The sequence below is a fragment of the Crassostrea angulata genome, unplaced genomic scaffold, assembly GCF_025612915.1.
Source record: "Crassostrea angulata isolate pt1a10 unplaced genomic scaffold, ASM2561291v2 HiC_scaffold_229, whole genome shotgun sequence".
Classification (NCBI taxonomy): Eukaryota; Metazoa; Mollusca; class Bivalvia; order Ostreida; family Ostreidae; genus Magallana; species Magallana angulata.
The window spans coordinates 19,674-283,000 of record NW_026441782.1 but is presented as its reverse complement, the minus strand read 5'-3'; the positions used below and the strand labels follow the sequence as shown (position 1 = coordinate 283,000).

The window sequence follows — 263,327 nt, the reverse complement described above, 5'->3', positions numbered from 1 at the left end:
AAAAATAGAGTCCTGACTTATAAATCCAATAAAAAAAAAGCTATGATTAAATGGAGCTGTTATCATCTAGCATCTTGAAATATCTTACCAATATAATCAAAATACTATCAGGAAGGTAGAGCCTTGATGAATCTAACCAATATAAACAAAAACCATGGGGGAAAAAGAGCCTTAAATTAATAAACCAAAAAAAAAATATCATGAAAAGAGAGTCTTAAATTTTCTAGCCAATAAAAACCAAAGATATCTTTAAATTGGATCCTTGAATCATTAAGCTGGTATAAAACAATAGATAAAGTAGAGTCTCCAATTATCTAACCAACATAAACAAAAAGAGGTGAGTAGTCGTCAATTGGCTAACAAATATAAACAAAGAGTTACAGGAAAAGTAAAACTTTGAATTATCCAACAAATATTTACTTAATAATATCAGTAAAAAGAGCTTTAAAGAATCTAATCAATATAAAACACATAAATAAAAAGCAGAAAAAAGTAAAATCATCTAATTTATATAAAAAAAATCGTTCAGGAAAGTAGAGCCTTGAATTTACAAATATAAAAAGGGACTATCATAAAAACAGAACCACGAAAAATCTAAATAATTTAAACTTAATACTATTAGGGGTAAAGAATACACTTAAGGTTCACCTTAATTATAAAACCTTGATTTATTTAACTAACATCTCAAAGGACTATCAGAAAAGGAAAACCCTCATGCTAGATTTACCTTAGCTATGAACCTTTTTAACCGGTATCAGTAATATATACAAGGGAAGTAACGTACGCTTGGTATATCTGTCCTGATTATAAACTATGTTTTATCTAATCAATATAATTAAACATTAATCAAGAAACTGAACTACACGAGGCATGTTTACCCAAACTATGAACCCTCTATCATCTAATAATCTTGATTATTATTGTCAAACTTGAATTTAAATAAATATTAAACTATCAGGAAACTGACATCTGCTCTTACCAGGCTCACATTCAGTCCCTTGGTAGCCATGTTTGCATTTTTGACAGACCCCTGTACCTGGGTAACATTGTTCACAGTTAGATGAGCAGGGACGAATACACTGTGGCTCGGCTTTCACAGGGGCAGGGCAACCTGGGATAAAATTTATTAAAATAACAAATATTTGTATTTTAGTAAATACATTCTAATTTCTTCCTCAAAGTTTTCATCTCCACTACGTTTTCTTAGATAATGACTAAATGATAACTCCGGGTTGGGGACAAATAGTTGAAAGGTCTACTTTTAAAAAGAAAATCAAAGCTTATTCACCTTAACAAGATGGAATAGACGGCTGAAAATCCTAAAGAGGTAACATATTGTCACTACTTTCATTATTTGTTTAGATGGTTCATGGTTTGTTATGATTATATTTTCATTGACAGAAATAAAATATGTTTTTTATTTTTTTTCTATCAAAGACAACCAAAGGCTGTACATGTACGTTATTTAACATCGCTTTACAAAACAAAAAAAAATAAAAAAAATAAAGGGCATCGGCATCATCAACAGTCCATATTCCTAATAAAACCATGAACTGTACTAAGTTAATGTTCCCTTTTAATCCAAATGTAATGCAAACATACCGTAAACTTCAACTTCACACAAATCAGCAAAGGCATATCGGGAATAATTTGCAGGGTAGGCAACTCCTTCTTTTCGTTCATTGTAGTAGATGACGTGTCGACCTTTAAATGGGCAGCTGATGTTCATTACGTCAGGGAGATTGTAGATTGTGTGCGCATGCTCGTGATAACAAAGGACGCCGTCGTGTCTATCCGTTGTGTTAGAAATATATAAGTAGAACCCAAGAGGCGACGCTCTTTCAGAGTTGTGCTCATCTGTACAATATTATTTTAAATTGTCACAAAAGATGTCGATAGAAATATTCAATATATGATTTGATATATAATGACCAGCTATCACAGATGTGAGAAAAGCAAACAATGTTTCAAAACTGTTTGAGCAAATTACTTGCATGTTTTGGTATTGTTTTTAAAAAAATGACGTGCGTAAGAGAGTTTTTACATTCTCTTTTAAAGTCCAGACGATCAAAATAAGCAAAATAAGACAATTTTTCAGAATAGAAAACATCGCTAACTCATCTTACTCCATGTTTGGTTCTCTGTCCTGAAATATATCGTGATCTGATCTATCCAATAAAGATTTTTTAAATCAACTCGCCAATATGCTTGAGTTTTGTTGTGTAAAGTAGCTGAACATTGACCACCGCGAAACGTCCGATCAGATTTCTGGTTATCAACTGCCTTCTCTGAAGCGGAAGCGCCGGATCGCGTGGAAGACTGAAATGTTGGTTTCCAGAGAGCTAAATTTTCCAGATCTAACGAGAAAGACAAACATCAGGAATCATATTGAATAAAACTTTGTTGGGAATAATAGAGCACTTGTTTGATATGCAGTCAGCCGCTGTTTTTGAGAGAAAAATAGTAATCAACACAAAATGACAATCACTAAGAACAAATCAAATGACTAAATAAGACTAATAGTAGCCTATTTTATTTAATACCAGTTGAATGAACATTTAAGATAAATGTTAGATAAAAAAAGTAAACAGCAATAGGTCTTTAAACTGAAAAAAAATGAAATAACCTGCTTGAAAAAAAATCAATTCTAAAAGGTCTTACAATTTTTGCAGATAGAGAAGCAAGGGACAGCACAATGCGGACCGTCAAATCCCGGAATAGGACAACCTGGATACAGAGAAAGACAAAGTATCGCTAGTTTTATATTTAAAAATGCCACTTGTTCGACAACGTAAGAAAAATTGAAAATAATGCTACAAAAAACGAAAATTTAAACAATAACTACCATACACTTCGACTTCACACAGAGCTGACTGGGCGTATTGACTGTACCCAGCTGGGTAGGTAGTGTTTGGGAGTCTTTCATTGAAATACATGACATATTGACCAATCACAGGGCAGCTTATATCGAATGAGAAAGGTATAGTTGACCTTGTATGGCTTGTGTCTTTGTAGCAGACGACACCGTCGTTTTGATTGGTTGTGTTAGAAACTTTTAATGAAAAACCTAAAAGTATCCCTGTAAAATTGTTGTTCTCATCTACAAATAAAAAAGAACCATTCTTAGTTAACACTATTCCGTTCTGTTTACAAGACTACAATTGAATAATCCTAGGAAAAAAAGTGAATTTTCCAAACAAAGTTTGTTCCAAACAAAGTACTGGTTAATTTATTGAAACTAAAGGAAAGGTACGTATTTTCTAAGTGATTACTAGAACATGACTAAATTACTTCTAAAAAATGAGTAACTGAGTACTAAACATAAAGGCATTATCACTAGAATATGACTGAATAGATGCATTGAATTTATGATCCAAGAACAAAACTTATATTATTGGTTGATTGAATTATAAGGAGTTATTCGTACATCTAAACAAAAACTTATGTTTATGTCAATAAAACTCAAATTATTTTGAAGAGGAAAAAACGTTATGCATACGTATAGTATTGTGGCGAATGACAGTTATGTGGTGCATATTTGAGTTTGTTAAGTTAATCATATCGCGTAACTAAAATATGCACATATATAAAAAACCATGGTACACAAAATCACTAACCCCATATCGAACTAGAAGTCAAGGCGTATACGGTTAACCTTTCAATTTTTCGCTTTTGTAAGAGGTCGACTCTCCAAAGAGCGTAGTTTTGGTGTTCTGCAGTCACAGCGCATTGACCCGAATACAAATTAAGGTCAGCCCTTTGACCATCAACAGCCTTCTTACTTTCGGTAGAAATGAAAAATTGCGATGATTGAAAGGTCGGTTTCTGCAGCGCCATATTTCCTAAAAGCAATTTGTAAAGATATATCAAAATTGTTTTGAATAAAAATTGTTTGAAAACAATAGAGTTAAATTACTGATCTTTTCTCCACTTTATTCTATGAGTAAGGGTATAACATACATGGAATCAAATTCTGTGAATGTTACAAGCAATCATAAACAAAAAAATAAAACTTTGTAACAAAAGAAATACTTCTATCGTAATATTTGCACTTGTCTCCATAATATCCCGGGTTACAGGCTCCAATACATTCCACGGTCTGCGGGTTACAGTAATGACATTTTTTCGGACATGGTTCGTTACAATTCCGTCCTTTAAAGCCAAGTTTTGGACATCCTTATTGAAATTAAGAATACATTTTCATATTTACTATTAATTTGATAAATGAGCAATATGTTTTGATTTTACTTAATACCATGAACGGTAAGTTTAAATGAAATATGGTGCATTTTTCACGCATGTTAATGACAAAAATTTTCAACCCAATTTATATGTAGTTAACACATTTTTGCAAAAGTCAGATATGATTATAGACAAAAATGTTCGGTTATGAAAAAACTTGACATTTTTATGTGTATATCAACTTACCAAACACCTCAACTTCACACAGTTCAATATACGCTTCCTTTGAATAAGTGGGCTTCTGGGAGAGCTTGCCCTCTCTCGTGTTGTAATATATCACGTACCGGCCTACAACTTGACAGTCGATGTTTATAACGCTTTGTATGGAGCTGGCATCATTGTTTGCGTCATGATAACAGAGAAACCCGTTTCCTTTGTTTGTTGTGTTGGATACGTAAACAGAAAAACCCAGGAATCTGCTCGCATACTTGCTGGATTCTAGATCAATCAATTAAATATGTTTACCATAACTATTTGAAAATGTTTGTTTTTATTATAAGTACATACGCGATCTTATGTATCTAATAATACTTATGCTATTACAACTGATAATGATAACAATAATTATAACATCAGAAAACTCACTCCACGTTTTACCCTCTGTCCTGTAATATATCACGATGTTGTGTATAACTTGAATAGATTGGAGATCCACCATCCAAGTGGCGCCGTGTGGTGTCCCGTCAGAAATAGCACATTGGTTACCCGCCGCCGAGCGGTTGGACTTTAAATTATCTACCGCCCTATCTGGAGGATAAATGCTGATGCTTGGTATTTGCCAGGTTGGTTTTTTGTAGGCCAGGTTATCTACAATGATAAAAAGCAAAAATCGTGCATCTTAAAAACTAACTGTTGTTTTTTAACTTGATTGATTATATCAAAGACTGTCGGTAAAAACACCAAACTGATTTCGTGTGAATGTAGAATTTCAAGCAATAAGTAATACTTACAAATGCATTCTGTCAATGAAATCAATGTTAGAACGAGGGTGAAAAATACAGTTGTCCGTGTACCCATCGTTTTGATATATTCAAAGAAAATGGCAAAACATCGACATTTACCTCAATCTTTCTAAATACATTTTTTTTCGTTATGAATATGGATGCAAAATATGTCTTGCTAGCTAAAATTTTGTGAATTAAATTCTGATCTTTACCGTTTGAAGTTGTTTATTTCATTTTAACCAGTACGTGTTTACAACCTCCGAATTTAACGAACAATTTTATGAAAACCCTTCTCTTGTTTATGTTGTATTGATGTTGTTTTTACAGTTATTAAGGTCTTCCGTTTCCAACAGAAGACCTTATAGTGATTGTTAGGTTTTTTCTTTCTTATTATTATTATTTTTTTTTTCCCCTTTTTCTCTCGTGAATTTCTCAGAGATGTCTTGATGGATTTTTATAAAATTTTCAGGAATGACAGAAAATAAAAAGATCTAGAGGATTTTAATTATAAATATTCTAAATTCACTTCCGGTCGTCCGTTTCCTGTCCCGCGACAAAAAGCTTGTCACCTCGAGATCTAAAAAACGGTAAAGACTTAAACATTCAAACTTTGAGGGATGATAGACCTATAGCTGTAGATGTGTTTAAACACTTTTGTTTTGTTCGTCATAACTTCCGGTCGTCACCGGAAGCACTTAAAAATAATTTTTTTTACGCATCAAATTTTTTGTCAATAGAATAAATATATAAGAATAAATCTATACAAAGGAAATCTCTGTGATGTAATATCAACAAAAAATTTCTACTTCCGGTGAGATATCTCAATTATCTCAGGTAGCTTTTTTAAAACACATTTTGTACCCGCGAGATCTCAGAAACTATAAGCGATCAAGACACGAAACTTTCATGGATGATAGACATTTGATTGAAGATGTGTTTAACCGGTTTCATTTTGTCTTCCGTCACTTCCGGTCCATACCGGAAGAGTTAAAAAAATCGAGCTTTTTATCAGTTTAACTGTTTTCCTTTGATATATTTTAGTTAGATAAACGAAAAATAATGTACAAAAGGCAAGTATACAAGAAATATTGAATACAATTTACATAGAACACTTCCGTTTGCCCGTTTCCTGTCCAGAGACCAAAAACCTGATTTCGACGAGATCTCAAAAACAGTAACGACTTGAACAACCAAACTTTGTGGGATGATAGACCTATGTATGTACATGTGTTAACACTATTTTGTTTTATCCGGCGTAACTTCCGGTCGTCACAGGAAGTACACCCAATTTTGATATTTTTAAAAGTATTTTGGTTATTTAGCATTGAAGTAACATTTTAGCTATAGAAATACAAAAAGTCATCTACACATGGTAAAAAAAAGATCTTCTTCCGATGAGACATCTCAAATATCTCAGGTAGCCTTCTTTTTTAAAAACAAAGTACCCACAAGAAACTTTGATAGATCAAGACTTATATAGATAATGGACATTGATTGAACATGTGTTTAATGGGTTTCATTGGGTCCTACGTCACTTCCGGTTAGTACTTGAAATGTTCAAAAGCAATAAAACTTTTTTTAAAACTTTTAACTTTTTTAGAAACATTTTACTCAATGTGATGAACAGTAACGTACGTAGGTAAATGAACTAACATATCTACTTTTCGTTTTTTAAATCACTTCCGTTTGTTCGTTTCCGGTCCCTAGATAAAAACCTTTTTTCAACGAGGTATTATAACTAACTTTAACATCCAAACTTTGAGGAAAGACAAAATGTACATGTATCCATTTTCTCTTTACAAGATAACTGGATTTTTTGTGCAGATTAATACATGAGGAACGGAAGACCTTTTTGTTGCTATAGCAACAAGAATCTAGTTTTATTTCTATCTTTATATTCTAGGTGTCTTCGAGGCGCCACTATTTTATATTGAAACCATAATACCTAAAAATATTTTTTTTTGCCAACGCACTTCTTTTATTTCTATTTGAAATTTAAAAAAAACCCATTTCTTTAATCAAAAAAGATATATCATATTGTGTCCCAACAACTGAACGATATAGGAAAATAATAGAAATCCGTATTTATATAGTCATATCCAAAGTAGCATATATATATATATATATATATATATAACCGAATGTTATCACATAGGTGTAAACGAAACCGTCTGACGTGTCACATAATGGCAAACGGGATCTTATGGCAAAAAACGGTTTGCCACTATGTCCGATTCAGTTTTTTAAATCGCTCTAACTCGGCGAATCGCGAACTGACACCAGGTAAACTTTAGTCATGGTAAGAGAGTTCTTTCAGACGTTTAATTTAAGTTTTAAAATAATTATTTGATGCATAATAACTTAAAAACTGTAAAGTGTTTGAGGGAACCCATTCTGGGACTATATATATCCGGCCGAGCGATTCCGTCTGAGATGTCATTTACGGGCAAACGTCGGTTTTTTGAAGATTTCTTTTTAAAATTTGATACATATGTCAACAAAAAACTCAGAGCAACTTGCTTATATAATGGCTAATTTTTTTGCAGTATTGTGCTATGGATATGTATCTAATTTTAAAAAGATATCGCTGTTGATAGAAATTTCAGTGCTCATTTTCAGCTGTTTTGTTTTTGTATATAATTTTGAGCTTCTACGCATGCTTGACCCATTAAAGTTAACGAGATGGAAGAAGAAATGGCGATCGAAATGTTCGACTGAATATGGTTTTACTGATCTATACACGATTACGGCATGTTATAAGGATGTGTAAAGAAAATGAATACAAGTGAGTTGTGTTTTAGATCAACGGATTTGTGTTTCTGGAGATTTAGATTCTGTATCTGTGTATTAGAATACTAAACGGAACAAATAATTGTGTCGTTGAAGTAAGTAAACATGGTCATTGTTTGTTAAAATGAGAGAGGGGTATTGAAACGTTTCTAGAAAAAAGATATGGAAGCTTTCAATATGTTAATTGTACTCGCAGAAACTGGACTTTTCGAATCAAGCGGGATTCATATCATAGAGAGAAGTTAAAAGTGCCACTTTTTTATAGTTTTTTTTATTTTTGTTTAATTCTCTAAAATGTGTTATCTCATCCCATGTACATTCTTAAATCCGAGACATATATACAATTAAACCCAAATCGTTCTTGTCCTATCACGTCTTTATTCTTTTAAATAATGTTCGTAAACATATTTGTAATTAGGTTCATTAAAACATCTTGTGCTCTTGAACGACATGATTTATCGAGATACACAGCTTTTATACAACCCATTTTTTTTTCATGTAACTAGTATCAGTACAGATGTATTCAGTGTTTGATTTCTCGGCCGATTTCTTAAGCGAGAGCTTTGTTTACATTCTACGGATATGGGAAAGTTATCTTCTCTTTGTGAGTGTGTTGAAAATAAACATGTGGGGAACACATGCAATCAGGCAGGATTGATATTATCTTCGGTTTTGTTTACGATTGAGATCTAACGCACGAAAAGCATGGTAAATGAAACGTTAACTTGTGGTAGACAGTGTCTCAATTTGTCCTAAATTCTTCTGATGACCAAGTTCTTTTCATTTTAAATCCAGATAGCTTAATGTAAAGCAACCATAATTTTTTATGGGCTATCTAGGTTCAAATCCTAGTCTGGATTGTATGAATGAGAGACTAAACATCAGGTATTTGCTCCTGAAATTCGGCTTTTTGTTAAATCTTGATCTTGTTTTCATCACTCATAATCTCGCACAACTTTACTGCCTATTTCATTGGTTTGGGATTAAAGGCTCATTGATTTGTTCAAATCAATACTGGTAATGTTATATTTTTAAAAATTATATTAGTTCAGTGTTGAGATAAGTTTTGTTCATGATCAGTAGTAAAAATTACATTCATTTAATCATTTTTTATCTCTTACAATTACTGCAATCAGTAATTCATTACATAATTCGGCATGTCCATTGATTAAATATCTCTCTCATTCTCTCCCTCTCTCTCTCTCATTCTCTCTCTCTCTCATTCTCTCTCTCTCTTTCCTCTCTCTCTCTCTCTCTCTCTCTCTCTCTCTCTCTCTCTCTTTTGTTTACATATTCTACGCGACCTCAATGAGTTACCTTCTCTTTGACCTACGGAGAGAAAATAGGTCAGGTGTAGTGAAATGAGACAAAAAGAAACAAATTCTAATCATAATCTAATTATAATTTATAGATAATAAAGAGAAATAAAACATCCCAATTCAAAATACTTAGATACTTCGAGGAATGCCTAAAATATATTTTTTTAAACAATGAAGTATGAAGAAGATGTTATTGCTTTTGTTGATGAATATAAATATTTAAGTGTTGTCCTAAAAAAAATAATGGTAAATTGAAATATGCATATAAGAATTTAGCAGGTAGAGCAAGGAAAGAATATTTTATAATCATTATTTACAAAATTACTATTCTTTAGAGAAACTAATGTTGGAAAATAGATTTTACCAAAACAAAAGGGTCAAGATGGGCATGCCTAATATGTACATGTAGTAAGACCTTATCATGTATAATTTTTATATTTACTTTCCCAACTTGTGTGTGAGTGGTGTGGTGTGAGTGGATGGTATTTATTTATGAATCATGGCATTATGCAAATTTTGACTTATGCCTCAAAAATTGGGATAAGTGATTTTAAAAAATATAACAAAAGATTTTGACATAACTCCAATTGAAAAAAAATCTAACTTTTACCTTGAATGACATTAAAGGGGTTCATAATAAAGCTTCTAATTTAGCAGTTAGAATAGAGCTTGGTGCACTCTCCATTATTTCCAGAGTATATATCATACATATATTATTTAAGATTGCAAAATATTGTTTAAGATCAAGAGAACTTAAACTTGCTTTTATAACATGCATATTGCATTTCAAATTTTTTTTATGACAATATATAGTTGTAATAATTCCCTGACAGCTTGAACTCACTGAAACAAATTCTCAAAAAATAATTCTCTCATTCTCTTTCACTCTCTTTCGTCGGCTCTCTCCCCTCTCTCTCCTCTCTCTCTCTCTCTCTCTCTCTCTCTCTCTCTCTCTCTCTCTCTCTCTTCTTTGTTTACATTCCACCGTCTGTACCACGTGACCCCAATGAGTTACCTCCTCTTTGACCATTTAGTATTTATTATAGTACATTTACATATATTTTAGTGCAAAATTGATTTTTTTAGTGTACAGTCTAATAAATTCAAATGACATGCTGTTAAGGTGTAAATGGGGTTTGCATATCTAAAAGAAATGAAAATAATATAGATATGTCAATATTCTAACATTAACTGCTGAAATATAAGTAATGAGGAATCATTCTTTGAGTTTTAAAAAATCATAATTTTGGTCAGAGCGTGATCAAATCTATCATTAAGCTTTCGGTCTAATCGGATTTGACCATGCTCCTACCAAAGTATCACCAGTGACCTCATATAATACTCCAAGAATGATTCCTTATTCCTTAAAACATAAACAAATTCCAAACTTGGTAATTATGTAATATCTTTATTCAAAATACTTACATATGTTAAATAATAACTTTAAAAAATATTAAAATATTCTTATTTTTATTGTTATCATTTTCTATAAAAAACGTTTAATTTTCCATTTATAAAAAGTGTTCCGCTATACTACCAGTATGTCCACCTCTGCACATTATCAAAGAGTGTCACCGTGGCAGTGAAAGACCCCTTCCTCTGTCGGTGAAGAAAGAATATGGCCCGGGTTGAAAATTGACCCGGGGTCATATTTCTGCGTTGAATGTTGATCCGGGGTGCTTTTTTTAAATGTTGAAATTGAGAACAAAAGTCGTTGAATTCATACCCGGGGTCATTTTTCAACAGTTTTATTTTTCTTTCTAACCTCTTGATCCGTTAATTCGTGGCCAAAGTCACATATAGTATTTAAACTGTCTGAAATGGTTCAGTAGTAATAGCACCTGTCATAAATTAACCTTATACCGGTATATCTAGGGGTTAATTTTATGTTATGGGTTCGATACCACCAAAATTTAAAGCAGTATTTTATTCTTATCGTTTGTTAAATACTAGTATTTTAAAACTGAATATAGTTAGAAATTGTGCTTTTGCAAACTTGTATCATAATATATTTTAATAGATTTAATTAAAAAAATAAATAAATTCAAAATGGTATTTCACGACTCCGAATGGGCATTTGCGCTACCTTATCCCCCATCTTCTTTACTAGATATTATACCGTTAATTGTGAATTTACACCCACCAAGAAGATTTACAACTTGGCAATTTAAATTTACTGGGTAAGTTTCATATATTGCATGTGTAACCATGTTCACCAATAAACAAACTCGTTCTTATTAAAGAAACTATTTTATATGTGAAATTCACAAAACATAGCTAGTACATGTAATATACGCTAAAAGTTCACTAGGCCTGTATTTAATATAGTTACATGTACATACTAGTATGTGAAGAGTTAATCTGATAATTCGAGACCTAATTATTAAATGTTGGGTTTTTTGGGGGAAGATTTTTTCATATTTTTTAAACTAAAGATTTTTAAAATACATTATTAATCTAGAGAACAAATACAGGCACGTAGCATCAGGGTTAATCCCCCCCCCCCCCTTCACTTTTTGTCGCAGCAAATAAGATTTTTCTTAAGTTTACATACAAATATTGAATTACATTGTATCAAGGACTTGGCCCCCATTCTTTTGAGACCTTGTGAAAAATTAAAGAAAAAAGCTGAAATAGAAATTATAGGTGTACTACGCTACCCTCCTACCCTCCTTCCCCCTGTCCCCTCATTCACGGATTTGGCTTTTCATGGTCTAGGGAAGCTGCCTTTGTTATTGCTTTTCATGATTTTTTGGATAAGTCTTATCCCACTTTAAAAACGATGCTACATGCTTGAAATATATAAATTAACTTTTCGATGTTGTGTAAATATATTCACAGATAACACAGCACATTTATATTGACAAAAGATATTGGAAATGTAATCTAGAAGAATATTGTCACGTGGAATAATTAAAGGCTCACATCGTGAAAATTTGATCAAATCATGAAACCGATTTTAAACTCAACCGCTAATAAACACAAATTAATTAATTATATCCTCAATAAAAAAAAAATGCGAACTATGCATATGCAGAAAATTGTCTGTTGCTTCATAAAAAGTTCATCTGTCAAGTTTAAAACACTATTATGAAGTCGAATAAATCAAAATTAGATAAAAAAAAAATATGACAACTGTCCATTTATTATGCTGTCAAGCATTGTCGAAAAAGCACGGCCAGTCTCGCATACGCTTACTCAGTAGGGTTTATATAATTATACAATATTATAGGGAAACACCTTACATTTTCGCGCATAGTGTTTTCAGCTACACTATGCATAAATTTTAATTAATCATTTCTGTAGGGAAAATGTTACAAATATAAAATCTCTGAACAAGCATCTAATAAATGCAGAAACTGGCGATTACATCTTAATTCGCAAAATTCTAAAGTTGTTCATTTCAGGAAAAATAGATCGAAAAAAAGCAACTTGAACTTTCATTTAGGTGGAAATAATCTGGACTACGAGTCGTCTTACAAATATCTAGGAGTGACGTGGTTTTTAAGTGAACGCTGAAAACCTAGCCATGTCCGGAGGACGTGCCCTGGGATCCGTCATCTCAAAAATCAACGCAATCAAATCAGTTGGATTCCGAACCTACGAAAAATTACATGTATTTAATAATTGTGTAGCCCCAGTCCTTGATTACAGCAGTGGGGTATGGGGTACAAGAAGCATCACTGCATTAAAATGGATTGTACAAAATCGAGTCCAATTTCCAATATTTTCTTGGTGTTCATCAGTTTACTCCGTTGCTAGCATCCAAGGGGAAAGCGGGTGGTTAAGCTGTAATTGCCGCCACAAAATGAACCTGTTGCGTCTTCGGAATCGTCTTATTTACATGGAAAATGATTGACCACCAATCGTGTGTTTCTCTGGGACCGTGAGCAAAACAATAGCTCCAACTGGAGCTCTCAAGTTAAAAATACCATGGAATCGTTAAACATAGAAAATACTTACACCAATTTTACTCCTTGTAACTTACATTATGCAGAGGAAAAGTTACGTACAAATTTTGAAACCGAATGGCACAGCGTATTGTAACAAAACTTCGTACATATATCCTTTTTAAATCCAGCTACACAGTCGAAGTTTAGATGTGGTGTACTCCCCGTAAGGATTGGAACAGAGGAGAACTGGTGTAGGACAGAATATGTAACTTTTGTGATCTTAACGAAATCGAAACTGAACAACATTTTTTATTACAAAATTCATTTTCTTGCTCCTAAAACATGTAAAAGGACTATAGATGGTATGGGCCTAAAATGGCCCCCTAAAAGGAATATCATTATTTTACTCACTGTAATTCTTTGTTTTCTTTTATACAGATATATACGTGATGTTTAAACTTAATGTTCATTTTGATTCAAGTGCCCACAATTTTTTTTTTTGAAATATGGCATTGTAAAGACAACCTTTTCCCGCCATTTTTGCATTTCATATATAGTTCTTTATTCACATTGTAACAGTTCAAGAGTGACTTATAGGTCAGTTTAGCCGAGTGTATTGATGTTATATTTGCAATTATGTTATATACACATGTCACTATAATAAATTATTCACTACTGACTACGAATAAAAATAATCTTTAAGATGACTAATTGAATCTTTGAATTTGGTCCAAATTCTTAACCGTAGATGTGTGTGACCTTTTTAACCTGCAAAATAATTTTTCAAAAGTTAAAATTATTTACACAGCATTTTATCCGGTTACATCTTGAACTATATGCGTATGTGATGTGTTTGCAAAACTTGGTTGCTACTGTACATATTACCTGACGATTTTGAATGCTGGAGGTCATAAATGATTTTGACGACATGAATTGAAACTTGAATAGGTGTCCTACAATGACATAATTTAGAATATGTACCATACACTGTACATTGTTCAAACAAACGATGCATATTCTAAAATTTTAAATGCGTCGCATGTGTGACCGCTTAATCTGCGTGATAGCCTAGGGAAACACGGAAGAGTCAACAATCTTAGAATGTGTTTCATTTCAGTACCTTATGGCTTCAGTCTATTAAATGTTGGTGAAACTATGAATATGAAGTGCAAGGAATGTTTCAAATCTCGAATATGGTGTGCTTGGAAAGGATAAAGTTTAAAACAGGACAGGGTCTCGCAGCTGAATACATACTGAATACTGAATACGACTGGTCTTTACTAATCTATGTCTGCTTTATAAAGTAACTGTGGATATGAATAGCAGTTGTTTGGTGTTTTACCCGATTGTCCTTTCCGATAAATTCCATTTTATTTCATAAAATATACAACATGACTACTCAAAGTATGAAAATTATCAGGGCATCAATTACTTTTGATTTAATTACGTTTCTTTAACACATCTTTACGCACTTATATAATAAAATAATTATGTAAACATTAAGTACAACTTTGCTTCGGTTCTTATATCGCCATCATGTAAGTGAAAATATACCGTTAGATATCTTAATTTCAACATAGTCAAGTAATTTAAACACAATCATGCCCCCAATCCATATCTATCAATTAAATTCGCCGTCCCAAAATGAAATACGTTTTGATGCCCCTGTTTAAATATACATATGTATCTATGTCCAGCCTCAACTACGTCGCATGAAATTGACAACGAGCCAATCTCAAAAAATCACCCCAAAACTGAAAAATGTTTTTTAACATTAGGAAATCCATGGTTACGGGTGCTGGTATTTGCTTGTGGCTCCATTTACAAGATTCTTTTACAAACTTGAACAATGCGCAAAATGTAATTAAAATCTATTTTATTAATTTAAAATAGCGCCGACTTTAAAATTCTACATTTTAGAAAACATTGACCAAGAGTTCCACGTACTTTGAAACAAACAAAAACAATGTTAGAACATATCAACATTACTATTTAGTGAAGGTCACAATAGAAATAGATTCAAAGTTGTTTTAGCGTCTATTTCGTGGATTTTTTAGACGGTACGTTTGAATTATGTTAGAATTTCTGCAACAATACATGTCCACGGTTTTTGCAAGAGTTTCTACTACATCACTTGAAATGATAGTGGTCAGTTCTGTTTCTGCATCGAAAGTTCTTTGGTGTACAATGCCATATATTTTAAGCGCAGTGAGTATAAAAGCCCCGGGAGTCCGTTTCAGAAAGATTTCGTAAGATGTTTCCTATAAGAAAGAACTTAAGATATGAGTAAGTTATAACTTAGGAAGTTCCTCTGATTGCAAAGCTGTTTCACAAAACTTTCTTAGCGGAACGCAGATAACTTATATTAAGATACATTGTAGGTCACTTGAAATCATAATCATACCGAACAAGTAAATTCTTTTCATTATGATACGAATGTAAACTTTTTAAGTGAATGTATTAGTTCATTGTTCACATAGAAATATCTTAGAAAAGTTAAATGTGTAAATAGAATGTAAATAGTGTAGCGTTTATGTAAATGAACTGAAATTTTGTATTATTCACATACATACACGAGTCGATAAAAAACCGTACTAAACCCGTATAATCCTTGAAAACGATATTTTTGAAATTTTGATTATTCCTAAAAATAAAATAAACTCGTTAGTTGAAAAATCCAAATTTTATGATTTTACGATATCATACTGTATATTCCAAATGGAATACAATAGTTGCATACAGTGACAAGTAAGATTTGAAATAAAGAGATGTGGGATTTTTACGAAGTAATAGTTGACACAGGGGTGATGGTGTTCTTTTTTTTTAAAAGAAGTAAATATACCTCGGCTGTTAAAAGAGTTCTACTGAACAACACCCCTGCCCCCACCACACACACACACACACACACACACACACACACACACACACAGAAAACACCTAAAAAATTTCACAAAAAAGAAAATCTTATTCCGTGGAGAGAAAGGAAAAAATATCCAGTCATTCAGTAATTAAGTATATTAAGTACGTATAAGTAATACGCCAGCATGTATAATTTAATTATCATTGGTGCTCTATACATATAGCTATACAATCTATTCATCTGTGCGTGCAACTATATAATCTAAAAAAAATCTAAAAATTAATTGTTACTTTGCAAATTGTAATAACCAATTAATGTAAATATCTGAAGCCAAATAATTAAGTTTACAAATATATTAATGGAAACATATATATATATTTGAGGTTTCAATGAAGAAGTAAAATGACAAAGGTCTTGTTGATACGTGTAGTCTTACTAGAATTTTTGTTTAATTTTATATCTAAGACATCGATTTACCTGTCTTAAAGTTAAGACATAACTTAAGAATTTCAAAAGATACGAAAGTAATAATGAAACGGATGAGTGATGATCTATGTAATGAGTAATGAACTATATAAAAAGTTCTTTCCTAAGGTTTCCAAAGAGTCCATAGTATGCTTTGTTAAACGGGGCCTAGGGTCAAACTGTCAAGATTTGGAGCTACGAGTTGTGGCCAGTTATATCTCGCCACAACTCTTCAAGTATCGTGTAGGACTCAAACACAAATCTGTGCATGTCCTGAATAAATATCTCTTAATGTCGCCAGTGCTCGCCAAGCAGCGGCGAGAATTTCAAACGGTTTTGAATTCTTGTGCAGATTTTAGTCTCGGACAAATGTTGAAGACATTTTGAACTGATGTCGTCGCATCGTGTGTGCACGTCGACGATAGTTCGTATTACCGGTATGTCGGCGCTTTTCGCCTTGTGAAAAAGTAGTTCGATCGATGGTTGCGTTGCGAGTTCGAGGACATTTATACGATCTCTGCTTTATGCCCCAATCACACATTCACGGATTTAATGCCGGATTAGCTAGGGAAGCGATCCGGAATCATTCGTGGCGATATGTATTGACCCGTGACTTTTCCGTCTGTTATCGTATCCAAACGTAGCAATACTTGTATAGCTGCGACAATTTTTGAACATGTTCAAAATTCCACTACGGGTGAAACCACCGTAGTACTTCCTTAGAAAAACTTACTAAACCGTTTTAGAACGTAGAAGTCCGTTTTAACTCCGTATAAATCCGTAGTAATTCGTATGTATCAATTTGTATCCATTCCGTAGTGCATCCGTACTAACTCCGTATCATTAGATTTTCCGGTGTTAACCGTAAATAAAATACCGTAGTGGAACCTAGGAGTTGATCTGTGAATGTGTGACTCGGGCATTAACGATTATTTGATTTTCCGGTGTCAACCGTAGAAAATAGTCCGTAGTAGAACCGTGGAGTTGATCCGTGAATGTGTGACTGGGGCATAACAGGGGTATATATACCGCCCATTTCCGACACTCTTCAGTAGACATAGTTGAAAGCGAGGGAACATGCCGCCCAAGAAGAAACAGAGATGCAGCAGTATTTATCATTGTACCTCAATTTTATTAATTTATTATATCTGATTGGTCTAGAAAGTCACGTGACAGGGCGATTTCATAAGAATGAAAAAGCCGATATGAGCATATGATGCAAATATGATAAAATCAAAATTATTTAATCATTATGATTCTCCTTAAATTTATATCACAAAACCAACTTAACTATCTATGATTCGAAATTATGAAAGAAAAGTGAGACAGTAACATAGGAAATGAATCAATCACGACGTTATTGCTATTGGAAATTAAAGAATTAAAGTCAAACAATTTTTAGAAATCAATGTACTTTGTATAATCATATCTTGTTCGATAAAATAAAACGTTTATTGCATTAATGTTCAGGGAATTTCCCTCACCGCCATGCAATAAATGTATTTTGTTGAATTGTAGTCTGACACAGTGATGCTTATACAGGGTATATGTACTAGTGGCAAAGATGGCATATTGAGGCTGATAAGTCGTGCAATGATAGGAAAACGTTGCAAAATTATATGAGACATGTTAAGCAACAGTCTCATGGTCGCAAAACGCACCCATATACAGCAGCGATTCATCTTACGACCTTTAAAAATCGTGCATCACTCTTGCGAGTACACAAAACTTTGTAAAACGTTCGTATTAATGTTTGTGCGATGCACTGCGATGATTTGGATCGAATTCGGTCGCGTCTGAATAGTGTGCATGTCCACTATTTTGAGAAGACTTGATTCGAGCACTAAAACGCATGCAACGTATGCGAGAGCTCGTGAAACGTATGAAAGAGCTCGTGCGAATCTAAAAAATTCCGATCGCAAAATGTTATAAAGTGCTCGTGCGCCAATTGTGAAAGGGGCTTTAAGAAGATGTCAAAGGCAGTTGTCAAGGGAATTAACATTTTCGTCACATCAAAGTATTTCGAGTTTTTATATCCTGTTGTACAATCAAATATTGTTTTAATTAACTTTAATTCTTAACTTTTATTATAATACATTCATTTGACCTATTACAACAATTTTTTGGGATCTTTATCATTTGGAGTACCTATAAATTTTAACTTTTATCATAACTGGACATTGTTAAAATTGAAGTGAAGGTTTCATTCAATACATCTTCAAATCAAACATTGTACTTCCACATCGTATATATTACGAAGTATTTTTTTAATCGGTAAACATTACTCTATTGTGATCGGCTTCGACCGATCACAGTTGTGTCCATACGAGGCATCCGGCAAATTTAACTATTGCGCACGCATTGCGCCTTGCACTATTTTATTTGCTTTGCAATGACAACTTTATTTAAATTTTTAATTAGACGTATATTACTAAAACGGTAATCTTATCCGTTTACCCTGAAAATAAAACATTTATGAGTTACATACAAAATGATTCAAATCACGGTTTTTTTTTACATATGCGTAAGAATATTAGTCGGAAGTATAATTCGCCTACTAAAAGTAAAGCTCTTCATGCCTTGTCATTTCTGAAATCAATAAAACGGTGCTATATATAGTTTACTGCATGTAGCGTATATTATATAAACAGAACTGACCAATGATAGTTCATGCCGATCATTCCTTTAAAAGGAATACTTGTTTAATCTATTAGATTTAGACTAACTTTGTTATACAATTAAATCGTTTTAGTAATGATAAGAAAAAATTCTAATAGCATCATAATAACTATCTCTCATGTATCCTTCTATCCATCTGATAAATATATGCAAGTTTTATGTTCTTCTAACACGGTGTGCTGATAAGACGCATGACCTCAAGGTACACTCAGTGAAGCTCAGGGATATATCTCAATAAACGGTACTAGTACTTAATCCTTCTGATCTTTTTTTTTTTGTCTTTTTTAATCGATGGAGATGAATAAAGTGCACAACATGAATGAAGTGCACAAAAATAAAAATCAGAGTTTATGGTTTCTGCTTTTTTGAATTTTCTTTTTTTTTAATTACTGTACTTTGTATATGGGGAATGTTTACATAGGCTATGTCTGACACCCAATTCATTTGAATTTTAAATCGATATGTTTTAATCAATAAATTACCTTCATAATACTGATCATATTTTTCTCTATCAATTAAAAGCAATGTTAATATCTAAAAATACACGCAGTTTAATACTCTTATAAAAAAATTTGTTTCAATGAAAAAATGACAATAACAAACCGTCAACCATCTCAAAAATCCATTAAACGAAATACAAATTCAAAGCAGAGCAACACGGATCTCCAAAAGGATAGAGGTATGATCAGGTGCCTAGGAAGAGTATTAAGTTATGTGGAAGATAAGAACTTTCAATTTACCTATTGATTGTCAATTAGATTTATTTGATAAAGTTATTGTACCAGTTTTATTGTATGCATGTGAAGTTTGGGGTTATGAAAATATTGAGATAATTGAACGTGTCCATTAAAAAAATTTGGAACATATACTTAATCTGAAAAGTTGTACACCTAGTTACATGGTATATGATGAAACTAGACGATTTCCTCTGTATATAACCATTTTTTACTAGAATGATTTCACTCTGGGCCAATATTATCAGTAGCCGTGAAAACAAGTTAAGCAAAATCACATATATGTATGTACGTATACTATTTAATAAGGGACAAATATTAAATCCGTGGCTATGCTCTTTTGTTTTAGATAAATGCGGACATTCAAGTGAATAGAGTGATCATGAATCATACCATTATAACTCCAGTTGGGTTAAGACAACTATTAACCAATCAATCTCAATTTTTACAAAAATGGCATAACGATATTCGGGAATCGATTAAGGGTGTTATATATAGAATTTTTAAAACAAATTTTGAATGTGAACTCTACTTACTCTTGTTACCCAGTAAATTAAGAAAAATATTAGTTAAGTTTAGAACTACAAATCATCATCTTACTGTTAAAATCGGAAGGTGGGATACTGTTGAAAGAAGTAAACGTTATTGTAATTTGTGTAATTGTAACAAAATTGGTGATGAATTTTATGTTATATTAGAATGCAAGGCATTAAATAAATTACGAAGTCAGTTTTTAGATACATATTAATGTTCTTTTCCTAACATTAAAAAGTTCTATGAAATCATGTCTTCAGTTGATTATATTACATTAAGAAAATTGGGTTTCTTTATTTCAAAAATTAATCATACTGTTCGTTCACCCCACTTACTTCCTTGATCTTTACAACTTTATTGTTTGTATATGTAAATATGTTTGTTCTTCTTATGTACCTCTTGTGTTGAGTGAAAAAATAATCTGAAACTGAAGCTGACCGGTCACACATTTTTACTTAACGAAAACATTTCTGGTACAATCAATAGATTTAAAGGTTTGTATACGAAAACTGATTTGTCCAGCGATGCTGTTTACGTCTAAATCAATACTAATTCACAAGAACGGGTACTTTGTAATATGTTTACAATGCATAATCAAAATGAACTGCACAGCTTATTAGGATATGATTGCGATTTAAGTTGTCACACTATATGTGTGATACTATAATTTTGAACAATGCAAGTAATTAATAATTATATCATGACTTATAACTATATACTTTGCTCATTAAGATTAAAAATTAAGAAAAGATATAGAAGAAGAATTAATTGTTGTCTAATTTACTGCTACAGTTAGGATTAGATTTGTATGGAACAGGGGAGAAATTTTCAGATGATATATATGGATTAGTTTCATAACATTTGCAAAATAAATTGCTTCGACACAGAAGTCGAACTATCCCAGTTTTGTCGATTCTGTCTTATTTAGCTGCAACAGTTTACAACAATCTGAAGGAACTCCCTTTAAATTTTTTGTCAAGACTAGCCAGAATTTTAATGACGAATCCTGTGTATCAGGAGAAGAGGGTCTTAGGGGGTATCAAGGGGGGTTGTTTTTTATATTAAGCGAAATCTTATTTATATATTAATTTCCCTCGATAGTTAATTATTGAAAAACTTCGATATTTACACAGTTGCAAGGATACTATAATACGATATATATTTTCACATTGTTAAAATTAATTTATTTAGTTACCCCGTAAAAGTCAGCTTCCAGAATGCACATGCGCATTTTTTTTTTCTAGATGACTCCTTTCTGATTCAGGAAAAAAGCACACAAGGACGCCATTTTAACAAAGGATCTTTCTGAAAGATTTTTATAACCCCTATTTCGCATAATAATTTCTAGAAAAGCTTTTTATATATATTTTTGCAACCATATACCTTTTATTTAGCTTTGTATTGCAAGTTTATAGTTCAGCTTCAACTGTATGCTCTTTTATTTTTATATTCTGTTTGCTTGTTTTTGTGAAAGTGATTGTAGGAGGGATTTTGTTTTCTTTCATGGGATATTTCAGTGTTACATTCACTCCAGGACTTCCAAAAGGTAATACGTTCAATCGATAAATCAATCTATCAATCGATAATTCTTCTATCTGTCTATCGATCGATCGATCGATCGATCGATCGATCTATCTATCTATCTATCTATCTATCTATCTATCTATCTATCTATCTATCTATCTATCTATCTATCTATCTATCTATCTATCTATCTATCTATCTATCTTTCCTCTCTAATGTTTCAGATGGCAATAAGCAGAAAGAGAGCTCAACAAGATGTAAGTTTAAAATTGATCTGATTTTCTTTATCATTATATCGAAGATGTTATTCCTAAATGATTATTCAGATGACACATTCTCTTCAATTTTTTATTGGTTGAATTAGATGATTCCATTTGCTACTGCAAAAGAAGAGGCGATGGAATTCATTCACCGGGGAGAGGACAAACCAGGGTGTGCCGAAAAAGACGTCGACTCAATAATTGGTGAGTGTGTGTGTATTTGTGTATATGTGTGTGTGTGTGAGAGAGAGAGAGAGAGAGAGAGAGAGAGAGAGAGAAGAGAGAGAGAGAATATGTTTAATTAAGGTCATTGTTATCAGTTATCAGTTTTAATACAAAATGTTTGCATAGCAATGTTTGTGATAATTAGGTTTGTTTGTATATACAATGTATAAGCAAATATTCTATATTGAATGTTTTATATTTGAATAAGGATGCATATAAAGCGTATAGCCTCGTTTAATTAAATGAATGAAATTGCAACTCTATGAACAAGTACTTGTATTGATGTCAATTTCTGATCAAATGAATTATTAGAATGCAGTTAATAATTTTTGTTTTTCAACAATGTGCAAATTATTTATGTTACTGGTTAATTTGACTAAAATGTAACTCTACATGTTGCTTTCTGGAGGCTGGAACAAAATTCTAAGATTTTATATATTTCTCAAATAAACCAATATTTATTCGTCTAATTATTTAATTTTATCACAGGGGAATTTTTGAATGAGCAATTATTTTAGGCAAATTCATAGAAATTTGTTAAGACTTTTAACAGGTTTTTAATTTGTGGTGAAACTTTGTTATTTGGTTTTAAAATATGTTGTTTTACCATGCTGCAAGAAATTTGCAAGTCTAACCTGAATTAGATCAGATAACCCGAACATTTGGCTCTACACTATGTGTCACATAAATTTGAAAAACTATTTACTAATGAATCAGTCGTGGGTTTATTTCCCGTGCAAGCAGATAATAAAACGCATCTGTTTTTAACCAAAACCTATTCTTGAATTTGAGGAACATGACACACTTTTTGAAGGGGTGGTGTAAGCGCATGTCTTAATTGGTATGAAGTCTCATACTGAGAGCACATGTAGGATTTTCACTCATTTTGATTACGCGTCAAGCTCTGTCCCAACCTCTGACATATCTTTTTTTTTGTCATGGTCAGCCACTATTAGAAATATTTCACTCAACGTCAGAATTTCCTTCGAGGTTGTTTTGAGTATCACATGTTGCACTTCGCTTGAAGTTAGTTTTCAATTATGCAAAAAGTCTTGAACTTGTAAATAATAAATATCACAGTGCATAAAAAAACTCAGTCCAATATATCAAGTAAATATGAATAGAAAAGCAGCTTGTATATTAACATGAATCCTAACCGGTGAGGGAAACAAGCGAGCTAACAGGTTTTAATTTCTTGTTCCAAAGAAATAATGATTGTTGAATTCCCTGACATCTGTACTATCTGAAAAATCTAAAAAGCCAAAAGTACACGCTGTCAATTACAGTTCTGCTTCAAATGTAATTTGATCATTGTAAAAAAACAATAAACGTCTTTGCCTATTGAGGTTACAAAAAAACCCAAACAACTTAATTGAGTTTTAATTTCGTATATTGCGATGCTGACTGTTTCATTTCTATCATTTTTATTATAATTTAATATGCAAGCGGGTTTTACAGATTTCCCTTGCATTAAATTTAAAGTTTTTCGATACCTCTATTTTTTTTTTTTCATTTTTGAGATTTTAGTTTGACTGTAGTTCCCGATCAAGACTGTATCAATTTTCTTAAGTATTTTTTTTCCTCAACAGAACTTGTTTCCATTTTGCTTATGTGAATCTTGAACCTTTTTTCTGAGTTTGATGTCTTTCAATTTCCTTGAATATGTTATTGTTTAACCTCACCTTTTCTCTCTCTCTCTCTCTCTCTCTCTCTCTCTCTCTCTCTCTCTCTCTCTCTCTCTCTCTCTCTCTCTCTCTCTCTCTCTGCTTAGAGAACGATATCTCAATGCTCAGGTTTGCAAGGTTTTAACACTTCCCAAATGTGCTCTAATTAATTTATTTTGTGCATCTCAGCATCTCTGGCGTAGTATATAATAACTTCAATTTCAATCCTAATTTCCTTATTTTCATATCAATTGTTTTCATACTCCCAAAAAAGTGCGGGGGGGGGATCCATGATAATTCAAATTTTTATATGTAAATTTTAAAAACTTTGTTGTTCCGAGAAAAAGTGGGGGGGGGGGGGGGGGGGGCAAGCACCCCCCCCACCCCCACCCCCCCCCCCCTTATGCTACGTGCCTGCGTTTTACCTGAAATCTTTGATTTGACTGTGGATCTATACATTATATAGGTGAAGAAAGAAAGAAATGAATAAATAGATAAATACTTATTGTTTGCGAAAGCAGGTTCTTTTGAGGGTTGCTGCCTTAATTAGTTCGGTGTTATTTCTTCCTCTTTGTTTCATAAATTGGATGGTATCTTTAGTATGGTTTAAAAATAAGAAAAAAGTTAGATAAAATAAATTGATTTGTATGGCTCTTTTAGCGTGTACTTTGGAGATGGGGATTTCTTGCCGCAGATCTCACTCCGGGCGAGAACTGTTCTATATTTAGATACACGCGACTACCTCAGCAATGTGCTGGTGGGATGTAGCCTATACGCTGTGAAAATGCGGAGTGGTAACAGGTCGGCGAATTCTACTTGTCAATAATCAACGTCTCGTTTTCTCAACAGGTCAGTTTAAATTCTTGTCGTAATACGGTGAAGTCGCCAACAGTCCGGGTTGGTTCATGTCATATATAATATCGTTTACAGTGATTGGGATAAGCAATATTGGCTAAATTGTGACAATGTCACGTTCCAAGACAGTGTTAATGTGACATTTCCAAAATCAATGCGCCAAATGGAAATTTCATGGGACATTGTAAAATGACAAGTTAAAATTTGACGAGTTTATAAAAGACTTCATTGCAATTGTTAAATTACTGAATGACACTGAATAAAAAGCTACCAAAAATATTTTTAATTTAGCAATGAAGACCATGATTTAGTTTCAATTCTTTGTTTTTATTCTTCATTTCATCCAATTTGAGTTGAATTTTAGTTTGGTTACACCGTCAGCATCTCCATTCGCTATTTCAGCCACCTGTTCTGCTTTATCTGTTCATTTATTTTCATCTGATTTTTTTATTAAGGTAAATGAAAATATAAGAAAAGTTTGTTCTTTTTCGGGATGGGGAATTTTTTTCAGTGGTATGATGGCAGCTGCTTACATAAAGACCGCATGTTAAATATTAAATTGACAGTATTAACCAATCAAAAACTTTTTACACTAACCAAAACAAAGTCATGATCACGCTTCGCTGTACAACATTTGACTTCTATTTTTTAAGTGTAAAATAACAGCGATCATTAAAGAATTGTAGCGAAAAAGATTCCAAGCATTTATAGGGGAAAGCTCAAAGTTGAAAAGTATGTACTGTAATAGTATAACAATAATATAATTTGCACCAGCAGGGCGCAACATATTAAAATTGATATGCCATTATTTTATTTAATGCGACTATGGCGCAGGGCGCGTGCTTATCCCAATCACTGCGTTTAAATCAATTGCGAATATATATACATATATAGTCAAACCCTTATTGCAGGTCACTTGGCATGTAGTGAGACATATATTTACAAGAGAGAGAGAGAGAGAGAGAGAGAGAGAGAGAGAGAGAGAGAGAGAGAGTCCTGCTCAGGTGTCCTTTTATTGCTTTTAATTTTCTTTGTGAATATTTCATTACTGTCATTTATCAGTTTGTATAATTTAAAAATTGCCATGTTACATGACTATCAAGTGGTTTAACATGCGAGTAACGTTACCTACATGTATTATTGCTGAAAAATACGCAAGTTTTCTCTATTACTCTCTTCATGTAAGCTGTTATGTAAACATTTCGATGCAGATATCTGCACTGTTTATTTATTTAATTTGAGTAATTATTTTTTTTTAAATTCTCATCAGTTTTGACTAACTTCTGACTAAAAGTAAATCCCTGTTCATTAATTTACAGGAAGTCGCCAGGAGTACCCATTATTGCTACTCATATCTTTACGTCATTTTTCAGTAACTAATCGGTGAAAAGGTCAAAATTTTAAAAGAATCTATCAATATAAGATAAAATGTAAGAATATAACATTATATAGATAGTGTCTGTTTGGGAGGGTAACTGTTGAAATTGACACCCCGAGACTACCATTGTCAACCGACGCGAAGCAGAGGTTGACAATGGTTTTCGAGGGGTGTCAATTTCAACAGTTACCCTCCCAAACAGACACTATTTATTTTATTATACTGAATGTCTTAATTAAAAAAAAAATTACTGCTTTTATATAGAAATGAAGTGAATTCTACTGGAACCATACGCGCATAATTTACGCGCATGTAGCAATTCGTTGTGTTACCTGTTGCCAAGTGTTTTGCTAACGCTGAGGGTAATAGAACGGATTACCAACTGCGTCTAAACCAATCAGATTTCAGTATTTGTTAACATGAAAGTATAATAATTAAAATTGTATCATTAACGCAATTCAATCATATTATAAGCAATATTTTTCCCTGTGGCCACATGTACACAAACAGAGAAACATGTGCTTCGCATGTCTCGAAACAAATGATTAACAAAATAAAGAAATGCATTGTTAATTTATTTTAAAAAAAATTGAAATAAGTTTTAGTATGTCCAGTTAAAGAAATAATGTATGTGAAAGTTAAAAGCAACGCCTCTAAGTTACACAGCAGGTGCGCGGGGATAAGTCTTTGATCCGCCTGAGGTTGCAGACAAAATGGCGTCTTACAATCAAGCAGACGCTCGGTTTTCTTCCTTAAATATTTTGTAGTAGAAATGGTATCTTGCTTATTCTTGTTAAATATAATAACACGGAGGTAAATATTCATTGAATTTGGACCTAAACACAAAAAATGCCCTGTTATCAAAGTGGATTACAAGTCAATCATTTAGTGGCATATGATACAAATGATATACGTTTTCCAAGGCTTTACCTTTGTTTAGGTGAGTTCCGAGACGTTTGAAGTAAATTTTCTTTGTTCCCAACTCTTGTAGCATCTGAAAGATTGCGTTATTTATTTTTTTTGGTCTGTAGCTAAAAACAAGGAATATATAGCGGAAATCTGGTTGATTTTATAACAATCGACAATAATGGGTACTCGCACGTTATGTAAATATGTTTCCTGGTCTGTGGTTTTTGTTCCAGTGCGGCAAATTATAAAATATCCTGTTCATTTGTGTGTTTAAACCTTTTACACATTTTTCTGCAAATTTCTACTATTTTGAAAATGTCACTGGGGCTCTCTCCTCCATACCATAAACTAATACTCTTAGTTCCACTATCGAACGCCTAAGCAGTCACCCCTTGTGCGTTTACCAATGTTTTGAACATGTCTTGATAAACTTTGCTGGCTAAGCAAGAGAGACTAATTAGTTTAATTAGTTTTCTCATTACCTCCTCAAATTATCAATTTCTTTTCAACATTGTAGTCTTGTGCCTTGGGTAGGGCCTATATGAATTAGTTCCCCGTATCTTATGGTGCCCTTGCCTTCGATGATGTGTTATTTTGGAGTCTGAGAACATTATCATGCAGTGTCATGTTTCAAAACAAAAATTGAACTTATATAATGCTAAACAAATTTTTGTAAAGTACATCTTAGGGCAGAAATCAGTACATACACATACAAGCGATCATCAGAGATAACTGTGTTTAGGGAAGTCATCCGTATTTATATTCCACCAACATTCTTTTATAGAATTGGATTCTGTAATATCACATTGTTTGCCAAAAGATGTTCTCCTGTTCTGTATATTAGTACATGTATATGGCATTTGAGGTTAAAAACTTTTAGTCCTTGATTTAGTCCGGACTAAGTTCACACCTGAACGTAGGCCTTTTTTGCAAGTCTTCAGAACATTTTACAGTTGTAGATTATGCGTGCTACATTTAGAAGTGGTATGCATCAAAATCACTAGTAATTGTAATTGAAAGGATGTTTTGGCTGGTTGGTTGGTTTGGGGATCAAACAATAATTTCCTTATTTATTGTTTGCAATTGTATTCACCTAATCTATAATATCATTTACCTTGCCTTTATCGCTTAAGACATGTAATGTCTTTTAGCCCGAATCTACGCCCTTTTGAAAGCAGCCCCTGATTACATGTAATATATTTACAAAATCCTAACATGTCAAAACAACAGGCACTTTGTGGATGTTGTCATTAAAACTTAATTCAGTTTTGTACATGTTTGTCTGGAAGTATTTGATTAAAAGAAATATAAAGACAAATGTAGAATAATGAATTTGCTATATACATATTTTTCATAGTCTAGAAAAGTGTGTGTAGCAATTGTTTGCCTTTCTGACGAAAGAAAAACAAAACTTTCAGGGAAGCCAAATAGTTACTTCTTAGGTTGGTAAGAACATGAAATGCTGTAATTCTGACCATAGTTTGAAGGAAACTTAAGAAATATTGGAATAAAGTCGGGGCAATTATTATAGCAAATTTTATATGGATTAGAAATATTTAATGACTTCAATTCAAGTACATGTATAGAAATAAAAACTTAAGATGCTTTGTAAAATTATCGACAGCTCGCTAAATTAACAAAAATATGTCGGATTAAAGTCAAACAGTTCTTTTAATCTTTCTTAATGATTACAATTATCTAAAATTAAAAACTAATAATAAAGTAATCAAAATAAAAATTACCCCCGCTTCCCGTTTGTCACCGAGTACACGTTTCACAAAACGTATCAAAAACAGGGGAACGGATGAAAGTTCTGATTTTAAATAGATTGAAATACATTTGTAAAATATCATATAAATAAACAAAAAAATTTATTATCATATGTCATAATTACCACCTTGCTAAAGTAGATCAGGCAAAAACTAAACAAAATTCTATCGAGAAAAATCAAAGCTTCAGGCCACGCCTACCTCATTAATAAAGTGCGCAAACCGTTCACAAAGTGTGCAGCTATTTTTAGCAAAGCGTACCGTGCAAGAAGCGAACTACTCCGTTCACAAAGCGTACCGTACTATTCACAAAGCATACCGTACTGTTCACAAAACGAACCGTACCATTTACAAAGCGAACCGTACCGTTCAAAAAGTGTAACGAACCGAACCGTGCAACTGGTGTAGTAGCACGTTTCAGGGTCTGTAAGTCACATACCTCTTAATAGTTAAAAGTATTTCGCTGAAGATGTCTCACTTGTGTGAATGCACATCTTGCTTGGCCCTGTTAATCGGTCATGAAAAATTATCAAATTAAGAGCACTTTTTAAAGCCAGGAAAGTACTAACATCAAATAAACTGATCAATGCATTATTTAGTACTTCAGCTTAAATTTTTATTTTGAATGTCCTGTTCATCTTCAGAATACATGTAGTCTGTGATATATGTAACCATCATTTTGAAAATAAGGTATATGAACCACATTGCTTTCTTCTGAGAATTGTGATACCTGATATGAATATCCCATGAAAATACACAAGGTTAGTTTACCTTATATAAGGTTCACAACTACCTTGGAGAATTATGCAGTTACCAAAAAAAAATGAAAATGAAAATCTTAATATTATAGTCCTCCTTCATGATTGTTTCAAGGATTTTTGAGTTGTTGTAGGAATCATTTAATCTCGAACAGATAATTCTTAACCAGTGAATTTTTATTAATTTAATTAAGGTCCTTCATTTAAATTTTTTAAATAAATGCATGTGTGCTTACTGTATGTTTGCTGATGAAAATGACTTGACTATCTGTGAGTGTGTAATATTGATACACAAGTAAGGAACATGCAGGGTTGCTAATCTTACTTCAGTGCATTAAGTGGAACTTAAAAGCTGACCAAGAGCAAACCCAAAGCAAATTGATATGATGCATCTTTGGGGTAAGGGGAGCATAAATTGCAAATTTCATGACTGAGACTTGCCCCATAGGAACTCTAGGGGCAAGGCAAAAATCTTCTCTACTCCAACACATCAGTAAAAAATTATGTAGACCGGGAAGCCCTGTCTTCATTGTCTCTGTACACTATATCTTCCAATCTTGGTAACCGCTTTGTCCCATGGCCTGTTTCTGGACTTTGTTGGGACTGACTTGATAGTTTCCCTCGCAGGTCTGTAGAGCTGTAGTTTGTTGTCATCAAAACTCATCCAGATACGCGGGTCGTCTTTACTCTGAAATGACAGACAAGACACATTGTGTAACTCATATGTGTCTCCATATTCTGTGTTTAACTATGAAGATGCGTTGTTCATCAATTAGAAGTCTGTTGGAAAGATCCTGTAGCTACATTTAAATGACGACAGCGAACCAGTATGTTCAAAAAGCTCCTCTGTGTTGATCTCATGATGATGGGTAAATCTTGATAGAGAAATGTTGAGCATAGGAGGAACATTTTTGAATTCTGAATTTTTTGATATGTATGTAGAGATCAGTCTTACATCACTGGAGTTTTCTTCATATTATCATCAATGCTCTTGTGATTCCTGAAATGGCCTTGTTGATTCTCCTTCCCAGTCTATTTAAGACATGCACCCAAAATTTTGGCATCCATCTCATAAATACAAATGTTGGATTGTTTTCTCTGCTTTTATCAATACTAATTTTCAATTTCTGCATTTTTTAAAATAATGTGACATATACTTAATATTATATGATAAACTTAATATTATGTGTTATAGAAAAATGTCAGATTGATGCCTTTGTGGCCGTTCTAGATCTGGCCTTTGATTTATATTTAGCACAGGATCCCTTCTTTTTCTGCTTTATAAACAGCCCACTTTGTAATTTTTTTTAGCTTACCTGAGATGAAAGCTCAAGTGAGCTATTTGTCAGGTGTTGTATATGACTCCATAAAGCTGATTTCATTTTGGCTATTGTTGCTCAGGTGAGCAATGTAGCTCATGTGCCTCTTGTTTTTTTTATACAAGTTACTGTAGTTGGGGTAGGTATGTGTGTCTTCAGAACTCTGTAACTAGAATTTCCTCAGCTCCCACTCAGCACAAATACCTTTAACAAGGCTGAGTACAGTTCGAGTGCGCATGACTTTGCGCATCAATTTTACAAATATATCGGTGGGCGTGACTTTATCTGAAACTGTCCCTTGCTACCATAAGATTTTGAGCAGATGCCTATTGCCATATCTATATCTAAGTTATTACTTGTCCTGTCTTCACCTTAATTTCATGGCTGCTGCATCTTATGACTGGTAGATTCTTCGTCTTCATCAAATGATCTTTTTTGTTGTATGTGGGTATAGTTGCCATGATTTGTACATGATTGTTCATAAAAAATATACAATTAACTTTAAGCATTTCTGTAAACTGTTTTCGTTATTTTATCCGTCCATAATTTTTTTATGTGCTTCTTGACAGTTCCTTAGTTTTTCATATTATATGTTTAATAACTGAACATCCTGAAAAGGCAAATATTATCTTTACACAAAATAATAAATAAGTAAATGAATAAACAAATTAATAAAATACATATAGAGTAATTGATTTTAATATGCTTATTAATTTGATGATGTCCACCAATTATTAAGCAGACTAGGGTTGAGGGCAACATTGATTATGCAACTTTCGACAAAGTTATTAATGGCTCTTGGACATAGACAAATTCCAGTTATTTGCAGTTTACGTTCATTTTCTTTGTGGATGTTTCCAAGGGAGGGGGGCATAAGTGTTTCACATCTTTGATTTAAATAAAAATGGATTTTGTACAAGTCTTCAGTTGATACGATGTTTTGTTACATTTTCATACAAACATGAAAAATTCTCCAGTTTATCCTCTAACCTGCACAAAAAGAAACTTCTGTCCAAATTCTTGGAGAGTGGAGCAACTTGTAGACTGCTCCACCCAGCAAGTTGATTCTTGGCTACCCGTACTTCTGTTTGATGACTTTATTTCCAAAACTTTGAAACATAATACGTGGGTTCTTTCACTTTCAAGAACTTCTGACACTGCTTGCCCCACAGTATGTGTGGGACAACACTGCTTCAAGGTCTTAAACGACAGTTTAATGTCAATTTTGCAAATGACAGATATGTGAAAGTATGCCATTTAAATGATAAAACACAGACTTCCGTTAGACAACATGGCACGTGTGTGATAAAGAAGTCCGTATTCCAAACCTGATCAATTTTATAACTGAAAGTGTAAAAGTTAAGGTATTTTTCATGAATGAAACCAATTTATGTGGTTTTTATTAATATTTTTCACAAGTCATTTTATTTTATTTTTTGTATTTCTTTTAATTTATGCTGGTGAGTAAAAAAAAGTTTCGAAAAGTGCATTTTATTTTTTTTCTAAAAGTCAAAAAAAGTCGGTCTGCGGATCCGTTATCCAGCTAATAAAAAAACGTTCGCCTAATTCTTAAGACTTTGGCCCCAGGACAATTCTTCAGCCTCACAAGAAGGTTAAGAGTTTGATGTAGGTTTATATCCCATACATAAACAATTGTTAAGGATCTTTTAGAGAACTGCAACACTCAACATGTGGTATTACTATAAAATCATCAGATTAGAAAAGGGACTCATGATTATAAACATAAGAATATCCAGGGGGAAAAATGGATTTTATTAATACAGGATCAACATGTATTATTATACATTGTCCAGATAGTTTGTTATACCCCCGCTCCTTCGGAGCGGGGGTATACTGTTTTACCCTTGTGTGTCTGTCTGTCCGTCCGTAACAAAAATTTCTGATGCATTTATCTCAGCAACTGTTTATCGCAGATGCTTGAAATTTTTACACAGTGTTTGTTAAGGCATGCCATATCGTGGGATATATTTTTGTACCAATCAGACGTCAACTTCCTGTTAAATGACGACTTTGCTGATTTTTTAACCAACATTTTCAAACAAATTTTCGTCAAAGATTTCTCAGCAACTATTTATCGCAGATGCTTGAAATTTTAACACAATATTTGTATAGGCATGCCATATTGTGGGATATATTTTTGTACCAATCAGACGTTAACTTCCTGTTAAATGACGACTTTGTTTATTTTTAGCCATAATTTTCAAACAAATTTTCGTCAAAGATTTCTCAGCAACTGTTTATCGCAGATGCTTGAAATTTTTACACAGTATTTGTATAGGCATGCCATATTGTGGAATATATTTTTGTACCAATCAGACTTCAACTTCCTGTAAAATGACAACTTTATTTGTAGCAAAAACTTTCAAACAAATTTTCGTCAAAGATTTCTCAGCAACTATTTACCGCAAATGCTTGAAATTTTAACACAATATTTGTATAGGCATGCCATATCGTGGGATATATTTTTGTACCAATCAGACGTTAACTTCCTGTTAAATGACGACTTTGTTTATTTTTAGCCATAATTTTCAAACAAATTTTCGTCAAAGATTTCTCAGCAACTGTTTATCGCAGATGCTTGAAATTTTTACACAGTATTTGTATAGGCATGCCATATTGTGGGATATATTTTTGTACCAATCAGACTTCAACTTCCTGAAAATTGACAACTTTATTTGTAGCAAAAATTTTTAAACAAATTTTTGCAAAGAATTCTCAGCAACTGTTTTCGCAGATGCTTGAAATTTTTACACAGTATTTGTATAGGCATGATATATCGTGGGATTTTTTTTGTACCAATCGGACGTCAACTTCCTGTTTAATGAGTACTTTGTTTATTTTAAGCCAAAATTTTCAAACAAATTTTCGTCAAAGATTTCTCAGCAGCTTTTTATTGCAGATGCTAGAAATTTTTACACAGTGTTTGTTAAGGCATGCCATATCGTGGGATATATTTTTGTACCAATCGAATGTCAATTTCCTGTTAAATGAGTACTTTGTTTATTTTAGCCAAAATTTTCAAACAAATTTTCCTCAAAGATTTCTCAGCAGCTATTTATCGAAGATGCTTGAAATTTTAACACACTATTTGTTTAGGCATGCCATATTGTGGGATATATTTCTGTACCAATGGGATGCCACCTTTCTGTTAAATGTCGACTTATTTTGCTTATTCACATCAGAGCGGGGGTATCACTAGTGAGCATTGGCTCACAGATATCTTGTATTATTATAGCTGCAATAATGTAGCCCTCTCCCGATTTTTTTTTTTGGGGGGGGGGGGGGGGGAGAGGGCTATAATTCCATCGGATCTCCGTAACGGTGCAAGTGCGGGAGTGATTCACTCCCGCAACGATTTCGTCTCAAATCATATAAAAATGACAATAACATTTGCATTTCTTACCTGAATTTAAACATTGTATATGTCTATGGCATAAATTAATCCAAAAATATCAAGTATAGTCCATATATCAGTTATTTTTCGTGTATCATCTGTATGTCAACAACACAAGTTGAATTTGTCCGCCATGTTAACTGACCTTGACCGGTTTTATTTTTGGACAGCCAATGAGAATTCAGGAGCGGATCTTGAACTGAATATAGGAATTCCCCCATTTTAAACATAATTAACGCGGTAAATATGAAATTTCCATTATATACCATTTCCTTTAATGACGTTTTAGTGATAGAACGAGGTGATATGGATTATCTACACTGACATTCACGTTATCAAGCCCATCAAAACTCCAAGCGTAAATCCCATAAAATCATGCGAGAACTGTCATGGCTGCTGATAAAGACGACTGGTAATCATGCTGATGTGTTTTATCTGGTTTTGATTTATATACAGTTAGTTTGTTCAACCTGAATTAAAAAATCATTTTATCTAAAGAAAGTCAAATATAAAATCAATCTTTTCAGACCGAGTTCAGTCGCAATTAAAAAAACTAATTTTGCACCATTACGGAGATCCTGTGGAATTGTAGCCCTCTCCAGTAAACATCAGATATAAAAAAATCGGAGAGGGCTCCATTATTGCAGCTAATATTATTACTCCATTAAGCTGAATTTATCATACCTATTGTTCCTCAGGTGAGTGATGTGGCCCATCGGCCTCTTGTTTCTGTTTGTGGAAAAATTTCAACAAATGATGAAAGCCATGAGTAGTTCCTGGCTTCCCCTCAAGTTTATAAGCAGTGACTGGTTACAGTCAATTATTAGTATTTTTTAGGAGGCATTTATTAATAAAATATTTCACGGTTTATTTCCAATGTTGCAAATGGCCTTGTTCAAGACCACGCGTAAATAAGGGGAAACATTTTGGTTAGGATAATTGTTTTAATGCACTATTTTTCTCTTAAATGCAACTATGGCATGTGGCAAAGGTACTTCCCGATTAGTGCTTTGGTTAAAGCATCCACTGTTTTTGTTGATTTAAGATTATAAAAATCTTGATCTTCTTGGCTAGGGTGGGAACACATTTGTTGGAGGGGGATCCAATTTTTACATAGGGAAATAAAAATGAATTATTCTCAATATTAAAGTGTTATAATACATGGTATGTCTAGTACTTATATGAATGTATCTTAACATATTGAATTTGTTGACTCTCAGTTGCTTACATGTAGACTGTGGCCCTTGGATTATTTGAATAATTTTTCAGCCACACAACTCACTGGGGATCAGAATTTGATGTAGGTTTATAGATATAATTGTTTAAGATCTTCTCGAGGACTGCAATACTCGATGTGATATGACTGTGCACAGGGACAAAGCCTGTTTTAACATTAATTTCAATGTAACCATAAATAGAGAAAGGGGTAGAACTCTGACCCAGATAAAAAACTACCAGCTCGCTTCAAAAGCCTAATAAATCAATTAATTTTTAAAAAGTCGAGTAAGATTTTAAAAGATTAGTGCGAATGTTTCTTGACTTGTTGCAATACTTCTGTTGTCATAGGCAAAATCCCATTGTGAGCCCTGGACCGGTAAATGTCCGAGTAAAAATAAACTGGCGACTTCGAGAGAATAATGACGTATATCTCCGCTATTTCAAGACCCATCAACTTGAAATTCGGCATGAGTGTATCGCAGACATTACTTTTATGAAAAATATATGCATATAATATATGCTTGGCCCCTGTGTGACTGTAAAGTCACCCTGTTACAAAAGGGGCTCAAAGTTTGAAATGAGAATATCAAGAGAAAAATTACTATTTTTTTTTGCTTGAACTTTTCTGTTTCATTGTCCAGATATTTTGTATATGAACCCATAAATCTGTTTTCATTATGGCTATTGTTGCTCAGGTGAGCAATATGGCCCATAGGCCTGTTCTTTGGGTGTTACTTCTTTCTTTTGCTGTTTGCTTGTTTCACAGGACTTGCTGCACTGCAATGAAGAATAGAGCCATATCTATTTTTTTTTAGTAAAATGGCAGCAATGCAATGCAAAAACTGGCTCTCATTTGGTTTTAAGTGTCTGAAAAGCTTTAAAAAATAAATATTAATGATATAGATATATATTTAAAAAAAATCAAAATTGATGTGTGATGGCTGATATTGATAGTGAATTGATATAATTTTTGCTTCCTTGGTAAGTGTAGCCTTTGCCGATGCTGGTGACTTCATCATTCTCTTAATTAATAAATTTTAATAATAAAAATTAAATAATACTTGATAGTAATATTATAATGCATGTATTAAATGATAAAATAGATAATAATATAAATAATCTCTTTTCATACATGAAAAAAAGCAAATAAGGCCAGCTTTTTTTTTTATTTTTAGGTTTACGAACATCAAAATGATAAAGTTCCGTAGGAGGAGGAAATAAAAAATAAAATAAAAATTCACGTTTGACCAACAGTTTTTTTAGGTTTCGAACCAAAAAAACAAAAAAACTGTAAAGGAGGGAAAATTGGGGTGGGGGTGACATCATCTTTATTCTAATATTGAAATACCACTTCATGATAGTGCGAGGTGTGTAACTGCGTTAAGTGGAGCATGAAGTGTAGCATGTGAAAAGTATGAATAATCTGTGAAACAGTACAATAGAATATTAGACAAGCAACTTTGATATTAAATGTAGCAATGTTCATTTGCCATTTTATAGGGATCCGGTCATTTATTATTTAAAAATCCTTAGTTACAGTTGTATCATATAAACTTTTTAGCTAGTTACAAATAGTTTTCCACTTTATTTGTGAAGGGTAATCTTCGCTAAAACAAATGGAACAAATTTTCATATAAAATAGTTGACATAAGGAATGCTATATTTAAACGTATAATCAGAGGTGCTAAGCATGGACATCATCATTAGACAATATTGCTTTAGAATTTGTTAACTTTCTTTAAACAAATGGTATTAGAACTTTATTTTATTCTGGGTGCTCGAGTGACCGTTTTTTTTTCCACTTGCAACACATCGACATGCATTAATTACATATCGGTCTGACAAGATAATATGATCTTATAAAGTTGTTGATCTAGGCATTTTCTACCCCCACAAACAAATTTTAGAATAACCACGCCAAAATAAACGTAAACATCACTTAGAGTGAAGATTTTCTCGCGCCATCTTAGACAGGAAGTCGTTGCCTTACAATATGAAATCTCGATCCCAAACCCAAAAAAATCTTGATCCGGTCAAAAAATTTGCTGTCAGGGAAAAAAAGACCTCTTTTTTATGAATTTTATTTTTTCTCTAAAAACTCAGAAAACCAAGCGGCGGGTTTGTTAACCTAAATATAAAAAAATGCTGGCCGAAATAGATAAATAAAATGAATGAAAGTGAATGGAGAGTTCATTGAAGTACTCATAAATAAAAAAAATTGGTAAAAAGATGAATAGATAAATTTAAGATAAAAAAAAAATATTAGAATCCATCCCTAACTTAATAAGAACAATGAATACCAAATCTTTCTCAAGAAAAGTGTGTGTAGCATGTTCTGCCTTTCTGATGAAAGAAAAACAAAATTTTCAGTCTTCAAATCTTCTGTTTCAGACTTCGAAAGTTTTAGTATTTCCTCTTAGAATCTGACCTATTCCTTTGGGGTCAGAGGGTGGGCATGTTTAGGTTATTTCTACTCTGGACTCTGTCATATATTCAGATACATAACGTGCAAAACTGTAATGTACCGAACAAACAACAAATTGTGAAATTTGAAGGACCAATTGCAAACAGCTGTGCACATTAAATTAAACTATGGTCAGAAATACTTTCTTCATGTTCCTACCAACCTAAGAAGTAACTTTTTGGCTTCCCTCTTCATCTGAGCTTACTAGTTGACTTGATCTTGATTTCTTTACTTCTTATTTATTATTATTTTCTCATCCATACAGCAAATGGAATAAGAATAAAAAAGCTATAGCACTAAATATATCACTTCAGTTAAACAAATCTACTAAAAAATAGAATTAAATCTTGAAATACAACTTAGTAATAAAATGGAGCTTACCTGTTCTCTTTTTAATAAGTCTTTCCAGAGACTGTCCTCTTTAGGTTGGCTTTCTTCATTGCTACAGTCTCCATGTTTGGCTGCATGATTAGTAAGCTTCAATTTGAGACTTGGGACTCTACCACAAAAAGGGGTAGTGTTAACTCTACTTAGTGCTAGACAGCACATATTAAAAGAACAAACTCTGTGATGATTTAAGATTCCATATAATTTCTAAAAAAAAAAAGGCAGATAAAGTGAGAAGGAACAATAAATCAAGCAAAAATGTGGTCTTGCATGTTGTGGAAGAAATTTATACTATTATTTTTAATTGAAACCAGCAGATATAGCGGCATAAAGGGTGCATCCATTGCTCTAACAGTTGAATATATTCTTTGTCTATTTTTGTGATGATGCGCTGTTCTCTATTAGTGGTCTGTACTGGAAAGATCCAGTAGCTACATTCAAATGCCAACAGTGAATCAAACTGTTCAAAAAGTTGCTCTTTGTTAATCTGATGATGGGTGAATCTTGTTGAGCATGGGAGGAACATTTTTGAATTCTGAATTTTTAAGAACAGTCTTAGATCACTGGAGTTATCAATTTTCTTCATATCATCAATGTTCTTTGTGCTTCCTGAAATGGCCTTGCTGATTCTCTTTCTCTGCCTATTTAAAGTACCAAATATTTGGCATCCATCTCATTAAGACTAAACTCCAGCTCCACAAATGGTGGATAACTCTCTATGCAAGATTTCTCTGCTTTTATAAATATTTATTTTTAATTTAAGCTATTTTAATATTAATAATGTGATAAATGATTACCATTATCTGATATACTGTAAATTCCTAATTGAACGCGAGGAATTAATATCCGCATAAAATCGCGAGAAGCCCGTCTCGCGAATTCTAAAATCTCGCTTTTAATTTTAGGAAACATGTGAACTACATGAAACTATGATGAAATTTCGCCATTCGTGATTTTATGTTCTCGCGATTTGATGGCAAATCGTTGAATCGCGGAATTAAGTACTCGGGTAAAATAAGGAATCTACAGTACTTATTATAATATTATATGATATAGAAAAATTGCTGATTCACGCCTTAATGGCTGTTCTAGATCTTGCTTTTGATTTATATTTAGCAAGTGATTATGTAGTATATGCACCTTCTGATCCTTAAACACCCTTATTAGTATTGTTATTACAATTGTGAAAACATGTTGCTGTTGTCTTGCTGAATACGCTTTGGTATGTATTTTTGTTTGCCGGGGTGTCATTTCTTTGGCTGAGGTCTTAATTCATTGGGAAGAAGCGTGCGTTGTTGACATTGTTTACTGGAAATTTCAGCCCTCGGAAGGCAAATTTTGCAATAGCAAGGAGTCGTAGCTTTAATTTAATAACGATCTTTCGAGGATTATGGCCGGCCCCCATGTCAAAGTGGAAGGCAGTTTTTAAGCAGTTCCTTAGCAGTACCAGTTTTGTTATCTTAGCAGTTTTTAGCAGTTCCTTAGCCTTCCATACTTTCCTTATAGCAGTTGGATTCCCCTATATGTCTCATAATGAATATAAGCAGTTCCAGGCAGTAATTTTAAGCCTTCCAGTATGTTATCTAGCAGTAATTTAAATGAGTTGATGTAAACTGGTAAAAACTGTTTGAAACTGCCAGAAACTGCTTGCTCATTTCCTAATATGGTTTTCATAAATGAATATGCATGAAGTATAATCATGATGAAAACTGCTAGGAACTGCTGATATCATCTATGGGTTATATGAATAAGTTTTAACATTTTCAAGAATCAATTATTACATAAAGACATACATGTACAATATTGTACCATTTAAGCCAACCTGTATCTACACTGCATGTGGATACTGCATTTAGCTAGCTTTTAGCATAGTAAATATAAATATATATTATTGTAAGACTTCAAATTACAATCATGACCTTATAAGCTTCTCCCCAATTAAGTTGTTCTTGAGAAGTTGTTATTAAAATGTGTCCATATTAGATACTCTCAGACCTTTGATTGACCATTGTAGTCTCATGTAGCCTTCCCTAAGAGGTCAATTCCCATGCATATACACTCAGCTGTATCTGATCTTATATACCGGTAAATTAAGTGATCTAACCAGACCGTTATTAAAAACTGTTCAATGAAAACTTATTTGAAATATTTTATTTACCTTAAGTTATAAGAAATATATGTAATATCCTTAGAACATATTAAAATCCATAAATTTATTTGAGTTTGCCCATACACAACATTTTCTGTGGTGAATATCACATGCCCCTCATGGCATTGATACATTCAAAATTTTCAACCAAACTTCCTGTTATCTCTGATCTTGATTCTGAGTGGTCAGCTTTATCTGGCAGCAGCCAGTGACCCAGATTTGTAACTGGTTGGAAAGGATGCAAGTCCCCTGTGAGGTGTGTATTAACCTATAACTGCTTGTACAGCAAAGACTGCTAAGAAAACTGCTTAGAATAACTGCATAGAATAATTTACTGCTTCTACTTTTACCTAGACAGTTTTGACCTGCCACTAAAACCCTTACTGCTTGGAACTGCTTGAAAACTGTCAAATAATTTGAAAACTGCTTAAGAACTGTCTAACTACTGCTAAAATAGGCAGTTCATTTTGCCATGGGGGATTATTATCATTTGACAGAAAAATACAGATTTAAGTGCGAAAATACGAACACATGCACAGATGGTTAGTCGATGCCTGCATGATGCATCAAAAAGTGACTAACCCCCTCAGATACCCTCAAATACAATAGCATAATAGCAGAAACACATCAATAGCAAATTACCAAAGAAATAACAACTAAGACTGAAAAAGAATGATAAAAATATGAAATTAAAGCTTGAACTAATGAAAAAACCCCTAAATTTACCATTATGTAATTCAATTATTTTATGAAAGTATATTTTTTACCCAATCACATAGTTACTCAGACAGCATATATTACAGTAAAAACAAAGTTAGTGATATGAGGCAGGTACTGTGCCTGATTTCAGAATTTCCTTGAATTCCAGGATTTATAACTATTACAAGATCAAATAATTCCTTGTTTTTCTATAACACCTATCAGTATTTTTTGCTGTTCTTGACAAAAAAGGAGATATAACTCCCTCTCCTGGCCAGGTTACAGACATTTCACATGGGAGTCCTTCTTTGAGACTGTTGAGGTCCCCAGCATATTCCACAATATTTACATTCATTGTATATTTCCCCTTATGTTTGCATTGGAAATCTGTGACATTCAATTTTCTATGAATACAGTATGCTTATTCATGCGCCATGAGCACAAATATAAACGCCTTCACGTGTTTTAAGTATATCTATTTTTGTAAAAATAAATGAAACTTTCAATCTTACATAACAAATTTGATATGCTTTATTAAATAATATCTACTCCTTAAATTAATAAAAAAGATTTTTCTCTGCAAAGTTTTGAGCACTATAATTTTAGTCATGGTTCATACCCCTGACTGAGAGTGTATATTTTGGCTTTACAGCGACAATACACATATATTTCATACAAATAGACATCTGTATGAATATGGATATAAGCATAAAAAGTTTATTTTTAGATGTCGTTGGTCCTGTAACACACCAAGCAGTGCAGACAAATTATCATACAGCGCTAATGCTTAAATAAACTCTCCTTTCTGATAAGCTTTTTCAGCAAACAATCCCTTTCCTAAAAAAACTCTCAATGATTTTACTTTTCCTGCTTTTTAAGCAACCCCACTTTATGGTTTTTAGCCTACCTGAGATGAAAACTCAAGTGAGCTATTCTGATCACTTTTTGTCCGGAGTTGTTATTTATGAAAGCTGATCTTATTTTGGCTATAGTTTTTCAGGTGAGCAAGGCCTCTTTATTTTTTATAAGTCACTGCAGTTGGGTTATATGTGTCTTCAGAACTCTGTAACTAGAATTTCCTCAGCTCCCCTTTAGCACATTGAACACCTTTAACAAGGCAGAGTACAGTTTTAGTGTGCATGACTTTATGCATCAATTGTACAAAAATATTGATGGGCACTTAATCAGAAACTGTCCCTTGCTACCTATTGTTTTTTAGCAGATGCCTATTGAAGTTATTACTGCCAGTTTAATCTTCACCTTTCATGGCTGCTACATCTTATCATTGGTAGTTTCTTCGTCTTCATGAAACGAGTGGTCTGTTCTCTCTGCTGAATGTGGGTGTAGTTGCCATGGTTTGGACATTATTGTTCGATCATTATACAACTTTAAGCGTTTCTGGAAACTGTTTTCTTTACTTTATCTGTGCTTCTTGACAGTTCCTTAGTTTTTCATATTTTATGTTAAATAACTGAACATCCTGAAAAGGCAAATATTATTTTTACACGAAAAAATGAATACTAGTAAATAAATAAACAAATAAATAAAATACGAGTACATTAACTCATTTTAAAGTGCTTATTAATTTGATTGGTGTCTGTCTACCAGTTATTAAGCAGACTAGCTAGGGTTGGGGGCAACATTGATTATGCAACGGATGGCAATGATTTTGTCCCAAGGGGGCCTAATTACATAATTTTTGTTGCCCCAAAACATAACCAACAGTTCTTTGTCAGCAGATGGAAAACTGCATGGTCTATTATGATCTTGTTGGCATTATATTCTGTTGGTTTGCAGGTTTTTTTGTTTACTGACTTCTCATTGGCATTTTTTCTGATGATAGCAAAATGCATATATGAAGTAATTTTAATCTTACAATGTCTTCTTTATTTCAAATATTGTATATTGGTCCTCTGGTGTTAGATGTGTCGCTATGTTTTTTAGAGTCCTATTGTATAGGCTGATCAATAGTAAGTGATGTCCAATATCTCAGCCATTTTGATTTGTTTAGACATATAATATATTTATTCAAAAACAGCCTTGAGGGTAGCCCAGCATGGTAGAGTGTTAGGGATATGGCCTATGCATCATAAGGAGGCATTTTGGGGCAGACCTTGGGTAATTGTAATGTGACTGTATATAATGGTGATGCATTGTAATCATTGAATTTTTTTTAAGTTAAATGGGATGTAATTTGTAACAAGTAACTGTAATGTAATGCATTACTACCTTAAAAATGCCAGTATTTTATTACCATTACTTTCAATTACAATTGAATTTTGCCTATTTTCTAATTTTATGAAATTACGTGAAACTGCTTTTTAATTAGCCCCTCTTTGTGGTATTTAGCTTATCTGAGCTGAAAGCTCATGTTAACTATTCTGATCACTTTTTGTCCACTGTCGTAATGACTCCATAAAACTGATCTCATTTTGGTTATTGTTTCTCATGTGAGCAATTTGGCTCAAAGGGGCCTCTTGGTTTTTTTATACAAGTCACTGCAGTAGTTGGGGTACATGTCCCTTGCTAACTATTGTTTTTGAGCAGATGCCTTTGAAGCTATTACTGCTGTTCCAATCTTCACCTAAATTTCATAGCTGCTGCATCTTTCTTTGTCTTCATGAAACGATTGGTCTGATCTCTTTGTTGAATATGCGTGTAGTTCCCATGGTTTGGACATTTTTGTTCATTATACAACAAGCGTTTCTGGAAACCGTTTTTTTTTCTTTATCAGACCATATGCTTCTTGACAGTTCCTGAGTTTTTCATATTTCATGTTTAATAACTGAACATTATAAGGCAAATATTATCTTTACACAAAAAAGCAAGTATATAGACAAATAAAAAAAAATTAGTTATTTATTTTAATATGCTTATTAATTTGATGGTGTCTGAGCAGACTAGCTATAGGGTTGGGGGCAACATCGATTATGTTAATGGAGGGCAATAATTTTGTCCCAAGGGGGCCTAATTACGTAATCTTTGTTGCCCCAAAACATAACCAATAGTTCTTTGTTAGCAGATGGAAAAAATGCATAGTCTATTATGATCTGTTGATGTGCAGGTTTTTTTTTTTGTTACCCAGACTTCTCATTGGTAATTGTTCTGATGTTAGTAATATACATATATGAAGTAATTTTAATAAAGTTAAAATAAAAGTTTTTTTTCAAATATTGCATATTGGTCCTCTGGTGTTAAGTTTACAATATTCTTGAGAGTTCTCATGAATGGGATGATTGATGATAAGCGATGTCCAATATCTCAAACATTTTGATTTGATTAGACCAATTCAAAAACAGTTTTCTTAGTAGCCCAGAGAAGATTGTTAAGGATATGGCCTTCATCAATGCATCAAAAGGAGGCAGACCTGGGGTAATTGTAATGTGTAATGGTGATGCATTGTGATAATTACATTTTTCAAAATAACTTGGTGTAACGTGTACTGCACAAGTGATTGTAATGCATTACTACCTTAAAAATGCCCGTATTTTAAGACCATTACATTTAATTACAATTGAATTTTGCCTATTTACTAATTTTATGAAATTACCTGAAACTATTTTCAATGAATAATACATTGAAATTAAGATTATTAAATACTGGGGGCAATTTATTTGAAATATGTACTTCATTGATTACAATTGCAGTTAAAGTAATACTTTGCAATTTCCATTAAATTACTTGTGGGCTATTATAAGCGGCAGAAAAACGAACTCAAAATTATCAAATATGTGTCCATGACAACTCCCTCTTTAAATTTTTATTCAGTACACCACCTTTCAATTGAATAGCGTAAAGTTTACACAAATTCACACCACTTGTTTTTAAAAACAGATAACAGTCTTCATATTGCCACCAACTAGGCAAATACAATGATACCTAGACTTTGCACAATTCATACTTCAGTGCATTATGGAGGCTGTGTGGTCAACAAATTACCCATCAGATTGACCTTAAATTTTAAGATATGCTTTGTTTAGGATTATTTAGTAATTCAAATAAAAAGAATTCTTTTTTAAAGCTCTATATATACATGTATAATGGTATGTTATACATAATTAGTGTAACTTAAAGGTGAAGGAAACTAAAAATATGTTGTACAAAAAATCAACTATCATTATCAATTTTGTTCAGTTGGATACTTGAGTAACAGACAGGCATGAACCAGCATTTTATTCAGAGCTTTCTGTACATTGTATATTTTTAAACCAAACCAAAGTAAATGGGGTGACGTCAAAATAATTAATGTTTTTGGTTTTTATTATTAATATAAACAAAGTTTTAAATCAATGTCAGCCTTGAGTAAATACGATTTCTTAAATTATGTATTCTATTTTCAAAACAGCATGACTACATGTAATGATTTAATCCACTTTATAATATAAACAAAATATGTTTTTGACTTTCCTTCCCCTTTAATATGACTCCTCTTTTTTTCACTTTTTTAATTGGCATGTTTTACACCAAAGGAGTTTTTTTTTTCAATCTGGTTTGCAAGAGCAATTGTTATGGATTGTGTTCATGAAAATTCGAGCAATTATTTTTCTCTGGACACAAACAATTTTCTAAAAAGGATAAAATCATAATCATGCAGACTTGTGTAACATCATCCGCAGGCTTTGACATTAAGAAATTTTAAAAAATGGAACACTTGCAAGAGACATCACTAGTGGAGTACTGTTATCAACAAAGAAGCGGTGAAAAAACCCAAACAAATTGAGTTGGAGGGACCCCCGAAACAGAACTTTAATCCTTGGATTCCAAAAGCAAACATTTTGATCATTTTAGATGCAAAAAGAGGTTGTTGAGTGGCAATTGCTACTCTAATGCAATACAAAATTTGATCAACTGAACTGAGTCCCTTGACTGTGTGCTAAAATGCAAAACACACCCAGTTCTACAATAAGGACTGCCATACAAAATATGAACCATCAGCTGTAAAGAATTTCGAGAAAAGCAACATACTTAAGTTAAACATTAATTGGTCTATATACACCTATATTTCAAATCCTATGGACAAAATGAAGTGAAATTGGTGTCCTTCCAATTTTTAGTACTTTTACCAACCTAAGATTTGTCGGATATCTCAGAGCTTTATTTGGTTTCATGGAGTTTGAGACAGTGAAGTTTGGAGTGTAGTAGTGTAAATTATGAGGGAAAGTTAAAGAGCAAACATGTTGCTTTTACATTCAGCGATACCTACCAGTGTCATGTGTCACTATACATTAGGAAGAGGATACTCTCTGGACCACAGGAGCAAAGCTCCACACATTTCCACATATTTGCCTGTTGTTTGAACGTGTAACAGTCTTACCATATGATATTACAACCTGGAACCCATATGCAGTAAAACACACTTATAACAAAAGGGCAATTTGCTTCGTTATAAGTGTAAATCATTATATCCGTCAAGTTAAGAACATGTACTTAAGTCACTTGGAATGAAAATCACTTTGCTGTAAGAGTCTAGTATTTATTATGATAAACATAATTGCTATAAATATGTTATACTGTAATAACAAATATAATGCTTTTTCAACCATGAAACCAAAGATTTTAAAATGTGGAAACTTTATTTTGTTACAGCCTTAAAACCATATATAATATGACAACCCAGTAATTATTTAATATATAACCTTGAAACCATATGATATCATAGTATGAAAACCAAATGACTTCACAGCTGCCTGGAATATATTTGATATTTTATTCTGAAAACCAATGATTTTACAACATTAAACCATGTGAGTTAACAACCTGAAAACCATGTTATTTTACATAGTTACTAAAATGTAAAACAAAAGAGAGATCTTGAATTTTACAAACCAGAAACCAATTCATTCAACAAACTGGAAACTATATAATTTTTTAGTCTGAAAACCACTCGATGTTTACCGGTTTACAACATTGAAACCATGTTTAACAACCTGGAAATTGAATAATTTTATAACCTGGAAACGATATTATATGACGACATTAAATGATTTTGATTTTACAACCTGGAAACAATTTGATAGTAATTTGCAACATTAAAACCATGTGAAATGACAACTTGGATATCATATATGACAACCTTGAAACCATTTATTAATCTTACAACCTAGAAACAAATGATATGACAACCTGGACATAATTCTGTTTTACCTGGAAGCATATGTTATTGCTACTGAAAACCAATTTAAAGTACAACCTCGAACTTACCACTTCAAAACCAATTGATTTAAAGCAGTGAAACTATATGATTTCATAACAGTTAAACAATGATTTTACAATGTTGATTTACAATTTAGAAGCCATATAGTGTTTTAATCAGGAAACCATATAATTTTACAACCTCGAAACCAATCAATGCTACAACCCCAAAGCCAAATGATTTTACAACCAAGAAACCATTTGATGCTACCGCCTGGAAACCATATGTGACAACCTGTAAACTGTGTGATATGTCAACCTCGAAACCATTTATTATGATAAGTTTGAAACCATTTAATATAACAATCTGAAAACCATACGTCTTGACTATACTTAAAAAAAACCGATATGACAACCCGAAAACCATATGTATCCTTTATATATTAATTATATGATTTGATTACCTGGAAACCACTGGCATGATTATCTAATACATTTGTCAATCAGTGCATCTGTTGTAATAAGCTGTAACATACATGTAATTTACATTTGTTTAACTGCTTTTATTACATGTACATAAAAACTGTGATTGTATTAATGATGTATTATAATTGTTGCAATGAATGTAAAAATTTGTGATGTTCAAATTAAATAACTTATTTTATCAATACCTCTCAGTGATCTTGGCATCATAAATTGCACTTGCTCGGTTGTCATTTTTCCATGATTTGCTGATGCATATCATGATATTTGTCACAGAGCATTTGCACTTTATAATGCCAAGATCACTGAGAGGTGTTAAATTTTTTTTTTTAAGGAAAGGGATTGTTTGCTGAAAAAGCCTATCGGAGAGGAGAGTTTATAGTGGAATATGCTGGCGACCTCATCAGTCGCAAAGAAGGACTCCGACGAGAAAAGTCTTACCCTGCCAGGAGAGGAAGTTATATCTTTTTTTTTGTCTGGAACAGCAAAAAGTACTGGTAAGTTTTATAGTAAGATTTTCCTGTATATTATAGAAGTTTTATCTGTTAAAAAATTAAGAATTTTGATAGTAATCCATTGATAGATATTAAAGATAAAATATTTACAAAAAGTTCAATTATAAAAATAATACTAGCCTCTTGTTGATATAGCAACAGAAAGGTCTTCTGTTCCTCATGTATTAATCTAAAAAAACGCAAAAGTTTTTGTTGCAGGTCCTGTATCTAAGTTATTACTTGTCCTATCTTCACCAAACTTGCATGGTTGATGCATCTAGACCTACTTATGGACTTGAAAGACTTGGATGCTTAATCTGGGCCATAAATTTCAGATGCTGGGGGAGATCATGGTTTTTTTGGAGCAGGTTAAAGTTTTTAGAGCAGGTTCCCTTTATACCCATTTCCTAGTTACTTCTGGTCCTAACTTCACCAAACTTGCATGGATGGTGTGTCTTATAATACTAATGCACCTGACAGGCTTGAATGCTGAATCTGAGCCATAGGTTTTCAATGCAAGAGGAGGTTAAGGTTTTTAGAGCTGGTTAAAGTTTTTTGATGAGTGTTACGATACTGATGCACCTGACAGGCTTGAATGCTGAATCTGAGCCATAGGTTTTGGATGCTTGATGACGTTCAGTTTTTTTTTTTGGGCAGGTCACATGTTTAATAGATACTAGTGCTATTATAAACTTGCATAGTTGATTTAACTATAATATAGGGATGTCAAAGAATACTCGAGTACTCGACTATCGCTCAGTCATACCGATCATTGACTAAAAGTTTCTTAGACGATGTCTCGTAAAAAAGTGAATAGAATTGAAATGTTTTTTTTTTTTGCTACGAATGTAAAAAAAACCCCAAATCAAAGCAGTTTTTTTTATCGACATGTTTGATCCATAAGTTGAACTCTTTTCCATCGGTGCCCCTGGTGTATTTTTAAAGTGGCTACCAATTCATCTCTTTTGATTTACATGGGCAGACACGTATTTAAGAACAATTTGTGATTCCACTAATCAGTTATTTTTTGGATTAGATGTTATCATAATCAAACATTTAATCATCAATGATTTTGTCAAGGCGTTTGTTTTTATAATCATTAATCTTTGATTATTGATTAGACATGGACAATTATTAGATAAACATTAAACAGGTCATATTTGATTTGCCTTTTAAGATGATATGGAGGTCAATTATGTGTAAGCGTCACAAGAAAAAAATCAAAGTACTGAGAGTACTGAAAGACGGGGTCCTGAAAGTTTGAATTTGTAATCGTCCTTGATTTCCTTGAATATGCTTCCCAAATTATGAGTTTGAATTAGTTGTTTCAATCTATGTTAATTCGGCTTTTTTGCAATTGTCTGATTCTTTGCCTAAATTTTACTCGATCCTGGCCTTCAAAATTGTAGAAAATTGACACAACGGTATTTTATGTAAAATAAGACCCCAACGAAAATTTTTAGAAATTACTACTAACCGAGAAAATCAAAACAACTATATCAAGGTAGATAATTTAAATCATTAGATTTATTCAATTTTGTGATCCAAGGGAAAATCCATAAGTCAGTCGGTATCCGTTGTACAAGGTTTATGAAATCCCCGAAAACTCTCAAACTGCTGAATTAACAAAGTGAACATTTGTATACCGATGACAAACACAGGCACCTGACGCTAGAAATATTTCTTTTTACAATAAGATTCCAAGTACTCTGACAATAGAAAAGGTTTGTCACGGTCGCCATTTTGATTTTTTATACCGACTTATCTGACACGATTTTCTTGCAGTGATTCATGCAAAATTAATAGGTAAAAATAAATCTGTTCGCCACTTACTACTTTTTTGTGTAAACTCGTGCGTCACATACACGAATTACGATACCACCGTTCCTTTCATTAAAAATCATACTCCTAAAATCAGAGACATAAATAACAGAGATTGGCAACTCCGCCATTAGGTGTAAATGTTAATTAAGGGACCAACCTTACTTTGAGAACTACAAGTGCAACAGCAATCTTGTATAAGTCATTAAATTTGAACCTGATAGACCATAAACCTATAAATATGTTTAAGCATGTTTTATTTATGAAACATTTACACAAACTTTTTATTTAGCTTTTAAATTACTTTAATTTCTAAAAACTTAATATTGACTTTTCACAAAGTAATGGTAATGGTACTGCATTACTAACTCATGTAATGGTAATGTAATGCATTACATTAAGAAAATTAAGTAATAGTAACAATAATTTAATGCCCTTATTCATGAAGTATTTGAAATGTAATGCTATACTTTACAATGTAATTCACACACAGCCTGATTCCAACTAAGCCGGAACACATGAACATTACATTTAACTTGGTTCTTCAATCGATAAGATTATATATATTATTTGATCTATTGGTCACCCAAAATGTATAATCTATATAGATTTTGCTGACAATGCATTGTTCAAAATTAAATTCAGTTTAATTAACTAAAGAGCCAACAAACAAGAAGGCAAATGCAGACTTGTTTGTATTTTCTATGTACAAAATTCCTTTAGAGACGAACAGCAGTCATACCGCAAGTAGACTGCAAGCCAATGAAACACCTATTTGATATGTAAGACATCTGTGTATAATCCGTCCTGATTTTAACTTAATTGGCTTGCGCATGAAGATCGGTACTATTGAGGTGAAAGATTGTCTAAATAAAATTCATGACTTTTCAAAAATGGCACATTGCGTTTGGGAACTTTACTTTTGATTCAACCTTCAACCTCTTCTATTGATTAATGAGCTCGGACACCAACTGAATCACCAACGGCGTTGTGCATTCAGTTACGTAACTTATTCCACATTTGAACCTGAGCAAGAATATTTTGATCAATAAATTAAGTGTTTTATTGTACACTATGAATTACGATAACATAAATGACAATATACATGTGTGTATATATACAACAACTTTCATCAACTTCGATATCTCGAACCCTGGGATATCTCGAAATTTTTACTCAGTCCCGCCAAGTTCGAGATACCTAAGTTTAACTGTATAAATAAATCACAGAGTTAACTTCAGAAGTAAATATATGATAATCAAACTGTTTTAGCCTATTATATATGATATTGTGTTAAAACAGTATCCATGAATATCCAAGATCATTAACTATGGTTTTCATATAATATGATAAAGGTGCACGGTCTCATAAAGGTGATGCCTCGTAAAGGTGATGCCTCATCTTGGTGAGATTTGTAATCTGTGATAACCTATGTTTGTGTTATCCTGCTCATATTTATATTTATATTATACAAATATTGACTGGAGTAGAGGGTAACATTGATTATATTAGCGCCCAAGGGACGAAATATTGCCCGACGCGAAGCTGTCAACATTTGTTTTGTTATATGAAGAAACAAACCAAAATTTAAGAATGTAATTGAAAACAGATCGCCGTAATTTTCTCAGCTCAACAAAGAATTCACGAATTCAATTTTGTGCAAAGTTCATTTCCAAAATATTCTCAGCATCAAACGATCACTGGTGATATTCCGCCAACCGAAAGAATTAACACACAGAGGTTCTACTTTATTTTACTTCACAGTAATTCGCAAATCCTTGTATCCTTTATGATAGCAAACCGTCGAATTGCGCGTCCGTTGTTTACTTGCCTTGACTGACTGTCAATTATGACGTCACCTTGTTTTGGAGTCGCGAAGAGTTATTCACGTCATTGTTTACAAAGCAACAAATCAGAGGTGATTATTTGAAATACAGGGAATGTTCTCTAGATATTATTCCTAGCCGGTCAATATCAAGAAAATATTGACCGGTCAATAGTTTTCGGTCGAACTAATATTACAATTATTGACTATTCATCTATATAGAGTTATATAGTGAGAATACCGTATACTACTGAATATAACAATAATGTTTATTTGTGTATAATTGCTTAAAAATCATTTTAGGCTGGGAAAGAAACATAAAACAGCCATATTATTAGTCCTTTACCAATTTCTCCGGAAGTGACTATAGCTTTCCTCTGTGCCTGTCTGTCCATCCATCCATTAGACTAAGTCTGTCTATCTATCTGTCTTGTCCGATCTGTCTGTCCCACTTCAGCTTTTCACACTTTTATTTAGCTCACCTGAGCTGAAAGCTCCAGTGAGCTTTTCTGATCACATTTTGTATGTCATCTGTAAATTTTTAACATTTTCAACATCTTCTCTAGAACAACTGGGCCAAATTAAAACGAACTTGGCACAAAGCATCCATAGGCAAAGGGGATTCAAAGTTGTGAAAATAAAGGCCCATGCTTTTTTTTCAAACCATTTTGGTCTGGAAAGCTGAAACTTATGTTGAAGCATCCTCAAGTAGTGTAGATTCAAAGTTATGAAATTATGCCCCCTGGGTTAGGCTGGGGCCACAATGGGGGTTGTACATAAGAATATATATAGAAAAATCATTAAACATCTTCTTTTCAGGAACCAACTGGCCAAAAAGCTGAACTTGTGTAAAAGCATCCTCATGTAGAGAGTAGGTTCAAGCTTGTTCAATCATGGTCCCAAGGGTAGGGTGGGGTCACAACGTGGAAGGGGGAGCAAAAATTTACATAGGAATGTATAGACAGATATCTATAAAAATCTTTTTTCAAAAAAGCCATTTCCCTAGAAAAGCTGTAACTTTAGTGAAAGCAGCCTTAGATAATGTAGGTTCAAATTTGCTCAAATCAAAATCTTGAGGAGTGGGGTGGGGCCATGTTGGTAATTCAATTTTACTACGAAAAATATTTAATAAGCTCACAAACTGAAATGTTATAATATATGATTATACTTATATAGAGCATTTTGACATATTGCTGATTCTCTAAAATTGTTTAAACTTTGGCCCCTGGAAGGTTTTTTGGCCTCACAAGGGGTTCAGAATTTGATAAAGGTTTATATCCCATATACCATATACATACATACCGGTGAGTGGTAACTTCAGTCTGTCTGAAAAAGGGCAAAATTTAAAACCAGCAATATGTTCTTGTTAAATAATAGGTTTGGTTGGTAAGGAATTTTTTGCGACTTTAGGTAATTTCCAAGTCATCTTATTATCCCCTTGCGCAACTTGTTGCGAAGGGGGGGTTACTGTCGTATCGCCCCAAAGCCAAAGCGCCCCATGCACGAGCGCCCCAAATTATTTTTGGAGCGCCCCAATTACATTTCACGAGCGCCCCAAATGTATTCACGAGCGCCCCAAAGTAAAATTATCATTATACCTTACGTCTTGGAAAATTTGCCCGAGCGCCCCAAAATTGGATTTTCCAATATTGTACTAAAATTTGGATCGTTTTCACGAGCGCCCCAAAATGATTTTCCTGATTATGTCTTTCTGCATAGAAACTTGTTGTATCATTACACCTTAAGTCATGAATAATTTGCCCGAGCGCCCCAAAATGGGTTTTTTCTGATTAAGTCTTTCTGCATAGAATCTTGTTGTATCATTACACCTAACGTCTTGGATAATTTGCACGAGCGCCCCAAAATAGGATTTTCCAATATTGTACTAAAATCGGGATCGTTTTCACGAGCGCACCAAAATGATTTTCCTGATTATGTCTTTCTGTATAGAATCTTGTTGGATTTTTTTTTTTACGAACGTGCTCTGAAGTTGCCTAAGATTTGTAAGAAAACTATCTTATGATTAGGAAATCATTTTCACCAGCGCCCCAAAATAACTTTACCTAACTTTGCTCTCAAATCAGCATTCTATGAGAAGCAAGAATAGCAATTTGTGTAGCCCTTGAAAAAAAAGTCATTTTACATTCATAATATTTTATAAAAAAATGTTTATATTTTATAAAAAAAACCAACAACATTTGGGGCGCTCGTGACATACACGTAAAAAAGTTAATCATAAAAAAGGACCCATTAAAAAACAACATTTGGGGCGCTCGTGACATACACGTGAAAAAAATTAATCATAAAAAAGGACCCATAAAAAAACAACATTTGGGGCGCTCGTAACATACACTTGGGGCGCTCGTGAATTGTACTTGGGGCGTTCCAAAAAAAATTTGGGGCGCTCGTGCATGGGGCGCTTTGGCTTTGGGGCGAAGTGACCAGCACCCCGAAGGGGATATAGCATTGCTGCTGTGTGTGTATGTGTATGATTGTGTTCAGCTTGGAAGCAAGTTTAAAAGAAAAGCCTTGCATTGATATTTATCAAACTTTGTACACTTATTTGGCATAGGACAAACCCTGTAAATAATTTCAAGTCAACTAGAGCAGAGCTCGTGGCAAAGCCACGAGTAGGTCTTCCGTTGTTGCTGCGAGTTGAAAATATATGTGATGCGGTGTCAAACGATTATAATTACTAAACTTTCAGTTCTGCTTTTGTTATAAAAACGTGTTGTGATTGAAAGCCTGCATATAAAACGTGTATTGAAAAAGAAAATAAGAAAATGTTTTAGGAAAACTATTTGTCGCACACAGTTTATGTAATCGTAACAAACATTATTTAAAAAATGAGATATTTAATGGCGAGTTAAATTTTCAGAGGGTAGCAAGCATTGTTGTAAACAGTATGTACTCATGGGTCATGTCAGGAATTGTGTGTTTTTTTTAAACCGAACCCGTTTACAAAACACGTAACCTTTTCTCTAAAATAATTTCTTTATTTAAATATTTCTAAATTTTTAAAAACAATGTACAATTTAGAATTGTTGCGTGCTGACAAATTTACAGATTCTGAAACGTACTACTATACCAAAAAAGCGTGCGACTTACGTGCAAGAAACGTTTCGTGTTGACCGTTTAGCGTTTCGTGTGAATCGTGAAGCGTTTCGTGTAAACCGTTTAGCGTTTCGGACAAAGCGTGCAGAGTTTCGGACAAAGCGTGTAAATCGTTTCGACCAAAGCGTGCGAGAACCATGTGAAACGTTCATCAGATTTCATTCGGAACTCTCTGACAATTTGTTTCAAAATGGCGCCCGTGTTTTACATTACATGTACTGTTTGTAATTGGCAAAACTCTTTTGTAGGTATTTACATGAAAAAAAATCTAGAGGAAATGATATACTTATCTTTTTACAAAATTGAATTTATTTTTTAACAAACAAAAAAAAGGTATATGTATTAAAAGACGACTAGTTACAGAGTACATGTATATATAACGTTTTTATACGATGTTTCAGTACTGGTCCAGTCGTTTTACCGGTAACGAATATTTGCCAGTATCGAATAATTTTTAGAAAAATTACTAGTGGAAGACGAAGTTGAGGTTTTAAAAAATTCTAGCTAGGTAATTATAAAACAAAAATAAATATTCTATCAGTGCGTGAAGTTGTTTGCCACTTTGTATTTTGGAGAGGATTTATATAGGCTTTGCCTGTTGCCTAATCCATTTGATTACTCAATAAAATATGTTTAAATTAAGTTGTTTGCCATTTGCACGATTATTTACCGAATTGTTTACAAATTAAAAATGTGACCCAGATATGAGCTGCCGGAAGATCAAAGCAGAAAAAACGAAAGTGTGAAAACAATTAAACCTAACTATGAAAATAAGTTTGTTATTGATCCCTATTTAGTGGATAATTAGTAAATATAATTCATTTAAAAAGATAATGCATCATATCAAATAATAATGGAGCTTTGAATGAAATTACGACTTCAAATAGAACCACGTGTAGTTTTCCTAGTTTCGGTTCATTGCGACAGAAGTATTATTTGGCTGCATATATTGATAGATATACGGGAAAAACAAAGGAAAATGGCACCTACTTATCATCAATTACTATTATAAAGTGTTTTTTATGAAAATTCAATATTATAAAGTAACGCAAATGAAAACTGTTCAAGTCCAGTTTTAATTTGACGGGAAAACGGTATGATAAAAATAACGATCATATTATTTGTTTAAAAGACATATTCCCACAATTGTTTTTCCTTGTTCATTTATAAGTCCATTAACATGTACCTCTAGTATATTTTTGAAATTAATTCGCCTCAAAATATTCGGTCAGAAGTGATAAAGGGCGCTTTTAATTCGATACTGGGAAACGAATTCGAAACTAGGAAAATGGAGGGGGTGTTGAAATTACTTCCTTTATATTTTCGGAAGTTTGATACTACAGTTTAGAAGGACAAAGAAACTCGATTTAAACATAAAATAAAAACATTTGGAATTCCGATAATAATAGTTGCATGCACGACGAAACCGCATACTGATTCGTTACCGGTAAAATGACTGTACAATATCAAAATTCGCTATACATAAAAAATATTAAAAACAATTAGCAAAACATGATTTCCGTTGGAACAAGCCTTAATCAACTTTAACTTACACGAGCATGTTTTGATAAGCTTGTATTTTTTTTTTTATATTTATTTACATCGATAACTCTTACTAAGACCATTCGGCTTTGTATAAGCGGCACACATAACCTCGGACATCGGGTGAGACCTGCACCTGGCTGAACCTGTCAATCAAACTCTGTGTATTTGTTTTCATTGGATGGTCAAGCGTCTCTTTTTTTGTCAATAGCCAATGGAAAAATTAATGACTTCAAGGTAATCGGAATCAGTATTTGTTGAAGCACACAATTTAAATGATAGAAAATTTATTAATTATTTGAACAAAATTAAATTTAAACATAGAAAGAAAACATACTGATCATTTCTATGAATTGCGGGAAGTAAGTTCTTTGGAATCCTGATTATAGATATTTTTACAAGTAATTATTTTAATTATTTAAACCACTGTTAACGGAAAACAAGAGGTCTTAGAAGTAATTAACGCACAGGGATTTGCCTACAATGTACACAGTCATGCAATTAATTATTATGGGAATCTTTACGTATGGTACTTAATTCAAATAGATCATGATAATCTATACACTGTACGCCGTTATACATGTACATGTAAGGAGCGTCGGTAATATATACGAAGATTGAGTCAGAAATTTAAATCATTTTTATTTCTTGTTCTTCACAATACAATGTTAAATTACTTTGGAAAAAAATCCGATATAGTAATTACAACTTTCTTTTTTGTTTTAATCATTTGAATTTTTTTCTGAGGTACATGAATATGTACAGAACATATTTATTTACGCGAATGATACGACATAGGAAAAAATTATCGGATGTTTGTATAACATTGTTTTCTAACGAATGTGACTAATTTAATTTTAAATATTTTTCCACAGTTTCAATGTAAATAACATCAGATTTATTTACTGTTTGTATTTTTACATCGTATTCTCTGAAACCAATAAAAATACTAATGTTAGAAGAAATATCAAATCCCGCCGAATACTGAAAACCCGATTTCAGTTTGTAATCATACGGATTTTATTTTTGCTATTGACTATTGAGTTACGGTAACATTTTTTCTGGATGATTTTTTTTTTTATTTATTATTTTATGTAGTAAAAGCACCATTCCAATTGTTACTCAATTAACATAACAATTGATGACCCAGGGCTATATATGTTCTGAACTGTGTGCGCTGAAGCGACACAAGATTCTCGGTCGCACGTGGCGATTAAATTAACACAGACTGACCGAATAAACAAACGGGTGGGAAAATGAAACAAAATGTTACACATAAGAAGAAGCCACCAAAAATGATTTTCGACAGATCTTGATGTCGTTTCGCCAATCAAAAAAACAAAAATACAGCGCGAGCTCCTGTCAGCGGGGCGGGAGGAGGAGGGGGGAGGGGGGGGGGGGGGGGGGCAGCAATGAGTTCGCTTCCACAATGAAACGAACATGTAGAAAAACTACAGAAGTGGTTAATATGTGACAGATAGAATCTAATCTAAAGTTGTTTAAAACTCATGTGAATATTCTTTTTAAATAATCATCGAATGCCTCAACTCAGGACATTCTTTTATCGTGCTAGCACCTACCGCAAACATGTAACATGGAACTTTGATTATAATTTGATTTGATTTTTAAACTACCTTGTACGCTATCGTATACATCAATGCTTAATCAACTGTACAAGTAAAATAAATCTATCTTTTCACCTTAAACCAATGTAATAGTTGAAATCATAATAAAATATAGTTGTGTCCGTGCAAAATATGAAACATGAACGCGTGATAAGGTACATGCAGAAGATCACGAACCAATCGCGGATCACTTGTCCACTCGCGCCGGATCTCCTCAGCCATGTGCGATGGGTGATCATCATCTAATTGTTTAATATTTAGGGGTTGTTGTTGTTGTTGATTTAAAGCATTATTAGTACAGTTTATAAAATATTTTACATTAACAAACCAACCATTAATTTATGTCTGACGATGCTTCCGATTTGGAGTAATATCGTTCATTAATATTCATCTACACTCAAATTTAATTAAATAAATACAAAATGGACAAACTTTGGTAACATAAAATTAAAACAGTTCTTGTATTTACGGCTATATTAACTCTAACACGTTCATGTGCATGGAAGTGTGCGTCTCGGTGTGCGAAATTTGTGTATTAAATAACCGCTATGTAGTGCAGCCATGGCTGAGATCCTCGGCCGTGGGCGAACGATAGATTACGTAAAGGTACAACGCACAGACTCGCACAGCTCAGAACCCAGGAAGCTTTGAAAAGATTGCAGTATAATGACCTTACTCTATCAAATAGAAGTTCTTTATTTTAAACTTAAAACCCACAATTGATCTATGTTTATTATTGCTTTAGATTGAAAATGACATTCCTTTATTAATTAACTGAACGATTTCTTAATTGACACCCAATCGTTTAATCCATTAAAAAAATATGTGTAATCAAAACGAAAACAATTCTTGAGTTTGCGGATAAATAAACTCATTTATGAGAGACGCAACTCTTGTGTATTAGATAACCGCTGACCGCTAGGTAGTCCAGCCGCGACAATGGTGACCGATTTTCTCGGCCGCGGGCGAGGGAGAGCTTACGTAATGGCACACACACACAGCTCTGATTCAAGGTAGATTTTAAATGCATGGAGTTAATAACTAAAATGTAATGCATAGATTTTTTTTTAATTCCATATTTTGTGGTTTACTAGAAAAGAAAAACAATGATTTGTTTTCCAAATCCCGTTTTTAAGGATTGTGCATTATAAGAACTTAACAACAATGACTTAAACTCCTAAAATAAAGCACGTATTCTAAAAAAAAAAAGAATTCTTATGAATTAATGCCGTTTGTATAAACCAGCATACTTTCGGCGGTAACTTTATGCCAGTTGTACGCGCAAAGACTTTCGTTAACTTGTCAAATGAAAACATGTACATGTTAACATGTAAAGCTTTTAACACTCATATTACACAAATCTCATACAAAATAACATTGTAACGACCTTTATGAGATCCCAACAAACAACTTTTCCAGCGACAGCCATATCGAAATCCTAACCGTTTTTGAGTTATAAAGCAAACACTTTTAGGGACCATTGGCCCTTAATTTAAGGGGCCAGCCCTTTTTTATAAGTGTCAAATGAAAGCCCTTGATATTTTGCACAACTTTTATTCTACATGTCATAGCAAAATATTTTTCGTTTAAAAGATATAAAGGAAAACATGTCTAAATTTTTGCACTTTTTTTAATCCTGTTTTTTGACCCCCTACCCTCTCCTAAATAAAAAAGCGTAATCTTAAAACAAAAACAGATGTGCACAACTACAATGTGTCTGTTATTCAAATTCGTTGGATTCCCATTCCCTGCTATCATAGTCTCGGAGCCTTTGTCTGGAAACAAAAGGCCCTAAAAAAATTTAAAAGGGGAATAACTTTTTAACGGAAAGGGAATTCAAAATTTTATGAATTGCTTAAGATAGTGTTTTGTAAAGTACATTGGCCCTGAAAATTTGAGCAAAAACCGTTCAGAAATGAGCAAGATATGAAGCCTCAAAGTTCGCGTCTAGGAAACAAAAAAAAAAAAAGAAAAATATGAAAAATCTTAACCCGCACAATAATAGAAAGGTCTTCCGTTGGAAACGGAAGACCTTAATTAGTTGTCCAATGAGTACTTGACAATAACTACTTCCGCTTCATTTCTGTGAAACCTAAGGGAAAGTAAGCAGTTCAAATCAACAAATAACTTGATATTTTTTGGATTCAGATCTAGTACAGGTAAAGAAAAAGTAGTTTTTGTTGTAATGGAGGGTTAGGAGAATGTTGTCTCCTCATTTACATTTCCATATATTCCTAAATAATGCACCCCCCACACAATAACTCATGTCGCGATGGGATGCTCTACTTAGCTAAATCAGCTAAATGGAAAATGAGTTGTTTTTATCTGCTAATGTTTGGAGTTATAGCTAGAACATGAATGTGACAAAACCTTTGTGATCCATAGAAATTGAATCATATGTTAACTTCCTCTGATTTAATATTTAGTAATTAGTGTGATGCCTGTATTACTGGATGCAAATCTTTGGGCAACACAAAATAGATATAATAGAGCTACTTTAGTCATATTAGTAATTACAATGTTTTATTAATTAACAGCTTGGATGCAACAGAATCATCCAGAAAAGGCAGATTTGCCAATGATGCAGCACCTGGTGATGTCCAATGCAATGCTTCAGTTAAGTGTTTACCCAGCAAAGGAAAACCATATCTGGCTCTGTTTGCCAATAGAAAAATAGGAATTGGGGAAGAAATAAGATATGACTATGGGGTTCCAGATCTTCCATGGAGAAAGCAGGTACTTTGAACACAAGGGCTCAAATTTTCATTGTAAATTTAACCTAACCAAGGTGGTATATTGAACACCTTCCCACACCTTGGGTCACTAAATGCTTCATATCATAATCAATAATAAAATCAAGTATAATTTCATTGAGAATGAATCCATTAAACATCCAAAATCGGCCCTTCTCTCCCCTCCCTCCCCCCCCCCCCCCCAATAATTACCAGGTAGTAAAGGAGTTGAATTGCATTATCCTTTTCTTTAAACACTGAAGTTTTTAAACATCAATTTCTTGTTTTAATAAAGTATTACATGCATATTAAATCTTATAATAGCTATAAAAATTTGGAAGAAGAAAATAGATGATATTAAAGCGATTGAAATTATTTAAAAACTTTCACTTGATACATTTGCTCTTAAAATATTTGAATATGATTATATGTTCTTTCTTTTGATTTGGTTCCTTTTTTCTTAGGGTAAAAAATGTAAAATAGGAAAAAAAGAAACTGCTTGTGTCCAAAAAGATTTGCAAGTAAGTATACTTATATAATGTCTTTAATAAAGATTTTTTTCAAATATCACAACCATTATTTTATAATGTACTGAAAAAAATGTTGATTATTTAAGTTAATGCATTATTCAATGATAAATGTGTCAATGGTTTTGAAAACAGTGATTTTTAATAAAGCAGCCGCAAATTAAATTTTGCGAAATTTTCCAAGATTCCTTTAAATCTTATTTTGGTACTAATACACCTGCTAGTGTGTAATCTGTTGCATTACTAAATATTTTAGCTAAAAGAGTGCAGAGTACTTGTCAAGAAACTACCAGTGGATATTAGTAAAGTGGTGTTTCTGTCTGGTGAGTAAAGAATTAAAATAATTGATAAATTTTAGCTTTTTGCAAAGCAACAAGTGGGTGTTCATAAGTGTAACTGATCTGGTTGAAGATTTCAAAGCTTAGACATAAGTAAAATCATGAACAAATCTAAACATTTGTGATTGTCTTATGGCCACACCAATTTTCAGCTGACTCAAAAGAATACTTTAAACTTCTTAAAAATTACAGTACCCGCAACATTATTTTTTACAATCATATCCTATCGTATCATGTATCAATCATATCATATCATGTGTGTACTGGTCTATCATGCGTTAATCCTATCCTAGCGTGCGTAAATCCGATCAGGTTTATCATTCAATTTTAGCAGTTTTTCTGTTTATCCTATGGTGTTAATAGTATAACTCCTTTTAATAACAAGTTAATTTATTTCAAAGTAACAAGTCGTTCGATGTGCCATATACGATAATCTGTAGAACAAAAATTGTAAAATTCTATTCAGCATTCTATCATGATACTCTGTAATTTATGTTATTCTGTTGATCAAAATTAAACAATATTACATGTAAATCATATCTGTAAGCAGTGAAAATTAAAAATTAATGTTAACTGTTAAAGTTCCTCTGAACAAGGTAACATATTACCTTACCTGTATATCAAATGTATTAATTTGTACGCAGAGTGTAAACATTAATTTGTATGTACAAGGTTTGTTAGAAAAGTTCGGGGACAAAGTGATTGACGGCAATATTGCTGTGTATTTTGTAGGATGACGTATGATTTATTAAATGACTACCAATTGAAAATAAGTACGCAAAAATTCATATGATTTTGAAGTTGTTTTCAAAAGATACAGCGATTTTCATTTTGCATGAATTGGATTTATGGAGCACCATTTAATATTTTCACAACGTCAGATGACGTCAAACTACTGAAAGGCAATTGAAACCTGTCACTCTTTTTCAAAGTAGACACCTTTTAGTTCACACACTTTTCATGCCACTAACCAATTTCTAAAGTGCACGTTCACACCATTATTTGTCAAATTTTTGTATAATGTCTTTTGTGTCATATCGTAGATCATTTAGGTCCAAAAATCTCTGTCCACGCAGTTTCGACTACAGATAAAGAAATAAAGCGAAATCCATAGGTGCAAGATCAGGCCCCGAGGTTATAAAACTTTTTCCGTACTCATACTCCAACTCGTACCTGTACTCCGAGTATGTGCTCCAATGAGTACGACTCAAAAAAACCGAGGATATAAAAGTTTTGCAGTACGTTCTCCGCTGAGTACTATTTGGAGTATGCTCCAAAAGCCGATCGATGAAATTTTATGTCTCCGGAGAAAGACAGAGAACGGAAATTCATGTAAATAGTCCTGGCATGTACGCAAACTGTACATGTATTCAGATTAATTATTTATCAACAAAATGTAACACATTATTTACATGTACATATTACCTTCTTCATCTGCAAGCATAGAGATGTGTCTGCATCTATAACTTATGAATTTTTGAGCAACAAAGACGATAAATCCAGTGTAATTGGTAAAATTATCAACAAATTGTGTTTATGTCAAATCACATGAGACTCAGATAGTGATTCATGCATGTGATGATTAAGTATAATTATGTTGTAAGGAACGATATGAATATAAAAGAAAGAAGTAAGAATTTACACGGATATGAAGAGAGTATTTCAACATAGAATTTAGTTCGATATATCTTAACGAGGCCGAGTACAGAATGAGTATGCACGCTTTCGGGCAGTGTTTCATTTGTATTGTGACGTCATCTTTTTGCGTTGTTGAAAATAGCTCGTTTGATGCGTAAAATTGATTTTATATTGTGAAATAAACATAAATGTCTCGAAGTATAAGCTATATTTGGGCTCGGGTCGAAAACATGAAGAGGGTTCAGCAAGCCTAGCCCTCTCACGTTTTCTTAACCTGCCTAAATATAGCCTAATTCATATATTTCAAGACAGAAACCATGTATTTTATATTAATGACCCTTAATATGTGATGTTATATATTTATTTATTACTTAAATATTTCTGAATGTTTTAATAATACTATAAAGATCACCATTTCCGTTTTTGTCAAATCAAAAATAGCCATTATCTGACAAACTGGGAAATTAGGTATACAAAAAAAACAACTTTGATAAGATCCCTGGAACAAACCAGGAGGTAAAAGGTTTTTTTTATTTGACCATTTGATGCCTTTTAGCCATAGCTTTAATATGTAGAACAGGAAAAGAAATCCCTAGGGCAGAAGTTTAAAAAAAATGTAAAAAATGTGCAAAATTGATACATTTCAAGCAAAATCCCATAGGGTCCTATGTTAAAAATTAACAAACTTTGAGAAGACCCCTTAAACAAACGGTGTGGTAAATGTCTTATTTTTTTTTCTTAAAATAATAATTATATCAGTAGAAATTCATGTAAAAAATTCATTCAAAAATCTAGGGCAGAAAAAATTAGACCCGGCATCGTTAAGTTTTCCTGGCTTTTTAACGATTTTGATATTTTACATGCCAGGAAAAGGTCAGAAACGACGCCAATACAAAACTGGAAAGTCACTGCCCCCAAGTGGATATCTCTTAAGATATTTAGTGAGCAGTTCCTGAATTAGGAAAAACAGGGAAGAGTTTAATTAAAAAATACAAATATATACTTGGGAAAATCACAAAAATACTGAAAAGATCCGTTTATTTTCACACTCAGAAAGTATACACTAAGGAAATTATATGGGTAAAAAACTATTCCAATTTAATTGCAACATACTATATTTGCCTTAATTCTTGTGAGAAAAAAACCATCTAATATCTTGAAGGGTTGGGGTTGGGGTTGGAATTGCATCAATGAACATATGCCAAAAGCCAAGGACACACGTAAAGTTTCTCATTTCAATATTTTTGGAAATGTGCACGAGCGTTAAAGAAAATTCACTAATTGAAATATTTTTGAAATTTCCAATATGAGGACCACGTTAAACCGAAACAATGTGTTCAAGGAAACTGTACTAAAGTTGCTGTAACCCTTTTTGTGGGGTTTTATTGATGGTTCAAGTTTTTCTCACTTAGTCAAGGCTTGAAAATGTGTGTTTAGAATTTATACATACATGAACTGTGTCATTTTTAATCTTCAAAGTAACGTCATTTGATATTTTTGAGCAAGCATTTTCCGATTTATCTTTAAAATTCGAAATACATGTGTTAATTTTGATGCATTGACATAAATATTTGGTTAGTTTATCTAAATAGTTACTTGCTAATGAAATAAAACAATTTAAGAGATGAATATTCCCACAGCTAAGCTATATAGAGAAAAATCTCTCACATGAAAGTGCGAAGAAACTATTTTATCACAAGTAGTACATGTATTTTCAATCGATTGCATAGAATTACAATAATCCCCTTCATATCTCTCTCTCTCTCTCTCTCTCTCTCTCATAAATTCTAGCTTCTATCATGTGGGTTATGATTAATTAAAGTGTTATCTTTTTTTTTTTTTTACATAAACAAGCTTTTTATTAACTGAAAATTACCCGAATTCTCAAGCAGAATATATACGTCGATCATACTTAATGTTTTTGTAGAAAGATACTAATAGAATACTTAAGACTATGGGGTCACCGGGACCCACCATCCTTATATTCGAGCGTTTATAATCAAATGTTAAGCCAAACAATGTATTTCACTTACGTATACTTAGACATGTCTATGCTCTCGATGTTTTAATTTGAGATAAATGATAAAGATCGTAAAGTAGGTGATGTTCCATGGTAAAATTTCTTTGATATTCAAATAGACGTTTGAGATATTTCTTCTCGTGATTACCGGTATACTTAAAGTAATAAGATTATTTACAATTTTAAAAGGTTTGTAGATTTAAGACCTACAGTCATCAAATCCCTCTGTCTTGTAGAAATCCAAGAAACATATCCTTTAATTTTTTTTTTCTTTCGAATGACTGTAAATTAATCAGTTTAAAAATAAAGTTCAATGGGACAATGTAAATTAATGAAGTTTTAATAAAAGATATATATACCAGCTTATATTATAATAACAATGGAAGAGTCGTTAAAACACTAGTTAGTATAACCAATTACCTAAAGGTGGGTATATGGGTGACTGGTCATATTTGAACACAAGGACAGCGTAACCAAAATGTTTTTTTCTTGGTTTTTTTAGTTACACCATTGAACACGCGCATTTTCTTCATATTGCACCATTGAAATCAGTGTAATGTAGAGAAATTCCCCAAGTTAAAAAAACAAAGAAGATAATTAAGACTCGCAAGTTGTACATAATAAGTAAGTAATAGAAAGGGTTAGACTTTTATGCATCCCCCATCCTTTGTAATGTTTAGAACTAACCTACATCTTCACTATAATCAAAAAGGGACCCAGCAAGTACATCTGATTGAAATTGATTAATAACGATACATGTACATTGATTTCTTTGTTAGCTCACCTGAGCTGAAAGCTCAAGTGAGCTATTCTGATCACATTTTGTCTGTCGTCCGTCTGTCCGTAAACTTTTCACATTTTCAACATCTTCTCAAGAACTACTGGGCCAATTCCAACCAAACTTGGCACAAATTATCCTTAGGCAAAGGGGATTCAAAGTTGTGAAAATTAAGGGTCAAACTCATTTTCAAGGGGAGATAATTAGAAATTAATGAAAAATTTCGAGAAATTTTCAAAAATCTTCTTCTCAAGAACCAGAAAGCCAGGAAAGCTGAAACTTGTGTGGAAGCATCCTCAGGTAGTGTAGATTCAAAGTTGTGAAAATCATGACCCCCGGGGGTAGGGTGGGGCCACAATGGGGGTCGAAGTTTTACATAGGAATATATAGAGTAAATCTTTAAAAATCTTCTTCTCAGAAACTAATCAGCCAGGAAAGCTGAAACTTGTGTGGAAGTATCCTCAGGTAGTGTAGATTCAAAGTTGTGAAAATCATGACCCCCGGGGGTAGGGTGAGGCCACAATGGGGTGGTCGAAGTTTTACATAGGAATATATAGAGTAAATCTTTAACAATCTTCTTCTCAGAAACTAATCAGCCAGGAAAGCTGAAACTTGTGTGGAAGCATCCTAAGGTAGTGTAGATTCAAAGTTGTGAAAATCATGACCCCCGGGGGTAGGGTGGGGCCACAATGGGGGGTCGAAGTTTTACATAGGAATTTATATATATGGAGTAAATCTTTAAAATCTTCTTCTCAGAAACTAATCAGCCAGGAAAGCTGAAACTTATGTGGAAGCATCCTCAGGTAGTGCAGATTCAAAGTTGTGAAAATCATGATCCCTGGCGGTAGGGTGGGGCACAATGGAGGGTCGAAATTTTACATAGGAATATATAGAGTAAATCATTAAAATTCTTCTTCTCAGAAACTAATCAGCCAGAAACGCTGAAACTTATGTGGAAGTATCCTCAGGCAGTGTAGATTCAAAGTTGTGAAAATCATGACCCCTGGGGGTAGGGTGAGGCCACATTTGGTGGGGGGGGGTGTTAAAGTTTTACATTGGAATATATAGTCAATCTTTAAAAATCTTCTTCTCAGAAACTAATCAGCCAGAAAAGCTGAAACTTGTGTGGAAGCATCCTCAGGTAGTGTAGATTCAAAGTTGTGAAAATCATGACCCCCAGGGGTAGGGTGGGGCCACAATGGGGGGGGGGTCGAAGTTTTACATAGGAATATATAAAGTAAATCTTTGAAAATCTTCTCAGAAACTAATCAGCCAGGAAAGCTGAAACTCGTGTGGAAGCATCCTCAGGCAGTGTAGATTCAAAGTTGTGAAAATCATGATCCCTGGGGGTAGGGTGGGGCACAATGGGGGGTCGAAGTTTAACATAGGAATATATAGAGTAAATATTTAAAAATCTTCTTCTCAGAAACTAATCAGCCAGGAAAGCTGAAACTTGTGTGGAAGTATCCTCAGGTAGTGTAGATTCAAAGTTGTGAAAACATGATCCCTGGGGTTAGGGTGAGCCCACATTGGGAGGGGGGGGGGTGTTAAAGTTTTACATAGGAATATATAGAGTAAATATTTAAAAATCTTCTTCTCAGAAACTAATCAGCCAGATGATTCTTTATAATTGTTAAGACTTTGGCTCCAGGACAATTCTTTGGCCTCACAAGAAGGTTCAGAGTTTGATGTAAGCTTAATATCCCATATATAAACAATTTTAAGGGATCTTTTTGAGGACTGCAATACTTAACATGTGATATGACTATTAAATCATCCTGTTAGAAAAGGGACTAATGATTATAAACAAAAGAATATCCAGGGGGGGGGGGGGGGAATGGATTTTATTCATACAGGATCTACATGCATTATTGTACATTGTCCAGATTGTTTGTATTATGACTCCATTAAGCTGATTTTATCATACCTATTGTTCCTCAGGTGAGCGATGTGGCCCATGGGCCTCTTGTTTTAAATGATGGGGTGTATGGGTCGTATTTGACTAAAAACAGAATTCTTAAAAAGTCGAGCTATTCAACGCTAGTATTTTGTACATAGATTTACATGTATATGTACATAAATTAATGATGCAAACTATCTAAAAGTTATTTTGATAATCTTGGTTGCAGTTCGCCCTTACTCTTAAAGGGTACCTGCAGTGCCGGTCAATTTTTGATATAATGGAGATCTATGTGTAAAAACATCGTCCTGAAAATTTTACAGCGATCGCATAAGTAGTTTTCGAGATATTTGGGGAAAACTCGATTTCACACCTGAACGAGTTTTGAATCAAGCCGATTTGGCGCGAGATGAACTGTGACGTCACGGGGTCAACGCCGCTGCATGAGAAATAGGAATATCGTATGAAAACTGTTCGTTTTCTTGCATTGTTTTATCGATATATGAACATTTTTTTCTGTTGTTTTATTTCCTTATCAACCCTGGATGATTTATTATACTGTTGTTTGAGTTTAACCCGTATTTTATCGAACAAAAATGCCGAATTTGGACAATTGTTTGCTTCATGAATTTTTTCAAATGTGTAATACATTTTACATATAAATGCACACCATATGTAGCAAAATGACAATTAATCAAAGCATCATTGTTATAAGAAACATATTTTGTTAATATTGTCATTCTTTCGATTGATTTCTTAGTGACATTATTAACTGATTAATAATATTGATAATACATAATGTTATTTCGTAAAAGGTAATTCGGGTCTATTTCTCGTATAAGGCATAAAATTACAAATGATGTCGCCCGATTATTCAATAATATTGACATCGGACCAATAACAATCAAAATAGTATGCATTCTTTAACAAACAAACACGGGATTATAAACGGATCAAGGCGAAAGTCCAAGATGGCTGCATGATTAAGTCTGTCTCGTATTCTTTTAAAAATACGATTATGGAATTTAATTTTACATTTATTTACATCCTTTGTCAAAATGTTCCAGTTTATTTAGATTTCATAATGATTCCTTGTCAGTATTACAATTTAAGCTATATGGAGTTATAAAGCGTTTAATTGCTGACCATAGCGCTCGAAAGAAAGTTGCACTTTATTAAATAAGAAATTATAAATCCGAAATAATTACTTATTCACATAAAAAAGGTCTCAATTGCTGAATTGTAAATTTGGTCATTATTTAAGTGATTAGATAAGTAACAATAAATGCATTTACTTCGAACATTAGTTTTACTATTTAATAGTATCATGCATGATTCTTTAATCACTGATTGACGGAGATGTTTTAGCTGACGAATGCTTGATTTTACACAGTCTAATTTATTTTTCTGTTTTATCTTTTAACAATTGAGTAGTTAATTATACACAAATCAATTTACCAGTCTAGAGGTGTGAAACCATCTCTTTGTTCACCAGACTCGTGTACCTTGTGTATAAAAACCCAGATACACGTGTGTCTGGAGCAGTGGCTTCTTTAGTTTACCTGTTTACCTGTGTCATTATCTCGGATCACTCATGTGTGAAAGGATATTATGTAATCAAAAAATGAATAATGAACATAAATTTGCCCATGTAAGCGTTTTAAGATATCGTATTCATCGGTAAAAAGGCAACAAATTTTAAAATCCTTTAAAAAGAAATCTGATTGTAATAAAATAATAACTGATACAAATTTCTAGATCTACAATACTTAAAATAACAAGATACGTCAAAACATCAGACCTATATCAATCATTTTTGCTGAAAAATCAAATTTAATTTGTATAGCTTTGTAAGGAAATTTCCCTCGTGTTGACCTCGTGACGTCACTTCCGCTGAAGCCTCGTTATCGCCTAATTCTGTTTTCTCTTGATTAGATTTCCCAAAGCAGGTAAAAATAGCCACTTTGAAGAGGTGTAACTCCTTTATTTTTGCACCGATTTTGATGCGGTTTTTGCATTAAATTTTGGTAAATAAACTCTTTAACATATGTTTCACATCGGCTGGGCTGCAGGTACCCTTTAAATTCACCTCCATTATATCTAGATATGTCATTAATAAAATGGTAAAAACTTTCCATTTTAATTCCTATACATGTATATATGATTAAATCATAGCATGTAATACAGCAACGTTGCAATATGAACAATATTATATGTTTGCACTGCATTTTATTTAGATTAAATGTCTTGAGTACTACTTTGAGAAAGCTTCAAAGCTTACTCAGAAAATCGCCGTTTTGTACTCAGCCGGAGTACGAGTATGTGTATGAAAAAGTTTTATAACCTTGATACCTTGAGTACGAGTATGATTTGGAGCACGGAGTACGATTTGTAGTACGAGATCGTACTCAAGAAAGTTTTATAACCTGGGGCCTGGGCTGTAAAAGCTTGTAAAAGCCCTAAGGGCCTCTTCTTCAATATAATAACTTCAAGGAAAATTGTGATTTGGTCATTTAATCAAATATACATTCTATTTTGAGGCCCTTTCAACATATTGGCACTGGAGCAATTTACAACATGTTTTAGCTTTACTTGAGCTCTCACATACGTTGTACAATGTCTCGCATTTGTTGCATATGTGTTAATGTTGGCATCAAGTTTCCTCAAAATACTGGACTAGCACACTATTCAAATGTGATCCAAATTAATGCAATACAGGAACAATAGTATGAAAGTCTCACCATGCTTTCTTGCAAAAGGGATACATGTTATTTAAAGGCCTTGAGATAAATTGCAGCTGTCTAAGCATGTGTTTTCCTATCATAAGATGTGTCTCCTGTTATCTTGTAACGTTTTACTATCAGTTATCAGCATCAATTTGCTATGCTTTGCCATTACCCTGTAATAATATCTCTGTTTCAGACCACAATTGACCATGGATGCTAATACTGCACCTAGCTTTACCTCACCCCTTGAGCTTGAATATAGATAATCAGAAATTCTAATGATTCTTGCCCCCTTCCTTTTATGAATCAATCAGAGATACATACACAAATAGCAGTATTTCGTTCAATATTACTTTTAAAAAAATCAAATTTCATTATTAGAATATGTTTATTTATTTATTTATAATAAATGTATTTATTAAAGTATTTCTGTTATCTCCTGCCATTTTAAAAACAATTCTTTATATCAATAGAGCAATTCATGAGGACCCAATTAAAATGGACATCAATCAAGATAAAACACTTCATGTTTTTTGCATTTTAGCAAACTATTTAGCATATCAGGCAAAGTGTATTAAGCGTTTCATGTTAATCTTTAAAAAGCTTGCATCAAATGTGTGGTGAAGTAGTATGTTTCATGGTCTGTAATTTATCTTACAGTATTACCAATTGTAATCTGTAGTCATTTAAACCACTTTATGAGACAGTTCAAGTATTAAAATTTAACGACTTTCCTTCATCTTTAAGATTTGGTCCATCATGTAGAAGAAACACAAAAAGAAATGATTACACAAGGTTTGACGGAAGAAGGTGTTCAAGAAGAGTCACAAGAGGGAGAGATTATACAAGGATTGCCGGAAGATGTTGTAGAAGAGTCACAAGAAGAAGAGATTACACAAGGATTGCTGAAAGAGGATGTTGAAGATGAGTCACAAGAAAAAGAGATTATACAAGGATTGCCAGAAGAAGATGTTGTAGAAGAGTCACAAGAAGAAGAGATTATCCAAGGATTTCCGGATGAAGATGTTGTAGAAGAGTCACAAGAGGAAGAGATTATACAAAGATTGTCAGATGAAGATGTAGAAGAGTCACAAGAAGAAGAGATGATACAAGGATTGTCAGAAGAAGATGTAAAAGAGTCACAAGGGGAAGAGATGATACAAGGATTGCCGGAAGAAGATGTTGTAGAAGAGTCACAAGAGGAAGAGATTATACAAAGACTGTCGGATGAAGATGTAGAAGAGTCACAAGGGGAAGAGATTATACAAGGATTGTCGGATGAAGATGTTGTAGAAGAGTCACAAGAGGAAGAGATTATAAAAGAAACCCAGGAAATTGTTTCAAAAGAGTTCAAGAAAAAAGATAGTTCTCTAGATGTTAATACAGATAGTACATTTGCTGAAGGTAATAAGTTAGTAAGGGCTACAATATGTTATACAAGATGTGAACTTTTTCACATTTGTTGGATGAGTGTTTTTTTTTTAACTTTTGAATTTTTTTCAAGGAAAACATGATCTTTTGAGATGTGGAAGATGCAAAGGCATTTATAGTGATGTAGCCTTGTTTGTTAAGCACAGAACAACTTGTCATGCAAAGAAATTGAGCACCAACGTAAGTCACATTATGATTTACATTTATAGTTCTTTTCAACCACAGGCTAAATACTTCAGGTTGAATAAAATGTTGTAATGCGGCCCTCCGCTAAATCAAGTACATCGCTAAATGCCATATGATACATCTATGTATAGGAATAGTCACATTCAGAAATACGCTAATTCAAATCCACGCCAACTTGTTCGAAAACTAGTTTCCGCCAAATATCGTACACGCCAAATACAATACATTTAGGCCAGCATTTTTTAAAATTTCGATTTACAAACCCGCCGACCCTATTTTTTAAAAATTCAAATAAAAATAAAAGGACCTGAACTAGCTATTTATTTTATTTTTTCCTCCGACCTGAAGTTTTCTTTCTGGTAAAAATAAAAATAAATGTTGATGCAATCACGTATGTGTAGTCTGAATTGTTGTTCATGCATTGATTTAATAAAAAGACCAAGTTCTTTCCGATCAAGTCACAGGCACTAGAAGTCACAAAAAACCACCAAAGGGCCTACTCCTGTTTGCTTTCGTCCAACCCTACAATTTACGACCCTATTAAGTTTTGTGATCGGCAACTTAGCCAGAATTTCCTCAATAAAGAGAAGTTGAAGTCTTTTTCTATCACAATTCTGTAAATTAAAAAAAAACACCTCATTGACAAGAAAATGATAAGTTACTTTTAAAAAAAAAAATATTTTTGCAAAATAAATTCTAGAATAATCATAATTTAACCGTTTGGAAATAGATCCTCTACATAACGGTTGTAAGTGGGTCATAGGGTTGGACTAATAACCCTAAACATACTGAACACAGGTCTTATGACTGAAGGAAAGAGAATAATTTTATTTGTCATTAAGGTTAAAGCTAACAAAATAACGAAACATTTCCTTTATTAAAGGTATAGTTACATAAATAAATAAAATTTTAAAAGTTATTTAGTCTTTTTTAAATAAAAAAACTTGTTTGATTTTTTACTGACATTTATGGACATGCTTCTAATCCAATTTATTTTCAGTAACAATATTTTAAATTTTGAATTTGTGAATAGCATTGTTAATTTAATCAAATAAATTATTTCTCAAACTTCTTCCTATTTTTCTGCAAGGAAGAAGTGAAAACTCCCTTATTTTTTTTTTGTCTTAATGTATATGTACAGTATGTACTTGTATTTATAAAAAAAAAACCTTCGTTTTTATACATGCATGTACAATATATCAACACAAATTTTCAGTGCCCATGGATAAAATATGTTATGATAAGAACATCACCAACAACCAAAATTACTTAGATATTTTTAAAAAATGGCAGCTCCTAGACACATGTTCTTATTTTAAAAATAAAAAAAATATTGTTGAAAAATTGTTTTATTTTCATTTTTTTTCTTGACGGACAAATTTTTCAATTTTATTTTTATTTTTTTTCCCTCCTCCTCACCAAATAATTTGAAAAATATTTCGTAAATCTAAAAATAAAAAAATGCTGGCCTTACTGTAAGTTTAAGCCTGTCATTAACACTATTGGTCAAAGACGAAAGGAGGAGGGGTGAGAAGGTTATCTCCAACTTTTAAGAGGGAGAGAGAGAGATGAGAATGGTTATCTAAAATACGGAGAACAGAAGTCTTTTGAGAAAAAACTAAGGCATTGATTTTAACTCAATGAGACAAGGGAGGGGGAAGTATGCTTTATCATTGATGTTCAGACCTGGTTAAAGATTTAGAGCAGATGCCCTTTGGTTGCCACATCTAAGTTATTACTACTCCTACCTTAAAACTTGCATGGATGGTGCATCTTGTGATATTTATTTGGGATGCTTAGTATACACAAGTGCGTACATGACTTTATTGTAATAAAGTTCAATTATCTCTCTGCTTACAAGATCCATAAAAAGACTTTAAATTGCATGCATAGACTGAAGCTTGTATTACTTTACTATAATCATGATAATTAATTTTTACAATAAAGCTAGGTTCTCCGACCCTGAGCTGCAAAATTTGCAAAAGGTTTTACCTGTGCATCAGTGACTTGAACCCCTTTACCTTATATGTATGTAGTAGCTAGATCTCCATGGAGCCACTAAGCCAAGCATTTCATTGAATACCTGATCGTAACATTAACACAGAAAGAATAATTAGATTTGTCTATATGAAAGGCAGATTTATGGTACAAATAAATAAATCCGGATAATTTAGAATTATGGCTGAGGCTCATTGACAAGTACAAAGCATCAACTTAACTCTTAATGCATGAAGACATTTGTATCCTTATGATAACAAACATGACTGGAACCAAACGATTATCCACATATTTAGGCAGCCATTAAAATGTTTTCAGCCCCGAGTCATGTTTTGTTCTAATTATATATGCCCGCTCAGGGATCAAAGCGGGTAGGTTAAGGCAACTCCGAGTTTAATGACCGTCAAAATTATGATCAATTTAAAAACTGTTTATTTTTATGAAAACAGTGCTGAATATTAATACCAAGTGAATGTGTTCACCAAGATATCATTTTTCTACTTCGGAATCGACTCGATCTTTGAAGCTGCCGTACCATGGTGTCACGTGACAGTTAAAAAAAGATCACTTTTTTACCTTAACAAAAAATCAAAAAGTGTAACACTACCCCAAAGTTCATTTGTATGTTTGCTACAATAATTCAATCGGCAATTAGTTCATGTTAATTGGTATTACTGCTAAAATCCTATTGTTAATCGCATAAAATAAATATTGTAAATATATATTGGAAAGGCTGGTCAAGCCATATAAATGTCGATCTGCTTACCTTATAAAACTCGCTGATTAAACAAAATATCCATGCCTGTATTATCCTGATAATATCCTAACTGACACTCATCTAATTCTTATGTATCTGTATTGAATAAGTCTTATTTTGGCATTGTTTACACTGCATTCCGATGATTTGTCTCCCGACATGATCTTCTCTATTAAACATGCTTGTGACGTCAATCAATGATAATTATACGTAATAGAGAGAAATCGAAGATATATTCAGTTAGAAGAGTTTCTTGTTATATTTTATGCCTGTAGTTTTTATAATTTAAACCAGAGATAAAGTTAAAATCGAAAAGTTTCTGAGTAAAATATGACATCATGCTGCTTATTGTGACGTCATATTGATCCGAGGAATATGATCGCTGAGAGTTGCCTTATCATACCCGCGAACCCCGGGTCATGCTTCCTTCTAATTTATGCTCGCTGGGATCAGCCCCGAGCACAATCTGTTCTAGTCTTGATGTCTGCTGGAGATCAGCCCCGGGCATGGGTCTTGTGTCGTTTTCATGCTTACAGCCCAGGCTGTTGCTGGTAGGGAAGAATTGAGTAGCCCCCAAGCGCCAAACTATTTACACATGTATTTTGGGTGTTTACAAATATATGTTTATTATTGTTTTATGTATGATTGTATTCGGTTTGCAGTGTTTGTTTATTTAGCTATACCAGATGTTTGGGTATAAGACCCAATAAATTTTTTGCTTCCTCTTAACTCTTGTTAATTGTTTATAAACTTGGCTTATAACTGCAATATGTTTGGATTACTTCACACAAAATTTTAAACGCTCAAATTATCTCAAACCCTTTTTATACCTGATTTAAAAATTACAATTGCAGGTAGATCTTGGCAGAAATTCATCTTCCCTAAGCAGTGATGAGTCTCAGAATCTTGCAGTTGAGGATGAACGAACAGCAGATCATCAAAATCCAACAGGTATGTAATGTTTTCAGAGACCAGTTTGATTGATTTTTTTGTGTGTAAAAACTACAATATCAAAACTAGTAAATATTACCATCTGGTTTTTAAAGGGGTCCATCTGAAATATTAGAAAGCCCCAAATTTTGCGATTTATTTGGAGTATTACAGATGTTGATTAGTACTATGGATTCATTCAAAAAATTTTAAAAAGTTATTGAGTACCCATACCTTTCAAACCTGCTATGTGGGAGAATCTTCCGCTTACCAACTTGGCTAAGAGGTAGATTTTGCTTAAACAACATTTTGTTTTTGAATTAAGATGAAAATAATAGGTTTGCCGTAGTAAAATAGAGTGATATGCCTGTCAAAACATTGATTATTAGAGCTCTTTACCGTTTCTCATGACAACACTTCTTATTGGAGTGTATTCATCGATCAAGTGAGTAAGGTTATAAAACGTCACACGAGTTCACACCAAGTAAACAACAGTCATTTAGAATGAGGAAGACCAATTTAATTTTTGAATATTTTTAATTTGAGGAATTGAGCACATTGAGGTACAATTTCCTTCATTCACATGTAGGATTTTTTAAATAAAATGAAATACATTAACTATTTTCATATATTTTTTAAAAAAATACAATAACTAGTAAGTAGTTGAGGAAGAAAATGTACATATATGCTCTCATTTATTTTGATCGCTTTATAAAGTAGGGGAAGGGCGGTGGGGCAGAACAAAAATAAGAGAATTAGATGTTTATTAACAGTGTACCTCTACCAAAAGTTTAATTTTATATCTTTCATAGGGTCTTATTTTCGGTTAAAATCGTTTTCCATAAAGGTACAATGTCAAAGATTTAGTGTATGCAAAAATAAGTGTAAAATTCTGATACTTTACAGTATTTATTTTTTGTTATTCCACGACAGAGGGGCAATATGGCACAATATCCTTTGAATGCCCATGTAAAGTCATTGTTGCTCAGGTGAGCGATGTGGCCCAATGGGTCTCTTGTTTCACAATTGTAATGCATTTGCAATCATTTTACATTTTATTATTTCTATGACTGCCAGTTTGCAATTACAACTTGTGTTACAGTGTTAAAAATATTAACTTTTACTAGATGATACTGTAAATTCCTAATTAAACATGAGGAATTTATATCCGCGTAAAATTGCGAGAAGCATCCCTCGCAATTCTTTTCTGAAAATTGATAGCTAGGATGTATGGATAAATGTTCTGCGTTCGCAATTTTATATTCTCGTGATTTGATACAAAATAGAGGGGTCGCAGAATTAAGTACTCGCTTAATATAAGGAATTTACAGTACCTGGTGCAAGCGCGGGAATTAACACTTTACACAATGAGTCAATCAACATTCTTGGTTACCCTGTTCTGGAAAGTTCTATTCCATTTTTTTCATGAACTTTTTGTATAAATTGAAGTCCGATCCAAGGTATCTGCCCTCGATGTATAATGAACTCGTCTTACACTTTTTCTTTGATTAGTCAATCCGCATTCTTGGTTACCCCGTTCTGGAAAGTTCTATCCCATTCTCTCACCAGAGAATGAGTATCAAAACTAAAATTGCGCACTAAAAAAATGAATTGACTTATTTTATTTATTTAACATTTGTCAAATCTTAACTTTTATATATTCTCTAAATAGACTCTTTACGTAATCATTCAATATTATTTCATTGCAAGTATGTATTTTGATCGAGACTATTCCTGACTTGGATCTGCCAAAGCGTGTCCACCACCTTACTCTTTTTTGCTATTTCGGGCTTGTTTATTGAAAATGAAAGTAGGTTTTTGATTAATTTCACAGTAATAACTTATCAGTTAAAATTCAATTATACCTTACGGACATTATCTCACATGTGTTGAAATACCAAAGGTGTAAGCAAGTACTTTGGTGCAGGCATTTAATTTGTAATTTGCAAAATGCCTTAATTTATAAGTATGGATTTAGTTTGCATTGTACAATACAAGGAGCAAATGGTATCACAATTTATATGAAGTGTTACAATGGTTCAGTTTTGAACCATCACTGCATGCTGATGCCTTAAGGGTAAACACAGAAAACTTCTGTTGCTTATTTTTTCACTAATTGGCAGTGAAACCCTGTTTATAAAATACAAGTTTAATAATGTTTACTTCATAAAATTTTTTGCCTTATGTTTAGGATAGTATTTTAATACAGTAAAACTCGTTAGATATGAACACGGATATAGGAAATTTTCGGATATAGCGAATTTTTTTGAGTCCCCTGTCAAATTCTTAACAAATCTTTGCAAAATTTTACTGTTATAATGAGTTCTGATAAAACAAATTTACAGATATAGCGAACTGATTTTGAGTCCCGTAGAGGTGAATAATAACAAAAATTAACACTTTTATAACGAATTTCTTCACAGTTAAAAAAGTTTGCAATACCATTTTTATAATAGTTTAGATAAATTTCTTTCTATATAATTTTTTGGATTCACAATCCGAAATAAAAAGTATCAAAGTCATGTATTTTTATTTTAAACCTAACTTAGTAAAAAATTATAGACTGGTGAAATAAATCATGTATAGAGTGAATTCACTATAGTTATTATTACGAATTCGTTATACGGATATAACGAAGTAAATCCATTGGTCCCTAGGACTCCGCTATAACCGGGTTTTTCTGTACACAAAACAACATGTATTTCTCCAGTATCATTTTAGAATGGTTTCTGTAATAACAGCTATAGCATCCTCCATTATTCATAATATTATGAAATTAAAAAACTCTATTATATGCTTTTACACTCTTTCCACGTGCTACACTTGTATAAACATAATAGACCTGTATGAGTACCACAATGATTGCATAATGCTTTCTATAAAATTTCCAAGGTGTTCACTTCATACTTTTTATTAATGTAATAATGTACCAATGTATAACTTAGCTTCATTCATTACATATAATTCTCAAGGAAGTTTTTACAACATTCTTTATATAATATGAATTAATTTTTCTAGCCAATCAGATTGCAATTTATAACCAAAAATTAAATTATTTATTTATTTATTTTAATATATAAATTTAAAGGTAATCAAACCAAATCTAAAACATCCAGACCAAGAAGACCATGTCCATTTTGTGGTACAATGGCCTCTCGGCTCACTGACCACATGAAGAGAAAACACAAGATGGAAGAAAGTGTTAAAGCAGCATTGGCATTACCAAAGGAGTTAAGAGACAGAGAATTTCAGAAGATAAAAAAAGAAGGAATTTTTTTAGCAAATAAAAATCTTCTTAAGGAAAAAAATCCAGACTACAGCAAGATTTTAGCAGAGCGAAATCAAGGGAAGGACGCATTGGCTATGTGTTCCCTTTGTAAAGGATTCTATCACAGAAAGATAATTAACAGACATAAGAAAAGGTGTGCTTCTGCAGAAGGTACCACTGACTACCCTGCAACATATAACATCAAACTGGTGAGTCAGCCAAACTTCTCACACTCTTATGTTGAAGAGATTTTAAATCGTTTTCAAGAAAATGAGATTTCAGCTGTCATTCGATCTGATGATTGGATCCAAAGATATGGATATCTATGCTTCCAAAACTTTGAGGGCACTGAGAAGAGAACAGAGAAAAGGTCATCTCTTATGTCTAATCTAAGACGCCTAGCTCGCCTATTTTTGGAGTTTAAACAAATTATTGCAAAGGAAAACCCATCTATAGAATTGAATTCTTGCAACCAAATGTTTGATAGAGATTTCATTCTCTATATTCAAGAGGCCATTTGCTCTATTACCACAGACAAAGATACAAATGCAGTGAAAAATGGCCTGAAAGTTTCTCTGCGTTATCTCATAAGTGATGTTTGCAAGGTTATGAGAGCAAATTATCTATTAATGAAACAGGATGAAAAAGCAGAAGAAATGGCTAAATTCATCTCTGTTTTACAGCTGATTTGGCCTTCCTTTTTTGCCAGTGCTGAAGAATCAGTAGTAAAAAAGAGACAGTCGGATTTAAGAAGACCAGTAAGACTGCCAAGTGAAAAGGAAATAGAGAAATTAAGAGACTGCACAAAGGAAATTATTGACAGTCTCTCCATAGATATGTATGAGACTTTTGACTATTCAAAATACAGTCAGCTACGAGATGCTGTTGTTTGCAGATTAACCCTGTTTAATGCCAGAAGAGGGGGCGAGCCAAGCAGAATGACAGTCAAAGATTGGGAAGATGCCCTCCAAGGTGTATGGATAGATCAAACAAAGGTAGAACATGTTGAAGATGATATAGAAAAAAAGCTGTTGTGCGAAAACAAAATTGCTTACATACATGCTTCAAAGGTAACCAAGCTAGTGCCACTTCTCATACCAAAAGACTGTTGGCAAGCAATGAAAATTTTAACAGATTATGAAGTACGCAGAGGAGCAGAAATTAATGAGGACAATACATATGCATTTCCAAACATAAAGCATTCAAAAAATCATGCCTCAGGGTGGGTTGCTGTTAACAATTTATGCAAAAAAGCAGGACTGGAGCGCAATATAAGTGCAACAGATATGAGGCACTATGTTGCAACATCATATGCTCTCTTAGATGTACCCCCAAATGAGAGAGAAATGTTTTATAAACATCTTGGACATTCAAAACAAATGAATGAAAATGTTTACCAGTGCCCTCCGGCAATGAAAACAATAACACAAGTTGGAAAATTTCTAAATCAGTTGGAAGGCAACTTTTGTACATCTAAGTTTGTTATTCATAGATTTTATAAAATTAAAATCCACTATCTCTATTTACAGTTAAACAGCAATTATTTATTTTGATAGAATTTGATAAAATCATGTAAATGCAATTATATCATGAACTTAGTGACGGTTTTCATGCTAATGTTTTTAATTGTAATGATGATATTGATTAAATTTCAATAACATATTTTACAGCCATTTCAAGCTCTAAGAGTTCAGGTGCCAGGCAGGTTGAAGTCGAAGTTCTTTCAGGTATGTTTGATTTATTGATGAATTAATTTCAAAAAATTAAAAAAAATATAGAAGCATGGAACATTAAAAATATAATTTTCTCTCATTTCTCCCTCCTGTAGATTTTTAGGTCACCTGAATGACTCAGATGACCAATTGCAATTGTTGTCGTGCTTCATGCGGTGTGTGGGGTTGATATCACTTTTTAGCTCGCCAGAGATGAAAGCTCATCACTTTTATCCAGCGTCCGTCTGCCTATCCATCTGTGTCCATCCGTCTGTCTGCCTGTAAACTTTTACATTTTTTACTTCTTCTCCAGAACCTCTGGGCCAATTTCAAACAAACTTGGAACAAAGCATCAATTTCAAACAAACTTGAAACAAAGCATCATTGCATTAAGGGGATTCAAGGTTGCGAAAATTGAGGGTCACACTTTCTTTCAAGGGGAGATAATTAGGATTTATTGAAAACTTGCTGATATTTTTCAAAAATCTTCTTCTCAAAAACCATTTGGCCAGAAAAGCTAAAACTTGTGTAAAAGCATCTTCAGATAGTGTAGATTCAAGTTTGTTCAAATCATGGTCTCTTGGGGTAAGGTGGGGGCCACTATGGGGGGGGGGGTTCAAAGTTTTACATAGAATGTATAAAGTAAATCTTTAAAACATTTCTTCTCAGAAACCAATCAACCAGAAAAGCTGAAACTTGTGTGGGAACATCCTCATGTAGTGTAAATTTTCAGTTGTGAAAATCATGACCCCCAGAGGTAGGGTGGGGCCACAATGGCAGGTTGACCTTTTAAATAGGAATATATAGTGTAAATCTTTTAAAATCTTCTTCTAAAAACCATTTGGCCAGAAAAGCTGAAACTTGTGTGGAAGCATCCTCAGATTGTGTAGATTCAAGTTTGTTCAAATAATGGTCCCCAGGGTAAGGTGGGGCCACATTTGGGGGTTAAAGTTTTACAAAGAGTTAATCTTTAAAATCTTAATCAGCCAGGAAAGCTGAAACTTGTTAGGAAGCAATCTTATATATATAATAAAGATACAAATTTGTGAAAATCATGACCTCGGGGGTAGGATGGGGCCACAATGGGTAGTTGAAATTTCACATAGGAATCTTTAAAAATCATCTTCTTATAAAGTAATAAGCCAGGAAAGCTGAAACTTGTGTAGAAGCATCCTCAGGTAGGGTAAATTCAAGTTTGTTCAAATCATGAACCCCGGCAGTGGGATGGATCACAATATGGGTGTGGCAAAAATATACATAGAAATGTAGATAAACATTTTTAAAATATCTCTTCTAAAAACCACTTGCCTTGAAAAGCTGTAACTTTACTGAAAGCAACCTCAGATAATATAGATTTAAATTCTTTCAAATTAAAATCTTGAGGAGTAGGGTGGGGCCACATTGGGATTCCAATTTTCCAAACTTTAAGGAAAATATTTTGATTACTCACAAAAAATGAAATGTTATTATGTATGGTTTTACTTATATGCAAGCATTTTGACATATATTGCAGATTCTTTCAAATTGTTTAGACTTGATCCCTGGACAAATCTTGGGCCTCACAAGGGGTTCAGAGTTTGATGTAGGTTTATATCCCATACATAAACAATTGTTTAGGATCTTTTAGAGAACTGCAATGCTCAAAAGGTGATATAGCTATAAAATCATCCTATTAGAGAAGGGACTTGATTGTAAACATAAGAATATCCAAGGTAAAAAAAATGGACTTTAATTTACACAGGACCTTCAAATAAAGTACATTGTCCAGATAGTTTCCAAATGACTCTGTTAAGCTGATTTTATCATTATGATACCTATTGTTGCTCAGGTGAGCGATGTGGCCCATGGGCCTCTTGTTTGTGTCTGAGGTTGATATCACTTGACATAGGTCCACATAACCACATGTCAATAGTGCAATGAGATCCATAATAGTTGCTTTATATAATCACTTGCAGCATATTTAGGCCTAGGTCAAGAAATTTGTATGTAAATACAAAAAAGTAAATGAATTATACATCATGACATTAAAATAATCAACAGTCCTTTAAAATACTTAATGCATCAATTACGAATGCAAGCTATCCCTATTTTAATAATTGATGCCAACATATGACATTTGATATATTTACAACACCGTCTTCAATCCACACATTGAAAAAAATGAGAGGCAGATCTCAGTGAACAGCTTACTATGAGGTGATCTGTCTCTTGATAATGCACAAAGTGAACAGATAGTAGGCTTTCAATAACAGTGTACAACAAAAATTAAAGATTACTGTAGATAAACCAATTATGATTGAAGAACATTTCGCACATTATTATCTCTAATATTCCATATTTAATGATGACCATTGGTAATTTGTCTTTACAATACTTATTTTTGTTGATACTGCTGATTCATAATCTGCGGATGCGCTATTGCATTGATATCGTAAAAGAACGAATGTCAGGTGGTGTACTTTCAGCCAATGAAAATTATTGTCTTATATGTCACAGCCGCTATTTGATGTTAACACAAATCGTTGTTGTTGATGAATAAACAACTCAGCTGTTTGGGTTCGTGTAATTTATATTTTTCAATATATAGAATTGATGGTGACCTGTAACAATTATTACAGAAATGAATATAATAAAATACACACTCACACAACTAAGATTCACGCATTAAATATATTTTAAGATGTTTTAATATTATTAATTTATGTTTTAAATAATTAATTATTTTAACAGATAAATTAGGCAACTGCGGTAAATGAACTTATCGAAATGACAGATATTTTATATTACTATTATGAAATAGATGATATAATCTTGGAGAAGGAGATAAACTCTCTGGGAGTGAAGTGTGTTAGATTAAGGAATTGGCGCCAAGCATGCACACTTAAATGTAAAACTTGTAAAATCACTCATTCACTATTTCTTAAATATCAACCAATCATACAACTCTTACATGACCCATTAACACCTTTGACCTTTCACACTCCAAACTCAACCAATGAACGTAAAACACCATGAATATGAATGAAATGTGGAAATGTAGTAAATTCCAGTGATCTGTAATTCACTATGTTTAGAGATGAAGATTAAAATGATATATGAATATTGTTGCATTATAAATAAATTTATTAAAATAAATATTGAATCAATGAATAATTCACACTGTGACATATATATTTTTTATTTTTATTCCTTTAAAGCTATTTTTACCTTTGTTTTGGGGGAGGAGGGGGTATACTGTTTTACTCGTGTGTGTGTTTGTCTGCAAATTTTTGTCGAAGATTTCACAGCATCAATCAGGCATCATCTTCCTGTTATATGAAGACTTTATTTATTTTTAGGCTAAATATTCAAATCAATTTTTTTCGTTATTAAAATTTCAATACAGTAAAACACGCTTATAACGAAGTCCCAGGGACGGCCAATTTAACTTCGTTATAAGCGTAATTCGTTATATCCGTCAAGTTTACAACATGAAATAGAGACTTTGGGAATGAAATTCACTTCGCTGTAAGCGTCAATTCATTATATGCGTGTTCGCTATAACCGTGTTTTACTGTACTTTCTTTGTTTTGACATGCCATATGGTGGGATTCAGTATTGAACAAATTTGATGTCAACTTCCTGTCTTAAATATAATCTTTGCTTATTTTGTGTATTCAGTTTATGGGTATAATTAGTGAGCCTTATGCTCACAGATTTCTTGTTCACTACTAAAAAACATATACCAGCCAGGACCTGTACAAAGTAGAGTTTCACGTAAGTTGGTCCTGTTCTTTTAAAATGATTCAAAATAATATTATAAATATATATATAGATGATGATTATTAAGATCTAAATTTGATTTAATTTGTTCTTTGCACAGGCCAAACAAGTTATAACAAATTAGATTAGTGAAACTCTTTTAAATGAGCAATTTACTTAATAAGAGTTTAGAAATGAACCATACTATTCACAAAATGAACTATACTGTGGAAAAACCCCCACGTAAACCATTCAATAAGTGTACCAAACCAAACTATGCAACTGGTGTAGCAGCATGTTTCATGGTCTGTAGCAGAATTCCATATATACCAGTACTAAAAAACATGTAAATACTGAAGTTTTGGAATTAAAATTATACATGTTAACTCTTCCAATTTTCGTGGAAGTCTACCCCTTTTTGACCCCATTTCCTGACCTAACGCTTTTAATTGAAAATCTACCGAATTTTCAAAAATTCTATTTTGCCTCGCTTGGGTAGCCATTTTGGAAGCCATTATAGCTATAAAATCTCGCTAGTTCTTTAGATATTGCATGACTTGAGTCAGGAACATTCAGATGTTTTATACATATAGCGATAACAATGTGGGTTTCAAGCATGCGTTTGATAATGGGTTTAACTCTTCTTACTGATTTTACATTAGTTACAAAAATGTCATCGACCTCACCGCCTCGACAAAGTAAAAGATATTATTCAAATTTTAACGTTGACTGGCTGAAAGTATTTGACTTTCTTCATAGATCAAAAAAGGAGAACAGTATGCGTTTTGTACGTTTTGTCTTACCGATTTCTCAATAAGCCATGGGGGGAAAAACGACATTGATAAACACAGAAACATGTACGGAGAAACACAGGGACTCATACAAGCGCAGATTTCGACAGTCAACTTTGAAAACTATGTTTAACATAGACTCAGGTGGCATGGAAGACAAAGTTTGCCAAGCTGAGGTAATGTTCATTGAATATCTTGATTCTGGATGATGAGGATCTGGATGCCTTGGGTAATGAGTGTCATGTTTTGTCTGTTTCCCCTGATGAAAACCTACTATCATTTGAAGACCAAAACATCAACAGATTTTGGCTGGACATGTCAAGGATGAAGTTGGCAAACTGTCAAATTAGATTTCCCAAACTTTGTTCTACTATAACAGTGGCCATGACTATTCCCAACTCAAATGCAGAATGTGAAAGGATGTTTTGTCATTTGAAAAATATACAGACAAGTTTCAGATCTGAACTACCAAATGACACTATTTCTTCAATTTCGGCCACAGAGTTAAATAATAACAAAAGTTGTTTTGAATCAATTCCAGAAAAGACAACTCTAAGAAAAGCAAAGCTATAAGCTACCAAATCCTACACCAATGAACACAAATATTTCTTTCTTTGCATGTGATAATAGTGTTACTGTTTCATTTATTGCATTCCTTCATATTCCTTATTGTAGCTATTAGCTTCACATGAAAATTGAAACCTTCGCACGCCGCGCGCAATGCTACCATTTTTGAGTTCAAAATCTACCTATTTTTCATCACTGGAGGTTAACATGTATGTTAAAATGGAAAGCCACTTCAGATTTCTTGAATCTTAAAGTTTTGTGGAATTCCCCTAAATTCCCTGGCAAGGTTTACCTGTGGATTAAGATGTTATGCTCAACTCAACTCACAAGCAGTATATTCTATCCCGTTGATGTCTGATTAAAATGATCTCCATTATGCATGCGTATTATAGTTTTAACCAGACTGATCCCTTGAAGGACCCTTCTATCCATGCTGGGGAAAGGTCCTTATCACACCCACCCACCCTTCCTTTAAGAACAACCTGCCTAAAGAGAAAGTTACACAAATGACAACCATCTTTTAAATGTTTTTATTGAATTTTACAGAATTTATTGAATTAATGGCACCTGGTATTTCATTGCCGGACGTTCTAAACTTTTACACCAAAATTGATGAGGAACATGTGACTGTTGACCCAGAGGAGTTAGAGGAGAGAAGACATCTAGTTTTAAATAAAGATGTTCAATGCCAAGCAAAACAATTTTTTACAGAGGATGCCTGGCTAGGCATTATGAATACACTCAAAATGCTAGCTGCAGATACTGGTAAGCTTTTTTTGGTGAATTTTAAGTTAAATTCTATATATTAATTTACAGATACTTTTAGTTGACTGTCAAAAAATTACGTTATTCAAGATTAAGATATACATGTATTGTGTCTGAAAAAGTGATAAATTGTCAGGTGCTCAAGAAATGCCATGTTAATATACATTTTTTTCTTTCCTCTGTTTTTTTAAGAGAACAAAATTCAAAAGCAAAGCAAAACATCCTCATCAGGTAATTTTTTCTTTATAATATGTTTTACGGTGCTACCGTTCTGGCGAGCGCAGCAAGAATTACACATACCTTGCATCATTGTCAACTTATATAACGAACGTCAAAGAATTTTTGAGAGAGTATTGCTCTACAATAAGTATGCCAAAGGTACTAATTTTACCGGTTATGATACATACAGCACAACCCCCTTCCCAGAGAGAGAGAGAGAGAGAGAGAGAGAGAGAGAGAGAGAGAGAGAGAGAGAGAGAGAGAGAGAGAGAGAGAGTTTATTCCTTTTTATCTAGTTCAAAATGTCCTATTGTTTATTTAAATCCTCTCTAATTATGCATGCACAATTAGCTTAAAAATGGATCCATATGACAGTAAAGTATGACTTTTGCTAATATATATACATAAAATCTCTATATTAAAAAAAATTAATAATAATCATGTCAATGAGGCAGGTATCGCAGTCTATACTGAAATAGCTAGTACACACATTACAGATGTTTGATCCACCTCTAAATTTATCGCGGGAAATATAGCGCGAGTGGACTGTGACGTCATCCATGACTTTGTTCGTCTTTGTTTACGTTTCTCGACTCAATACGGAGGTATGGAAGCATGTAACAAATCTTTTGAGTCTCGCCAAAGCATATGCGGTACTCAAAACGTGTCTTCAAACTTTGTCACTGTAAATTACGAGTTAAAAGTCGGCCATTTTTGATTTTTTGTATATGACTCTATAAACTGATTTTATTATGTCTGTTGTTGCTCAAGTGAGTGATGTGGCTCATGGGTTTCTTGTTATCCCCATCACGCAACTTGTTGCATCGCTACCGTACGTGTGTGTGTTCGTATGTATGTATGTATGTACCGGTATGTATGTATGTATGTATGTATGTATGTATTATGTATGTATGTGTGAGTGTGTACTACATCTCAATTTTTCTTTTAAATTAAAAAAAAACTGCCAATGGAATTTCCTTAACCTTTGCACAAGTATGCCTCATTGTAAAAGATTAAAACAAATGCAATGTCATATTAATTGGTCAATTTTTAATGCAAAAACTTAGATAAAATTACACCATTGTAAAGGGGGGGGGGGCATACATTATGACAAAATTTGTTCAAAACTAAATATATTTACCATAGATTGCACACTTCCGTAAAATAAAAAATAAAAAATGCATGTGCCTTTCAAAACCATTAATACTATTACAAATTATTATTTCATTAAATCAATGTCATAACCAACTTTGTATACGAGTTATCAATCGAACTTTCTGAGTAAGAGTTATCAATCTTAAATTCCGCTTCACTTCTTTGAAACCAAAGTGAAAGTAAGCAGTTCAAATCAACAGCTTGATATTTTTTGGATTTAGATCGAGTACAGATAAAGAAAATGTAGTTTTTGCAGTAATGAAGGGATAGTAGAATGTGGTCTTATCATTAACATAACTATATATTCCTAAATAATACATCCCTACACACAATAACTCATGTCGCGAGGGGATGCTCCGCTTAGCGGTGCCCTTGTTTAATAAGTTTTCTTGTTATGTCTCAAATAAGGTAATGTTATTCCTATGCCCTAAAAAATGCCTAATCACTCTGGAAATAGTTATGACTGCCCCACTCCCCATCGCCCAAAACTGATACATGTCAAAGGAAATAGTTATTTTGCCATCCCGTAAATGTTACTGTACATTCCTTATTTTATGCAAGAACTTAATTCTGCAATTCCATTGTTTTGTATTAAATCGCGAGGACCATTTTTTGGTTATATAATAGTTTAATAGTATTACAGCTGACACCGTGTGTAATGGGGGTGTTAATTTCCTATACCTTTTGACTCTGGCTTTGGTAACTGTGACTTGGTCAGTGTTTATGAAACGATTTCTAGTGAAGCAGGCATAACACTGTTCTATAGATCTCAAAAATGTGTACGAATATGTACAAATGATGATTGATGATTAATTAAAGTCTTTCTTAACTTCTTCTGACCCTAAATCAACTTATGTGTTTAATTTAAGTTTGACTTAAACCCTAGATATTATTTATTATAATTTGATTGATCATTATTGAAGATACTTGATTGATGCCTTATTTAAGAATAATCCTCTAGTGAAGCTATTACCATTTAAGACTGTTATAATTTATTTTGAATGTGATTTGCAAATGAATTTCATACAAGTGCTTGGAATACATTATCTGACATGCAGAACGATGCGTGTAACCTGAAAAATAAATCCAATATATAATAATTTTGTCACCATATAATTGACGTGTATTTTTGGAAATATAGCTAGGATATAAGTCCTTTAATATGTATAACTCCATAAAGCTGACTTTATTAAGGCCCTGCTCTGCAGGCGCCTCATAATGATCAATCTGTCCATCCATCTTTCTGTCTGTCTGTCCGTCCGAGATTGCTTGTCTGGAGCATACAATACCGATCAGACCCAACCTAACACCAAGGTAATTAAACCTCAGCTAAACCTCGGATTTACTTTTGGGGTTTACTTTGGGTTTACTTTTTGAAAAGTTTGTGTCCACTCGGGGTTTACTTTTGGTCTACTTGGAAATAGCTTTTGAGGTCAGCTGTACGCACTGAAGTGTGAAGCAGACTCGTCTTTTATCTTACCATCCTCAGGGTTGTCACTAAAAATTAAAGTAGAAGGAAGAAAAAAGTAAATAGAAGTTCTGATGGTCTAGCTTATAGCTAGATTGTGTTTGAAATGCAATAATAGCTGGCTTATTATGTCATTATAAGCGGAGAACCAACATGATGCCTTTGTTCAAAGGATATGCAGTGACCTTAAATGATGTGTGAAGGTCAGGTGTCAAGGTCATATCAGACCATGCTAAAATTCATTTTTAAGAGCATGCATACTCTCCACTTACAGCTATTTAGCTAATACTTCACCTAAACAGAGCTGTTTATTCAATGATGTGCAGTGACCTTGAACCAAGCCAAAGTGAAGGTCATAGTGGATCTCTTTATAATCAGTTTTAGACTGTAGATTTTTTCCCATATCCTTAATCTTCGTTATATTGAACAAAAATGCCTGTATGTAAGGGGTAATGAGATTAAATAGAAAGTTCTATGCCAGCTGGAAAGTTCAAGATCAAGGTCAAAGCAAAATTCACTGAAAAACTTTTCATCCTATTGTCCATTATTTGAGCCATGCTATTTGAGATGGTCACCATCTCAATGTTGTCTAGTTATTGCTATTGTTACACAAGATATGGCACATAGGGCCCTTGTTCGAACTGGTTTTTAAGTCCTAACTAATTTTCTTCATATCTAATAAACCACTTATAATTTGTTGGGGTTGTTTTTGTATTCTGTTACATCATGTTTTCATTAAAAGATTTAATTGTAAATTGTGCTATTGAAGTAATTTTATGCATATGATTATTGAATGTCTTTAAAGCAGTCGGTTGATAAAGTTTAATTGATATAAAAATGATTTGTTGTTATAGGGTTAAAGAGAACCATAATTGACGATGACCTTTCAGAAAGTGAGGCATATATCAAACCAAAAGGATTTTACATTAGTGATTCAAATATGTAATACATGTAGTACAATTACCAGTACTTGTATGTATCATTATTTTTTTTATGTAATTTTTCTCACACTAACTATGTCACATTTGTTAGAAAGTCTGATTAAAATGCAAAGTATTTTTGACTATTTTCTCTTAGGTTCCTGGCCCAAGTCGAATGAAAAGATCAAAGAAAAATAAATTTGATAGTGTTTCTTACATTTGTGAGGATAATTCATCAGAAGAAGAATCATCAAACAACGATAACATATCCAAAGAAGGTAATTATAAGAAATTTTGGAATCCATGTACATTCAGACATGCAGGAACAAGCAATTTTTATTTAATATAAACATTAATCATTCAATATGTTAGGACTTGAATTCATTCTGAGCGTATTTGCTAAAGTGGTGTTTTACTGTAAACATAGTCACTATTTTACAATGAAAACATATTCTATAGTTGATCTATGAAAAGCATGTATTAAGTACAAAGTGATATTCAATTACTGAAAAGCATTTCACCAGGTAGGAGTGTTTGACATAAATCGATCACCATTAAGGGAAAAAATGAAAAAAAAACCATGAAATGAATTTTTAACCGGGATTTCCGAAGAAAAATCCGGTTATTGAAATGGTGAAAATGGCTGCCAAAAGAGAACCCTTATTCAACAGATAACTCCTTCTACAGTCTTTAAGATAGAAAGTTGTTCTGGACATATATAAGAGGTGTGCATATTGCTCGGATTTTGATTTTGGATAACTTATGAAAAAAATTCCAGCTGTTGAACTTAGTCATTTTAAGCTCACTGAGTCGGGGGGAGCTTATGCTATACCCCTGGCTTCGGCGTCTGGACTTCTTTAAAGTTTTTGTTGCAGGTCTTGTATCTAAGTTAGTACTTGTCCTATCTTCACCAAACTTGCATAGATGATGTATTTGGACCTACTTATGGACTTGAAAGACTTGGATGCTGAATCTGGTCCATGAATTTCAGATGCTGGAGAAGGTTAAGGTTTTTGGAGCACAGGGGTGTGCAATTACAAAATTTGGCTACTAGCCCAGGGGCTACTGGCAGTAGCAAAGTTACCAGCCCAAAGTTAAAACTTACTAGCCCAACATTTTCTTCATATCAGTTGAATTAAAACATGTCAAATAGATAATAATGCAAACAATATTTATATAGTTTTTAACCGGGTTTTCCAACGGAAAAATCCGGTTATTAAAATGGTGAAAATGGCGGGCGGGCGGGCGGGCGGGTGGGCGGGCGGCTGCCAAAAGGGTACCCTCATTGTATGGATAACTTCTCCTACAGTTTTCAAGATAGGAAGTTGTTCTTTTGCAGATCAATTGTACATATATCAGAGGTGTGCATATTGCAAGGATTTTGATTTCTGATAATTTATCGAAAAAATACCAGGTTTTGAACTTAGTCATTTTTTGGCAAAATTTTGCATATAGGGTACCCTCATTGTACGGATAACTTCTCCTACAGTTTTGAAGATAGGAAGTTGTTCTTTTGCAGATCAATTGTACATATATCAGAGGTGTGCATATTGCTAGGATTTTGATTTCTGATAATTTATGAAAAAAATACCAGGTTTTGAACTTAGTCATTTTTTGGGAAAATATTGCATATAGGGTACCCTCATTGTACGGATAACTCCTCCTACAGTTTTGAAGATAGGAAGTTGTTCTTGTGCAGATCAATTGTACATATATCAGAGGTGTGCATATTGCTAGGATTTTGATTTCTGATAATTTATGAAAAAAATACCAGGTTTTGAACTTAGTCATTTTTTGGGAAAATATTGCATATAGGGTACCCTCATTGTACGGATAACTCCTCCTACAGTTTTGAAGATAGGAAGTTGTTCTTGTGCAGATCAATATTGTACATATATCAGAGGTGTGCATATTGCTAGGATTTTGATTTCTGATAATTTATGAAAAAAATACCAGGTTTTGAACTTAGTCATTTTTTGGGAAAATATTGCATATAGGGTACCCTCATTGTACGGATAACTCCTCCTACAGTTTTGAAGATAGGAAGTTGTTCTTGTGCAGATCAATTGTACATATATCAGAGGTGTGCATATTGCTAGGATTTTGATTTCTGATAATTTATGAAAAAAAAATCTAGCTTTTGAACTTGGTCATTTTTTTTCAAAATGTTGCATATAGGGTACTCCATTTCACTGGATACGTGTTGACATGGATTATGGATACAGTTCACATAAAAGAAAACCCGGTTTGCTGTCACATTGACAGCTTTTCTCTTGTATCAACATTACGATCAGTAGTATCCAACTGCTGATTATTGTTGTCATCAAGGCGATCAAACGAATGTTTACGCTTACTTATCGTCAGGTACTTCTCCATGTTTGAAAACAAAGCGTCATTGTCATGCGGACCAGCGATTAGTACGCACAATGCACAAACATTAAAGGGAGTGAGAGATCTTGATTTTGCAGAACAGTTATGTCGTACATAAAGTCAGTCGAAGTTATAATGACACTTATGGAAGTCTGATTTCGTTTATCATCGTTATTATTTACTAGCCCGACGGGCTGTAAATCCACAGTGAGGATTTCTGCTAACCCGACCTCTAAAATCGGTAGCCCCGGACGTCGGCGATAGTAATTGCTCACCCCTGGAGCAGGTTAAAGTTTTTGGTGCAGGTGCGATTTGATAGCAATTTCAAAGTTATTACTGGTCCTAACTCCTAACGTTACCAAACTTGCATGGATAGTGCGTCTTATGATACTGAGGCACCTGACAGGCTTGAATGCTGAATCTGAGCGATAGATTTCGGATGCTGGAAGAGGTTAAGGTTTTAAGAGCTGGTTGAAGTTTTTGGAGCAGGTGCCCTCTGATGATTATATTTTAGTTATTACTGGTCCTAACTTCACCAAACTTGCATGGATGATGCATCTTATGACACTGATGCACCTGACAGGCTTGAAATCAATGTTGAATCTGAGCCATAGGATTCGGATACTGGATTGCTGGATGAGGTTTAGTTATTTTGGAACATGTCACATGTTTGATAGATAATAGTACTATTTCGAACTTGCACAGTTGATTCAACTATATTATAAATGAATTGCACAGGTTGCTTCAGATGCAAAGCCTAGTCTCCATTATCAAGGATGCAAAAAAATCTCCTCACTCATCCCTACTTGATAGAGGTATTTGTTGTTTAATTATATAACATGATTCCTATGATATAGTACACATATAGTTTGTAAGTATCATAGGATGCAATATCATTTTTTATATTATTGTATTGATAAACAATGTATCTTATAATACTGTATGAAATAAAGATATAATTATAACAATTTTTAAACATATGATATAAGATATTGTGTTGAAACAGTAACCATGAATCATTAACTATGATTTTCATACAATATGATAAAGGTGGTCACTTAGAAGTGATGCCTCATAAAGGTGATGCCTCATCTCGGTGAGCTTTGTAATCTGTGATTAACTATATTTTGACAAAGTATTGCATACAGAGTACTCCATTTCTCGGGATAGGTACATGTACATGTAGTGTTCATCAATTCTGGGTTGACAAATAGTGATAGATACTGTTCACACAAAAGAAAACCCAGTTTGCTATCACATTGACAGCTTTTCTATTGTATTTGTGTTAATAGAAGAGAAGAGTCCAGTTGTCAAGGGCCAGAGACATACCTGGTTACCAGAGGAGAATGCTGCGATTGAGCGTTTCTTCAACAGTCACATTGACGATACATCTAAACCTGGAAACAAAGGAAAACTGCATGGTAAAGTATACATGTAATATATATAAATTTAAGAGGAAGGAAACTAAATATATGTTCTACAAATTGATTATCAACATTATAATTGTAAATTGTATATATTTTTCTTAAAACTCCTGGAATAATGAATAAATCAAGAAATGTCAAATGCTTAATTTAGATTCGTCATGAGAGCTGGCTTCCATTTAACTCTAATCTTTGACGTTGCACCATATATTCTGGGTTTTTTTCCTATTTAAGGAATGGCATATAGGTTGGATTCATTTTTTAACAAATTGATGTCAACTTACTGTTGAATGCATATGTTGTTGTACTACTTTGTTTCACCCTTCCCCTTTCTTAAATTCTTGTGTAGCCATCAAGGAAATGTAGGATAGTATGCTACCCTCTCATTCTCGTGTGCTAGACACTAAAAAACTTATCACTTGTGGTTGACACATGACACGTGACCTTCCGATACTGAAGTAGACATAGTGTACACAAACCATATTACAGTTTTTTCATCCAAATTTCATTTTTATTACGGCTCTTATGCAGTTTTGTGGTGTTCGAATTAATTGTCACATGCAAGTGTTAAACATGTTGATCAAGTGGTAAACACTCAGTCTGGTAATTAAACATTGAGAATGAAAGACATATGGATAATTTTTGGGACTATTTCTCCTTTTGTCAATTTCAGAGCAAACGGATGATGGTTAGGTGATTTCTGTGATAAAATGCACCGACTTGTAATGCGGAAATGAAACATTTTATAAATAAATATTAGAGAGGCCTGGAGTAGAAAATCTGTTTTTCTAGAAATCAAATATGAATTAGATGTAAATTTCTAACTAACTGTCCCTATCTTTTCTTGAGGACAAAAACAATGTGAGGGAAGAATATAAATATAATAATTTGGATTAAATTCAAAGATACAGGAATGATACCACTCTCCCCATTTGTATAGTCGATGGTAAATCCTTGCAAACTTTTATTGTTAAACTCAATAATAACAAATTTAACGATATATAGATACTGTTACTTGTTACTTTATATTTATAAAATTTTATTAATCTTTGTTTTTATGATTTTTCACAGTTGCCAGTGACATACGTAACTTCATACTGAGCTATCCAGAAATACTGAAAGATGTTCCGAAGCAGAAAAAAATCCATTTGATTCGAACAAAAATATTAAATCTGAGAAGAAAAAAGAGAGAAAATGCCTTTGAAAGAATAGAAAAATTCAGAACATAATTCTAGCAGTGTCAGAGAGCTGAGCACATAGTTCAAGCTATGAAATTTCTTTTGAGAGGTAGGAATTTGATTTACCTTATAAATTTCCACTTGATTACAGGATCTTGACACATTTCATTTTAATTTTATGACGATTTGCTGTATTGAATAAATACATGTTCAAGTAATGGTTAAATCAATGCATCTAGACCCATTTGATGGATATACCTTATTGTTTTCCCTCGGACTGAAATGTCACATTTTCATTGGATTAAACATGGCACGTGATTGCCTCATATATCTCTATGTAGGTTCTGTGAGGATTAATATTAGGCAATATGGCAGTCATTGGCTGCCGCCTCACCTATTCATCTCTATATTTCATATTATTTAACACAAAAATCGTGTTTAGTAAGTCATTAAAATATTTAGAGTAGTGGCCCTTTGGAATTATTTTTTAAATTAGAGTAGTTGCCCTTTGAATATTGACGTCACATTGTTGTGTCTGGAGCAGAACAAAATGGCAGCGTCTAAATGTGCTCAAATCTCTGCAGAAGTTTAAAATTGAATAGCAACAAAACATTGTAAGTAATATGGCTGAAGCAAAGATTTTTTAAGCGTATTTGAAAGGTGGTATTGATAATTTTGAAAAGTTTAAATGAGTTTAATTGGACGAGATGTAAGGCATTTTGTACATGGCTTTGCGTAGATCACCGCTATTTGTGAATGAATATGTCGCTTGATAGTCCTCGGGAAAACAAAACACTTATTAGGTTAGTTACTGACTCACTACGGAAATATATTGGGTTGATCAATCTCATAGACGGCTCGGCTTCGCCTCGCCATCTATGAGATTGATCAACCCAATATATTTCCGTAGTGAGTCAGTAACTTACCTAATAAGTAATAATGATACGTAGAACTGAATGTGATTGGAATAAGAAATGTGCTGTTGTATTTGTTATTGGGAACCTGTAAAATTGTGCTTGTTTGACTGTCACTACTGTAAAAGTGGTTATTTATGCAGAAAGGGGGGATATTCACTAGTTACACAGTAATATCATTATCGGAATCATTTTTGGTAGAATTTAGGAAATTTGTTTTAAACGAGATAGAGTCTGTTTTATTTTTATTTTTAACCCATGAAATGATATGGTGCTGTTGTTCGCGTTCATTCAATATTTGTGACAGGTTTTGTTTGACTGCATTTGAATGAAATCTCCTTTGCAGCAGAGTGTGTATCTTTTACAAACACACAATTTGGAGGCTTTCAGATCATTGAAGGACACACTATCTCTCACTGTAAGTGTTAAATGATTGTATAAACTTGAATTTGTAAGTAATCGCATGATAATGCAGTATTATATTCAAATTACTTAAAGGGGAAGGAAAGTCAAAAACGTTATTTATTTATTTTAATAAAGTGGTGTAAATTATCACGTGGTCATGCTGTTTTGAAAATAAAATATGTAATTAAGCTTTAATGAACGTTTGAAGTTGGAGAAATCGTATTTACTGGAGGCTGACATGATGTAGAACTCTTTTGTATTAAAAACCAAAAAAATTAATTATTTTGACGTCTCACCATCTATTCCGGTTTGGTTTACGTACACAGTGTTCTGAATATAATTAACGCTGGTTTATGCCTTTCTGTTACTCAAATAATCGACTAAACAAAATTGATAATGTTTGAGTTCACACGTCAATCTAAAGAATAAATACATGTTTCATTGCATGCATAAATATATGCATTTTCATAAGTAAATGACAGCTGTTAATTTGCTATCATTCAAAGTTGAAAACGACCTCGATTAAATTTTTTATTCCAAGTCACTTGTTCTTCCCTAACTGAATAAATGTTATAATTGTAATTGGGATGTTTAAAATTCATTCTTTAAAGTCGGAATTACCATGTTGAAATAACGACGGCAGACATTTTCTATGATACTTGGCATCTGTTGACAATTTCCACATTTACGCGGAGATTTCTCCGACACTAACCTCCGCATTTAGATTTCAACGATTTCATGCTCCATTTGACCATAGTTTTTTTTTCAAAGGTAAAAGAACGGTCTCAAATCAATATTGTTTCAAATTTTCCAGAACTTGTCATTTAGAGCGAATATCATGATGTTATGTTGATAAGACAAACCAGAATAGATGGTGTGATGTCATAGATTAAAGTTCAATGGCAGCCTCCATGGTGGTGGGAAATTTAAATTAAGCGATCGATTTTCTTGATTTATTCATTGTTCCGGGGTTTTTAATGAAAACAAATACGATTTACAATTATAGTAGATGATAATAAATTGATTTATTGAACAACATATTTTTAGTTTCCTTCCTCTTTAATTATTAAGTAAATATGTGTTTGTGGGTTCTTTAATCCAATGAGTTGATAATTAAACGATAAGTTTTTGTCTTTGTCATAATTGCTAGCTCAAATAAAGTGTTGGCAATTTCATTCAATAAAACTTGATGTTGTTTTTATTTTCAGACCATTGAAGTAAAACATTGCTCTTGGCTTTGGCATATAGCATGGTTACCTATCAAAGTTCCAGTCATCTTGTTTGTGCTCTTATCTGTCTGATTCAGAAGACTAGTACTGATCTCTGACATTGAGTTCATTTCAAAAGTGGATGATTTTATTAAGTAAGTTTTACTTCATGTGCTATAAGTTAACATAAGGATTAATATAGTTGTTCAGTTTTTACTCTAAGTCAATTATATTGAATTGGGTATAGCTTGTCTTTATATACATGTCTACTGTCAACGGATGTGTTTTGCACAACATTTTTTTTTAGTAAAATGTTGATAATAGTCAGCTAGATTTGTTTTAGATGTTGTATGTACTACTTTAAGTATAAATAAGTTGTGTAAGTCAAAATACGTAAGCTAGTCGACTCAAAATATATGATGCAGCACATGTTTAAATTATATATTGGTATCTTAGACAGGTCGGGTACACTACCTTATATGGATAGCATTATTTAACACGTGACAGTATTTTCGTCAAACAGATTCTCCAATCCAGTGAATGAGTTGCAATGCATGACGGTCTACAACGTGTTTACGATTCAACAGACGCACGTGGTTTTTGTCTGTTTTATTCACGATATTTAATTGCTTGCCGGAATGTTTGTACATCTTGATTTTTACTTTAGAAGGTAAAAAAGGAAAGATTACGTACCATTAACTTTGTTCCATGCTCGCATTGAAAAATACTGTTGTTTTAGTTGATCAATTGTTGCTTCAAAAATGATCAGTATCAAACGACTGACAAACATACGCATACAAGTACAAACAGGTTTTGATAAGAAAAAACTGCACAGTTGTGTATTGGTGACTTTATCATTGTGCACTAGAAATAAATACAGGTAACTGTACATTTTTAACATACGTGAATAGCCACGGTAGTAGATATGCACAAATATACAAATGTACAAACGCAGAAGCGCAAGCTGTGCAGCATATAGTATTTTGTCCGTTAAGCATTCTGATGAATGTCCCTGAAGAAAATATCAACGCGCATTCTAATAATGTTGCCTTAAATATGGGATATCACGTGAAAAAACGGTACTCGCTGCTTCTAATTCTATAGGACGTACCTCTCTTTTAAACAGTGACAATGGGGTATTTAAATAGGTTGATATATGTCCTCATATGCAATATTTTTTAAATGTGAGCATAGAAATTGAAGTTCAGACATAACTGTCCATATTAATTTCATAAATTATGAAAAATCATTCAAAATGAGTTTCCAAAGGACAATTCAAAATGGTATATATTTTCAATACGCTTTGTATACACTGAAACTTGTAGTAGCCCACAATGCCTTGCAACTCATTCACCCGATTGGTTTGTCGATAAAAGTAAACAGATGGCTAATTTAGTATGCAAATGTATGCCGACGTCACGATATATAGTGGTCTCGACCTGCTTTATTTACACTTTACTAATACATCAAGTACGATGTGCTATGCTTCTGCATTCAGGTCTTAATTTTTATTTTTAACGGGGTTTTCCAACAGAAAAATCCGATTATTGAAATGGTGAAAATATAGGGTACCCTAATTGTATGGATAATTCCTCCTACAGTTTTTAACTCACCTGAGCTGAAAGCTCACGTGAGCTATTCTGATCACATTTTGTCTGTCCTCTGTCTGTCCGTCCGTCCGTCTGTGCGTAAACTTTTCACATTTTCAACATCTGCTCAAGAACTACTGGGCCAATTTCAACCAAACTTGGCACAAATCATCCTTAGGCAAAGGGGATTCAAAGTTGTGAAAATTAAAGGCCACACTCGTTTTCAAGGGGAGATAATTAGAAATTAATGAACAATTTTGAGAAATTTTCAAAAATCTTCTTCTCAAGAACAAGAAAGCCAGGAAAGCTGAAACTTGTGTGGAAGCATCCTCAGGTAGTGTAGATTCAAAGTTGTGAAATTCATGATCCCTGGGGGTAGGGTGGGGCCACAATGGGGGGGTCGAAGTTTTACATAGGAATATATAGAGTAAATCTTTAAAAATCTTCTTCTCAGAAAGTAATCAGCCAGGAAAGCTGAAACTTGTGGGAAGCATCTTCAGGTAGTGTAGATTCAAAGTTGTGAAAATCATGATCCCTGGGAGTGGGTGGGGCCACAATGGGGGGGGGGGCGAAGTTTTACATAGGAATATATAGAGTAAATCTTTAAAAATCTTATTCTCAGAAACTAATCAGCCAGGAAAGCTAAAACTTGTGTGGAAGCATTCTCAGGTAGTGTAGATTCAAAGTTGTGAAATTCATGACCCCTGGATGTAGGGTGGGGCCACAATTGGGGGTAGAAGTTTTACATAGGAATACATAGAGTAAATCTTTAAAAATCTTCTTCTCAGAAAGTAATCAGCCAGGAAAGCTGAAACTTGCGTGGAAGCATCTTCAGGTAGTGTAGATTCAAAGTTGTGAAAATCATGACCCCCGGGGGTAGTGTGGGGCCACAATGGGGGTCGATGTTTTACATAGGAATATATAGAGTAAATATTTAAAAATCTTCTTCTCAGAAACTAATCAGCCAGGAAAGCTGAAACTAGTGTGGAAGCATCCTCAGGTAGTGTAGATTCAACGTTGTGAAAATCATGACCCCCAGGGGTAGGGTGGGGCAACAATGGGGGGTCGAAGTTTTACATAGGAATTTATATATAGAGTGAATCTTTAAAATCTTCTTCTCAGAAACTAATCAGCCAAGAAAGCTGAAACTTGTGTGGAAGCATCCTCAGGCAGTGTAGATTCAAAGTTGTGAAATTCATGATCCCTGGGGGTAGGGTGGGGCACAATGGGGGGTTGAAGTTTTACATAGGAATATATAGAGTAAATCTTTAAAAATCTTCTTCTCAGAAACTAATCAGCCAGGAAAGCTGAAACTTCTGTGGAAGTATCCTCAGGTAGTGTAGATTCAAAGTTGTGAAAACATGATCCCTTGGGGTAGGGTGAGGCCACATTGGGGGGGGGGGGGGGGGTGTTAAAGTTTAACAAAGGAATATATAGAGTAAATCTTTTAAAATCTTCTTCTCAGAAACTAATCAGCCAGATGATTATTTATAATTGTTAAGACTTTGGCTCCAGGACAATTCTTCGGCCTCACAAGAAGGTTCAAAGTTTGATGTAGCTTAATATCCCATATATAAACAATTGTTAAGGATCTTTTTGAGGACTGCAATACTCAGCATGTGATATGACTATAAAATCATCCTGTTAGAAAAGGGACTAATGATTATAAACATAAGAATATCCAGGGGGGAAAAATGGATTTTATTTTTACAGGATCTACATGTATTATTGTACATTGTCCAGATTGTTTGTATTATGACTTCATTAAGCTGATTTTATCATACCCATTGTTCTTCAGGTGAGCGATGTGGCCCATGGGCCTCTTGTTAAGATAGGACATTGTTCTTTTGCAGATCAATTGTACATACATGTATATTAGAACAGTGCATATTGCTAGGATTTTGATTTCTGATAATTAATGAAAAAAATACCAGCTTTTAAACTTAGTCATTTTCTGGTGAAATATTGCTTATAGGGTACTCCATTTCACTGGATACGGTAGGTAGTGTTTATCAATTCAGGGTTAAAATGGATTGTGGATACAGTTCACATAAATAAAAACCCGGTTTGCTGTCAAAATGAAGCTTTTTTCTTGTTTATATTTAATTGCAATCAGTTGTATTTTAATTCCAGCACACCTTGAGGACAGATGTCTTGATGAAGCCATGCAGGCCTTGGTCCATTGAACTTTAATCTAATGTGGAACCCTGGTTTGGAGAAGTATTGCATAAGTATTGTTTTGATACTTTTGCATGATAATGCTTTTAGATTATAGTATTTTTATATGTGTACTGTACATAGAGTAAATGAATGAGAGTACTATGTCCATAATTGCATTTCAAACTCATTTTATTGTTGAAGTTTACATTAAAAGAAGAAAACTTTTCTTGATTCAATTGTAAAATGAATAAGTCTTTATTTGCACTTGACACGGGTGTACAGTACATGATTACATGCTCACGTTTATTGTTGTTTCATGTAGTTGGTATATTTTGGTCTACATGGGCACTCTGAAATGAGCTACAATGAGTCCAGTGGCACTGGATGATACCCCTGCCTTTGAGCAGATAATACGGTTGATGTGAACATGAACCAATGCCTTTAATTAATGTGTCAAGTAGTGGGGGTTTTTTTATAGACAGTAAAGGTAAAAACTTAAAAAAACTTTATAACAAGGTACCCTACACTGACAACATTTTATAAGATTTCTTTTTTATTAAATATGATTATTTAAAGTATGATAAATGTAGTTTGTACATAATTACTTCATGTTAAACATTCAGTTTTTAGAGACATTTTCTGTTGTGCTATGAGCTGTATTATGTTTTTAAACAGTAAAGTTTACAATACTTTTAAGGTACAAGTTATTTTAAATTAACCAAGAATCAGCTATCAAGTTTTAAACTTGAAAATGCTCACATGAAACCAATGTTATGCTTTGGTGTAAATAGTGGATCAACTTACAATACATATTTTGTTATCATTTTGCACCTAGGGTAAAAATGATATTTAGATAGATTAAATGAATAGTGTATTCAAGTTTTATGTTACCAGATGTGCACATTAAAAGCCCAAATGGTGTTATATTCATGTTCTCTTCCACTGGGGGACTCATGGCCAAGAGTTACCATACTTATTAGGAATTAAATACATGCATGTTGCATTTTTATCATGTTTTATACCCCACTCTGAAGGAAAGAGAAGTATACTTTTTACCTTTGTGTGTCTGTCTGTGGGCATGTGTGTGTTTCTCTCAACAACTATTAATCAAACATACTTGAAATTATAACACACTCTTTGTTTTGGTAATGCCATATAATGGTTTCTTTTTTTATACCAGTCGGACGCTAATTTCTGTCAAATGACAACTTTGTTGATTTAAAGCCTAAATTTTGGAACAAATTTTTGTCATCAAAGATTTTCCAGCAGCTACTTACAGTATATATAATCACAGATGCTTGAAATTTTATAAACACACTCTTTGTTAAAGCATGTCATATGGTGGGATTCATTTTTGAACAAATTTGGATGTCAACTTCTTGTGAAATGTCTAAAATGCTTACTTTGATCGGCTTCGGCAGAACACACTTGTGTCCATATGAAGAATCCGTCAAATTTTACAGTTTACACACGCATCTCATCTTGAATTGCATGTTCTTTATTTTCTATTCGATGATAGCTTCACGAAAAATCTTTATACCGGTAATTACATGTAGATTAATAAAAATGTTATTCTAAATTGTAATTGCCTTGAAAGTTAATCAATTATACAGTTACATACATTATGAGTCAAATCAGGTTTTTCTTTACATGCATAAGAATATTAATAGGAAGAACAATTCGCCTAATAAAAAGTGAAGTTTATTCATGCCTTGCTATTTCGGAAATCAACAAAACGTTGCAATATATCTTTCTTGTATTGATCATATCTATTGCATGTACCGTAATTCATATTACATTTACAAAGCTGACCAATGATATTACATGCCAATTTTTCCATTAAGGTGGCTCACTACACCTTGAAATATTTTCTCAAATCAGCAGAAAATTACTTGATTATGATAGATATCATAATGGATAAAAAGTATTTAAGTCAAATAGGCAAAACATGTGCAATTTTGGATGAAAAATTACATTTTAAAAAAAATATAATTCAGTGAACATGAACAAAAGCTCCAGGCGGATTCGAACTCATGAATTGTGGTTTAGAAGCCCAATACTTTAACCACTGAGCTTAGTTACGACGATATCTAACTGAATAGAATGATAAAAACAGTATAAAAAAACATTCAAATCACCATCTTGTGACATAGTGTCTTTACCCTTAGCAAAAACAAATGCTATATTTGCATTGAAATTTGATTTTATTTGTCTTGAAAATGCATTTAACATTGAAAGTGCATTTATTTTTGATTGAAAACATTTCAACAGGCTAAAAACCATTTATTTAGAAACGATTGAATTTGTATTGTTTTGAGAAATACAGATTCAATGCATTTATTTTGCATTTATTCTGGATTGGTATGATGTCATACAAATAAAATTCCAAACATTAAGTGCTCCCTTTAAGAAATTGTTGATTGAAATTGTAGTTTTTTTCTGGAGCATTTATTTGAAAATAAATGGTAATTAAGATTGCTGCATGTAGAAATGTTAGCATTATTTATCATTGACCATTGGTGTAACTGGTCATTAGTGTTGGCTGTTCTCAGCGGGAGTTATGATATATATATATATAGTAAAAGTCTGATGTAGTGAGGTACCTTAATTAAAAGGAATACCTACTTGTTTTATTTACTCGAATCAGAGCAGTGGTATCACTTATGAGCTTTGGCTCAAAGATATTTTTAATCTTTATTTTGGTGTGCAAGTCTGTCTGTCCATCTGTCTGTCGTATTGTCAATGTGTAATACCTTTTGTTATACCCCCTACAAATGAAAGAATCACTTTTTTCATCTGTCCCTCTGTCCGTGCAATCTGTGCAATATCTTTCTTATGCGGAATCATTGGAAATTCTTACTTCACACAAAGATCAATTATCACCTGAGGGTGTGTCATCATTTTGACCCAAGGTCTTTTGAGCAAGTTCAAGGTAAATGGAAAAAAAAATTCATAATTTGTAATTGATTTTAAAGAGAAACATTGAAAGTTCTTACTTCACATACAGATTGCTTATGACCTAAGGGTGTGTCATATTTAGGTGGGGCAATACGTCACATCAGCAACTCGAGGAGAAGTTTAAGTGCTCTAGGCATAAGAGAATTTTGTTTGCTGGTTATGAAGCTTCCTCATTTCAAATGTCCAACATGTTAATTTATTTGGCTCCTAGTCAAGTTTAGGAGGTAGTTTAGATTTCTGTGTCGCTTATATCTAATGATAGGAGGTGTCAGATATATTATGGAGCAATGCTGATCCTTCCTGACTGTAAGCAGGCAAATCGTTGGGTGAATGCTACTATAAATTGCACAACTTTAAAAGTAAACAAAAAGAACGAACATCATCGAAGTAAAAGCTTCCAATATATTTGCCCAGTTCTGTTCGGTGACAGTGGAAGATTTGTCCACCTTTTTTTAGGATATTACTGACCTGAACCTCTGACCCTGGGATCATGGAGTTTCAATAATGATGGAGGTCGAAATATGCACTCAGATGCTAGAAGAGACAATTTTTAAAGATGGATAATCACTGAATACCAGAACCATTCACCTTAATGGGATAAATTTCACAATTAAAAAAAAAAGGTCCTGAAAATGACCTTGATTCTCTTGTTGGTTGCAAGGTGCTTTGCTTCTGTGTTCATTTATTATCATAAATAAACAAAGCTCTAATCCAAATGAGGAACATTTTATGTCCAATACATATTTCTTTTTCGATATCGTCAGCATTGCGATGTATACAACATGCGCGGATCCAGAAAATTTTTCCAGGGGGGGGTCCGAAGGATAATTGTGTTTGCCAGGGGGGGTCCGAGGCATATTTTCGCGATAATTTTACTATGTAAATTTAATAAATTTTCATTTTCCAGGGGGGGTCGGGACCCCCCCGACCCCCCCTCTAGATCCGCGCATGTACAATATTGATACGATATCTATTTTACATTGTGAACATTGCCAATATTTCTTTGCATTTAACATTGTCGCATCACAACGTCGACAATGTTAAATCAATATCGAGTTTATATCGTCAACATTGCCAATAAATTTATAATTTAATGTTCACAACGTTGACATCGCAATGTCGACGATGTTGTAACAAGTAGACATTGTTGACATTGCAATGTTGACGATGTTGAACAATATCAAGTTTTCATTGTCCACATCGATGACAATTTTTCGACATTGACTTCGTAAACATCGCAATGTATACGACATTCAACTGATATTTTAACACACTTTGTCGACCAATATTGCAAAGTGGATTACAGTATGTCGTCAGTTTGTAGCTGATATACTATGTGAACAAAATTAAACTTTATATAAACCACTATTGTAATGTCAACCATTTAAACAATGCGAACAAGAGTAATAAAATCATTCTTATTTTAAGGGTGCAGTAGTGAAATTCAACTAAGGGACAAGATTCACGGTCTATGATGGAACTCTGCCCTACTTTATGTTTATAACTTCTTTGGTTACAAACAGTGCAAGTAAAGCAGAGCACAAGAGACTTTTCTCAATGGCTATATGATAAATTGTAGTCAATTAAGCAAACCAATTTACTTATAGCTAGATTAGATAATTCCTGTATTTTCCTACATTTTTTTTTTAATTTACAACAGCTAAAAAATATACAATGTAGGCCATATAGAATATCACACCTGTAGTCTCACACTGGAAAATTAAACCTAAAAATAATGCTAGAAATAATAGTCTTGAGCTATACAATGTCTACTCGACATTGGTGAAACTTGCAGTTTTGTGATGTCGATGTTAGTTAACACTGCGATATCGATGTGTAAACAAGAAAGAAGACATACAATGTAGGCACAATGTAGATGATGTTGATAATGTACTAAACAAGAAAGAAGGCACACGATGTAGACACAATGTCTACTCGATGTTGGTCAACATTGCGATATTGACAATGTTAGTATATAGGAGGTATGATGTAGATACAATGTCTACACAATTTTGATCAACATTGCTATGGCGACGACGTTGACAATGTTAACAGAAAAGAAGGCACATGATGTAGACATGATGTCAACTTGATGTCAATCAACATTGTGATGTTGTGATGAGGGTTCACAGCAAATGCTAATTTGATAATTATGCTAATATGATATAAACACAATGTCGACTCGATGCTGGCCAACATTGTGATGTCGACAATATTGATAAAATATTGTGCATTGCACATACCTCTCAAAGTCACAGATATTTTCGTTTAAATACAAATTAAAACAGAAATCAAAATTATTACGGATATATAAAATAAAACGATGTTTATTTTAATTTTTTTATTTCCACTATCCTTCCACTTGAACTGGTAGTTATTATAAGATCATTGTTCCATGTCAGAGGACGTATACGTACATAAATCTTCAAATTCCTGAAGGTGCTGAAAACAAGAATTAAAAGCTTCTTTAAGAACATATGTTTAAATGACTGTAAACATATCACATTTGGCTGTGTATTCTTTTTAGCATATTTTGGTATTTGGTACCGGTAATCTTCAGCGCTATTTGGTAACAACATGCTGTTTGGAAACTGATTTACAGGTTTTACAAAGCAATTCTTATGTGACAACTATTATTATTAAAGATGAACTGGTTTGGGTTTTCACAAAATATCATACACGTTAATTATAATATGTTTACAGTTAAACTGGCTTTTTCGATCCCTCGCTTATACCAGCTTAACCACAAACAAAACACACACTCAGTCAGACCAATGGGCTATATCGCTCACCTGAGTAACAATGTTCTACTTTAATCCAAGTATTAAAATGAATCATTTTATGCCCTTCTTCGAAAAAGGGAGAGCATATATTGCTTTGCTGCTGTGTGTCAGTCAGTCGGTCGGTCCACTAACAGTTTCCATTCATTTTCTAAGCAGAGGATGAACATATTGAAATGAAATTTGATATACAAGTTTATCATGATAATATTGAGGTCAAGTTCGATATTGGGTATGATCGAGCAATTTTCCACAGAGTTATGGCTCTTGGACAGAGAATATTTTCTTCGCAGAGGGTGCACATATTGCTATGAAATTTGGTTTACAGGTTTATTAAAATAATACCTAGGTTAGGTTTGATTTTGGGTATGATAGAGCAATTTTCGACTGAGTTATGCCCCTTGTAAATTCCAAATATTTGCAGTTTACGTTCATTTTCTTTGTAGATGTTTCCAAGGGAGGGGGCAAGTGTTTCACAAACATCTCTTGTTTTGCAAAGAGTTGCAGAGAAATTTACATCGTTCTAATTTTGTCTTATTTGCCCTCACTGACGTCGACATCAGTGAATGAAATGACAAGACCCTGACTTATTAATCTAAAACTGCAAGCTGCCTCTTTTTAACTATATAATATGCTAGTATATATTACCATTACTCATTGAAATGAGGGATCTTTTATAGGAGGTTAAATTGTTGATTCTTAATTGTTCAAATTGAGTTCTCTGGACAAAAATGGGGCCCAAATAGAGTTTCAAAGTTTGATATAGGAATATGTGATATAGGAATATGGAAAATTAAAGATTTGAAATCTTTTGAGAACTACTACATGTTTGAGCAATGTGGTCTCTTTTTCAAAATATGATCATCACAATCCAATTGTATAAAAAGAAAAGACACATTACCCTTGGGTTAATTGGAATGATAAAAACTCGGTACACTTTTAAATAAAGTTACCAGCATTGACTTATTCATCAATACTCACAATTTATGATTTTTGCGTCTGTAACTTTTCTTAAGTGTCATCTGTAAGAAAAACATTATTCTTTTTTTGAATTTTTTAAGAATGATTTTAATGGTTCTAGTTCAGACTGAAGCTACATGTAGCAGCCACTATTTAACAGCAGCCACTAAGCCTGTAGAAGCTAGCAGCCACTAACATCTAATCATCAAAATACTGTGAGTACTCAAACAGTAAATTATATTTTACTTTATTTTTGGCTTACTTTTATGGGTGTCGGAACCGGGGGGGGGGGGGGGGGCTTAAACCCCCCCCCCCCCCCACACACTTTTTTTGCAAAGTTAGACCTAACCATTAAAAACATACCATAAGAGATTTTTCACGCAGCAAACAAAATTGTTTCTAAGATACCTTCAAAAGATAAAAATATTAATGGTGCAGATTTTTGAAATTGGAGTTTTAGTAGGGGTATACTACCCCCCCCCCTCCACAAATTAGGATTTTCATGATTAGGAAAAAAAATTTTGGCAGGTAAGATTGAAGTTAAAGTCTTAGGTATAATAGTCCTCTCCCCCCCCCCCCCCCGGATTAGGATTGTCATGATTTAATTCTTGTCAAGATTTCTGATGATTAATCTACCCCCCCCCCCCCCCACACACACACATACACACTTTCAATTTGCTTCTGACACCACTAACTTTTATTATTCATGCATAAATCTTCTTGATAACAATGATCATACTATTAAAAAAAATTGAATGGAGGTACCCTTCAACATCAATTAATTTTGTTTCAATTGTGCATTTGTTAACAATGAGGATTTTATTACCCTTAAAATACATTGTAGTTTAGAATGTGTCATTTTTCTGTGTATTTATCTGTACTAATTTACAATTTAATTAATCTGTTTAACGGTTTTATGAAAATAAGTATAATGAAGTATCCAAAAATTAAATTTTTCATGGATTTGTATAAAACGTTGCATCGATAATTATATCAAGGATAATATGAGTTAAACTATAATTATTGTTGCATCAACTAAAGCCAACCGATTGTGATTAATAACGCTATATAATATATAGATATAGATACATGTACTGACAGGGTTGAAATCTACACAACCCAGTTTTAACCATTTTATCGTTAGATGAAATCATCAGTAACCTTTAAAAAATCACACAGGAAATAATAATGATGTCAGAATGAAGTTACCTTTATCTCGATCTTTTCCTCCTTTCCCTTGCCTAATTGACACACGTGTTTCTGTAAAGTATCATATTTCTTTTAAATTTTGCACAGTTTGGCGAAAATGTGATTTATACCATCTAGTCAAATCTAAAGAATTATTTTTAGGCAGGGTAAATAGAGTAAAAAGAACTAAAGTCTAGATGGAAGAAGTAATTATACTTATACTTAATTCAAATAAAATCAAAGTAACTCGTCACTAATATAGTTAATACGGAATGCTTTTCTGACGTCTTAAAGAGCAAGAAGTTTCATACCAACTATTGTATGTGTAAGATGAATATTCGAAACCCTCTTACCTTTAGGTATATATGTAGGCTTATTATGTTGCTTCAGCTATTAAATCAGTTGAATAGTCATAGAAATGTGGGGAAAACCCCGACTCCGATTCACATACGCATGCGCTAGTAATTCTCTCTCTCTCTCTCTCTCTCTCTCTCTCTCTCTCTCTCTCTCTTTCACTCATGTATGTAAGGTATAATAATCGAAAATGTATACACGCTATATATCATTATTTTTTAATTGTAAGCATAATCAATTATGATGTGTATCTGGTTTCAATAGTGTTGCCATTCACTTGAAAAAAGGTCAACGAAACAAATTTGACATAATATGCGTGTAAGTGACTAGAATCAGAATTAAAATGATGATACTTCGTCTGCATTGTTTTCAATTACCCTCCCATGAGAGGGTTCCCTGAGATTTATTGTGAGGTAGTGTTACGTTAAATTTTATAAACCACTCTGGGTAATTTATTTGTTTTACCTATCCATAAAAGCAAATGTGTATGGGGCTTTCGTTAAAATATATGTCATGAAACTGTGTTATTTGAATCCATGCTATTTTAAAGGCAAGAAAAACGTACGTTTCAGATTCTTGTTTGTTTTTCGTATCATGTTACTTTACTTTAGTAAACATCAAAACTATTACCCTTTATATCTAGCCTCAACTATAAGGGTAAGCAATTCCTCTCATACATCAAGGGGATTTTTTTTATGCAACACATCTTGAAATTTTGCAGTTTGTTAATTTCGGAAAATATGTGAAATTTAGTTAAGGAGGCTGTGGGACATATTTACGAAAGACGAATAGGGCCACATAAAAAATATTTTTATCTCGTAATTACGAGAAAAAAACTCGTAATAACGAGAAAATATCTCGTTATTACGAGTTAATTATCTCGTTGTTACGAGAAAAGATCTCGTTATTACGAGATTATTTTCTCGTTATTACGAGAAATGATTTCGTTATTATGAGTTAATTATCTCGTTATTACGAGAACAGATCTATATAAAATGGTGCGTTTCTTAAAACGAATTTCAATTCGACTGGATCACCCTTTCAGTCTATCTTATTTTCATTCCAGAAACGTTGATTCAATTTTGATTAAATATTTAAATAACAACGATCATTATTCATTAATTTCTACATATTAAAATGATCGGATTTGACATTTTATCTTAATTGAATAAAAGGAGAGAACTTCATGTAATTTTACTATTTAACTTATATATATTATAATCCAACTTTTTCTATCAAAGGTTAATATAACCTAAAAATTGATATGACCATCCAACCCTCAAAGAAATGTGCAATTCTAACGAGGTTAGAAGAAATAATGATCGAGGGACCTAATTAACATGATCCCTGAAACTCTATAAAGCTTTCTGGCGCGGCAAATGTCTACATATATATATATGCTTGGCCGTCAGATTTGGAACCCCTAGAAGAAGTCACTGGAACTTTCAAATGTAACAAATCACAATACATGTGTAGGACAGGCAGGTAGCATCGTTTTTGAAACTCATCCAAAAAAATTCTTGACAAGCAAAAAAATAAAAAAAGGTTACTTTCCAAAATCCTGAAAATCCCCCCTGGCCCCACCTGATGCTACGTGCCTGTTGGAGGATGTCCACATACTAGGTTATAGCTCCCACCCATTTTAAACAACCACATCAGAACTGTAGCAACACCCCCATCCAGCCATTTTATTAGGGTTTATCACGCAATGATGGAATTATGACTATTTCGGCAAGGCCGGTTCGAATCTATGGTAATTCGTTATATATATTCTTTTTTTCCCACATACTGAATAACGTTAATTACAAAGTGCGAGATAACTTGCATGTTGACATAGATATCTCGTATGTTGGCATAAATAAGTCGCATGTCGACATAAATAAATCGTTATCTCGCATGTCAACATAATAAGTAAGTTGCATGTTGTCATTATTATGATGCACCTTGCATCTATGAGTCAGAGTCCGACATTAATAAAGTCATTTTACCCATATAAAAATCAGATCATCTTAAAAGATTTGTAACTTGCATGTGAACATACTTATTTTGCATGTAGACATAGTACTATTTTAACAAGGCCTTGGACTTTCAGTATATAGGATGTACATGTAGTTATTTGTTTCTTGCGTCATAAGCGAAATATACACTGATTGCGTAGGCCTAGTCTTCGCTCAAATTAAAGCCAGAAAAATCTTGTTGATTTCAAAGAGCCATGGCTGAGTGGCCAGCAATGAAACAGACAGGCCTACGTACGTCACATTGTTGTTTGACACAACTACCCAAAGTCCAAGCTCTTGTTAAAATGGTTCTAATTATCTTGCATGTAGGGGGGCCGAAATATGCCGCCATAGTTTACTGAGCAGAGCTGAGAGGATCACAACATTTATTCATTAATATCGTTGGCTATGTAAAGTCGGGTGCCAGTGCATCAACTCCATGTTTTTAGTTAAATAGACGTAATTTCATATTCGCTGGCTTCGTGGCAACTGCCTCTTTGACGTATGTTGTAACAGTTATCTCTTCCGCTCCCATAACACTGATAACGGCATTAATTTCCCTAGCATGCATGTCGATACCTTAAATTAACTTTAGTATTAACTTCAGTACATAAACATAAATACCAAAGATGTAAATGAATACGACTTCACTAGTCAACTCGTAACCACGGGGAAAAAATATATTTATACTAGGAAAATAAAATGAATGGCTTTTATTCGTATGTTGTTATGTTTTGTATATTATCGATAACATTAATATGCGAATTGTATAACAAATTTAAAAGAATTTGTTGTAAAAATTTGGTATACTATAGTTCTGTACTTGAATGCGGACGGATCATGAATGGTTATGAGCAGGTTTACTATCATCAATTAAAATTAAAATTAATTGCTTTATGTGATTCCGTTCAACCGATCAACCAATGAGTTTGTCAGCACAAAATAAACATGCTGCTCATAATTAAGAAGAAATACACATTTTCATCACTTTTGGTAGATCAACATGGTTCGAAAGAGGTGTGTTTCCTGCAAGAAAACGGTAAGTAAATCACTATATTAGATATTGTTTTATAATTAAAACATATTTTTTGAGTAATCAAATGGATTAGGCAACAGGCAAAGTTAATTTAAAGTTAAATAAAACATAAATAAAAAACAAAACATATGAATGAAAACTATTGTATTTTATTTTTCTAGTATAAATATATTTTTCCCATGGGTACGAGTTGACTAGTGAAGTCGTACTCAAATATTTGGGTACGAGTTGGTTTGGGTGCGAGTCGGGTTGGGTACGACTTAACTTGATTCCGACGAAATTCGTATGCATGATGGCTGCCGAAGAAGTCCAGTATGATGAACGTATTTTTCGAAACTTAGACAGTTTTAGCAGAGTCCAATTCGCATTGTTAAAACTTGGCCCTCTGTGCAATGCCACTAAAAGCCGTTCATTCACAGAGGCTGATTGTGATTTTGAACGTATCAAGGACGGTGATATACCAATAGCTGCAAACTTCTCCCTCATTTTCCAACCTGGGGTTTCTTTATTAAAGGATATCAGAGATGGTAAAAAAAAGAACTTGTTCAATCATGAGAAAACTGCTCTCCGGAAACTTAATGGATACGTGAAAGTATTAGGTATTTACATATTTATTTTAATCAGGTCCAGTACAATCGCTAAACTGACGCCAGTGAAGATTAAGCTATACGTAGCTTGAATTACCTGTTTACATAGCTTTATTTACAGGGGCTATCAAAAGTAGGTTTATTTAGCTACCCAATCATACTTTTCTTTTAAATGGGCATTTGTTAAAAACGTCGCACTTAGGTAAAGCAGTAATTTTCAACTTTGAAAATGATCTGAGAACATTTCATGAAAAATTAAACACTCTTGAAAATAATGCTCTTTCTGTGCAAAGTTGCAGTCAAAGTTTTCAAAGTTGTTAGGCTATGTATAACTGTTTTTTGTGATACCAAACAGCTATTTCTTAAGGTAGAGACGGATAGCAATCATGTGATCAACAGATTTTGCTAATAAGCACGAGCTATTTTTCCGCATTTCTGAACGCAGTCAGATGGTTATCTCCTTTTACATAATATGTTTTACGGTGCTACCGTTCTGGCGAGCGCAGCAAGAATTACACATACCTTGCATCATTGTCAACTTATAGTTTTATTTAGGCATCAACAAACGTCAAAGAATTTTTGAAAGAGTATTGCTCTACAATATATATGCCAAAGGTACTAATTTCATAGGCGTCGGAACCGGGGCGGAAGGGGGGGGAGGCTAGGGGGGCCTTAGCCCCCCACTTTTTTTGCCAAATTAGACCTAACCTTTAGGCACATAGCATCATAGGGGGTTCAGCCCCCCCCCCCCCCCACTTTTTCTCGCAGGAAATATAATTATTCATAAGAAGGTTGAAATATCAGGGTTGTCTCTTAGACCCGGGAGGTGGGGAATTCCCCCATTTAAAGTGATGTAATTACCCGGCTATTATTGCATTTTTAACACAATCTAGCTATAAGCTAGACCTTCAGATCCCCTTCTACTTTTTAGCTCACCTGAGCTGAAAGCTCAAGTGAGCTATTCTGATCACATTTTGTCTGTCGTCCGTCTGTCCGTCTGTCCGTAAACTTTTCACATTTTCAACATCTTCTCAAGAACTACTGGGCCAATTTCAACCAAACTTGGCACAAATCATCCTTAGGCAAAGGGGATTCAAAGTTGTGAAAATTAAGGGCCACACTCGTTTTAAAGGGGAGATAATTAGAAATTAATGAAAAATTTCGAGAAATTTTCAAAAAACTTCTTCTCAAGAACCAAAAAGCCAGGAAAGCTGACACTTAGGTGGAAGCATCCTCAGGTAGTGTAGATTCAAAGTTGTGAAAATCATGACCCCCAGGGGTAGGGTGGGGCCACAATGGGGGGTCAAAGTTTTACATAGGAATATATAGAGTAAATCTTTAAAAATCTTCTTCTCAGAAACTAATCAGCCAGGAAAGCTGAAACTTGTGTGGAAGCATCCTCAGGTAGTGTAGATTCAAAGTTGTGAAATTCATGACCCCAGGGGTAGGGTGGGGCCACAATGGGGGGTTGAAGTTTTACATAGGAATATATAGAGTAAATCTTTAAAAATCTTCTTCTCAGAAACTAATCAGCCAGGAAAGCTGAAACTTGTGTGGAAGCATCCTCAGGTAGTGTAGATTCAAAGTTGTGAAATTCATGACCCCCAGGGGTAGGGTGGGGCCACAATGGGGGGTCGAAGTTTTACATAGGAATATATAGAGTAAATCTTTAAAAATCTTTTTCTCAGAAACTAATCAGCCAGGAAAGCTGAAACTTGTGTGGAAGCATCCTCAGGTAGTGTAGATTCAAAGTTGTGAAAATCATGACACCCAGGGGTAGGATGGGGCCACAATGGGGGGGGGGTCGAAGTTTTACATAGGAATATATAGAGTAAATCTTTAAAAATCTTCTTCTCAGAAACTAATCAGCCAGGAAAGCTGAAACTTGTGTGGAAGTATCCTCAGGCAGTGTAGATTCAAAGTTGTGAAAATCATGACCCCCAGGGGTTGGGTGGGGCCACAATGGGGTGGTCGAAGTTTTACATAGGAATATATAGAGTAAATCTTTAAAAATCTTCTTCTCAGAAACTAATCAGCCAGGAAAGCTGAAACTTGTTTGGAAGCATCCTCAGGCAGAGTAGATTCAAAATTGTGAAAATCATGATCCCTGGGGGTAGGGTGGGCCACATTGGGGGGGGGGGTGGTGTTTAAGTTTTACATAGGAATATATAGTAAATCTTTAAAAATCTTCTTCCCAGAAACTAATCAGCCAGGAAAGCTGAAACTTGTGTGGAAGCATCCTCAGGTAGTGTAGATTCAAAGTTGTGAAAATCATGACACCCAGGGGTAGGATGGGGCCACAATGGGGGGGGGGGGGGGTCGAAGTTTTACATAGGAATATATAGAGTAAATCTTTGAAAATCTTCTTCTCAGAAACTAATCAGCCAGGAAAGCTGAAACTCGTGTGGAAGCATCCTCAGGCAGTGTAGATTCAAAGTTGTGAAAATCATGATCCCTGGGGGTTGGGTGCGGCACAATGGGGGTTCGAAGTTTTACAAAGGAATTTAAAGAGTAAATATTTAAACATCTTCTTCTCAGAAACTAATCTGCCAGGAAAGCTGAAACTTGTGTGGAAGTATCCTCAGGTAGTGTAGATTCACAGTTGTGAAAACATGATCCCTGGGGGTAGGGTGAGGCCACATTTGGGGGGGGGGGGTGTTAAAGTTTTACATAGGAATATATAGAGTAAATCTTTTAAAATCTTCTTCTCAGAAACTAATCAGCCAGATGATTCTTTATAATTGTTAAGACTTTGGCTCCAGGACAATTCTTCGGCCTCACAAGAAGGTTCAGAGTTTGATGTAGCTTAATATCCCATATATAAACAATTGTAAAGGATCTTTTTGAGGACTGCAATACTCAACATGTGATATGACTATAAAATCATCCTGTTAGAAAAGGGACTAATGATTATAAACATAAGAATATCCAGCGGGAAAAATGGATTTTATTTATACAGGATCTACATGTATTATTGTACATTGTCCAGATTGTTTGTATTATGACTCCATTAAGCTGATTTTATCATACCTATTGTTCCTCAGGTGAGCGATGTGGCCCATGGGCCTCTTGTTTATTTTTCCCTTCTACTTCAATTTTTAGAGACATCCCTGAATATGGAGAAGTTGGAGTCAAAGGCATACTAGCCCCCCCCCCCCCCCCCCCCCCACACACCCCCCCCCCCCCACCCCCCACCCCCCACAAAGCATCATAGGGGGTTCAGACCACCCCCCCCACACTTTTTCTCGCAGGAAATATAATTATTCCTAAAAAGGTTGAAATATGGAGAAGTTGGAGTCATAGCCCCCCCCCACACACACACACACGGATTAGAAATTTTATGATTTGGGGAAAAAAATTTGGAGGGTAAGATTTTTTTTGGAACTATAGGTATAGATCGTCCTACCTTTGAACCTGTCCCATATTTGAGATTGGAGAATAGCATTGACAGGTCATCAAACAGCCGCATGGTCATCCTAGCGCCCCCTAACTCAGCTGAAATCACCAAGAACTTCTTGTGAATGTCCCCCCTGCCGCTGTCACCGAGCAACATTGCGGCGTAGGTACAGAGGCGGACGATTTTGTCCCTCCCCCGGATTGACTCCAGCATGCGAACAACGTCCATGTTTGTAAATATCGGCGCGCTCGATTTGCATGTCGCGAGTCGGTTGGTGCGTTTGGTTTAGGGTTGTAGTGTATAGGTGTTATAAGTGCGTTAACTTGCTTTTTTTATCTCTGAGAGAGAGAGAGAGAGAGAGAGAGAGAGAGAGAGAGAGAGAGAGTAAGACCGGTACCTGTTTGTAGGTGTGTAGTTTCCCACTTTTAAATTTAATGGTCTGACTATATGCAATATCTACATAGTTTTTTTTTACCTGTTTATTTTTTCATTTTATTCCTTTTTATTTAGTTCAAAATATCCTATTGTTTATTTTCTCCCTACTTATATACTTACCTGCCTACTGTACATGGATTGATATGACAGTAAAGTATGGCTCTTGCTAATGTATATATATATATAAAATCTCTATATTAAAAAAAGATTAAAAACAAATCATCATTAATGTCAATGAGGCAGGTATCGCAGTCTATACTGAAATAGCCAGTACACTCATTGCAGATGTTTGATCCACCTCGCAAATTTATCGCGAATATTAGCACGAGTGCACTGTGACGTCATCCATGACTTTGTTCGTCTTTGTTTACGTTTCTTGACTCAATACGAAGGTATGGAAGCATGTAACAAATCTGGAAATTGAGTCTCGCCAAAGCATATGCGGTACTCAAAACATGTCTTCAAACTTTAAGTCACTGTAAATTAAGAGTTAAAAGTCGGCCATTTTTGGCATAGCACCACGGGTGAAAACATTAGAGAGCATTATGGGACGTAGACAAAAAATTTTGTTTGATGAACTGTTGGTTTTAAATTAGCTCGTTCTTTTTCCCGCGCACACTGGTTTTTAGAGATCGTTTATGTTTAATATATCTTGAAGTTTTTAAGTGCAAAAAGGTCAATATTGCAATTTTTGGGTTGGATGAGAATTATTTGTTTTACTAACAGCAAATATTGTATTTTAAATGACTTATTACAAAGAATTTACATTTATCTGTTGCAAATTTTCCAATCAATTCTTTTTATTTATGAATGATAACAATAATTTTTTAATAATGCATCTTATGTTGAACAGGGTACTAAGGGTTCATAAAAGTAATGGCAGCATTAGATTGAACTCCATTTGGGGATATTATTTTTCATGAAATTTAAGATATCTTTTGACTAACTATATTGTGGAGTGAAATGAGAAATTTCAAATTTGATGGATATTTTTTTTCTCAGTCAAATGAAAAGCATGACTTTATGTGTATTGCAGATCTGATATTCCATGCAAATTTGGTAAGGTGTTTTTAATTTTTCATACATATCTTGCCAATTATAAAAATAATAAGAAATAAAAATAAAACTAGTAGACTAATTGTTCTCAAAGAATTAGAGGTCTTTCCACCTCATTATTTTTTATGTTTTGTTGCAATATAATTAATAATACATTTTCTCTGCGTAACTTTATAAAAAAAACTTAAATATGGGATTTTATTTGGTTTGACCTTGACTTTTGACCTTTATGTCACATTAACTGGTAAAGGTCAACATTTAGCTTAAAGAGGTTTGATGACACTACGATGTTAGGTTCAAAAGTTGTAAGTGTTTTTAACGAGGCCGAGTACAGAACGAGTACGCACGCTTTCGCGCAGCGTTTCATTTGTATTGTGACGTCATCTTTTTGCTTGGTTGACGCCATGGCGTGATAGTTTCAACTGCAGACATTCAGCGAAATTTGTTGAAAATGGCTCGTTTAATGCGTAAAATTAATATTATATTGTGGAAACATAACTGTCTCGAAGTATAAGCTATATTTGGGCTCGGGTCGAAAACGTGAAGAGGGTTCAGCAGGCCTAGCCCTTTGTCACGTTTTCTTAACCCGCCTAAATATAGCTTAATTCATATATTTCAAGACAGTAACCATGTATTTTATATTAATGACCCTTAATATGTGATGTTATATATTTTTTTATTACTTCAATATGTCTGAATGCTTTAATAATACTATAAAGATCACCTTTTCCGCCTTTGTCAAATAAAAAATAGCCATTATCTGACAAATCTGGGAAATTGGGCATACAAAAATCAACTTTGGTAAGACCCCTGGAACAAACCAAGAGGTAAAAGGATTTTTTTATTTGACCATTTGATGTCTTTTAGCAATAACTTTAATATGTAGAACAGAAAAAGAAATCCCTAGGGCAGAAGTTTAAAACATTTGCAAAATTGATACATTTCAAGCGAATTCCCATAGGGTCCTATGTTAAAAACTAACAAACTTTGAGATGACCCCCTAAACAAACGGTGTGGTAAATGTCTTTTTTTGTAATCTTAAAATAAAAATTATATCAGTAGATATTCGGGTAAAAAATTTCATTAAAAAATCTAGGGCAGAACTAATTAGACCCGGCCTCGTTAACAAACTTCAGAAACTTTCAGGGGCGATAATTGCTAAAAGGGGTACTCAGGCCCTTTCGGATTGATAAACTTAAGAACTCTTTCAGAGCACTGAATACATAAGTAAAAGTTTCCAGTTTCTATCTCTAACGGTTGATGAGAAATAGCGATAACAAGATTTTTGTACAAAAGGGGCAATAACTCTTTAATTATTTCAAGGTAGGGGCTGAAGGGTTATATTTTGAAAGGTCTCAAAAAGTACTACTACATCCCTGAAAAGTTTTTCTGCACCATCCTAAACAAAAGAGATTTTAAAAACTCATTAATTGACAGATTTTCAAATGACCTTGACCTTTGACTTTCATGTCATTTTGTTTGGCCAGTGTAGACGCTTCCATCCAAAGTGGTCCGAAGTTTGTATGACAAATAATAAAAAAGTTGAGAGTGATTTTTTTTAAGTTTAAATACTTTCAGGGGTGATAACTACTAGAAGGGGGCCTCAGTTCCTTTCGGTATGAATAGATTGAAGAACCCTCTAAGTGTATTGAAGACATTGGTAAAAGTTCCAAGTCTCTATCTCTTTTGGTTTCAGAGGAGTAGCGATAACATCCATATAGAACAATAGGGGCAACAACTCTATAATTTTTTTGAGGTAGGAGCCGAGGGGCTATATTTTAAAATGTCTGAAGATGTCCTACTACATCCATGAAAAAGATTTTCCCTACAACCCTGAACAAAAGAGATCTAAAAACTCATTAATTATCAGATTTCCAAATGACCTTGACCTTTATGTCATTTTGTTCGGTTAAGGCAGACGCTTCCATCCAAAGTGGTTCGAAGTTTGTATGACAAATAATAAAAAAGTTAAAAGTGATTTTATATAAATTTAAATACTTTCAGGGGCAATTGCTACTAAAAGGGGGCCTCTGATCCTTTAGGTATGAATAGATTGAAAAACCCTTTAAGTGTACTGAAGACATTGCTAAAAGTTTCAAGTCTCTATCTCTTATGGTTTCAGAGGAGTAGTGATAACATGCTTTTAGTACACAAGGGCAATAACTTTGTAAGTTCTGGGAGTTTTCAAGCAAAGGGTCATTTAGTACCATAACTTTTAATGGTCAATAACATAAAGAAACTTATTTTCAATATCTCGAGAAATAAAAAAGCTGTCCCTGGAAAAAAAAAATAATAAAAAACATAAGAAATACAAAAGGTCTTTCACCTGAAAGGTGGAAAGACCTAAATATTATCTCATGTGATATTTGTATATCAATAAATAGATGAACGAAATAAGATTAATCTAGTTTGTAAGACCCTCCAATTTCCGGAAGCTCATAATTATATTAATTAGGTATCTGAAGGGATTTTTATGAACTTCAACTGTCACCATGGTCACAATCGTCATTATTTCTAATTTATTTCCTAACGATATTAGGCCTAATAAAAAGTTGTGTGTTTAGAGTAACCCGACCTAATCTACAGAAATGCCCCGATCCGACCATTTTTAGATGTCTGTTTTTATCTGATTGTGATTTTTATGTTATTTCTATTAAAAAGCTGTATTTAAATATGACACAAACATTCTTCGGATTCATGCAGAAAAAAATATGATAAAATTTTTAAAAATCCCTACTTACATAAAGTGCGATATCTGCATCCATATTCCCCCAGAAACAGGAAACACACTTAGAAAAAATGATTAAATTGTTTTTTCCTATGAATAGTATGCACCCATACTTCTGATCAAGTATAGACTGAAAAAAAGTGTGTACCATACAGGTATGTTAACTTTGTTTTTATTTTTTTCAGATCATCATGAAAAATGTTTGAAGAAAGTCATAATGAGACAGCAGCCTTCGGGAAATGATGCAAAAATTGCATCTCCAACAGAGACAGAAGTGACTGTTGCTGTGGCAGAACATTTGTTAGGACAGCTAGCACCAGGGGATTCTCATATTATTGATGGAAAAGTGAAAGGAAAGGGACCTTGTCTATGTGGATGCAATAAGAGGCCAAACTACAGTTCGACCGGAATAGGTATTGTGTTATTTTACTAGTATTTAAAGCTTCATGTTATAATCATACTTGCCAACTGACCCAATTTCGTTGGGTAATACCCTTCACCTGATTATTTTTTATGACCTGTTGGGTCATGCTTTTCACCCGATTTTTGTTGAACAACCCGAAAATCTCCCAATTTCCAAATTTGGTTCATAAATTGCATTGCCCGTTTGACTTCCAGTTACAAACCAAAGCTTAACTTGGATTAACATAAACAAGGCTGATGGCTATATATAACAGATAGCCCCATTTTCTTGATATCAAATGAAAGGTCTTTTTAATTGATTCTTAGCACATTTTGTTCATTAAGTGTTTAGATATATGTTACAGTTCTTGAGAAATTTGGAAAAGATTGTTTTAGAGACAACCCTTTATCTCCTTATAGGTGCCATTTAACTAAATTTTGTTGGCTAAATATTATTTAGAACATCATTCTGAGTATCTTTTTTTAAGATCACCTGAGTAAACTCAGGTGACCTATTGCTATCCGTTTTCATCCGTCGCCGTGCATCGTCCGTCAGGCGTTAACAATTTTACATTTTTAACTTTTCTTAAAAACTACAAAGTGAATTGTTACCATTTTTGGTATGAGGCATCTCTATGGTAAGAGAAATCTAAATTGTGAAATTCACGGCTCTACCACCCCAAGGCACCACAGCAATTTGGCAATATAGTGTTAATGCATATAATGTTTTAAAATCTTCTCTATTCAAACACATCTGTATGAAAAACTGACTTCATAATAATGTTTACCAGGAAGTCCTCTACTAAAATTTCAAATTTCATGTCCCTTGGAGTGTTGGTTTTCACTCAAGGGCAGGGCCAAAAATTGATGTATAGGTGTTCATGCATATAATTATAATGTTTAAAAATTATCTTCACCTGAAAAGAAAACTAAATTCATGTTTTTGTAGACCAGATCTTTAAGTTTTTTGCCAAAATTATAGGTTTCATAGTTCTTTTTGAAAGATTTAAGGCAGGGAGGTGGTCTTCATTACAGATTTATATATTTTCTACTCCAGAATGAAACCCAATTAAATGAATAAATGAGACTCCTCGACAAGTTTGTGTATGGGTTATATGCTACTCAGGTGACTGTCAAACCCTATTGGCCTCTTGTCTATAATGCTCTTCAAAATATTTCTCTTATCTAGCCCCTTAAAACCCCCTAATTATGTAACATAAGAGGAAACTTTTATCATGTATGGATATAAATACAGTGAAACTTGCTGAATATGGATGTTGTGCATTTCGCTAGTTGTCCAGTCTGGGTATATTAATCAGTTCCTTGACATTTTTCTATCATTTTATGTTTTAAAAAATGTGCAATCCGGATCCTGTTTATTCTGTAAACTGGCCGCAATGAAAAGAACTGACTGCCTATAATAAGTGTGAATTATATTCCGTAATCCGCCACTTATGGATCTGCAGTACGTGGGATAATTAATGCTCAATTATCAATCAATTTTCCTGTAGTTGCTATTGATTTAAATAACTGTGAATATAAATCCAAACTATCAACTTATTTTAGTTTTTACCAGTAAGTCTTGTTATAAATAAATATGCATTTGTTTTCAGCCAAAATTAGATAAAGAGGGTGGGTTGCGTATTATGCTTCTCCCCATTTTTTCCAGGTCGGGATTTTGGATACCGCAGGAGTAAGACAGCCAATATTGTTAGGCCTAAAAAAATGGTTTGTTTCTGCTTTCCCGACTGACCCTTAAGCTTTTACTGCTGACTCAAAACCTTTTTTAAGGATTTTTGATGGAAAATTGTTTATTTCCGTTTTTATCCTATTTGGAAAAAAACTTACTTAAAATTTTGGTCACAAACGCACTTGTAGCAGTTACTCTTTTCAAATCAGTGTAACTATTCTGTAAATTTTGAGTCGGCGGTAAAAGCTAGGGCCGGTCGGGAAAGCAAAACAAACCATTTTTAAGGCGTCAAGCTAATGCTCTGGATTGGCAATCGTCCAAAAATTCATGCTCTGCACCGCCTTTTAAATGCGCATAAGAAATAAGTTCCTTAAAGTATTAAACGTATTGCAAGACTTTTATTCCATTTATTTAACTTAATTGTGTACAGAAAACCCAACTTTGCCTCCCTGGGTATTGACACTCAATGCATAAGTATATACACTTGCTTCATCAAGAAATGGCGAATGAATACAATAAGGTGTAGAAATTCACAAATATTTTGCTAGATTTTTTTTTATACGGGATTAGATAACACAGACCAAGATTTAAAACTGTTATTCTTATGATGGCAGTTACAAAAATATTTTAATTTCATTTGCTTTCTTAGACTGTAATCATTTCTTTGGTTTTCGACAAAGCTTGCATCGCAGATTTCTTAAACATTGTAAACTATTAATGTTTACAGAATTCATGATTATTTTATTTTGATTAATTTTATGAAATGTTTAAAACATTGAGTACATACTGGACTTAACATAGCTTTAAGTGATTCTCAGGAGAGAGAGAGAGAGAGAGAGAGAGAGAGAGAGAGAGAGAGAGAGATATCGTTACCCGAGACGTTAAAAAATGGTTAGAATTAAATACATTATGGCTAAACAAGGGTTGAAATATATATAATTTTATATCCTTTTCAAATTAAAAAAAGAATTCCAACTTAAGTTACTTGGACCCAGAAAATTGTCGAGGCTTTCAACGTGAAGTTAAATTGTTGTGATCTGAAATCGTAAATGGGTACCCTTTGATTTATTTGTTCTTAGATAAATTCAAATTAATATACCAAATATATTTATTTATCAATTGATATATTTCCAAAATTCAAATCAATTTAAGTCATGTGCTTCTTTTTCTAAACAGATGTTGTAACTGACAACCGATTAAAATGCCGGGAGCTTGCCTTAACATCTTATTTTCTGTTATCGGAAAACCCTTTTGATAGAACACCTTTTGATTTGATTTGATTGGAAAATTAATTTACAGCTAAACTTTAAACCAATTAAGAATGAGAAAAGAAAACATTCAGATCATGTTTTCTAATATATGTTGATGTGCTGTAGTAAATGACAACGACATATCACCGGTGACTCAAGTGATTTGTAGTTCAGCTATTTATGTAGCAATAAATAAATAAAAAATCACTCACACATATGATAAATTATAGATAAATACGTGTACAAAATCTTAGTAAATTAAATGCAAGCAAAATGAAAAAAAGGCCATGTATAACTTTCAACTTTAATACCCGCATAGCTGGTAATGGTGCTATTGTCTTATTTTGTTTTTTAGCAGTTATTGTACCTTACAACTAACTCTGTATATTTGGACGCTTAAACAGGTGTACACAAGATGTCAGTATTCACACCTTTCCAAGGACACCTGTTAGGTAACTCATCACAATCTTTCGTTTGTATAGTCTGAATATATCTCACTTCTACTTTGTTAGTTTCATAGCTTTTCTTTATCTCTAAAAATCAAAAGAACTGTCTGTAGATATGTATACAAACAACTACGCTTAAGACAATCGGCGCGTGGATCCGTAGAACAATTCAGCGACTCTATACATGCGCGATTTTCACAAATATTAACTTGCGATAAAAATATCATTTACCGGGTATATAAATGTACAAAAAAACTGATAAATAACATTGTAAATATCTGAATGAGATAATAACATTTTGCAAGTACATGTAAGCACAGACGCAGCTCTTTTCATTTATTTTCTATCTAATATGTGTGATGTGAAATAGCGTCAAAATCTTAACCGTCGAGATCAATCTGAATACATCGGCTACTGTACAAACTATTAGTCATTGTTTTGAAATCGTTGTGAAAACCATGAGTCTTAAATAAATGAATTAAATTCATACAAATAAAAATCTAATTATTCCAAATTGTTTGCACACAATTACATCCCATACCAAAACATTCTCACAATTTGCTCATGAGCAGCTCACGTGAGGACTTACAAGATTTCCTCACGTGAGTTGCTCATGTGAGTCTTATGTGCAATTTAAGATACCTCGGAAATCCTTTCAAAGAATGAATATATTTCGTATTTCATTGATTGTTGTTTTCTATATTCTTTATTACTACATTTTACTACAATGTGTAGTTCATGCATTTAGAAGTCCGTGCAACCTGAATGCCTCGACCGGAAAGCAACCGACCGTAACCTTCTCAACCGGTATATATACCCCAGTGGCAGTAGAGGAGCGATCGAAACTAATATGGCGACCAAATGCTTTTATGAATTCATGCAAATTAGGTAAAATGCTCACGTGAGAAAAATTCTGCACACGTGCATTTTTTGCTAACGTGAGGAATAGATCTGCTCACCAAGAGTTTTGCTCACATGAGGCTCATGAGGCTTATGAGACTCATGAGGCTCATGTGCAACAGTTGCTCACTTCAAAGACATTTTATGGACAAATATTGAAATAAAAATCATCAATATATATTTATATCTGTCTATATTTTAAAAATACAATTTCATACATTGTTTAACATTACATTTAATGCATAAATCTTTAGAAAGTTTACCGATAATAAATGTTGGCATGTTGATACTTGTATTGCAGTTTGATCACACAAAGCGCACAGACGGACTTGGAAAAAAAATCACAGTTCACAGTAGGCAAAGTTCAATTTAACCATACAAAGTAGTTCATAAGTGCTGCACGAGCACTGGCTGCATTACGATCGATCGAGGCATTCGTCTCGAACATTCCAAATGTCCTTTTTTTGACAGTCTCGTGTCTCACATGCTCTCTGATTTCAGACATAAACAACCACATAAACAGCTGACTACCAGAACATCAAAATAATATCCAAATTGACATAACCAGACTTCAGCATGTATACTTTTCCATTACTTAAATTTCGTCTTCACTTTTTTTTGTTGCATCATTCATAAAATCAGTGAGCTTTTCATGGTTTTCTTCAGGTCTGTGCAACTCAGGGCAAGCCTATTGGGAAGATAAATAAATTTGATATCAGTGAAATTGTTAAAAGTTTTCATATTTCAAGCAGTTTTCAAGAAAAACAAGTTATATAATACTGCAACTTTTGATATTATCAGATTCTACACAAGAAGAACATGAACTCTTTTCTTCGTGTCATAAAAACATTAATCAGTGTTAATAATAAAAAAAAATGTTGTTAGAATTTTTTGTTTAAAAATTATTGTCAAGTAAAATGTCAAAGATAAACAAATAAATAACGGGTATTTTACATTTGATACACCGGTATTTGCCCGAGGGTCAGTTGTAAATTGTTAAACCCCGTTTTAAAGATAGATGCTAAGATCACAGAATGTCGTTTCATATTCATTCTAATTACAAACATGTTTAACTGCTATTCAAGTGATTCAAAGAATAATATTTTAACAAGTTAATGCTCAACTTACTTGAAGTGCTTATACAGAAGATGCAGGGGGTGTCGACACTCGATTCATTCATTCAGATTCTTCCTCTGTTCAGCCGTGGATTTTTCACTCTAAAACACTCCATTGACGAATACCCCATTGACAACATAGTAGTTTTTAACCTTATCAACTGTTAGTACCGTACAGATAATTCCCTTTTTAATTCATTTCACTGTCATCTGTGATGGTAGACAACATGGCTGAATCGATTATGAAAATTGGCGGCTGGCATTTAATCCACCAATGAGCGCGCGCGTAGCTTAGACTGGTTCCCCCGCCACTGCTTTTTTAGTTCGTTTTGGGCGGGAGCGAGAACCAGACTAGCGGATAACTTTACATTAAAACAACAGTTAAAGCAGAAACAAACAGCTTATGAAAAATCACAATATCAAGCGGATACTCGTATCTAAATAGGAAGTTGAGTGATAATTGAATTTAGGGAAGAAAAGAATGAAACATTACCAAAAAAAAAAAAAAAACCTGACAGTTTGGTGTTCACGAAAAAAAAATGGGGTGGGGGAGGGGGTGTCAAAATGTACTTGTTAACAAAATATTGCAATTGCTTACGTTAGGAAAAAGGACATATTTTTCTTTTTATTAAGGTCTTCCGTTTCCAACGGAAGACCTTATTGTTATTGCTTTGTTTCTTCTTCCCTATTATTAAGGTCTTCCGTTTTCCAACGGAAGACCTTATTGTTTTCGTTCGGTTTCTTTTTCCCTATTATTATTTTTTTTTTTCTTACAAAATTTGTGCAGGCGATTTCTCGGAAATGGCTGAACCTATTTTCGTGAAACTTTCAGATCTAATAGATATTACTCCGAACTTAATATACATTTTTTTATTTTGATGACGTCATTTCCGTTCTTGAGAAAATGACGTTTTAGCGATTTTCAGAGGGTCGGCTTGTCCAGGGATCTCCTCCTAAACGGCAAAAGATATTGAGTTCAAACTTTCAGGGATTGTAGACAAGAGATTGTAGATGTGCAATTTGGCATTCATATTTGTCATGCTCAAAAGGCGTTAAAGCTCGCCTGGTCCCAAAAATTGATACTAAAAAAACGTCGTAATTTTTCATGGTTTTCTTAGTTTATCTCTTTTTTGAAAAATATTTTGTTAAACTATGTAATACAAAAATAGTTTATATTTACAAGACCTTTCATTTGATATCAAGAAAAAGGGGCTGGTCCCTAAAATTAGGGAACCAAAGGGCTCTAAAGTCTTTTATCTGTAGCCCTTTACTGAGAGATATTTTGTGAAATGTTATAGAAGCAATTATGTTTATCTCACAGTTATGTATCCAAGCAGTGTAATGATTTTATCATGTATTACGTAATTAAGGGATTTTAGGGGCCAAAAGTCCAAAATTTCGATCACCCATATCTCAGAAAGGAAAAATATTATGTTATGCAACACAGGAGAAAAGTTGTTCAAATTAATGTTCTTAACAATATACAACCTTCAAAATTTTGTTAAACGGCCCCTATAAAGAGATAAGGGATCGGCCCCTAAAACTTTCTTTCTCATATATCTCCAGATTGGTAACAAATTTCTAAACACTTGTTGAACAAAATTTGTTTAGAATTAAATGACCTTTCATTTGATATCAAGAAAAAGGGGCTGGCCCCTCAAATAAGGGGACCAAAGGGCTCTAAAGTCTTTAATCTGTAGCCCTTTACTAAGAGATATTTTGTTAAAGGTTATAGAAGCAAATTTGTTTTGCCTCGGACTGGAATGCCTCGACGTCATTGGATGAATAGCGTCACGTGATTGCCTTATAAATTTCTTTACACGGCGAGCGTCAAAATTTATACGGCAACATGGCGGGCGTAACGTTATTTAAGCTGATTTTTTACACAAATGTTCAACCATACCTTTGATTTTTTTAGCCCCAAAATATTTAGAGTGACCCCCATTTGGCCGTGACGTAATATTATGATCCTACAATATGGCATCCAGGTTTGCACAGACGACTGACGAGAAAGGTAAACAATTAGAATATTAAGCTATGAATTTTAATATTATGTATTATCTTCTGTTTGTTTACATATCAAACTTTAGGTCCTCGACAAAACAAAACACTTATAAGGTTTGTTACTGACTGTGTACAGAAATTTGTGGGATCGGTAAAGTCCATAGAAGGCTCGGCTCCGCCTCGCCTTGAAAGAAGTAAATGTCCTTTCATTTGATTCCAAGAAAAAGGGGCTGGCCCCTTAATAAGGGGATCAAAGGGCTCTATTTTTTTTATCTATAGCTCTTTAATGAGAGCCATTTTGTGAAAGGTTATTAATGCTAGATTAGGTATAATTCGTTTTTCCATCCTAACAATATAATGATTTTCTCTTGCGTTACCCAAATAGGGTTTTTAGGGACCAGATGTAAATAAAATTAATCTTTTCAATCTTGAATGGAGGAAATGCAAGCATTTAAAAAAGCAATGTAATAGAACTTATAAAAAGCAATGCAATGAAGCAAAAGTACTTCACTCCTTTTTCCATATCATGTTTTGTTGTCGAAATTAAAGTCGATGATGTCATATTTTCTTCTAAAAATCGGACGGAAGACCTCCTCGTTGCTCGCAACGAGATCGCATCTAGTTATTATTTTTTTTCTTACAAATTTTGTGCACGCCATTTCTCAGCAACGGCTCATTTAATTTTTATGAAACTTTCAGATCTGATAGGTATTGATCTGAACCTTGTTGCAAATTTTTTTCATTGTTGACGTCACTTCCATTTTTGAGATATCGTCGATTTTATGATTTTTATAGGGGTATTTTGTCGGTGGAACTCCTTTTTAACTATTGCAGATATAAAGTTAAAATTTTCAGGGATGGTAGACAAAAGACTAAAGTTATGCATGAACATCTCAAATCATTTTTATCTCGTAAAGCGCCGACGCTCGCCTGGACCCGAAAATTGAGATTAAAAAAACGTCGTGAATTTTCGTGCTTTTCTTTCTTTATCTCTTTTCTGGAAAATATTTTATTAAGACATGTAATGTAAAAAAGGTTTATATTTACAAGACCTTTCAGCTGATATCAGGAAAAAGGGGCTGGCCCCTCAAATTAGGGACCTAGAAGACTCTAAAGTCTTTTACCCATAGCGCTTCACTGAGGGATATTTTGAAATAGATTATAGAAGCAAATATGTTTATCTTACAGTTATGAATCCCAGCAGTATAACGGTTTTCTCATATGTTACGTAATTAGGGGTTTTTAGGGGTCACAAGTCCGAAACTTTGATCACCTATATCTCAAAAAGGAAAAATATTTTGAAATGCAGTATAAAAGAAAAGATGCTCAAAATGATGTACTTAACAACATTCAACCTTAAAATTTTGGCTCAGTGGCCCCAATAAGGAGATAATGGACCGGCCCCTAAAACATTCTTTCTCAGATATCTCAAGAACGGTAACGAATTTCTAAACACTTGTTGAACAAAATGTCATTATAATCAAACGACCTTTCATTTGATACCAAGAAAAAGGGGCTGGCCCCTAATATTAGAGACCTAGAGGGCTCTAAAGTCTTTTTGCTATAGCTCTTTACCGAAGGATATTTTGTAATAGATTATAGAAGCAAATATGTTTATCTTACAGTTATGAATCCCAGCAGTATAACGGTTTTCTCATATGTTACGTAATTAGGGGTTTTTAGGGGTCACAAGTCCGAAACTTTGATCACCTATATCTCAAAAAAGGAAAAAATATTTTGAAATGCAGTATAAAAGAAAATATGCTCAAAATGATGTACTTAACAACATTCAACCTAAAAAATTTGGTTCAGCGGCCCCAATTAGGAGATAAGGGACCAGCCCCTAAAACATTCTTTCTCAGATATCTCAAGAACGGTAACGAATTTCTGAACACTTGTTGAACAAAATGTGTTTATAATCAAATGACCTTTCATTTGATACCAAGAAAAAGGGACTGGCCCCTAATATTAGGGGCCTAGGGGGCTCTAAATTCTTTTTCCTATAGTCCTTTACCGAGGGATATTTAGGAATAGATTATGGAAGCAGATATGTTTATCTAACAGTTATGTAGCTTAACATTATAATGATTTTCTCATGTGTTCCGTAATTAGGGATTTTTAAGGGGTCAAAAGTCCAAAACTTTGCTCACCTATATCTCAAAAAGGAAAAATATTTTGAAATGCAGTATAAAGAAAATATGCTCGAAATGATGTACTTAACAACATGCAACCTTAAAAGTTTGGTTCAGTGGCCCCAAAATGGAGATAAGGTCCGGCCTCTAAAATATTTTTTTATAAGATATCTTAAGAATTTCTGAACACTTGTTGAACAAAGCTCTTACACCTGAAACAAAATAGTATCTGGCCCTTCAAATGTAGACCCTTTTTTCCTGTTTTAAATCATGTTTAGCTGTTAAATAGCAAAATCAAGATCGAACATAAATCTAAAGTTCTAAAATCAGACGGAAGACCTCCTCGTTGCTCGCAACGAGATCGTATCTAGTTTTGATTTATATTTGATACTGCATATACTGACTAAGTCCAATTTCCTAACCTCTTGCTCACATGAGAAAGTTGAACTTAGAAAAAAAATCTACCGTCAGTGTATCTGTATAGCCTGTTGCTTACGGGAGCAATTCGAATAGAATTTTGCTCATGAGCAATCAGGTGAGCAAATTTTTGCACATGTGCATTTTGGTTAGTATTTTCCTCCCTAACAGAGACTAACAATCTGCACATGAGCAAAATGAATTCCTACCTAATTTGCATACATCTTACTAGATTTTCATGTGCTTATCATGAGCTGCTCATGAGCATTTGTTAGAATATTTGGTACGGGATACACTCTAAGAGAGAGAGAGAGAGAGAGAGAACTTGTGTGTTGATTATATTTAAATTAAGGTAAGGTTTGCGGCTTGCATTTTTTAGAGGTTGTACCAAAGTTACATACCATTTTGTTCACTATATTAAAGTCTTTTTTCTCATGAAATTCGAATGAATTTTGCCCGTCCCGTTTTATAACTAAAAAAGGTCAAAGTTCATGATTTCCAATTTTCATTTTGATGAAATGTAAACAATTTCATGAAAATATGTACATTTTATATGTGACTATTATGGGGGTTATTTATGCTTAAAATGTTCGAAAATAATATCACTGTTAATATCATGATTCACTTTTATTAATTTCTGATGAACTATCTAAAAATAGAATAAAATGCAACAAAAGTCTTAATTTTGGACTACTATAATGTAAACGAAAACATCTTATTTGAAACCTTTCCAAGTCCACCGATTTCAGGAAAAATGTATCTTAGAATATGTGTAATCTGATGTTTCTAAAACACTATTCAAAACCATATGATGCGGATTTCGTTTTCGTGGAAATTGATAAAATGCTTGTGTCATATTATTTTTTCATTAAAACAAAAAAAAACTGCGAAATAAAAAAACTGAAATCAATTATGACCTCATATAAATTTTGACGTCATAACTGAATTAAAGGGTAGTTGGTGTTACGTCACAATGAAAATGTGTGAGTTATCTCCCTGTAACCGCAAACCATATTTTGACTATTCACGCAATCTTAGTTCATAAGAGAAGCTATGACGGGTTACATGTACATGTAGGTATGATCTGTGTATAAGGACAAGTGCAGAAAATTATAGAATCAATATTTAGATGAATAAAAATTTGTGTCAAAAAATTATATAACAGTTGATTTCGAGATTTCTTAACTCAAAGCCCCCCCCCCCCCCCCCCCACTTGTTTTGCAAAGTTAGACCTAACCATTAGGGACATAGCATCATAGAGGGTTCAGCCCCCCCCCCCCCCCCACACTTTTTCTCGCAGCAAAGATAATATGATAATTATTATCTTATTATTAACCCAACCCCTCCCCCCGGATTAGGAATTTCATGATTTGGTAAAAAAAAAAAATTTTGGTAGGTAAGATTTTTTTTTTTTGGAAGTACAGGTATACTCCCCCCCCCCCCCCCCCCTACGATTTTGGGAATTATTTTTTTTTTCTCAATATTTCTGAGGATTAGTCTAGCCCCCCCCACTTTCAATTTGCTTCCGACGCCAGTGCTAGGGCAATTTGATCGACAATAGTACTACAGTAGCACGCAATAAAGAATGATCATACGAATTATGCATAAAGAAAAAGAAAGATGCTTGTAAAAATAACAACTAGCTGAGAATCAAGACAACAATAAAGGAAACTAAAGACATCGGAATAAAGTCAGGGCAATTTTTCATAACAATTTTAAATGGATCTATCTTAATGATAATATTTATCAATAATCAAATGCTAATAATAACAGACTAATCAAAATTAAAATTACCTCCGCTTTCCGGTTGTCACTGAGTACACGTTTCAGGCAACGTATCAAAAATGGGGGAACGGATGGAAGTTTTGATTTCAAATAGATTGAAATACATTTGTAATATATCATATAGATATAAAGAAAAATTCTAGTCATAATTACCACCTTGCTTAAGTAGATCGGGCAAAAACTAAACAAAATTATCGAGAAAATCAAAACGTTCAGGCCACGCCTACTTCATTAATAAAGCGTGCAAACCTTTCACAAAGCGTGCAGCTATTTTTAGCAAAGCGTACCATGCAAGAAGCAAACTGTTCTGTTCACAAAGCGAACTGTACCGTTCAAAAAGCGTAACGAACCAAACCGTGCAACTGGTGTAGTAGCACGTTTCAGGGTCTGTTTATTAAGGAAATATACTGATTTTTGTTTTTAAAGCAACACAAAACATAATTCTTTTACTTTTTTATTCTATTTTTTATTATATTTTTATTTAGTATTTGTAATTGAGTGTAATTAATGACATTTTCAAAGTAATTGAAAGTAGATTGTAATTGAGTCTCCTTTCAATTACAATTAATTGAATGTATTTAAATACATTCCCAAAAATATCATGTATTTTCAATTACTTTTCAATTACATTTCAATTACTTTTTTACGAGTTAAAAGTTTAAAAAGGTGTCATATTCAGTTCAATTCTCCATTAACATTAAGCTTTAAGCAGTACATTTTATCAGTACAAGTAAATGCAAACAATCATATGCATGTACAGGTATATATATGGTTAACAGAAGAATTACAGACAGAAATTTAATAATAATGTTTAGGTTCCATACCTGTTTTAAATGGGCTTATGTTTATACACTAATTAAGGGTTGATCTCATTATGTTTGATGTGTTTATATAACATGACACTATAGAAAAGGTCTAATTTGTACAGACCTGAAGCCCTCTCATACCCAAGAAAACATGTATTGAATAAAAATTTAGTATAAAAAAATCTCGTTCAGAACCAAACATGAACCCAATGACACTGGATTTAGTACCCATTATAATGTTTATATAATATTTTAAAATATAAATTTCAAAGCAAAGTCTATAAATAATGATTGAAATGAATGCAAAACTTTAAACACTTTTCCATTATGATAAAAATGTTTTGTGGGTTTCAATGCTTTTTATACATGTATTTATTCAAGGTATATAAAAAAGTAATTGAAATGTATTTAATTACATTTGACAAAGTAATTGAAAGTAATTAATTACATTTAAAAAAAATCATTGTAATTGTAATTGCAAGTAATTGACAAAATTATTGATGTATTTGAAAGTAATTAATTACATTTCAAAGTAATTGACCCCAACCCTGGTTAAGAAGTGTTATATTTTTTTTTATGTGTCCGAAGGAAATATCCATCATATGACAAAAAAATTTCTCTCAATTTGTTAATAGCTGTATTTTACAAAAACACGAAAAAACATTAAAATATTCTTTAAAAATACCTACAGTATCCCTACCATCATTTTAATATTTGATGGTAGGGATACTGCCGTTGATAAGTATATGTTTTGTGGTCTTCTATTGAAAATTGGAATAAACTGTGGGTGTACAGAGCCACCTTAAATCATTTAAAATATCTTTAGAAACACTATTTTCAGGTTTTTATTAACTCAAGTCATGATTTCATTTTAGGTCATGAAGATGTTTGGCATGGATACATAGATATAGTGTTCTCATCACATTTTGGAATTCCAGAATGCATTGCAACAGCTCAAGTGCCCCAGATGGATTCGTCATCTTCATCTTGTGATATATTAGATCAAGATACGTCACCTATGAAAAGACCAAGAATAGAGGGTATGTTGAACTAATTATGTTAAATTAGGGACATGGTCATGATTTTGTCAAATTTTACTTTTATGGTTTACAATGCTTAAAGCTAATTGCATGCTATAACGTACGTCAGTTTTGAATGATGGTGAAAATGCATGTGTTTGTTTACTTATAAAAGTTAACTTTATTCTTTAAATGACAATGATGAGTCCCACCTCGTTAGAAAGATATAGAATTGTAATTGTTTTTTTTTCCTGCCAGGAAAGTACGTAGTGCCTTTTCATTATTAATGATGAAGGTGTAGCAAAACCGACATCATGCGCATGTCCACTGAAATCAGGTGGCCGTTATTGTTTGCCTCATTACACATACATCTCGATTCACTTTATGCTTAAGAGTTGTTGTTTTGAAATATGTACGTGAATTTTGAGTTCAATATGTTTGTCATTTACGATACCCTTACTTTTGCGTGTAAATAAGATAGCACTCGCACAAACTTAAAATAGCCCATAGGGGTAAACACATAGGCCTACATCATTATAAGTGAAGTATATACATGCCCACACGCTTGTGTTTTTGTTTCCTTTTGTTCAAACTCGTAGATAGGACCAATTTATGCTAAACTGCAAAACAATTGTTTAAGTTTCTTCATGAAACTTTAAAATAATCAGTTATTGTGGAAATTTCATTGTCTGAAATTCATAGTAATAATACGTGACGTGAATAGGCACATTTCATACATGACATATTGAATTTAGATGGGTTTAGTTATTTTTATAATTCAGTTAATATGATATTTTTCTATTTAACTATTATTTTAGGTGGGGTTGGGTTCGGTATTCCATATTTCGAAAACTAGGTTCTCTGTTCAAAAGCAGCCAAGTTGTACGTATGATAAACGAGTCCATCTGACAACTTAAAGATGAATTTGTTTGTTCTGCAAAAGTTTGCATGCAAAGGGAATCTTTGATATATGCAGGATACATTGGGGCTGTTTTAAGTTAATTGAAGTTAGATATTTCAATGCGTTGACAGTTTTCACTTTTTACAGTGGTTTTACCTTGTTTTGATTTTTGTTTCATTTACATTAATCATGCTTTGTAACCTGGGGAACTATCGCCTGTGTTTTGTAATTATAACGTGTCAAATCAAACATAGACCTGGGTTAATCAGACAGTTGACTGTTTACCTGCGCAAAATTAGCAAAATTGGATCAAACACAAAAATTACTGGATATACGGTATATGATTCATTTTGTAAAAAATTGTGCTCTTCTTTATTTTAGTGCATATTTCTTCTGTTTTAATTGTTTACAATTCTCTATTTACTAACTGTATTTGATGGTCAAGCTTCAAGTTATAAGGTCATCAAAAATTAATATCTTGGTTCTCAGGCCCATGTGCACCTCATTTAACATTTCACATTGCCCATTTTAATCATTAAATGAAAAGGAATTTTGATAGTACGCTTGCTTATTTCAGAAAAAAATGGCTCTTTAGATACTCAAGTCAGTACAAAACTTGACTTAATAAAGAACATAATTGCAAACATCACGATGATTCAGATTTAATTATAACAATTGCAAATGGCTACTGAATCTAGTTACGAGATGCTGTGTTTAAGTTTTGAACGCAACAGCAATGATTTTATGGTATATGAAGAAGAAGTACGTACGTCGTTTAACCACAAATGCATATAGGAGGAGAGTTCCTGAAGCTTGTACTTTATTAAACATCCCATTATGCTTAAGGTACTTCACTACACCTAGACTTACGCTTTTTAAGACACTATGTCACAATATGGGGATTTAAATGTTTTGTTAAACTTTTTGTATCAATCAATCAACTTTTTTTTTTTTATTAACAAAGTAATACAAACAATACATATAAATATCAACATTTTTTATGATCATGAGATAGTTTTGAAATTTGAGAACAATAAAATATAAATCTTCTTTCTCATGAACATTTTGTACAACATTCATTTATAAGAACTAAGAAGAGAAATCAGATAGGTAAAGGGTACGAAGAGAGGAAAGGGTGCACCTGAAATGAAATAACATTGCTGTACTTGCTATAGAACTAATCAACATTTGTAAAGATATGTGAAAAAAGTATTTACATTATATCAAATAAGAGACTGAAACCAGAGATGGAAATGCTGAATAATTGTAACTAAAAACAGAACGACAAGTGTGGTATGTGTTCTTGCCTGTGGTTTCTATTAAATGTGTTAAAAACTAACAGGATTTTCAAAAGGGGAGGTATAAGAAAAAACAAAACAAAACAAAAAACCTAAATGTTTGACCACCTTATTACTTTAAAAAAAAATAACCATTTTCTGTTAAAGTTTTCAAATTTACCTTTTTTTGCATTAAGGTATTTTACAGTGGTGAGATGTGTTCTAATATCTGAAAGTAATCCTTGAATTGTTAGGGTTTCATTTAAACAGCGTTTTCATAGATATATGATTTAATGACCATTGGTAAAATATTTTCGTCTTTGGCATCTGATGCAAGATTTCCTAAAATAAATGTAAAACTGTTTGTGGCATAGTATGCACTGTTATCTAAGCAATGATTTTTAAATATAGATAGAAGTTCTTGTGATTTGGTACAATCCCACATCAAATGTTTTATAGTTTCATTCTCTAGGTTGCAAAATGAGGATAGTTTGGTGTCGTTTTTGCCATATTTATAAAGAGTGGTATTGGTTTTCAGTATGAACTGATTAATTCTGTATTGTAACCATAGGAGTTTAGAGTTTTTGTACACTGAAAAGGCATACCATAATTTTTTTTCCATTGATAATCATTAATTACAAAATATTTTTCCCATTTACATTGTCCAAATGGTATAACTTGTCCTGTACATAGAATGTTGTACATAGGTTTGGTTCCTTTCTTTGAAGAACAAAATGGTACAATTATTAGATGGTATACTGGGTTTAGGATTCTCACTGCCGGGTTTAATATTCAAATTTTTCATTGCACCTTTAATGGCTTTATGTAAACTTGCATGATGGAGGAAATTAGTTTTAAGCTCACCTGAGCTGAAAGCTCAAGTGAGCTATTCTGATCACATTTTGTCCGTCGTCCGTCCGTCTGTCTGTCCGTCCGTCTGTCCATCTGTAAACTTTTCACATTTTGAACTTCTTCTCTAAAACCACTTGGCCAATTTCAACCAAATTTGGCACAAAGCATCCCTATGGAAAGGTTATTATAAATTGCGGAAATGAAAGACTCTTGTCTGTCTGTTCAAAATTTGTGTCCGGGCCATATCTTTCTTATGGAGAATCATTGGAAGTTCTTACCTCACACTAAGATTGCTTATGACCTAAGGGTGTGTCATGACCGTGACCCAAGGTCATTGGGGCAAGGTCAAGGTCACTTGCAGAAAAAGTGCAAAATTTGTGTCCGGTCCATATCTTTCTTATGGAGGAATACTGGAAGTTCTTACTTATCACAAAGATTGCTTTTGACCTAAGAGTGTGTCATGACCTTTACCCAAAGTCATTCAGGCAAGGTCCAGGTCACTGGCAGAAAAAGTGCAAAATTTGTGTCTGGTCCATATCTTTTTAATGGAGAAACAATAGAAGTTCTTACTTCACACAAAGATTCACATGCAAAATTTGTGTCCGGGCCATATCTTTCTTATGGACAGGTTTATATTTATGTGAACAGTTGTTCAAGATCTTTTTGAGAATGATAATGCTTAATATGTGATATAAATATGAAATCATCCAGTTACAAAGAGGGTTCAATATAAGATATTTGTAGAAAATTTTGAAAATTTTTTAATACAGGATCTATTTTACTCACACATTGTCCTGATATTTTAGATATGATTTCATAAAGCTGCTTTTATTAGTTCCCTACCGGTTTCACCGGAGGGGACTTAAGCTTTCCTCTGCGTCCGTCAGTCCGTCCGTCTGTCCGTCTGTCTGTCTGTCTGTCCCACTTCAGTTTTCCACACTTTTTTTCTTTATGCGTTTGAGGAATAATATGAAATTTGCTGAACAGCTTCAAAATGTCAAACTACAGATCAAGTTTACACTTTTGTAATGTCTGGTTGACATATTTTCGAGAAAATTAATTTTTTATATTCCATTTTTTTAATGTTCGGGTTCGTTATCGGGTTCGGAGTGTACTGATTAAACGAGAAAAGTATGTAGTCAGTAATAATATCGTGATTTACTTGTACCATTCCATTTATTGTTTCTAACAAACAAATAAGTTCAATTTGTAAAATAGTGTCAAGTACTGTGTTGTAAGTTTAATAGATGCGGTTTTCTGTATTATTGCAATCGGGTTCGCTATCAGGTTAGTCTGTTGATTTAGGGAACAGAAGACGGTAAGAAATGATACTCTGCATTACAGTGCATTGTTTTCACAAATTTCTACCAGCAAATACTTAATGGACTTGGCGAATTACTGGAGATAAAATAAAGAGTATTATTTAACCCATTTTTTATTTAATTTCTATATCAACTATGTAGTTTGAATTTCCTCTGTTCATTTTTCTTTGATTAAAGCATAATATCTCGTTTATAAAAGTTTTGAAATAGATGTATGTGTCGAAGCTTTCATGGAATTATACAACCTGGTAGGGGACGTGTATTGCTTATGCAATACTTTCAGAATGCTTGTTATATCTAGTGTTGCTCAGGTGAGCGATGTGACCCATGGGCCTCTTGTACTTTCATTCACATTATTAACTTATGTAAGTAAACATCACCCTGTTTGTTCTCAAATAACTGTGTATGTAATTTTTAACATGCTAGTACAACTTTCTTTTAAGTTTTCTTTTTCCAACATTTGTTTCCACATGTTAGCATCATGTTCTCACCATGCATTTGATAAATTGGCAGGTCTATATATAAATGTGCCAATCAGAATCTTTGTTGTGAATTGCAATCAAAGTACACAATGATTAGAAAGTGTCATCACTCAATGCAATGCAAAATTAGCTGAAGCGTGTACTTTCATGCTAGATTTGTGATAACCAAGATTTTGCAATAACTTTCTCATGACATTGACCTTTCTATAACGTACAAGCTTTATGTTTAGTAAATACTATACCCCCTTTTAAATGTTTAACCAAATAAATTTTGAAAGAATTTCACTGAAGTCAGAAATTTTCTGAAATCTAATCAGTCATAATTACCAGTAAATATGTAAAGAATTTGTATTTTATAGATGAAGAACAAAGAAAAATTTCTCCTGGTGGGAAGACAATATCTGAAGTTAAAGTACCATCAGCAGCAGGAGCTGAGGATCAGGCTATTGCCCAAATTATTGTATTTTCATTGCTACAGAAACAAAAACATCCTGAATTTCAACATCATTTGATCCCAAATATTGTGATATCTCCTACTGATTTTCATATTTTTATGTATGATGCAGTGAATGATATTTTGCTTGGAAGTTATCCTCTACAAATATTTGATGTTGAGACCGAGTCCCTAAGAATTGAATCAGTGATGATATTGTGGATGGTGCTGCACTACCGTATATTTTGTGAAGGAATTAAAGTTAACAAACTTACAGATGATTTTAAAAATATTGATATTCAGTCACATTTCAAAAAAATAGCAGAAACGAAATGGAATGTGTATTCAAAATCTTTAAAAGAAAATGTTGGCTATTTCCCCCCAGGAAAGAAAAGAACCCCTATAACATTTGAGGGCAATTGGTTTGCAAGGGAGCTAACATATAAGGATACTGATGACAACAAATAGAAGAAAAATGATTTGTTGTCTGAAAGCAATATGTGTTGTTCCCTTTATACAACCAGGGTTTGATGTAACAGTTATAAATAGATTAAAATGTAAGTATGTTAATTGATTTTACAAGATTTGGAATGATGTCATATAGTTGGAATTTATTTCCCAATCCTCTAGTTATTGAATGGAATGACTCAGAACACCAGACCCTTAAGAGCTGAGAGCTTAAGTGAGCATTTATTAAAACCATTTTTGTCCAGAGCCCAAGAGTCTATCTAATTGACTGTCTGTAAACTTTTTACATATTTGACTTTTTCTCTAGAACCATTAGGCCACTTTCAACCAAACTTGGCAAAAAGCATCTTTTGGTGAAGGGGGTCCAAATTCCTTAAAATGAAGGTCCATACTCTTCTTGAAAAGGGATATAATCAAGATTTATTGAATATTTTTTTTTGCTTCTCAAAAACCATTTAGCCACAAAAGCTGAAAGGACTTTTGTGTGGGATAAAGTGTTTTTATGCCCAAAATTCTAAATTATGAATATTTGCAAAAAATATGGGGCAGATGGGTGGATTTTATTATTTTTCATTTTTTTTTCAAACCACCTTTATCACCATTCATGTTCTAGAAATAACAACAACTTTATTCTTTCAAATTGTTAATGCTAATATGAGTACACAAACCCACTTGTACCCGGTAATCTTTTAATTCCATTTTACTTGGATTTAACTGTTAATGCATGAAGACATTTGTATCCTTATGAAAACAAACATGACTGGAACCAAACGGTAATCCTCATTTTTTGTATACCGAGCCCGATTTTATTTTCCTGAAATGTTTTTTCACAACAAGAGGCGGGTCATTTTCAGAGGGGTGGGCAGGGATGAGAATCTAAAATTAATTTTATGTGGCTTTTGTTGCTTAGGTGAGTGAAGTCTTGATTTTGATTTTGTTTTTATCACCCTTCACCTTACAAACTGCCATTTATGTGAATCCTTAACATTGTTTCATCATTATAATACTTAGATCACAGTTAATGCCCTCATCTTGGCCGCTTTTGAATTCACAAAAAAACCCTTAGGCAAACGTATCCTTTGAAATAAGGAATACAAAACTTGGTCGATCAAACTTACTAACAGATTAATAGGAAAGAATAGATATTGGTTAGGATGTTTTAAATAACTATGATAAAATCAAATGTTTATTGGAAAAATTCTGCAGAATATGTCATGTTACTTTTATCAACAAGGAAGCATACTTGTGTGAATAATGATTTTAAAAATTATTTATTTTTTTGTACACTATCTTTATGTTAAATGTTTACTTAGAATTGTTATTGGTCTTCATATTGATAATAATTTTTAGGTTTTCTTGTTTATGAAGTTAAATGAAAGAAATTATATACAAAAATCCTCTGCAGTTCCTCTGAATTATTTTTCTTTTTGTATTATTTTTTGTTCTTCTCATTAAATTGATAAGTAACAATTTATTATTGAGAAAAATGAAAGGATTTTGAATGATTTTGTGATAAATACTTTTATTGTTTTTAAAAGCAATATACATGTATTACTGCTACTCAGGTGAGCGATGTAGCTCATGGGACTTTTGTTTGTTTATTAACAATTTTTAGCTACAGTATATTAATTTGTTAATTTTTAGTATATTTCTATATTTACAAAATTTCTAAACATGTCAATCATGTAATAGAATTGTTTATTGTGGTTTATAATTATGATAAAAAGCACAGTACATTCTGTGATTAAAACATTCATTTTCCCCATCACTCATATTTAAGAAAGAAATATCTTTTATATATGTATATATAATAATATAAATATAATAAATATATACATGTTTAATCATTGGTCATTCTTGGTTCCATGACTATTACAATCAAATTTACTGTATAATTTTACTAATCATTTCAATGTTGCAATATGGCAGATTCATGATCACATTTTCATATTTATTTTATCTGATCTCATTATAAATATTTTCATAGCCCAGTATTTTTTTATTCCCATTCTTTCAATGAAATGATGTAAAATGAAATATTCATATATTATTTTCTTTTGTATTTTTTTAATGTTGAAAAATGGTATGATTGCCTTATATTTGTTATTTTGATGATGATCAGCATGAATGTTCAAAATATGCTGGTTATAACAACTAAATGACCCTGATTATTCTCTTGCTCAACTTGTTGATAGACTACACATTTTCACTCACAATCTGTGTGTGTGTACCAGATGTGTATTAGTACATCTTAATTGAAAACTTGTACATAACAAATTCATAATTCAATATTTGTATGTACATGTATTGTATTTTTTAACCATACATGTACAGAATATTTCAAATGTGATAAAATTTTAAGAAAGCTAATTTGTGTAAATATCTTACATAGATGTGTACATATATGTGACACAATTTTAAGAAAGCTAATGTGTGTACATATCTTAATTCATAAATGTATTTGTAGGTTCAAATGTAATTTCTATCAGCTGTATTTTGTTGGTTGCTCATGTCACTGTACATAATAAATTTTTCTTATCTCATTACCGTTTTGTTTGAATAAAGAGATTTCTTTCAGGAAAAGGGCATGCTTTAAAATAACTGTCTTCAATACAAATACAAGCTACTGATGACAGAACAGAGCAATTTATTTTAAAGCTGTACACATCTAGATACTAGTATAATAACTTTACCAATTTTAGCTCACATGAGCTCAAGTTGTATGTGTCATAAACTTTTCACATACAATGCAGGCACGTAGCATCGGGGGGCCGGGGCCCCCCACTTTTTCTCGCAGCAACAAATTTTTTATAATTTACATATAAAAAATGAATTATAATGGAGTTGCCCCCCCCCCCCCACTTTTTTGAAAGTAAGTAAAAAAATGATATGGAAATGAGGAGTCAAATTGAAGTTACCCCCCCCCCCCCCGGATTAGGAATTTCATGATTTGGAGGGGAAAAATTTTGGTAGGGAAGAATTTTTTTTTTGGAAGTATAGTTTAGTTACCCCAACCCCCACCCCACTGATTAGGATTATGAAGATTTTTGGAAACTTTAAATTTCCTTTCTTTTTTTTTTTTTTTGCTTGTCAAGATTTTTTTGATGGGTCTGCCCCCCCCCCCCCCCCCCCCACTTTCAAAAACGATGCTACGTGCCTGCAATGTATTTATTTTCTGTGGAACCACTGGGTCAATTTCAACCAAACGTGGCAGAAAGCATTTTTAAGTGAAGGGCAATTCGAGTTTTAAGGGGAGATAAGAACGAAAGGGTGACGATACCCAAAGAAATTAAAAAACCTTTTTTTCCACAACCAAATAGACAAACTTTTACATTAGTTTTGTGGGTCATGAATTGTAAAGGAGGCTGGATGGTCAACGAATTACCCATCAGATCTGCATGAAAATTTGATCTGAATGATCTGAATGAAACTTAAAATTCAAAATTGCTCGTCAGTTCTCTTTACTGTTGGCTACAGGCACGTAGCATCGTTTTTGAAAGTGGGGGGGGGGGGGGGGGGGGGGCAGACCCATCCAAAAAATCTTGACAAGCAAAAATAAAGGAAAAGGTTCTTTCAAAATCCTGAAAATCCTTATCCTGGGGGGGGGGATGTAGGGTATACCTTTTTCTTCAATTTCACTAATTATTTCCTTAGTTTCAATTCGTTTTTTACATGATTCCATAAAAGGGGGTGGGGCAGCCAACTCCGTGTTAATTCAATTTTTTGTATGTAAATTTAAGAAAAATCTTTGTTGCTTAAAAAAAATTGGGGGGGGGGGGGGGCATTTCTATCGAACACGGCAGCCACCAAATACAGTTATATAGAAAGATAACCATATACATGTTTTCTGTATTCGTATATATCTCAATTTGATATCTTCAGTCCAGCGTGCTTAAAATATCATTCTTGAGATACATGAATAAATCATTTTCTGCATGCTCTTCAAAACCGTCAGAGTTGTAATTATAATCACCCTATGTCTCTAAATAAACGCTACGTCTAGTAAAATTACAAATTTTTCCGTACATAGTTTCAGGTACATATTGCTTCATCGCCGATTCAAACTTTCTTAAATGATTTTGTTTGCTTTTAACAACCTGTATAATTTCACGAAAAGGGTGAAAAATCAACTTTCTAAATTGATGCATACTAAGTACATTGTTTTAAAATCTCTTGTTGAGAAGAAAAAGTTTTTCAAGTTTATAACGGGGACTTCACACAGTAATGTTGGGGAAAAAATAAGCAGGCATGCAAAAATATAACATTAACAAGAGTATAATAACTTTATTCTCACATTCTTAAATTATCTCTATACATTGCCTTTCCATGCAATTAAAAGAAATGAAATTTAAAAAAAAATTCCAACTTTTTCGGGATTCGAACCCAGTCAAAAATATAGTGAGTAAGACATAACTTAAGTCTATTCTAACTGCGTTACCGCTCGATCGACCAATCTATACATGAATCATTGTGGGACAATTTAATTTATGTACGTCGTTTTTAGATTTCAAAGGTATAAATGATTTTTTCCAAAAGTCAGATTTATTGAAAATATGCCTTTTTGAAACAACAATCGGAAATGGCAGTTTTCAAGAAATTGTCTTGCTCTAAACGTTAAGATTACATTAATTTTGTTTCAAGGAGGCACTTTTTTTTTTTTACAATGATGAGGATTCCCCTTTTATATAGCGTGAATTCTGTCACATTTGTCTGTGTAACCATTTTCAAATTTATTTCATGGTCTTAAATAAGTTAGTACAAACTTTCCAAATAAAATTCTACTCTGCTTTATGTACTACGTTGCATGAAAAAAAGATTTACATCGAATTCTGTGACTTTGATTTTTTCTATTTTATCTGCAACTCCTTATGGGGAAATTAGCTTAGGAACTGCAACACCTTCTTTGACTAAAGTAAGAATTTTATTTGAATTCAACTATATTAAATCAGTATTGCAATTACATCATTTTTCACAATTTGGATAGAAGAAAAGTTGTACCATGATCATGATGATGTGCATGTTCTTAATGTTCTAAATATCATCTCACACTAGAATCGAAGCGCGGATCAGAAACTCTTGACTTGGGAAGATGTAGGCTAACAAACTAATAAAACATTTTAAATGAATTTATTTGCATTTATGTATGTGCCGTATAGTAAGTGTAACGTTTTTTTTTTTTCGTTTTCGTCGTCTTTTTTTTTTATAACGGATTTGAAGCCATGGCGTTATTATATAGGTTCAGAACAAGAGGTATTAATTGTGTTTTGATTACAATTATAGCATGTCTTTCAGTTTAGATTTACCTGTATTTTTGTGAAAAATTAGGGGTGTGATAGCAGGTAATTAAGTACCACAGATCTAAAGGTGGGGATATTTAATTACATAACTTTTGTGCTTTAAACTTTACATTGTTGCCTCTGCATCCATTCAACTACCATTTTTTACTAATCTTGAATAAAAGTAATGTGTGATATTTAAGAAATAAAGTACGAGTTTTCGTGAATGTTGCAGAATAACCTCCGAGGTCGAGAAATGTTGTTTTGAAATATAAAAGCCGAGGCGTTAGCCGAGGCTTTTATATTTCAAACAACATTTCGAGACCGAGGAGGTTATCCTGCAACATTCACGATAACAAGAACTTTATTTCTATTCTACTAACAGCCCAGTATTTCTACAGATCGTTTCTCCTATAGAGAGACGATCTAGGTCATTTTGACGGCTGTTCCGTGTAACCCCAACGGTTTTGTTAGTAATGTTTACATGTGTATCGATCAAAGGAATCAAATGCAGACGACATATTTTTGTTTGGATTTTTAATACTCTTCACTTATTTATAAAATATCTTTGAATCATGTTCCTTATAGCATTGAATGATTTATTTTTGACGTCGTCGTGTCAATAATTGCCGTCAGGTGAGCAGACAAATTGAATAACGCGCGTTAGCGCGTTATGATAATTTGTCTGCTCACCTGACGGCAGTTATTGATACGACGACGTCAAAAATAAATCATTTAATGCTTATATTTACATTCCCTTACTGAAGAAATCAATTGTTTACTTAAATAAATCGATATAAAGTGCAAATCACGGAGGGAGTGAATAAGTAACAGCAAGAACAGCTGTTTTGTAAAACCGGTTTAAACTGGTTTTCACATAGACTGTTGAGATGAGATCGACGAGCATGAAAATATAATCCATGATAAATAACTCTTGAAATGTTGCTTTTAACAATAAAGTCAAATTTCTTGTTGAATAATTATAAAACATGGTTTTTTGACAACATTCATGAAATACATTTTTAACCGATAACATAGAAATCACTGTTTGAGAACTACTTATGTAAATTACTCGTAAATTCATTCGCAGTGAATAGGTGTTGCATTTAGAGGCATTTAAACATCACGGAATTTAATGGAAAAACACAGTAGAATGTAAATATAATATTTTAAGGGCAATTTAATACGAATATTACTACTACACTTTATATATTTTATGTAAAAACACGCAGTGAAAATGTGGTGGGGAGGTCCTCGGAACAGCCGCATTAATCTCTTAAAAATAAACAGTTGAGGCAATACACATCGTTTTGACTGGAACTAATGCGTGAAATTGACATAGTTTTAAACATTTTGACGGTTTGAAGTTGTACTTTCATGATCAGTGCGAGACAAATAGGTATATCTGATCTGATAATTTACTGATGACGTTCGTGGTATATTGGAGAATAATGTCCGCGGCATCTCTTTGATCTCGAAGTTAACTGTAGTAGAATGTTTGATAATTTCCATTCCCATATTTTTATGGGAATTACGTCATTGGAGAATGACATATAAATTAATGAAAAATACACACAAAAACAACACATGTATACATATAGTTCTGTATGCAGAAACACTTATTGTGGATCTTGTACATAGTGGTAAGTTTACAAGAAATTCATAAATTATCTTTTAAACAACTTGCAACGATTGTTTGTATACTTACGTAGGCTATATGAAAAATAATACTATTTTTTTTATAGTTGCGCCTCTAGTATTCTTCACTAGAGAATGTTAGTCATTTAAGATTAAATTGCCGATATAAATACTAACTTTGGTCTCATAATTATCACTTGTCTCATCATTAGCTGCTCGCGGTGTTAATTGGTTGTGCAATTAATTATATGAACTAGTTATGGTGTTCCTTAAAGAATAATTAGCATGGTCAACTGTATTTTTAATCATAACATTATAGTCTGTTATAACAGGTTAATTGAATATATTGTGTCATGTGCAGGCACTTCAATAATGCTTTAAATGAGAGAAAAACCCTTAAGTATTTTTATTTCATAAATATTTTGGAATATTAACTTAATATTTACAAGTATATATTTAATAAATCATTCATTATTAAGAATGTATTCGATGCGAAACATCGCGGTGCGAACCATCTCAGCGCGAAACATGTTTAGGTGCGAAATTTTCCGTGATTTCACTAAATTATGTATGATGTTCATATAACTTGCAAGGTTTTCTTAATTAATTATGTAGTATATATCTTGTATCTATAGACAGCACTATTTGATATATATTTACAATTACTCTGTCGGGAATAAGTCTGGAAGATTTAATATTTAATTTAACAGGGGAAAATTCTTAAGAACGATTAATTCTTCTACATATATATGGTCATTATAAACAGTTTACAAAATACGACATTGGTAATATATATGCATTGGCCAAATGGACATAAAAAAATTGCAAAATAGAAAATATTCAAAGTCCGATTGAAAATATAATTAATAATACATTAATTTAACATGTATATGCGAGCATCTTATGGAATTTTATGCATTATTTAAATCATTTTATAATCTATCATATCATATAATCATTATATTTTAGGTACTCACCAACTTATGGCAGTAGAGGCAGCATTCACGAACCATTTCTTCGCTATACACTTTCAGAATACTGGTTTCAAAAAAACCCGCTAACGAATTCTTGAGATACTCATCATTTAGTTCTCGAAATTAGATCGCAATCAAAGCTATTTATTTAACGGTTTCATTGACGGTGGATTAATTGCCGACTAATTAAACTGCTCAGTCGATGTTCGTGCATGTGTATAAAATTATTGTCTAATTAAACAAAATTACTTTCTAAAACATTTAATTTACCACTTTTGTGTAGATAGAAATAATTTAAATTACATAATTAAAAACAAAAGCAACAAGCAGAGTGTATTGTAGTGGTTATTAATACAATCCGGGCGAATCCACTCGGGGCGATCATATATTCGGAGCGAAACCACTCAGCGCGAACAAGCGATCGGAGCGAAACCACCCGGATTCGTACGAATAAATTTGAGCACGAATTGGTTATTACCAGATATGAATAATGTACAAGCTAGCTAAAATTTGTTCCTATCTGGGTAGGGAAATTTCTTTGTTAGCTCTATGTCTGAAGACGGTATGGACTCAATTTAGATCTATATCTAACATTAGGAGACGCAACGATGTGTGAATAGTATGGCATCGTCTTCAGTGAGCGAGGAAGAAGGGACACATCTCGCCGAGAATATTTTGAAGTCCTCAAGAGACTCCGTTCATTTTGGTTTTTTACGACTTGGAAAATATTGTAATGCTAGTGACAGTTATTCGTTTACGAATGCAACGTGCAACATTCGTTGTATAAAGGACGAAAGAGACGGTGTTGCGTTTGTTAGAAGTTTTGACGAAGTATTCAGACGTGGAGTAGAAGTAATGAATAAACTTAATAGTGGGGACAAGACTGGCTTAAAACAACACGACAAAACTGCTGTTAAACTTTTGAATAACTTTTTTAAAGAAAAAGGTAGGTGTGTATTTGTCTTTGTTTTCTGTATTTTGATATCCAGACTGAAATATAGTCAATTATGAGATAGGCGTTGGAACCGGGGGGGGGAGGGGGGGGGGGGATCATTAAATTCCTAATCTGTGGGGGGGGGGGGGGGGGCTCTAGTGTACCTATGACTCCAACTTCTTCATATTTCAATCTTTTCAAACCGAAACTGAAACAGTGTTTGGACCTAAGCACAAATTGTCACCGCTGACAAGACGTAGATGTTGAAAATAATAGATAAATTCGGTGTACTGTATGCTGTACCATTGTTTTTCAATTCAATTGTTTTATGTAGTTGAATGTATTCCTACGCTACTCGGCTGTCTCTGTAAATCTCCGACAGAGAGTCTCTCTTGGTAGTCGGAGATTAACGGAGACAGCCGAGCGTCTGGTTGAACGAGATTAGAGTTCAATATTGCTTGGATCCAGACGTGTAAAATTTTTAGAAACATTTCGATTACTGATACACAGTTTGATGGAATTAATTCTATCTTTAAATATTACACAACATGATTCATATGGGGTTTTCTCGAAATTCTTGTCGAAAAAGTTCGAGAATTCATATTATAAAAATTTGCATAACATATCGTTGATTTTAAAATTGATAATAATCAATAAAATCAACTCTCGACAGTGCTTCAGTACTTTGATTTTTCTTTGATTTCTGAGGATTAGTCTAGCCCCCCCCCCCCACTTTCAATTTGCTTCTGACGCCACTGTATTATATTATTACCGGTACTTATTAGGTTAGTTACTGACTCGCTACAGAAATATATTGGGTTGACCAATCTCATAGTTAGCAAGGCAAAGCAGAGCCGTCTATGAGATTGATGAACCCAATATATATATATATATATTTCCGTAGTGAGTCAGTAACTAACCCAATAAGTGTTTTGTTTTCCCGAGGACTATCAAGCGACATATTTATTCACAAATAGCGATGATCTATGCAAAGCCATGTACAAGATGCCTAACATCTCATCCAATTTTACTCATTTAAACTCTTCAAAATTTTCAATTACACCTTTCAAATACTCTTTAAAAATCTTTGCTTCACCCATGTGTACTTACAATGTTTTGTTGCTTTTCAATTTGAAATGTTTTCTTCCTTTCCTCTGCAGAGATTTGAGCAAATTTTGAAGCTGCCATTTTGTTCTGATCCAGACAAAAAAATGTGACGTCAATATTATAAGGGCAACTACCGGTACTCTAATTTTAAAGAATTTCAAAGGGCAACTACTCCAAATTCTTTAAGAACTTACGGCATGCGGTTTATGTATTTAATACAATGAAATGTCGAAATGAGTAAGTGAAGCATCGGCCAATGACAGCCATATTGCCTAATATTATTTCTCACCGAACAAATAGATAGATATATGAGGCAATCACATGCTATGTTTAAACCAATGAAAGTGTGACATTTCAGTCCAAGGGAAAACATATTTTGATGGAGTAAAAGACATATATGTCTCTGACAGAGTGAGTATATTCAATATAGGCTGCCATGCCCCCATATACATGTACCATTAGGCTAGGAGTGCTGTTACTAGTATGGAAGCATCTCAAATATCTGGGATAGTTTGCACCTATTCTGTTTTGCCCTGAGATGTCATCTTCGCTAGCCAAGGGCTGCAGCTGTGAGTAGCTGATCCAATCACAGTGCTTGTAAATATAAACTTTAAAAGAAAACATGTGTGATCTTTGGTAAAACATTCGTTGCTCTTAACAAGTTGAGACACAAGTTTTCGAGTACAGTGCCTCCCCAAAGATGGTCTAACCAGATCGCTTTAAAAACCTCTATATTTTACTGTGATTGAATATAGTTCAACAAACTTGTCAAGGCTCGCGTGACAGCATGGGAAGTAAATATGGCGAATGTAGAAATATATCCTGTTAGTATATTCGTTCCTGCTTATGGTTATTGCTTTTAAGGGTTCATATAGGCTGTGTTTTATTTAATTTCTTTGGTCCGCTCGATAGCGCCACCACATCACCAAGTTTTCGTAATGAAATCCGCCAAGGGTTTATGGGGAGCAAAGTGGACTGAAAACCCTTGGCTAGCATAAATGTGAGATGTTGGCACCTCAAGGTTTCACAACGGCCTCGGAGCAAATTATCTCACTGCATGTAGATATTTTTATGCCCTCCTTTGAAGAAGGGAGGGCATATTGCTTTGCTGCTGTCTGTCGGTCCACCAACAGTTTCCGTTCATTTTCTTTGCAAAGGATAAACATATTGAAATGAAATTTAGTATACAGGTTTATCATGATAATATCTAGGTCAACTTCGATATTGGGTACGATCAAGCTATTTTCAACAGAGTTATGGCCCTAGGACTTGGAAAAATTCGAGTTATTTGCAATTTCTGCTCATTTTCTTCGCATAGGATAAACATATTGAAATGAAATTTGGTATACAGGTTTATCTTGATAATATCTAGGCCAAGTTCGATATTGGGTTCGATCGAGCAATTCTCGACAGAGTTATGGCCCTTGGACTTAGAAAAATTCGAGTTATTTGCAGGTTCCGCTCATTTTCTTCGCATAGGATAAACATATTGAAATGAAATTTAGTATACAGGTTTATCATCATAATATCTAGGTCAAGTTTGATATTGGGTAAGATCGAGCAATTTTCGACTGAGTTATGGGGTTTGGAGTTAGAAAAATTTGAGTTATTTGCAGTTTTCGCTCATTTTCTTCGCAGAGGGTGCCAATATTAATATGAAATTTGGTATGCAGGTTTATCTAAATAATATCTAGGTCAAGTTTGATTTTGGGTATGATAGAGCAATTTCCGACAGAGTTATGCCCCTTGGACTTAGAAAAATTCCAAATATTTGCAGCTTATGTTCATTTTCTTTGTGGATGTTTCCAAGGGAGGGGGGCAAAAGTATTTCACAAACATCTCTTGGTTTTTTTCATCAACAGCAAATAGAAATTTAATGACTACAATAATAGAATTTGTGAATTTTGTAGGAAAAAAAACATATAAAATTATTAACAATATGTCATCAAATAATTTAGCCATAGGTCAGTCAAGGGTGAGACTGAAATCCATGATGATTTCTGAACATAAAACTGATTTATAGTAATGACTGAAATTAAGTCTAAAAAATCTAAAAAATTCAGACTGAAAAACAGTCATACCTATTTTGACTTTTTTCGAAACGCTATTTCTCGACCGATTTGCATGAAATTTACAGGACTTATTGAGCATCAAACTTACTTGATATTATAAAATTTCTGGCTGAAGACGTCACTTCCTGTTCAAGATTTTGAGGATTTAGTGAATTTTTAAGGGCCATTTTGTCCATGTAACTTCTCAAAAACTAATTGCGATAGAAACGTTAAACTTTCAGGGATAGTAGATGAATGTCTGTAGATGATCCTATTTATTTGATATTTTGAAAAATGCGCAAGGCGGCGAAGCTCGCCTGAGCTAAAAAATGGGCAACAATTTTTTTTCACGAAATTTTCGCACATTTTTGGCCCTAGATTTTAATGTGTAAATATTTTGTTAAGACATGTTATGCAAACAAAAGTTGTTCAGATTATATAGGACTTTTGTTTAATTTCAAGAAAAAGGGGCAGGCCCCTCAAATTAGGGTCGAAGAGGGCTCTAAAGGATTTTTGCAATAACTCTTTACTGAAAAATAATTTGTTATTAATCATAGAATCAAAAATGTTTATTGTACATCTGTTTATCTAGGCCAAAATAGCTCACACATGTATTGATCAAGTCATGTTCATTCAGAAAACACACACAAATTAGAAAAGCAATACAGGTGACACTCGACGGCTCGAACTTCGATCTCTCGAAGTACTTGATCTCTCAAAGTGAACTCACGGTCCCAATTTTTTTCTTTATATAACTAAGCAAATTAACTCTTGATCTCTCGAACTCCGATCTCTCGAAGTTCTTGATCTCTTGAAGTATAACCTTGGTCCCGTTATACATATTTCATTTTTTTTTACTCTTTATAACTCAAAGTGGTTGATGTGTTCACACGCAGCGGATCAAGCATATAATTATAGCTCCGCATGGACCTTGCCTGGATGGTTGAGTAAACTCCCAGGGGCTAGCGTGGTAGTGTTAATTGGTTGAACAAAAATTTCCGGATTTTTTTAAAGTTTCGATCTCTCAAACTCTTGATCTCTCGAAGTTTAATCATGGTCCCCTGAAGTTTGAGTTATCGAGATTCACCTGTATTTTATTTTCCAGAAAATTGTTCGGCTTTTTGTGGTACTTTCTGACCCTAGTTCTTTCTCGTGGAGATAAGCTTGGTAATTTTTAATTACTGATGTTTAATGTATTGTAGAATTGCATGAAAAAAGCCTTAAAAAAGTTTTGGATAGGAATCAGAGAGATGGAGAGGGACAAAGTTCAAAAAGTACTAGAGAAATTGAGATCACAACTGCACTTGCTGAGCATTTGCTAGGACGACTCTCACCAGGGCAATCGTATGTTATTGATTCAAGGTCCAAAGCCAAAGGAAAATGTAGCTGTGGTGAGGACCATTGCAAAGCAAGCCCGGAATATGGAAGCAATGGTATAGGTAAAGTATATAAAATCTGATAGGGGTTATTCTGATAATTCTGTTAATCTCTAATGGGGGAGCTTATGCTATACAGTCAGCGTCAGCATCTGGACCTGCTTAAAGTTTTTGGAGCAGGTCTTCTAAGTTATTACCTATCCTACCTTCACCAAACTTGCATGGATGGAGTAATTAGACTTGGATGCTGAATCTTGACCATGAATTTCAGATGCTGGAGAAAATTTAGGTTTTTGGAGCAGTTTTAGTTTTTGGCTCACCTGAGCTGATTGCTCAAGTGAAACATTCTGATCACATTTTGTCTGTTGTCCGTCTGTAAACTTTTTACATTTTGAACTTCTTCTCTAAAACCGCATGGCCAATTTCAACCAAATTTGGCACAAAGCATCCTTATGGGGAGGTGAATACAAATTGCAGAAATGAAAGGCTGATCTTAATTTAAAGCGGAGATAACCTCAACACTGTAGAAAAAGGGGGTGCATTTTTAAAAATCTTCTTCTCAAGAACTACTGAGTCAAATTCAATGTAATTTGACATAAATAATCCTTATGGAAAGGAAAATATAAATTGCAAAAATTAAGGGGCCAATCTTTTTCCGAATTTAAATTATTATGAAAATAATAATGGGAAGGGGTGGGCTTCAATCAGTTTATAACTTTGGGTTAGGTATTTCATATCTCAAAAACCTCTTTGAAGCAGCCATTTTGAATGTATGATTATCAGGTCAACCTGAAAAAGATGAATTTGGTTGTTGTGGAACAGTTCACGTGCTAAGGGAATCTTTGAAACATGCAAGATACACTAATGCCGATTTGTGAATTATATTGAAATTAGATATTCCAATGCGTTGACAAAACCACCTTTGACGGTGGTTTTAGCTTGTTTTGATTTTCGTTTTGTTTTAATGAATTACGGTTTGTAACTTTGGGAACTATCGGCTGTATTTTGTAATTTTTACGTATCAAACATAGACATTGGTAAATAAGACAGGTGACTGTACTTGCAGAAAATAAGATGCATTAATGGGTACCGTACATTAACAACTCTAATTCTAATGGTAATACGTTATGATCTTTGCGTAATGGTTGATTACTGCAATGTGTTTTGTTACGATAGTTGTCAGTATTTTCTCTCAAGTCTATTCAGTCTAACCAGAGATTAATTTTGCTGATGGAAATACAAAATATATGTACATGTAACAGAGACTTAAATGATTGATAGCTCACCTGAGCTGAAATATACAGAGAAAATTTTTTGAAAATCTTCTAAAAAACCAATCAGCCAGAAAAGCTGTAACTGAAGCATCCTCAGGTAGTGTAGATTCGAGTTTGTTCAAACCATGATCCCTGGGGGTACGGTGGGGCCACAATGTGGTGTCATATTTTTAGATAGAAATATAAAGAAAACTAGATACGATCTCATTACGAGTAACGAGTAGTTCTTCCGTTCAATTTTTAGGTCACCTGAGCTGAAAGCTCAAGTGAGCTATTCTGATCACAATTTGTATGTCGTCCGTCCCTTTGTCCATCTGTAAACTTTTCACATTTTCAACATCTTCTCAAAAACCACTGGGCCAATTTCAACCAATCTTGGCACAAAGCATCCTTAGCCTGAGGGAATTCAAAGTTGTGAAAATTAAGGACCACGCCCTTTTGCAAAGGGAGATAATTAGGAATTTTTGAAAATTTTCGAGAAATTTTCAAAAATCTTTTTCTCATGAACCATAAGACCAGGAAAGCTGAAACTTGTGTGAAAGCATCCTCAGGTAGTGTAGATACAAAATTGTGAAAATCATGACCCCTTGGGATAGGGTGGGGCCACAATGGGGGGTCAAAGTTTAACAAAGGAATATATAGAGTAAATATTTAAAAATCTTCTTCTTAGAAACTAATGAGCCAGGAAAGCTGAAACTTGTGTGAAAGCATCATCAGGTAGTGTAGATTCATTGTTGTGAAAATCATAACCCCAGTGGGTAGGGTGGGGCCACAATGGGGGGTTTAACAAAGGAATATATAGGGTAAATCTTGAAAAATCTTCTTCTCAGAAACTAATCAGCCAGATGATTCTTTATAATTGTTTAGACTTTGGCCCCAGGACGATTCTTTGGCCTCATGAAAAGGTTCAGAGTTTGATGTACGTTTATATCCTATATATGAACTATTGTTAGGGATCTTTTTGAAAACTGCAATACTCAACATATGATATGACTATAAAATCATCCTGTTAGAAAAGGGACTAATAATTATAAACATAAGAATATCCAGGGGAAAAATGGATTTTATTTATACAGGATCTACATGTATTATTGTACATTGTCCAGATAGTTTGTATTATGACTCCATTAATCTGATTTTATCATACCTATTGTTCCTCAGGTGAGCGATGTGGCCCATGGGCCTCTTGTTTGTTTTTTTTGCCTGTTGTCTATACATTACATGCATCAATAATACAAAGACCTTTGGAAATTTGAAGTCATCATTATACCCCCGCAAACGAAGTTTAGGGGGTATATTGGTTTCACCCTGTCCGTCTGTCCCCCTGTCCGTCTGTCCGTCTGTCCATCTGTCTGTAGACGCAACTTTGTCCCCCCTATAAAATTTTTTATTACTGCATGGAACAGTTTGAAAATTTGTACATATGTTGAACACCATCTGAAGATGTGCACCTGCAATTTTTTTTAAGATCAGACAAGATTTAATGATTTTATGACAGTTTTCATTTTCCTTATTCTATATATTGTACACTAATGTTGAAAAGTAAGGGAGGTAATCCTTACAGATTTTATTAATTAATTAATAGAAAACACTCTAAAATATATTTATATAAATACATCCAGATGGGTTTTTTTTTGTCTTTATGTCTTAATTAATAAAAAAAAATATTTTTTATAAGTATTCTATCAACTGACAATGCAAAGTTTTTGTTTGTCAAAATGATAAATTCTTAGGAGCTAATAAGAACATCAAAGACAAGTGTGGCTGAATTCATTTGTCCCAAGGGAGCCATTATCTGAGCCATGGTTCAGATAGAGCATGTGTTTAGGGAAATTGATAATCTGTAAAATGGGTGATGGTTTTGGGGCTATTTTAAAACTGTTTCATGTAAACCAAAATTTCTATCATTATTAATAAAGAAGTTAAACTATTTTTAGAGGTTGTTTAAATTTATTTGTCAAGTAAATTGATGAAGTGACCCTATTGGGCATTAATTTAAATGAAATTCAAAATTACTGATATGATTGTAGTGTTTTGTCAATTTTAAAATTGTTTGTAATATTAAATTTTCTTTTTTACATATTTTTACATAGTATGGTAATTATGGTAATGTTTTGGGAGTTTATTAAATTTAACAAGCTCATCCAAAGAAAATCATAGTCCTATGGGATCAATTTTCTGATATGGAGTTCCATTGTGCCATAGGAGAAAGTGAGGAAAATTTGAAACAACTAATTGCATCTGTCAAGACTCTTATTAGAAAGATATTGAAAGTTTTATCAACAGAAGAGCATTGCTTGGCTACCGGTATTTCCATTTACTGCAAAGGGAGGGGTTATTGTCATTTTGTTGGTTTTTCTTTAAATCAATTAAATTAAAAAAAATATATCATCAGATACATACATTTGTAAATGTATAACTGTTATAGATATGTATTTACAGTGAAATTCTATTAATTTTTATTTTAATTTTTCTTTTTTGACTTATTTTTTTTTTTTAGAATTCTAGAATTTTTTTTGTATGTGTTCCAAACTTTTATTATTCAATTATTTGTCCCATTTGAAATTAGCCTTGCGGGGGTATTAGTCCCATTAGGACAGTTCTAGTTAACATACCGTACACTGTAAATATACTTCTTTCTCATTATTACACACATGATCCAAGTTTTCAAAAATGAAATATTTTTTAAAAATAATTTTTTTTCCCTACCTACCTACCCTAATTTTTTGGGTCAGGTGACAGGAAACAGGAATATTTTTTTTTGGCCTCATGAGTTTTATGTTATATGATATGATCATATATGATATTGTATCATATAAAATAATATTACATCATGTTATGACATCATTCAAATTGATACTTGTAGCATAAAATATTTATATTCATTATTATATTGAGGCAGTTGTTAAGATATAACTGTTACTTTGTTAGTAGTTGACCTAATACAAACAATATAACTAATAATATGATCTGATACAAATGCTGTATAATATTATACTGTTTCATATGATACACTATTTCATGCTACAATATCTACGAGGGTTGTTAGAAAAGCTTCGTGGACAAGTTTGATTGTGAGTGTGGAAATATGAAATGGTGCTTCGTAAATCAAATTCATGCAAAATAAAAATCGCTGTATCTTTTGAAAACAACTATAATATCATATGCTTTTTTGCATACTTATTTTTAATTGGTAGTCATTTACTAAAAAACATACGTCATCCTACAAAGTACACAGTAATTTCGCATAAATCTCTTTGTCCATGAACTTTTCTAACAACCCTCGTATGTTACAATATCACGAATACAATATTGTACAAGTATTAAATTACATAAAAAAATATTTTCCCTTATCATTTATAATACATTATCATTTCAAATAATACAGTATTATTTTATGTTTTACAACATCATATCACATAATAATTACAATATTTTATCAAATTGCATGGTACATTAAAATATTTAAATGATGTGGCAAAAGTCATATCATATGATAAAATATTGTATCTTGCTACAATGTCATAAAAAACAATATAGTATCATATGATATCAAGATAGTGTCCAGTATTGTATCCTATAATACATCATTATGATAAATTATGACACAACCTTGTGAAGTATAATATGATGAATATTGTATTGAATTGTAGTGAATTGATTATCATAAATATTGTATCATAAAATAGTCTTTAACTATGCCAATAATTATTGTTATACTTTCATGTTAAATACTGAAATCTGATCGGTCAAGACGCAGTTAATAATATTTACTATTACCCTCAGCGTTAGCAACGCACTTGGCAACGGGTAACATTAAAAAATGTTACATGCGCGAAAATTATGCGCGTACGGTTCGCTGTAGAATTCACGTTATTCCTATATAAAAGCAGTAAAATTTTCTTAAAATTTTTAAAAAAGACATTCAGTATAACAAAATAAATAGTGCCTGTTTGGGAGGATAACAGTTGAAATTGACACCCCTCGAAAACCATTGTCAACCTCCGCTTCGCGTCGGTTGACAATGGTTTTCTCGGGGTGTCAATTTCAACTGTTACCCTCCCAAACAGGCACTATTTATATAATATACAAGTTTGTATCATATTCTTTTATATCCAAATTTTGAAACCAATCACCAACTATGATAAAGGTGGTCTCATATAGGTGATGCTTAGTCTTGTAGGGCTCTGAAATCAGTGATTACCTATGTTTTTAATCCTGTAAATGTGATTTCGAGTGTTCATTACAAAATTTATACCTTTTGGGCCAGGTATTTGATTTGTTGTAGAGTTTGAAACAAAAACCATTATACACAGAATAGGAAATATAAATGTATTTGTACTTTTAACAATGGATGTTACAGGTCATGAAGAAGTTTGGCATGGGTATATTGATATCATTTTGGGGTCTCATGAGGGCATTACTCCAGAGAGCAGTATTTCATCAACCGTTGAATTAGTTGAAACCACAGAGGATGAAGATAATTCTGATGATTCCCAGTATACAACACCAATAAAGAAGATAAAAGACGGTAGGGAATAAGTCTTTGTCTTTAAAAATAGCAAAGTTAAATCCATGCACAGTCTCAATCTGTTAATTGCAGCTGATAAGGCCAAAATAGAATTACCAGTATTGTTTGTTTGGAACTGTCTCCTGCATCATTGAAATATTCCTTGCTGATAAAATTTTATAAGCAAAAAATCAAGAACTTTTTCCATTGTTTATTTTTACAATGTACAGGTGACACTGGATTGCTGGAACTTCGATCTCTTGAAGTTCGTGATATCTCGAAGTGAGATCACGATCCTGTTTTTTTTTTTCTTTATATATGTATGTTAAAAAAATCTTCTTCTTAAGAACTGCAAGCTACAATTTGTGACATTACTATGCAAGCATCTTCAAATAATGTAGATTCATAATTGTTAAAATTGTGACCCCTGCACTAATACTGGGGTTCCCAAAAGGGGTTCAAAATTTAACATATAGAACTTAAAGGAAAAATAAAGAGATAGTCTATCCAATCATCCTTAAATGATGTAGAATCTAAGTTGTTGAAATTGTAAATGAATATTGATGAAGAAAGAGCGGAACAGACCTCATTGTGCTTGTCCACGGGAAATCAGGTAGCCGTTATTGTTTGCCTAATTACATATTCGTATCGATTTTGTATATGCTTAACTACAGTTGTTCCTTTGAAATACCGTAGACATATTTTTTTCCACGGGGTCATAATTCCGCGGAATCACAATATCAATTTAATCCGCGGGTAAAAATTTACGCGGATTCTTTGAATAAAAAAAAAATCATTCAAATAATTATTATTAAATTTAGTTCTGAGCAATTTTCATTACCTAGAATTTGTCCAACTTTGGACTTAAATTGTAAGAACTGTTCACAGTGAACAGTAATTATCGGTTGTGCACTGGTCGGTAGTCATTAGTTAGCCATCAAGATGTTACGGCGCTGGCTAAAATACTTTGAATCTTTATTAACTGTCAATTTAAGGGTGTAAGGCAGGGCCACAATGGGGGTTGAATGTATTACATATATAGAGTTTGACTTTAAAAATCATCTTCTCAAAACCATTTGGCCAGAAAAGCTGAAATTCTCAGATGTAGATCCTCTGTGTAGAATTGACATTTTTGTTCAAATCATGGTCCCCCGGGGTAAGATGGGGCCACAGTGGGGGATGGGGGCTTTCAAAGTTTTACATAGAAATACAGTCTAGACTCTCTTATGTGACCATCCAAGGGACCAATAAAAAAAGTCACATAAGACAGGGAGTCGCATAACACAGTCCAAGACTGACTTCACAATCTTTTTAGCTACCTTTTGGCTATCCATAATAATCGGTACCTAATACATTTGTTGTTATAGTCTAGTCCGATTTAGTTGAAAAAAAAACCCTTTTAACGGCAAATAATTATTATTTGTTCCAGCATGGTTTTTAAACATAATTTAAGTGTGCTGATTCAAAAAAAAATATGCTGGCCTTCATGAAAATGGCGTTTAAAGTTGCTCAAAATGACGAACAACCAAATTTTTTATATTTTTTTAGTCGACAGGCAAATTCTATAATTCTCTTAAGTCTTAAAAATTGAGGTAACAAACGATTATAAATTGGTTTAGCACAGCATTTTATCATAACTAAGGTGTGTTGAGTCCAACAAAATATGTTGATCGCGATAAATAGTTAAAAATGGTGGACAGCCAGATTTCATCATTTTTTCGTCCCACGGTCTCTTTAATGGAAAAAAAAATGCCAATACAAAATCACAAATTGGTCTAGCAAACATATTTATCATAATTAGGTAGTTCAAGTTTGATGAAATGTGTTGGTCTTCATGAAAATGACGTTAATTTTGTCAAAATAGCAATTCAAATTGGTGTATACTAGTAGCCAAATTTCATTGATCTCTATATAGACTACTAAAGGCCTCTTAAATGGGGAGAATGTTTGAATATCATAATTTCAATACTAATGATGTAACTGACAATCAAATTTGAACACTTGTATTAATAGAAAAAACTCCACCAGCTTTTTATTTGGAAAAAAAATTCTGTTTTCCCTTATTAAGCTACAGTATATAATTATGTCATTTATACAATCTTTTTTTGAATGATAAGATTTTGATTTGAAATTTGCAAGTGTCTTTATCCGGGAAGTAGGCACATTTACATTCACACATAAAGGTTCTGCAACCTGTGGGGCAGTTGCAAGCTATCAAATCTAAGAAAGCTTTAGGTATAAGATCTTAAGGTCATTAGTTCCAGCCAAAAACAACCATCACTAAATTTTACTATCCCATCTCGGCTGGGCATGGTGATATGGGCATGCTTATATATAGAGGATATTGTAGTGATTTGATCCCCCCCCCCCTTTGTTATTTTATTTTTATCATATCCTTTAATGTTGCAGATGTATTATAAATGTACATATGGAGAGGAATATTTGTAATTATAATGGTATAGATTGATAATGAACCTTAATAACTTACTTTCGTATCATTCAAACATTGTTGACATGCGATTGACATTCCAGCGTGTGTACTTTCGTTTTTGCACTTCTGGAGTTTACCTTACTTTGTATGAAGAATTATGAAGTGTTCCGAATGTTTGTTTTATCGATTTCCCTGTTTATGCGGGAAATATAAAGTCTTTGTAAAATAGTTCGAGAGTGTATACAAGATTTTTGGGAACATGACTAATATTTTACATGATAATGTTATGTTTTGTTTTGTTATTTTTTAGATGAGAATCGACAAGATTTTTATAACAGAACTCTGTATGTAGATTTTCTGTAATGATTTCTATTGATATCAAGTGATTTATTCAGACTCCGTGTTTTTCTGTGTAATTCTACATTCGCTCGTGCGATGTATGGAATTCTGTTTTTGGGGATATAAAAGCCAGAAAATTCTGTAAATTGCTCTCTTTGGGTTTTCTCTCATTCTGGAGACGACGTAAGTCGTTTTTATTTCATTATTGTTTAGGCTGCATCTTTATTTTTGAAATGGAGTTTTATTGATTTTTGTGTGTAAAGATTTTTTATTTACGTTTGATAAGTGAAAGGGATTTTAGTAATTTATTTAGCTAAATTTTGAGACTTTAATCAGTTTAGTTTTTAAAGTAAGTTACACATAGATTTGGCAGATTCTATTTTATTTATTAAGTTAACTTTGTTGGGAAATCTTGATATTTTTTTTAACTGTGCAACATTTTTGGGATGATTTTGGATGACCATGATGAATTATAGTTCGTATAGTGTTTGTTGAAATTTGTACTTGATGATTGTCTCAAGTAATTTCGGTAGTTAGTAATTATTCTAAGTAGTGTTTAATTGAAGCATAGGGAACTTCTCAAGAGTGATTTTTCCTCTGAGAGCTCAAGAATTTGAACAGGTCCTGTTGAAGGGTGATTTTCCCCTGAGAATTCATCGTATAAGTTTAACTTTATTGCTCACTGAATTTAATGGTGATAACCCCATATAATTCCAGTTCTTTATTCATTTTATTTAAAAGTTGAAATATTGTCTATGGTGAATTATCCCAAGTTGTTCCCCTTTAATTGTGTTATATTAGCAGGTCGATCTCGTCGTTTACGCGTTTTTCTTTTGTGTCGTGTTTTACGCATGAGTGAAATCCTCAGTGCGTTGTTTGCATTTAACTTGTTATATTTGTTCAAATGAATAAATTTGTTAACTTTCTGAATTTGTGTCTCATTACGATAAGTCTTTGGACTTCAGTTCAAGAGTCAGAGTCATGGTCAGCGTCAAGGTCGGAGTAAAAGTATTAGAGCTAATTAGGTCAGTTTAAGTTATGTTTTATTATGGGTCATTTAAGTTTCCCTGCTGATGGGAGATAACCAGTTGGTGGCAGCGCTAATGGGAAAAATGACTTTCCCACTACAATATCTTTATTGTGTGATTTTATATTTGCTTTATCCAACGAGTTGAAATGGTGTATATATTCCCGAGGCTTGCCGAGCGAATATAACCATTTCAACGAGTTGGATAAAGCAAATATAAAATCGCACAATTATAGATGTTCTATTTATCTCATACAAATTGATTTATATTATGAAGCTTTTGAGACAGTCCCTTATGTGACCCGAATTGTTTTTCTTTCAAAGATTAAAAACGATGATGCAACGTTGTGTTATGCGGCTATTGTGACCTTGCGCAATACAATTTAGTACGTCATTCCTGAGATAAATCTAACTGTTTTAATGTAAAGTTTCACTGAAATAAACCTTCAAATAATTTTTTAGCTCTAAATAATTTTTCTTCGAGCTTATTCACTTGATTAAATGGAAATTCCGATTAGAAGACTTGAATAATCAAGTTTGTTGACATACACAAAGTTGCGAATGCTCGTTAGTTTGAATTGACTCGAACAAGGAACAGTTGTTGATGTTTAATAAAACAAACACTAGGCTAGCCTTATGATTCAAAATTGAAAATAGTGAATAAGGATGCTTACTGGTGGTAAAATAAAAGTCTTCTGAAACATTATTTCGGTAAGTTCTTGTATATAAACACAACCAGAGCGCTCTGTTTTCATCGCGTCGCGTCGTCAAGATGAACTCTTTGATAGTTAATGTAATTTGCAGTTTTATAAACTTCACAAAGCAAATTGAAAGTTGGAAGTGGGCAAAACTTATCAAAAATGTTGACAAACAAGAAAAAAGGGTCTTGTGGTTACGGTTATGAATAACTTTGCAAAAAAGGTGGGGGGCGCTAACCCCCCCCCCCCCCACTCACAATAGCCCCCCGGTTCTGACGCCTGTGCTACGCAGTTATGTGTTTTCCTTCATATTTGTATTAATTTAAATCTTTGACAAAATCAATTTTATATTAATTTTTGTAGTAGATATAGTTATGTCGAAAGTACTAGCAACTCTTCGAAAATAGGTCACTGAAGCGTTGAAGCGAGGGGTTGTGTCAAAAATATTTCGGGCCGGAAGTATTTGATAAAGCATCACCCGTTTGATATAGCAAAGGTTTATCACACGGGTAATATACACCACACGTATGAGATAATTGCCTGTCTCCCTATCATTACCTTGGTGTGTGTTTGTTTCATAAGCAACGTAAGGCAAATCCTAAGTTGGGACATATTCCCGGGCTTCGATTTTAGGAAGAAAGCAAATTAAACCGTGTCAGTGGGCAATGTGTCTTGGTTATCCATATAACTAAAGAACTTCTCAAACTCTTTGATTTTCTGGTCAGTAAATTCCCCTTTTCATACTTGTTTCTGTTCACTTTTTATGTCAATTTTCTAGATATGCTGTAGAAATAAGACGTGTCACACCATATCAGTGAATGAAATGAACCAAGTGATCATTCAAAGCTCTGTCAAAGGGGAACATTTTCTCTTCAACAACATTGACAGGAATGTTTATCGGCTTTAAAGAGGTTCATACATCCATCAGCAAACTTTATTGTGAGGATATGTTGCAAATTAACAATGGCATGAAGTAGCATAAAAAAGCCTCAACTTTTCCTCTGAATATGGACACGCATTGCTATACTTTCCTCAGCACATTTGGCCAAACACGTTAACAATTTTGCAAGAGGTTCTTTTATCTTTAACGAAGACATAGACAGCTTGATTCCTTATACAATATATAAATTGTCCCTAGTAATGTTAAAAAGAGTAAAATTCTTTGGGTTGCCCAAAACATATTGTGCATACTTATTACTAATATGTAAAGCTGGACGATATGTTGATCTGGACTCATTTTGAATCACGAGCTTTTCCAGTGTATATGATGATATATTAGTTAGATTTATTTGCTGGAAACTCTTTACCCCTTAATGCCACCTTTTGACGCATAGGCCATATCCTTAACACTCTACCCTGGGCTACCCTTAGACTGTTTTCAGATGAACTGAAAACAGCTGGTGTGTGTTTTTGAATAGACTTATTACAGGTCTTAGCAAATCAAACACATAGAAAATTATATATCAATGGATTTGTAATAAATTAAAATTTTAATATTCATTGAAAAAAAAAAATTTGAGTCACTAATAAAGCAATACAGGTGCTAACAGGTATATGAAAATAAAACTGAGTGTTCTACATTAAAGTTTTATTAAGAATAATTTCACAACAGATACTTGATAAACATATTTAAAAATGTATGTATTACAAATAATTATTTAATAATTTTTATAGAAAGATTCCATTATCATCATGGAATTCGTTTTTTGATAGTAAATAATTAAATGTACCTTTGGCTGACTTTTCAATTCATGTCTATCGTTTTCAGACTTATATTTACGTTTTTTTTTTCCAATAAACATGATAAATGGTGTAAGAGGATTTGATAAATCTAGCATGTTAACTAAATAAGTGTGTTGACTTTTTGAAAAAATACAAATTTACCGGTATATTCGTGTATTTAGGGGTTGCAGGTAATGCACACCTTGTGTTCCGTTTTCTGTAACTACACAGATTTTTCCACAAAATTTTGCATGAATTTAACATCTGGCTTTCATCTTTTAATCTCGCTACCAATAAATCTAGAAAATTCTGCCTCTAAACTTGATTATAAACAAAAAGTGAAAACATGTGCGATGTCCGCATCGTAGTCCGCCATCTTTGTTTATTGTAGTAATGCATCACGCCACCGTACACAGGTAAATCACGTGATATCTTTATTTAGAATGAGTGAACAACCATCCGTATACATGGCCAGGTGTATACCGGTCAATGTTTATAATAAACAACAGGTGTTGAAGGGTCTAATTAAGAGCTGTATATAGGGTGCGTCAAAAGTCGTCATTAAGGATATGGCCAGGGTCGTCAAAACGCGTCATTAAAGGTTAAAGGATAGAAACCTATAAGGGGAAAAGAGTTAAAGGAAGAGACAGACATATGCTAGAATAGTTCTTCATGTCGTATACTGTTCCTAAGTACCTGATAGTATCTCCGTTATCATATAAGCTTTTGACATCGATGTCTTTAAAGCCTAAAAACACCAGTTCTATAGTGCAGAAATATTTCTCCTCTCTCAAACTTTGCTTTGTAAGCATTTATTGTATTTCACGAACTTGCAGGTCGAATCGGTACATAAAGTAAAATTTAAAAAAAAACCCCATGAAAGGTTTGGGAACAAGACGGATATTGAAAAGCATGAACACAGAATGTTTAAATAAGATTCCGGTATATGCCTTAATAAAGACAAAACGGAAAAAATTAACAATTTTTAGTAAAATATGGAACTGTTCTTTTTCTTTGTTAAAGTGTTCCAATCTAATTTTTCATGTGCGTATTTGTATAATGTAATACTTACAAGTTTCATCCCTGTAAACAGCTTTAAAAGAGAATTATGAATTCTGGCTGCCTGCCATTTTGAAACACCATTTTGACCCAAATAACACCATTTTTGTAAAAGTAATCATATATCGTCAAACTAATTATGAATAAAAACTTTTTGTTGGATTGGACTATACTTTTTTTAATGCTTTGTTTCATGTTAAAAAACTTAAATGGAAAGTGATGAAATCTGGCTGTAGGCCATTTTAAATCGCCATTTTGACCTATATTACGGAACTTCCGTCATAGCTAGCATATTTCTTTAGACTCAGCATGTCTTAGTTATATTGTTAAACTTTGCTGGACCAAATTTAAATTGTTGGTCTCATGCTTTTTTCCATTTTAAAAAACTTTGAAGAAAAAAAAATGAAATCTGGCTTTCTGCCATTTTGACATAAAAAGCATCGCTTTAGTGGAAACCAGCATGATTCCTCAGACTTAGCACGTCTTATTTATGATTTGAAAATTTATTTTAAAAATTATAATTGTTTGTTTCTCGCTTTTTCACCATTTAAGAAACTAAAGGGAAAAAATATAAAATCTGGATGTCCACCGTTTTGAATCGCCATTTTTTTAAAAAGATAATTTACAACATTTTCTTGAAAATGGCACATTATTCTGACTATCCACACCTAAGTAAATAAAAGACTTAGCTGGACTGAATATTCATTGTTTGTCTCACAGCTTTATGTCCATTTCAGAAATATAAGACAAATTAACAAAATTTTGTTATCCGCCATTTTATATCGCCACTTTGACCTAATTAACCACATTTGTGGAAAGCCAGCATAATTTGTAAGACTCAGCACACATTGGATATGATGAAATATTATTTTGGATCAATTTATTAGTGTCATTATTTTTTTCCCATTGAAGAGAAAAATTTGAAAATTGGCTGTCTGCCATTTTGAATCGCCATTTTGACCTACTTAACGCCATTTTCATGAAGGCCAGGATATTTTTTCAGACTCAGCATACTTTAATTATGATAAAAAAAACCTGCTGGAACAAATAATAATTATTTGCCGTTAAAACGTATTTCTAGAGCTCTTTTTGGAAATTAGGACTAGACTATTAATTTATATATCTTTTGGCTATAAACTAGTTTTTGATATTAGACTGAACTTAAATTTCATCATCTTAAAACTTTTTTAATTTTGTACAGAATTACTTATCATATGAACAAATGGGAGCGTATAAGTAAACTCAGTATGTTTTTGTTTCCACCAAATGGACTATGGCAGTATGATTTAATTGCGTGGACCCTGAGGTCCACGCAGAAAATATATAAGCGAGGTTAAACCGGATGCTATGGGGAAAATTCAGCCTGCGCATGAGCTAGCCTGGTTCCTGTGCATAAAGGGTAGCTCAGGGAACCAGTTTATCTGAATCGGGATCGGGATTCCATGCCATATGCACACATAAGTTCAAAGGCGCTGTAATTGTAAAGTTGTCGGTAAAAAGTAGTCAGTACAGAAACAATGTATTCCTTTTAAAGAAAAAATCGGCATGTGATATGAACTGTCAGTATTATGAAATAAGTTAATGTTATGCCGAAACTGCAACATGCATTAAATAGCATGTAAATTTGCAATGTTTTGTTGTTTTTCGTATACACATGTAACTTAACTTACTTTTATAGTAGGCGAGGCTAGAGTACTTCCCGATTTAATTTTTTTAAGCATTTAAGTGTGATTGAATAATTATGTCATTGTATAAAAGTTTAAATCTCAAGAAAAATGCATCAAAATATGAAATCAATTTAAACAAAGCTGTCACTGCATAGTTAACAAAGTAGTGCGAATCGTAATGTGTGCGCAAATAGTAGAATTCGCCGAATGCCTGATACCATACATGCAGACTTCATTTATAGATAGATCATAATTATTTAAGAAGTATGAACCCTTTAAATTCTGAGATGTAAAGCCAGGGCTATACATATACATAATCCAACGTACAAATTTAGTGGTTAAAAGCAGGGTGCTAGAGTCGGTGGAATCTCTGATAATCTTACGGCTTTCAAGTTTTCGTTGGAAACACATGCAAATGGTCCACGTATTATAGTCCTTTTTTTAAAGGACAGCAACTTGTTTTTTAGTATTATTTAATGACTGGCAAGTAAAACCATGTTAACTACATTTCTGCACCATAACACTCTGAAATGTTTTCTTTATGATGTTTCCGTTTACAAAGTAATTCTAAACAGCTTTAACAATGCATATTATAGCATTAAATGATTTATTTTTGACTTCGTCGTGTCAATAACTGCCGTCAGGTGAGCAGACAAATTGAATAACGCGCGTTAGCGCGTTATGATAATTTGTCTGTTCACCTGACGGCAGTTATTGACACGACGACGTCAAAAATAAATCATTTAATACTTATATTTACATTCCCTTACTGAAGAAATCAATTGTTTACTTAAATAAATCGATATTAAGTGCAGATCACGGAGGGAGTGAATAAGTAACAGCAAGAACAGCTGTTTTGTAAAACCGGTTTAAACTGGTTTTCACATAGACTGTTGAGATGAGATCAACGAGCATGGAAATATAATCCATGATAAATAACTCTTGAAATGTTGCTTTTTACAATAAAGTCAACTTTTTTGTCGAATAATTATAAAACATGGTGTTTCGACAACATTCATTAAATACATTTTTTAACCGATAACATAGAAATCACTGTTTGAGAACTACTTATGTAAATTACTCGTAAATTCATACGCAGTGAATAGGTGTTGCATTTAGAGGCATTTAACCATCACGGAATTTAATGGAAAAACACAGTAGAATGTAAATATAGTTTAATGTACGTTTTCATATCTATTAATCTGACCCTAAACTTGTGTTTATTATACTCGTACATGTATGATGTCGGACTCGTTATCCACCTTGTTTGTTTATTTGACTAAGCACCCTCCCAATTTCTTCTTTGTACTCGTGTTAATTATACAACTTCTTAAACTGCTTAAATATTGATGTGTGGATTCAACTTGAACATGTACATGACCAGATGAGTTTGGCCTTGACGTCAGTTTACCAAGTAACTATAAACAAATAATAAACAGCTTAAAACCGATGTTTATATAATTTTGATTACTATTGGGCCGCCATGTTTGTTTATACAGGGTGCGACAAATGTCATCATTAGAGATATAGTGGGAGTCTTGAAAAACCTCATGTATGGGAGTTAATGTTTATATTAAGTGTTAACATAAAAAGGTAATTGGTTATCAAATCAAAACTTTTCTAATTGTTTCTCAGCTTGGGACACCATTTTAATTTGCTAATAGGCACTTTAAACAGTGTACACAGCAGCTTGGGATTAACAAAATGACGGTCGCTTTTCACATAAGGCAGGGGGTCGCTTAATGCTGGGTTTTTATATAGGAAATTTTGTCGGGCGATCTAAGTATGGTTGCATAAGACAGAGAGTCGATTAATACAGAGAGTCGCTAAGGCAGTCTAGACTGTATATAGAGAAATTATTTTGGAATCTTCTTCTCAGAACACGATTGATCAGAAAACTTGTGTGAAGTATCCTCAGTTAGGGTAGACTAAAGTTTGTTCAAATCATGATCCCCGAGGATAGGATCAGGACACAAGGGGGAGGAGTTAAATTTTTACATAGGAATATATAGAGAAAATGTTTTTCTAAAAAAAAAAAGAAACATTTTTCTTAGAAAAGGTGCAACTTTAGTGAAAGCAACCTTAGATAGTGTAGATTCAAATTCGTCAAAATCATATTTTTCAGGAGTAGGGTGGGCCCACATCGGGGGGGGGGGGGGGGGTCCAATTTTACAAAGAAAACATTTTAAGGTGGCTCACTACACCGTGAAATATTTTTCAAATTAGCAGAAATTTACTTGATTGTGATATATATCCTAATGGATAAGAAGTATTTAAGTTAAATAAGCAAAAAAATTTAATTCAGTTAACGTGAGCAAAAGCTCCAGGTGGATTAGAACTCATGATCTGCGATTCAGAAGCCCAATACTTTAACCACTGAGTTACGATGATATACAACCCAATTGAACGAGATAAACAGTTTAACAAAACATTTAAATCGCCATCTTTTTTGTGATGTAGTGTCTTAAAAAGTGTAAGTGTAGGTGTAGTGAGGTATCTTAAGTTCACAAAAACCCAAATGTTATAATATATATGTGGTTTTACTTATATGCATGCATTTTGACCTATTGTTGATTCTTTAAAATTGTTTAGACTTTGGTCCTTCGGCATTTCTTTGGCTTCACAAGTTTGATGAAGATTTATATCCCATTTGATTTAGATCTTCTTGAGATCTTTAATGCTTAATATATGAAATGACAATACAATCATCCTGCGACAAAAAAAGGGCTCAATGATAAACAAAATATCCAGGGGAATGAAATAATTTTTTTTATACAGGATCTGTTACCACACTGTCCAGATATTTTGTATATGACCCCATAAAGCTGATTTTAAGATGTCTATTGTTGCTTAGGTGAGCAATGTGGCCTATGGGCCTCTTTTTTATGTATATCTTCGCATAATATGACTTCTGGCTTTCATCAATCAATCTCAGTACTAATAAATCCAAAAATCTCAGTACTAATTTCTAATGTTTCTATTACATGTAACAAATATTGAAAACTTGTCCGGTGTTTGCATCATAAGCAACCGTCTTTGTTTATTGAACTAGTGTTACTCCTTCATGCATAGGAAATTGCGTTATATTTTTAGCTCACCGAGACGAAGTCAGGGGGAGCTTATGCTATACCCTCGGCGTCGGCGTCGGCGTCCGGACCTGGTTAAAGTTTTTGTTGCATGTCCTGTATCTAAGCTATTACTTGTCCTATCTTCACCAAACTTGCATGGATGATGCATCTGGACCTACTTATGGACTTGAAAGACTAGGATGCTGAATCTGAGTCCTAAATTTCAATTGCTGGAGGAGGTTAAGGTTGTTGGACCAGGTTAAAGTTTTTGTTGCAGGTGCCCTTTGATAGCAATATCTAAGTCACTGCAGGTCCGTACTTCACCAAACTTGCATGGATGGTGTGTCTTATGATACTGATGCACCAGACAGGCTTGAGTGCTGAATCTGAGCTATAGGTTTCGGATGCTGGAGGAGGTTAAGGTTTTTGGAGCAGGTTAAAGTTTTTGTTGCAGGTGCCCTTTGATAGCAATATCTAAGTTACTGCTGGTCCGTACTTCACCAAACTTGCATGGATGGTGTGTCTTATGATACTGATGCACCAGGCAGGCTTGGGTGCTGAATCTGAGCTGTAGGTTACAGATGCTGAAGGAGGTTAAGGTTTTTAGAGCTGGTTAAAGTTTTTGTTGCAGGTGCCCTCTGATGATGATATCTTAGTTACTACTGGTCCTAACTTCACCAGACTGCTATGGATGGTGCGTCTTATGATACTGATGCACCAGACAGGCTTGAATGCTGAATCTGAGCCATAGGTTTCGGATGCTGGAGGAGGTTAAGGTTTTTAGAGCTGGTTAAAGTTTTTGAAACAGGTGCCCTCTGATGATTATATCTTAGTTATTGCTTGTCCTAACTTCACCAGACTTCAATGGATGGTGCGTCTTATGATACTGATGCACCTGACAGGCTTGAATGCTGAGTCTGAGCCATAGGTTTCAGATGCTGGATATGGTTAAGTTTTTTGGAACAGGTCACATGTTTAATAGATGATAGTACTATTTCAACTTGCATAGTTGACTAAACTGTAATATGAATGAATCACAGAGGAAACTTCAGATGCAGAGCTTGATCTCCATTATCAAGGATGCTAAAAAATATATCTTAGTTATTACAGGTCCTAACTTCACCAAACTTGAATGGATGGTGTGTCTTATGATACAGATGCACCTGACAGGCATGGATGTTGAATCTAAGCCATAGGTTGCGGATGCTGGAGCAGGTTAAGTTTTAATTTCTAGTGCCCTCTGATGATGATATCTTAGTTATTACTGGTCTGAACTTCACCAAACTTGCATGGAGATGCGTCTTATGTATACTGATGCACCTGACAGGCTTGAATGCTGAATCTGAGTTAAAGGTTTCGGATGCTGGATGAGGTTTAGATTTTTTTGAACAGGTCACATGTTTTATAGATGATAGCTTGCATAGTTGATTTAACTATATTATAAATGAAACGCAGAGGTTGCTTCAGATGCAGAGCCTGATCTCCATTATCAAGGATGCTAAAGAAATCTCCTACCTCACTTAAACCTGCTTGATAGAAAGATGAGGTTGTTGTTAAATGATATAACATGATTCCTATGATAAAGTATTGTATGATATGAAACACTTTTGTTGAATATGATACAATATAATATCATATGTTATATTGTAAAAACTTATATAATGCGATATGATATTGTATCAATTTTTTTGATATTTTATGATATGATATTGTATCATGATACTGTTTTGTATAGTATTGTATATTATGATACAATATTAAATTGTATCATACGATATTGTATAATATGATATTGGATTCTGTAATTTACAATTATATCACACGAAACTGTATTATATCATATTGTAATATTATATATTATCGTATCATACGATATTGTATAATTTGATATTGGTTTATATGATATATTATTGTATCATATGATACAATATGTATGTATGATATTGTATTATATAATATTGTATTATATAATATTTTACTTTATCACATAATATTGTATCATTTGATATGATACAATGTTATATCAAATTATATTGTATCATATAATACAATATCATATTATATATCAAATATTATACATATTATATAAATATCATACAATACAATATATCATACTGTATTATACAATATAATATCATATGTTTCAATGTTATGATGTATTATGTAATATGATATTGTATCATATAATACAATATTGTATTATATATAATAATGTTGTATTATGTGATCAAATACAATAAGGTTTAACACAATACAATGTCATTTCATATTTACAATATCATCTTTGTTTATTGCAGTATTTTATTGTATTATATGATATATATTGTTAGTATGATAGGATGCAATATTTAATTTTATATTATTATATTGATTAATATATGAACATATGATTATCATACAATTTTTTAACAGATGATATATGATTTTGTGTCAAAACAGAATCCATGAATATCCAAGATCATAAAGTATGATTTTCATACAATATGATAAAGGTGGTCTCAAAGGGCTGATGCCTCGTCTCGGTGAGCTTTGTAATCTGTGATTACCTATGTTTATTTAGAAAGAATGAACAATTATAACATACCGTACATGGCCAGTTGTATACAAGTCAATGTTTATTACAAACAACAGGTGTTACAGTATTTCCACTTTCAATTTAAGTGCAATTTTTCATAGAATACGGATTCCCTTACACAAATTAAAACCAAATTGAAATCCGTAAAAACTGAACCCAAAAAATCGTTCTGCAGTTTTCAATTTTTAGCACATCGAGACAAGTCTGGGAGAATGTATACCCCAACGTCGGTGCCCTGATTTGGTTAATAAGGTTTTTGTTGCAGGTCCTGTATCTAAGTTATTATTTGTCCTAACTTCACCAAGCTTGCATTGATGATGCATCTTGACCTACTTATGTACCTTAAAGAAATGGATGCTGAATCTGGGCCATGAATTTCAGATGCTTGAGGAGGTTAAAAAAAGGTTTTTTTAGCAGGTTAAAGTTTTTGGAGCAGGTGCCCTTTGGTAAATATATTTTAGTTACTACTGATCCTAACTTCACCAAACTTACATGGATGGTGTGTCTTATGATACTGATGCACCTGACTTATGATTAGATATTGAATCACTGAAAAAATTCATTTTGAAAAATATCTAGTATGAAATATATATAACAATAGTTCAATGCTTATTTACTACTCTTCCTAACTTGACCTTGTATCATTGATAGTGTGGGGCACAATGGGTACTGGAAAGCTTCATATTTATATGTACATCAGTGTGTTATTGAAAGTAATTGAAAAGTAATTGGAATTAAATGCCTTTTTTGAAAGTAATTAATTTAATTACCATTACATATAATTGAAATTTTGGCCAATTACACATTACTTTCAATTACCTCAAAATTTGTAATTAATTACACTCAATTATCATTACAAATTACCATTACCTCATCCCTGTACTATATTGTATCATATATAATGATATTGTATGATATGATTAAATACAATAATGTAAAACACAATACTATGTGATATCATTTGTTACAATATCATACCTCATCATTATTTATTTATATAGGATGATAGGATGCAATATTGTTTTTTTATATTATTGTATTGATAAACATTGTATCTTATAATACGTTTGAAATGAACATATGATTATCATACAATTTTTTACCAGATGATATACAAAATTGTGTCAACAGAATTCATGAATATCCAAGATCATAAAGTAGGATTTTCATTTAATATGATAAAGGTGGTCTCATAAAGGTGATGTCTCATAAGGGTGATGCCTCGTCTCGGTGAGCTTTGTAGTATGTGATTACCTATGTTTATATTATGTGAAAATAAATGAATATCGAATATATAGAGACAAACTGACAGAAGGTAATACTATATAATATCATAGGATGCAATATTTATATTTTATTATAACAGTAACTAGATCATAAGGGTTGAATCACGTCGAGTTGCCAGACGCGGATCATCAGATCAAACGAAACGTTGAGGAGGTTCTAAAAATGGGCATAACCACCTTTACTAAAACTTGCTTTTGTGACCAATAATTAATATGCTGCATTATATGATACTAATGTTATATAAAATTAAGAAAATAAGGTATTTGTAAATACAAGATGACTTCATCGTTTGGTTTATGGATTATAATTTGTTGTAGATACCAATATGGAAGATTTTGATTTATCACCTGGCGGAAGAACTATAGTTGAAGTGAAGCAGACAGCTATAAGAGCAGAGAACCAATCTGTAGCAGAAACAATTGTCTTTGCAATGATTCAAAAAGCTCGTCATCCAAATTTTCAGAATCATTTAATACCTAATATTGTTATTGATTCTGGCCACTTTAGAATTTTGATGTACGATGCACAAAATGATGTTTTTCTGTGTAGTGTTCTTGTTCCAATCTTTTATGGAAGTCATCTGCATACGACATCTGTAATCATTCTTTGGATGGTACTTCATTATAGGATATTTTGTTCAGGAATACAGGATGACCAAAATAAGCTTAGGCAAGTTAAATGTCAATTCAAAGAAAAGGTTGCAGAAAAATGGGAAATCTATTCAAGGTCATTGAAGTTCTGTGTGAGTAGATTTCCACCAGTAAAAAAAGATTCAGATTTCTTTCCATCAAATGAGATGTTAAATTTTGGCTATAAGTTTTAAGCATTAAGGATTTTAAAAAAAAAATTAAAGCATCATGGCCATGCAATTTTTAGTAAAGGACAATATATTATAAATTAAAAACAAAATGCCAAGATTCAATATGAGGATTAATTGGCATCGTTAATTTCACTAGTCTTGAAAATATACACTACAGCTGGTATAGCGTTGCATTGAGTGACGACACTTTCAAATGTGTATAACAATTGTGATTTGCAACAAAGATTTTGATTTGGTAATTTTAATAGACCTGCCAATTTATCAAGTTATGCTGACAACATGATGCCGAAACGTGGAAATATTTTACAAAAATGTGGTTTTACATTTACTTCAAATTTAATAATTTTTAGCTCACCTGAGCTGAAAGCTCAAGTGAGCTTTTCTGATTACATTTTGTCTTTCATCCGTCTTTCTGTCCGTCTGTCTGACTGTCTGTCCGTAAACTTTTTTACATTTTCAACATCTTCTCAAGAACTACTGGGCCAAGTTCAACCAAACTTGGCACAAATCACCCTTAGGCAAAGAGGATTCAAAGTTGTGAAAATTAAGGGCCAGGCCCTTTTTCAAAGGTAGATAATTAGATATTATTGAAAAATTTTGAGAAATTTTCAAAAATCTTCTTCTCAAGAACCATTTGGCCAGGAAAGCTGAAACTTGTGTGGAAGCATCCTCAGGTAGTGTAAATTCAAAGTTGTGAAAATTGTGACCCCCGGTGGTAGTGTGGGGCCACAAATGGGGATCAAAGTTTTACATAGGAATATTTAGAGTAAATCTTTAAAAATCTTCTCATAAACTAATCAGCCAGGAAAGCTGAAACTTGTTTGGAAGCATTTTCAGGTAGTGAAGATTCAGGGTTGTGAAAATCGTGACCCCGGGGGTAGGATGGGGCCACTATGGAGGGGGGGGGGTTGAAGTTTTACATGTACATAGGAATATATAGAGTGAATCTTTAAAAATCTTTTTCTCAGAAACTAATCAGCCAGATGATTATTTATAATTGTTAAGACTTTTGCCCCAGGACAATTCTTTTGCCTCACAAAAGGTTCAGTTTGATGTAGGTTTATATCCAATACATAAACAATTGTTAAAGGATCATTTTTAGAACTACATTACTCAACATATGATATGACTATAAAATCAATGTGTTAGAAAAGGGACTTCTGTTTATAAACATAAAAATATCCAGGGGGAAAATGGATTTTACTCCTACAGGATATACATGTATTGTACATTGTCCAAATAGTTTGTAACATGACTCCATTAACGAACTCCGATCCTCAGCAAAGTTTGATAACTTTAAATTATCCGGATTTCTTTTATTTGTACCATAAATCTGACTTTTATACAGACAATTTTAGTTTAGTATTCTACTGCTAGTATAACCATCAGTTACACAACTGCATGCTTGGCGTAGTGGATCCACTGAGCACTCTCACTAATATACATCTTGGTAAAGAGTTTGAGCCAATCGATGCACAAATCTTTTTATTCAACTCAACTTGTTTCTTTATTCCATTATATCCATCATAGGCAAATTTACAATAACTTTGTAAATGCATTGATACTCTCTAAAAAAAGTCATTTTATATCATTTCATTTATAAAGGTTGAAAGAAAAATATCATTCTTATGATGAAAAAAATACTTAGAGGCTGAGGATCGGAGAACCTTAAGCTGATTTTATCATACCTATTGTTCCTCAGGTGTGCGATGTGACCCATGGGCCTATTGTATTTAATTCTGTATGATAATAAAAACTAGAATAAGTTATTATTAGAATATGTTTTCATTGTAATTTCAAATTGGCATGAATAATCTGAGTGGAGAGGAGCTCAATATTTAATTTATTACCTATAGGGCGGATTTTGGTATCCAAAGTTGGTTATTTAAGGCTAGATTTATTATTTTTTATTTGTTATAATGGCTTCTCCATGACTTGTAATTATTTGATCAAACTTATCATTTACCTTTTTATATTTATTTTTTGGTCATCAATATTCATAATTAAAAATATATATATATATATATTTATATGTATGATAATGTATATGAACTACAAATATTATTTCTCGCAAGAAAATGTAACATGAAAATTTCATCATTGATAATTCAATATATTTGTACTATTTTGCTTGTATTTAGTAGTTATATTTAAGAGCAAATTTGCTATCAAAGCTATTCAGGTTGTGGTTAGTTCAAGACCCAAGGAATGTTTTGATTTTAAGTTAAACAGTTTTGACTTTGATGTAAGTTAGAACTATTAATTTCACTGGAGAAACAGTATATTTACAAGAGTAAAACAATTTGCCATTTTTTCATGGGTGTGATAGTAAATGTTTCTTTTTCTGAACATTAGATATGCATGTAGTATTAATTTTTGACAATTTTGGTAATATTCTACTTTAATTAAAATTTGAGTATTGAGTAGAATATTTTGATCCTGATGACCTGGTGTGTTTGTGTTTAAGAATAAATTAACAATTAAGTGCATTTTATTATACACTTGTTTATAAATTTTGCCTCAAATCATTCTAATAATGTTTGTTTTTGTTATATGCAAAATCGTTATGAAAAAAAATATTCAGGATGTGACAAAACATTGAATTTCTTGTAATATGGCCAAAGTCAACCTAACATTACCGATCACACAACATTATTGTCAGTTCCGAGTTATTGATTCCATCACTTTTTGATGATTTTTAATTGAAATAAACTTACCTGTGAATGTACAGTTCAAATCGATAAAAGGGAAAAAGTCCATGATTTCTTCATTGATACATCATGTTTTTTTTACCAAGAGAATGTTTGTTTTCGTTCTTGTGAAATTCCACAGGTAGTGCAGATTTAAGTTTCAAATCATGGTCACTTTCCGGCTCTCTACAATCCTAAAACTTGTTAGCTTAGACACATCATACTTTATATGTTATGCATCCAGGATAGTACAGATAGATGACCCCTATTGATTTCATAAGGTCAATTTTATTTCCATGTATACTGCCCATTATAAATGCTTGTGCACCCTATTTTGTATGTCCAAGGGAGGGAGGCATATATGTTTCACAATTAAAAATATCTTGTAAAGCGTGTGAGGTACCCAAAACAAATCTTCAAACCTCACAAACCTTAAATTGAGAGTAAATTGATCGCCATTTTTGACATAGGACTATGTGAACTTGAAGGAATGCTGGGATGCTACAATTTTTCTAAAATTGTAGGGCCAGCTCGTTCATTTTTCTTGTGCACAGATTTATAGGACTCACTTTGTTTGACTGCTCATATTTTGTTCATGTTGAGTTGAAAATTGAATTTACATAATGAATGTTGAAATTGTCATATCATGTAAATAGTTACATTTATACAATTGTCTATTGTTTCATAGTTGTATACATGAATTAGGCAGCTTTTTTATGAATGTTAGGAATTTACAGAGAATGATTGATCTATGTATTTTTATACATTAGGATGAATGCATTGTAAATAACAATTAATGTGTATAATGAATCATATGTCAAATAATTTGCATCGTTGATATATGGTATTATGTCTATATACCTTTGTAAAATAAATAAATGAGGTTAAATTTTTGTTTGACCACATAAGAAACAGTTTAGTAACAAATAAGTACTCTAGGTTGTTGAACAGTCCACCGACAGGATCACCACAGTTATACGTAACTACCCTTGGCTATTGCTATAGTCCATTAAGTTGCACAAAAAGTTCACAAAGAGAATCACACAGTTATTTATTAGTAGCCTAAGCTTTTGTCTACTAAGAAATTACAAAAACTACAAAAAAAAATATTATTAAAAAAAGACTTTGTGGTACCCAAAAATTACAACAGTACGTTGATATCAGCATCAATGTTATTAATTCAGTTTACTAAAAGGTTTACAACGGTTACGGACTAGTACCTAGGCTATTTGTACTAATGTCTAACTGTAGTAATCCTCCCAGTGGACCATATCAAAAGCTTAGGGTACTAATGTGTCACTGTTATGATCTCAACGAGACCAAGTACAGATCGAGTACGCACGCTTTCGCGCAGCGTTTCATTTGTATTGTGACGTCATCATTTTGCTTGGTTGACGTTTGCTTGTATTTTACGGCTTTAAAGGAATTATGTAGAAAATATAACAATATTTTGACATTCTATATTCAATCACGGGAAAAGTAATCCTGGTACCTATATTCTATTTGACATCATTTTAAAGAGGAGGTCAAGAGCTTATTTAATGCTGTTTTTGGAGAGACTGTAGGCATTCTAGATATATTTCATTAGACAAAAATGGACAAAACTCTGATATTTGTTACTTTTATCCTTCATATTTCATAGAAAATGATTGTTTAAAACATGATTTTTCTTTGTGTTTACAAAAACATTAGTCCCCGGTACACCCTATGAAACAAAGATATTGTTATCAAGAAACATTTAAAGAGTTTATATGTTGAATTTAACAAACTGTAGGCACCTTTCATTTACTAGATTTTGACCTTAATTTATATATTTCAAGACAGTATGACCCTTAATATGTGATGTTATGTATTTATTTATTACTTAAATATGTCTGAATGTTTTAATAATACTATAAAGATCACCATTTCCGCATTTGTAAAAAAAAATAGCCATTATCAGACAAACCTGGGAAATTGGGCATACAAAAAACAACTTTGATAAGACCCCTGGAACAAACCAGGAGGTAAACGGTTTTTTTTTATTTTACCATTTGATGCCTTTTGGCTATAATTTTAATTTGTAGAACAGAAAAAGAAACCCCTAGGGCAGTAGTTTTTAAAAAATGTGCAAAATTGATACATTTTAAGCAAAATCCCATTGGGTTCTATGTTAAAAATTAACAAACTTTGAGATGACCCCTAAAACAAACGGTGTGATAATTGTCTTATTTGTTCTCTTAAAATAATAATTATATCAGTAGAAATTCATGTTAAAAATTTCATTCAAAAATCTAGGGCGGAACAAATTGGACTCGGCCTCGTTAAGGACCCTTCTCTTTATAGTATCCATTTGTACCCTAGTCTAATGATTGAGTTCGCTGAGATAATGTGAAACTATTGTGATCCTCTCAGTAGACAGTATCGATACCCTTAGGGTACTGATATGTAATTGTAGATATCCTTTTCTGGACTTGATCAAGAGAAGGAAGATGGGGGAATAAGATGGCGTATTTGCCCATTTAGTTGAGTCGTAGAATATAATTTCAAATTTAACATTTTTTCAATTAAATATATATTATTTATATATAAATATATCTGTTATAAAACAAGTTTACAAAAGGGTAATTTTAAACTATATTCAGTTTGAAATATTTAAAAAAAGAAAGATAAGAAAACTTAAGTTTTGGTGGTATCGAACCCACAACCAAAAAACCTAAGGTGTATAAAGTCACATAATGTCTGGTGCTCTAACCACTGAGCCATTTCATTCACAACAAAATGCCTGGTTTAAATGCTATATGAGACATTGTTCACGAATTTGCGGACTTCTTTATTTTTCTAAAACGCTCAATTTTTGGGCTACAAAATGAGATTTTTTTAAGATTAGTAAATGTCTGTCCACATTTTTGTTGATTAAAATCGGTTTAAATTCCATTCAACCACATTTTGACTCTGACAAAAAGTATGGACCTACTGGCATTGAATCATAGAAATGACACGATTTGAAGGTTTTGACACGCATACCCCAGTTAAATCAACCTATTACATGTACAAGTATTTAAAATATTGAAGGTTTACAAACCGATGTTACGTTAAACATACACTGTTTTAAATTATTACTATTTGTTTAATTATCAGATTTAATAATATTTTAAATTGTGCAGTATCTAATCATTCCTCATATGAGCATTTTACACGCCTTATTCACCTATCTTCTTTATACATTAGTAGCTCTATATAAAATACTTCAGACACCGGCGAAACAGTTGAAAATACACACACACTTTACAACATGGTATATAATATTGTTAAAACGTGTCGCATTTATTTTATCCTACTGTCAGCTGACATGTTCTTTCAAATACGCTCATTATCCCTGATGCAATGATTGATATAATTTTCATATATAGACTCCACCAGTATTGAAAAAATCTGAAGGTCCTGTCACACCAAGTTTCGTTCCCGTGACGTGTTCACGGCGTTGTAAAATTCATCGAATCTCCGTAGGATTGCAAGAAATATTCAGAAAACTATACAAATTTATTGAATTCTTAACAAGGAGGGTGGTAAAGTGGGCGAAAGCAACAATAAAGTATATCGATTAGTGCTTATGTGTAGAAAATCTGTTTGCCTGTGACTTGTTCGAAGTAAGAGAGCCTTAACAAGTAAAACAGCCTGCAAGTCCGCGATTCTTCCTACTTCAGACGCCTGCAAGACTGTGAAAAAACACACTTTACAACATAGTATATAATATTGTTAATTTATCCTACTGACAGCTGACATGTTCTTTCATACAGTCTTATAATTCTTGATGCAATGTTTGATATAACTTTTATATATAGACTCAACCAGTATGAACACAATGTGAAGGCACTGTCACACCAAATTGCCCTGTCCCACGGAGTGTTTACAGCATTGTAAAATTGATAGAATCTCCGTAGGATCGCAAGAAATATTCAGAAAACTATACACATTTATTGAAATCTTAACAAAGTGGGCATAGTGGGTGAAAGCAACAATAAAGTATATAAATAAGGCGCTTCTGTGTAGAAAATCTGTTTGTCTGTGGCATTTTCAACGCGGGTATGTTAAGGCTTCCCGATGCGATATGTAGAAAGTCACTTGTCTGTACTTCATACGATATGACGTCATAATTAACTTTGACGTCACGATCTGCATTCCTGTCGATAGTTCTTAGGGAATGTATCTTAACGTTAAAAGTGAATTATATCAAACCAGTATAATACCGCATGTTTCCTTTATATAGATGCTGCAGTTAATTCTAGACGTACAGAATTCATTCATATTAAAAACCAGTATCGAATAATCGGCAGTTTTAAAGCTTCGTTTTAAGTAAAAGACTATTTATAAACTAGTGGTTTGGAGACTCTCCCTGCTACGTGTAAACAACTGAATGAAGAAATTTTAATGCATGTAAAACCAGCTTGGCGCAGGTGAAAGATCAACTCAATTTTAGCATATTTTACGTAAAATTGGTAGAGAATATAAGTACCAATGTGAATCGTGCTGCGGAAACCTACGGATTTACCCCAATTTTTTGTAAATCGCTTTTGATTAGTAAAAATGTGCATTATTTTGATGATTTTGTGGAATGTTTCAACAATATCTTCTATAAACGAAATATCTATTTCTTTCCCAAGCAAGAACTTCAAAGTTTATGACTTAACAAATGATTTTTCTTAAAAATATGCATGATTTAATGTCATTAATCACCTGCGCCGATGCGTTTTAACTAGATCATTTGCAATATTAGGATTCGCCTGCCACGTGATTACGAAGTACATATGACGTCACAAAAATGCATCAAATATAATGTTTAACATCGATGTCAATAAATGTAACATAGATTTAAAGAAATACTCCCGGTAAAATTATTTTTGCCATGATTCAAATAATATCGTTTTCCAGCCGTATTTTAGCATCGGGACGCCTTAACAATGCTGCGAAAGTGAGAGAGTCTTAACAAGTAAAACAGCCTGCAAGTCCGGGATTCTTCCTACTTCAGACTCCTGCAAGACAGTGAAAAAACACACTTTACAATATGGTATCTAATATTGTTTAAACATGTCGCATTAATTTTATCCTACTGTCAGCCGACATGTTCTTTCAAATAGTCTCACAATCCTTGATGTAATGATTGATATAACTTTTATATATAGACTCAACCAGTATGGACACAATGTGAAGGCACTGTCACACCAAGTTTCGTTCCCACGGCGTGTTCACGGCGTTGTAAAATTCATCGAATCTCCGTAGGATCTCAAGAAATATTCAAAAAACTATACAAATGTATTGAAATTTTAGCAAGTGAAGATTTTAAGGAGCACCCAGGGCGTGTACCTGTAATTCCACAGAGTTCTACTTTGCGATTGACTGCGTTCTCGCTGAGTATACGCCGAGCGCTCATGAAGTGATACGAGTTTTTACCGTGGGTCCACGGCGTGCTGTGCGCGCTGACTGCATGCACAAAATGTTCTTTACTTTTTAGTAGGTTAAAGTTAATATGTTCAAGTTAGATAATACTATATCGGTTGTTATTGTACAACAGCCTTTGCTCGATTTTTCTTGTTCTTGCTGACAACGCACTAGAAGCGCCGCAGAAGCGCTGTACAAATGCCAACAAACGCAGAAGAAACCTCATGAGAACACGATGAACGATGCAATAGTTCCCTGGGTGCTGTATGAACGCAGCCAATGTAAAAACAGATCGTTCAAACGCTGTTGATGCGCAAAGAGAGCGCGATATAGACACAGTGACAGCACAAAGGACTCCTGGAGGTCTCTATGCAAGCGCAATTGACCTATCATTGCGTCTACACTGCAATTAGCTGCGTTCCTTGAGCGCGCTAACGGAGCTCTCTTAGCACCATTTGAGATATTACGGCGCTGTCACGGGGACCTCGCTGCGTTTCTACTGCGTGTTTATCAGAACGCAGAGCCACAGCGCGTACTCTGTGCATGTCCAAATTGCGTGTCGTCGCATGGCGTTATATAATGTTCGAGGCGATCCTACCGCGACAGATGAAGATGCAGTTGCGTTGTTTCGGCGCTGCAGGAGACTCTTCTGCCTGCCTTTGGCGTTTTACTTTATTTAAGGTTGAGCAGGATCGCCATGAGGAGGACGTGTGACAGGGATTTTAGAGACCCAGGCACAGTAACAGTTTGAGATATGATGACTCAAACTATCTTATTCTCATATTTTGATCTCAAAAATTGATCGATAGAAATGAGTGTCTCCTATATAGATACGACCTGGCTATCAAATCAAGGTCACATCTTTGAATATTTAAAACTTGAGGTTTTATTCAACATACAGCATACTTCCGTTGAAACATCTGTGCTTATGATTGACTTGATTTGTGAGTGACTTCAAAAGAGCACCTGAATCTGACTTTATCTAGATGGTAATATATATTGGTGATGCGCTTGGCTATTGGAGAACAGTCTTATTTGAAAGTATGACTCTATGAAATGCGTCTAATTAGTGTTCCTGCTTTCGTGCATATTTTGCCTGTGAATGTTTTGAAACCTTTAAACATTAAAACTCATGTATCTGGTTTGAGCTTACTAACATCAATTGTTATGAAAGCGCTGCGCTTCGAGTGTACTACCATTATTCGAATAAGTTTCATTTTACAGTTTGGTGAAACTGAAAATTGTCTTATAGTCTAATATAGTCTAATAATTCTTGATGCAATGATTGATATAACTTTTATATATAGACTCAACCAGTATGAACACAATGTGAAGGCACTGTCACACCAAATTGCCCTGTCCCACGGAGTGTTTACAGCATTGTAAAATTGATAGAATATCCGTAGGATCGCAAGAAATATTCAGAAAACTATACACATTTATTGAAATCTTAACAAAGTGGGCATAGTGGGTGGATGCACGAAAGTATATGAATAAGGCGCTTCTGTGTAAAAAATCTGTTTGTCTGTGGCATTTTCAAAGTGAGAGAGTCTTAACAAGTAAAACAGCCTGCAAGTCCGGGATTCTTCCTACTTCAGACGCCTGCAAGACAGTGAAAAAACACACTTTACAATATGGTATCTAATATTGTTTAAACATGTCGCATTAATTTTATCCTACTGTCAGCCGACATGTTCTTTCAAATAGTCTCACAATCCTTGATGTAATGATTGATATAACTTTTATATATAGACTCAACCAGTAGGGACACAATCTGAAGGCACTGGCACACCAAGTTTCCTTCCAACAGTGTGTTCACGGCGTTGTAAAATTCATCGAATCTCCGTAGGATCGCAAGAAATATTAAAAATACTATACAAATGTATTAAAATTTTAGCAAGTGAAGATTTTAAGGAGCTCCCAGGGCGTGTACCTGTGACTCCACAGAGTTCTACTTTGCGATTGACTGCTTTCTCGCTGAGTATACGCCGAGCGCTCATGAAGTGATGCGAGTTTTTGCCGTGGGTCCACGGCGTGCTGTGCGCGCTGACTGCATGCACAAAATGTTCTTTACTTTTTAGTAGGTTAAAGTTAATATGTTCAAGTTAGATAATACTATATCGGTTGTTATTGTACAACAGCCTTTTCTCGAGTTTTCTTGTTCTTGCTGACAACGCACTAGAAGCGCCGCAGAAGCGCAGTACAAATGCCAACAAACGCAGAAGAAAACTCATGAGAACACGATGAACGATGCAATAGCTCCCTGGGTGCTGTATGAACGTAGCCAATGTAAATGCAAATCGTTCAAATGCTGTTGATGTGCAAAGCTAGAGAGTGAAAAAACACACTTTACAACATAGTATATAATATTGTTAAAAACGTGTCGCATTAATTTTATCCTACTTACAGCTGACATGTTCTTTCAAATAGTCTAATAATTCTTGATGCAATGATTGATATAACTTTTATATATAGACTCAACCAGTATGAACACAATGTGAAGGCACTGTCACACCAAATTGCCCTGTCCCACGGAGTGTTTACAGCATTGTAAAATTGATAGAATATCCGTAGGATCGCAAGAAATATTCAGAAAACTATACACATTTATTGAAATCTTAACAAAGTGGGCATAGTGGGTGGATGCAACAATAAAGTATATGAATAAGGCGCTTCTGTGTAAAAAATCTGTTTGTCTGTGGCATTTTCAAAGTGAGAGAGTCTTAACAAGTAAAACAGCCTGCAAGTCTGGGATTCTTCCTACTTCAGACGCCTGCAAGACAGTGAAAAAACACACTTTACAATATGGTATCTAATATTGTTTAAATATGTCGCATTAATTTTATCTTACTGTCAGCCGACATGTTCTTTCAAATAGTCTCACAATCCTTGATGTAGTGATTGATATAACTTTAATATATAGACTCAGCCAGTATGGACACAATCTGAAGGCACTGACACACCAAGTTTCGTTCCCACAGTGTGTTCACGGCGTTGTAAAATTCATCGAATCTCCGTAGGATCGCAAGAAATATTAAAAAACTATACAAATGTATTAAAATTTTAGCAAGTGAAGCTTTTAAGGAGCTCCCAGGGCGTGTACCTGTGACTCCACAGAGTTCGACTTTGCGATTGACTGCTTTCTCGCTGAGTATACGCCGAGCGCTCATGAAGTGATGCGAGTTTTGGCCGTGGGTCCACGGCCTGCTGTGCGCGCTGACTGCATGCACAAAATGTTCTTTACTTTTTAGTAGGTTAAAGTTAATATGTTCAAGTTAGATAATACTATATCGGTTGTTATTGTACAACAGCCTTTGCTCGAGTTTTTGTGTTCTTGCTGACAACGCACTAAATGTAAATTTGCATGTAAATACAAATCGTTCAAACGCTGTTGATGCGCAAAGAGAGCGCCATATAGACACAGTGACAGCACAAAGGAATCTGGGAGGTCTCTGTGCAAGCGCAATTGACCTATCAGTGCGTCTACACTGCAATTAGCTGCGTCCCTTGAGCGCGCCAACGGAGCTCTCTTAGCATCATTTGAGATATTACGGCGCTGTCACGGGGACCTCGCTGCGTTTCTACTGCGTGTTTATCAGAACGCAGAGCCACAGCGCGTACTCTGTGCATGTAAAAATTGCGTGTCGTCGCATGGCGTTATATAATGTTCGAGGCGATCCTACCGCGACAGATGAAGATGCAGTTGCGTTGTTTCGGCGCTGCAGGAGACTCTTCTGCCTGCCTTTGGCGTTTTACTTTATTTAAGGTTGAGCAGGATCGCCATGAGGAGGACGTGTGACAGGGATTTTAGAGACCCAGGCACAGTAACAGTTTGAGATATGATGACTCAAACTATCTTATTCTCATATTTTGATCTCAAAAATTGATCGATAGAAATGAGTGTCTCCTATATAGATACGACCTGGCTATCAAATCAAGGTCACATCTTTGAATATTTAAAACTTGAGGTTTTATTCAACATACAGCATACTTCCGTTGAAACATCTGTGCTTATGATTGACTTGATTTGTGAGTGACTTCAAAAGAGCACCTGAATCTGACTTTATCTAGATGGTAATATATATTGGTGATGCGCTTGGCTATTGGAGAACAGTCTTATTTGAAAGTATGACTCTATGAAATGCGTCTAATTAGTGTTCCTGCTTTCGTGCATATTTTGCCTGTGAATGTTTTGAAACCTTTAAACATTAAAACTCATGTATCTGGTTTGAGCTTACTAACATCAATTGTTATGAAAGCGCTGCGCTTCGAGTGTACTACCATTATTCGAATAAGTTTCATTTTACAGTTTGGTGAAACTGAAAATTGTCTTATAGTCTAATATAGTCTAATAATTCTTGATGCAATGATTGATATAACTTTTATATATAGACTCAACCAGTATGAACACAATGTGAAGGCACTGTCACACCAAATTGCCCTGTCCCACGGAGTGTTTACAGCATTGTAAAATTGATAGAATATCCGTAGGATCGCAAGAAATATTCAGAAAACTATACACATTTATTGAAATCTTAACAAAGTGGGCATAGTGGGTGGATGCACGAAAGTATATGAATAAGGCGCTTCTGTGTAAAAAATCTGTTTGTCTGTGGCATTTTCAAAGTGAGAGAGTCTTAACAAGTAAAACAGCCTGCAAGTCCGGGATTCTTCCTACTTCAGACGCCTGCAAGACAGTGAAAAAACACACTTTACAATATGGTATCTAATATTGTTTAAACATGTCGCATTAATTTTATCCTACTGTCAGCCGACATGTTCTTTCAAATAGTCTCACAATCCTTGATGTAATGATTGATATAACTTTTATATATAGACTCAACCAGTAGGGACACAATCTGAAGGCACTGGCACACCAAGTTTCCTTCCAACAGTGTGTTCACGGCGTTGTAAAATTCATCGAATCTCCGTAGGATCGCAAGAAATATTAAAAATACTATACAAATGTATTAAAATTTTAGCAAGTGAAGATTTTAAGGAGCTCCCAGGGCGTGTACCTGTGACTCCACAGAGTTCTACTTTGCGATTGACTGCTTTCTCGCTGAGTATACGCCGAGCGCTCATGAAGTGATGCGAGTTTTTGCCGTGGGTCCACGGCGTGCTGTGCGCGCTGACTGCATGCACAAAATGTTCTTTACTTTTTAGTAGGTTAAAGTTAATATGTTCAAGTTAGATAATACTATATCGGTTGTTATTGTACAACAGCCTTTTCTCGAGTTTTCTTGTTCTTGCTGACAACGCACTAGAAGCGCCGAAGAAGCGCAGTACAAATGCCAACAAACGCAGAAGAAAACTCATGAGAACACGATGAACGATGCAATAGCTCCCTGGGTGCTGTATGAACGTAGCCAATGTAAATGCAAATCGTTCAAATGCTGTTGATGTGCAAAGCTAGAGAGTGAAAAAACACACTTTACAACATAGTATATAATATTGTTAAAAACGTGTCGCATTAATTTTATCCTACTTACAGCTGACATGTTCTTTCAAATAGTCTAATAATTCTTGATGCAATGATTGATATAACTTTTATATATAGACTCAACCAGTATGAACACAATGTGAAGGCACTGTCACACCAAATTGCCCTGTCCCACGGAGTGTTTACAGCATTGTAAAATTGATAGAATATCCGTAGGATCGCAAGAAATATTCAGAAAACTATACACATTTATTGAAATCTTAACAAAGTGGGCATAGTGGGTGGATGCAACAATAAAGTATATGAATAAGGCGCTTCTGTGTAAAAAATCTGTTTGTCTGTGGCATTTTCAAAGTGAGAGAGTCTTAACAAGTAAAACAGCCTGCAAGTCTGGGATTCTTCCTACTTCAGACGCCTGCAAGACAGTGAAAAAACACACTTTACAATATGGTATCTAATATTGTTTAAATATGTCGCATTAATTTTATCTTACTGTCAGCCGACATGTTCTTTCAAATAGTCTCACAATCCTTGATGTAGTGATTGATATAACTTTAATATATAGACTCAGCCAGTATGGACACAATCTGAAGGCACTGACACACCAAGTTTCGTTCCCACAGTGTGTTCACGGCGTTGTAAAATTCATCGAATCTCCGTAGGATCGCAAGAAATATTAAAAAACTATACAAATGTATTAAAATTTTAGCAAGTGAAGCTTTTAAGGAGCTCCCAGGGCGTGTACCTGTGACTCCACAGAGTTCGACTTTGCGATTGACTGCTTTCTCGCTGAGTATACGCCGAGCGCTCATGAAGTGATGCGAGTTTTGGCCGTGGGTCCACGGCCTGCTGTGCGCGCTGACTGCATGCACAAAATGTTCTTTACTTTTTAGTAGGTTAAAGTTAATATGTTCAAGTTAGATAATACTATATCGGTTGTTATTGTACAACAGCCTTTGCTCGAGTTTTTGTGTTCTTGCTGACAACGCACTAAATGTAAATTTGCATGTAAATACAAATCGTTCAAACGCTGTTGATGCGCAAAGAGAGCGCCATATAGACACAGTGACAGCACAAAGGAATCTGGGAGGTCTCTGTGCAAGCGCAATTGACCTATCAGTGCGTCTACACTGCAATTAGCTGCGTCCCTTGAGCGCGCCAACGGAGCTCTCTTAGCATCATTTGAGATATTACGGCGCTGTCACGGGGACCTCGCTGCGTTTCTACTGCGTGTTTATCAGAACGCAGAGCCACAGCGCGTACTCTGTGCATGTCCAAATTGCGTGTCGTCGCATGGCGTTATACAATGCTCCAGGCGATCCCACCGCGACAGATGAAGATGCTATTGCTTTGTTTCGGCGCTGCAGGAGACTTTTCTTCCTGCCTGTGGCGTTTAACTTTATTTAAGGTTTTGAGAGATCGCAACAGAAGCGCAGTACAAACGTTAACGCCAATAAACGCAGAAGAAACGTCATGAGAGCGCGATGAACGATGCAATAGCTCCTTGGGTGCCGTATGAACGTAGCCAATGTAAATGCAAATCGTTCAAACGCTGTTGATGCGCAAAGCTAGAGAGCGCGATATAGACACAGTAACAGCACAAAGGACTCCGGGAGGTCTCTGTGCAAGCGCAATTGACCTATCAGTGCGTTTACACTGCAATTTGCTGCGTTCCTTAGTTGTGCCAACGGAGATCTCGTAGCGCCTTTTGAGACATTACGGCGCTGTCACGGGGACCTCATTGCGTTTCTACTGCGTGTTTATCAGAAAGCAGAGCCACAGTGCGTACTTTGTGCATCCTAAAAATGAGTGTCGTCACATGGCGTTATATAATGTTCGAGGCGATCCCACCGCGACAGATGAAGATGCGGTTGCGTTGTTTCGCCGCTGCAGGAGACTCTTCTGCCTGCCTCTGGCGTTTTACTTTATTTAAGGTTGAGCAGGATCGCCATGAGGACGACGTGTGACAGGGATTTTAGAGACCCAGGCACAGTAACAGTTTGAGATATGATGACTCTCCGCTCAGGTTCAAACTATCTTATTATCATATTTTGATCTCAAAAATTGATCGATAGAAATGAGTGTCTCCTATATAGATACGACCTGGTTATCAAGTCAAGGTCACATCTTTGAATATTTAAAACTTGAGGTTTTATTCAACATACAGCATACTTCCGTTGAAACATCTGTGCTTATGATTGACTTGATTTGTGAGTGACTTCAAAAGAGCACCTGAATCTGACTTTATCTAGATGGTAATATATATTGGTGATGCGCTTGGCTATTGGAGAACAGTCTTATTTGAAAGTATGACTCTATGAAATGCGTTTAATAAGTGTTCCTGCTTTCGTGCATATTTTGCCTGTGAATGTTTTGAAACCTTTAAACATTAAAACTCATGTATCTGGTTTGAGCTTACTAACATCAATTGTTATGAAAGCGCTGCGCTTCAATTGTACAGCCATTATTCGAATAAGTTTCATTTTACAGTTTGGTGAAACTGAAAATTGTCACGTATAGCTTCCAACGTGGGCGGTAGTTCATGGAAGCAACAATAAAATATATCAATAAGCGCTTATGTGTAGAAAATCTGTTTGCCTGTGGCATTTGGAAAGTGAGAGAGCCTTAACAAGTAAAACCGCCTGCAAGTCCGGGATTCTACCTACTTCAGACGCCTGCAAGACTGTGAAAAAACACACTTTACAACATAGTATATAATATTGTTAAAAACGTGTCGCATTAATTTTATCCTACTTACAGCTGACATGTTCTTTCAAATAGTCTAATAATTCTTGATGCAATGATTGATATAACTTTTATATATAGACTCAACCAGTATGAACACAATGTGAAGGCACTGTCACACCAAATTGCGCTGTCCCACGGAGTGTTTACAGCATTGTAAAATTGATAGAATCTCCGTAGGATCGCAAGAAATATTCAGAAAACTATACACATTGATTGAAATCTTAACAAAGTGGGCATAGTGGGTGGATGCAACAATAAAGTATATGAATAAGGCGCTTCTGTGTAAAAAATCTGTTTGTCTGTGGCATTTTCAAAGTAAGAGAGTCTTAACAAGTAAAACAGCCTGCAAGTCCGGGATTCTTCCTACTTCAGACGCCTGCAAGACAGTGAAAAAACACACTTCACAATATGGTATCTAATATTGTTTAAACCTGTCGCATTAGTTTTATCTTACTTTCTAATGATTGATATAACTTTAATATATAGACTCAGCCAGTATGGACACAATCTGAAGGCACTGACACACCAAGTTTCGTTCCCACGGCGTGTTCACGGCGTTGTAAAATTCATCGAATCTCCATAGGATCGCAAGAAATATTATAAAACTATACAAATGTATTAAAATTTTGGCAAGTGAAGATTTTAAGGAGCTCCCAGGGCGTGTACCTGTGACTCCACAGAGTTCTACTTTGCGATCGACTGCTTTCTCGCTGAGTATACGCCGAGCGCTCATGAAGTGATGCGAGTTTTGGCCGTGGGTCCACGGCGTGTTGTGCGCGCTGACTGCATGCACAAAATGTTCTTTACTTTTTAGTAGGTTAAAGTTAATATGTTCAAGTTAGATAATACTATATCGGTTGTTATTGTACAACAGCCTTTGCTCGAGTTTTTGTGTTCTTGCTGACAACGCACTAAATGTAAATTTGCATGTAAATACAAATCGTTCAAACGCTGTTGATGCGCAAAGAGAGCGCGATATAGACACAGTGACAGCACAAAGGAATCTGGGAGGTCTCTGTGCAAGCGCAATTGACCTATCAGTGCGTCTACACTGCAATTAGCTGCGTCCCTTGAGCGCGCCAACGGAGCTCTCTTAGCACCATTTGAGATATTACGGCGCTGTCACGGGGACCTCGCTGCGTTTCTACTGCGTGTTTATCAGAACGCAGAGCCACAGCGCGTACTCTGTGCATGTCCAAATTGCGTGTCGTCGCATGGCGTTATATAATGTTCGAGGAGATCCCACCGCGACAGATGAAGATGCTATTGCTTTATTTCGGCGCTGCAGGAGACTTTTCTGCCTGTCTGTGGCGTTTAACTTTATTTAAGGTTGAGAGAGATCGCCACAGAAGCGCAGTACAAACGTTAACGCCAATAAACGCAGAAGAAACGTCATGAGAGCGCGATGAACGATGCAATAGCTCCTTGGGTGCCGTATGAACGTAGCCAATGTAAATGCAAATCGTTCAAACGCTGTTGATGCGCAAAGCTAGAGAGCGCGATATAGACACAGTAACAGCACAAAGGACTCCGGGAGGTCTCTGTGCAAGCGCAATTGACCTATCACTGCGTTTACACTGCAATTTGCTGCGTTCCTTAGGTGTGCCAACGGAGGTCTCGTAGCGCCTTTTGAGACATTACGGCGCTGTCACGGGGACCTCATTGCGTTTCTACTGCGTGTTTATCAGAAAGCAGAGCCACAGTGCGTACTTTGTGCATCCTAAAAATGAGTGTCGTCACATGGCGTTATATAATGTTCGAGGCGATCCCACCGCGACAGATGAAGATGCGGTTGCGTTGTTTCGCCGCTGCAGGAGACTCTTCTGCCTGCCTCTGGCGTTTTACTTTATTTAAGGTTGAGCAGGATCGCCATGAGGACGACGTGTGACAGGGATTTTAGAGACCCAGGCACAGTAACAGTTTGAGATATGATGACTCTCCGCTCAGGTTCAAACTATATTATTCTCATATTTTGATCTCAAAAATTGATCGATAGAAATGAGTGTCTCCTATATAGATACGACCTGGTTATCAAGTCAAGGTCACATCTTTGAATATTTAAAACTTGAGGTTTTATTCAACATACAGCATACTTTCGTTGAAACATCTGTGCTTATGATTGACTTGATTTGTGAGTGACTTCAAAAGAGCACCTGAATCTGACTTTATCTAGATGGTAATATATATTGGTGATGCGCTTGGCTATTGGAGAACAGTCTTATTTGAAAGTATGACTCTATGAAATGCATCTAATAAGTGTTCCTGCTTTCGTGCAAATTTTGCCTCTGAATGTTTTGAAACCTTTAAACATTAAAACTCATGTATCTGGTTTGAGCTTACTAACATCAATTGTTATGAAAGCGATGCGCTTCGAGTGTACAACCATTATTCGAATAAGTTTCATTTTACAGTTTGGTGAAACTGAAAATTGTCACGTATAGCTTCCAACGTGGGCGGTAGTTCATGGAAGCAACAATAAAATATATCAATAAGCGCTTATGTGTAGAAAATCTGTTTGCCTGTGGCATTTTGAAAGTGAGAGAGCCTTAACAAGTAAAACAGCCTGCAAGTCCGGGATTCTACCTACTTCAGACGCCTGCAAGACTGTGAAAAAACACACTTTACAACATAGTATATAATATTGTTAAAAACGTGTCGCAATAATTTTATCCTACTTACAGCTGACACGTTCTTTCAAATAGTCTAATAATTCTTGATGCAATGATTGATATAACTTTTATATATAGACTCAACCAGTATGAACACAATGTGAAGGCACTGTCACACCAAATTGCGCTGTCCCACGGAGTGTTTACAGCATTGTAAAATTGATAGAATCTCCGTAGGATCGCAAGAAATATTCAGAAAACTATACACATTGATTGAAATCTTAACAAAGTGGGCATAGTGGGTGGATGCAACAATAAAGTATATGAATAAGGCGCTTCTGTGTAAAAAATCTGTTTGTCTGTGGCATTTTCAAAGTAAGAGAGTCTTAACAAGTAAAACAGCCTGCAAGTCCGGGATTCTTCCTACTTCAGACGCCTGCAAGACAGTGAAAAAACACACTTTACAATATGGTATCTAATATTGTTTAAACCTGTCGCATTAGTTTTATCTTACTGTCAGCCGACATGTTCTTTCAAATAGTCTCACAATCCTTGATGTAATGATTGATATAACTTTAATATATAGACTCAGCCAGTATGGACACAATCTGAAGGCACTGACACACCAAGTTTCGTTCCCACGGCGTGTTCACGGCGTTGTAAAATTCATCGAATCTCCGTAGGATCGCAAGAAATATTATAAAACTATACAAATGTATTAAAATTTTAGCAAGTGAAGATTTTAAGGAGCTCCCAGGGCGTGTACCTGTGACTCCACAGAGTTCTACTTTGCGATCGACTGCTTTCTCGCTGAGTATACGCCGAGCGCTCATGAAGTGATGCGAGTTTTGGCCGTGGGTCCACGGCGTGTTGTGCGCGCTGACTGCATGCACAAAATGTTCTTTACTTTTTAGTAGGTTAAAGTTAATATGTTCAAGTTAGATAATAATATATCGGTTGTTATTGTACAACAGCCTTTGCTCGAGTTTTTGTGTTCTTGCTGACAACGCACTAAATGTAAATTTGCATGTAAATACAAATCGTTCAAACGCTGTTGATGCGCAAAGAGAGCGCGATATAGACACAGTGACAGCACAAAGGAATCTGGGAGGTCTCTGTGCAAGCGCAATTGACCTATCAGTGCGTCTACACTGCAATTAGCTGCGTCCCTTGAGCGCGCAACGGAGCTTTCTTAGCACCATTTGAGATATTACGGCGCTGTCACGGGGACCTCGCTGCGTTTCTACTGCGTGTTTATCAGAACGCAGAGCCACAGCGCGTACTCTGTGCATGTCCAAATTGCGTGTCGTCGCATGGCGTTATATAATGTTCGAGGAGATCCCACCGCGACAGATGAAGATGCTATTGCTTTGTTTCGGCGCTGCAGGAGACTTTTCTGCCTGCCTGTGGCGTTTAACTTTATTTAAGGTTGAGAGAGATCGCCACAGAAGCGCAGTAACAAACGTTAACGCCAATAAACGCAGAAGAAACGTCATGAGAGCGCGATGAACGATGCAATAGCTCCCTGGGTGCTGTATGAACGCAGCCAATGTAAATGCAAATCGTTCAAACGCTGTTGATGCGCAAAGCTAGAGAGCGCGATATAGACACAGTAACAGCACAAAGGACTCCGGGAGGTCTCTGTGCAAGCGCAATTGACCTATCACTGCGTTTACACTGCAATTTGCTGCGTTCCTTAGGTGTGCCAACGGAGGTCTCGTAGCGCCTTTTGAGACATTACGGCGCTGTCACGGGGACCTCATTGCGTTTCTACTGCGTGTTTATCAGAAAGCAGAGCCACAGTGCGTACTTTGTGCATCCTAAAAATGAGTGTCGTCACATGGCGTTATATAATGTTCGAGGCGATCCCACCGCGACAGATGAAGATGCGGTTGCGTTGTTTCGCCGCTGCAGGAGACTCTTCTGCCTGCCTCTGGCGTTTTACTTTATTTAAGGTTGAGCAGGATCGCCATGAGGACGACGTGTGACAGGGATTTTAGAGACCCAGGCACAGTAACAGTTTGAGATATGATGACTCTCCGCTCAGGTTCAAACTATATTATTCTCATATTTTGATCTCAAAAATTGATCGATAGAAATGAGTGTCTCCTATATAGATACGACCTGGTTATCAAGTCAAGGTCACATCTTTGAATATTTAAAACTTGAGGTTTTATTCAACATACAGCATACTTTCGTTGAAACATCTGTGCTTATGATTGACTTGATTTGTGAGTGACTTCAAAAGAGCACCTGAATCTGACTTTATCTAGATGGTAATATATATTGGTGATGCGCTTGGCTATTGGAGAACAGTCTTATTTGAAAGTATGACTCTATGAAATGCGTCTAATAAGTGTTCCTGCTTTCGTGCAAATTTTGCCTCTGAATGTTTTGAAACCTTTAAACATTAAAACTCATGTATCTGGTTTGAGCTTACTAACATCAATTGTTATGAAAGCGATGCGCTTCGAGTGTACAACCATTATTCGAATAAGTTTCATTTTACAGTTTGGTGAAACTGAAAATTGTCACGTATAGCTTCCAACGTGGGCGGTAGTTCATGGAAGCAACAATAAAATATATCAATAAGCGCTTATGTGTAGAAAATCTGTTTGCCTGTGGTATTTGGAAAGTGAGAGAGCCTTAACAAGTAAAACAGCCTGCAAGTCCGGGATTCTACCTACTTCAGACGCCTGCAAGACTGTGAAAAAACACACTTTACAACATAGTATATAATATTGTTAAAAACGTGTCGCATTAATTTTATCCTACTTACAGCTGACATGTTCTTTCAAATAGTCTAATAATTCTTGATGCAATGATTGATATAACTTTTATATATAGACTCAACCAGTATGAACACAATGTGAAGGCACTGTCACACCAAATTGCGCTGTCCCACGGAGTGTTTACAGCATTGTAAAATTGATAGAATCTCATTAGGATCGCAAGAAATATTCAGAAAACTATACACATTGATTGAAATCTTAACAAAGTGGGCATAGTGGGTGGATGCAACAATAAAGTATATGAATAAGGCGCTTCTGTGTAAAAAATCTGTTTGTCTGTGGCATTTTCAAAGTAAGAGAGTCTTAACAAGTAAAACAGCCTGCAAGTCCGGGATTCTTCCTACTTCAGACGCCTGCAAGACAGTGAAAAAACACACTTTACAATATGGTATCTAATACTGTTTAAACCTGTCGCATTAGTTTTATCTTACTGTCAGCCGACATGTTCTTTCAAATAGTCTCACAATCCTTGGTGTAATGATTGATATAACTTTAATATATAGAGTCAGCCAGTATGGACACAATCTGAAGGCACTGACACACCAAGTTTCGTTCCCACGGCGTGTTCACGGCGTTGTAAAATTCATCGAATCTCCGTAGGATCGCAAGAAATATTATAAAACTATACAAATGTATTAAAATTTTAGCAAGTGAAGATTTTAAGGAGCTCCCAGGGCGTGTACCTGTGACTCCACAGAGTTCTACTTTGCGATCGACTGCTTTCTCGCTGAGTATACGCCGAGCGCTCATGAAGTGATGCGAGTTTTGGCCGTGGGTCCACGGCGTGTTGTGCGCGCTGACTGCATGCACAAAATGTTCTTTACTTTTTAGTAGGTTAAAGTTAATATGTTCAAGTTAGATAATACTATATCGGTTGTTATTGTACAACAGCCTTTGCTCGAGTTTTTGTGTTCTTGCTGACAACGCACTAAATGTAAATTTGCATGTAAATACAAATCGTTCAAACGCTGTTGATGCGCAAAGAGAGCGCGATATAGACACAGTGACAGCACAAAGGAATCTGGGAGGTCTCTGTGCAAGCGCAATTGACCTATCAGTGCGTCTACACTGCAATTAGCTGCATCCCTTGAGCGCGCCAACGGAGCTCTCTTAGCACCATTTGAGATATTACGGCGCTGTCACGGGGACCTCGCTGCGTTTCTACTGCGTGTTTATCAGAACGCAGAGCCACAGCGCGTACTCTGTGCATGTCCAAATTGCGTGTCGTCGCATGGCGTTATATAATGTTCGAGGAGATCCCACCGCGACAGATGAAGATGCTATTGCTTTGTTTCGGCGCTGCAGGAGACTTTTCTGCCTGCCTGTGGCGTTTAACTTTATTTAAGGTTGAGAGAGATCGCCACAGAAGCGCAGTAACAAACGTTAACGCCAATAAACGCAGAAGAAACGTCATGAGAGCGCGATGAACGATGCAATAGCTCCCTGGGTGCTGTATGAACGCAGCCAATGTAAATGCAAATCGTTCAAACGCTGTTGATGCGCAAAGCTAGAGAGCGCGATATAGACACAGTAACAGCACAAAGGACTCCGGGAGGTCTCTGTGCAAGCGCAATTGACCTATCACTGCGTTTACACTGCAATTTGCTGCGTTCCTTAGGTGTGCCAACGGAGGTCTCGTAGCGCCTTTTGAGACGTTACGGCGCTGTCACGGGGACCTCATTGCGTTTCTACTGCGTGTTTATCAGAAAGCAGAGCCACAGTGCGTACTTTGTGCATCCTAAAAATGAGTGTCGTCACATGGCGTTATATAATGTTCGAGGCGATCCCACCGCGACAGATGAAGATGCGGTTGCGTTGTTTCGCCGCTGCAGGAGACTCTTCTGCCTGCCTCTGGCGTTTTACTTTATTTAAGGTTGAGCAGGATCGCCATGAGGACGACGTGTGACAGGGATTTTAGAGACCCAGGCACAGTAACAGTTTGAGATATGATGACTCTCCGCTCAGGTTCAAACTATATTATTCTCATATTTTGATCTCAAAAATTGATCGATAGAAATGAGTGTCTCCTATATAGATACGACCTGGTTATCAAGTCAAGGTCACATCTTTGAATATTTAAAACTTGAGGTTTTATTCAACATACAGCATACTTTCGTTGAAACATCTGTGCTTATGATTGACTTGATTTGTGAGTGACTTCAAAAGAGCACCTGAATCTGACTTTATCTAGATGGTAATATATATTGGTGATGCGCTTGGCTATTGGAGAACAGTCTTATTTGAAAGTATGACTCTATGAAATGCGTCTAATAAGTGTTCCTGCTTTCGTGCAAATTTTGCCTCTGAATGTTTTGAAACCTTTAAACATTAAAACTCATGTATCTGGTTTGAGCTTACTAACATCAATTGTTATGAAAGCGATGCGCTTCGAGTGTACAACCATTATTCGAATAAGTTTCATTTTACAGTTTGGTGAAACTGAAAATTGTCACGTATAGCTTCCAACGTGGGCGGTAGTTCATGGAAGCAACAATAAAATATATCAATAAGCGCTTATGTGTAGAAAATCTGTTTGCCTGTGGTATTTGGAAAGTGAGAGAGCCTTAACAAGTAAAACAGCCTGCAAGTCCGGGATTCTACCTACTTCAGACGCCTGCAAGACTGTGAAAAAACACACTTTACAACATAGTATATAATATTGTTAAAAACGTGTCGCATTAATTTTATCCTACTTACAGCTGACATGTTCTTTCAAATAGTCTAATAATTCTTGATGCAATGATTGATATAACTTTTATATATAGACTCAACCAGTATGAACACAATGTGAAGGCACTGTCACACCAAATTGCGCTGTCCCACGGAGTGTTTACAGCATTGTAAAATTGATAGAATCTCATTAGGATCGCAAGAAATATTCAGAAAACTATACACATTGATTGAAATCTTAACAAAGTGGGCATAGTGGGTGGATGCAACAATAAAGTATATGAATAAGGCGCTTCTGTGTAAAAAATCTGTTTGTCTGTGGCATTTTCAAAGTAAGAGAGTCTTAACAAGTAAAACAGCCTGCAAGTCCGGGATTCTTCCTACTTCAGACGCCTGCAAGACAGTGAAAAAACACACTTTACAATATGGTATCTAATACTGTTTAAACCTGTCGCATTAGTTTTATCTTACTGTCAGCCGACATGTTCTTTCAAATAGTCTCACAATCCTTGGTGTAATGATTGATATAACTTTAATATATAGAGTCAGCCAGTATGGACACAATCTGAAGGCACTGACACACCAAGTTTCGTTCCCACGGCGTGTTCACGGCGTTGTAAAATTCATCGAATCTCCGTAGGATCGCAAGAAATATTATAAAACTATACAAATGTATTAAAATTTTAGCAAGTGAAGATTTTAAGGAGCTCCCAGGGCGTGTACCTGTGACTCCACAGAGTTCTACTTTGCGATCGACTGCTTTCTCGCTGAGTATACGCCGAGCGCTCATGAAGTGATGCGAGTTTTGGCCGTGGGTCCACGGCGTGTTGTGCGCGCTGACTGCATGCACAAAATGTTCTTTACTTTTTAGTAGGTTAAAGTTAATATGTTCAAGTTAGATAATACTATATCGGTTGTAAATTGTACAACAGCCTTTGCTCGAGTTTTTGTGTTCTTGCTGACAACGCACTAAATGTAAATTTGCATGTAAATACAAATCGTTCAAACGCTGTTGATGCGCAAAGAGAGCGCGATATAGACACAGTGACAGCACAAAGGAATCTGGGAGGTCTCTGTGCAAGCGCAATTGACCTATCAGTGCGTCTACACTGCAATTAGCTGCATCCCTTGAGCGCGCCAACGGAGCTCTCTTAGCACCATTTGAGATATTACGGCGCTGTCACGGGGACCTCGCTGCGTTTCTACTGCGTGTTTATCAGAACGCAGAGCCACAGCGCGTACTCTGTGCATGTCCAAATTGCGTGTCGTCGCATGGCGTTATATAATGTTCGAGGAGATCCCACCGCGACAGATGAAGATGCTATTGCTTTGTTTCGGCGCTGCAGGAGACTTTTCTGCCTGCCTGTGGCGTTTAACTTTATTTAAGGTTGAGAGAGATCGCCACAGAAGCGCAGTAACAAACGTTAACGCCAATAAACGCAGAAGAAACGTCATGAGAGCGCGATGAACGATGCAATAGCTCCCTGGGTGCTGTATGAACGCAGCCAATGTAAATGCAAATCGTTCAAACGCTGTTGATGCGCAAAGCTAGAGAGCGCGATATAGACACAGTAACAGCACAAAGGACTCCGGGAGGTCTCTGTGCAAGCGCAATTGACCTATCACTGCGTTTACACTGCAATTTGCTGCGTTCCTTAGGTGTGCCAACGGAGGTCTCGTAGCGCCTTTTGAGACATTACGGCGCTGTCACGGGGACCTCATTGCGTTTCTACTGCGTGTTTATCAGAAAGCAGAGCCACAGTGCGTACATTGTGCATCCTAAAAATGAGTGTCGTCACATGGCGTTATATAATGTTCGAGGCGATCCCACCGCGACAGATGAAGATGCGGTTGCGTTGTTTCGCCGCTGCAGGAGACTCTTCTGCCTGCCTCTGGCGTTTTACTTTATTTAAGGTTGAGCAGGATCGCCATGAGGACGACGTGTGACAGGGATTTTAGAGACCCAGGCACAGTAACAGTTTGAGATATGATGACTCTCCGCTCAGGTTCAAACTATCTCATTCTCATATTTTGATCTCAAAAATTGATCGATAGAAATGAGTGTCTCCTATATAGATACGACCTGGTTATCAAGTCAAGGTCACATCTTTGAATATTTAAAACTTGAGGTTTTATTCAACATACAGCATACTTTCGTTGAAACATCTGTGCTTATGATTGACTTGATTTGTGAGTGACTTCAAAAGAGCACCTGAATCTGACTTTATCTAGATGGTAATATATATTGGTGATGCGCTTGGCTATTGGAGAACAGTCTTATTTGAAAGTATGACTCTATGAAATGCGTCTAATAAGTGTTCCTGCTTTCGTGCAAATTTTGCCTCTGAATGTTTTGAAACCTTTAAACATTAAAACTCATGTATCTGGTTTGAGCTTACTAACATCAATTGTTATGAAAGCGATGCGCTTCGAGTGTACAACCATTATTCGAATAAGTTTCATTTTACAGTTTGGTGAAACTGAAAATTGTCACGTATAGCTTCCAACGTGGGCGGTAGTTCATGGAAGCAACAATAAAATATATCAATAAGCGCTTATGTGTAGAAAATCTGTTTGCCTGTGGCATTTGGAAAGTGAGAGAGCCTTAACAAGTAAAACAGCCTGCAAGTCCGGGATTCTACCTACTTCAGACGCCTGCAAGACTGTGAAAAAACACACTTTACAACATAGTATATAATATTGTTAAAAACGTGTCGCATTAATTTTATCCTACTTACAGCTGACATATTCTTTCAAATAGTCTAATAATTCTTGATGCAATGATTGATATAACTTTTATATATAGACTCAACCAGTATGAACACAATGTGAAGGCACTGTCACACCAAATTGCGCTGTCCCACGGAGTGTTTACAGCATTGTAAAATTGATAGAATCTCCGTAGGATCGCAAGAAATATTCAGAAAACTATACACATTGATTGAAATCTTAACAAAGTGGGCATAGTGGGTGGATGCAACAATAAAGTATATGAATAAGGCGCTTCTGTGTAAAAAATCTGTTTGTCTGTGGCATTTTCAAAGTAAGAGAGTCTTAACAAGTAAAACAAGCTGCAAGTCCGGGATTCTTCCTACTTCAGACGCCTGCAAGACAGTGAAAAAACACACTTTACAATATGGTATCTAATACTGTTTAAACCTGTCGCATTAGTTTTATCTTACTGTCAGCCGACATGTTCTTTCAAATAGTCTCACAATCCTTGATGTAATGATTGATATAACTTTAATATATAGACTCAGCCAGTATGGACACAATCTGAAGGCACTGACACGCCAAGTTTCGTTCCCACGGCGTGTTCACGGCGTTGTAAAATTCATCGAATCTCCGTAGGATCGCAAGAAATATTAAAAAACTATACAAATGTATTAAAATTTTAGCAAGTGAAGATTTTAAGGAGCTCCCAGGGCGTGTACCTGTGACTCCACAGAGTTCTACTTTGCGATCGACTGCTTTCTCGCTGAGTATACGCCGAGCGCTCATGAAGTGATGCGAGTTTTGGCCGTGGGTCCACGGCGTGTTGTGCGCGCTGACTGCATGCACAAAATGTTCTTTACTTTTTAGTAGGTTAAAGTTAATATGTTCAAGTTAGATAATACTATATCGGTTGTTATTGTACAACAGCCTTTGCTCGAGTTTTTGTGTTCTTGCTGACAACGCACTAAATGTAAATTTGCATGTAAATACAAAATCGTTCAAACGCTGTTGATGCGCAAAGAGAGCGCGATATAGACACAGTGACAGCACAAAGGAATCTGGGAGGTCTCTGTGCAAGCGCAATTGACCTATCAGTGCGTCTACACTGCAATTAGCTGCGTCCCTTGAGCGCACCAACGGAGCTCTCTTAGCACCATTTGAGATATTACGGCGCTGTCACGGGGACCTCGCTGCGTTTCTACTGCGTGTTTATCAGAACGCAGAGCCACAGCGCGTACTCTGTGCATGTCCAAATTGCGTGTCGTCGCATGGCGTTATATAATGTTCGAGGAGATCCCACCGCGACAGATGAAGATGCTATTGCTTTGTTTCGGCGCTGCAGGAGACTTTTCTGCCTGCCTGTGGCGTTTAACTTTATTTAAGGTTGAGAGAGATCGCCACAGAAGCGCAGTAACAAACGTTAACGCCAATAAACGCAGAAGAAACGTCATGAGAGCGCGATGAACGATGCAATAGCTCCCTGGGTGCTGTATGAACGCAGCCAATGTAAATGCAAATCGTTCAAACGCTGTTGATGCGCAAAGCTAGAGAGCGCGATATAGACACAGTAACAGCACAAAGGACTCCGGGAGGTCTCTGTGCAAGCGCAATTGACCTATCACTGCGTTTACACTGCAATTTGCTGCGTTCCTTAGGTGTGCCAACGGAGGTCTCGTAGCGCCTTTTGAGACGTTACGGCGCTGTCACGGGGACCTCATTGCGTTTCTACTGCGTGTTTATCAGAAAGCAGAGCCACAGTGCGTACTTTGTGCATCCTAAAAATGAGTGTCGTCACATGGCGTTATATAATGTTCGAGGCGATCCCACCGCCACAGATGAAGATGCGGTTGCGTTGTTTCGCCGCTGCAGGAGACTCTTCTGCCTGCCTCTGGCGTTTTACTTTATTTAAGGTTGAGCAGGATCGCCATGAGGACGACGTGTGACAGGGATTTTAGAGACCCAGGCACAGTAACAGTTTGAGATATGATGACTCTCCGCTCAGGTTCAAACTATATTATTCTCATATTTTGATCTCAAAAATTGATCGATAGAAATGAGTGTCTCCTATATAGATACGACCTGGTTATCAAGTCAAGGTCACATCTTTGAATATTTAAAACTTGAGGTTTTATCCAACATACAGCATACTTTCGTTGAAACATCTGTGCTTATGATTGACTTGATTTGTGAGTGACTTCAAAAGAGCACCTGAATCTGACTTTATCTAGATGGTAATATATATTGGTGATGCGCTTGGCTATTGGAGAACAGTCTTATTTGAAAGTATGACTCTATGAAATGCGTCTAATAAGTGTTCCTGCTTTCGTGCAAATTTTGCCTCTGAATGTTTTGAAACCTTTAAACATTAAAACTCATGTATCTGGTTTGAGCTTACTAACATCAATTGTTATGAAAGCGATGCGCTTCGAGTGTACAACCATTATTCGAATAAGTTTCATTTTACAGTTTGGTGAAACTGAAAATTGTCACGTATAGCTTCCAACGTGGGCGGTAGTTCATTGAAGCAACAATAAAATATATCAATAAGCGCTTATGTGTAGAAAATCTGTTTGCCTGTGGTATTTGGAAAGTGAGAGAGCCTTAACAAGTAAAACAGCCTGCAAGTCCGGGATTCTACCTACTTCAGACGCCTGCAAGACTGTGAAAAAACACACTTTACAACATAGTATATAATATTGTTAAAAACGTGTCGCATTAATTTTATCCTACTTACAGCTGACATGTTCTTTCAAATAGTCTAATAATTCTTGATGCAATGATTGATATAACTTTTATATATAGACTCAACCAGTATGAACACAATGTGAAGGCACTGTCACACCAAATTGCGCTGTCCCACGGAGTGTTTACAGCATTGTAAAATTGATAGAATCTCATTAGGATCGCAAGAAATATTCAGAAAACTATACACATTGATTGAAATCTTAACAAAGTGGGCATAGTGGGTGGATGCAACAATAAAGTATATGAATAAGGCGCTTCTGTGTAAAAAAATCTGTTTGTCTGTGGCATTTTCAAAGTAAGAGAGTCTTAACAAGTAAAACAGCCTGCAAGTCCGGGATTCTTCCTACTTCAGACGCCTGCAAGACAGTGAAAAAACACACTTTACAATATGGTATCTAATATTGTTTAAACCTGTCGCATTAGTTTTATCTTACTGTCAGCCGACATGTTCTTTCAAATAGTCTCACAATCCTTGATGTAATGATTGATATAACTTTAATATATAGACTCAGCCAGTATGGACACAATCTGAAGGCACTGACACGCCAAGTTTCGTTCCCACGGCGTGTTCACGGCGTTGTAAAATTCATCGAATCTCCGTAGGATCGCAAGAAATATTATAAAACTATACAAATGTATTAAAATTTTAGCAAGTGAAGATTTTAAGGAGCTCCCAGGGCGTGTACCTGTGACTCCACAGAGTTCTACTTTGCGATCGACTGCTTTCTCGCTGAGTATACGCCGAGCGCTCATGAAGTGATGCGAGTTTTGGCCGTGGGTCCACGGCGTGTTGTGCGCGCTGACTGCATGCACAAAATGTTCTTTACTTTTTAGTAGGTTAAAGTTAATATGTTCAAGTTAGATAATACTATATCGGTTGTTATTGTTCAACAGCCTTTGCTCGAGTTTTTGTGTTCTTGCTGACAACGCACTAAATGTAAATTTGCATGTAAATACAAATCGTTCAAACGCTGTTGATGCGCAAAGAGAGCGCGATATAGACACAGTGACAGCACAAAGGAATCTGGGAGGTCTCTGTGCAAGCGCAATTGACCTATCAGTGCGTCTACACTGCAATTAGCTGCGTCCCTTGAGCGCGCCAACGGAGCTCTCTTAGCACCATTTGAGATATTACGGCGCTGTCACGGGGACCTCGCTGCGTTTCTACTGCGTGTTTATCAGAACGCAGAGCCACAGCGCGTACTCTGTGCATGTCCAAATTGCGTGTCGTCGCATGGCGTTATATAATGTTCGAGGAGATCCCACCGCGACAGATGAAGATGCTATTGCTTTGTTTCGGCGCTGCAGGAGACTTTTCTGCCTGCCTGTGGCGTTTAACTTTATTTAAGGTTGAGAGAGATCGCCACAGAAGCGCAGTAACAAACGTTAACGCCAATAAACGCAGAAGAAACGTCATGAGAGCGCGATGAACGATGCAATAGCTCCCTGGGTGCTGTATGAACGCAGCCAATGTAAATGCAAATCGTTCAAACGCTGTTGATGCGCAAAGCTAGAGAGCGCGATATAGACACAGTAACAGCACAAAGGACTCCGGGAGGTCTCTGTGCAAGCGCAATTGACCTATCACTGCGTTTACACTGCAATTTGCTGCGTTCCTTAGGTGTGCCAACGGAGGTCTCGTAGCGCCTTTTGAGACATTACGGCGCTGTCACGGGGACCTCATTGCGTTTCTACTGCGTGTTTATCAGAAAGCAGAGCCACAGTGCGTACATTGTGCATCCTAAAAATGAGTGTCGTCACATGGCGTTATATAATGTTCGAGGCGATCCCACCGCGACAGATGAAGATGCGGTTGCGTTGTTTCGCCGCTGCAGGAGACTCTTCTGCCTGCCTCTGGCGTTTTACTTTATTTAAGGTTGAGCAGGATCGCCATGAGGACGACGTGTGACAGGGATTTTAGAGACCCAGGCACAGTAACAGTTTGAGATATGATGACTCTCCGCTCAGGTTCAAACTATCTCATTCTCATATTTTGATCTCAAAAATTGATCGATAGAAATGAGTGTCTCCTATATAGATACGACCTGGTTATCAAGTCAAGGTCACATCTTTGAATATTTAAAACTTGAGGTTTTATTCAACATACAGCATACTTTCGTTGAAACATCTGTGCTTATGATTGACTTGATTTGTGAGTGACTTCAAAAGAGCACCTGAATCTGACTTTATCTAGATGGTAATATATATTGGTGATGCGCTTGGCTATTGGAGAACAGTCTTATTTGAAAGTATGACTCTATGAAATGCGTCTAATAAGTGTTCCTGCTTTCGTGCAAATTCTGCCTCTGAATGTTTTGAAACCTTTAAACATTAAAACTCATGTATCTGGTTTGAGCTTACTAACATCAATTGTTATGAAAGCGATGCGCTTCGAGTGTACAACCATTATTCGAATAAGTTTCATTTTACAGTTTGGTGAAACTGAAAATTGTCACGTATAGCTTCCAACGTGGGCGGTAGTTCATGGAAGCAACAATAAAATATATCAATAAGCGCTTATGTGTAGAAAATCTGTTTGCCTGTGGCATTTGGAAAGTGAGAGAGCCTTAACAAGTAAAACAGCCTGCAAGTCCGGGATTCTACCTACTTCAGACGCCTGCAAGACTGTGAAAAAACACACTTTACAACATAGTATATAATATTGTTAAAAACGTGTCGCATTAATTTTATCCTACTTACAGCTGACATGTTCTTTCAAATAGTCTAATAATTCTTGATGCAATGATTGATATAACTTTTATATATAGACTCAACCAGTATGAACACAATGTGAAGGCACTGTCACACCAAATTGCGCTGTCCCACGGAGTGTTTACAGCATTGTAAAATTGATAGAATCTCCGTAGGATCGCAAGAAATATTCAGAAAACTATACACATTGATTGAAATCTTAACAAAGTGGGCATAGTGGGTGGATGCAACAATAAAGTATATGAATAAGGCGCTTCTGTGTAAAAAATCTGTTTGTCTGTGGCATTTTCAAAGTAAGAGAGTCTTAACAAGTAAAACAGCCTGCAAGTCCGGGATTCTTCCTACTTCAGACGCCTGCAAGACAGTGAAAAAACACACTTTACAATATGGTATCTAATACTGTTTAAACCTGTCGCATTAGTTTTATCTTACTGTCAGCCGACATGTTCTTTCAAATAGTCTCACAATCCTTGGTGTAATGATTGATATAACTTTAATATATAGACTCAGCCAGTATGGACACAATCTGAAGGCACTAACACACCAAGTTTCGTTCCCACGGCGTGTTCACGGCGTTGTAAAATTCATCGAATCTCCGTAGGATCGCAAGAAATATTATAAAACTATACAAATGTATTAAAATTTTAGCAAGTGAAGATTTTAAGGAGCTCCCAGGGCGTGTACCTGTGACTCCACAGAGTTCTACTTTGCGATCGACTGCTTTCTCGCTGAGTATACGCCGAGCGCTCATGAAGTGATGCGAGTTTTGGCCGTGGGTCCACGGCGTGTTGTGCGCGCTGACTGCATGCACAAAATGTTCTTTACTTTTTAGTAGGTTAAAGTTAATATGTTCAAGTTAGATAATAATATATCGGTTGTTATTGTACAACAGCCTTTGCTCGAGTTTTTGTGTTCTTGCTGACAACGCACTAAATGTAAATTTGCATGTAAATACAAATCGTTCAAACGCTGTTGATGCGCAAAGAGAGCGCGATATAGACACAGTGACAGCACAAAGGAATCTGGGAGGTCTCTGTGCAAGCGCAATTGACCTATCAGTGCGTCTACACTGCAATTAGCTGCATCCCTTGAGCGCGCCAACGGAGCTCTCTTAGCACCATTTGAGATATTACGGCGCTGTCACGGGGACCTCGCTGCGTTTCTACTGCGTGTTTATCAGAACGCAGAGCCACAGCGCGTACTCTGTGCATGTCCAAATTGCGTGTCGTCGCATGGCGTTATATAATGTTCGAGGAGATCCCACCGCGACAGATGAAGATGCTATTGCTTTGTTTCGGCGCTGCAGGAGACTTTTCTGCCTGCCTGTGGCGTTTAACTTTATTTAAGGTTGAGAGAGATCGCCACAGAAGCGCAGTAACAAACGTTAACGCCAATAAACGCAGAAGAAACGTCATGAGAGCGCGATGAACGATGCAATAGCTCCCTGGGTGCTGTATGAACGCAGCCAATGTAAATGCAAATCGTTCAAACGCTGTTGATGCGCAAAGCTAGAGAGCGCGATATAGACACAGTAACAGCACAAAGGACTCCGGGAGGTCTCTGTGCAAGCGCAATTGACCTATCACTGCGTTTACACTGCAATTTGCTGCGTTCCTTAGGTGTGCCAACGGAGGTCTCGTAGCGCCTTTTGAGACATTACGGCGCTGTCACGGGGACCTCATTGCGTTTCTACTGCGTGTTTATCAGAAAGCAGAGCCACAGTGCGTACTTTGTGCATCCTAAAAGTGAGTGTCGTCACATGGCGTTATATAATGTTCGAGGCGATCCCACCGCCACAGATGAAGATGCGGTTGCGTTGTTTCGCCGCTGCAGGAGACTCTTCTGCCTGCCTCTGGCGTTTTACTTTATTTAAGGTTGAGCAGGATCGCCATGAGGACGACGTGTGACAGGGATTTTAGAGACCCAGGCACAGTAACAGTTTGAGATATGATGACTCTCCGCTCAGGTTCAAACTATATTATTCTCATATTTTGATCTCAAAAATTGATCGATAGAAATGAGTGTCTCCTATATAGATACGACCTGGTTATCAAGTCAAGGTCACATCTTTGAATATTTAAAACTTGAGGTTTTATTCAACATACAGCATACTTTCGTTGAAACATCTGTGCTTATGATTGACTTGATTTGTGAGTGACTTCAAAAGAGCACCTGAATCTGACTTTATCTAGATGGTAATATATATTGGTGATGCGCTTGGCTATTGGAGAACAGTCTTATTTGAAAGTATGACTCTATGAAATGCGTCTAATAAGTGTTCCTGCTTTCGTGCAAATTTTGCCTCTGAATGTTTTGAAACCTTTAAACATTAAAACTCATGTATCTGGTTTGAGCTTACTAACATCAATTGTTATGAAAGCGATGCGCTTCGAGTGTACAACCATTATTCGAATAAGTTTCATTTTACAGTTTGGTGAAACTGAAAATTGTCACGTATAGCTTCCAACGTGGGCGGTAGTTCATGGAAGCAACAATAAAATATATCAATAAGCGCTTATGTGTAGAAAATCTGTTTGCCTGTGGCATTTGGAAAGTGAGAGAGCCTTAACAAGTAAAACAGCCTGCAAGTCCGGGATTCTACCTACTTCAGACGCCTGCAAGACTGTGAAAAAACACACTTTACAACATAGTATATAATATTGTTAAAAACGTGTCGCATTAATTTTATCCTACTTACAGCTGACATGTTCTTTCAAATAGTCTAATAATTCTTGATGCAATGATTGATATAACTTTTATATATAGACTCAACCAGTATGAACACAATGTGAAGGCACTGTCACACCAAATTGCGCTGTCCCACGGAGTGTTTACAGCATTGTAAACTTGATAGAATCTCCGTAGGATCGCAAGAAATATTCAGAAAACTATACACATTGATTGAAATCTTAACAAAGTGGGCATAGTGGGTGGATGCAACAATAAAGTATATGAATAAGGCGCTTCTGTGTAAAAAATCTGTTTGTCTGTGGCATTTTCAAAGTAAGAGAGTCTTAACAAGTAAAACAGCCTGCAAGTCCGGGATTCTTCCTACTTCAGACGCCTGCAAGACAGTGAAAAAACACACTTTACAATATGGTATCTAATATTGTTTAAACCTGTCGCATTAGTTTTATCTTACTGTCAGCCGACATGTTCTTTCAAATAGTCTCACAATCCTTGATGTAATGATTGATATAACTTTAATATATAGACTCAGCCAGTATGGACACAATCTGAAGGCACTGACACACCAAGTTTCGTTCCCACGGCGTGTTCACGGCGTTGTAAAATTCATCGAATCTCCGTAGGATCGCAAGAAATATTATAAAACTATACAAATGTATTAAAATTTTAGCAAGTGAAGATTTTAAGGAGCTCCCAGGGCGTGTACCTGTGACTCCACAGAGTTCTACTTTGCGATCGACTGCTTTCTCGCTGAGTATACGCCGAGCGCTCATGAAGTGATGCGAGTTTTGGCCGTGGGTCCACGGCGTGTTGAGCGCGCTGACTACATGCACAAAATGTTCTTTACTTTTTAGTAGGTTAAAGTTAATATGTTCAAGTTAGATAATACTATATCGGTTGTTATTGTACAACAGCCTTTGCTCGAGTTTTTGTGTTCTTGCTGACAACGCACTAAATGTAAATTTGCATGTAAATACAAATCGTTCAAACGCTGTTGATGCGCAAAGAGAGCGCGAAATAGACACAGTGACAGCACAAAGGAATCTGGGAGGTCTCTGTGCAAGCGCAATTGACCTATCAGTGCGTCTACACTGCAATTAGCTGCATCCCTTGAGCGCGCCAACGGAGCTCTCTTAGCACCATTTGAGATATTACGGCGCTGTCACGGGGACCTCGCTGCGTTTCTACTGCGTGTTTATCAGAACGCAGAGCCACAGCGCGTACTCTGTGCATGTCCAAATTGCGTGTCGTCGCATGGCGTTATATAATGTTCGAGGAGATCCCACCGCGACAGATGAAGATGCTATTGCTTTGTTTCGGCGCTGCAGGAGACTTTTCTGCCTGCCTGTGGCGTTTAACTTTATTTAAGGTTGAGAGAGATCGCCACAGAAGCGCAGTAACAAACGTTAACGCCAATAAACGCAGAAGAAACGTCATGAGAGCGCGATGAACGATGCAATAGCTCCCTGGGTGCTGTATGAACGCAGCCAATTTAAATGCAAATCGTTCAAACGCTGTTGATGCGCAAAGCTAGAGAGCGCGATATAGACACAGTAACAGCACAAAGGACTCCGGGAGGTCTCTGTGCAAGCGCAATTGACCTATCACTGCGTTTACACTGCAATTTGCTGCGTTCCTTAGGTGTGCCAACGGAGGTCTCGTAGCGCCTTTTGAGACATTACGGCGCTGTCACGGGGACCTCATTGCGTTTCTACTGCGTGTTTATCAGAAAGCAGAGCCACAGTGCGTACTTTGTGCATCCTAAAAATGAGTGTCGTCACATGGCGTTATATAATGTTCGAGGCGATCCCACCGCGACAGATGAAGATGCGGTTGCGCTGTTTCGCCGCTGCAGGAGACTCTTCTGCCTGTCTCTGGCGTTTTACTTTATTTAAGGTTGAGCAGGATCGCCATGAGGACGACGTGTGACAGGGATTTTAGAGACCCAGGCACAGTAACAGTTTGAGATATGATGACTCTCCGCTCAGGTTCAAACTATCTCATTCTCATATTTTGATCTCAAAAATTGATCGATAGAAATGAGTGTCTCCTATATAGATACGACCTGGTTATCAAGTCAAGGTCACATCTTTGAATATTTAAAACTTGAGGTTTTATTCAACATACAGCATAATTTCGTTGAAACATCTGTGCTTATGATTGACTTGATTTGTGAGTGACTTCAAAAGAGCACCTGAATCTGACTTTATCTAGATGGTAATATATATTGGTGATGCGCTTGGCTATTGGAGAACAGTCTTATTTGAAAGTATGACTCTATGAAATGCGTCTAATAAGTGTTCCTGCTTTCGTGCAAATTCTGCCTCTGAATGTTTTGAAACCTTTAAACATTAAAACTCATGTATCTGGTTTGAGCTTACTAACATCAATTGTTATGAAAGCGATGCGCTTCGAGTGTACAACCATTATTCGAATAAGTTTCATTTTACAGTTTGGTGAAACTGAAAATTGTCACGTATAGCTTCCAACGTGGGCGGTAGTTCATGGAAGCAACAATAAAATATATCAATAAGCGCTTATGTGTAGAAAATCTGTTTGCCTGTGGCATTTGGAAAGTGAGAGAGCCTTAACAAGTAAAACAGCCTGCAAGTCCGGGATTCTACCTACTTCAGACGCCTGCAAGACTGTGAAAAAACACACTTTACAACATAGTATATAATATTGTTAAAAACGTGTCGCATTAATTTTATCCTACTTACAGCTGACATGTTCTTTCAAATAGTCTAATAATTCTTGATGCAATGATTGATATAACTTTTATATATAGACTCAACCAGTATGAACACAATGTGAAGGCACTGTCACACCAAATTGCGCTGTCCCACGGAGTGTTTACAGCATTGTAAAATTGATAGAATCTCCGTAGGATCGCAAGAAATATTCAGAAAACTATACACATTGATTGAAATCTTAACAAAGTGGGCATAGTGGGTGGATGCAACAATAAAGTATATGAATAAGGCGCTTCTGTGTAAAAAAATCTGTTTGTCTGTGGCATTTTCAAAGTAAGAGAGTCTTAACAAGTAAAACAGCCTGCAAGTCCGGGATTCTTCCTACTTCAGACGCCTGCAAGACAGTGAAAAAACACACTTTACAATATGGTATCTAATATTGTTTAAACCTGTCGCATTAGTTTTATCTTACTGTCAGCCGACATGTTCTTTCAAATAGTCTCACAATCCTTGATGTAATGATTGATATAACTTTAATATATAGACTCAGCCAGTATGGACACAATCTGAAGGCACTGACACACCAAGTTTCGTTCCCACGGCGTGTTCACGGCGTTGTAAAATTCATCGAATCTCCGTAGGATCGCAAGAAATATTATAAAACTATACAAATGTATTAAAATTTTAGCAAGTGAAGATTTTAAGGAGCTCCCAGGGCGTGTACCTGTGACTCCACAGAGTTCTACTTTGCGATCGACTGCTTTCTCGCTGAGTATACGCCGAGCGCTCATGAAGTGATGCGAGTTTTGGCCGTGGGTCCACGGCGTGTTGTGCGCGCTGACTGCATGCACAAAATGTTCTTTACTTTTTAGTAGGTTAAAGTTAATATGTTCAAGTTAGATAATAATATATCGGTTGTTATTGTACAACAGCCTTTGCTCGAGTTTTTGTGTTCTTGCTGACAACGCACTAAATGTAAATTTGCATGTAAATACAAATCGTTCAAACGCTGTTGATGCGCAAAGAGAGCGCGATATAGACACAGTGACAGCACAAAGGAATCTGGGAGGTCTCTGTGCAAGCGCAATTGACCTATCAGTGCGTCTACACTGCAATTAGCTGCGTCCCTTGAGCGCGCCAACGGAGCTCTCTTAGCACCATTTGAGATATTACGGCGCTGTCACGGGGACCTCGCTGCGTTTCTACTGCGTGTTTATCAGAACGCAGAGCCACAGCGCGTACTCTGTGCATGTCCAAATTGCGTGTCGTCGCATGGCGTTATATAATGTTCGAGGAGATCCCACCGCGACAGATGAAGATGCTATTGCTTTGTTTCGGCGCTGCAGGAGACTTTTCTGCCTGCCTGTGACGTTTAACTTTATTTAAGGTTGAGAGAGATCGCCACAGAAGCGCAGTAACAAACGTTAACGCCAATAAACGCAGAAGAAACGTCATGAGAGCGCGATGAACGATGCAATAGCTCCCTGGGTGCTGTATGAACGCAGCCAATGTAAATGCAAATCGTTCAAACGCTGTTGATGCGCAAAGCTAGAGAGCGCGATATAGACACAGTAACAGCACAAAGGACTCCGGGAGGTCTCTGTGCAAGCGCAATTGACCTATCACTGCGTTTACACTGCAATTTGCTGCGTTCCTTAGGTGTGCCAACGGAGGTCTCGTAGCGCCTTTTGAGACATTACGGCGCTGTCACGGGGACCTCATTGCGTTTCTACTGCGTGTTTATCAGAAAGCAGAGCCACAGTGCGTACATTGTGCATCCTAAAAATGAGTGTCGTCACATGGCGTTATATAATGTTCGAGGCGATCCCACCGCGACAGATGAAGATGCGGTTGCGTTGTTTCGCCGCTGCAGGAGACTCTTCTGCCTGCCTCTGGCGTTTTACTTTATTTAAGGTTGAGCAGGATCGCCATGAGGACGACGTGTGACAGGGATTTTAGAGACCCAGGCACAGTAACAGTTTGAGATATGATGACTCTCCGCTCAGGTTCAAACTATCTCATTCTCATATTTTGATCTCAAAAATTGATCGATAGAAATGAGTGTCTCCTATATAGATACGACCTGGTTATCAAGTCAAGGTCACATCTTTGAATATTTAAAACTTGAGGTTTTATTCAACATACAGCATACTTTCGTTGAAACATCTGTGCTTATGATTGACTTGATTTGTGAGTGACTTCAAAAGAGCACCTGAATCTGACTTTATCTAGATGGTAATATATATTGGTGATGCGCTTGGCTATTGGAGAACAGTCTTATTTGAAAGTATGACTCTATGAAATGCGTCTAATAAGTGTTCCTGCTTTCGTGCAAATTCTGCCTCTGAATGTTTTGAAACCTTTAAACATTAAAACTCATGTATCTGGTTTGAGCTTACTAACATCAATTGTTATGAAAGCGATGCGCTTCGAGTGTACAACCATTATTCGAATAAGTTTCATTTTACAGTTTGGTGAAACTGAAAATTGTCACGTATAGCTTCCAACGTGGGCGGTAGTTCATGGAAGCAACAATAAAATATATCAATAAGCGCTTATGTGTAGAAAATCTGTTTGCCTGTGGCATTTGGAAAGTGAGAGAGCCTTAACAAGTAAAACAGCCTGCAAGTCCGGGATTCTACCTACTTCAGACGCCTGCAAGACTGTGAAAAAACACACTTTACAACATAGTATATAATATTGTTAAAAACGTGTCGCATTAATTTTATCTTACTTACAGCTGACATGTTCTTTCAAATAGTCTAATAATTCTTGATGCAATGATTGATATAACTTTTATATATAGACTCAACCAGTATGAACACAATGTGAAGGCACTGTCACACCAAATTGCGCTGTCCCACGGAGTGTTTACAGCATTGTAAAATTGATAGAATCTCCGTAGGATCGCAAGAAATATTCAGAAAACTATACACATTGATTGAAATCTTAACAAAGTGGGCATAGTGGGTGGATGCAACAATAAAGTATATGAATAAGGCGCTTCTGTGTAAAAAATCTGTTTGTCTGTGGCATTTTCAAAGTAAGAGAGTCTTAACAAGTAAAACAGCCTGCAAGTCCGGGATTCTTCCTACTTCAGACGCCTGCAAGACAGTGAAAAAACACACTTTACAATATGGTATCTAATATTGTTTAAACCTGTCGCATTAGTTTTATCTTACTGTCAGCCGACATGTTCTTTCAAATAGTCTCACAATCCTTGATGTAATGATTGATATAACTTTAATATATAGAGTCAGCCAGTATGGACACAATCTGAAGGCACTGACACACCAAGTTTCGTTCCCACGGCGTGTTCACGGCGTTGTAAAATTCATCGAATCTCCGTAGGATCGCAAGAAATATTATAAAACTATACAAATGTATTAAAATTTTAGCAAGTGAAGATTTTAAGGAGCTCCCAGGGCGTGTACCTGTGACTCCACAGAGTTCTACTTTGCGATCGACTGCTTTCTCGCTGAGTATACGCCGAGCGCTCATGAAGTGATGCGAGTTTTGGCCGTGGGTCCACGGCGTGTTGTGCGCGCTGACTGCATGCACAAAATGTTCTTTACTTTTTAGTAGGTTAAAGTTAATATGTTCAAGTTAGATAATAATATATCGGTTGTTATTGTACAACAGCCTTTGCTCGAGTTTTTGTGTTCTTGCTGACAACGCACTAAATGTAAATTTGCATGTAAATACAAATCGTTCAAACGCTGTTGATGCGCAAAGAGAGCGCGATATAGACACAGTGACAGCACAAAGGAATCTGGGAGGTCTCTGTGCAAGCGCAATTGACCTATCAGTGCGTCTACACTGCAATTAGCTGCATCCCTTGAGCGCGCCAACGGAGCTCTCTTAGCACCATTTGAGATATTACGGCGCTGTCACGGGGACCTCGCTGCGTTTCTACTGCGTGTTTATCAGAACGCAGAGCCACAGCGCGTACTCTGTGCATGTCCAAATTGCGTGTCGTCGCATGGCGTTATATAATGTTCGAGGAGATCCCACCGCGACAGATGAAGATGCTATTGCTTTGTTTCGGCGCTGCAGGAGACTTTTCTGCCTGCCTGTGGCGTTTAACTTTATTTAAGGTTGAGAGAGATCGCCACAGAAGCGCAGTAACAAACGTTAACGCCAATAAACGCAGAAGAAACGTCATGAGAGCGCGATGAACGATGCAATAGCTCCCTGGGTGCTGTATGAACGCAGCCAATGTAAATGCAAATCGTTCAAACGCTGTTGATGCGCAAAGCTAGAGAGCGCGATATAGACACAGTAACAGCACAAAGGACTCCGGGAGGTCTCTGTGCAAGCGCAATTGACCTATCACTGCGTTTACACTGCAATTTGCTGCGTTCCTTAGGTGTGCCAACGGAGGTCTCGTAGCGCCTTTTGAGACATTACGGCGCTGTCACGGGGACCTCATTGCGTTTCTACTGCGTGTTTATCAGAAAGCAGAGCCACAGTGCGTACTTTGTGCATCCTAAAAATGAGTGTCGTCACATGGCGTTATATAATGTTCGAGGCGATCCCACCGCCACAGATGAAGATGCGGTTGCGTTGTTTCGCCGCTGCAGGAGACTCTTCTGCCTGCCTCTGGCGTTTTACTTTATTTAAGGTTGAGCAGGATCGCCATGAGGACGACGTGTGACAGGGATTTTAGAGACCCAGGCACAGTAACAGTTTGAGATATGATGACTCTCCGCTCAGGTTCAAACTATATTATTCTCATATTTTGATCTCAAAAATTGATCGATAGAAATGAGTGTCTCCTATATAGATACGACCTGGTTATCAAGTCAAGGTCACATCTTTGAATATTTAAAACTTGAGGTTTTATTCAACATACAGCATACTTTCGTTGAAACATCTGTGCTTATGATTGACTTGATTTGTGAGTGACTTCAAAAGAGCACCTGAATCTGACTCTATCTAGATGGTAATATATATTGGTGATGCGCTTGGCTATTGGAGAACAGTCTTATTTGAAAGTATGACTCTATGAAATGCGTCTAATAAGTGTTCCTGCTTTCGTGCAAATTTTGCCTCTGAATGTTTTGAAACCTTTAAACATTAAAACTCATGTATCTGGTTTGAGCTTACTAACATCAATTGTTATGAAAGCGATGCGCTTCGAGTGTACAACCATTATTCGAATAAGTTTCATTTTACAGTTTGGTGAAACTGAAAATTGTCACGTATAGCTTCCAACGTGGGCGGTAGTTCATGGAAGCAACAATAAAATATATCAATAAGCGCTTATGTGTAGAAAATCTGTTTGCCTGTGGCATTTGGAAAGTGAGAGAGCCTTAACAAGTAAAACAGCCTGCAAGTCCGGGATTCTACCTACTTCAGACGCCTGCAAGACTGTGAAAAAACACACTTTACAACATAGTATATAATATTGTTAAAAACGTGTCGCATTAATTTTATCCTACTTACAGCTGACATGTTCTTTCAAATAGTCTAATAATTCTTGATGCAATGATTGATATAACTTTTATATATAGACTCAACCAGTATGAACACAATGTGAAGGCACTGTCACACCAAATTGCGCTGTCCCACGGAGTGTTTACAGCATTGTAAACTTGATAGAATCTCCGTAGGATCGCAAGAAATATTCAGAAAACTATACACATTGATTGAAATCTTAACAAAGTGGGCATAGTGGGTGGATGCAACAATAAAGTATATGAATAAGGCGCTTCTGTGTAAAAAATCTGTTTGTCTGTGGCATTTTCAAAGTAAGAGAGTCTTAACAAGTAAAACAGCCTGCAAGTCCGGGATTCTTCCTACTTCAGACGCCTGCAAGACAGTGAAAAAACACACTTTACAATATGGTATCTAATATTGTTTAAACCTGTCGCATTAGTTTTATCTTACTGTCAGCCGACATGTTCTTTCAAATAGTCTCACAATCCTTGATGTAATGATTGATATAACTTTAATATATAGACTCAGCCAGTATGGACACAATCTGAAGGCACTGACACACCAAGTTTCGTTCCCACGGCGTGTTCACGGCGTTGTAAAATTCATCGAATCTCCGTAGGATCGCAAGAAATATTATAAAACTATACAAATGTATTAAAATTTTAGCAAGTGAAGATTTTAAGGAGCTCCCAGGGCGTGTACCTGTGACTCCACAGAGTTCTACTTTGCGATCGACTGCTTTCTCGCTGAGTATACGCCGAGCGCTCATGAAGTGATGCGAGTTTTGGCCGTGGGTCCACGGCGTGTTGAGCGCGCTGACTACATGCACAAAATGTTCTTTACTTTTTAGTAGGTTAAAGTTAATATGTTCAAGTTAGATAATACTATATCGGTTGTTATTGTACAACAGCCTTTGCTCGAGTTTTTGTGTTCTTGCTGACAACGCACTAAATGTAAATTTGCATGTAAATACAAATCGTTCAAACGCTGTTGATGCGCAAAGAGAGCGCGAAATAGACACAGTGACAGCACAAAGGAATCTGGGAGGTCTCTGTGCAAGCGCAATTGACCTATCAGTGCGTCTACACTGCAATTAGCTGCATCCCTTGAGCGCGCCAACGGAGCTCTCTTAGCACCATTTGAGATATTACGGCGCTGTCACGGGGACCTCGCTGCGTTTCTACTGCGTGTTTATCAGAACGCAGAGCCACAGCGCGTACTCTGTGCATGTCCAAATTGCGTGTCGTCGCATGGCGTTATATAATGTTCGAGGAGATCCCACCGCGACAGATGAAGATGCTATTGCTTTGTTTCGGCGCTGCAGGAGACTTTTCTGCCTGCCTGTGGCGTTTAACTTTATTTAAGGTTGAGAGAGATCGCCACAGAAGCGCAGTAACAAACGTTAACGCCAATAAACGCAGAAGAAACGTCATGAGAGCGCGATGAACGATGCAATAGCTCCCTGGGTGCTGTATGAACGCAGCCAATTTAAATGCAAATCGTTCAAACGCTGTTGATGCGCAAAGCTAGAGAGCGCGATATAGACACAGTAACAGCACAAAGGACTCCGGGAGGTCTCTGTGCAAGCGCAATTGACCTATCACTGCGTTTACACTGCAATTTGCTGCGTTCCTTAGGTGTGCCAACGGAGGTCTCGTAGCGCCTTTTGAGACATTACGGCGCTGTCACGGGGACCTCATTGCGTTTCTACTGCGTGTTTATCAGAAAGCAGAGCCACAGTGCGTACTTTGTGCATCCTAAAAATGAGTGTCGTCACATGGCGTTATATAATGTTCGAGGCGATCCCACCGCGACAGATGAAGATGCGGTTGCGCTGTTTCGCCGCTGCAGGAGACTCTTCTGCCTGTCTCTGGCGTTTTACTTTATTTAAGGTTGAGCAGGATCGCCATGAGGACGACGTGTGACAGGGATTTTAGAGACCCAGGCACAGTAACAGTTTGAGATATGATGACTCTCCGCTCAGGTTCAAACTATCTCATTCTCATATTTTGATCTCAAAAATTGATCGATAGAAATGAGTGTCTCCTATATAGATACGACCTGGTTATCAAGTCAAGGTCACATCTTTGAATATTTAAAACTTGAGGTTTTATTCAACATACAGCATAATTTCGTTGAAACATCTGTGCTTATGATTGACTTGATTTGTGAGTGACTTCAAAAGAGCACCTGAATCTGACTTTATCTAGATGGTAATATATATTGGTGATGCGCTTGGCTATTGGAGAACAGTCTTATTTGAAAGTATGACTCTATGAAATGCGTCTAATAAGTGTTCCTGCTTTCGTGCAAATTCTGCCTCTGAATGTTTTGAAACCTTTAAACATTAAAACTCATGTATCTGGTTTGAGCTTACTAACATCAATTGTTATGAAAGCGATGCGCTTCGAGTGTACAACCATTATTCGAATAAGTTTCATTTTACAGTTTGGTGAAACTGAAAATTGTCACGTATAGCTTCCAACGTGGGCGGTAGTTCATGGAAGCAACAATAAAATATATCAATAAGCGCTTATGTGTAGAAAATCTGTTTGCCTGTGGCATTTGGAAAGTGAGAGAGCCTTAACAAGTAAAACAGCCTGCAAGTCCGGGATTCTACCTACTTCAGACGCCTGCAAGACTGTGAAAAAACACACTTTACAACATAGTATATAATATTGTTAAAAACGTGTCGCATTAATTTTATCCTACTTACAGCTGACATGTTCTTTCAAATAGTCTAATAATTCTTGATGCAATGATTGATATAACTTTTATATATAGACTCAACCAGTATGAACACAATGTGAAGGCACTGTCACACCAAATTGCGCTGTCCCACGGAGTGTTTACAGCATTGTAAAATTGATAGAATCTCCGTAGGATCGCAAGAAATATTCAGAAAACTATACACATTGATTGAAATCTTAACAAAGTGGGCATAGTGGGTGGATGCAACAATAAAGTATATGAATAAGGCGCTTCTGTGTAAAAAAATCTGTTTGTCTGTGGCATTTTCAAAGTAAGAGAGTCTTAACAAGTAAAACAGCCTGCAAGTCCGGGATTCTTCCTACTTCAGACGCCTGCAAGACAGTGAAAAAACACACTTTACAATATGGTATCTAATATTGTTTAAACCTGTCGCATTAGTTTTATCTTACTGTCAGCCGACATGTTCTTTCAAATAGTCTCACAATCCTTGATGTAATGATTGATATAACTTTAATATATAGACTCAGCCAGTATGGACACAATCTGAAGGCACTGACACACCAAGTTTCGTTCCCACGGCGTGTTCACGGCGTTGTAAAATTCATCGAATCTCCGTAGGATCGCAAGAAATATTATAAAACTATACAAATGTATTAAAATTTTAGCAAGTGAAGATTTTAAGGAGCTCCCAGGGCGTGTACCTGTGACTCCACAGAGTTCTACTTTGCGATCGACTGCTTTCTCGCTGAGTATACGCCGAGCGCTCATGAAGTGATGCGAGTTTTGGCCGTGGGTCCACGGCGTGTTGTGCGCGCTGACTGCATGCACAAAATGTTCTTTACTTTTTAGTAGGTTAAAGTTAATATGTTCAAGTTAGATAATAATATATCGGTTGTTATTGTACAACAGCCTTTGCTCGAGTTTTTGTGTTCTTGCTGACAACGCACTAAATGTAAATTTGCATGTAAATACAAATCGTTCAAACGCTGTTGATGCGCAAAGAGAGCGCGATATAGACACAGTGACAGCACAAAGGAATCTGGGAGGTCTCTGTGCAAGCGCAATTGACCTATCAGTGCGTCTACACTGCAATTAGCTGCGTCCCTTGAGCGCGCCAACGGAGCTCTCTTAGCACCATTTGAGATATTACGGCGCTGTCACGGGGACCTCGCTGCGTTTCTACTGCGTGTTTATCAGAACGCAGAGCCACAGCGCGTACTCTGTGCATGTCCAAATTGCGTGTCGTCGCATGGCGTTATATAATGTTCGAGGAGATCCCACCGCGACAGATGAAGATGCTATTGCTTTGTTTCGGCGCTGCAGGAGACTTTTCTGCCTGCCTGTGGCGTTTAACTTTATTTAAGGTTGAGAGAGATCGCCACAGAAGCGCAGTAACAAACGTTAACGCCAATAAACGCAGAAGAAACGTCATGAGAGCGCGATGAACGATGCAATAGCTCCCTGGGTGCTGTATGAACGCAGCCAATGTAAATGCAAATCGTTCAAACGCTGTTGATGCGCAAAGCTAGAGAGCGCGATATAGACACAGTAACAGCACAAAGGACTCCGGGAGGTCTCTGTGCAAGCGCAATTGACCTATCACTGCGTTTACACTGCAATTTGCTGCGTTCCTTAGGTGTGCCAACGGAGGTCTCGTAGCGCCTTTTGAGACATTACGGCGCTGTCACGGGGACCTCATTGCGTTTCTACTGCGTGTTTATCAGAAAGCAGAGCCACAGTGCGTACATTGTGCATCCTAAAAATGAGTGTCGTCACATGGCGTTATATAATGTTCGAGGCGATCCCACCGCGACAGATGAAGATGCGGTTGCGTTGTTTCGCCGCTGCAGGAGACTCTTCTGCCTGCCTCTGGCGTTTTACTTTATTTAAGGTTGAGCAGGATCGCCATGAGGACGACGTGTGACAGGGATTTTAGAGACCCAGGCACAGTAACAGTTTGAGATATGATGACTCTCCGCTCAGGTTCAAACTATCTCATTCTCATATTTTGATCTCAAAAATTGATCGATAGAAATGAGTGTCTCCTATATAGATACGACCTGGTTATCAAGTCAAGGTCACATCTTTGAATATTTAAAACTTGAGGTTTTATTCAACATACAGCATACTTTCGTTGAAACATCTGTGCTTATGATTGACTTGATTTGTGAGTGACTTCAAAAGAGCACCTGAATCTGACTTTATCTAGATGGTAATATATATTGGTGATGCGCTTGGCTATTGGAGAACAGTCTTATTTGAAAGTATGACTCTATGAAATGCGTCTAATAAGTGTTCCTGCTTTCGTGCAAATTTTGCCTCTGAATGTTTTGAAACCTTTAAACATTAAAACTCATGTATCTGGTTTGAGCTTACTAACATCAATTGTTATGAAAGCGATGCGCTTCGAGTGTACAACCATTATTCGAATAAGTTTCATTTTACAGTTTGGTGAAACTGAAAATTGTCACGTATAGCTTCCAACGTGGGCGGTAGTTCATGGAAGCAACAATAAAATATATCAATAAGCGCTTATGTGTAGAAAATCTGTTTGCCTGTGGCATTTGGAAAGTGAGAGAGCCTTAACAAGTAAAACAGCCTGCAAGTCCGGGATTCTACCTACTTCAGACGCCTGCAAGACTGTGAAAAAACACACTTTACAACATAGTATATAATATTGTTAAAAACGTGTCGCATTAATTTTATCCTACTTACAGCTGACATGTTCTTTCAAATAGTCTAATAATTCTTGATGCAATGATTGATATAACTTTTATATATAGACTCAACCAGTATGAACACAATGTGAAGGCACTGTCACACCAAATTGCGCTGTCCCACGGAGTGTTTACAGCATTGTAAAATTGATAGAATCTCCGTAGGATCGCAAGAAATATTCAGAAAACTATACACATTGATTGAAATCTTAACAAAGTGGGCATAGTGGGTGGATGCAACAATAAAGTATATGAATAAGGCGCTTCTGTGTAAAAAATCTGTTTGTCTGTGGCATTTTCAAAGTAAGAGAGTCTTAACAAGTAAAACAGCCTGCAAGTCCGGGATTCTTCCTACTTCAGACGCCTGCAAGACAGTGAAAAAACACACTTTACAATATGGTATCTAATATTGTTTAAACCTGTCGCATTAGTTTTATCTTACTGTCAGCCGACATGTTCTTTCAAATAGTCTCACAATCCTTGATGTAATGATTGATATAACTTTAATATATAGAGTCAGCCAGTATGGACACAATCTGAAGGCACTGACACACCAAGTTTCGTTCCCACGGCGTGTTCACGGCGTTGTAAAATTCATCGAATCTCCGTAGGATCGCAAGAAATATTATAAAACTATACAAATGTATTAAAATTTTAGCAAGTGAAGATTTTAAGGAGCTCCCAGGGCGTGTACCTGTGACTCCACAGAGTTCTACTTTGCGATCGACTGCTTTCTCGCTGAGTATACGCCGAGCGCTCATGAAGTGATGCGAGTTTTGGCCGTGGGTCCACGGCGTGTTGTGCGCGCTGACTGCATGCACAAAATGTTCTTTACTTTTTAGTAGGTTAAAGTTAATATGTTCAAGTTAGATAATAATATATCGGTTGTTATTGTACAACAGCCTTTGCTCGAGTTTTTGTGTTCTTGCTGACAACGCACTAAATGTAAATTTGCATGTAAATACAAATCGTTCAAACGCTGTTGATGCGCAAAGAGAGCGCGATATAGACACAGTGACAGCACAAAGGAATCTGGGAGGTCTCTGTGCAAGCGCAATTGACCTATCAGTGCGTCTACACTGCAATTAGCTGCATCCCTTGAGCGCGCCAACGGAGCTCTCTTAGCACCATTTGAGATATTACGGCGCTGTCACGGGGACCTCGCTGCGTTTCTACTGCGTGTTTATCAGAACGCAGAGCCACAGCGCGTACTCTGTGCATGTCCAAATTGCGTGTCGTCGCATGGCGTTATATAATGTTCGAGGAGATCCCACCGCGACAGATGAAGATGCTATTGCTTTGTTTCGGCGCTGCAGGAGACTTTTCTGCCTGCCTGTGGCGTTTAACTTTATTTAAGGTTGAGAGAGATCGCCACAGAAGCGCAGTAACAAACGTTAACGCCAATAAACGCAGAAGAAACGTCATGAGAGCGCGATGAACGATGCAATAGCTCCCTGGGTGCTGTATGAACGCAGCCAATGTAAATGCAAATCGTTCAAACGCTGTTGATGCGCAAAGCTAGAGAGCGCGATATAGACACAGTAACAGCACAAAGGACTCCGGGAGGTCTCTGTGCAAGCGCAATTGACCTATCACTGCGTTTACACTGCAATTTGCTGCGTTCCTTAGGTGTGCCAACGGAGGTCTCGTAGCGCCTTTTGAGACATTACGGCGCTGTCACGGGGACCTCATTGCGTTTCTACTGCGTGTTTATCAGAAAGCAGAGCCACAGTGCGTACTTTGTGCATCCTAAAAATGAGTGTCGTCACATGGCGTTATATAATGTTCGAGGCGATCCCACCGCCACAGATGAAGATGCGGTTGCGTTGTTTCGCCGCTGCAGGAGACTCTTCTGCCTGCCTCTGGCGTTTTACTTTATTTAAGGTTGAGCAGGATCGCCATGAGGACGACGTGTGACAGGGATTTTAGAGACCCAGGCACAGTAACAGTTTGAGATATGATGACTCTCCGCTCAGGTTCAAACTATATTATTCTCATATTTTGATCTCAAAAATTGATCGATAGAAATGAGTGTCTCCTATATAGATACGACCTGGTTATCAAGTCAAGGTCACATCTTTGAATATTTAAAACTTGAGGTTTTATTCAACATACAGCATACTTTCGTTGAAACATCTGTGCTTATGATTGACTTGATTTGTGAGTGACTTCAAAAGAGCACCTGAATCTGACTCTATCTAGATGGTAATATATATTGGTGATGCGCTTGGCTATTGGAGAACAGTCTTATTTGAAAGTATGACTCTATGAAATGCGTCTAATAAGTGTTCCTGCTTTCGTGCAAATTTTGCCTCTGAATGTTTTGAAACCTTTAAACATTAAAACTCATGTATCTGGTTTGAGCTTACTAACATCAATTGTTATGAAAGCGATGCGCTTCGAGTGTACAACCATTATTCGAATAAGTTTCATTTTACAGTTTGGTGAAACTGAAAATTGTCACGTATAGCTTCCAACGTGGGCGGTAGTTCATGGAAGCAACAATAAAATATATCAATAAGCGCTTATGTGTAGAAAATCTGTTTGCCTGTGGCATTTGGAAAGTGAGAGAGCCTTAACAAGTAAAACAGCCTGCAAGTCCGGGATTCTACCTACTTCAGACGCCTGCAAGACTGTGAAAAAACACACTTTACAACATAGTATATAATATTGTTAAAAACGTGTCGCATTAATTTTATCCTACTTACAGCTGACATGTTCTTTCAAATAGTCTAATAATTCTTGATGCAATGATTGATATAACTTTTATATATAGACTCAACCAGTATGAACACAATGTGAAGGCACTGTCACACCAAATTGCGCTGTCCCACGGAGTGTTTACAGCATTGTAAACTTGATAGAATCTCCGTAGGATCGCAAGAAATATTCAGAAAACTATACACATTGATTGAAATCTTAACAAAGTGGGCATAGTGGGTGGATGCAACAATAAAGTATATGAATAAGGCGCTTCTGTGTAAAAAATCTGTTTGTCTGTGGCATTTTCAAAGTAAGAGAGTCTTAACAAGTAAAACAGCCTGCAAGTCCGGGATTCTTCCTACTTCAGACGCCTGCAAGACAGTGAAAAAACACACTTTACAATATGGTATCTAATATTGTTTAAACCTGTCGCATTAGTTTTATCTTACTGTCAGCCGACATGTTCTTTCAAATAGTCTCACAATCCTTGATGTAATGATTGATATAACTTTAATATATAGACTCAGCCAGTATGGACACAATCTGAAGGCACTGACACACCAAGTTTCGTTCCCACGGCGTGTTCACGGCGTTGTAAAATTCATCGAATCTCCGTAGGATCGCAAGAAATATTATAAAACTATACAAATGTATTAAAATTTTAGCAAGTGAAGATTTTAAGGAGCTCCCAGGGCGTGTACCTGTGACTCCACAGAGTTCTACTTTGCGATCGACTGCTTTCTCGCTGAGTATACGCCGAGCGCTCATGAAGTGATGCGAGTTTTGGCCGTGGGTCCACGGCGTGTTGAGCGCGCTGACTACATGCACAAAATGTTCTTTACTTTTTAGTAGGTTAAAGTTAATATGTTCAAGTTAGATAATACTATATCGGTTGTTATTGTACAACAGCCTTTGCTCGAGTTTTTGTGTTCTTGCTGACAACGCACTAAATGTAAATTTGCATGTAAATACAAATCGTTCAAACGCTGTTGATGCGCAAAGAGAGCGCGAAATAGACACAGTGACAGCACAAAGGAATCTGGGAGGTCTCTGTGCAAGCGCAATTGACCTATCAGTGCGTCTACACTGCAATTAGCTGCATCCCTTGAGCGCGCCAACGGAGCTCTCTTAGCACCATTTGAGATATTACGGCGCTGTCACGGGGACCTCGCTGCGTTTCTACTGCGTGTTTATCAGAACGCAGAGCCACAGCGCGTACTCTGTGCATGTCCAAATTGCGTGTCGTCGCATGGCGTTATATAATGTTCGAGGAGATCCCACCGCGACAGATGAAGATGCTATTGCTTTGTTTCGGCGCTGCAGGAGACTTTTCTGCCTGCCTGTGGCGTTTAACTTTATTTAAGGTTGAGAGAGATCGCCACAGAAGCGCAGTAACAAACGTTAACGCCAATAAACGCAGAAGAAACGTCATGAGAGCGCGATGAACGATGCAATAGCTCCCTGGGTGCTGTATGAACGCAGCCAATTTAAATGCAAATCGTTCAAACGCTGTTGATGCGCAAAGCTAGAGAGCGCGATATAGACACAGTAACAGCACAAAGGACTCCGGGAGGTCTCTGTGCAAGCGCAATTGACCTATCACTGCGTTTACACTGCAATTTGCTGCGTTCCTTAGGTGTGCCAACGGAGGTCTCGTAGCGCCTTTTGAGACATTACGGCGCTGTCACGGGGACCTCATTGCGTTTCTACTGCGTGTTTATCAGAAAGCAGAGCCACAGTGCGTACTTTGTGCATCCTAAAAATGAGTGTCGTCACATGGCGTTATATAATGTTCGAGGCGATCCCACCGCGACAGATGAAGATGCGGTTGCGCTGTTTCGCCGCTGCAGGAGACTCTTCTGCCTGTCTCTGGCGTTTTACTTTATTTAAGGTTGAGCAGGATCGCCATGAGGACGACGTGTGACAGGGATTTTAGAGACCCAGGCACGGTAACAGTTTGAGATATGATGACTCTCCGCTCAGGTTCAAACTATCTCATTCTCATATTTTGATCTCAAAAATTGATCGATAGAAATGAGTGTCTCCTATATAGATACGACCTGGTTATCAAGTCAAGGTCACATCTTTGAATATTTAAAACTTGAGGTTTTATTCAACATACAGCATAATTTCGTTGAAACATCTGTGCTTATGATTGACTTGATTTGTGAGTGACTTCAAAAGAGCACCTGAATCTGACTTTATCTAGATGGTAATATATATTGGTGATGCGCTTGGCTATTGGAGAACAGTCTTATTTGAAAGTATGACTCTATGAAATGCGTCTAATAAGTGTTCCTGCTTTCGTGCAAATTCTGCCTCTGAATGTTTTGAAACCTTTAAACATTAAAACTCATGTATCTGGTTTGAGCTTACTAACATCAATTGTTATGAAAGCGATGCGCTTCGAGTGTACAACCATTATTCGAATAAGTTTCATTTTACAGTTTGGTGAAACTGAAAATTGTCACGTATAGCTTCCAACGTGGGCGGTAGTTCATGGAAGCAACAATAAAATATATCAATAAGCGCTTATGTGTAGAAAATCTGTTTGCCTGTGGCATTTGGAAAGTGAGAGAGCCTTAACAAGTAAAACAGCCTGCAAGTCCGGGATTCTACCTACTTCAGACGCCTGCAAGACTGTGAAAAAACACACTTTACAACATAGTATATAATATTGTTAAAAACGTGTCGCATTAATTTTATCCTACTTACAGCTGACATGTTCTTTCAAATAGTCTAATAATTCTTGATGCAATGATTGATATAACTTTTATATATAGACTCAACCAGTATGAACACAATGTGAAGGCACTGTCACACCAAATTGCGCTGTCCCACGGAGTGTTTACAGCATTGTAAAATTGATAGAATCTCCGTAGGATCGCAAGAAATATTCAGAAAACTATACACATTGATTGAAATCTTAACAAAGTGGGCATAGTGGGTGGATGCAACAATAAAGTATATGAATAAGGCGCTTCTGTGTAAAAAATCTGTTTGTCTGTGGCATTTTCAAAGTAAGAGAGTCTTAACAAGTAAAACAGCCTGCAAGTCCGGGATTCTTCCTACTTCAGACGCCTGCAAGACAGTGAAAAAACACACTTTACAATATGGTATCTAATATTGTTTAAACCTGTCGCATTAGTTTTATCTTACTGTCAGCCGACATGTTCTTTCAAATAGTCTCACAATCCTTGATGTAATGATTGATATAACTTTAATATATAGAGTCAGCCAGTATGGACACAATCTGAAGGCACTGACACACCAAGTTTCGTTCCCACGGCGTGTTCACGGCGTTGTAAAATTCATCGAATCTCCGTAGGATCGCAAGAAATATTATAAAACTATACAAATGTATTAAAATTTTAGCAAGTGAAGATTTTAAGGAGCTCCCAGGGCGTGTACCTGTGACTCCACAGAGTTCTACTTTGCGATCGACTGCTTTCTCGCTGAGTATACGCCGAGCGCTCATGAAGTGATGCGAGTTTTGGCCGTGGGTCCACGGCGTGTTGTGCGCGCTGACTGCATGCACAAAATGTTCTTTACTTTTTAGTAGGTTAAAGTTAATATGTTCAAGTTAGATAATACTATATCGGTTGTTATTGTACAACAGCCTTTGCTCGAGTTTTTGTGTTCTTGCTGACAACGCACTAAATGTAAATTTGCATGTAAATACAAATCGTTCAAACGCTGTTGATGCGCAAAGAGAGCGCGATATAGACACAGTGACAGCACAAAGGAATCTGGGAGGTCTCTGTGCAAGCGCAATTGACCTATCAGTGCGTCTACACTGCAATTAGCTGCGTCCCTTGAGCGCGCCAACGGAGCTCTCTTAGCACCATTTGAGATATTACGGCGCTGTCACGGGGACCTCGCTGCGTTTCTACTGCGTGTTTATCAGAACGCAGAGCCACAGCGCGTACTCTGTGCATGTCCAAATTGCGTGTCGTCGCATGGCGTTATATAATGTTCGAGGAGATCCCACCGCGACAGATGAAGATGCTATTGCTTTGTTTCGGCGCTGCAGGAGACTTTTCTGCCTGCCTGTGGCGTTTAACTTTATTTAAGGTTGAGAGAGATCGCCACAGAAGCGCAGTAACAAACGTTAACGCCAATAAACGCAGAAGAAACGTCATGAGAGCGCGATGAACGATGCAATAGCTCCCTGGGTGCTGTATGAACGCAGCCAATGTAAATGCAAATCGTTCAAACGCTGTTGATGCGCAAAGCTAGAGAGCGCGATATAGACACAGTAACAGCACAAAGGACTCCGGGAGGTCTCTGTGCAAGCGCAATTGACCTATCACTGCGTTTACACTGCAATTTGCTGCGTTCCTTAGGTGTGCCAACGGAGGTCTCGGAGCGCCTTTTGAGACATTACGGCGCTGTCACGGGGACCTCATTGCGTTTCTACTGCGTGTTTATCAGAAAGCAGAGCCACAGTGCGTACTTTGTGCATCCTAAAAATGAGTGTCGTCACATGGCGTTATATAATGTTCGAGGCGATCCCACCGCGACAGATGAAGATGCGGTTGCGTTGTTTCGCCGCTGCAGGAGACTCTTCTGCCTGTCTCTGGCGTTTTACTTTATTTAAGGTTGAGCAGGATCGCCATGAGGACGACGTGTGACAGGGATTTTAGAGACCCAGGCACAGTAACAGTTTGAGATATGATGACTCTCCGCTCAGGTTCAAACTATCTCATTCTCATATTTTGATCTCAAAAATTGATCGATAGAAATGAGTGTCTCCTATATAGATACGACCTGGTTATCAAGTCAAGGTCACATCTTTGAATATTTAAAACTTGAGGTTTTATTCAACATACAGCATAATTTCGTTGAAACATCTGTGCTTATGATTGACTTGATTTGTGAGTGACTTCAAAAGAGCACCTGAATCTGACTTTATCTAGATGGTAATATATATTGGTGATGCGCTTGGCTATTGGAGAACAGTCTTATTTGAAAGTATGACTCTATGAAATGCGTCTAATAAGTGTTCCTGCTTTCGTGCAAATTCTGCCTCTGAATGTTTTGAAACCTTTAAACATTAAAACTCATGTATCTGGTTTGAGCTTACTAACATCAATTGTTATGAAAGCGATGCACTTCGAGTGTACAACCATTATTCGAATAAGTTTCATTTTACAGTTTGGTGAAACTGAAAATTGTCACGTATAGCTTCCAACGTGGGCGGTAGTTCATGGAAGCAACAATAAAATATATCAATAAGCGCTTATGTGTAGAAAATCTGTTTGCCTGTGGCATTTGGAAAGTGAGAGAGCCTTAACAAGTAAAACAGCCTGCAAGTCCGGGATTCTACCTACTTCAGACGCCTGCAAGACTGTGAAAAAACACACTTTACAACATAGTATATAATATTGTTAAAAACGTGTCGCATTAATTTTATCCTACTTACAGCTGACATGTTCTTTCAAATAGTCTAATAATTCTTGATGCAATGATTGATATAACTTTTATATATAGACTCAACCAGTATGAACACAATGTGAAGGCACTGTCACACCAAATTGCGCTGTCCCACGGAGTGTTTACAGCATTGTAAAATTGATAGAATCTCCGTAGGATCGCAAGAAATATTCAGAAAACTATACACATTGATTGAAATCTTAACAAAGTGGGCATAGTGGGTGGATGCAACAATAAAGTATATGAATAAGGCGCTTCTGTGTAAAAAATCTGTTTGTCTGTGGCATTTTCAAAGTAAGAGAGTCTTAACAAGTAAAACAGCCTGCAAGTCCGGGATTCTTCCTACTTCAGACGCCTGCAAGACAGTGAAAAAACACACTTTACAATATGGTATCTAATACTGTTTAAACCTGTCGCATTAGTTTTATCTTACTGTCAGCCGACATGTTCTTTCAAATAGTCTCACAATCCTTGGTGTAATGATTGATATAACTTTAATATATAGACTCAGCCAGTATGGACACAATCTGAAGGCACTGACACACCAAGTTTCGTTCCCACGGCGTGTTCACGGCGTTGTAAAATTCATCGAATCTCCGTAGGATCGCAAGAAATATTATAAAACTATACAAATGTATTAAAATTTTAGCAAGTGAAGATTTTAAGGAGCTCCCAGGGCGTGTACCTGTGACTCCACAGAGTTCTACTTTGCGATCGACTGCTTTCTCGCTGAGTATACGCCGAGCGCTCATGAAGTGATGCGAGTTTTGGCCGTGGGTCCACGGCGTGTTGTGCGCGCTGACTGCATGCACAAAATGTTCTTTACTTTTTAGTAGGTTAAAGTTAATATGTTCAAGTTAGATAATACTATATCGGTTGTTATTGTACAACAGCCTTTGCTCGAGTTTTTGTGTTCTTGCTGACAACGCACTAAATGTAAATTTGCATGTAAATACAAATCGTTCAAACGCTGTTGATGCGCAAAGAGAGCGCGATATAGACACAGTGACAGCACAAAGGAATCTGGGAGGTCTCTGTGCAAGCGCAATTGACCTATCAGTGCGTCTACACTGCAATTAGCTGCGTCCCTTGAGCGCGCCAACGGAGCTCTCTTAGCACCATTTGAGATATTACGGCGCTGTCACGGGGACCTCGCTGCGTTTCTACTGCGTGTTTATCAGAACGCAGAGCCACAGCGCGTACTCTGTGCATGTCCAAATTGCGTGTCGTCGCATGGCGTTATATAATGTTCGAGGAGATCCCACCGCGACAGATGAAGATGCTATTGCTTTGTTTCGGCGCTGCAGGAGACTTTTCTGCCTGCCTGTGGCGTTTAACTTTATTTAAGGTTGAGAGAGATCGCCACAGAAGCGCAGTAACAAACGTTAACGCCAATAAACGCAGAAGAAACGTCATGAGAGCGCGATGAACGATGCAATAGCTCCCTGGGTGCTGTATGAACGCAGCCAATGTAAATGCAAATCGTTCAAACGCTGTTGATGCGCAAAGCTAGAGAGCGCGATATAGACACAGTAACAGCACAAAGGACTCCGGGAGGTCTCTGTGCAAGCGCAATTGACCTATCACTGCGTTTACACTGCAATTTGCTGCGTTCCTTAGGTGTGCCAACGGAGGTCTCGGAGCGCCTTTTGAAACATTACGGCGCTGTCACGGGGACCTCATTGCGTTTCTACTGCGTGTTTATCAGAAAGCAGAGCCACAGTGCGTACTTTGTGCATCCTAAAAATGAGTGTCGTCACATGGCGTTATATAATGTTCGAGGCGATCCCACCGCGACAGATGAAGATGCGGTTGCGTTGTTTCGGCGCTGCAGGAGACTCTTCTGCCTGCCTCTGGCGTTTTACTTTATTTAAGGTTGAGCAGGATCGCCATGAGGACGACGTGTGACAGGGATTTTAGAGACCCAGGCACAGTAACAGTTTGAGATATGATGACTCTCCGCTCAGGTTCAAACTATCTCATTCTCATATTTTGATATCAAAAATTGATCGATAGAAATGAGTGTCTCCTATATAGATACGACCTGGTTATCAAGTCAAGGTCACATCTTTGATTATTTAAAACTTGAGGTTTTATTCAACATACAGCATACTTTCGTTGAAACATCTGTGCTTATGATTGACTTGATTTGTGAGTGACTTCAAAAGAGCACCTGAATCTGACTTTATCTAGATGGTAATATATATTGGTGATGCGCTTGGCTATTGGAGAACAGTCTTATTTGAAAGTATGACTCTATGAAATGCGTCTAATAAGTGTTCCTGCTTTCGTGCAAATTCTGCCTCTGAATGTTTTGAAACCTTTAAACATTAAAACTCATGTATCTGGTTTGAGCTTACTAACATCAATTGTTATGAAAGCGATGCGCTTCGAGTGTACAACCATTATTCGAATAAGTTTCATTTTACAGTTTGGTGAAACTGAAAATTGTCACGTATAGCTTCCAACGTGGGCGGTAGTTCATGGAAGCAACAATAAAATATATCAATAAGCGCTTATGTGTAGAAAATCTGTTTGCCTGTGGCATTTGGAAAGTGAGAGAGCCTTAACAAGTAAAACAGCCTGCAAGTCCGGGATTCTACCTACTTCAGACGCCTGCAAGACTGTGAAAAAACACACTTTACAACATAGTATATAATATTGTTAAAAACGTGTCGCATTAATTTTATCCTACTTACAGCTGACATGTTCTTTCAAATAGTCTAATAATTCTTGATGCAATGATTGATATAACTTTTATATATAGACTCAACCAGTATGAACACAATGTGAAGGCACTGTCACACCAAATTGCGCTGTCCCACGGAGTGTTTACAGCATTGTAAAATTGATAGAATCTCCGTAGGATCGCAAGAAATATTCAGAAAACTATACACATTGATTGAAATCTTAACAAAGTGGGCATAGTGGGTGGATGCAACAATAAAGTATATGAATAAGGCGCTTCTGTGTAAAAAATCTGTTTGTCTGTGGCATTTTCAAAGTAAGAGAGTCTTAACAAGTAAAACAGCCTGCAAGTCCGGGATTCTTCCTACTTCAGACGCCTGCAAGACAGTGAAAAAACACACTTTACAATATGGTATCTAATATTGTTTAAACCTGTCGCATTAGTTTTATCTTACTGTCAGCCGACATGTTCTTTCAAATAGTCTCACAATCCTTGATGTAATGATTGATATAACTTTAAAACGTGTCGCATTAATTTTATCCTACTTACAGCTGACATGTTCTTTCAAATAGTCTAATAATTCTTGATGCAATGATTGATATAACTTTTATATATAGACTCAACCAGTATGAACACAATGTGAAGGCACTGTCACACCAAATTGCGCTGTCCCACGGAGTGTTTACAGCATTGTAAAATTGATAGAATCTCCGTAGGATCGCAAGAAATATTCAGAAAACTATACACATTGATTGAAATCTTAACAAAGTGGGCATAGTGGGTGGATGCAACAATAAAGTATATGAATAAGGCGCTTCTGTGTAAAAAATCTGTTTGTCTGTGGCATTTTCAAAGTAAGAGAGTCTTAACAAGTAAAACAGCCTGCAAGTCCGGGATTCTTCCTACTTCAGACGCCTGCAAGACAGTGAAAAAACACACTTTACAATATGGTATCTAATATTGTTTAAACCTGTCGCATTAGTTTTATCTTACTGTCAGCCGACATGTTCTTTCAAATAGTCTCACAATCCTTGATGTAATGATTGATATAACTTTAATATATAGACTCAGCCAGTATGGACACAATCTGAAGGCACTGACACACCAAGTTTCGTTCCCACGGCGTGTTCACGGCGTTGTAAAATTCATCGAATCTCCGTAGGATCGCAAGAAATATTATAAAACTATACAAATGTTTAAAATTTTAGCAAGTGAAGATTTTAAGGAGCTCCCAGGGCGTGTACCTGTGACTCCACAGAGTTCTACTTTGCGATCGACTGCTTTCTCGCTGAGTATACGCCGAGCGCTCATGAAGTGATGCGAGTTTTGGCCGTGGGTCCACGGCGTGTTGTGCGCGCTGACTGCATGCACAAAATGTTCTTTACTTTTTAGTAGGTTAAAGTTAATATGTTCAAGTTAGATAATACTATATCGGTTGTTATTGTACAACAGCCTTTGCTCGAGTTTTTGTGTTCTTGCTGACAACGCACTAAATGTAAATTTGCATGTAAATACACATCGTTCAAACGCTGTTGATGCGCAAAGAGAGCGCGATATAGACACAGTGACAGCACAAAGGAATCTGGGAGGTCTCTGTGCAAGCGCAATTGACCTATCAGTGCGTCTACACTGCAATTAGCTGCATCCCTTGAGCGCGCCAACGGAGCTCTCTTAGCACCATTTGAGATATTACGGCGCTGTCACGGGGACCTCGCTGCGTTTCTACTGCGTGTTTATCAGAACGCAGAGCCACAGCGCGTACTCTGTGCATGTCCAAATTGCGTGTCGTCGCATGGCGTTATATAATGTTCGAGGAGATCCCACCGCGACAGATGAAGATGCTATTGCTTTGTTTCGGCGCTGCAGGAGACTTTTCTGCCTGCCTCTGGCGTTTAACTTTATTTAAGGTTGAGAGAGATCGCCACAGAAGCGCAGTAACAAACGTTAACGCCAATAAACGCAGAAGAAACGTCATGAGAGCGCGATGAACGATGCAATAGCTCCCTGGGTGCTGTATGAACGCAGCCAATGTAAATGCAAATCGTTCAAACGCTGTTGATGCGCAAAGCTAGAGAGCGCGATATAGACACAGTAACAGCACAAAGGACTCCGGGAGGTCTCTGTGCAAGCGCAATTGACCTATCACTGCGTTTACACTGCAATTTGCTGCGTTCCTTAGGTGTGCCAACGGAGGTCTCGTAGCGCCTTTTGAGACATTACGGCGCTGTCACGGGGACCTCATTGCGTTTCTACTGCGTGTTTATCAGAAAGCAGAGCCACAGTGCGTACTTTGTGCATCCTAAAAATGAGTGTCGTCACATGGCGTTATATAATGTTCGAGGCGATCCCACCGCGACAGATGAAGATGCGGTTGCGTTGTTTCGGCGCTGCAGGAGACTCTTCTGCCTGCCTCTGGCGTTTTACTTTATTTAAGGTTGAGCAGGATCGCCATGAGGACGACGTGTGACAGGGATTTTAGAGACCCAGGCACAGTAACAGTTTGAGATATGATGACTCTCCGCTCAGGTTCAAACTATCTCATTCTCATATTTTGATATCAAAAATTGATCGATAGAAATGAGTGTCTCCTATATAGATACGACCTGGTTATCAAGTCAAGGTCACATCTTTGAATATTTAAAACTTGAGGTTTTATTCAACATACAGCATACTTTCGTTGAAACATCTGTGCTTATGATTGACTTGATTTGTGAGTGACTTCAAAAGAGCACCTGAATCTGACTTTATCTAGATGGTAATATATATTGGTGATGCGCTTGGCTATTGGAGAACAGTCTTATTTGAAAGTATGACTCTATGAAATGCGTCTAATAAGTGTTCCTGATTTCGTGCAAATTCTGCCTCTGAATGTTTTGAAACCTTTAAACATTAAAACTCATGTATCTGGTTTGAGCTTACTAACATCAATTGTTATGAAAGCGATGCGCTTCGAGTGTACAACCATTATTCGAATAAGTTTCATTTTACAGTTTGGTGAAACTGAAAATTGTCACGTATAGCTTCCAACGTGGGCGGTAGTTCATGGAAGCAACAATAAAATATATCAATAAGCGCTTATGTGTAGAAAATCTGTTTGCCTGTGGCATTTGGAAAGTGAGAGAGCCTTAACAAGTAAAACAGCCTGCAAGTCCGGGATTCTACCTACTTCAGACGCCTGCAAGACTGTGAAAAAACACACTTTACAACATAGTATATAATATTGTTAAAAACGTGTCGCATTAATTTTATCCTACTTACAGCTGACATGTTCTTTCAAATAGTCTAATAATTCTTGATGCAATGATTGATATAACTTTTATATATAGACTCAACCAGTATGAACACAATGTGAAGGCACTGTCACACCAAATTGCGCTGTCCCACGGAGTGTTTACAGCATTGTAAAATTGATAGAATCTCCGTAGGATCGCAAGAAATATTCAGAAAACTATACACATTGATTGAAATCTTAACAAAGTGGGCATAGTGGGTGGATGCAACAATAAAGTATATGAATAAGGCGCTTCTGTGTAAAAAATCTGTTTGTCTGTGGCATTTTCAAAGTAAGAGAGTCTTAACAAGTAAAACAACCTGCAAGTCCGGGATTCTTCCTACTTCAGACGCCTGCAAGACAGTGAAAAAACACACTTTACAATATGGTATCTAATATTGTTTAAACCTGTCGCATTAGTTTTATCTTACTGTCAGCCGACATGTTCTTTCAAATAGTCTCACAATCCTTGATGTAATGATTGATATAACTTTAATATATAGACTCAGCCAGTATGGACACAATCTGAAGGCACTGACACACCAAGTTTCGTTCCCACGGCGTGTTCACGGCGTTGTAAAATTCATCGAATCTCCGTAGGATCGCAAGAAATATTAAAAAACTATACAAATGTATTAAAATTTTAGCAAGTGAAGATTTTAAGGAGCTCCCAGGGCGTGTACCTGTGACTCCACAGAGTTCTACTTTGCGATCGACTGCTTTCTCGCTGAGTATACGCCGAGCGCTCATGAAGTGATGCGAGTTTTGGCCGTGGGTCCACGGCGTGTTGTGCGCGCTGACTGCATGCACAAAATGTTCTTTACTTTTTAGTAGGTTAAAGTTAATATGTTCAAGTTAGATAATACTATATCGGTTGTTATTGTACAACAGCCTTTGCTCGAGTTTTTGTGTTCTTGCTGACAACGCACTAAATGTAAATTTGCATGTAAATACAAATCGTTCAAACGCTGTTGATGCGCAAAGAGAGCGCGATATAGACACAGTGACAGCACAAAGGAATCTGGGAGGTCTCTGTGCAAGCGCAATTGACCTATCAGTGCGTCTACACTGCAATTAGCTGCGTCCCTTGAGCGCGCCAACGGAGCTCTCTTAGCACCATTTGAGATATTACGGCGCTGTCACGGGGACCTCGCTGCGTTTCTACTGCGTGTTTATCAGAACGCAGAGCCACAGCGCGTACTCTGTGCATGTCCAAATTGCGTGTCGTCGCATGGCGTTATATAATGTTCGAGGAGATCTCACCGCGACAGATGAAGATGCTATTGCTTTGTTTCGGCGCTGGAGGAGACTTTTCTGCCTGCCTGTGGCGTTTAACTTTATTTAAGGTTGAGAGAGATCGCCACAGAAGCGCAGTACAAACGTTAACGCCAATAAACGCAGAAGAAACGTCATGAGAGCGCGATGAACGATGCAATAGCTCCTTGGGTGCCGTATGAACGTAGCCAATGTAAATGCAAATCGTTCAAACGCTGTTGATGCGCAAAGCTAGAGAGCGCGATATAGACACAGTAACAGCACAAAGGACTCCGGGAGGTCTCTGTGCAAGCGCAATTGACCTATCACTGCGTTTACACTGCAATTTGCTGCGTTCCTTAGGTGTGCCAACGGAGGTCTCGTAGCGCCTTTTGAGACATTACGGCGCTGTCACGGGGACCTCATTGCGTTTCTACTGCGTGTTTATCAGAAAGCAGAGCCACAGTGCGTACTTTGTGCATCCTTAAAATGAGTGTCGTCACATGGCGTTATATAATGTTCGAGGCGATCCCACCGCGACAGATGAAGATGCGGTTGCGTTGTTTCGGCGCAGCAGGAGACTCTTCTGCCTGCCTCTGGCGTTTTACTTTATTTAAGGTTGAGCAGGATCGCCATGAGGACGACGTGTGACAGGGATTTTAGAGACCCAGGCACAGTAACAGTTTGAGATATGATGACTCTCCGCTCAGGTTCAAACTATCTCATTCTCATATTTTGATCTCAAAAATTGATCGATAGAAATGAGTGTCTCCTATATAGATACGACCTGGTTATCAAGTCAAGGTCACATCTTTGAATATTTAAAACTTGAGGTTTTATTCAACATACAGCATACTTTCGTTGAAACATCTGTGCTTATGATTGACTTGATTTGTGAGTGACTTCAAAAGAGCACCTGAATCTGACTTTATCTAGATGGTAATATATATTGGTGATGCGCTTGGCTATTGGAGAACAGTCTTATTTGAAAGTATGACTCTATGAAATGCGTCTAATAAGTGTTCCTGCTTTCGTGCAAATTTTGCCTCTGAATGTTTTGAAACTTTTAAACATTAAAACTCATGTATCTGGTTTGAGCTTACTAACATCAATTGTTATGAAAGCGATGCGCTTCGAGTGTACAACCATTATTCGAATAAGTTTCATTTTACAGTTTGGTGAAACTGAAAATTGTCACGTATAGCTTCCAACGTGGGCGGTAGTTCATGGAAGCAACAATAAAATATATCAATAAGCGCTTATGTGTAGAAAATCTGTTTGCCTGTGGCATTTGGAAAGTGAGAGAGCCTTAACAAGTAAAACAGCCTGCAAGTCCGGGATTCTACCTACTTCAGACGCCTGCAAGACTGTGAAAAAACACACTTTACAACATAGTATATAATATTGTTAAAAACGTGTCGCATTAATTTTATCCTACTTACAGCTGACATGTTCTTTCAAATAGTCTAATAATTCTTGATGCAATGATTGATATAACTTTTATATATAGACTCAACCAGTATGAACACAATGTGAAGGCACTGTCACACCAAATTGCGCTGTCCCACGGAGTGTTTACAGCATTGTAAAATTGATAGAATCTCCGTAGGATCGCAAGAAATATTCAGAAAACTATACACATTGATTGAAATCTTAACAAAGTGGGCATAGTGGGTGGATGCAACAATAAAGTATATGAATAAGGCGCTTCTGTGTAAAAAATCTGTTTGTCTGTGGCATTTTCAAAGTAAGAGAGTCTTAACAAGTAAAACAACCTGCAAGTCCGGGATTCTTCCTACTTCAGACGCCTGCAAGACAGTGAAAAAACACACTTTACAATATGGTATCTAATATTGTTTAAACCTGTCGCATTAGTTTTATCTTACTGTCAGCCGACATGTTCTTTCAAATAGTCTCACAATCCTTGATGTAATGATTGATATAACTTTAATATATAGACTCAGCCAGTATGGACACAATCTGAAGGCACTGACACACCAAGTTTCGTTCCCACGGCGTGTTCACGGCGTTGTAAAATTCATCGAATCTCCGTAGGATCGCAAGAAATATTAAAAAACTATACAAATGTATTAAAATTTTAGCAGGTGAAGATTTTAAGGAGCTCCCAGGGCGTGTACCTGTGACTCCACAGAGTTCTACTTTGCGATCGACTGCTTTCTCGCTGAGTATACGCCGAGCGCTCATGAAGTGATGCGAGTTTTGGCCGTGGGTCCACGGCGTGTTGTGCGCGCTGACTGCATGCACAAAATGTTCTTTACTTTTTAGTAGGTTAAAGTTAATATGTTCAAGTTAGATAATACTATATCGGTTGTTATTGTACAACAGCCTTTGCTCGAGTTTTTGTGTTCTTGCTGACAACGCACTAAATGTAAATTTGCATGTAAATACAAATCGTTCAAACGCTGTTGATGCGCAAAGAGAGCGCGATATAGACACAGTGACAGCACAAAGGAATCTGGGAGGTCTCTGTGCAAGCGCAATTGACCTATCAGTGCGTCTACACTGCAATTAGCTGCGTCCCTTGAGCGCGCCAACGGAGCTCTCTTAGCACCATTTGAGATATTACGGCGCTGTCACGGGGACCTCGCTGCGTTTCTACTGCGTGTTTATCAGAACGCAGAGCCACAGCGCGTACTCTGTGCATGTCCAAATTGCGTGTCGTCGCATGGCGTTATATAATGTTCGAGGAGATCCCACCGCGACAGATGAAGATGCTATTGCTTTGTTTCGGCGTTGCAGGAGACTTTTCTGCCTGCCTGTGGCGTTTAACTTTATTTAAGGTTGAGAGAGATCGCCACAGAAGCGCAGTACAAACGTTAACGCCAATAAACGCAGAAGAAACGTCATGAGAGCGCGATGAACGATGCAATAGCTCCCTGGGTGCTGTATGAACGCAGCCAATGTAAATGCAAATCGTTCAAACGCTGTTGATGCGCAAAGCTAGAGAGCGCGATATAGACACAGTAACAGCACAAAGGACTTCGGGAGGTCTCTGTGCAAGCGCAATTGACCTATCACTGCGTTTACACTGCAATTTGCTGCGTTCCTTAGGTGTGCCAACGGAGGTCTCGTAACGCCTTTTGAGACATTACGGCGCTGTCACGGGGACCTCATTGCGTTTCTACTGCGTGTTTATCAGAAAGCAGAGCCACAGTGCGTACTTTGTGCATCCTAAAAATGAGTGTCGTCACATGGCGTTATATAATGTTCGAGGCGATCCCACCGCGACAGATGAAGATGCGGTTGCGTTGTTTCGCCGCTGCAGGAGACTCTTCTGCCTGCCTCTGGCGTTTTACTTTATTTAAGGTTGAGCAGGATCGCCATGAGGACGACGTGTGACAGGGATTTTAGAGACCCAGGCACAGTAACAGTTTGAGATATGATGACTCTCCGCTCAGGTTCAAACTATCTTATTCTCATATTTTGATCTCAAAAATTGATCGATAGAAATGAGTGTCTCCTATATAGATACGACCTGGTTATCAAGTCAAGGTCACATCTTTGAATATTTAAAACTTGAGGTTTTATTCAACATACAGCATACTTTCGTTGAATCATCTGTGCTTATGATTGACTTGATTTGTGAGTGACTTCAAAAGAGCACCTGAATCTGACTTTATCTAGATGGTAATATATATTGGTGATGCGCTTGGCTATTGGAGAACAGTCTTATTTGAAAGTATGACTCTATGAAATGCGTCTAATAAGTGTTCCTGCTTTCGTGCAAATTTTGCCTCTGAATGTTTTGAAACCTTTAAACATTAAAACTCATGTATCTGGTTTGAGCTTACTAACATCAATTGTTATGAAAGCGATGCGCTTCGAGTGTACAACCATTATTCGAATAAGTTTCATTTTACAGTTTGGTGAAACTGAAAATTGTCACGTATAGCTTCCAATGTGGGCGGTAGTTCATGGAAGCAACAATAAAATATATCAATAAGCGCTTATGTGTAGAAAATCTGTTTGCCTGTGGCATTTGAAAAGTGAGAGAGCCTTAACAAGTAAAACAGCCTGCAAGTCCGGGATTCTACCTACTTCAGACGCCTGCAAGACTGTGAAAAAACACACTTTACAACATAGTATATAATATTGTTAAAAACGTGTCGCATTAATTTTATCCTACTTACAGCTGACATGTTCTTTCAAATAGTCTAATAATTCTTGATGCAATGATTGATATAACTTTTATATATAGACTCAACCAGTATGAACACACTGTGAAGGCACTGTCACACCAAATTGCGCTGTCCCACGGAGTGTTTACAGCATTGTAAAATTGATAGAATCTCCGTAGGATCGCAAGAAATATTCAGAAAACTATACACATTGATTGAAATCTTAACAAAGTGGGCATAGTGGGTGGATGCAACAATAAAGTATATGAATAAGGCGCTTCTGTGTAAAAAATCTGTTTGTCTGTGGCATTTTCAAAGTAAGAGAGTCTTAACAAGTAAAACAACCTGCAAGTCCGGGATTCTTCCTACTTCAGACGCCTGCAAGACAGTGAAAAAACACACTTTACAATATGGTATCTAATATTGTTTAAACCTGTCGCATTAGTTTTATCTTACTGTCAGCCGACATGTTCTTTCAAATAGTCTCACAATCCTTGATGTAATGATTGATATAACTTTAATATATAGACTCAGCCAGTATGGACACAATCTGAAGGCACTGACACACCAAGTTTCGTTCCCACGGCGTGTTCACGGCGTTGTAAAATTCATCGAATCTCCGTAGGATCGCAAGAAATATTAAAAAACTATACACATGTATTAAAATTTTAGCAAGTGAAGATTTTAAGGAGCTCCCAGGGCGTGTACCTGTGACTCCACAGAGTTCTACTTTGCGATCGACTGCTTTCTCGCTGAGTATACGCCGAGCGCTCATGAAGTGATGCGAGTTTTGGCCGTGGGTCCACGGCGTGCTGTGCGCGCTGACTGCATGCACAAAATGTTCTTTACTTTTTAGTAGGTTAAAGTTAATATGTTCAAGTTAGATAATACTATATCGGTTGTTATTGTACAACAGCCTTTGCTCGAGTTTTTGTGTTCTTGCTGACAACGCACTAAATGTAAATTTGCACGTAAATACAGATCGTTCAAACGCTGTTGATGCGCAAAGAGAGCGCGATATAGACACAGTGACAGCACAAAGGAATCTGGGAGGTCTCTGTGCAAGCGCAATTGACCTATCAGTGCGTCTACACTGCAATTAGCTGCGTTCCTTGAGCGCGCCAACGGAGCTCTCTTAGCACAATTTGAGATATTACGGCGCTGTCACGGGAACCTCGCTGCTTTTTCACTGCGTGTTTATCAGAACACAGAGCCACAGCGCGTACTCTGTGCATGTCCAAATTGCGTGTCGTCGCATGGCGTTATATAATGTTCGAGGCGATCCCACCGCGACAGATGAAGATGCGATTGCTTTGTTTCGGCGCTGCAGGAGACTCTCCTGCCTGCCTGTGGCGTTTAACTTTATTTAAGGTTGAGAGAGATCGCCACAGAAGCGCAGTACAAACGTTAACGCCAATAAACGCAGAAGAAACGTCATGAGAGCGCGATGAACGATGCAATAGCTCCCTGGGTGCTGTATGAACGCAGCCAATGTAAATGCAAATCGTTCAAACGCCGTTGATGTGCAAAGCTAGAGAGCGCGATATAGACACAGTAACAGCACAAAGGGCTCCGGGAGGTCTCTGTGCAAGCGCAATTGACCTATCACTGCGTTTACACTGCAATTTGCTTCGTTCCTTAGGTGTGCCAACGGAGGTCTCGTAGCGCCTTTTGAGACATTACGGCGCTGTCACGGGGACCTCATTGCGTTTCTACTGCGTGTTTATCAGAAAGCAGAGCCACAGTGCGTACTTTGTGCATCCTAAAAATGAATGTCGTCACATGGCGTTATATAATGTTCGAGGCGATCCCACCGCGACAGATGAAGATGCGGTTGCGTTGTTTCGGCGCTACAGGGGACTCTTCTGCCTGCCTCTGGCGTTTTACTTTATTTAAGGTTGAGCAGGATCGCCATGAGGACGACGTGTGACAGGGATTTTAGAGACCCAGGCACAGTAACAGTTTGAGATATGATGACTCTCCGCTCAGGTTCAAACTATCTTATTCTCATATTTTGATCTCAAAAATTGATCGATAGAAATGAGTGTCTCCTATATAGATACGACCTGGTTATCAAGTCAAGGTCACATCTTTGAATATTTAAAACTTGAGGTTTTATTCAACATACAGCATACTTCCGTTGAAACATCTGTGCTTATGATTGACTTGATTTGTGAGTGACTTCAAAAGAGCACCTGAATCTGACTTTATCTAGATGGTAATATATATTGGTGATGCGCTTGCCTATTGGAGAACAGTCTTATTTGAAAGTATGACTCTATGAAATGCGTCTAATAAGTGTTCCTGCTTTCGTGCATATTTCGACTCTGAATGTTTTGAAACCTTTAAACATTAAAACTCATGTATCTGGTTTGAGCTTACTAACATCAATTGTTATGAAAGCGCTGCGCTTCAAGTGTACAACCATTATTCGAATAAGTTTCATTTTACAGTTTGGTGAAACTGAAAATTGTCACGTATAGCTTCCAACGTGGGCGGTAGTTCATGGAAGCAACAATAAAATATATCAATAAGCGCTTATGTGTAGAAAATCTGTTTGCCTGTGGCATTTGGAAAGTGAGAGAGCCTTAACAAGTAAAACAGCCTGCAAGTCCGGGATTCTACCTACTTCAGACGCCTGCAAGACTGTGAAAAAACACACTTTACAACATAGTATATAATATTGTTAAAAACGTGTCGCATTAATTTTATCCTACTTACAGCTGACATGTTCTTTCAAATAGTCTAATAATTCTTGATGCAATGATTGATATAACTTTTATATATATACCCAACCAGTATGAACACAATGTGAAGGCACTGTCACACCAAATTGCGCTGTCCCACGGAGTGTTTACAGCATTGTAAAATTGATAGAATCTCCGTAGGATCGCAAGAAATATTCAGAAAACTATACACATTGATTGAAATCTTAACAAAGTGGGCATAGTGGGTGGATGCAACAATAAAGTATATAAGTTAGGCGTTTCTGTGTAGAAGATATGTTTGTCTGTGGCATTTTCAAAGTGAGAGAATCTTAACAAGTAAAACAGCCAGCAAGTCCGGGATTCTTCCTACTTCAGACGCCTGCAAGACAGTGAAAAAACACACTTTACAATATGGTATCTAATATTGTTTAAACATGTTGCATTAATTTTATCCTACTGTCAGCTGACATGTTCTTTCAAATAGTCTCACAATCCTTGATGTAATGATTGATTTAACTTTTATATACAGACTGGACTAGTATGGACACAATCTGAAGGCACTGTCACACCAAGTTTCGTCCCCAATGCGTGTTCACGGCGTTGTAAAATTCATCGAATCTCCGTAGGATCGCAAGAAATATTCAAAACATTATACAAATATATTAAAATTTTAGCAAGTGAAGATTTTAAGGAGCTCCCAGGGCGTGTACCTGTAATTCCACAGAGTTCTACTTGGCGATTGACTGCGTTCTTGCTGAGTATACGCCGAGCGCTCATGAAGTGATGCGAGTTTTGGCCGTGGGTCCACGGCGTGCTGTGCGCGCTGACTGCATGCACAAAATGTTCTTTACTTTTTAGTAGGTTAAAGTTAATATGTTCAAGTTAGATAATACTATATCGGTTGTTATTGTACAACAGCCTTTGCTCGAGTTTTTGTGTTCTTGCTGACAACGCACTAAATGTAAATTTGCACGTAAATACAGATCGTTCAAACGCTGTTGATGCGCAAAGAGAGCGCGATATAGACACAGTGACAGCACAAAGGAATCTGGGAGGTCTCTGTGCAAGCGCAATTGACCTATCAGTGCGTCTACACTGCAATTAGCTGCGTTCCTTGAGCGCGCCAACGGAGCTCTCTTAGCACAATTTGAGATATTACGGCGCTGTCACGGGAACCTCGCTGCTTTTTCACTGCGTGTTTATCAGAACACAGAGCCACAGCGCGTACTCTGTGCATGTCCAAATTGCGTGTCGTCGCATGGCGTTATATAATGTTCGAGGCGATCCCACCGCGACAGATGAAGATGCGATTGCTTTGTTTCGGCGCTGCAGGAGACTTTTCTGCCTGCCTGTGGCGTTTAAATTTATTTAAGGTTGAGAGAGATCGCCACAGAAGCGCAGTACAAACGTTAACGCCAATAAACGCAGAAGAAACGTCATGAGAGCGCGATGAACGATGCAATAGCTCCCTGTGTGCTGTATGAACGCAGCCAATGTAAATGCAAATCGTTCAAACGCCGTTGATGCGCAAAGCTAGAGAGCGCGATATAGACACAGTAACAGCACAAAGGACTCCGGGAGGTCTCTGTGCAAGCGCAATTGACCTATCACTGCGTTTACACTGCAATTTGCTGCGTTCCTTAGGTGTGCCAACGGAGGTCTCGTAGCGCCTTTTGAGACATTACGGCGCTGTCACGGGGACCTCATTGCGTTTCTACTGCGTGTTTATCAGAAAGCAGAGCCACAGTGCGTACTTTGTGCATCCTAAAAATGAATGTCGTCACATGGCGTTATATAATGTTCGAGGCGATCCCACCGCGACAGATGAAGATGCGGTTGCGTTGTTTCGGCGCTACAGGGGACTCTTCTGCCTGCCTCTGGCGTTTTACTTTATTTAAGGTTGAGCAGGATCGCCATGAGGACGACGTGTGACAGGGATTTTAGAGACCCAGGCACAGTAACAGTTTGAGATATGATGACTCTCCGCTCAGGTTTAAACTATCTTATTCTCATATTTTGATCTCAAAAATTGATCGATAGAAATGAGTGTCTCCTATATAGATACGACCTGGTTATCAAGTCAAGGTCACATCTTTGAATATTTAAAACTTGAGGTTTTATTCAACATACAGCATACTTCCGTTGAAACATCTGTGCTTATGATTGACTTGATTTGTGAGTGACTTCAAAAGAGCACCTGAATCTGACTTTATCTAGATGGTAATATATATTGGTGATGCGCTTGGCTATTGGAGAACAGTCTTATTTGAAAGTATGACTCTATGAAATGCGTCTAATAAGTGTTCCTGCTTTTGTGCATATTTCGCCTCTGAATGTTTTGAAACCTTTAAACATTAAAACTCATGTATCTGGTTTGAGCTTACTAACATCAATTGTTATGAAAGCGCTGCGCTTCAAGTGTACAACCATTATTCGAATAAGTTTCATTTTACAGTTTGGTGAAACTGAAAATTGTCACGTATAGCTTCCAACGTGGGCGGTAGTTCATGGAAGCAACAATAAAATATATCAATAAGCGCTTATGTGTAGAAAATCTGTTTGCCTGTGGCATTTGGAAAGTGAGAGAGCCTTAACAAGTAAAACAGCCTGCAAGTCCGGGATTCTACCTACTTCAGACGACTGCAAGACTGTGAAAAAACACACTTTACAACATAGTATATAATATTGTTAAAAACGTGTCGCATTAATTTTATCCTACTTACAGCTGACATGTTCTTTCAAATAGTCTAATAATTCTTGATGCAATGATTGATATAACTTTTATATATAGACTCAACCAGTATGAACACAATGTGAAGGCACTGTCACACCAAATTGCGCTGTCCCACGGAGTGTTTACAGCATTGTAAAATTGATAGAATCTCCGTAGGATCGCAAGAAATATTCAGAAAACTATACACATTGATTGAAATCTTAACAAAGTGGGCATAGTGGGTGGATGCAACAATAAAGTATATGAATAAGGCGCTTCTGTGTAAAAAATCTGTTTGTCTTTGGCATTTTCAAAGTAAGAGAGTCTTAACAAGTAAAACAGCCAGCAAGTCCGGGATTCTTCATACTTCAGACGCTTGCAAGACAGTGAAAAAACACACTTTACAATATGGTATCTAATATTGTTTAAACATGTCGCATGAATTTTATCTTACTGTCAGCTGACATGTTCTTTCAAATAGTCTCACAATCCTTGATGTAATGATTGATATAACTTTAATATATAGACTCAGCCAGTATGGACACAATCTGAAGGCACTGACACACCAAATTTCGTTCCCACGGCGTGTTCACGGCGTTGTAAAATTCATCGAATCTCCGTAGGATCGCAAGGAATATTAAAAAAATATACAAATGTATTAAAATTTTAGCAAGTGAAGATTTTAAGGAGCTCCCAGGGCGTGTACCCGTGACTCCACAGAGTTCTACTTTGCGATTGACTGCTTTCTCGCTGAGAATACGCCGAGCGCTCATGAAGTGATGTGAGTTTTTAACTTGGGTCCACGGCGTGCTGTGCGCGCTGACTGCATGCACAAAATGTTCTTTACTTTTTAGTAGGTTAAAGTTAATATGTTCAAGTTAGATAATACTATATCGGTTGTTATTGTACAACAGCCTTTGCTCGAGTTTTTGTGTTCTTGCTGACAACGCACTAAATGTAAATCTGCATGTAAATACAAATCGTTCAAACGCTGTTGATGCGCAAAGAGAGCGCGATATAGACACAGTGACAGCACAAAGGACTCCTGGAGGTCTCTGTGCAAGCGCAATTGACCTATCAGTGCGTCTACACTGCAATTAGCTGCGTTCCTTGAGCGCCCCAACGGAGGTCTCTTAGCACAATTTGAGATATTACGGCGCTGTCACGGGAACCTCGCTGCTTTTTCACTGCGTGTTTATCAGAACACAGAGCCACAGCGCGTACTCTGTGCATGTCCAAATTGCTTGTCGTCGCATGGCGTTACATAATGTTCGAGGCGATCCCACCGCGACAGATGAAGATGCGATTGCTTTGTTTCGGCGCTGCAGGAGACTCTCCTGCCTGCCTGTGGCGTTTAACTTTATTTAAGGTTGAGAGAGATCGCCACAGAAGCGCAGTACAAACGTTAACGCCAATAAACGCAGAAGAAACGTCATGAGAGCGCGATGAACGATGCAATAGCTCCCTGGGTGCTGTATGAACGCAGCCAATGTAAATGCAAATCGTTCAAACGCTGTTGATGCACAAAGCTAGAGAGCGCGATTAAGACACATTAACAGCACAAAGGACTCCGGGAGGTCTCTGTGCAAGCGCAATTGACCTATCATTGCGTTTACACTGCAATTTGCTGCGTTCCATGGGTGTGCCAACGGAGGTCTCGTAGCGCCTTTTGAGACATTACGGCGCTGTCACGGGGACCTCATTGCGTTTCTACTGCGTGTTTATCAGAAAGCAGAGCCACAGTGCGTACTTTGTGCATCCTAAAAATGAGTGTCGTCACATGGCGTTATATAATGTTCGAGGCGATCCCACCGCGACAGATGAAGATGCGGTTGCGTTGTTTCGGCGCTGCAGGAGACTCTTCTGCCTGCCTCTGGCGTTTTACTTTATTTAAGGTTGAGCAGGATCGCCATGAGGACGACGTGTGACAGGGATTTTAGAGACCCAGGCACAGTAACAGTTTGAGATATGATGACTCTACGCTCAGGTTCAAACTATCTTATTCTCATATTTTGATCTCAAAAATTGATCGATAGAAATGAGTGTCTCCTATATAGATACGAAATTCAAGACACTGCAAAACATTTTCTTTGACCTGGTTATCAAGTCAAGGTCACATTTTTGAGTATTTAAAACTTGAGGCTTTATTCAACATACAGCATACTTCTGTTGAAACATCTGTGCTTATGATTGACTTGATTTGTGAGTGACTTCAAAAGAGCACCTGAATCTGACTTTATCTAGATGGTAATATATATTGGTGATGCGCTTGCCTAATGGAGCACAGTCTTATTTGAAAGTATGACTCTATGAAATGCGTCTAATTAGTGTTCCTGCTTTCGTGCATATTTTGCCTCTGAATGTTTTGAAACCTTTAAACATTAAAACTCATGTATCTGGTTTGAGCTTACTAACATCAATTGTTATGAAAGCGCTGCGCTTCAAGTGTACAACCATTATTCGAATAAGTTTCATTTTACAGTTTGGTGAAACTGAAAATTGTCACGTATAGCTTCCAACGTGGGCGGTAGTTCATGGAAGCAACAATAAAATATATCAATAAGCGCTTATGTGTAGAAAATTTGTTTGCCTGTGGCATTTGGAAAGTGAGAGAGCCTTAACAAGTAAAACAGCCTGCAAGTGCGGGATTCTACCTACTTCAGACGCCTGCGAGACTGTGAAAAAACACACTTTACAACATAGTATATAATATTGTTAAAAATGTGTCGCATTAATTTTATCCTACTTACAGCTGACAAGTTCTTTCAAATAGTCTAATAATTCTTGATGCAATGATTGATATAACTTTTATATATAGACTCAACCAGTATGAACACAATGTGAAGGCACTGTCACACCAAATTGCGCTGTCCCACGGAGTGTTTACAGCATTGTAAAATTGATAGAATCTCCGTAGGATCGCAAGAAATATTCAGAAAACTATACACATTGATTGAAATCTTAACAAAGTGGGCATAGTGGGTGGATGCAACAATAAAGTATATAAGTTAGGCGTTTCTGTGTAGAAGATATGTTTGTCTGTGGCATTTTCAAAGTGAGAGAGTCTTTACAAGTAAAACAGCCAGCAAGTCCGGGATTCTTCCTACTTCAGACGCCTGCAAAACAGTGAAAAAACACACTTTACAACATTGTATATAATATTGTAAAAAAACGTGTCGCATTAATTCTATCCTACTGTCAGCTGACAAGTTCTTTCAAATAGTGTAATTATTCTTGATGCAATGATTGATATAACTTTTATAACTAGACTCAACTAATATGGACACAATATGAAGGCACTGTCATACCAAGTTGCGCTGTCCCACGGCATGTTCACGGCGTTGTAAATTTCATGGTGTCTCCGTAGGATCGCAAGAAATATGCAGACAAGAGGCCCAAATATTGTAAATTATTTGAATTCACTTATTTTTGCATACACGTAATCTTTGACATTGCACCTTCATGGAAAAACTATTTTACCCAGAATAAGACAATCCTACGCAAGATACAAAACTAAACCTTTGGTAGGGGTACAGCGTTAACTTCCAATTCCCTATATTTTCGTTTTGCCCCCCTCACCCCCTCCCAACTTTATAAAGCGATCTAAATATATGAAAGCATATAGGTACATTTTCTTTCTAAACTACTATCTAATATATTGGCCATTGGATAATACTTTTAAAAAAGTATTTATAACTCTCTATAAAATGCGCTCAGAAATTGTTTTTGTTCTCGTGTATATTCTTTGCCCGTTAATGCTATGTAATCTGAATGGGAACAAATTAAAACTTCTGTATCTGTATTAAAAACAATTCCTACGAAAGCGCCATGGTTTGAGTGTACACCCGTATATCAAATAAGATTTATTAGAAAGTAGGGGGCTTAAATTGAAAATTGTCAGGTATAGCATCCAAGCTTGGTGGTTGTTCATAGAATCAACAGCAAGTTTATCATTAAGGCTCTACTTTGTGGGAAATTTGTTTTCATAGCGATATGGTCGCAAGAAGACTGGGATTCTAACTACTACAGAAGCCAGCAAGGCATTGAAAAAAACCACTTTACAACATGGTATAAAATATTGTTAAAATCTTGTCGTATTAATATTATCCTACTGTCAGGTGACACATTCTTTCAATTATGTTCATAATCCTTTGTTAAAGGCATAATCCAAATAAAGACACAAGCAGTATCAACAAAATCTTAAAGAGTCAGAAAGAATAACACTTTTAGTTAAGATGACTCTTTGTTAAAGTCAAACTATCCTATTCTCATAATTCAAAATCAGAAATTGATTGATAGAAATTGGCGTCTTCAATAGATATACGAAGTCAAAGACATTGCAATGTATACTTTTGTATACTTTTAGAGTTTGTTATCAAGTGGACAGTCACATCTTTGAATGTTTAAAATGAGAGGTTGTATGCAAAATACAACATATTTTCGTTGAAACATATGTCCTTATGATTGACTAGATAAGTGAGTTACTCAAAAAGGACACCTGAATCTGACTTTACATAGATGGTAAAATATTTGCCATTGGATAACAGTGGTATTTGAAAATTATTTTTTGCGCACCGGTATTCTTTGATTAAACTTAAACTAACAATTTTTAGGTATAGCATTCAAGCTGGGTAGTTAAACAGGTGAACAAGTTAAACAGCCTGCAAATCCTGGGCTTTACCTACTACAAATAAGCGTCTTCTATTGGAATACGAAGTCCCAGACTTTACAAAACAATTTTTATAGCTGATTGTCATGTGAACAGTCTCATCTTTGAATGTATAAATTTGAGGTTTTATTCAACATACAACATACATTCGTTGAATGTTACATCTATCCTTATGATTAAATTGATTTTTGAGTAACTAAAAATTTGCACCTAAATGTGACCTAACCTAGATGGTAAAATATCAAACTTAAAAATGTGCATATTTAATTTTTGACTTTTTAATGAAGAAACGCAAAGAAAATCGTTTATTAATTCTATTGAAACTAAAATATTTCAAATATAAAAAATAATGACGTGGAAAGACATTTAATTGTTCGAGAACAATCTACTATTTTGTTATTGTTGTTATCTTCTCCGTAGACTGTAGTAATAATTACTGCAACACTGCATTTCTATTGTGATCCTCTAATTGGTCTTATCCATTTGGTTATGAAATGTATGTGTGATTTTCTTTGCAATTTTTAATATTAGCATATATGGAACCAATATGTAGGTTTTGTGATCCTGTCAACGGACTTTTAGCATTATACTAGGATACCGTTGTTATCCTCTCAGTACACTGTTTTAATAGCATATGATACTATTTTAAACTCTTATTGTCATCTCAGTGGTCTCTAACAATTGCATAGCCAAGTAAACTAAGTAAGTAAGAGAGAAACAAGAAGTAGTGTAAGTGGTTTGTTATATGTATCAAAATCAAGGACTTAACATTATAAGCGCTCTTTTAGAATATCAACAGCTATTTTATGGAATCGACAGCCATATGGCGTTCGGACGTGTAACAGCATTGCTTCTTTTAAAACATAGTATCTACAACAATACTATTTAGCTACTTAAATTTTACAGATTATGATATCAAAACACTGTATATAATATGTCTATTGCTTTTTGTGTATTTTTGATGTATATTGTTTATTTATGTGTCTTATACTTCTTTTTATACATATGTTTTATACAGGATCACAAAGTAGACGTGCACTGTTACTAATTGGGCTATCTTGTTTAGATAAAAGACTTTATTATTATTATTAAGGTCTTCCGTTTCCAACGGAAGACCTTATAGTGATTGTAATGTTTTTTTAAGGTCTTCCGTTTTCCAACGGAAGACCTTATTGTTTTCGTTCGGTTTCTTTTTCCCTATTATTATTATTTTTTTTTCTTACAAAATTTGTGCAGGCGATTTCTCGGAAATGGCTGACCCGATTTTCGTGAAACTTTCAGATCTAATAGATATTAGTTCGATCTTAATATACATTTTTTTTATTTTGATGACGTCATTTCCGTTCTTGAGAAAATGACGTTTTAGTGATTTTCAGAGGGTCGGCTTGTCCAGGGATCTCCTCCTAAACGGTAAAAGATATTGAGTTCAAAGTTTCAGGGATTGCAGACAAGAGATTGTAGATGTGCAATTTGGCATTCAAATTTGTCATGCTCAAAAGTCGTTAAGGCTCGCCTGGTCCCGAAAATTGAGACAAAAAAACGATGTAATTTTTCATAGTTTTCTTGGTTTATCTCTTTTCTGAAAAATATTTTGTTTACACATGTAATGCAAAAAAAGTTTATATTTACAAGACCTTTCATTTGATATGGAGAAAAAGGGGCTGGCCCCTAAAATTAGGGGACCAAAGGGCTCTAAAGTCTTTCATCTGTAGCCCTTTACTGAGGGATATTTTGTGAACAGTTATAGAAGCAAATATGTTTATTTTACAGTTATGTATCCAAGCAATGTAATGATTTTATCATGTGTTACGTAATTAGGGGTTTTTAGGGGCCAAAAGTCCAGAATTTTGATTACATATATCTCAGAAAGAAAAAATATTTTGAAATGCAGTATAGAAGAAAAGATGCTCAGAACGACGTATTAAATCATATGTAATTTTCAAAATTTCGTTAAACGGTCCCTATAAGGTGTTAAGAGATTGGCCCCTTAAATGTTCTTCCCTATATATCTCAAGAACGGTAACGAATTTCTAAACAGTTGTTGAACAAAATGTGTTCAGATTTAAATGACCTTTTATTTGATATCAAGAAAAAGGGGCTGGCCCCTAAAATTAGGGGTCCAAAGGGCTCTAAAGTCTTTCATCTGTAGCCCTTTACTGAGGGATATTTTGTGAACGGTTATAGAAGCAAATATGTTTATCTCACAGTTATGTATCCAAGCAATGTAATGATTTTATCATGTGTTACGTAATTAGGGGTTTTTAAGGGCCAAAAGTCCAGAATTTTGATATTTTCCTATATATCCCAAGAACGGTAACGAATTTCTAAACAGTTGTTGAACAAAATGTGTTCAGATTTAAATGACCTTTTATTTGATATCAAAAAAGGGGGCTGGGCCCACAAATTAGGGAACTTAAGGGCTCTAAAATCTTTCATCTGTAGCTCTTTACTAAGGGAAATTTAATGAAAGGCTATAAAAGCTTATTTTACAGTTCTGTATCCAAGTAATGTAATGATTTATTCATGTGTTATGTAATAATGATATTTTAGGGGTCAAGAGTCCATAAACTATGACCACCTATATCTCAAAAAGTAAAATTTTTTTTGAAATGCAGTATAGTAGAAAAGATGCTCAAAAGGATGTACTTTACAAAATGCAACCTTCAAAATTTGGTTCAGCGGCTCCAATAAGGAGATAAGGGACTGGCCCTAAAACTTTTTTTTCTCAGATATCTCAAGAACGGTGACGAATTTCAAAAAAATTGTTGAACAAAGCTCTTATCCCTGAAACAAAATAGTATCTGGCCCTTAGAATGTAGACCTTGTTTTTCTATTCGAAATCATGTTTAGCTGTTAAATAGCAAAATCAAGATCAAACATATATCTCAAATTCTAAAATCAGACGGAAGACCTCCTCGTTGCTTGCAACGAGATCGTGTCTAGCTTTTATTATTTTTTTCCTTTTTTTGTCCACAAGATTTCTCGAAGATGGCTGGACAGATTTTTGTGAAATTTTCTGGAATGAAAGATAATGACAATATCTCGGGGTGTTTTTTTCATTTGTCAAAAATCATATCCGGTCGTCCGTTTCCTGTCCCACGTTGAAAACCTTGTCACATCAAGATATCAGAATCGGTTAAGACTTGAGCATTCAAACTTTGTGGTATAATAGACCTATAGCTGTAGATGTGTTGAAACTATTTTGCTGTGTGCGTCGTAACTTCCGGTCGTCACCGAAAGCACTTAAAAAATATTAACTTTTACGCATTAAATTCCTTTTCCATAGAATAGATATATAAGTATAAATCTATATATAAGTTATGTATGCGATGTTATATTAACAAAAAAATTCTACGTCCAGTGAGATATCTCAAGTATCTCAGGCAGCTTTTTTAAAACACATTTTGTACCTGCGAGATCTCAGAAACTATTAATGATCAAGCCACGAAACTTTCATTGATGGTAGACATTTGATTGAAGATGTGTTTAACCGGTTTCATTTTTTCTTCCGTCACTTCCGGTCCACACAGGAAGAGTTCAAACAAATCGAGCTGTTTATCAAATTAACTGTTTTTCTTTGATATTTGTTGTTATCTCAATGAACAATAATATACAAAGGGTAAGTATACAAGAAATATTTAATACAATTTATATTGAGCACTTCCGTTTGTCCGTTTCCTGTCCCGAGACAAAAAACCTTGTCACTTCTAGATTTCAGAAACGGTAAAGACTTGACAATCCAAACTTTGAGGGATGATAGACCTTTAGTTGTTGTGTTTAAACATTTTTGTTTTGGTATGAAGATATGTTTAAACAGTTTTATTTTGTCGTCCGTCACTTCCGGTTTACACCGAAAGAGTTCAGTCAAATCAAGCTGTTTATCTGTTTAACTGTTTTCACTCGATAATTTTAGCTACTTCGATAAATAATAATGTAAAATAGGCAAGTAAACAAAAAATTACAAAAATTTTCATTTAGCACTTCCGTTTGCCCGTTTCCTGTCCCGAAACAAAAAACTTTATTTCGACGAGATCTCAAAAACGGTGAAGACTTGAACAACCATACTTTGTTGGAATATAGACCTATGTATGTACATGTGTTCACATTATTTCGTTTAATCTGGCGTAACTTCCAGTCGTCACAGAAAGTACACCAAATTTTGATTTTTTAAAAATATGTTGGTTATTTAGCAAGGAAGTAACATTTTAGCTATAAAACACAAAAGGTCATTAACACAAGATAAAAAAACAGTTAAAAAGATCTACTTCCGGTGAGACATCTCAAATATCTCGGGTAGCCTTCTTTTTTAAAAACAAACTTACCACAAGATCTCAGAAACTGTGAGATCAAGAAACAAAACTTGTATGGATAATGGACATTTGACTAAACATGTGTTTAACGGGTTTCATTTGGTAATAAAACACTTCCGGTTCTCACTCGAAACGTTCAAGCAATGGAAGGTTTTTTGTTTTTTAACTTTAGAATTTATTTAAACATTTTACTCAATGTGATGAACAGTAACGTATCGTAGGTAAATGTACTAAAATATGTATTTTCAATTTCTTAATTACTTCCGTTTATTCGTTTCCGGTCCCGAGACAAAAACCTTTTCTCAACGAGATATTTTAACGATTAAAAATTTGAACATCTAAACTTTGAAGAAACACAAAACAATGTATGATGATATGTTTACTATGTTCTTCATGATCCGGTCGTCACAGAAAGTACCAAAAATTGACATTTTGTCTTTTTGTTTTTATTTCTTTGGAATTCCTTTACAGTATTAATAATATCCATTTTCTGTTTACAAGATAAATGGGTTTTTTTTTTACAGATTGATACATGAGGAACGGAAGACCTTTTTGTTGCTTTAGCAACAAGAGTCTAGTTATTATTATTATTATTAGAGCTTCGTAATGTATAACTGTTTGAATCTTTTTTGGACTGTTACAATGGCACAGAGTACCAATATGTAGCTGTTGTTATCCTTTCAGTAGACTTTATCAATAGTAACAATGTGAAGCTGCTGTGGTCTTCTGTGGACTATATCAATAACCTATTACTGGTGTATAACGGTTGTGATATTCTCATTAGATTGTTTCAATGGCCTAGAGTACTAATGTATAAGGTTTGTGATTATTTCAGTTAAATCAATGAATAACATAATGAGCAAATGTGTAAATATGTTGATCCCCTAAGTAAACTGTACAAATACAAAACTCAATGGAAGATATCAATTGCTTTGGTTTGCCTTTCATTTAATTGAATCCATAGTAAAGGATACCAATGTGTGCTAATTGTGATTCTCTCAAAACACATTAACAATATCTAGGAATCTAATATGAAAGTGTTGTAATCCTCTCGGTTCAATTTATCAATATGCTCATAGTATAGAGTACTTTTAACTGCTGTAATCCTATCAGTGGACTGTATCAGTTGTCTTGGATCCTGACTTATAAGCGTTTGACCTTCCTGGTGAACAGGATCAACAGCTAAGGGGAATATTGTATAAGGCCTGTGACCTTCTTTATCGACATGATCAAAGCGTCAAGTTCTAAAGTGCAACTGTTGTTATAATCTCAATAGTTCAGGGCACAATTGTGTTTTGTGAAGTTCTCAGCAAACAGTAGCATACGTTTCAGATACTAATGTGTTACTGTAATTATCTTTTCAGTTATATGTATGAAAGGTTTAAGGCATTGTGTATGTGTTGTGATCCTGACAATAGACTGTATCATTATCATTATTCTAAAATACGAATGTACTACTGTAGAAATGACATGATCCCTCATTTTGTTGACAGTGTCAATAGCTAGCACTAATTAAAAACTGCTGTCATCCTTTGACTTGACTGTGCATATATCAATTTACAGTACAAGAAAATCCTCAAAGATGACTATATCATTAGACTTAGATATTAATGTGTTGCAACTCTTGGTAATCTGTATCAATAGCTTAGGGCGCAATGTGATTATGTTGTAATCCTGTCAATAGACCTTATTATCATTCTGGGGTACTCATGTGTAACCTATGTGATCCTCTCTTTTGAATGTACTAAATGCATAAGGTACTAATTAAAAATGTTGTTTTTCTCACAGTGGACTCTATCAATATCTAATAGTAATTACTTGATGTGATCCTCTAACCGAACATAATCGTTATCATGAAAAAATGCTGTGATTTACTAAGTATCTTGTACCAATAGCAAAAGATATTATGTAAAAAACATTTATGATTCTCTATCAATAGATTAGAATATTAATATATTACCGTTGTGATCATCTTTGTAGACTGTTTCAATAAATTAGTGTACAAATGTGCAGCTGTTGTGATCATTTAAGTGGACTTCGTTTTTAGTTTAGGTAGCAATGTATAGCTGACGTGACCCCATAGTGGACCGTATCAGCAGCTTATTATTAGGGAGTAAGTATTATATGGTGTGGTCCTATCTGTAGACTGTAAAGAGTACTAATGTGTAAATGTTGTGATTCTTTCGGAAGACTACATTAATAGCTTTTGATACATGTACTAAGTTGAAGCTGTTGTGAATATCTCAGTGGAACGGTTCAATAGCCAAGTGAACTTAACGAATAACTGTTTTATTCCTGTAAGAGAATTCAGTCAATGTGACAAGTACTTGTCAGTAACTGTTATGACTCTTTTAATGCATTCTATCAATACTATAGAGAACTGATATGTAAGTGTTGTGATCCTTAAAGTGAAATTTATCAAAATTATTTTGTACTAACATGTATTTATGATGCTCTTTTTAGTTGACTCTATCAGTAGTCTAGGACACTTAGGTGTAATGGTTATCTGGCTCTTACTGTACAATGTGAGGTTGTGATCTCCTAAGTAGATTGTATCAAAAACCTAAGATACTAATGTTTAACACTGGTAGTTCATTAAAGGCATGATTTATATGTATATCTTTATTGGGAAGTAATTAATAACTGTTGTGATCCTCTCAGTTATATGTAACTGTATCATAAGACTTACAAATCAAATGTTTAAATGTTGTGACCTCAAAAAGCTAAGGTCTTCAATGTGTATATGTTGACCACAGTGGTCTTTTCAATGTAATGTTGTGATTGATTTCCAGAAAGCTTACGAAGTTTTTAGAAGAAAAATTTCCGATTCTATAAGATAGTACAAAAGCTGTAGCCTATAAATACTGTGATTGTCTCGTGTAACTTTGTTACATTGTCAAAAACGGTGAGACCAGTTGAAAAAAATAGGTGTATATACAGTATTTGAAGCAAAGAAGATGTAAAATGCTTGTACAAGGACGGATAAGATGCTTAAAATTAAATTATTAACAAATCTGATAATTCAAAAAATTATTCACCACAAGATATGTTTAACATATCATCGATCTTTAACCCTGAGATATGTTCATTGATTGAAATATGATTCAAACTGGCGAGTAGGTATCAACACCTCTAAATAACGACGTTTTTTAAAACATGAATGCCTTTTTTAATACAGTTGGTCTGTGTTCCAGATTTTTCTGATAAATTTAGTCTAATTAAGGTCATATAGACCACAAACCAATTTCAATCAACAAAAATGGGGAGAAATGACCAACTATACAATAAATACATCATTTTGTATCCAAATACTTGTCAAAAGTCAAA

At 35.3% G+C, this 263,327-nt stretch overlaps 4 protein-coding genes and 1 long non-coding RNA gene across 5 annotated transcripts; 3 read left to right on the top strand and 2 right to left on the bottom strand.

The window, feature by feature from the left end:
* Positions 1-979: 979 nt before the first annotated feature.
* Positions 980-5,259, bottom strand: LOC128169829 (uncharacterized; the record flags this gene model as incomplete). The annotated part of the gene is made up of 10 exons (XM_052835887.1): positions 5,256-5,259; positions 4,828-5,049; positions 4,429-4,680; positions 4,033-4,176; positions 3,618-3,842; positions 2,846-3,100; positions 2,662-2,727; positions 2,127-2,357; positions 1,603-1,857; positions 980-1,111 (listed from the first exon to the last, which is right to left on the bottom strand). Coding segments are annotated over exons 1-10 (1,786 nt in total), but the record flags the coding sequence as incomplete, so codon positions are not given.
* Positions 5,260-22,369: 17,110 nt separating this feature from the next.
* Positions 22,370-102,771, top strand: LOC128169831 (uncharacterized). Its single transcript, XM_052835888.1, has 19 exons — positions 22,370-22,448; positions 48,403-48,565; positions 61,027-61,225; positions 61,686-61,742; positions 62,005-62,071; positions 71,896-72,552; positions 72,653-72,759; positions 76,375-76,471; positions 79,539-81,189; positions 81,387-81,445; positions 87,076-87,294; positions 87,487-87,525; positions 90,991-91,034; positions 91,214-91,334; positions 94,719-94,847; positions 95,922-96,137; positions 97,289-97,360; positions 98,556-98,710; positions 102,278-102,771. The coding sequence occupies exons 1-16, from the start codon at positions 22,382-22,384 to the stop codon at positions 96,077-96,079; spliced, it is 3,834 nt and encodes a 1,277-aa protein (XP_052691848.1). The 5' UTR covers positions 22,370-22,381; the 3' UTR covers positions 96,080-96,137; positions 97,289-97,360; positions 98,556-98,710; positions 102,278-102,771.
* Positions 102,772-109,023: 6,252 nt separating this feature from the next.
* On the bottom strand, positions 109,024-151,648 carry LOC128169834 (uncharacterized). The gene is made up of 3 exons (XR_008241606.1): positions 151,414-151,648; positions 110,212-110,262; positions 109,024-109,064 (listed from the first exon to the last, which is right to left on the bottom strand). It is a non-coding gene; the product is annotated as an uncharacterized LOC128169834 (long non-coding RNA).
* LOC128169832 (uncharacterized) lies at positions 113,864-144,024 on the top strand. The gene is made up of 4 exons (XM_052835889.1): positions 113,864-114,176; positions 121,966-122,193; positions 135,603-135,767; positions 140,940-144,024. The coding sequence occupies exons 1-4, from the start codon at positions 113,867-113,869 to the stop codon at positions 141,479-141,481; spliced, it is 1,245 nt and encodes a 414-aa protein (XP_052691849.1). The 5' UTR covers positions 113,864-113,866; the 3' UTR covers positions 141,482-144,024.
* Positions 149,812-178,177, top strand: LOC128169833 (uncharacterized). The gene is made up of 4 exons (XM_052835890.1): positions 149,812-150,315; positions 154,664-154,900; positions 160,475-160,642; positions 176,812-178,177. Exons 1-4 carry the CDS (start codon positions 149,991-149,993, stop codon positions 177,315-177,317), a joined length of 1,236 nt encoding a protein of 411 aa, XP_052691850.1. The 5' UTR covers positions 149,812-149,990; the 3' UTR covers positions 177,318-178,177.
* The last annotated feature ends 85,150 nt before the right edge of the window (positions 178,178-263,327 follow it).

Coding starts and splice junctions, on each gene's coding strand:
- LOC128169831 (XM_052835888.1), top strand. CDS start 22,382: ATGGAATTCATTCACCGGGGAGAGGACAAACCAGGGTGTGCCGAAAAA. Junction 72,760..76,374: donor CAAAGAAATTGAGCACCAAC/GTAAGTCACATT, acceptor TTACAATTGCAG/GTAGATCTTGGCAGAAATTC. Junction 87,526..90,990: donor AAGCAAAACATCCTCATCAG/GTAATTTTTTCT, acceptor TTGTTGTTATAG/GGTTAAAGAGAACCATAATT.
- LOC128169832 (XM_052835889.1), top strand. CDS start 113,867: ATGATGGCTGCCGAAGAAGTCCAGTATGATGAACGTATTTTTCGAAAC. Junction 114,177..121,965: donor TGGATACGTGAAAGTATTAG/GTATTTACATAT, acceptor TATTTTTTTCAG/ATCATCATGAAAAATGTTTG. Junction 122,194..135,602: donor CTACAGTTCGACCGGAATAG/GTATTGTGTTAT, acceptor ATTTCATTTTAG/GTCATGAAGATGTTTGGCAT.
- LOC128169833 (XM_052835890.1), top strand. CDS start 149,991: ATGGCATCGTCTTCAGTGAGCGAGGAAGAAGGGACACATCTCGCCGAG. Junction 150,316..154,663: donor TAACTTTTTTAAAGAAAAAG/GTAGGTGTGTAT, acceptor AATGTATTGTAG/AATTGCATGAAAAAAGCCTT. Junction 154,901..160,474: donor ATATGGAAGCAATGGTATAG/GTAAAGTATATA, acceptor TGGATGTTACAG/GTCATGAAGAAGTTTGGCAT.